The following is a 242013-nucleotide window of genomic DNA, read 5'->3' on the forward strand; positions in this document are numbered from 1 at the left end:
TCTGACACAAGAGGAGGGGATACAGTAGGCTGGTGGGACACAGAGACAGATACAGAAGGAATACTTACAGACACAGGAGGGGTGGCCACAGGAACTGGAGAGGGATCCTGAGCAGGACCAGGGGAGTGAGTCACCGCAGAGGAGGATGGTACACCAGGGGCATCACCCTCCATCCTGTCCAGCCTCGACAAGTCATCTATTACCTCCTTCTCCATATTGTGCCAGGCTTCAGGACATCTGCTGTAGGGGTGGCCAAGGCGCAGGCACAGGTTGCACCTGATCATCTCGGTGCAGTCCTTAGCCATATGACCCTGACCCCGACACACTGAACATATCAAGGCTGAACAGGAGGAACTCAAATGCCCCTTTTCTCCACAGCGGTGACACAGCTTCGGCTGACCAGGGTAAAAAATAGTCATCCTATCCCTCCCTATAAAAGCTGAGGAGGGCAGGTGACGGACAACATTCCCATCCCTGGCCAACCTCACTGTTACTGACCAACCCCCAGTCCAGATGTTACGCTCATCAAGGATTTTGCTGGGCTTAGTCAAAACCTCACCATAGTTCCTCAACCAGACCTCTAGGTCCCGAGCAGGAACACTCTCATTGGTGAGTATGATGGTGATCTTTTTCACCGTTGACCTTTGCGAAACCGCAACTAGGGCCAGACCTTCCCATTCAGGTCTTGACCTGCACCGAGCCTCATATCGCTCCCAGAACAGGTCAAGACCCTCTGGCCTGGTGAAACTAATGGTATAATCCCGTGTCCCAGCTACATGTATTAGAGCATACAGATCGTTTGCCCCAAAACCCATCTCCAGAATCAAATCCACCACTGCACGCCGTGCTGGAGGGATTGCACCACCTTCCCATTTGAGAATTACCACATTTCTTCTCGGACCCCCAGCAGAAGCCAGAGACCCAAGACCAGATCCCGGGGTGCCCAAAGTGGTAGGCTGCAGGGGGAAACCCCGCTTGGGGGCGGAGCTACCAGGAGCAGAGCGTACCACCTGAGCAAACGTGGGTTTATCAGGGCCAAGGCCCCACACTGAAGTCACAGTAGTCTGTACATTACTATTATTATTCACTGCTTGAACGGAGTTGGTAGGACTGTCCATCACACTTGAACTGGGACCATTGTTCATCACACTTGTACTGAGATGATTTTTATCAGTCACACAAACATCCACATTCTCATCAGGAATAGTCACAGTTTCTGCTGCAATACCAGCTGTCTCCTGAAGCTGTGCTGTAGAGTCTTCAGCAGGTTTGGGGCAAACAGCTTTAGACTCAGCTAAAGGGGGGTTAATTGGTTCTGCTGAATCTTGTAGTTCATCTGCAGGAATGTCATTTTTTAAACGCAAACTTTGCTGCACTGCAGCATCAGCAGGCACAGTATTGCTACACATAGGACTAGCAGCCTGATTGTCACTGGGCACATTGTCTGTATCAGTCACAAAAACTGTTTTATGCACCACATGGGGCTTGACGGGCTTAACCTTGTCAGGCACATTATCTGTCATGTCCTCCTCATGGAACACCAGCTGATCACCCCGCAAAGGAGACTCCATTGCCTGGATTACCTTGAGCATGCCTCCAGAGTCCTGAGAAGGCATGGGGCTGCTTACCTCTCCCTGAGGGGGCAGGGGGTCTGCACTGGGGGTCTCCTCCTCCACCTCCATCTTTGTCATCCTGGCAAACCTTCTGTCATTACAGAATTTTTCTTTGAAGGGCCCATCTCTGCCTTCCATCATGGCCACAATGGTCTCCTGATGTTCAACCCGGACCTTGGCCAGTTGGATCTCCGGATCCATGGATCCACGTCTCTGGCTACGCAAGCCCTCCCGCTGCCTTCTCAAGCGCTTCACCTCTGCTCTCAGTTTATAGAGCTTGTCTCTCTCCCGATTCAGAACTTTGATCCCGGCCACCACTCGCTCCCGGATGGCCTCTGAGCCTTCATCTTCACCAGTGGTAGAGAGATCCCCAGCCATGGCTTGTACAGAGGAAGGCATGTCACCTGATGGCCCAGGAGATGGCTGGGAGCTTCCAGCAGGAGAGGCCCTGCTGGCCTCCATGGCTTCCCCAGAAAGGAGCCAGGAGAGATGGGATAGATTTCCTCACCACTCCCCTCTCACACGGATCTATTTCTTCCCCTGATACCAACAGTTGGGCAATATTCCCCCAACTAATGCTAATGATGGGGCATTGTTTACTCCCATTGACACCAGGGCATTTTCTACTTTCACCGGCCAGTCTGGCCCCATAGGCGTGCGCAGGGGGTGTGCCAGGTGCACACCCTAATCACTGTTTTGGGTGCCAATTCCCCCTAATTGCCCTTGCCCCTCCCCCCCTTGTTTCCCCCCCCCCTTACTGAGTTCTGCTGGCATCCCTCATATCCTCTCCCTCCGGCAGCTGCAGGGGAGGTTTGACAAAGTGGCTAGTTACTAGACATGCTTGTAGGTTAATTGGTTCCTTCTAAATTGGCCCTAGTATTTGTAATAATGTGAGTTAGGGACCTTAGATTGTAAGCTCCTTGACAGCAGGGACTGATGTGAATGTACAATATTGTATAAAGCGCTGCATAAATTGATGGCACTATAAAGGTACCTCAAATAAATAAATAAATACATTTAATTTACCGGCCTCTCTTCCTTTTCTAAATAAACACAGTGTACACACTCACTCACTGTGTTCAATCATAACTGAAGCATGATAAACTGAATGAACAGAAAGTCGCTCAACACAGAACATTCATTCACTGTCCAGTGCAGCTGAGGCTGCAGAGAAAGGCACATGTGTTTGAGCTTTGGGGTGCACACCCTAATGCAATAGGCTGCTCACACCTATGTCCGGCCCCCCTCAAAGTCTAAAGGACAGTAAACTGGCCCTTTGTTTAGAAAGTTTGGAGACCCCTGCTATATAGAATGAGAGGCCCCTGCCATCCTGGTCTTTTGCAGGAAATTGAAGACTTGGCTCTTCACACAAGCCTTTCCTGTGTAGCCTTTCTGGTTCCATTTTTAATGCTTCTTTCCTGTTGTTGTCTCCTCCTAGTCTCTGGGGGTTTTTTTTTCTCTCCAGGGACTCCGCCAAGCGCGTCGGGGCAAGACCGCGCTATATTAAGATACTTCTCAACTCTCAACTCAACTCATGGTTATAGCTTGGTACAGGATATAGGATAGGACAGTGTATTTGATAGGACAGGTTAGGCTGTAGGATATGACAGGAGAGGATATAGGATAGGATATAGCATAGGATGGGATAGGTTGTGATAGGATGTAGGTTAGGATAGGATATAGAATAGGAAAATATAGAACAGGACAGGATTTAGCAATACACACAACAGGGTAGAGGCATTGTTACAGCCCTGGCTATTGGCAGAGGTAAGTGCCTCAAAGCATGCTGGGTACCTGTATAAATGCTGAAGGGCACATGTGCTCTGGGTCTTTCAGCTAGAGATGAGGCAGCTGCCCCTCCTCTGAAGAGGTTGTCATACGGCCTTGTGTAGTGGACCTAAGGGCCTGAAGTCAGAGTAAAACTGAACCCAGAGGTCCTGCAGTAGCTGACTGGAAGGGAGACACCAGCAAGGATGTGATTCTGCCTCCAGTGGGTACTGATCTGTGCCATCTTCAGCTAGAAGAGTCAGTGGATGGGTGTGAGTCAAGGGGATGCTAGATAGTGTCCTGAAGATAACATAGTTGCATCAAATCTGCTGCTAGAGAAAGCAAGAGGTCTTAATTCTTCCATACAAGTGGCAGTATAGTAAAAACTGTGTGTCTGCTTCCACAAATACCCTGGTGTAGGGTTGCCACCTTTTTATAGTAAAAACTATACATATATTTTGTAATTAAATAACATTTCTAATCATATGAAGTTAATCACAAAAGTCCCCCTTTACATCAGAGTCCACAGAGTTCCCCTTTTACATCTGAACTCTCAGAGTTTCCTTTCACTGTAAGGGGGGACTCTGCAGACTCTGATGTAAGGGGGGACTCGGACATAAGAGATGTTCTGGGAACCTGGATTTATGGGGGAACACTGTGGCCCCTGGTGTAAAGGGGAACTCTGATGTAAGGGGTGCTCTGAGAACCCTGATTTACCTTAGTGTACTCACTCACTCAGAGGCAGGAGAGAGAAGGAGGGAGACTTCAATCACAGACAGGGATGGATGGTGAGCTCACTCACCCCTTGGCAGTCAGCACCTCTCATCCAGATGTATCTGAGGCTGCTGGACTTCAAATTCCTGGCCCCAACTTTCCTTTTCTGAGGCTTAGCGCTGGGGATTGGAGTGTGGGCAGATCGAGCCCTCTCTCCTCTCCAGTCTGAGTGTGTGAGTGTGCGTGGGGGAATTGTTAGTGCTGGCTTTGGGCAGTGTGAACGAGAGTGTAACAGACACTGTTGGCTTAGACAACTGCAGCCAGCAACCCTGATGGTAAGCCATAATCCAGTCTGAATAAGGTGTCCGGGTTTCAGGTGGTCAGAAACCCGGATGCATGATTCCAAACCCAAGGTGGTAACCCTACTGGTGAGGCCAAGTGAGAGTTGTCCTTATCAATTGTGAATAGTTCATTTGGAGTATCCCACTATTCCCTTCTCCCATCCAATTTCCACAATAAATATCAAAAACCACATATACCCTGAAGTGTTTATTGAGTAACGAGCAAACGGGAGTAAGGGGGAATATGTGAAAAAGCCCTAGCAACTGTCTGCAGGTAATCAGAGGGAGGCCTAAGAAGTCAACACACAGGAAGCCCTATGGGGACAGTGCTAGTAGGAATGGGAGTTGGATTCAGGTCAAACTTGAATTCAGGATTACAATTAGATTTGAATTGGGAATTTGGGTCAACCCATAATTCTCTGGTCAGCTGGGGGGAGTTCTGAATAACCCAAAACCCCTTACTGTATGTCTTCAAAGTCCCCATAGCCTTATTAGGATATTTGAGGGCAGCAGTCACACACACACAAATATATATATATATATATATATATATATATATATATATATATATATATATATATGTGCGTGCGTGTGTACAATATATACTGTATATATATTGATAAGACAAGTGTTATCTGATGGAGGACAGACTTTTGACTTTTGAGTACTGGAACACCAAAATAGGCCTCCAACTTTGAGGAACAATGTAGGATTTACTTTGCAGCAAACAACAGAAATGTTCCAGCTGAGATCCAGTTGTGGAAACAGAATGGCACCTTTACAATTCGGGAGCTCTGGAATAGGGGAATAAAGATGATAGGAGCTAGTAATGTTGGCAGGTATCACATTTTTTTGGGGGGGCTGGGGGAGCAAAGTTGACAATTCAAAGTTTAGTAAGCGTCAGCAGCAGGAGATTTCAATCACTTGTAATCCAAGACTGGTTCATTTTATTAAAAGTGAGCTGGTACACACTGTCAATGGATAAATGTCTTCTCGGTAACAGAATCTTCTGCTGCTATGAAGGCCCTCTCAGCCACCACACAGACAGGGATTTGTATAATTGGGAGCTGATGACCACCAATTTATGTTATACATATTCCATTATGCTATTTCTGAAAATCTGAAAAATGCTGGAATCCATCTCTGCCATTGTACTCATCATATTGGAATCTGCAGAAGAAGGAAAATACATAACAATCTATAATTTTCCTATAAATAATTATACAATCCTTATATAATGTACTTTATATGCACTTTTTGTCCCCTAAATTAGCAAAGGTATACCCTGTTCCAAAACGGGTAAGGTTAGTGCAATTGTTTTTGGACAGTATGTACAGGAGAGGAGTGTGGAGGGTATGACAGTGGGCAGTATGTACAGGAGAGGAGTGTGGAGGGTATGCCAGTGGGCAGTATGTACAGGAGAGGAGTGTGGAGGGTATGACAGTGGGCAGTATACGCAATAGAGGAGTGTGGAGGGTATGACAGTGGGCAGTATGTACAGGAGAGGAGTGTGGAGGGGATGACAGTGGGCAGTATGTACAGGAGAGGAATGTGGAGGGTATGACACTGGGAGGTATGTACAGGAGAGGAGTTTGGAGGATATGACAGTGGGCAGTATGTACAGGAGAGGAGTGTGAAGGGTATGACAGTGGGCAGTATGTACAGGAGAGGAGTTTGAAGGATATGACAGTGAGCAGTATGTACAGGAGAGGAATGTGGAGGGTATGACAGTGGGCAGTATGTACAGGAGAGTAGTGTGGACAGTATGCCAGTGGGTAATATATACAGGAGAGGAGTGAGAGGGTATGACAGTGGACAGTATGTACAGGTGAGGAGTGTGGAGGGAATGACAGTGGGCAGTATGTGCAGGAGAGGAGTGTGGAGGGTATAACAGTGGGTGGTATGCACAGGAGAGGAGTGTGGAGGGTATGACAGTGGGCATTATGTACAGGAGAGGAATGTGGAAGGTATGACAGTGGGTAGTATGTACAGGAGAGGAGTGTGGAGGGTATGACTGTTGGCAGTATGTACAGGAGAGGAATGTGGAAGGTATGACAGTGGGCAGTATGTACAGGAGAGGAGTGTGGAGGGTATGACTGTTGGCAGTATGTACAGGAGAGGAATGTGGAAGGTATGACAGTGGGCAGTATGTACAGGAGAGGAGTGTGGAAGGTATGACAGTGGGCAGTATGTACAGGAGAGGAGTGTGGAGGGTATGCCAATGGGCAGTATGTACTGGAGAGGAGTGTAGAGGGTATGACAGTGGGCAGTATGTGCAGAAGAGGTATGACAGTGGGCAGTATGTGCAGAAGAGTATGTACAGGAGAGGAGTGTGGAAGTTATGACAGTGGGAAGTATGTGCAGAAGAGGAGTGTGGAGGGTATGACAGTGGGCGGTATGCACAGGAGAGGAGTGTGGAGGGTATGACAGTGGGCAGTATGTACAGGAGAGGAATGTGGAAGGTATGACAGTGGGTAGTATGTACAGGAGAGGAGTGTGGAGGGTATGACAGTGGGCAGTATGTACAAGAGAGGAGTGTGGAGGGTATGCCAGTGGGCAGTATGTACTGGAGAGGAGTGTGGAAGGTATGACAGTGGGCAGTATGTGCAGAAGAGGAGTGTGGAGTTTATGACAGTGGGCAGTATGTACAGGAGAGGAGTGTGGAGGGTATGCCAGTGGGCAGTATGTACTGGAGAGGAGTGTGGAGGGTAAGACAGTGAGCAGTATGTACAGGAGAGGAATGTGGAAGGTATGACAGTGGGCAGCATGTACAGGAGAGGAGTGTAGAGGGTATGCCAGTGGGCAGTATGTACAGGAGAGGAGTGTGGAGGGAATGACAGTGGGCAGTATGTAAAGGAGAGGAGTGTGGAGGGTATGCCAGTGGGCAGTATGTACAGGAGAGGAGTGTGGAGGGAATGACAGTGGGCAGTATGTAAAGGAGAGGAGTGTGGGGGGTATGACACTGGGCAGTATGTACTGGAGAGGAGTGTGGGGGGTATGACAGTGGGCAGTATGTAAAGGAGAGGAGTGTGGAGGGTATAACAGTGAGCAGTATGTACAGGAGAGGAGTGTAATGGTATGACAGTGGGCAGTATGTACAGGAGAGGAGTTTGGACGATATGACAGTGAGCAGTATGTACAGGAGAGGAGTGTGGAGGGTATGACTGTTGGCAGTATGTGCAGTAGAGCAGTTTGGAGGGTATGACAGTGGGCAGTATGCACAGGAGAGGAGTGTGGAAGGTATGACAGTGGGCAGTGTGTAAAGGAGAGGAGTGTGGATGGGGATGACAGTGGGCAGTAGTACAGGAGAGGAGTGTGGAGGGAATGACAGTGGACAGTATATACAGGAGAGGAGTGTGGAGAATGTGACAGAGTCAATTTGGGTGGGGGTGGGGGGCATGGAACCCAGAATCCCTTGGCGTGGTTGTTAAAACATTGTTTCAGCTCCCCATGCACCTCCTATGTCTAAGTCACACTGTGTCTCTAATCTCTAATAGGGGCACAGGGTGACCGAGAAATCCAGTCGGATCTGTACTAATCAGACTCACTGTACAGCCACGCTGGAATGTTGTGTATATATATATATATATATATATATATATATATATATATACATACATATATACAGTATCTTACAAAAGTGAGTACGCCCCTCACATTTTTGTAAATATTTTATTCTATCTTTTCATGTGACAACACTGAAGAAATGACACTTTGCTACAATGTAAAGTAGTGAGTGTACAGCTTGTATAACAGTGTAAATTTGCTGTCCCCTCAAAATAACTCAACACACAGCCAATAATGTCTAAACCGCTGGCAACCAAAGTGAGTACATCCCTAAGTGAAAATGTCCAAATTGGACCCAAAGTGTCAATATTTTGTGTGGCCACCATTATTTTCCAGCACTACCTTAACCCTCTTGGGCATGGAGTTCACCACAGCTTCACAGGTTACCACTGGAGTCCTCTTCCACTCCTCCATGACGACATCACAGAGCTGGTGGATGTTAGAGACCTTGCACTCCTCCATCTTCTGTTTGAGGATGCCCCACAGATGCTCAATAGGGTTTAGGTCTGGAGACATGCTTGACCAGTCCATCACCTTTACCCTTAGCTTCTTTAGCAAGGCAGTGGTCATCTTGGAGGTGTGTTTGGGATCTTATGATGTTGGAATACTGCCCGGCAGCCCAGTCTCTGAAGGGAGGGGATCATGCTCTGCTTCAGTATGTCACAGTACATGTTGGCATTCATGGTTCCCTCAATGAACTGTAGTTCTCCAGTGCCGGCAGCACTCATGCAGCCCCAGACCATGACACTCCCACCACCATGCTTGACTGTAGGCAAGACACACTTGTCTTTGTGCTCCTCACCTGGTTCCCCCCACACACACTTGACACCATCTGAACCAAGTAAGTTAATATTGGTCTCATCAGACCACAAGACATGGTTCCAGTAATCCATGTCATTAGTAGGGATGAGCTTCGAGTTCGAGTCAAACCCATGTTCGACTCGAACATCGCCTGTTCAACTGTTCATCGAATTGCGAATGTTATGGGCTGTTCGCGCCAAATTCGAGTGGCGCGTCACGGCCCATAATTCACTGTGGCATCGCAGTGCATTGCTGGCTGATGATTGGCCAAGCATGCACTATGACCCGCATGCTTGGCCAATCAGAGCGCCGTCTGTACAGAGAGCCGTAATTGGCAAAGCCAGTATGGCTTTAGCCAATTATGGCTCAGGGGGTTTAGTACACGCCATACACTATATAAGGCCGCCTGAGTGGCGGCCTTGTGTAGTGTGTTGCGGCGGTGGAGAGATAGAAAGAGAGACAGTGTCATTTGATTTAAGTTAGATAGAGTAGGCAGGCGAGTCAGTTAGCTGCACTTACAGTGTATTGTGTATATATATGCATCCTAGGTGTTGTGTATATATATATATATATATATATATATATATATATATATACACTGTATTCAGTTTAGCTAGATCCGTTCCTGTTATTCTCTTCCTACTAAAAGGCAGGCAGGTGTTTTTACAGTATTTACAGCTAGCTGAAGAAAATTGCTGGTGTTCTTCTGATCCTATTAGTACCACAGGCAGGCAGCTGCAGTATTTACAGTTATGCCTTGTACACACGGTCGGACATTGATCAGACATTCCGACAACAAAATCCATGAATTTTTTCAGACGGATGTTGGCTCAAACTTGTCTTACATACACACAGTCACACAAAGTTGTCGGAAAATCTGAGCGATCTGAACGCGGTGACGTAAAACACGTACGTCGGGACTATAAACAGGGCAGTAGCCAATAGCTTTCGTCTCTTAATTTATTCTGAGCATGCGCGGCACTTTGTGCGTCGGATTTTTGTACACATGATCGGAATTTCTGACAACTGATTTTGTTGTCGGAAAATTTTATAGCCTGCTCTCAAACTTTGTGTGTCTGAAATTCCTATGGAAAATGTGTGATGGAGCCTGCACACGGTCGGAATTTGCGACAACAAGGTCCTATCACACATTTTCCATCGGAAAATCCTATTGTGTGTACAGGGCATTAGTGTACTGTGTCCTCTGCACAGTGTGCACTAGGGATGAGCCGAACACCCCCCTGTTCGGTTCGCACCAGAACATGCGAACAGGAAAAAAGTTTGCTCGAACATGCGAACACCGTTAAAGTCTATGGGACACGAACATGAATAATCAAAAGTGCTAATTTTAAAGGCTTATATGCAAGTTATTGTCATAAAAAGTGTTTGGGGACCTGGGTCCTGCCCCAGGGGACATGGATCAATGCAAAAAAAAGTTTTAAAAACGGCCGTTTTTTCAGGAGCAGTGATTTTAAAAATGCTTAAAGTCAAACAATAAAAGTGTAATATCCCTTTAAATTTCATACCTGGGGGGTGTCTATAGTATGCCTGTAAAGGGGCGCATGTTTCCCCTGTTTAGAACAGTCTGACAGCAAAATTGGAAGGAAAAAACCCATTTAAAACTACCCGCAGCTATTGCATTGCCGACAATACACATAGAAGTTCATTGATAAAAACGGCATGGGAATTCCCCACAGGGAAACCCCAAACCAAAATAAAAAAAAAAAAAATGAAGTGGGAGTCCCCCTAAATTCCATACCAGGCCCTTCAGGTCTGGTATGGATATTAAGGGGAACCCCACGCCAAAAAAAAAAAAAAGAAAAACGGCGTGGGGTCCCCCAAAAATCCATACCAGACCCTTATCCGAGCACGCAACCTGGCAGGCCGCAGGAAAAGAGGGGGGGATGAGAGTGCGCCCCCCCCTCCTGAACTGTACCAGGCCACATGCTCTCAACATTGGGAGGGTGCTTTGGGGTAGCCCCCCAAAACACCTTGTCCCCATGTTGATGAGGACAAGGGCCTCATCCCCACAACCCTGGCCGGTGGTTGTGGGGGTCTGCGGGCGGGGGGCTTATCGGAATCTGCAAGCCCCCTTTAACAAGGGGACCCCCAGATCCCAGCTCCCCCCTGTGTGAAATGGTAAGGGGGTACTTACCCCTACCATTTCACTAAAAAACTGTCAACAATGTTAAAAATGACAAGAGACAGTTTTTGACAATTCCTTTATTTAAATGCTCCTTCTTTCTTCTATCTTCCTTCATCTTCTACTTCTTCTGGTTCTTCTGGCTCTTCTGGTTCTTCCTCCGGCGTTCTCGTCCAGCATCTCCTCCACGGCGTCTTCTATCTTCTTCTCCTCGGGCCGCTCCGCACCCATGGCATGGGGGGAGGCTCCCGCTCTTCTCTTCATCTTCTTCTTCATCCTCTTCTCTTCTTCCTTCTTCTATTCTTCTCTTATTCATTTTCTTCTCCGGGCCGCTCCGCACCCTGGCATAGAGGCAGGCTCCCGCTGTGTGACGGAGTCTCCTCGTCTGACGGTTCTTAAATAACGGGGGGCGGGGCCACCCGGTGACCCCGCCCCCCTCTGACGCACAGTGACTTGACGGGACTTCCCTGTGACATCACGGGGAATGCCACAGGGAAGTCCCGTCATGTCCCGTGCGTCAGAGGGGGGCGGGGTCACCGGGTGGCCCCGCCCCCCATTATTTAAGAACCGTCAGACGAGGAGACTCCGTCACACAGCGGGAGCCTCCCTCCATGCCAGCATGGATGCGGAGTGGCTGGAGAAGAAAATGAAGAAGAGAAGAAGGAAGAAGAGAAGAGGATGAAGAAGAAGAAGAAGAGAAGAGCGGGAGCCTCGCCCCATGCCATGGGTGCGGAGCGGCCCGAGGAGAAGAAGATAGAAGACGCCGCGGAGGAGATGCTGGACGAGAACGCCGGAGGAAGAACCAGAAGAGCCAGAAGAACCAGAAAAAGAAAATGAAGGAAGATAGAAGAAAGAAGAAGCATTTCAATAAAGGAATTGTCAAAAATTGTCTCTTGTCATTTTTAACATTTTTGACAGTTTTTTAGTGAAATGGTAGGGGTAAGTACCCCCTTACCATTTCACACAGGGGGGGGGGCCGGTATCTGGGGGTCCCCTTGTTTAAGGGGGCTTCCAGATTCCGATAAGCCCCCCGCCCGCAGACCCCCACAACCACTGGCCAGGGTTGTGGGGATGAGGCCCTTGTCCTCATCAACATGGGGACAAGGTGTTTTGGGGGGCTACCCCAAAGCACCCTCCCAATGTTGAGGGCATGTGGCCTGGTACGGTTCAGGAGGGGGGGCGCGCTCTCGTCTCCCCCTCTTTTCCTGCGGCCTGCCAGGTTGCGTGCTCGGATAAGGGTCTGGTATGGATTTTTGGGGGGACCCCATGCCGTTTTTTTTTTTTTTTGGCCCGGGGTTCCCCTTAAAATCCATACTGGTATGGAATTTAGGAGGAACCCCACGTCTTTTTTTTCTAAAATTTTGGCCGGGGTTCCCCTTAATATCCATACCAGACCTGAAGGGCCTGGTATGTAATTTAGGGGGACTCCCACATCATTTTTTTTTTTTATTTTGGTTCGGGGTTTCCCTGTGGGGAATTCCCATGCCGTTTTTATCAATGAACTTCTATGTGTATTGTCGGCAATGCAATAGCCGCGGGTAGTTTTAAATGTGTTTTTTTCTTCCAAATGTCATTTTGCTGTCAGACTGTTCTAAACACGGGAAACATGCGCCTCTTTACAGGCATACTATAGACACCCCCCAGCTATGAAATTTAAAGGGATATTACACTTTTATTGTTTGACTTTAAGCATTATTAAAATCACTGCTCCTGAAAAAAGGCCGTTTTTAAAACTTTTTTTTGCATTGATCCATGTCCCCTGGGGCAGGACCCGGGTCCCCAAACACTTTTTATGACAATAACTTGCATATAAGCCTTTAAAATGAGCACTTTTGATTTCTCCCATAGACTTTTAAAGGGTGTTCTGCGGCATTCGAATTTGCCGCGAACACCCCAAATTGTTCGTTGTTCCGCGCACTTGCGAACAGCCAATGTTCGAGTCGAACATGAGTTCGACTCGAACTCGAAGCTCATCCCTAGTGTGCACCTAAAGCTACCTGAAGAAAATTGCTGGTGTTCTTCTGATCCTATTAGTACCACAGGCAGGCAGCTGCAGTATTTACAGTTAGTGTACTGTGTCCTCTGCACAGTGTGCACCTAAAGCTACCTGAAGACAATTGCTGTTGTTCTGATCCTATTAGAACCACAGGCAGGCAGCTGCAGTAGTTACAGTTAGTGTACTGTGTCCTCTGCACAGTGTGCACCTAAAGCTACCTGAAGACAATTGCTGGTGTTCTCATACCAATAATACTACAGGCAGGCAGTTGATTCTGCTAGCTGCAGTATCAGTATATGTATATACATCCCAGCTTTGTGCAGCTACATCTCACTGCAGGCCATTAGTATGTCTGGAAGGCCAACAAGGAGAGGCAGACAGTCACAAGTCAATAAAAGAGGGCAAGCAGGCTCTGTGTCTAGAGGCAACAGTACTGGTCATGGACATGGTGCATCCTCATCAGCACGTGGCCATGGGACACGCTTGTCCTTTTTTTCGGCAGGTGGCCGTGTTGAGCCGTAACATGCCGAAGACTTGGTAGAGTGGATGACCAAGCCGTCCTCATCCTCCTCATCCTCTCTCACCCATGCTCAGGGTACTTTGTCTGGCAAAGCAGCTGCCAACGCGGCCTCTTCCCTCGGCTCAATGGCATCAGTCACTCCTTCCCTAGCCCCACCATGTCCTCCTGAGGAGTCCCCCGAACTGTTTAACCACAGTGTTGGGTACATGCTTCAGGAGGATGCCCAGCGTTTTGAAGGCTCCGATGATGGTACCCAGCTAGAGGAAGGCAGTAATGTGAGCCCAGAGAGAGGGGGTGCCCAAGAAGGACAGCAATCTGGCAGTCATGTTCCCCCAGCTGCAGCATACTGCCAGGTTTGCTCCAATGATGAGGAGGGAGGGGATGATGAGGAAGTCACTGACTCCATGTGGGTGCCTGATAGGAGAGAGGAGGAGGCACATATCCAACGAGGCAGGATGCCCTCCAGGGGCAAGCTTAAGGGCAGCACACTGACAGCATGACACCGCAGAGCTCCGCATGTGCAGGGCGCTGCTGTCTCTGCATGTTATTCCAAAAGTTCTTTGGTGTGGGCCTTTTTTGAGATGAGTACATCAGATTGCACCTCTGCTATTTGCAACATATGTCTCAAGCGTATCTCGCATGGCCAAAACATCACCCGCTTTGGCACCACATGCTTGACCAGACATATGTCGACCTGCCATGCAGTTCGTTGGCAAGAGTACCTAAAAGACCCACACCAAAGAACAAAGCAGACCTCTCCTTGCTCCTCATTAGCTGGGATCTCCAACCCCACTAAACATTTAGTCCTCTCTGAAACCTGCACTGAGAGGAATGAAGGTGTAGAATTAAGTGTGTCACAGTCAAGTACTTGCGGGCAATCTGCTATCGGTACACAGACGTCAGATTTTACCAGGCAAATTTCCCTGCCCCAGCTGCTGCACCGCCGAAAGAAGTTTGCCCCCAGCCATCCACATGCCCAGTGGTTGAATGCTAGCTTGGTTAAATTGCTAGCACTTCAACTGCTGCCTTTTCAGTTGGTAGACTCTGCCCCCTTCCGTGAATTTGTGGAATGTGCGGTTCCTCAGTGGCAGGTTCCCAAACGCCACTTTTTCTCACGGAAGGTGATTCCAGCTCTCTACCGGCATGTGGAAGGCAATGTCTTGGCCTCGCTGGACAGGGCGGTCAGCGGTAAGGTGCATATTACCACTGACTCATGGTCCAGCACACATGGACAGGGACATTACCTATCTTTCACCGTGCACAGGGTGACTCTTCTGGCAGCTGGGAAGGATACAGGACAGGGTGCAGTAGTGTTGGAGATTGTTCTGCCACCACGCCTCCAAAATTCTACTAGTGGTGATTCTGCCACACCTCTCTCCTCCACCCCCTTCTCTTCTTCTTCCTCCATGGCCTCTTCCTGTGCTGATTTGTCCTCGGAACCAGCGGTGCTCCATAGGCGTTCAAGGGGCTACGCAAGCACGCAGGCAAAAAAGATGTCATGCGGTGCTTGAGCTGGTGTGCTTAGGGGACAGGAGCCACACTGGGGCAGAGATTCTGTCAGCTCTGCAGGGGCAGGTTCAGAGGTGGTTGATGCCATGCCAGATTAAGCCAGATATGGTGGTTTGCGACAATGGCACCAACCTCCTCTCTGCCCTTGGACATGGACAACTGACTCACGTCTTTAACTTGGTGGGGCAGCGGTTCTTGGGCAGGTACCCGTGCTTACAGGATGTCCTGAGGCAGGCCAGAAAAGTGTGTGTGAATTTCCGCAGGTCATCTGATGCCAGTGCTCGGCTGGCTAACCTCCAAAAGGAATTTAACCTGCCCAAGAACTGCTTAATCTGTGACATGCCCACCAGGTGGAACTCAACGCTGGCCATGCTGCAGCGGCTGCACACGCAGCAGAGGGCCATCAATGAGTACCTATGCGACTATGGCACCAGAACAGGGTCAGGGGACCTTGTTTTTTTTCCCCACGCCAGTGGGCTATGATCAGGGATGCATGCACTGTCCTGTCGCCATTTGAGGAGGCCACGAGGATGGTGAGCAGTGACAGTGCATGAATCAGTGATACTGTCCCTCTTGTCCACCTGTTGGAGCACACGCTGCGTGGAATAATGGACAAGGCACTTGAGGCAGAACAGAGGGAGGAAAAGGAGGACTTCCTTACCTCTCAAGGCCCCCTTTCTCCAGACAGTGTTCTGGCGTGCCTGCCGATCACACAGGAAGAGGACAAGGAGGAGGAGGAGGATTGTGTCAGCATGGAGGTGGAGCCTGGCACTCGGCATCAGCAACAGTCTTCAAGGGATCATTTACAGTCCGAAGAAACCCATGGACTTGTACGTGGCTGGGGGGAGGTGGCTGCCAATCATGTTGTCCTTAGTGACCCAGAGGCCTCTGGACCGAATGCCTCAGCAAACCTACGCTGCATGGCCTCCCTGTTCCTGCAAAGCCTACGGAAGGATCCTCGTATTCGTGGTATCAAGGGGAGGGATGATTACTGGCTGGCAACCCTCCTTGATCCACATTACAAGGGTAAGGTTGCGGACCTTATCTTGCTGTCGCAGGGGGAACAGAGGATGAAACATCTTCGGGAGGCCTTGCAGAAATGTTTGTGCAACGCGTTTTCAGAGCCTGGGAGGTTACAATTTCTTGGTCCTCCTGGACAATGTGTTGCTGAGGCTTCGGTCAGTCACAGAAGGAGTGGTGGAGAAGGTGGCCATCTGACCGATGCATTCAGACAATTTTTTAATCCGCAGCCCCAAGATCTGATCGGTTCCAGCAACCATCGCCAGCGTCTGATTCACATGGTGCAGGATTACCTAGGGGCAAGATCAGACTTGGACACCTTTCCCTCCGAAAATCCTCTGGGTTACTGGGTCTTGAGGATGGATCACTGGCCAGAGCTTACACAGTATGCAATTGAGCTACTGGCCGAGGCCCAATTTTTCAGCCCCTGTTTAACAGGGGAGTATAATTACAATTTTTGATGCAATACTTTGCAGCAAGGCTCATTCCTGTGCTTCAACTATAGCATCCCTGAGGGGTTGCAGTGTTTTGGCAGCAGTGGCTAAGGCCCAATTTTTCATCCCCTGTTTAACAGGGGCATGTAATTACAATTTTTGATGCAATACTTTGCAGCAGGGCTCATTCCTGCGCTCCAACTAGAGTATCTGTGAGGGGTTGCAGTGTTGTGGCACCCATGCCTAAGGCCTAATTTTTCTGCCCCTGTTCAACAGGAACATGTAATTACAATTCTTGATCTAATATTTCATAGCAGGGCCCATTCCTGCGCCCACTAAGAGTAACTGTGAGGGCTTACAGTGTTCTGGCAACACCACCACCACCAAAGGCCCAATTTTTCTACCACTGTTCAACAATGGCATGTAATTACAATTCTTGATGTAATATTTCACAGCACTGCCCATTCCTGCGCCCACCAAGAGTAACTGTGAGGGCTTACAGTGTTGTGGCAGCACCAACACCCAAGGCCCCAATTTCTGCAGAGTATATAGAGCAGGCCCCTACTTTCAAACATCCAACTTACAAACGACTCCTACTTGCAAATGGAAGGAGACAACAGGAAGTGAGATGAAATCTACCCCTAGGAAGGGAAATTCTCTCCTGTAAGAGTTAATATGGGAAAAACGTGTCTCCTCTTCACTGATGCTTTATCACCAATCCTTGTTTCACTAAAAACCCCAAATTTTCAAAAAACATTTGTCATTGGGACAGAAAGTGAGATGAAATCTTCTGAAGAGGAGCACAGACAGCAAAACAAATGTTACAGGGGTGATAACCCTTCCCCATGTTTTCCAAAAAGCTTAAAAATAATTTTTTTGTCTGGAGCTACACTTTAAAAATGTACCAGTTCAAAATTACAAACAGATTCTAACAACAAATCTACAGTCCCTGTCTTGTTTGCACCGCCTGTATACTGCTGTTCAGAGTATATAGGGCCTAGGGGCCCCACACCTTTCCTTTTTTAAATTTGGGTGCGGGGTTCCCCTTAATATCCATACAAGACCCGAAGGGCCTGGTAATGGACTGGGGGGTACCCATGCCATTTTTCTCACTGATTTTCATCCATATTGCTGGGACCCGACATTACATTAAAGCCGCAAGCAGTTTTAAATGACTTTTATTCCTTTAAAAATGTCATTTTGTGCAGGGACTGTTCTAAGCACGGGAAACATGCGCTCCTTTACAGGCATACTATAGACACCCCCCAGGTATGATATTTAAAGGAATATTTCACTTTTTTTTCACTTTAAGCATCATTAAAATTACTGCTCCCTTAAAAACGTCCGTTTTTAAAACTTTTTTTTGCATTGATACATGTCCCCTGGGGCAGGACCAGGGTCCCTAAACCCTGTTTAGGACAATAACTTGCATATTAGCCTTTAAAATTAGCACTTTTGATTTTGAACGTTCGAGTCCCATAGACTTTAATGGAGTTCTAAAGTTTGCGCAAACTTTCGGTCCGTTCGCAGGTTCTGGTGCGAACCGAACCGGGGTGTGTTCGGCTCATCCCTAGTCCTTAGTCTGCTTGTCTTCAGCAAACTGTTTGCGGGCTTCTTGTGCATCATCTTTAGAAGAGGCTTCCTTCTGGGATGACAGCCATGCAGACCAATTTGATGCAGTGTGTGGTGTATGGTCTGAGCACTGACAGGCTGACCCCCCACCTCTTAAACCTCTGCAGCAATGCTGGCAGCACTCATATGTCTATTTCCCAAAGACAACCTCTGGATATGATGCTGAGCACGTGCACTGAACTTCTTTGGTCAACCATGGCGAGGCCTGTTCTGAGTGGAACCTGTCCTGTTAAACCACTGTATGGTCTTGGCCACCATGCTGCAGCTCAGTTTCAGGGTCTTGGCAATCTTATATCTTAGGCCATCTTTATGTAGAGCAACAATTCTCTTTTTTCAGATGCTCAGAGAGTTCTTTGCCATGAGGTGCCATGTTGAACTTACAGTAACGAGTATGAGAGAGTGTTAACACAAAATTTAACACACCTGCTCCCCATTCACACCTGAGACCTTGTAACACTAACGAGTCATATGACACTGGGGAGAGAAAATGGCTAATTGGGTCCAATTAGGACATTTTAACTTAGGGGTGTACTCACTTTTGTTACCAGCGATTTAGACATTAATGGCTGTGTGTTGAGTTATTTTGAGAGGACAGCAAAATTACACTGTTATACAAGCTGTACACTCACTACTTTACATTGTAGCAAAGTGTCATTTCTTCAGTGTTGTCACATGAAAAGATAGAATAAAATATTTACAAAAATGTGAGGGGTGTACTCACTTTTGTGAGACACTGTATATATTGTATATTGTCTCATTTTGTTGTGTACTCTTTGCAGGGTCATTTGGAGTGTGGCTGTATTCCAAAGTTCTATTGTGTCTGTCTGCCTTGGATATTATGGGATGTGTATGTAGATTAGCTGTGAGATTGGTGGGGGCGAATTCCTCCAACAGCTCTCACTGCTGATTGGACAGTCTACCCAGCCTGGAATGCAAAGGTGGGGGGATTGTCCAGAGTATTACCTGTGTACCTGTGTTTTCAATAAACAGTCCATGTTCAGCAACCAAACGAGTATTGTCTTCCTTGTTGTTGGGAGCGGTTGGAATATCTGATATCTATATTCAGATGGGGAGGAAGCGGTATATGACGAAAGCACTCAAGTGGAGTGTGGGGTGTTTTGTTACAGAGGGTATGACAGAGGGCAGTATGTACAGTAGAGGAATGTGGGGGGTATGACAGAGGGCAGTATGTACTGGAGTGTATGACAGTGGGCAGTATGTATAAGAGAGTAGTGGAGGGCAGGAGCGGCCTGCCCCCCTTATCCAGCGCTATCCCCCTTATCCATGCGTCCAGCCCCCTGCAGGATACTGGGCGCATTAATTCCTATAGGGGGGTGTTTATTTGAAGCAATGATTAGAGCCATAGGCTCTAATAGGCTTCAAAATGGGGTGGGCTCAGGGGCAGGGAATGCGCTCACAGCCCTCCCAGGTGTGTTAAAATAGCGAATGAATATTCGCTATTGTAACACTGATCCTCCTCCCGGTCAATCAGGAAGCGGATCTGAGATCCATCACCCATTTGGCTGAAAGGACAGGCGATCCTATTGGACCCCTAGGAGGAGGGGAGACGCACGGTGAAAGCAAGGAGGAGAGGACACAGAAGCCGCTGCTTGGATGCCAGCTGCACGCTGCCCGGATGCCTGCCACCTAGATGGGGTAATTGCCGGACCGACCCAACAAACAGCAGGGGGGGGGGGAGTTGAGGTGCCGCTGGCCGCCGGGTGGGGGGATGGTTGTTTGGAGGGTATGACAGTGGACATTAAGAACATGAAAAATAGCAGAATATTAGAAGAAACATTTTAGAAAAGAGGAACAATTCATTTAGATGAAATGGATGGATGAGTATCTTTTTTCAAACTTACTATGTAATTATGTGAACTAATTTAATGTGACCAGTGAATGTTTCACAAGGTTTGTTGGCTGGAGATGTCTGTCTGCTAAAGCCACCCATAGACATTGAAACTGTGTCCTGATATCAGCAAGCCAAGATTAGATGTTTAGACCTCTGTAGGAATCATCACCCGTCTGTGAAACCTATAAAATCTAGCAATCTGTTATCAACTGATATCAGATGTTATAATTTCTGGACTGTTTTCATACAAGTTACTCAGAATACAGTAGAAAAGATTAAACTCAACACAGTGGTGAACAATTGGACCCAAATGTCTGCCTCTCTGTGGAACACTTCCCATAAGCTCATGCAATGATGGAGTTCTAAGGGCAAAGTAGCTGCAAGCCAAATTTCCCAAAATGTTTCTTATCAATATGACAATGACATAGAGAAGACAGTTATACATGTAAAAGTTATACTCACAGAATGTAAACAGAACGCATATGAGGATGAACGAAATAAAGAACACAAGAAGTTGGAGGACCACCAGGAACTGCATAACCCGACCTGAATTTTCATCAGCTAAAATAATTATAAACAGAGAAAATTGTAAACAAGCCTTCATGCATCTACTGCTGTAAAAAACCTCCACTGACATACTATATATACATAAAGTATCAAAGTATATATAAAGTGATCCAGGATAAAGTCAGAGCAATCTACAATGTCTGCCAAAAGCATGTGTCCCCACATTGGGTGTCTCCAGTAAAGGGTCCTGTTAATATTCAATCATACAAAGACATTGTAGTATTTTCTGTTCCAGCATGACAGTGCCCCTGTGTCCAAAGCCAGCTCCATAAAGACATGGTATGACCAGTTTTGTGTGGAGGAAATTTAGTGTCCTGCACAGAGCCCTTACGTCAATCCTACTGAACACCTTTGGGATGAATTGGAACGTTGATTGTGAGCCAGCTCTTCTAATCCAACATCAGTACCTGACCTCACAAATGGGCACACATTCCCACAGACACTCTCCAAAATTTTGAGGGAATCCTTCCCAGAATAATGGGGCCAGCTCCATGAAGGCATAGTTTGACCAACTTGGTGTGGGGGAACTTGAGTGTCCTTCACAGAGCCCTGACCTCAACCCTACTGAACACCTTTAGGATAATCTGGAATGCCGGTTGTGAGACAGGTCTTCTAATCCAAAATCAGGCCCTGACCTTTTACAAATGCTCTTCTGGCAAAATCTTGCAAAACGCCTTCCCAGAGGATTGCAGGCATTCAAACTGTATCTGTAGTTGGGGGAGGCTGATTAATGGCCATTATTATTGAATGAGATGTCCTCCAAACTCATTGACTAGTAACTTTTATTTGATGTTCTGCTCAACCATACATTTCTCCATACCCATTTGTATTAGGTTAAGACTGTATTTAGTGGAAATAGAGGGTTGATGTACAACAACCAGCCCCTTCTATTGCCTTCTATTGTTTTTTATTGGGTGCGTTTTATAGTTTTTTTTTCAAAATTGTCTGTTTTATTTTTTCATTTATAGCACAAAAAATAAAAACAGCAGAAGTGATCAAATACCACCAAAAGAAAGCTCTATTTGTGAGAAAAAAAGGACATCCATTTTATTTGTGTACAGCATCACACGACCGCGCAATCGCCAGTTAAAGCGACGCAGTGCCGTATCGCAAAAAAATGGCCTGGTCAGGAAGGGGGCAGATCCTTTCCGGGGCTGAAGTGGTTAAGGGATGTGTCCTTAGGTGGCATGAGTATAACAAAATGGAAATGTAAAGGTAATGGTTTCTTGGGCTCTACATCGGGATCATGGATATTGGTGTATGTATTTTCCTCACCAGAGTTCCCTGAAGACAGAAACAGACACTGCAGAGTTTGAAAATTGTTGGTGTCAATGTAAGAAGATGAATGTTCTGATGAGTTTTGCTGGCATTTTAATGCAATAAAACACATTGAAAAAGCATAGCACAGGGCATCAAAACATGCATAACAATGCAATATAATAAAAACTGTATTGTTTTTAAAAATAAAAAACAAGCCCAAAGAAAGAAATTAAAGTAAATTAGGTCAGAATTTTGCCGGTCTGGCAAAGTTTGTTAGGAAAGATTATTAGAAGGACCTTCAAAACTGCTTAGTTCTATAATATTCCTAAGCAATGATCTGCATAGCACCACCCATTTTCCTAAAATGAGGAATACATCCCTTTATTTTTTTTGATCTGTGATGGAAGTGTAGGTCATCTCCAGTGGGTGTCTTTTGTTCAAAGAATACTAGGTTTTTGTGTCCTACAAGCCCACCTCACCATAACATGGTGGTCTGATTGTACCATCAAATTCCATTATATGACTGAAAATATCTAGATAAACATAACAGACATTAGTCCCATTCTTCTACTTATCCAACTAAAGTTACCAAATGTATCCTGCCTCACTCAATCTGTGAAAATCACATACTGTATGTAAACCTTACTTGTCTCCATCTGGAGATCTTCAGTGTTCCTCATCGTGGTCTGTGGATACACAGGATTCCATGCACTCTGCTATCTCCGTCTCAAGAACACTTGTTGTCTTGTGCTTTAAATATATGAAGAATCAGGAGGTAATCACATTTAGAAAAAAATGTTGTTATTGAGCGCGACCACAAAAAAGGGGAAGCTCATGCAGTTCTGTAGATAATTAGCTTTATAGAGCGATCCTATGCATCACTTTCCCTCTTCTCTGGCTACACAGGTTAAGATGTCTTTTAGAGGTCTTTTTCAGTACATTGTTTCTTGGTGTAGCTCAGCACTATTAATGAGGTTCGGATTTAGGTTGTACATTGATTCAAACCAACACAACCGGTCACCTGCCTGAATTCTCAGGTGCTGTAATGTAAACAACGCACAAAGGATCCTGGGTGATGTCATACAATAAAAATTTCCGTGACCATATTTGGTCAAAGATATCACCCAGGATCCCTTGTGTTTACATTACTGTAGCTATGTGATGCGTAGCCTTTGGTCCTCTTAACTGACAATGGATTTATATTAATGGGTGCCATGATTAATGAGGATTAATAAAGCTGGACATCATGATTGATTCTGGAATATATTGGGGGACACTTTGAAGCTATTTTTTATTATAATTATATTGTATTGCTATTTCTAAGGTGTGTATTTATTTACATTTAACTCTTGGGAATGGGTTTAAAAGGAGTACAAATATACACCCGTATTCATTATGCTGGGAGGGGGTAGATATCTGGGGGGCCCCTTATTATAAAGGGGCTTCCAGATTATGTTATAAGTCCCTCCCAATATTATCCCCACATCTTTCTTGTGGCATCATATGCGGGGCAGAGGCCATTTTCCCTCAACATTGGGACAAGGTGCAGGGGTCATTTTGTCTTTCCCTTGCAAGGTACCCTCCCGTGTTGAAAGATATATGGCTTGGTCTGGTACAGGAAGTTGGACAGCACGCTCGCTGCCTTCCATTTTCTGGCCACCCATGCTCCATGCCTGGAAAAGGGCCTGAGTGTAATTTTGGGAATCTCATGCCATATTTTCATTGTGTACTGTCACTTCTAAAGGACTACATTGTACCATGTGAAACTTCCAGGCATCCCCCAATCTTGTTATGTAAAGGATTTGTGTATTTTTACTGTTGCCCTTCAAGTCACAAGAAAAGACCCTCCCTCTCCTAATAGTTTTTTTTTCTTATTAATATTTTTGCATCTGTACATGTTTGTTTCCCATGGTAGTGTTTCAATTCCCATGTCCTTTTATCAACATTAGCTTGCCTATTAGCCTTAAAAATGTGCAGAAAAAAATAACAAGATTTATCTCCTACAGACTTCGGTAGAGTTTGGCTATAAGTTTAGGGTTCGCAGACTTCCAACTGGGTTTGCTCAGCTTAAACCGAATACAGGCAGATTTACTCATCCTATTGAAGAACTATCCTTTTTGTAAAAGGCCTCACTCACACCTAAAAAGTAACTCTAACTACTGTGTCTCTACACAACCAAAAAAGGATACATTTCCTGGAAGCTAAAATTGAGAAAATGGTAAACAAGCCTTCATGCATCAACTGGTGTAAAAAACCTCCACTGACATACTATATATACATAAAGTATCAAAGTATATATAAAGTGATCCAGGATAAAGTCAGAGCAATCTACAATCAGCACTATGCTTGCATCGGACAATGGAGGACAATTACAACAAACAAGTCAGTCAACTCAAATCGTGAGAGTCCACGGTAGATGTTTCTACAGAAAATAATGAGGAAACATATAATCTATCATGACAGATATAAAGTCAAAATAAGTCTGGTGTTTCTGGTTTCATAATAACAGTGGTCTGTCTATGGTGAAGATTTGAACTGATATTATGGAAAGCCGACGAGGGTCATGAGAATTACTAGGATCAAGTCTAGACTATATCTGAATAAACTGATGAAATGTTTTCACTGCTTGAGAAATCCATTATTCACGTTATCAAACCAGGTCAGCTCAGCTGAGGAAGTTCATTGCTTTAAAGATGAAATATTTATTATTATGCATATGTAACACACTCCCGTAAGAGTCGCTGGTGACTTTTGTCCTATTTCCTCCTTTAGAACAGCATTTTCCACACTCTTCCACTGGCTCCAATGAACAGTCCATGGGCTTCTATTTTTTTTTTGTTTTTTATTGGGGAATGGAGAACTTGGATAGGGGGCATGGAATACACTGACAACTATAAAAATGTACAACCGGAGGACTCTAACTTCTGTTGCACTGCACAAAAAACATGAACGTCTCACAGGATCTCTATGCTGACCTGTACTCCTTCCAGAGTTAGAAACTACACACAGTCACTACTCTTCAGCACTGGGGTTATTTCCCCTAATAGCCACAGGATCATCACTTGCCACCTGCCCAGATCCACCAAGCTCTTTCTAGTGAGGGAGGACATAGGACAGCTGGACTCTTTCCCACCAACTTCCTCCTGGCTCTCTGTAGTGAGCTTCTCTAGCCCAGTTAGATCCCCTGCACTCAAGCTTGCTAGGTAAGCTTTAAACATGGGCCCACCAACCCCCCCCCCCCCCCTCCCCCCGATTCGGTTCTCACAAAACTTTTGAGCATCGCAAAAGTTTAGAACTGATTAACAAACCCCATTGAAGTCTATAGGACACAAACTAGAAAAATCGAAAGTTCCAATTTTGAAGGCTTTTATGCAAGTAATTGGGCATACAATGGTTACAGGGACCTGGGTACTGCCCTGAGGGACATGTATCAAAGAAAAAAAACATAATTTTTAAATGAGCAGTGATTTACTGATGCTTAAAGTGAAACCATAAAAATGAGAAATAACAATAAAAATTAAAAATGCCTTTAAATATAGTGCCTGGGGGTCCCCTCTGTCTGCCTGTAAAGTGGCACATCTGTACTGTGTATAAAAGCTGCTGCAGCAATAATGACATTTATAAAGAAAAACATGAAATTTTCCCTGCAAGCTTTCTTTATTTTGTAAACAATGGATTGTATGATGAGGCCTGTCTCTTTTGCAGACTTTGGATAGCAGTAACAGGTGCAGAAAAAATTGAGCTTTGGGTGTTGGTGGTACCTTCACACCGTAACCCTCTAGGTACACTTGATGAATCCAGTAATGGCTGTGCATTGTCAAGGGGCAGGTGGCTGACGCTGTATTCAAATAACTGCACTGACTCCTCCATGCATGATGCTGGGGCTATGACATGAATATATCTGGACAAGGAGGCACAATAAGTCACTCTGGCAGCTGCAGTGGACTGTACACTAGTCTCTGTTTGGGTGATGAAGGATGAGGAAGATGAGGATGGTTTAGTAAGCCAGTCCACCACCTCCTCTGCATGCTGTGGCTGGATAGCACGGGCAACATCACTAAACAGAGGAAAATGTGCCCTGCCTAAGGACTGACCAGGTCTACCTTTGCCTGTGGACACAGACACTGATGTCCCCCTCACAGTGCCATGGGAACGTCTGCCTCTCCTTGTTTGCCTCCCAGATATTATAGGGGGCTTATTACCAAAATGTAACAGAAATGGGGAAATGTGTACTTGGATGCACTTTAATCAATGGAAAGTTGTGTTTGGTGCACTTTAACGTGAGTACTCACTATACAGACACACTCCACTGATACACTACATATACTGCAGTAAATGTGCACCAACGCACTGCAATATACTGCATTAAACATGCAGTAACACACTAAAATATACTGCAGATGTAAAGCTGAATGGTGGTCACTACACTCACAATGACTGAACTATCACTAGATTCACACTAAACTGATATTCTACACTGACAATAGAATCACAATAGCACATTAACATGCTAGTAGCACTGAACAGAGCCCTGTTCTATCTCTCTCTACGCCAATATCACACAACAAATGGCTGCTATGGGAAAAATATTTTTATAGTGTGGGACTAAGAGCAATGAGCTGTGATTGGATAGAGTCATCATGACAGTGTCCAGTCATGACTCCAACTGTGCTATGTGCCCTGATTGGGAAAAACTTTCATTCCTTCAGTCAGTCAGGGCTTCCAATGCAGTGTGCAGTGGCACAGTACATTGTGGTTGATCGACGCGCCGAACAAATGGTCAAATGCCCTGTAAACTGAGATGTTTGCCGAAAGGGCGAACAGCCAATGTTCGGCCTGAACCGTTCATGCAACACTAGTAAACTTTGTTGGGGTCTTGGGGTCTTCCTGTAGGCTTATCCTAAAATCCTGCACCAGGGGCAGAGTCCATGCACAGGGGTCCTGCAGGACTGAACCCATAAACACTGCACAATGCTGCTCAGGCCTCAGACTACTTATTAAATCTCTCACCACCTACTGGGCACACCTCCCCAGGGATTGGATGGAGTTCCATAAATTTTCAGGCTGCATGCCTTGTTTTTCCTACCACTAAGAATCCTCTAGAAGACAGGGGAAGTAACAGAGCAGCAGTCTGTGGGACACTGAACATCCCTAAAAATCAACCCCTGCTTCTCTGATTACAGAGGAGCCAACTAAATGTAAATACCAGCCTACTGTAAACTAGGAGGCTGCTACACATAAAGAGGTGGATTATGGGATTATTATTTTTTGTGAAAGGTAGTTATCCAAATCAGAGTGTCTGTTGCTATTAGATCTCCTGGGCATTCGAGAGACCAACAGAGGTGGTGCCTGTTTTAAAGTTCAATCTTAGACTAGACCAATGGTGACAATTAGGGATAAGCTTCGAGTTCGAGTTGAACCCATGCTCGACTCGAACATCGTGTGTTTGACCATTTGCCGAATTGCAAACGTTATGGGCCATTCGTGCTAAATTCGAGTGGCGCGTCACGGCCCATAATTGCGGCATCGCAGTGCATTGCTGGCTGATGATTGGCCAAGCATGCACTATGACCCGCATGCTTGGCCAATCACAGCGCTGTCTGAACAGAGAGCCGTAATTGGCCAAAGCCAGGGTGGCTTTGGCCAATTATGGCTCAGGGGGTTTAGTACACACCCCACATTATATAAGGCCGCCTGCACGTCAGCCCTGTGTAGTGTGTTCCGGCGTTTAGAGAGAGATAGAGAGAGAGAGAGACAGTGTCATTTGATTTAAGTTGGATAGAGTAGGCAGGCGAGTCAGTTACCTCACAGTGTATTGTGTATATATATCTGCATCCCAGGTGTTGTATATATATATATATATATATATATATATATATATATATATATATATATATACACTGTATTAAATTTAGCTAGATTACAGTTACAGTGTGTACACTGTGTACCCTGCACAGTTGCACCTATAGCTACCTGAAGACAAGTGCTGGTGTTCTTCTTCTGATCCTATTAATACCACAGCCAGGCAGCTTGAAGTATTTACAGTTAGTGTACTGTGTACCCTTGCACAGTTGCACCTATAGCTACCTGAAAACAAGTGCTGTTGTTCTTCTTCTGATCCTTTTAATACCACAGCCAGGCAGCTTGAAGTATTTACAGTTAGTGTACTGTATACAGCTGCACCTATAGCTACCTGAAGACAAGTGCTGTTGTTCTTCTTCTGATCCTTTTAATACCACAGCCAGGCAGCTTGAAGTATTTACAGTTAGTGTACTGTATACAGTTGCACCTATAGCTACCTGAAGACAAGTGCTGTTGTTCTTCTTCTGATCCTATTAATACCACAGGCAGGCAGGTTGAAGTATTTACAGTTAGTGTACTGTGTACAGTTGCACCTATATCTACCTGAAGACAAGTTCTGGTGTGCTTCTTCTGATCCTATTAATACCACAGGCAGCATTCTGCTAGCTGCAGTATAATCAGTATATATATACATCCCAGTTTTGTGCAGCTACATCTCACTGCAGGCTATTAGTATGTCTGGAATAGGGATGAGCCGAACACCCCCCTGTTCGGTTCGCACCAGAACATGCGAACAGGAAAAAAGTTTGCTCGAACAAACGAACAACGGTAAAGTCTATGGTACACAAACATGAATAATCAAAAGTGCTAATTTTAAAGGCTTATATGCAAGTTATTGTCATAAAAAGTGTTTGGGGACCCGGGTCCTGCCCCAGGGGACATGGATCAATGCAAAAAAAAGTTTTAAAAAGGGCCGTTTTTTAAGGAGCAGTGATTTTAATAATGCTTAAAGTCAAACAATAAAAGTGTAATATCCCTTTAAATTTCGTAGCTGGGGGGGTGTCTATAGTATGCCTGTAAAGGGGTGCAAACCCTTTTTAGGACAATACCATGCAAATTAGCCTTTAAAATTAGCACTTTTGATTTCGAACGTTCGAGTCCCATAGACTTCAATGGGGTTCTAAAGTTCGTGCAAATTTTCGGTCCGTTCGCAGGTTCTGGTGCGAACTGAACCGGGGGGTGTTCGGCTCATCCCTAGTGACAATCCATCCACAAGGTAGGAATTTGTGTGACTAGGGATAAGGTTTGGGTTCACTGCTGTCATGGGTTTGTGGTAAATCAAATGGATTCAAATTTGTTATGTTGGCAAATTAATGTGGACCTGCTGCTGGAGGCCCTGGGCTCCTCACCAGAAGGAGTCTGAAGGTAGGAGAAGTGATGCCTGGGATGGAGTATCACAAGTGATTCTGCTGCTGGAGCCCCTGAGAACAAGGAACTCAAAGAGAACTTGGAAAACCATCAAGGGGATCACTGAGGCTGTTTCTGCTACTGGGGATGACCTTTCTTCTGCAAAAGGTACAGGTTTCTGATTTCAGCTTTTGCCTGTACTGTGCTTTAAAGATGGATTTTGAGTCTAAAAGTCAGTAAGAGTGTTCTGAATCCCCTCATCCTCTCTTCCATGTGTTGTTGTGAGGAATACAATCTTTAAAAAGGCCTTAAAGTGATTGGTACCCAATTGTTACACATCCCCACCTTTCAGCCATGGAGTCAGCCCTGGAAAAATGCTAGCCCACCCTGTCTCCAGGGGTCATGGGGAGCTATGGATGTGCCCTATACAGAAAATTTAATATTTCAATGACTGGTCTCTGTTATAGATCATTCAGCCCATTCAGTGCTTATCTGGTTATTTAACCACTTCAATACCGGGCACTTATACACCTTCCTGCCCAGACCAATTATCACCTTTCAGCGCTGTCGCACTTTGAATTGCGCGGTCATGCTACACTGTACCCAGACTAAATTTTTATTATTTTGTTTCCACAAATAGAGCTTTCTTTTGGTCATATTTGATCACCTCTGGGATTTTTATTTTCTGCTAAACAAATAAAAAAAATTTTGAAAAAAAAAATGTTTTTTTTTGTTTCGGTTACAAAACCTTGTAAATAAGTACGTTTTTTCCTTCACTGATGGGCACTGTTGGGGCTGCACTGACGGGCACTGATAAGGCAGCACTGATATTCACAGATGAGGTGGTACCAATGAGGTGGCACTGATGAGGTGGCATTGATGGGCACTGATGATGGGCACTAATATGTAGCACTGATGGGGCAATGATGGGGCACTAATAGGTGGCACTGATATGCAGCACTGATAGGTACACATAGGTGGCACTGATGGGCACTGATAGACGGCATAGATGGGCGCTGATAGGCGGCACAGATGGACACTGATAGGCGGCACGGATGGGCACTGATAGGTGGCACGGATGGGCATGGATGGGCACTGATAGGTGGCACTAATGTACTGTAATCTATGGTACTGATGGATGCCAATCAGTGCCAAACAATAATGCCTGCCAATCAGTGATGCCCATTGTGGGCACTGATTGGCATCCATTGTGGGCACTGATTGGCATCCATTGTGGGCACTGATTGGCATCCCTGGTGGTCTAGGGTGCCATACCTGGTGGTGACATCCCTGGTGGTCCTAGTGGTATTCCTGGTGGTCCAGTGTGGGCATCCTTGGGTCGGCTGCGTGGATAATCGATCAGCACAGACCCCCCCTGTCAGAGGAGCAGCCGATCGGCTCTCCTCTACTTGTGTCTGATAGACGCGAGTGAGGAAAAGCCAATCAACGGCTCTTCCTGTTTACATCGTGATCAGCCGTGATTGCACACGGCTGATCACGTGGTAAAGAGTCTCCGTCAAAGACTCTTTACCTAGATCTGAGTTGCGGTGTGTCAAACTGACACACTACAACAACGATCGCCGCGATGCATGCCCCCGCAGCGGCTTAATATCCTGGAGACGTCATATGATGTCCGGTCAGGGTATTGAAACCACTTTGCCTCCATCATTTTGCTATATGGCAGATGGCAAGTGGTTAAACTGATGAAAGATTTGGTTTATCAAATTCCAGCTTCTCATAGTTACATAGTATACATAGTATGGTTGAATGAGTGTGTGTGTTTATATCACCACCATTTTCCATATCCCTTTGCATTGTGTTCACTAAGAAACACATCTAAAAGGTTTTTGAATTTATCTACGCTCCTCCACTGACTCCACCAACTGTGGAAGGGAGTTCCACATCCTTACCATTCTAAAATTAAAGAACCCCTTACACAGTTTAAGGTTGAACAGATTCTCATCCAATTTTCATTGGCTACGTGTCTTCTTTAGAGACCTTAAATTAAATAGTTTCCTCCCAATGCTAGAGTCATTATGCAAAGATTGGTATATTGCAATCATATCCCCTCTTAAAAGGAGAAGCATTTTTTTTTCAATTTGAAAATCCTACTTATCTAGGTAGATGCAGCATTGCTCTGATACTGCATCTGTCCCTTGCCACTTCTAAGAATGCTGTTTGTTTAGTTCTCAGTGTTCCTTGAGCAGAAAGCTGGTGACTGTCAGTCACCCATTTTCTGCCCTGCCCCCCCTAGTGCTCAATGGAGCGCTAGGCTGTGGAGGGGGCGGGAACTGGCTCACTGAGAGTCTGAGCCACAGGGCCGATCCTGGGCGGGTGCGCGGAGTGCAGAGCACCCCAACGCCGCAGAGATGGGGGACATCGTGGCACTGAAGTGCCAGAATGCTCCCTTCCCTCCTACCTCTCCTTGTGTGTGGCACACACACACACTGGCCTGGACTGTGTCTGCTCTTCCACCTCACCAACGATGTCATCCTAAGTTGGTGATAGCCAGGGGCGGGATGTATTTGCCCCCCGGGCCTCTCTGATGACCAGTAAAAAGACTGCACTGCTTGTGCCACCTGCAGCAGTCATGGCAGTAGAAGCAGTATATCTGCTTGTCGCCGGTTCCATAGCCACTGTTTTTCTAGCCCCTCCCCCACTCAGCCAATCTGACATTCCTCCTCCCATTTGTTTCTGCCCAAACCCCACCCACACTGCAGCCTTCTGCATGAACTGGTGTGCTCAGCCTACCTGTGGAGACCAGCGTGAGGGGGAAGCTAAATTTGTATGTGAGCTATCTGCACTCTGCACAACCCCCTCTCTCCCCTGACGTCTTTTTGCTTTGCCTCTACTTTTCTCTCTCATTTCTTACTCCCCCCACCCCCCCTGTTTAAACTGGGGGGGGATTGTGCAAAATTGGGGGGTAATTGTGCAGACTAGGGGAGGGGGATTGGGGGAAGGGGGGATTGTGCAGACTAGAGGAGGGCTGGGGGAGTGTAATTGAGCAGACTAGGGGAGGGGCCCTGTGCAGACTGGGGGGGGTAATTGTGCAGACTAAGGGAGGGGGATTGTGCAGACTAGGGAGAGGGGGTAATTGTGCAGACCAAGGGAGGGGGATTGGGGGAAGAGGGTTGTGCAGACTAGGGGAGGGGGGTAATTGTGCAGACTGGAGGGGGGTAATTGTGCAGACTGGGGGGAGGCGGGATCGTGCAGACTAGGGGTAGGGGGATTGGGCAGATGGGGGGTGCAGACTGTGGGTAAGAGGTATTGAACAGACTGGGGGGGGAATTGTGCAGAAGGGAGGGGGTGAAGAACTGAGAGCAGCGCAGAGGAAACTCACAGAGTCTTGGAGGGAGGGCACATCAGGGAGTCGTGATGCACATGACTAGCTCATGTTGTGGGGCTAGACACTGGTTTGCAACAACTTGACCCCAGGATCAGGAAAATCACCCTCCCAGGAGGCCATGCAAGGACCTGTTGAGATGCCATCACTGAGGTGAGAGACCCTGACACAGCTGACCCCCCACATCAGGCTACATTGATGGGCACTGTTTAAAGTCTGGCTGAGCAACCCTTGGTGTGATACGACACCTCATCGCGATAGTTTGAGAATCAAGTACAAAAAGATATATATATATATATATATATATATATATATATATATATATATATGTTTGCGAGCCGTCCGGGCAGACGGGGGGTAGTCGGGGGGGCAGCTCCTCTAAAGCGTTTGAAGGCTCCCGCCGGTGCACGGAGATCCGCAACCACGTCCCGTCCGTCACTGATAGTTACTGATAGGTGCCGTACAGCCACGCCCCGACATGTTTTGTCATATCAGACTTCCTCATGGGATTCAGATCAAACGCTTTAGAGGAGCTGCCCCCCGGGCTTGGTTACCAGCAGGTGATCCACATCTTTAGAGTGTCAGCGGAGAGGGTGTCAGTTTGGCTTGAATCAAGTTTCTTTCTTGTGAGTGTAATGATTGAAGTTTTAAGTTGAATAAATTTTATATATTTTACGGTATCACACTATTTTGAGTTCTTTTTATGAATTGAGGTGACATTTGGATAATTAAAGAATCTGGATCCTTTGACCTTCCAGTGACCAACCTTATACCTATGCCTTATTGCCAAAACATGAGAGTGTGAGGCATGTGGAGCTGGTGAGTGTTGAATTCAAGGGGAGAGGAATCACTAACACTGAGTGAATTGGTGGATTGTTTCCAGATACCTCACCTTTCCTGCACGGTGTCCTGCCTGTGGAATCTTTATGGACTAATATCATTTATATTTCACGTTTTATATCATTATACAATATATATTGCTGTGTGTATGACACACTTTTACAAGGTTTTTTCACGATTTCTATGCTCTCACACTGATGAGATTTTCCATGATTGTTTTTTCACCCTTTATTTATACACATTGTTTCCTAGAACACTAGATCACTATTATATGCATTAGCTAGTAATTATACCGCCATTTAGCGCCACTTTTATTGGTTTGCAAGTACCAATACAGCTTAGGGTTACTTGTAAGCAATAGAAAGGTTTGCACAGAATACGTTTAATGTTTGTAGTCGTTCCTCATAACTGAGATTCTCAAGCTCCCTTATTAGCTTTGTTGCCCTTCTCTGGATTCTCTCCAGTTCCAGCACATCCTTCCTGCTTCTTATTTTTTATGGAAAAATTGGGGGTCTATTACACCCTGATGCCTCCTCTGCAGTCTGCACTGGTTCCCTAGCAGATCCGGGATAAGGAATCCCCGATTTGTTCATTTCCCACCCACCTCTGTCCAGGACTTGACACACAGATAGCAAGCAATTGAGCTGCAATTTTGAAAATGACTTGCTAAGATATTGCTAGACTTGCCCGGCTTCACAAATTTGTTGCACAATTGAAGCAAGTCCACATTGGATGACTCCAGATCAACTTTCGTTGTAAACATTCTGCAAGTCTGCTGCAAGTTCTGGTTCATTCATGTTGTGCAATGGTCATCCCACCACAGGGGGTCACTGTTACATGCAGAGCTCTTGTGGTAGACTCACCACTACAACTTTGCTCTTGCTAGAGACTCGCCAAGGAAATTTGCTACAAATTGGAAAAGTGTCAACTAGAACTTGTGCTTCAAGTGCTCTGTAATTGTACAACTTGCCAGTGATAATGTGCAGCAAGTTAACAAGACTTACAGTTCAACACTGCCACAAATTTGTGGCAAGTTATCCTTGCTATCTGGGCAGCTGTAAACCCAGAAGTGCTCAGAGCTGAACACTTCCAGGATCACTGCACACAGGAGAGATCAGAGGACATATGTTTCCCTGATTACCACCCGCTCATCATCCTGGAGAAATTTTCATTAGTCTTGGAGCCCCTAGGAGATAAGACCAGGGAGTGTGGTGAGAGTTTGATGGGGGTGTGGTGGGGGTGGGGGGGCAACCATGAACTTGTTTAACCCTTTGATTACCATGATACTTAGACATGTCCTTAGTAGTCAAAGGGTTAAATTGCAGCTCACACTGCATTGTGGGGCAGTGCCAAACCCATCAAGCATCAATTTGAACCTGAATCTTAACACTAGTAGGAAGAAAGAAATGGATCAAACCAAATGTCATCATCTGTGTGTGTATTTAGGTGTAGCGTAGGGTGACCACCTTACATCTCAACAGTATGATGCCCATGCGGGTGAGACTGAACTCCTCTTGACCATGATATGTTATGTCGGTGTGGTCAATGCCTGACTGCATAGATCATCTCGGAATCTGCTATCCAAAGGATTGATAATGTAATATTAATTGTCATCAAAAACTGACACAGTCCGATTTTCTGCAATGTAGCGTTTTTTATTAATAGAGCACAAAAGATAGAAAATGAATTAGAAATTGACATTAAAAAATGGTACAGTCCAATTTTCAGCATAGTAGCATTTATGTAAAAAAGCAGGATACATATAAAGTTGCGGCCAACTATTCCCAAGCACAGACTTTGCAACCCAAATTCTGACTTTGCAACCCAAGTGCAGATTTTGTCACCACAGGATCACCTGTAAGCAAAGCCCAACATATAAAAGTAGATCATCTATAGTTAACTTTCCAGTGGCCCGTGTCTTCCAGGTCCACCATGGTGCTCCTCTCAAAAAGAGCCAAACACCCGCAGAAGCTGGAGAGTGACAAAGAGGTATATTTTGATGACTTGGACTGCCAGAAACTTAAGAATGGATTATCTTCTTACACGGGTTGGGCTTTGTTTACAAGTGGCCCTGTAATGACAGGGTCACTTAAAAAGAAAATATCATAACAGGAATATTCAACATGCAGAATGCCTGACTCGAATTCTCTATAAACTACTAATCCCATCATCTCCTATATCACATGTGTCAAACACAAGGCCCAGGGGACAAATCTGTCCCACCAGGCCATTTCATGTGGCACCTCTTCTGCAGCTGCACTCCACTCTACTCCACAAAACTCCACTTCCCCAGTATCATCCTGTGGAGTGCACTGATTCTCTAACACTGCAATCCCTTGCCACTCGCCACTGTGGCAGCGGGCATCTCTCACTGCTGGTTGCCTGCAAGTTAAGTTAGTGGAACCAAGTGCCGACACTGGGTTCAGGGATACAGCCCGAACTTGCGGGACTTTGGGACTTTACAGAAATTCCAGGAAGATCCACAGGATCAGGGATGGTTGGAAGGCATTCATTTCATGGGGTCCTCACACCTCTAATTCAACTGTGGCACCCTCTTTGTCTCCAGCCCCACCTTGTCTTGGTAATCAGCAGCAGAATGGAGGACAGAATTCCTCTGCCAGATTCTTTGCTTCTCTGTGCAGCAGTGGAGAGGCTCATGTCTGCCCCCTATCTCAGCAGTTTGCAGCAAAGGGGCGGACAGAACTCCCCCTACAGTTCCTGCTCCTCTCTGTGCAATCAGAGCACCCCTTCTTCTCCACCTCCCCTGGTCTCAGCATTCAGAAGACTCTGGCAGCTGACACCAGCCCTCCTCTGCTCCTCCACCCAGATTCTGCACTTTCTGCTTCCTAGCTACACCCTCAGCTTATTCCCAGCAGCAGCACAAGGTAAGGGGGTGTACTGTGATGTAAGGGAGGGCGGGGGCTCCTGACTTCTGATGGTGGGGGGGCTCTTGACATCTGATGTAAGGGGGAGGTGGGGTGCTCTGAACATCTAGTCTTACAGATACAACCAATCCTTTGAGGGCAACCATAATGCTGATGCAGCCTGCAATAAAATTGAGTTTTGACACCCCTGCCCTATATGACGGAGATGAACAAAGACAGCAATATCAGAAAAGAAAAGTTGTATAGGTGAACAACATTAGCAATTCAAATGTCACCAGCAGGAAACATCTCACTGAGATTAGTATTAGGGTCTAGGTAGAATATTCATACAAACTGGAATACAAGGTCTTGCTGCTCCAAATGTTGGAGGGAAGTCCACAGAAGTGGTAACAATCGCAAAAAAGCGTACAATGATATTGTATTATAAAAAAAAACACTCGTACAGTACAGTCAAATCAAGAAGTCAATATTGCATTCATATTAGGATGGATGAAATTGGCCTTGAGATCCTGATCCACCACCACAGATCAGAAACAGAATGACCCCAGAATACTTCACCAACAATCGATAAGTGGTGCAACAGCTCAGGGTGTGGTGGAATAGAGCTTGGTCTGATCGTCTGACTCTCCTTAGCACCCAGGGATATTCTACATTGGAACAAGGTGCAGGAGATGAGAGCTTGATCTGATCATCTGACCCTCCTTAGCACCCAGGGATGTTCTACTTTGGAACAAGTAGTGGAGGACGAGAGATTGGTCTAATTATCTAACTCTCCTTAACACCCAGGGATGTTCTGCAGTGGAATCGAGCTTGGTTTGATCATTTGAATCTCCTTAGTGCCCAGAGATGTTCTACAGTGGAGCAGGGAAAGAAAACCATGCACACCCCCTTCCTTCTGTTGCTACAGATACCTATAGCTGGGGCTTGCACACCACACACAGACTTGAGAAAGGGACCCAGAAATTGACACCACCACCCTCCTAGTGAGATAACTGCTCAGCAATGAGGAGACAGTCATTCACCAACCAAGAGCAGGCCCTCAGTTGTATGTACCCAGAGGCTGTGTCTTCCATGGCACACAACTCCAACACTTGCCATGACAGGAAATATTGATGACCTCAACCTGGGATGTCTACCATGAACCCTTCAGTGAACGGTTGTAAGTGCATTTCATGCTTTTTAATATTAAAGAATTGTCATTTTTCATGCTCTGCGGTTTGCTCCTTGTTCAAATAGGACATTCCTGGGCACCAAGGAGAGTCAACTCAAACGCTATTCCATGGCACCCTGAACTGCTGCAACACTCATGGGCTTTTGATGATGAATTTTGGGGCCGTTCCATTTCCAGTCTATGGTGGTTCATTGCTATCATGACCTCAAGGCTGATTTAAAGCATACTTCTGGGAAACTTTACATTTCTCCCTTGCAGTGGGGCTGTGCCCTAGCTGCAAGGGTGAAATTCTCATTAAGGTCTAGGGCAGTGGTCTCCAAACTGTGGCCTGGTGGCTCTTTGCTTGATTTTTTTTTTTTCTTGCCCTTGGTGCACTATTTTCATTCACTAATACAATAGGACATAACCCCCCCCCCCACACACACACACACACACTGACACCAAAGAGGGGGCACAACTCCTCCCAATGACACCAAAGATGGGGCATGATTCCTCCCAATGACACCAATGATGGGGTCCAATGATGGGTCACAATTGCGCCCAATGACACCAATGATGGGGCACTATTCCTCCCATGAACACCAATAATGGGGTGCTGTTGTTCCCAGTGACTGATGGGGCACTGTTTATTCCCACTGACATTGGGGATTATTCTACTCCCACTGGCCACAGTCCGGACCCCCTTAGGTCTGAAGGAAAGTAAACTGGCCCTTTGTTTAGAAAGTTTGGAGACCCCTGGTCTAAAGGTATGGAAAAGTAGATTTACTTGTCCAATCCTCCAATCCTTTGCTAGACTGGTCTCTGCAGCATCTTCTCCCCCACGCTCCACCAGTCTATGGTCCTTTGGCGTAATCAAAACCAGTGCAGAGTCCATAGCCCTGCACTGAATGCGATGATGCAGAAAGAGAGTCCCATTGTCTGCTGGGAGGAGCAGGTAAGTAAAAGTGCTTCTCCTCTCCCCTAGAATAAAAGAGCAGTTAACCGGGGTTCCCAGAGTTGGACTTTTAAGCAACACTTCATCCCTCCTATTGTGAGTTCAATACTGACTTGTTAATTCAAATATATTTTTGTTTTATAATACATGAGGTGCCCTTTTTGTGGGGACAAAGGAAGAAGTGTGTAAAGACCAGTCTGGGTGGCAACCATGTCCTCTCTATAGATACAGTTGAGGAGTAAACATAGCCACCCAGGGACAATAAGTGTGTTATTTGATGGATCGCCAGGTGAAAATAAGGGCTAAAAAGCCTGAAGGAAACTAATGCAGCCACCACATCTGAAGATCCATAAGCTGCAATATATTACATTCTTGGTTCTGGATTTTGATACACTTAAAAACTTTTTAGCAGTTCTGAATTCATTATAATTTTACAGGCTGCATGATTCTGGGTGCTGAATCAGAAACTCTTATGCCTGGTACACACGGTCGGATTTTCCGCCAGAAAAAGTGCGATCGGATTGTGTTGTCGGAAATTCCGATCGTGTGTGGGCTCCATCGGACTTTTTCCGTCTGAATTTCCGACACACAAAGTTTGAGAGCACAACAAAATCCGATCGGTTAAATTCCGATCATGTGTACACAAATCCAACGCACAAAGTGCCACGCATGCTCAGAATAAATTAAGAGACAAAAGCTATTGGCTACTGCCCTGTTTATAGTCCCGACGTACGTGTTTTACGTCACCGCGTTCAGGATTTTTGATCATATTTTCCGACAACTTTGTGTGACCGTGTGTATGCAAGACAAGTTTGAGCCAACATCCGTCGGAAAAAATCCATGGATTTTGTTGTCGGAATGTCCGAACAAAGTCCAACCGTGTGTATGGGGCATTAGTCTGGTCTGTTTAAATAGCCACTCATTCAGCAAATCTACATGTACGTTTGTTCTGTGTTGATTGGGCAAGAACAAACGTCCTTTAGGCTATTTTCTGTTCTGAATAAATGTTGCTCTGGTATGGACAGTAGAAAAATGCAGCTTTATGGACACTAGAAGGAGCTGAGGAGAATAGGAAATACATCATCTTCATAACAAGAGATATAATGTAACTTTTCTAGAGAACTCTACAGGGAATAATGTAACTATTGGTTACTAATTCCTTTTAGTGTTTTCTCGAATTGTTACATTGCATCTCTTGTTGCAAAGACATACAGTATCTCACAAAAGTGAGTACACCCCTCACATTTTTGTATATATTTTCTTCTATCTTTTCATGTGACAACACTGAAGAAATGATGAAGCCACAGCCCGGCGCCCCCACAGTTGCAATGCCGGTGTTCTGCCATATAGTGTCCTCCTATCGGATAGTGTCCGCTCCGTACTGCGCAGGCGCAGCGCTTGCGCAGTACGGAGCAGAAGGAGATGCCGAAAATGTCCGAAGTTGATCAGCTGACCATCAGCTGTACACGGCGCTTCGGCAGTTCTTAGCGATGGCAGTGTAAGAGGGCCCCTCGCGGGCTCGCTTCGCTCGCCACGCTTCGGGCACGGCCTCGCTGCGCTCGGCAACTATATATTCTCACTCTATGTCCACTTGGATAGTAGGGAATGATCCTGGACATAGGGTGAGAATAACAGCGCAGGCGCCGTGTACAGCTGATGATCAGCTGTTAAGCTTCGGAGACTTTCGGCGTCTCGTTTGTCCTCCGTACTGCGCCTGCGCAGTACAGGGAGGACACTATATGATAGGGGACTCTATTTGACAAGACACCGGCACCGGCGAACGGAGGGGGAGGCGGGCGGGGCTTCGATCCCCCGCATCGCTGGACCCTGGGACAGGTAAGTCTCCAATTAAAAGTCAGCAGATGCAGTATTTGTAGCTGCTGACTTTTATTTATTTATTTATTTTTTTTTTAATGGGCCCTCCTCTTTAAGGCTATGTTCTCTTTTGAATGAATGTTCTTTAGGCAATGTTCTCCTCTGAATGAATGTTCTCTTCTTATGGACAGTAGTAAAATACCACATTATGAACACTTGATGGAGCTGAGGAGCATAGGAAATACATATGTCTTTGCAACAGGAGATACATTACAACAATTCTAGAGAACGCTAAAGTGAATTAGTAACTCCTATTCCTATTTAAATTCAATTTGGAATTTGAACTCATTTGTTTTCTTATCATTTATTTCGGATTTGTTGAAATTCAGACTATTGTGATTTGGAAATTTGGATACATTTGAATCTCTGAATAATGAAAATTTCATCGAAATTTTGATTGGTAACAAAACAAATTGCACATGTCTATTAGTAACCAATAGTTACATTATTCCCTTTACAGTTATCTAGAAATGTTACATTGTATCTCTTGTTATGAAGACAAATGTATTTCCAGTGCTCCTCAGCTCCATCTAGTGTCCATTAAGCTGTATTTTACTACTGCCCATAATACAGCAACATTCATTCAGAACAGAAAATAGCCTAAAGGACATTCGATTTTTGCCAGAACAACAATAAACAAATATACATGCAGATTTACTGACCCCTTGAAGTTCCTGACCCAGGACCCAGAATCATGCATCCAGTGAATAAATTCAGAACTGCTAAAAAGTATTAAGCCCCTCGGTCGGTCGGGTCACGGATGGCACCCACCCAATATTCATTCGCTATCGTCACACCCTTTTTTGAAGCCTATTAGAGCCTCTGGCTCTAATCACGTACTTAAAAAAAAAAACCCTGATTGGAATTCATGCATCAAGCGCCCTGCATGTAGATTAGGGGGCCGGACACATGGATGGGGGGGGCGCCGCTCATGCGCCCCTAATAGACGGGTCGCCACTTATTAAATCCAGAACCAAGAATGTAATATATTGCAGCTTATGGGTCCTCAGATGTAGTGGCTGCATTAGCTTCCTTTTTCAGGCTTTTTAGCTCTTATTTTAACCTGGTGATCCATCAGATAACACACTTCCTGTCCCTGGGGTGGCTATGTTTATTCCTCCATTGTATCTATGGAGGTAGTCATGGTTGCCACCTAGACTGGTCTTCACACACTTCTTCCTATCAGCTATCAGCCATAACCCCGGTACTTTTTTCTTTAGCCGGGGGCGGGCTTTCTCATGAAAGTGGTCCAAGCATCTCATTAGCCGATAGATTGCTTTCAGAAGTGGTGGGAGGGGATGTCGCCGGTGTTTCTCTGGCTTTCCATTTTTACTGGCGCAACAAGAAAATATCTGATGGAGCGGCCGGCTGGTCACAAAGGTGACCAGAGACCAGAACAATTTCTTTTTTTTTTTTTTTTATAAAGCAAAAGATCAATGTTTTTTTTTTATCTTTTACATTTAAAGGTAAAAGAGATTTGGGGTCTTTTTTGACCACAGATCTCTCCATAAAGAGGACCTGTCATTCTTATTTTTATTATTAAGGGATGTTTACATTCCTTGTAATAGGAATAAAAGTGATTAAAAAATAAATAAATAAATAAATAGACAGTGTAAAAAAATAAAAATAAAATAAATAAGAAAAAAAAGTAAAGCACCCCATCCCTCCGTGCTTGCATGCAGAAGTGAAAGCATGTGTAAGTTGCGCATGCGTATGTAAACGGTATGCACACCACACATGTGAGTTATCACCATGAACATTACAGCAAGAGCAATACTTCTAGTGCAAGTCCTCCTCTGTAACTCTTACTCTAAACAGGTAACCTGTAAAAATTATTAAAGTGTCGCCTATGGAGATTTTTAAGTACCGTAGTTTGTCGCCATTCCACGAGTGTGCGCAATTTTAAAGCATGTTAGATATCTACAGTGCTGTGAAAAGTAATTGCCCCCTCCCATGCTGAATCCTGAATGAACTGTGATTAACCACAATTTTTTGGAAAGCTGAGTTAAATTTCACACCCAGGCCTGATTACTGCCAGACCTGTTGAATAAAGAAATTACATAAATAGAAGCTGCCTGACAAAGTGAAGCACGCTAACAGATCACAAAAAGCCACACATCATGTCAGGATCTAAAAAAATTCCAGAACAGAGTAGAAATGAAGTAATGTACAGTGCTTGCAAAAGTATTCACCCCCTTGGCATTTTTCATGTTTTGTTGCCTCACAACCTGGAATTAACATGGATTGTTTGAGGATTTGCATCATTTAATTTACAGAACACACCCACAACTTTGAAGATGTTTTTTTTATTGTGAAGCAAACAACAAACAGGATAAAATAACAGAAAAAGTCAATGTGCATAACTATTCACCCCCCTAAAGTCAATACTTTGTAGAGCCACCTTTTGCGGATATCACGGCTCCAAGTCACTTTGGATAAGTCTCTATGAGCTTGTCACATCTTACCACTGGGATTTTTGCCCATTCCTCCTTGCAAAACTGCTCCAGCTCCTTCAAGTTGGATGGTTTGTGGTTGTGAACAGCAATCTCTAATGCCGCGTACACACGGTCGGACTTTTCGTCTACAAAAGTCCAACGGACGCTGACGGACTAAAGCTGGCTGGTAATCCGATCGCGTGTGGGCTTCTCCGGACTTTCAACTGACTTTTTTAGCCTCAAATCCGACGGACTTTAGATTTGAAACATGCTTCAAATCTTTACGTCGTAAGTACGACGGACCCCGAAATCCGCTCGTCTGTGTGCTAGTCCGACGGACAAAAACCCATGCTAGGGCAGCTATTGGCTACTGGCTATGAACTTCCTTATTTTAGTCCGGTGTACGTCATCACGTACGAATCCGTCGGACTTTTGTGTGGTCGTGTGTAGGCAAGTCCGTTCGTAAGAAAGTCTGCCGCAAGTCCGCCGAAGGTACGTCGGAAGTATGTCGGACAGGCTGTCGGACTTTTGTAGACGAAAAGTCCGACCGTGTGTACGCGGCATAAGTCTGACCACAGATTTTCTATTGGATTGAGGTCTGGGCTTTGACTAGGCCATTCCAACACATTTACATGTTTCCCCTTAAACCACTCAAGTGTTGCTTTAGCAGTGTGTTTGGGGTCATTGTCCTGCTGGAAGGTGAACCTCCGTCCTAGCCTCAAATCACGCACAGAGTGCTACAGGTTTTGCTCAAGAATATCCCTGTATTTAGCACCATTCATCTTTCCCTCAACTCTGACCAGTTTCCCAGTCCCGACTGCTGAAAAACATCCCCACAGCATGATGCTGCCACCACCATGTTTCACAGTGGGGATGGTGTTCTTTGGGTGATGTGATGTGTTGGGTTTGCGCCAGACATAACGTTTTCTTTGATGGCCAAAAAGTTCAATTTTAGTCTCATCAGACCAGAGCACCTTCCTCCATACATTTTGGGAGTCTCCCACATGCCTTTTCACCAAACTCAAAATGTGCCATTTTGTTTTTTGCTGAAAGTAATGGCTTTCTTCTGGCCACACTGCCATAAAGCCCAACTCTATGGAGCGTACGGCTTATTGTCGTCCTATGTACAGATACTCCAGTCTCTGCTGTGGAACTCTGCAGCTCCTCCAGGATTACCTTAGGTCTCTGTGCTGCCTCTATGATTAATGCCCTCCTTGCCCGGTCCGTGAGTTTTGGTGTGCGGCCGTCTCTTGGCAGGTTGGCTGTTGCGCCATGTTCTTTCCATTTGAGTATGATAGATTTGATGGTGCTCCTAGGGATCATCAAAGATTTGGATATTTTTTTTTATAACCTAACCCTGACTTGTACTTCTCAACAACATTGTCCCTTACTTGTTTGAAGAGTTCCTTGGTCTTCATGGCAGTGTTTGGTTAGTGGTGCCTCTTGCTTAGGTGTTGCAGCCTCTGGGGCCTTTCAAAAAGGTGTGTATATGTAATGACAGATCATGTGACACTTAGATTGCACACAGGTGGACATCATTTCACTAATTATGTGACTTCTGAAGGTAATTGGTGGCACCAGAGTGATAGGGTTGAAGTAATGACTTAGAGTTCCACTTTAATTGTTTCTGTTTTTTTCTTACCTGTGTACGTATCAATTGTTCTATTTAAATTGTTTGTGCTCCTTCCTTACCTGTGTACGTATCAATTGTTCTATTTAAATTGTTTGTGCTCCTTTCTTACCTATGTACGTATCAATTGTTCTATCAATCTGTATCTAGATGGAATTTGGAACTGCTGAATAATCATTACATGTTCGCTGATGAGAAACTCTTTGTACCTTAACCTCATTTGGTAATGCCGATAAGATTACTGCTTTTGGAACTGCCTATAAAAGACGTAAAGGGAGCAGTCCTTTTTGGGAGGCTCAGAACTTTGATACAGACATACCTGACTCTGTGTCTTAATTCCTATATGAAGCAATAATTAGACAAAGCAATATAAACTATAAGCAACTTATTTAAAAGTTGAACTTAACATTTTGGCGCCCGGACGAGGGACTAACCGATGATACTACAAGAGGTGGTTGAGCTACGCTGACGGAACAAAAAGACAGGCATTCCGGGAACCACAGATCAAAAAAAAAACCTGCGCAGGTAAGAAAAAGCTTTATTTTTCTTATATTCTGTGCTCCCCTGATTTGTGCCTATCCGTTCTGTCAGTTACGGTTCTCCTGGTTTTAAAACACCAGCCTCTGTAGTGGTGAGTCTAGAATTACTGCATATTTTAGTTTATATTGCTGGAATTATTTGTTTGTTTTGTCTGTCTTGTCTGTCTTGTCTGTCTTGTTGAGAAAGTGAATGAGCCTTGTCAAGGATGGTATGAGTTAGAAGGGGATTGCCGAACTAAGCAACGGAATGCGCCTTACCTCACACGATTGGGAACCTGAGGGCTTGTGAGCTTGGGGGTCTGACGCTTATGCTTAACCTCACATCTAACTCATAAACCATAGACGGGTTGAGAGTATAAGCCCTGTCTGCTCCATAAAGCAGGGATAAGAGTGTATGAGAGGGATTCCCAGATACGGGGAGGGAATAAGGTCTCAACAAAGTCCCGAGATCTAGTCGGATACCTGGCCACTTAAAGGAATGCTTGTATATGTTGTAGCCGCATTTTTGTATATGTTGTAGCCGCATTCTGGTTTGTTATTGGGCTAGCATATAAAGTAATTATTTATTTTTGGGCTAGCATATAAAGTAATTCGATTTCAGAAATCTCATTCCGGAGAGGTTTTTAGTATTCTAGCACCCTAGGAGGAAGGCAACGAGGAACTAGTGTAACTTAGCTGGTTTGCTATTGGGCTAGCATATAAAGTAATTATTCATTCTTGTATATGTTGTAGCCGCATTATATTGTACACTAAGTGTCCCACACGCTACCTAGGCAGGACTGTTAGAATGGGCCAGAGGAACACAAAACCCCGTCAGGGAATTGTGGCGCACTATACGGTGCCACAGATAATTAAGAACATTTATGGGAAAACCGAAGCACAGGACTTAAAGGATGTCCTTCATAAATTTAAGGTGAAAGGAGCAGCGGGCTTAGACCCGGATGTATGGAGTGAAATAAAAAGGGACAGACAAGGAGAGGTGTTAGAGAAGCAATGGATGCGTCAGGTTCAATGCTTAATTAAGGTCTCAAATAGAGCGAAAGAAGAGGGGTGGAAGTATAATCCAGATTGTGATGGTTGGGATATGAAAGATAGAAGAACAAAAAATGTCGAGGCTCCCAGCTCAGCCATCCCACCCCCATACACTGACGTAGAACGCAAACCACACAAGATATATCCGGTACTTGAGGGGAGAGGATGGGTTTGTCAGGATTGTGGAGCACAAAACCCAGAATGGGCAGTAGAATGTGTGCATTGTGGGGCACAAAAACCTCATCCAGAAACTGTAGCTCCCGTACGCACTGATACACGCATTGTTCAGGTAAACAATCCAGAATTTGGACAAGCAGCCCATCCAAATGCCCCGCCTACTGTCACTCGTAGAATGCAAATAAGGACTTGGGCACCATGGTCGGCAGACACCCTTATGGCATTAATACAGAGCGCCCCAGACCCGGTAGCAAAGCCAGCTGCTTTTTGTAGATTTGTGACACAGTTAATGAATACACATAAAGCGACCTGGCAGGATGGGGAGGATCTATGCAGACACAAAATGACTCTGACCCTGTTTAACCAGTTTATGACAGAAATAGGTCCACACAGACCTGCAGGACAAGTTGATGGGGATGGCAATTTAGAGACAGGACATGTCAGACATATAGACTCAAGGGCCCCTTTTATTGCTAGATTAGAAGCTTTTTGTCAGGCAAAACAACAGGAGAGGGGGTCCATATCACCCATGAAGCAAATGCCAGGACAGACTGTATCAGAATTTTACTTATCTATGGAAAGTATGATGGCAGATGAGGGATTGGATTTGGCCCTGCCAGTCACAATCCGAGCCTTCAATAGACAATTTATGGAGGGATTAATTCCACAGATAAGTGAGAGACTGAAAGCCTGCACACCAGAGTGGTGGGCAACTAGAGATAGAGGGACGTTGTTACAAAAAGCGCAAGGCATAGAGGCGGACTTAGCAGAAACCAAAGGGAGGAAATCTCATGCTATCAACGCACTCGGGGGTCCCCAAGAGCAAGGTAGAGGTTCCTTTCGCAAACCCCTTACCTGTCACTACTGTAACAAGATTGGTCACATCAGACGCAACTGTAGAAAAGAATAAGGGATGAAGGAGAGGAAGGTGTTGATTCTCCAGTTAATCAGAGAAGGAACCAGCCCAGGGACAACAAAAATAGTCATATCAGGCAGCAGGGAGATGGTCCACGAGCATGACTCACCCCGGTTTTAGAAAAATCCAAAACAACAATGCTTAAGACAAATATAACGGTTGGTAATAAGAAAATCTCTTGTTTAGTCGATACAGGAGCTTCACGCTCGTTACTTTCTGACTCTGAACTACTCCCTGGCCAAAAATCACCTGACACTTTACTAATAACTGGATATGATGGCATTTTAGCCGACGCCCCGCTTACAAAACCTCTGAAAGTTAAAGTAGGAAACCACATGTTCCTTTCACGCTTTCTGGTATCCAGAGGAGCCCCCACTAATTTGTTAGGAGCTGACATTTTGCAGAAAATAGGAGCTAACATTACCTATCACCCAGATGGCACTGTCACCTTAGCTATAGGGGATAATCAAGAACACATGGAGATGTGTAACCTGATACAATACCTAGAGGAGGAATCGGAATTGTCCGGCACACCTCCTTCAGACTTAGATCAGATTTTGTCGTCCCTTCCAGGAGAACTATGGGAAAAACATCCAGCTGATGTTGGACTTTTGCCCATACCTCCGGTTACCCTACAGCTGATTCCAGGAGCAGTGCTTCCCCAACAAAAGCAGTATCCACTTAGTGCACCCCAAGAGACGGCCATAGAAATGCAGGTCCAATCCTTCTTAAAAAGTGGAGTTCTAAAAGAGGTAAAATCACCGGCAAACACTCCCTTGTACCCGGTTAAAAAGAAATCAGTAGCCGGTAGTCCGGTTAAGTATAGAATGGTCCAAGACCTTAGAGCGGTCAACAAAATACTAGCCCCGATGACACCTTTAGTACCCAATCCACATACATTACTGTCACAAATACCATCAACCAGTATGTACTTTACGGTTATAGATTTAGCGAATGCTTTCTTTTCCGTCCCGCTTGCTGAAGAATGCCAACTTTGGTTCGCATTTTCAATAAAAAAATCGGCAACTAACCTGGACACGCCTACCTCAGGGTATGGCGCATTCACCTACCTTGTATTCGCAAGCATTGCAAACGGTGTTGGGAGAATGGGTACCACCAGATTCCTGTGTATTGTTACAATATGTGGATGATTTATTGTTATGCTGCCCTGACAAAGAAACTTGTTTGGCCACCACCCTTAATTTGTTGCGATTTTTGCCAGAAAAAGGTTGCAAGGTTAATAAGAAAAAGTTACAAGTGTGTCAGGAAAAAGTTATCTTTTTGGGACATTGTATATCACAGGGTACGAGACATCTCACTGAGGAGAGGGTTCAAGTGATAAAGGGAATGTTACCCCCACGGAATTTCAAACAATTGCGTATGTTTTTAGGTATCGTGTCATATTGTAGACAGTGGATACCACATGCTAGCGCTTTGATGCAGCCATTATACGATTGTTTGAAAATTGTACCGTATGTGCTTACAGAAGTAGCTTATGAGTCGTTTATCACTTTGAAAAAGTTGTTGATTTCTGCCCCGGCTATTGGTATACCAGATTACACCAAGATATTTAATCTGTACATTGCTGAGATCACTGGACACGCCACAGGTGTTCTGACACAGGCACATGTAAAACAAAGACCAATCGCTTACTTTTCAGCAGCATTAGATCCAGTATCTAGAGGTTCACCGTCTTGTGTACGGGCGGTAGCTGCAGTGTCAATTATCATAGATAAGTCATCAGAGATTGTTCTAGACAATCCAGTCGTAGTGCATACCACACATGACATACATGCAATCTTGTCTCAGGTACAGCCTAAACACATTTCAATGGCTAGGCAATTAAGATTACAGTGTACTTTACTCTTACCTCCAAATGTTACTTTTCAGTGCTGTACAACCTTAAATTTGGCCACCTTTTTGCCTCTTCAGTCACCAGATTTGGCAAGGGGGAATGATAGTACTAATAGTACTAGTGAGAAAAGAAATGAGGACACTGACACTCTTTTGTTTAAAGAAGTAGATCAGCACGATTGTTTTCAGCTCATGGAACAGGAGACAATGGGATTCCCACACGTTACAGATACACCAATTTTAAACGCTGAGCACACTTTGTACATAGATGGTAGCAGGTTTGCTGATGACAAGGGTAAATATCACACAGGGTATGCTATAGTGACTGATACGCAGGTAATTGAAGCACAGGCCTTACCAGCCCACATGTCAGCACAGGAAGCAGAATTAAAAGCTTTAGAACAAGCCCTAGAATACTTAAAAGAACGAGAAGGGAATATTTACACTGACTCTGCCTACGCTTATGGTGTAGCGCACGATTATGGCCACATATGGAGGGCTAGAGGTTATCTGACAGCAGCAGGTACACCTGTAAAACATGGAGAAGGGATTAAGAGAGTCCTGAACAATCTTCAAAAGGTTAAACGAGTAGCCATTATGAAGATAGCGGCACACACGAGCGCAAAAACAATTGAGGCAAAAGGAAATGCATTTGCAGATTTGACTGCAAAACAGGCAGCTCTAGGGGAAGGAAGCCCTGAGACCTTAGCAGCGGTGGAGGTGAGTATCCCAGAACCAACATGGCAGCAGCTGAGTAAATTACAGGAGCAAGCAGGGGAGAGCGAGAAAGATAAGTGGGTCAGAATGGGAGCAGCACCAGACCTTGACAATGTATGGAGGGAAGGAGGCAAAATATGCCTGCCTGCCTCTCTGTACCCAGAAATGGCAGCGGCAGTTCACCTACCCACACACGTCAGTTCCAATTCCATGTATAGGATTGTGAACCAAGGATGGCTCGCCCCTGGATTCAGTAGCACTGCAAGAAACTACTGTGCAGCCTGCCAAATCTGTCTCCTGAATAACCCAGGACAGAGAGTAAAAACCCCACGAAAACACCAGGTCCGGGCCCAATACCCCTTCCAGAGACTGCAAATTGATTACATACAAATGCCTAAGAGCGGCCCTTTTGAATTTGTCCTCGTGTGTATCGATTTATTCTCAGGTTGGCCCGAAAGTTATCCAGTAAAATCGGCTACAGCTAAAGCCACAGCTAAGAAACTGATCACTGAGTTAATACCTAGGTTTGGTCTTCCTGAAACCATAGAATCAGATAGGGGGACACACTTTACAGGAGAAATCATGCAGAATGTGATGACCATGTTAGGGGTTCAACAAAGTTTTCACACCCCTTACCACCCACAGAGTTCAGGATCAGTGGAGAGAGTAAATGGGACAATAAAGTTAAAAATACAAAAAGCCATGCAAGAGTTAAACAAGCCTTGGCCATAATGTCTGCCTTTGGCTTTGTTCTCTATAAGGTACACTCCAACAGGAAAGACAGGATTATCCCCATATGAGATACTTTTTGGGAATGCACCTAGATTGGGTTTATACTTTCCACAGAGTATGCAATTGCAATGTGATAGTTTGACTGCATATGTGATACAATTACAACAACGTCTAACTAAGATCCACAAAAGTGTGTATTCTTCTCTTCCAGACCCTAATTCAATAACAGGTACACATACTCTGCTACCAGGGGATTATGTATATGTGAAGAAACACACCAGAAAGACATTGGAACCCAGGTTTGAAGGTCCTTACCAAGTACTCTTGACCACAGCCACCTCAGTAAAGCTGGAAGGAAAACCTACCTGGATACACGCATCACATTGCAAGAAACAACCCGAGAAAACAACATGATGAAATATCTACTTACAGATTTTTTGTTGAAGATTGTTGTTTTACAAATATATGCATGGACTCCTGGTATTAATGTACTTGAAGTAGAGGAAACAACAACTTTCGAATGGGCTATAGATGATCCTAAAGTAGCAAATTATTATTGACAAAGGTAGACTAGTACATCTTTCCTCACAGATACAACAGGATACTGCACCACATTGGTGGGATATATTTAGTGGAATGTCTTCTACAGCAACCAATACCTTTCACTGGTTGTTAAGTCCAATGGTAATTATTATTCTAATATTAATATCACTTACAATCACGAATATATGTGTATACAGGAAAATAAATAGGAAAATTAGGAGAATAGACAGGGCATACCGATAAATGTGTATTGACATCACCCTACTCCTATAAAACTCCTCTTCTTGAATTTTAAGATGTTGGTAATACCTAGGGGGATGGGTTTTACCCCTCTGACAACTCGCGGTCAGGGAAAGGACTCTGGGGAAAAACTGACTAGAACTTATTCATGAGGACCCAGGGGGAAGGAGAGGATGATGTCAAAGGGGGAAATTGATAGGGTTGAAGTAATGACTTAGAGTTCCACTTTAATTGTTTCTGTTTTTTCTTACCTGTGTACGTATCAATTGTTCTATTTAAATTGTTTGTGCTCCTTTCTTACCTGTGTACGTATCAATTGTTCTATTTAAATTGTTTGTGCTCCTTTCTTACCTATGTACGTATCAATTGTTCTATCAATCTGTATCTAGATGGAATTTGGAACTGCTGAATAATCATTACATGTTCGCTGATGAGAAACTCTTTGTACCTTAACCTCATTTGGTAATGCCGATAAGATTACTGCTTTTGTAACTGCCTATAAAAGAAGTAAAGGGAGCAGTCCTTTTTGGGAGGCTCAGAACTTTGATACAGACATACCTGACTCTGTGTCTTAATTCCTATATGAAGCAATAATTAGACAAAGCAATATAAACTATAAGCAACTTATTTAAAAGTTGAACCTAACAAGAGCTTTTTATGGGCTTCATAACAAAGGGGGTGAGTACATACGCACATGCCAATTATCAGTTTTATATTTCTGTATTTATGTATATATTTTTCTAATCTTACTTCTTAGACTATTGTGTTCTGATCAATCACATATAATTCAGATAAAAAAAAACATTGAACTAAAGGCTGTAATGTAACAAAATAGGTAAAAAGCCAAGGGGGTGAATACTTTTGCAAGGCACTGTACATTTATTGGTCTAGGAAGGGTTTCATAGCCATTTCTAAGTCTTTTCGTTACATCTGGCATAAAACGAATACAGCATTTCATAACAAGAACATCATACCAACAGTCAGACATGGTGATGGTAGCATGATGGTCTGGGGCTGCTTTGCAGCTTCAGGACATGGACAACCTACCATAATTGATGGAACCATGAAATCTGAGCTCTACCAAAAAATCCTGAAGGAGAATGTCCGGCCATCAGTTTGTGACTTCAATCTCAAGTGCACTCGAGTTATGCAACAGGACAATGATCCGAAACACAACAGCAAGTCCACCTCTAAATGGTTCAAGCAAAGCAAAACGTGGGTTTTGGAGTGGCCTAGTCAAAGCCCGGATTTAAATCCAATTGAGATGCTGTATCATGACCTTACATGGGCCATTCATGCTGGAAAATCCTCCAATGTGGCTGAATTAAAACAATTCTGCAAAGAAGAGTGCGCCAAAATTCCTCCACAGCAATGTGAAAGATTCATTGCCAGTTAAGTAATAAAATGTGATAGCACTGCCGGTGAACCAAATATATAAACTAAATCAACATATAAATAACAATAAAGTTCATAAAGTGCACAAAGTTCAATTGGAGTCCATTTGTGACATATATATGAAAGATCTTCCTATAAAGGTGCAAAAAAGGAATTTTCTAATCCAATGTGCTTCACTGAGACTCCACACCACTCTATAATGTGCTCCCGTCACCGAGTGCAATGCACGCTCACCTCCTTGTTAGACCCTACAGGGGGTCAAACACACCTTGCATGCAGTGAAATTCTCCTTTAAGAATGGCTCCACAGCGGTCATCAGCGATTCCTATTATGCCCTTTGAGTGTCATTGCCAGTTATCGCAAACGCTTGATTGCAGTTGTTGCCGCCAAGGGTGGCACAACCAGTTATTAGGTTTAGGGGCAATTACTTTTTCACATAAAGCCAGGCAGGTTTGGACAGCTTTTTTGCCTTAATAAATGAAACCATCATTTAAACACTGCATTTTGTATTTACTCTGGTTATCTTTGTGTAATAATAAAAAAAAATTGTTTGGATGATCTGAGTCATTTAAGTGTGACAAATATGCCAAAAAAAAGAAAAAAATAAGAAAGGGGGCAAATACTTTTTCACAGCATTGTATTTGCTCGGCGTAACATCATCTTTTATATTTTACAAAATAATTGCAGCAAATATTGCGCTTTGTTATGCTTTTTTAATTCATGAAAGTGTATTTTTTTCCAAAAAAATTGCGTTTGAAAAACTATTGCAACAATCTCCATTTACAAGGCTCTCTGCTAAAAAAGTACCGTATTTATCGGCGTATAACACGCACCGGCGTATAACACGCACCTCAATTTAGGAGGGAATTTTAAGGAAAAAAAACTTTTAGGAGGGAAGTTGAAGGGAAAAAAACTTACATTTAAATGCCCATCATTGCAGCCTTCTCAGTGCAGCCTTGCCAGTGCAGCCATGTCAGTGCAGCCTTGTCAGTGCAGCCTTGTCAGTGCAGCCTTGCTAGTGCAGCCATGTCAGTGCAGCCATGTCAGTGCAGCCATGTCAGTGCAGCCTTCCCCAGTGTCCAGTCCAGCCTTGCCCCAGTCCAGCCTTGCCCCAGTGCAGTCTTGCTGAAGCCTCTGAGCTTCAAAATCGCCGACCGCGATTTGAAAATGGCGCCGCCGGCGCCGAAATACACAGTGCCGGTCCTCGGCTCTTCTCGGCGGCTCTCGTTTACTTTCGGTTCCACTCGGACGGTGAGCGGAGCTATCCGAAACTAGCCGAGTATACTCGGCTAGGTTCGGGCGGCGCTCGAGTGAAACCGAAAGCCGCCGAGAAGAGCCGAGGACCGGCACTGTGTATTTCGGCGCCGGCGGCGCCATTTTCAAATCGCGGTCAGCGATTTTTTCGTTCTGACAGGTCAGGATCGCAGGGGATCGGCGTATAACACGCACCCGCGATTTTCCCCTGATTTTAAGGGGAAAAAAGTGCGTGTTATACGCCGATAAATACGGTATATAGTGTTTGGGGGTTATAAGTCCTTTTTCTAGCAAAAAAAAAAATATCGGAGCACAATATGATACTTGAACAAAAATGATCTGAATGGTGGAGTTGCCAGAAAGAAGCCTTTACTGGGCCAATGCCACAAAGAAGCCCAATGACAATATGCCAACACCTTTACATGCCTCACTGGGCTTTTTTGTGACTGTTTTTAGCCTGAAAAAATAAAATTAATGTAGGCACTGCATTCAAGAACTGGAAAGCTGAAACATATGACATTTAGATATCCTTTAATGCCAGATGATTAGAATGAGATCCAGACATTCTGCATTTTACATGGAGGTCAAAATATTCCTTTTTATGGTAGTTTCCTTAAAAGTGACCCTGTCACCTCAAGGTCACCTGTAAACAGGTGCATACAGATACTGTGCTATAAAATAAAGTTTACCTTATTTTGCTGCTTATGTATTGTTATACTAGGAGTATGTGTAATATGTTACTGGGAACCCTGCTGTGACTGTTTAAGTCATTGTGCTCTGTATAATAATGTGTTAGTGAGGTAGCGGGCTGCCCAGGGGCTAGGAAAGGGTTAAGTTTGCTAACTCCCGGGTGTTCATGGTTCTCCCCCCCCCCCCCTGTGGTGGGCTATAAATACAAGGGGGCACAGCCTATTCGCATGGGAACAGATAGAAAGGACTGAAGCAGAATGTAGCTCCACTCTAAACATTTGGTTTCCCTATAGGGATACCCAGTCAGGGGTGCCGGAAGTCAGAGAATGGACCTTTTTAGGGGAATCTTCCCATCTGAGAGGTATGATTTGGGAAGCCTGAATTAGAATAGAATAGAACTGTCATATTAATCTTGTAATTGCAAGAAATTTAGGTAAACATTCCCAAAGTTACGGGATGCCTGGTCTGAAGTTCCTAACAAACGGGTGCATGTAAGGAGCTGTGTGAAGTTGGCACCCCATGTTTGTAAAACCTGAATAAAAATATACCATTCGTTTGTGCCACGTTTGTGCTGATTTGTGCCACAAAAATGAGCGTTTGTGCCAGTTCGGTTTCTGAGATATTAAACATTTAATTCAATGCAAGCCCCGCCCACTTTGCACCCCATGTTGCTGAATTTTAAAAACAAACGTGCCATTCGTTTGTGCCGCGTTTATGTTGGTTTGTGCCGCAAAAATAAACATTTGTGCCACTTTGGTACGTGTGTGATGGAAAAATCTGGACAGCCGCACTAAAATCCTCTTTATTGAAAAAATAATAACATGATTAAAATCCGTACATGGCTTTGTTGGAATGATGCAGCATAACCGCTAACGCGTTTCACGCTCCCATAGAGCGCTTACTCATAGCTGGTTTGTACGAAGGTGATCACCACTTACATACACATCATATATCTACCACATGACTACATATTGATTATCTGATTCTGAACAGCTGATCGTTGGTCTGTGTGGGGTTTTTTGGCATTGATGTGATTGGATGTGCGTCCTATAGTGGAATCACTAGTGAAGACATGGATGCATAAATGAAATGTATTCATATTGACAATGTCAACATATATAAATGATAAAAAATTCTTTTGGAGGTTTTCGAAAAAAACATATTTGTTGTCCTCCAAAACCACAAGAATGAGATGGGTGCTGGAATTCGACGTTCATACGTATAAATTATCATACGGATAGGTGCAAGTATGGGCAAACTATGTGAGCTGGTGGCTGCGGTATGATGTGAATGGTGTGTGAAGTGAGAATTAGGTCCATATACATGTGGGGAAAAGGTGTGCATCCAATACCACTATCGGTGTCTACAAGAAAAGACTAAATATTTGTGTATACGTGCATAAATATATACAAAGAATTAAGCGATATATAAATAAAAAAATAAAAAGCAATTCTTTATATATATGTGTATATGTATATACAGGATGATTTCAATGAAGAACTTTCAAAAAGCGTGATGACGTGCGTGAATTGGAAGCTGGGCAGAAAATTAGCATCCTGTCTCAAAGATGCGACCAATAGTATCCTGACTTGCAGGAATCTGTGTGTGAATAAGTGCTCATGCTTCAATTCCTACATGTGTGAATATTAATCTTTGCAGCATATAAAGGGTGACGGAACATATCACTCACTAATAACCCAGCCACTCCAGCTTCACAGAAGCGCTCATTTAAAACCTTGCATCACTCCGTATGGGATGCATTCATCCCAATCAAGCAACAACATTAACGTTGCTGAACGTCCTTCTTTGAATCACATCTCTCGATGAATCGTCTTCAAGTGTATGGGCAGAACTATATGAGGTAGACGAGAATGGAATAAAATGCAGTGTTTGCGCACATGTCGCTATTTTTTCTATACACAGTATAATATTGGCAGTGACAACATGACGGGTTTATCCAATATATGTGTTAATATCGATGGATAAGTAACAATCTCACTAAACCAATTACTATGTGAAATAAACAAACGATCTACCTCTATGGAGACCACAGCTCTTGAATCAACTCAAAGTACATGGGAACTTTACAAAGAAAGTAATGAACCATGTTCACATGTGGTGAAAAACATTTGTGCAAAGTTGGTGTTATGGTCTGCCTACAGCTACCATCAAACAATAATGTCTAATTAGAAACGAAGTTCAGATGACAGTGAATGCAAAAGATATGGTAAATTATTTCTTTTTTGATGAAAGCATATATGCATATCACTAATCATTTGCTCGTATGAATAGGAGGATATATAACCCAATAAAATAAATCAGTTACTGGGGATATGTGAAAAGGAGGAACTGATATATTAATATGTGTCCCTGCGTGTTTTTTCTTTTTACTCAATCATCCACCATTTTATTTTTCACTTTTCCAATCCGGAGTGCGGCTGTCCAGATTTTTCCATCACACACATACCATTGGAATAGCAATTGCCGGCACCTGGGGCTCTCACAATCATCTACACAGTGGAGGACGGGAAGCTTGAACCCGGTTACCTAGAGCGGTGGTAACTTTTCTGTTTATCTCAAATATCTGGACTTTTGCTACATTTGTGCCACTTTGGTTGCGGAGATATTGTGTGTTAAAGTTGCTGAAACCCCGCCAACTTTGCACCCCATGTTGCTGAATTTTAAAAACAAACGCACCATTCGTTTGTGCCGCATTTGTGCTGGTTTGTGCCGCAAAAATAAACGTTTGTGCCGCTTTGGTTTCGGAGATATTGAGTGGTATATGTTGTCAAACCACATTGACTTTACACCTCGTTATTAAATCTTACATACAACTAGATTTATTTGTTCGCGGTTTGTGCAGAATTGGGGGATATTATACATGATGTTTTACTTTACATGCGTAGTTTTGCCAACCCCACAGGGAGCCCCCCCTTCCGATTCTCTAGCACTGACTGGAAGAACAGACGGAGGAGGAAATCTGGGGAGGAGGCGGGCACAGCTGGCTCTGGCTCTAGTGAGCCAGAGCCAGCTGTCAATCAGGCGGCAGGGAGGATCTCAACAGTATTGTCAGGATCTGTCCCAGCTGTATCGCGGCTCTGCGCTGTCAGGATATAGTGAGCAATAGCCCGCCACATGCATCACAGGAGAACATACTATATGTCATCTTGTGAACAAAAAGAGAACTGAGTCCAAAAAAGGTTGGGCCATAGTTCTCTTTTAACAAAAGTTTAAACCAGGTGTTAACCAAGTAAAACAGCACTCCAGCAAATTCCCTTATATAAGTCACTTCTTTTTTTAATTGCTTTTTTTGAAAAACATCTATGTCAGTAAACATTCTTTTCCTGATAGACTCCATGGCAGACTACGTGTGGGTTAACCCCGCCTGCTCTCCAATGCTATAGGACCCCTCTCCCATAAATTTGAGCTCACCACTAGATACTGTGTTCCTTTTTTGTCCTCCTCATTGAACCTACAAGTCAATGCACTTACGTTTACGGATGTCCAAAATTGATCGTGGAAGTTGATGCCAGGCAGTTTCAAGATAGCCCAGGGCCCAGCCATGGGCAGGTGTGTGGCTCCAGGCCCCTGTGTCCTGTGGTGGGGACGGCCTTCGTATGCCCAAGCAGGTCTGAAGATTCTCCAAGGCAGCAGTTTTTGTATATAAAAGCTCCCTGTTTGTTTTTCCCTCATGTGCCTTGCTGTCTTCTCTTTCTTTTTGCTTCTATGGCACCAGGGCTTGGCTCCCTCTTTCTGGCAGCGGCTTCGGCTCGCTACTGTGCATCCTCGGACGAAGCCAAGGCTTGATTTTGTGCATGAGCAGTGCGGCAGGGGACTCGGCAGCCGTGCAGGCACTCTACGGCAGGTCGCCACTGCGCAGGCGCAGTCCGGGCATGGTGGTGACATCATTCCGGGATGTTTGCATCCCTGAGAGCCCTGTCATTCTAAGGATTACTACAGGCAGCTTGCGTCAGCTTCTCAGGCCCCAGGTTCCCAGATCATGATCAGCTTTAGCCTGGGGCTATGGTAAAAGAGGGAAGGGGGGCTAAGATGCCTCCTAAAGGGGAAGCTGCACTGCTATTTGTACTTCTTTGTTCCAGGACGTGTGAGTGTTCCTACAAAGCTGCGGGATCACCTCCTATTCGTCCGCCAGGGTGCCATGGACAGATCACCGCCTCCGTGTGGCCAGCCCTCATGCTCTAGGTATGTGGAGCATGAGAAGGGGAGGGCCAGGTCCACGTGCAGATGGACTGATTCCATAAATGTCACGTTCTCCCTTCTCCCTTTTTTATCTCTTCCAGGTCAGACCATCAGCTTACTGTCCACGATGACAGGGACCTTGCCAGGCTGCAACGCCCACCTTCTTCATCAAGGTCCAGACGTGACTCTCCGTCTAGAACCCAACATCAGAGGAGATGTTCCCATTCCTCCTCCCAACAGAGGAGATGTTCCTATTCCTCCTCCCAACAAAGGAGATGTTACCATTCCTCCTCCAAACACCACACCCACCACCATGACAGCCGTTTTGATCACAGATCCTGCTGGGGTTGTGGGAACCGGATCCCGGAAGTCAAGTCCTTATGTGACCCTTGTTATGCCAAGGCGGTCGGGAAAAAGATGCTGAAAGCCGGCAAATGGAGACGCTGGTCAAACGGATGGTGCAACAATCCCACAAAGAGTGGGGTACATCTTACACACCGAGCCAGTCCACCACATTATCTGGCTCCCTGGCTGACGAGGCCCAGAAGCCCATTCCAGCCTTATGATTCCTCCCCTGATTCCTCGCACAGCGAGATGAAGGGATATGAGTTTGTCAGAGGCTTTCTCTTCACCCTGGTTTCTCCAATTAAATCAAAGAGGCCCTTAAGTGGGAAGACTCTTCTACTCCCCCGGCTAAAAAGAAGAAATTCTTTAAGCATCTGGAGAAAGAACATTCCAATTTTCCACTCCTTTCTGAATTAAAGGATATTATTGATGAGGAATGGAGCAAGGTAGATAAGAAGACCTCTATGTCAAGTAGGACCTCCAGGTTATACCCCTTCAAGGCTGAGGAAGTGAAATATCTGGAAAATGCTGCCCTCGTAGACGCAGCTCTGATGCGACTAGCTAAACGCGTCACTCTTCCTCTGGAAGATGCGGTATCCTTCAAAGATGAGCTTGAGAGAAGAATAGATCAAGATCTTAAAAGAATTTACGGGTCAGCCGGGATGGCTTGCAAACCCACCTTGGCCCTTGCGGCCATGTCCAAGGCCATGGAGGTCTGGCTGGAGAATGCAGACTCCATGATTAGGAGGAGGAGTCTCAGAAGAACTGGCCAGGGGCTCGCTAATCCAGGAGCTGAAGCTGGCGGTAGCCTTCCTGGGGGAGGCTTCAATCGACCTTATCCACCTGTCGGACTGGACTATGCTGTCCTCGGTCACGGCCAAGCGGGCCTTGTGGTTGCGCCCCTGGCTTGCTGACCCAGCATTCAGGCAGGCCTGGTGTAGGATCCCCTTGAAGGGTCCTCGCTGTTTGGTGACAAGCTGGATAGCACCATAGCCCGGGCCACAGGTGGGAGGTCGGGCTTCCTGCATCAGGTTAGGCATCTGTTCAATCAGAAAAGGCCTAGCACAGAAGACATTAGTACTGAGCGTTCAAAGGAGCACGCTCTTACAGGCCCGGCCAAGATATCAGAAGGAATTGGAGCAGAAGACAGGCATCCTTCCAGAAGCCCGCTAAGAGCCAGGCGTTCAGTAGACGAAAGCCGGCTAAGTCATTTTGAGTTTGGGCCTGCCCAGGCGGGTCGGGTGGGGGTGCGTCTGCTTCTCTTCCAGCACGTCTGGGAAAAAGCAGTCTGGAACCAGTCCAGTGCCTGATATACTGTACTTAGTTCCACACGGTAGAAAGTTCCATCTCTCTCCCCGTGGAAAATATTTCAGTCATTCAAGGAAGAATTTTACGAGCTCCAAGCTCTTCACACCTAAAAGCCTCGCAATGCTTAAAGGTTATCGGCACAATGGTCTCTACGACCCCCATGGTCAAGTGGTCTCTGGGGAGATTACGCCCTTTTCATATAGGGTTTCTTCAACAATGGAATTCGGGGGACAACAATCAGTCCATTCACATAACTTCAGTGATGAGGAACAGCCTCTTCTGGTGGCTCCAGCACAGAAATCTGCTCACCTGCCACCCTATCGCCCCCGTCTCGTGGGTCACGGTCTTGAACGATGCCAGTGGTGCTGGTTAGGGAGCCCTTTGCGGGTCAGAACTTGCCCAAGGCAAGTGGGGTGCCCATCTTCACAACCCAGGCTTGAATGTCCTGGAGTTACGGGCAGCCTGGTTGGCCCTCCAATCTTTCACTCATCTCCTGAAGGGGAAGTCAGTTTTACTGAAGATGGATGACACCGCAGCGGTCTCATATGTGAAGAGACACGGGGGCACTCGGAGCTCTACTCTGCTCCAAGAAGTCGAGCCCATCATGTCCTGGGCTCAGAAAAATCTGGCCAATTTTTCACCAGTCTTCATCCCTGGAGTCTAGAATGTTCAAGCGGATTTCCTGTCACGCACTCAGCTGGACAACAACGAGTGGTCACTGCATGCGCAGACGTTCGAGTGGATCCTGTCCTTGGGAGTCAGTCCTGAAGTAGATTTATTTGCATCCCCCTGCAACTTCAAAATCAAGAAGTATTACACTCGGGGCCATTGCAGCCAGGCCTTTGGAATAGATGCCCTGACAGATCAGTGGAAGCTCCAACAGGGCGTACGCCTTTTCCCCATTCCCGATCATCCTCAGATTCTTACGGAGGCTTCAAGCGGAGGCGGTCGAGGTGGTGATGAAAGCACCTTACTGGCTGAACAGGCCATGGTTTCCCCTCCTGACCCAGCTCAGCTTCCAGGACCTCTTCCTCTCAGGCCGGACCTTCTTTCTCAGGGGGGCAGTCCTGCACCCTTGTCCGGCAATACTGAGACTGATGGTCTGGTTCTTCAGAGGGAAAGGCTGGAGTCTCTCGGGTGTGCTTCAGGAGTAATTTCTATCCTCATGGGCTCGAGAAGGGCAAGCACGAATAAAGTCTATGAGAGAATTTGGGCCAAGTTTATCCTTTAGATGCCTCGACTTCCTCTTTGCTCTACACTCCGGCAACAACAAGGGGAAATGGGCTTCATCCAGAATGATTGCGACCTGGATGGTCCAGTCTATCTAGCAGGATTATAGGGCTAAGGGCCTGGCTCCTCCAGAGGTGGTGACAGCACACTCTACCAGGGGTATGGCGGCTTAGTGGGCAGCAGCCCGGCATGTGGCTCCTGATGTCATCTACAAGGCAGCCTCATGGGCCTCCATTAATACCTTTATGTCACACTATTACATAGAACCTGCTTCTCTATCCTCTTCAATCTTTGGTTTAAGAACCCAGTCAGTTGACGGGGAGAGTTAAACCTTTTTTATCAGCATACCCACCCGTGTGGTTTGGCAAGTTATTTCCCACACGTAGTCTGCCATGAAGTCTGTCAGGAAAACAGAAAATTTACTGTCAAATACTTACCATAATTTTCCTTTCCTGATGGACTCCGTGGCAGACAGAGTTCCCACCCTTTGGTCATGAGTTGGCTTATTGCGGAACACAGTCTCTAGTGGTGAGCTCAAATTTATGGGAGAGGGGTCCTATAGCATTGGAGAGCAGGCAGGGTTAACCCACATGTAGTCTGCCATAGAGTCTGTCAGGAAAAGAATGTTTACTGACATAGATGTTTTTCAAAAAAAGCAATTAAAAAAAGAAGTGACTTATATAAGAGAATTTGCTGGAGTGCTGTTTTGCTTGGTAAACACCTGGTTTAAACTTTTGTTAAAAGAGAACTATGGCCCAACCTTTTTTGGCCTTAGTTTTTTTTTGTTCACAAGATGACATATAGCATGTTGTCCTTTGACAAAAAAACTCATGTGCATGTGGCGGGCTATTGCCCACTAGGGATGAGCTTCGAGTTCGAGTCGAACTCATGTTCTACTCGAACATTGGCTGTTCGCAAGTTCGCCGAACAGCGAACAATTTGGGGTGTTCGCGGCAAATTCGAATGCCGCGGAACACCCTTTAAAAGTCTATGGGAGAAATCAAAAGTGCTAATTTTAAAGGCTTATATGCAAGTTATTGTCATAAAAAGTGTTTGGGGACCTGGGTCCTGCCCCAGGGGACATGGATCAATGCAAAAAAAAGTTTTAAAAACGGACGTTTTTTCAGGAGCAGTGATTTTATTAATGCTTAAAGTCAAACAATAAAAGTGTAATATCCCTTTAAATTTCGTACCTGGGGGGTGTCTATAGTATGCCTGTAAAGGGGCGCATGTTTCCCGTGTTTAGAACAGTCTGACAGCAAAATGACATTTTGAAGGAAAAAACTCATTTAAAACTACCGCGGCTATTGCATTGCCGACAATACACATAGAAGTTCATTGATAAAAACGGCATGGGAATTCCCCACAGGGCAACCCCGAACCAAAATTAAAAAAAAAAAATGATGTGGGGGTCCCCCTAAATTCCATACAAGGCCCTTCGGGTCTGGTATGGATATTAAGGGGAACCCCAGCCAAAATTAAAAAAAAAAATTGACGTGGGGTTCCCCCTAAATTCCATACCAGACCCTTCAGGTCTGGTATGGATTTTAAGGGGAACCCCGCGCCAAAAAAAAAAAAAAAAAAACGGCGTGGGGTCCCCCTAAAAATCCATACCAGACCCTTATCCGAGCACGCAACCTGGCAGGCCGCAGGAAAAGAGGGGGGGACGAGAGTGCGGCCCCCCCCCCTCCTGAACCGTACCAGGCCACATGCCCTCAACATTGGGAGGGTGCTTTGGGGTAGCCCCCCAAAGCACCTTGTCCCCATGTTGATGAAGACAAGGGCCTCATCCCCACAACCGTGGCCGGTGGTTGTGGGGGTCTGCGGGCGGGGGGCTTATCGGAATCTGGAAGCCCCCTTTACCAAGGGGACCCCCAGATCCCGGCCCCCCCCCTGTGTGAAATGGTAAGGGGTTACTTACCCCTACCATTTCACTAAAAAACTGTCAAAAATGTTAAAAATGACAAGAGACAGTTTTTGACAATTCCTTTATTTAAATGCTTCTTCTTTCTTCCTTCATCTTCTTCTTCTTCTGGTTCTTCTGGCTCTTCTGGTTCTTCCTCCGGCGTTCTCGTCCAGCATCTCCTCCGCGGCGTCTTCTATCTTCTTCTCCTCGGGCCGCTCCGCACCCATGGCATGAGGGGGGAGGCTCCCGCTCTTCTCTTCATCTTCTTCTTCATCTTCATCTTCTTCTTCATCTTCTTCTTCTTTTTCTCTTCTTCATCTCTTCTTCCTTCTTCATTTCTTCTGCGGGCCGCTCCGCATCCATGCATGGAGGGAGGCTCCCGCTGTGTGACGGCGTCTCTTCGTCTGACGGTTCTTAAATAACGGGGGGCGGGGCCATCCGGTGACCCCGCCCCCCCTCTGACGCACGGTGAATTGACGGGACTTCCCTGTGACGTCACGGGGAATGCCACAGGGAAGTCCCGTCATGTCCCGTGCGTCAGAGGGGGGCGGGGTCACCGGGTGGCCCCGCCCCCCGTTATTTAAGAACCGTCAGACGAAGAGACGCCGTCACACAGCGGGAGCCTCCCTCCATGCATGGATGCGGAGCGGCCCGCAGAAGAAATGAAGAAGGAAGAAGAGATGAAGAAGAGAAGAAGAAGAAGAAGAAGAAGATGAAGAAGAAGATGAAGATGAAGAAGAAGATGAAGAGAAGAGCGGGAGCCTCCCCCCTCATGCCATGGGTGCGGAGCGGCCCGAGGAGAAGAAGATAGAAGACGCCGCGGAGGAGATGCTGGACGAGAACGCCGGAGGAAGAACCAGAAGAGCCAGAAGAACCAGAAGAAGAAGAAGATGAAGGAAGAAAGAAGAAGCATTTAAATAAAGGAATTGTCAAAAACTGTCTCTTGTCATTTTTAACATTTTTGACAGTTTTTTAGTGAAATGGTAGGGGTAAGTAACCCCTTACCATTTCACACAGGGGGGGGGCCGGGATCTGGGGGTCCCCTTGGTAAAGGGGGCTTCCAGATTCCGATAAGCCCCCCGCCCGCAGACCCCCACAACCACCGGCCACGGTTGTGAGGATGAGGCCCTTGTCTTCATCAACATGGGGACAAGGTGCTTTGGGGGGCTACCCCAAAGCACCCTCCCAATGTTGAGGGCATGTGGCCTGGTACGGTTCAGGAGGGGGGGGGGGGCCGCACTCTCGTCCCCCCCTCTTTTCCTGCGGCCTGCCAGGTTGCGTGCTCGGATAAGGGTCTGGTATGGATTTTTAGGGGGACCCCACGCCGTTTTTTTTTTTTTTTTTTTGGCGCGGGGTTCCCCTTAAAATCCATACCAGACCTGAAGGGTCTGGTATGGAATTTAGGGGGAACCCCACGTCAATTTTTTTTTAAAATTTTGGCTGGGGTTCCCCTTAATATCCATACCAGACCTGAAGGGCCTTGTATGGAATTTAGGGGGACCCCCACATCATTTTTTTTTTTAAATTTTGGTTCGGGGTTGCCCTGTGGGGAATTCCCATGCCGTTTTTATCAATGAACTTCTATGTGTATTGTCGGCAATGCAATAGCCGCGGTAGTTTTAAATGAGTTTTTTCCTTCAAAATGTCATTTTGCTGTCAGACTGTTCTAAACACGGGAAACATGCGCCCCTTTACAGGCATACTATAGACACCCCCCAGGTATGAAATTTAAAGGGATATTACACTTTTATTGTTTGACTTTAAGCATTTTTAAAATCACTGCTCCTGAAAAAACGGCCGTTTTTAAAACTTTTTTTTGCATTGATCCATGTCCCCTGGGGCAGGACCCAGGTCCCCAAACACTTTTATTGACAATAACTTGCATATTAGCCTTTAAAATTAGCACTTTTGATTATTCATGTTCGTGTCCCATAGACTTTAACGGTGTTCGCGTGTTCGAACGAATTTTTTTCCTGTTCGCATGTTCTGGTGCGAACCGAACAGGGGGGTGTTCGGCTCATCCCTATTGCCCACTATATCCTGACAGCGCAGAGCCACGCTGCAGCCGGGACAGATCCCGACAATACTGTCGAGATCCTCCCTGCCGCCTGATTGAAAGCTGGCTCTAGCTCAATAGAGCCAGAGCCAGCTGTGCCCGCCTCCTCCCCAGATTTCCTCCTCCGTCTGTTCTTCCAGTCAACGCTAGAGAATCAGAAGGGGGGGATCCCTGTGGGGGTGGCAAAACTACGCATGTTAAGTAAAACATCATGTACAATATCCCCCAATTCTGCACAAACCGCGAACAAATAAATCTAGTTGTATGTAAGATTTAATAACGAGGTGTAAAGTCAGTGTGGTTTGACAACATATACCACTCAATATCTCCGAAACCAAAGCGGCACAAACGTTAATTTTTGCGGCACAAACCAGCACAAACGAATGGTGCGTTTGTTTTTAAAATTCAGCAACATGGGTTGCAAAGTGGGCGGGGTTTCAGAAACAATAACGCACAATAGCTCCTCAACCAAAGTGGCACAAATGTTTATTTTTGCGGCACAAACTAGTACAAACGCGGCACAAACAAATGACGCGTTTGTTTTTGAAATTCAGCAATGTGGGGTGCAAAGTGGGCGGGGTTTCAGCAACTTTAACGCACAATATCTCTGAAACCAAAGCGGCACAAACGTTTATTTTTGCGGCACAAACGCGGCACAAACGAATGGCGAGTGTGTTTTTAAAATTCAGCAATATGGGGTGCAAAGTGGGCGGGGCTTGCATTAAATTGAATGTTTAATATCTCAGAAACCGAACCGGCACAAACGCTCATTTTTGTGGCACAAATCAGCAGAAACGCGGCACAAACGACTGGTATATTTTTATTCAGGTTTTACAAACATGGGTGCCAACTTCACACAGCACATGTAAGGTGTACAAAAGAACAGGGCTTACATCAGGGGATGAGCACTACCAAGGGTTAACAAATGGTGAATGCCACAAAATGAGAGACCATCATGTTGTTGCCATGAATAACTAGTGTGCTAAAGCTGCCAGCGGGCGAGTGTACATTGTGACTTTGCAGGGATGAGGGGGTTTCTAGGCACAATCCCACAATTCCTAGTGGCTGGTGCCCTGTTGCCAGGACCAGGGCCGTCTTTAGCGCAGGGCAAACGGGGCACTTGCCCTGGGCCCAATCTTTGTTGTGGGGGCCCGCGCTAGCCGTGAATTGGGGCCCCGATCACAGCTTTGCAGAGCGCACAGAGGACACGGGAGGATGTATTCCTCGCTAGCCAGCTGAGAGGGGGTGGGGCAGCCTGTGTACTCGGAAAAGAGCTTCTGTAGTGAGAGCCAGTGATCGGAGTGGGAGTGTCAGTGGAGCTTCCGGCGAGACCTCCAATGACACTCCCACTCTGATCACTGGCTCTCACTACAGGTGCTTTATTTCCAGTACACAGGCTGCACGTGGGCGGGGTCAGAGCATCAGTGGAGCTCCCGGCCCCGCCCCTCTCAACTGGCTAGCGCGAAATACATCCTCCCGTGTCCTCTGTGCGCTCTGCAAAGCTGTCATCGGGGCGACCATTCACGGGTGATGTGGGCCCAGGGCCCACCCAACAAAGCATCAGTGGAGCTCCCAGCTGCTTTAGTGAGAGCAGAGAGTGGAAGCCCCGCCCACAGTCCTGAATGTATGTAGTGAGTTTGGCTGGCCAGGTATGTCCTTACAACCATAGAATGCCTGAATGTTTAAACCCTGAGCTGTGTTATTTAACTGTAAAGCTGTGCATTGCTGAAAGTTCTCTGACCATCCCCTGTATAATGTCTGCAGTCTCTGATTGTCTCCTGCAGTATGTCCGCAGTCTCTGATTGTCTCCTGCAGTATGTCCGCAGTCTCTGGTAATCTCCTGCCGTATGTCCGCAGTCTCTGGTAATCTCCTGCAGTATGTCCGCAGTCTCTGGTAATCTCCTGCAGTATGTCCGCAGTCTCTGGTAATCTCCTGCAGTATGTCCGCAGTCTCTGAGTGTCTCCTGCAGTATGTACACAGTCTCTGATTGTCTCCTGCAGTATGTCCGCAGTCTCTGGTAATCTCCTGCCGTATGTCCGCAGTCTCTGGTAATCTCCTGCAGTATGTCCACAGTCTCTGATTGTCTCCTGCAGTATGTCCGCAGCCTCTGATTGTCTCCTGCAGTAGATCAGCAGTCTCCGATTGTCTCCTGCAGTATGTCCGCAGTCTCTGATTGTCTCCTGCAGTATGTCCGCAGTCTCTGTTAATCTCCTGCAGTATGTCCGCAGTCTCTGAGTGTCTCCTGCAGTATTTCCGCAGTCTCTAATTGTCTCCTGCAGTATGTCCGCAGTCTCTAATTGTCTCCTGCAGTATGTCCGCAGTCTCTAATTGTCTCCTGCAGTATGTCCGCAGTCTCTGATTGTCTCCTGCAGTATGTCCGCAGCCTCTGATTGTCTCCTGCAGTATGTCAGCAGTCTCCGATTGTCTCCTGCAGTATGTTCGCAGTCTCTGTTAATCTCCTGCAGTATGTCCGCAGTCTCTCAGTGTCTCCTGCAGTATTTCCGCAGTCTCTAATTGTCTCCTGCAGTATGTCCACAGTCTCTGATTGTCTCCTGCAGTATGTCCGCAGTCTCCGATTGTCTCCTGCAGTATGTCCGCAGTCTCTGAACCTCTCCTGTAGTATGTGTATTAATGTGCCCCTTTACTTGCTTTACTAACCTCTAGCAACCAATCGGCAAGCAGAAATTATGTGTTGTAACCTCTAGAAACCAGCCAGTGAGCAGTAAGGATAGGCTGTAACCTCTGGCAAACAATTGCAATCGCTGCGTGATCTGCTGCAGTAAACTGATTTTGAGTCTACCTGCTATTTTTTGTATGTCTCAGAATGGAGGGGGGGGCCCCAAGAAAATATTTGCCCAGGGCCCAATCGAAATTAAAGACGGCCCTGGCCGGGACTGACATCTCAGCATGGAGCCCCTATGTGATGAGTCTGTATGTCATAGAGAAGAATATTAAGGAGGATCTTCGTAAATACAGAGCCTTGATTCTAATGAAATGTCTTGAGTATGTCACTGGGAGTGAGGTGGCTGGGGAGCGGAATTCAGGCTCTATGGCAGGAAGTGTAACATTGCTGCCAAGTGAATGGAACACAGAGAGTTAATTGTGCCACAACATTGTGCTCGCTTCTAAGTTGGAGTGCCACCAAAAGTGGAAGTTCCGCTTTAAGGACTCCTGACCCCCTGACATGCCGCATTTGGCATGTCATTTTTTTGTGGGGGGCAGGTACCTAGTTTTGGCAGGTACCCAACTCCCACTTCCGCTCAGCCACCTAGGTGACTCCTCCTCTCCCCTCCTCCCATCTTCTGGGGCATGTCACAGGTCCCAGAAGATTACCCAGCCATTCAAGACAAGCAGCACGACTCGCACATAGCCTCTGATAGGCTTCAAAATAGGGTGGGCTCTGGACACAGAAGAGCATGCGTCCTGAGCCCACCCAGGTTTGTTGCAACAGCAAATGAATATTGAGGGCAGACAGTACAGTTACAATACAATTCAATACAGGAGGGATCAGAGGACCCTGCTCCTTAGAGCTTACAATCTGGATAATCCATACTTTCAGGCAGCCCATGTCATCAAAATCTGCCTCTTTGCTGCTCTCCATCTTCTGCAGGCAATCTGCACTTCTGGAGTGCAGCATCATGGCGGACTTTGAAGACACGGCCACTGGAGAGTTAAATATGGATTTAGAGGGTGAGCTTTGTTTATAGGTGTTCCTATGAGGACAGGGTCACTTTAGTAAAAAATAACGTTGCAAAGTCTGAACTTGGAAAGAGTTGGTGGCAGCTTTTTATACATTCTGCTCTTTTATAAAAATGCTAAAAAATTGGACTGTGTCAGTTTTTATGCTAATTAATATAAATCTTTGGTCTTTGTGCTCTTTTAATAAAAAATGCTACCATGCTGAACATTGGATTGTGTCAGTTTTTCAATTACAATTAATAATACATTATTGGAAGCCAGGTTGCTGAGATGATCCATGCGGTCAAGCAATGACCACATATACATAACATATCATGGTGAAGAGGCGTTCAGTCTCATCCACATGGGCATCATAATGATGAGATGTAAGGTGGTCCATGGTCACACTGTGCTACACCTAAATAATCACACAGGGACAGACGACATTGCAAGTAGGGAAACGGGGAGGGGGGTTCCTATGGGTGGAGCTTCAAAGGGAAGAGACAAGTGGGAAATTAATAATGGGGGTATGCTACAGGCCTCCTAACCTGAAGGATGGGGAGAAGCTGGACAACAGGACAACTTCATGTCCCAATTGGTGGATTCCCCAACTAGAAAAAATACTTTGCTAGATCTATTAATTACAGATAACTCAGATCCGGTTGCAGAAGTGAAGAAGATATCTGACAACTTGGGAACCAGTGATAACAGGATAATTACATATAAAAACAAATCAAACAAGGCAACGCTACATATAAATTGACACTTATCAACCTATCAGTAATAAAAAGCAGCTGCAAATAGCAGTAGTTCAAATAAAAATAGGTAATTAGTCCAGAAATCAATATTAAGTGAAAATCCATTCAGGTTATAGATCCCATTTAGCACATTCTCCACGGCGATCTACCACCAACACCTCCACTTGTGAGACTACGGGGAGATAGACCACCCCTGTTGAAAAAACTCCTACCAGACTAAACTGGGAAATAAGCATCAAGCATCAATAAGCAATTACATCATCTGAGACACCCTTAGATGATTACGTGGATGACGAAACACGTCAGTTTGGGCCAAGCGACTGCCAATAGTGACGTCAGTACGCAGATCCGGACAAGCGCTTGCAAGTGAGCAGTATAGAGCAAGGTAGGGGATGCTGCCTGGTAGCTTATCCCGTCTGGACGCATATGGATGTCAATAGGATATATTGCCTGCTGTGATTTTAAACATTGTAAGTGCATTTCTTAAAAGGGGGGCTCGGTTTGTTTGAAATTAAGGTATTTTGAACGGAATCACGCTATGGAGATTATTTCTTTTGCCTCGGCATGAGTGCATCAGTGTGAGATCCAACCCCTGTGCTGCAGAGTGAGAGTGACGAGACATCCATCCAAAGGTGACACCTGAGATTGTTGATTGATGCTTATTTCCCAGTTTAGTCTAGTAGGAGTTTTTTCAACAGGGGTGGTCTATCCCCCCGTAGTCTCACAAGTGGAGGTGTTGGTGGTAGATCGCCATGGAGAATGTGCTAATTGAGATCTATAACCTGAATGAATTTTCACTTAAAATTGATTTCTGGACTAATCACCTATTTTTCGGGACATACTAAAACATTTAATGTGAAAATGGCTTAATGTAGCTTAACGTGTAATAAAGTGCCTAAACCTCAATCAATTGCCCTGAAACTTTGCACAGCCTAAGTTTTTACATTTCCAAACCTATCAAAGAAGCTTCATGCGATTCGGTGTTCTCAAGGCAAACTAGGGACATTAAGCTTGATTTTTGGGGAGCTTAATGTGGCTTAACGTACAAAAAAGACCTTAAATGTTAACTGATTTCCCCCAAACTTTACACAATAGAAGACTCTATCCATGCCAACATATTCTGAAAATTTCAGCTCATTTAGCTAATCACAACAAAAGTTATTCACATTAAGCTATATTAAACAATGCTAAAACATCTAATGTGAAAATGGCTTAATGTAGCTTAACGTGTAATAAATGCCTAAACCTCAATCAATTGCCCTGAAACTTTGCACAGCTTAAGATCTCAACTTCCCAAACCTATCCAAGAAGTTTCATGCGATTTGGTGTTCCACAAGGCAAACTAGGGACATTAAGCTTGTTTTTTGGAGAGCTTAACGTACAAAAAAGACCTTAAATGTTAACAAATTTCCCCCAAACTTCACACAATAGAAGACTCTATCCATGCCAACATATTCTGAAAATTTCAGCTCATTTAGTAAATCATGCCAAAAGTTATTCACATTAAGCTATATTTTACAATTGTAAAACGATTAATGTAAAGAGCTTAACGTACCATAACGCACCTTAACCTCAATCAATTGTCTTGAAACTTTGCACAGCCTACGTTCTCAACTTCCCAAACCTATCCAAGAAGTTGCATGTGATTCGGTGTACCACAAGGCAAACTATGGACATTAAGCTTGTTTTTTTGAGAGCTTAATGTGGCTTAACGTACAAAAAAGACCTTAAGTGTTAACCAATTTCCCCCAAACTTCACACAATAGAAGATTCTATCCATGCTAACATATTCTGAAAATTTCAGCTCATTTAGTAAATCACACCAAAAGTTACTCACACTAAGCTATATTTTACAATGCTAAAACGTTTAATGAAAAGAGCTTAACATACCATAATGTGCCTTAACCTCAATCAATTGTCTTGAAACTTTGCACAGCCTACGTTCTCAACTTCCCAAACCTATCCAAGAAGTTTCATGCGATTCGGTGTACCACAAGGCAAACTATGGACATTAAGCTTGTTTTTTGAGAGCTTAATGTGGCTTAACGTACAAAAAAGACCTTAAGTGTTAACTAATTTCCCCCAAACTTCACACAATAAAAGACCCTAGCCATGTCAACTTATTTTGAAAATTTCAGCTCATTTGGTTAATCACACCAAAAGTTATTCACATTAAGCTATATTTTACAATGCTAAAACATTTAATGTGAAAATGGCTTAATGTAGCTTAATGTGTAATAAAGTGCCTAAACCTCAATCAATTGCCCTGAAATTTTGCACAGCCTACAATCTCAACTTCCCAAACCTATCCAAGAATTTTCATGCGATTCGGTGTACCACAAGGCAAACTATGGACATTAAGCTTGTTTTTTGGAGAGCTTAATGTGGCTTAACGTGCAAAAAAAGACACTAAATGTTAACCAATTTCCCCCAAACGTCACACAATAAAAGACTCTAGCCATGCCAACATATTCTGAAAATTTCAGCTCATTTGGTTAATCACACCAAAAGTTATTCACATTAACCACTTCCCGCCCGGCCCATAGCAAATGACGGCCGGGCGGTGGTTCAGTTATCCTGACTGGGTGTCATATAATGTCCAGCAGGATAACATGCCGCCACGCGCCCACGGGGGCACGCATCGCGGCGATCGGTGGAGCGGTGTGTCAGCCTGACACACCGCTCCACCAATCTTGGTAAAGAGCCTCCGGCGGAGGCTCTTTACCACGTGATCAGCCGTGTTCAATCACGGCTGATCACGATGTCAATAGGAAAAGCCATTGATCAGCTTTTCCTCACTCGCGTCTGACAGATGCGAGTAGAGGAGAGCCGATCGGCGGCTCTCTTGACAGGGGGGGTCTGCGCTGATTGTTTATCAGCGCAGCCCCCCCTCAGATTACCACACTGGACCACCAGGGATCACCACTAGGACCAACCATGGCCATATGTACCCCATGGCCATCCACATGTGCCCAATCTGTGCCAATCAGTGCCCACAAATTGGCACTGATTGGCACCATTATGTTTCAGCTCTGCCTAGCAATGCCACCAATCAGTGTAATCAGTGCCACCAATCAGTGTCATCAGTGCCACCTGTCAGTGCCCATCTGTGCCCATCAGTGCCCATCAGTGCCCACCTATCAGTGCCCATCAGTGCCACCAATAAGTACCCATTAGTGCCACCCATAAGTACCAATCAATGCCACCTATGAGTGCCCATCAGTGCTGCCTGTGAGTGCCCATCGGTGCCACCTATGAGTGCCCATCAGTGCCGCATACCAGTGCCACCTATCAGTGCCCATCAGTGCCACCTATCAGTGCCCATCATCAGTGCCCGTCAGTGCCACCTCATTGATGCCACCTCATCGGTGCCCATCAGTGCCACCGTATCAGTGCCCGTCAGTGCAACCATATCAGCGCCCATCATTAAAGAAGAAAATGTACTTATTTACAAAAAAATTTAACGAAAACAAAGAAAAACTTTTTCGGTCTTTTTTTATTTGTTGCGCAAAAAATTAAAACCGCAGAGGTGATCAAATACCACTCTATTTGTGGGAACAAAATAATTAAAAAATTGTTTGAGTACAGTGTAGCATGACCGCGCAATTGTCATTCAAATTGCAACAGCGCTGAAAGCTGAAAATTGGCCTGGGCAGGAAGGTGTCTAAGTGCCTGGTATTGAAATGGTTAAGCTATATTTTACAATGCTAAAACATTTAATGTAAAGAGCTTAACGTACCATAATGTCCCTTAACCTCAATCAATTGTCTTGAAACTTTGCACAGCCTAAATTGTCAACTTCCCAAACCTATTTAAGAATTCCAGATCGTTTGGTAAATCACCCCAAAAGTTATTCACATTTAACCATTTTTTTACAATCCTTAACCAGTTGCAGACTTTGGACACACGAGACACACCCAAAAACATGTCATCAGTGTACACAGATCATGTCTAGTACATTAAAGCAAAAAGAAAGAAGGGAGAGGGGTCTCAGCTCCTCCTTAATAGCATCCGGAGTTCTCTGGTGGGTAATAATTGGCCATAGATCAGCCTTACCCTATCGAGATTCGACCGGTCCCACCGTCTATTTGGGGTGTATCCAATCATAAAATGAATATTGGGAACCCCCAAATGTGGTTATCCTCTGAATTGAACATATACGCATAGAAACAAATTTGTGAAAATCACACAGCAATTCTTCAGAGAGGACAAACCGGTGGTGAAGCTATTAATCATTTATTGATTATCCAGTCACGTGGTAGATGTGATGGTGGGGTGCAGGTTGCTGGGGAGCCGCTGTCCCTGTATGTTGAGGCCTGCAAACCCATGACATTCAGAAGAAAGAGGGACTTCCCTGAAACATCAGTGTCTGATTCACTCGGGAGGCTGTTGAGCACATACCTGATGATGTTTGGTGATTTATGAGCCCTGATCGTCTTGGATCCCTCTGGAGGGTTGCTGACAGTGGCCTTTAGTTTGGATATCTCCTTTCTTGGATGCTTGTGATTATCAGGCTCTGGTGAGTTTAACCCCCTGAGGGGAGTGTGTTCTCACAGGGTGGAAGTGGATGGATCGGTGGAAGGTGCACACTGAATTTCTTCACTCTGGTCACCTATGAACACTGTCTGAACTACTATGCTTACTGCCCTTCTCTCTTAAAAGACTTTTTTTTGTGAAGTTGGCCACATACAACCCGTTTTAGCTCAACATTAGCGCTGTTTTTAGTGTATTATTATAGTCATATTTTGCTGATTATGGTATGCCACTATTTATGATGATGTTTCTGCATTTTTAAACGGCTGCTGTTCTAGTCTCACTTTTTTGTGACAACAAATTGGTGTTACTTTTATATTAATTTAATTATTCTTTGCTTCACTACTGTTTCGGAACTGCTTGGTTCCTTGGCGCTGAGTGGTGTATCTTTGGGCCTTTGATTACACCTTTATATATTATTGATTATCCATGTTGAAAAATATCCAGAAAAATAGTAATGAACATTTACACAAAGTACAGTACAAAAAAGTGTATCTCTATTCCCAATACCTATTAAAAAGACCTAGTGTCTCAATAGGACCTCGGTGGCCACTGTTTTCCAAATCCACCTAACATATCCCTCACTCTCACACACACACACACATGCAGATCTCAATCGATCGACTGATCGAAAGAGATTGCTGGTATGGATATCCTAGAACACAGAAAAAATGCCAGTATTTATAGCTGAGTAGACCTCATAAATGATATACACGTGTTCATGATTGTTTGTCTTCAATATAGATGAAAGAAAAGTTTGTAAATAATGCTAGTGTTGTGTGAAAGTTCCTTGTTAGTCCCGTTACACTAGCTTGTTGCAAAGAAAACTTCCATACTAAAATATGTGCACATGATAATTGAAGATCACAGGTATTGACACAAGGTATCAGTTGAATGTAGCACATATATTGTACTTGTTGGATATAACTGACTTAATTAGCAGCAATAGAAGGACATCATACGGCTCACCGTATCCTGTGGTTGAGGGATATTTACAGCCTCCGGCATCTAGACGGGATCATCGTGATCCATTGGTTACCGTCACAGCCGCTGTAGGGGATCCGTATATGGTGGATACACCGATCAACTGTTTCAGGAAATCTTGTCCTCAGTGATGCTGCATAGATATCGTCCGTGTAAGTAGCTGCAGTGGTCAGTCTCTGGTCTTAGCTGTCGGACTGAAGGAATTTAGAGGGGGGGGGGGGGGGGAGAGAGCTGGACAAACAGATGGCCATCCCGGTGTCCTCCTCACGGATACCATATAGACCTGATGCTTACATGTTTCGCTTTGTAGCAAGCTTCTTCAGAGCATGCGCAGTGGTATGTCCTCCTTGTTTAAATCTTCAGTCTAATCAATTCTCAATCAGTTTCATCTGGGGGACTTCCCTTAGCGCTATGGTTGACTCATGGTATCATTCATCACCCATGCACAGACAGACACACATTCAGGAGCGGTCAAACTTTAGCTAAATACGCTAATGACAGAATATAGCCAAGATTTCCTAACATAGAAATAGCATTCAATTAGAGTTAAAAAGCGAATTCAAAAAGTGAACTCTCAATAAAGAATTAGATAGAAGGGTCAGGTTAGATTCTAATGGGTTTAGACTGCTTTGTTCTACAGGAGATTGAGATTTATAAGTAGAAAAGGGCACAGTAGGTTTTGATTATAATCAGCATAGTCGGCTCCATATCCGCGCTTTCTGCAGACACGACATTGTCTTTGGGGGGCTCGTTGGGTAGGGGTACGTGGGAGGACATAAGGAAAATGCCTCTCATGCAGCCGGCTTACTGCATTTGGTTGGGGATGGTGAGGTGGAGCACCATCTGGAAACAGAAGGGCTCTGACGATCTCTTCCTGGAATTTAAGGAAGGATCCAGTCCGTCCTGAAGCTCTGTATAGCGCATGAGCGTTCAGCAAAGCCAATTGAAATAAGTATACAGACACTTTTTTTGTACCAGCGTCTGGCCTTACGGGCAATTAGGTACGGCGCCAACAACTGGTCGTTGAGGTCCACCCCTCCCATATTAAGGTTGTATTCGTGGACACAGAGGGGTTTCTCCACAACACCAGTCGCCTTAGTAATTTGGACCGTCGTGTCTGCATGAAGGGAGGTAAGAACGAAAACATTCTTATTGTCCCTCCACTTCATAGCGAGCAAATTATTACACTGCAAGCAGGCTCTCTCCCCCAGCCTAAGAAGGGAATCTACAAGCCACTGGAGAAAGCCCCGGAAATTAGATCGCATGGTGCCACATGCTCCAATCTGATGATCAAAAAGGTGGCTAAAAAGTGGCACGCTCGTGTAATAATTGGCCACGTACAAGTGGTACCCCTTTCTGAATAAGGGTGACACCAAGTCCCACACTATCTTGCCAGCGCTTCCTATGTAGTCAGGGCAGTTTGTCGGCTCTACGTGACTATCTTTGCCCTCGTAAACCATAAATCTACATGTATAGCCTGTGGCCCTGTCACAGAGCTTATACATCTTGACCCCGTATCTGACAAACTGACACCAATGCAATAATCAGAAAAAAAAAACTGCTTTTGGTGTCACTGTCCGATCAGACCCCCCACCCGCAGGCAGGCAAGGACGTACCTGTAAGTCCTTTTGCCTGCCCGTGCCAGTATGCCGACGTACATCGTCGTGCGGCAGTCGGCAACTGGTTAAGCTACATTAAGCCATTTTCACATTAAATGTTTTAGCATTGTAAAATATAGCTTAATGTGAATAACGTTTGGTGTGATTAACCAAATGAGCTGAAATTTTCAGAATATGTTGGCATGGCTAGAGTCTTTTATTGTGTGAAGTTTGGGGGAAATTGGTTAACATTTAAGGTCTTTTTTGTACGTTAAGCCACATTAAACTCTCCAAAAAACAAGCTTAATGTCCATAGTTTGCCTTGTGGTACACCAAATCACATGAAACTTCTTGGATAGGTTTGGGAAGTTGAGAACGTAGGCTGTGCAAAGTTTCAAGACAATTGATTAAGGTTAAGGCACATTATGGTACGTTAAGCTCTTTACGTTAATCGTTTTAGCATTGTAAAATATAGCTTAATGTGAATAACTTTTGGTGTGATTTACTAAATGAGCTGAAATTTTCAGAATATGTTGACATGGATAGAGTCTTCTATTGTGTGAAGTTTGGGGGAAATTGGTTAACATTTAAGGTCTTTTTTGTACGTTAAGCTCTCCAAAAAACAAGCTTAATTTCCCTAGTTTGTCTTGTGGAACACCGAATCTCATGAAACTTCTTGGATAGGTTTGGGAAGTTGAGATCTTAGGCTGTGAAAGTTTCAGGGCAATTGATTGAAGTTTAGGCACTTTATTACACATTAAGCTACATTAAGCCATTTTCACATTAAATGTTTTAGCATTGTAAAATATAGCTTAATGTGAATAACTTTTGTTGTGATTGACCAAATGAGCTAATTTTCAGAATATGTTGGCATGGCTAGAATCTTTTATTGTGTGAAGTTTGGGGGAAATTGGTTAACATTTAAGGTCTTATTTGTACGTTAAGCCACATTAAGCTCTCCAAAAAGCTTAATGTCCATAGTTTGCCTTGTGGTACACCGAATCGTATGAAACTTCTTGGATAGGTTTGGGAAGATGAGATCTTAGGCTGTGCACAATTTCGGGGCAATTTATTACACGTTAAGCTACATTAAGCCATTTTCGCATTAAATGTTTTAGTAAATCCCCAAAAATGCCATTAGTTTCCTTTTTTCAGGCTAATAATTTTTTCAACAAGTATGTAAAATACCTGTTGATCCTGCCAGAAATGTCACTTTCTGTGAGCTGACATGGAAATCTAAAACAATGTTGTCAAGTCTCTGTAAATGACTAATCCCATCATCCCCTATATCACGTGTCAAACACAAGGCCCAGGAGACAAATCTGTTCCACCAGGCCATTTTAATCTACATGTACGTTTGTTCTGTGTTGATTGGGCAAGAACAAACGTCCTTTAGGCTATTTTCTGTTCTGAATAAATGTTGCTCTGGTATGGACAGTAGAAAAATGCAGCTTTATGGACACTAGAAGGAGCTGAGGAGAATAGGAAATACATCATCTTCATAACAAGAGATATATGGTAACTTTTCTAGAGAACTCTACAGGGAATAATGTAACTATTGGTTACTAATTCCTTTTAGTGTTTTCTAGAATTGTTACATTGCATCTCTTGCTGCAAAGACATACAGTATCTCACAAAAGTTAGTACACCCCTCACATTTTTGTAAATATTTTATTCCATCTTTTCATGTGACAACACTGAAGAAATGACACTTTGCTACAATGTAAAGTAGTGAGTGTACAGCTTGTATAACAGTGTAAATTTGCTGTCCCCTCAAAATAACTCAACACACAGCCATTAATGTCTAAACCGCTGGCAACAAAAGTGAGTACACCCCTAAATGAAAATGTCCAAATTGGGCCCATAGTGTCAATATTTTGTGTGGCCACCATTATTTTCCAGCACTGCCTTAATCCTCTTGGGCATGGAGTTCACCAGAGCTTCACAGGTTACCACTGGAGTCCTCTTCTTCTCCTCCATGACTACATTACTGAGCTGGTGGATGTTAGAGACCTTGTGCTCCTCCACCTTCCCTTTGAGGATGCCCCACGGATGCTCAATAGTGTTAAGGTTTGGAGACATGCTTGCCCAGTCCATCACCTTTACCCTCAGATTCTTTAGCAAGGCAGTGGTCATCTTGGAGGTGTGTTTGGGGTCGTTATCATGTTGGAATACTGCTCTGTGGCCCAGTCTCCGAAGGGAGGGGATCATGCTCTGCTTCAGTATGTCACAGTTAGGGATGAGCCGAACACCCCCCGGTTTGGTTCGCACCAGAACCTGCCAACGGACCGAAAGTTTGCACAAACCTTAGAACCCCATTGAAGTCTTTGGGACTCAAATGTTCGAAATCAAAAGTGCTAATTTTAAAGGCTAATTTGCATGGTATTGTCCTAAAAAGGGTTTGGAGACCTGGGTACTGCCCCAGGGGACATGTATCAATGCAAAAAAAAGTTTTAAAAACGGCTGTTTTTTGAGAGCAGTGATTTTATTGATGCTTAAAGTGAAAAAAAAAAAAAGTGAAATATTCCTTTAAATATCATACCTGGGGGGTGTCTATAGTATGCCTGTAAAATGGCGTGTGTTTCCCGTGCTTAGAACAGTCCCTGCACAAAATGACATTTTTAAAGGAATAAAAGTCATTTAAAACTGCTTGCGGCTTTAATGTAATGTCGAGTCCTGGTAATATGGATGAAAATCAGTGAGACAAACGGCATGGGTACCCCCCAGTCCATTACCAGGCCCTTTGGGTCTTGTATGGATATTAAGGGGAACCCCGCACCCAAATTAAAAAAAGGAAAGGTGTGGGGCCCCCAGGCCCTATATACTCTGAACAGCAGTATACAGGCGGTACAAACAAGACAGGGACTGTAGGTTTGTTGTTGAGTAGAATCTGTTTGTAATTTTGAACTGGTACATTTTTAAAGTGTTTAGCTCCAGCCAAAAAATCTATTTTAAGCTTTTTGGAAAACATAGGGAAGGGTTATCACCCCTGTGACATTTGTTTTGCTGTCTGTGCTCCTCTTCAGAAGATTTCACCTCACTTTCTGTCCCAATGACAAATGTTTTTTGAAAATTTGGGGTTTTTTGTGAAACAAGGATTGGTAATAAAGCATCAGTGGAAAGGAGAAATGTTTTTCCCATATTAACTCTTACAGGAGAGAATTTCCCTTCCTAGGGGTAGATTTCATCTCACTTCCTGTTGTCTCCTTACATTTGCAAGTAGGGGTCGTTTGTAACTTGGATGTTTGAAAGTAGGGTCCTGCCCTATATACTCAGCAGAAATTGGGGCCTTAAGTATTGGTGTTGCCACAACACTGTAAGCCCTCACAGGGCCCTGCTGTGAAATATTAGATCAAGAATTGTAATTACATGTCCCTGTTGAACAGGGCCAAAAAAATTGGGCCTTTGGTGGTGGTGGTGTTGCCACAACACTGTAAGTCCTCACAGTTACTCTTGGTGGGCGCTGGAACAGGCCCTGCTGTGAAATATTAGATCAAGAATTGTAATTACATGTCCCTGTTGAAGAGGGGCTGAAAAATTGGGCCTTAGGCACTGGTGCTGGTGGACAGGCGTACCCTGTGATCGGTTATAAAGCCTCCAGCAGCACTGAATGTGCGTTCCAAAGGAACGCTGAATGCAGGACAGGCCATAACTTAATTGCATACTGTGCAAGCTCTGGCCAGTGATCCATCCTCAAGACTCAGTAACCCAGAGGTTTTTCGGTGGGAAAGGTGTCCAAGTCAGATCTTGCCCCTAGGTATTCCTGCACCATGTAAAACAAACGCAGGTGATGGTTGCTGGAACCGATCATACCTTGGGGCTGCGGACTAAAAAATTGTCTGAACGCATCGGTCAGACGGCCACCTTCTCCACTGCTCCTTCATTGACTGACCGAAGCTTCAGCAACACGTTGTCCAGGACAGCTATTTTATCTAAGAGAATGTCTCAAAACATGGCCTGTTGGGGGTACTTGAGGACAGGGTTGAGAACCACTGCTTTAGACAACCCATGTGCTCCAACAACAAATATACAGTTGTGCTCATAAGTTTACATACCCTGGCAGAATTTATGATTTCTTGGCCATTTTTCAGAGAATATGAATGATAACACAAAAACATTTCTTTCACTCATGGTTAGTGTTTGGCTGAAGCCATTTATTATCAATCAACTGTGTTTACTCTTTTTAAATCATAATGACAACAGAAACTACCCAAATAACCCTGATCGAAAGTTTACATACCCCAGTTCTTTATACCGTTTATTGCCCTCCTTTAACATCAATGATAGCTTGAAGTCTTTTGTTGTATTTGTGGATGAGGCTCTTTATCTTCTCAGATGGTAAAGCTGCCCATTCCTCTTGGCAAAAAGCCTCCAGTTCCTGTAAATTCTTGGGCTGTCTTGCATGAACGGCACGTTTTGAGATCTCCCCAGAGTGGCTCAATGATATTGAGGTCAGGAGACTGAGATGGCCACTCCAGAAACTTCACTTTATTCTGCTGTAGCCAATGACAGGTCGACTTGGCCTTGTGTTTTGAATCATTGTGATGTTGGAATGTCCAAGTACGTCCCATGCGCAGCTTCCTGGCTGATGAATGCAAATGTTTCTCCAGTATTTTTTGATAACATACTGCATTCATCTTGCCATCAATTTTGACCAAATTTCCTGTGCCTTTGTAGCTCACACATCCCCAAAACATTAGTGATCCACCTCCGTGTTTCACAGTAGGAATGGTGTACCTTTCATCATAGGCCTTGTTGACTGATTTTGGTCTCATCACTCCAAATGACTTAGTGCCTGAAGGGTTGAGGGTTGTCTCTGTGCTATTTGGCGTATTGTAAGAGAGATTCTTTGTGGCATTTGCATAGTAATGTCTTCTGGGGACTCGACCATGCAGCCCATCTTTCTTCAAGTGCCTCTTATTGTGCATCATGAAACAGCCACACCAAATGTTTTCAGAGAGTTCTGTATTTCACTTGAAGTCATTTGTGGGTTTTTCTTTGCATCCCGAACACTTTTCCTGGCAGTTGTGGCTGAAATTTTAGTTGGTCTACCTGACCGTGGTTTGGTTTCAGCACAACCCCTCATTTTCCATTTCTTGATTAGAGTTTGAACACTGCTGATTAGCATTCTAAATTTCTTGAATATCTTTTTAGATCTCTTTCCTGTTTTATACAGTTCAACTACCTTTTCCCGCAGATCTTTTGACAATTCTTTTGCTTTCCCTATGACTCAGAATCCAGAAACTTCAGTTCAGCACTGGATGAAAGATGCAAGGGTCTGTCAGGAGTCCAGAAACTCCTTGACCTATTATACACACACACTAATTACAAGCAAACAGATCACAGGTGAGGATGGTTACCTTTATTAGCCATTCAAACCCCTTTGTGTCAACTTGTGTGCATGTTATCAGGCCAAAATCACCAGGGTATGTAAACTTTTGATCAGGGTCATTTGGGTAGTTCCTGTTGTCATTATGATTTAAAAAGAGTAAACACAGTTGATTGATAATAAATGGCTTCAGCCAAACACTAACCATGAGTGAAAGAAAGGTTTTTGTGTTATCATTCATATGCTCTGAAAAATGGCCAAGAAATCATAAATTCTGCCAGCGTATGTAAACGTATGAGCACATCTGTATATATGTTCCACTCCACTGTGTCAAAAGCAAAACCCTCCGCAGACTAATCTGTCCTCTTATACCACCAAGAAAGTCAAATTGCTCTTGTTGATGTAACATACAACATAAGAGGAAGTCCCGCCCTAAGCATTTAATCATTCACGTGTGACGTCCTCAGGACGTTTTGTTGGAACGGACGCCGGGGAGCCAGCATAATTTCCAGTTACTATAACTCAGTAAATACCAGGCTTCATATTCCTGGTGCGAGTGTGATTTTAGTGACCTTTGAAGGAAATAAAAATTTTTTACACTATGAGAGGCTTCTCCTTTTCTTCTTATCCACTTTATGATCACCCTATAGAAGTTTTACTGCTACAGGGTGGCTGATCGTTCGGTACACAAGCAGACTGACAGTCTATGTAAACAAGGCAGATTGCAGTTCTGTCAGTAGGGAAGGCATGAATCCCGTGTTCCTGCGAAGCAGGGACAAAGATATATGTCTTCCCCTAGTAAAAGCACCTTCCCCACACTGGTTACAAAAAACACTGGTTAGGCACACATTTAACCCTTTGATCGCCCCTGATGTTAACCCTTTCCCTGCTAGTGTCATTAGTACAGTGACAGTGCATATTTTTTAGCACTGATCACTGTATTAGTGTCACCGGCTCCCAAAAAAGTGTCAAAAGTGTCAGATCTGTCCTCTGCAATGTTGCCAGTCCTGCTATAAGTCACTGATCACCGCCATTACTAGTAAAAAAATAAAAATTCCAGTATATACTGTATATCCCATAGTTTGTAAACGCTATAACTTTTGCGCAAACCAATCAATATACGCTTATTGGGATTTTTATCAAAAATATGTAGCAGAGTACATATTGGCCTAAATTCATGAAGAAATTTGATTTTATATAAAAAAAAAAATATTGGATTTGTTTTATAGCAGAAAGTAAAATATATTGTTTTTTTTTTCAAAATTGTCGCTCTTTTTTTGTTTATAGCGCAAAAAATAAAAAACGCAGAGGTGATCAAATACCACTAAAAGATATCTCTATTTGTGGGGAAAAAAGGATATAAATTTTATTTGTGTACAGCGTCGCACAACCGCGCAATTGTCAGTTAAAGTAACGCAGTGCTGTATCGCAAAAAAAAAAGGCCTGGTCATGAAAGAGGGGGGGTGGTAAATCTTCCAGTGGAAGTGGTCCCTGCTATGAGTGCTTGGTGGTATTGAGAGGACCTATAGGGATAAGGTGGGATCGGATGGAGTGAGATTGAAAGCATCATTTCCAGGCAACCCCTTTGGCTGTACAGTGCTCCTGGTTTCCATTCCTGGTCCAGAGTTGTATCATCAAGTGCAATTTGACTTTCTTGGTTGTACAAGAGGACAGATTAGTCTGGTGAGTGCGGAAGGGTTTTGATTTGAGTGGAGAGGAGCACATATTAATTTGTTGTTGGAGCACATGGGGTGTCCAAAGAATACAAAGAATCACATTTGATTTCTAGAACTTTTCTGCATTCAAATATTTTATTGGATTGAATAACACAAAGACCATCACATGTAAAATAACGGCTATAGTTAGTAAAGAATGACCCCACGCAGATAGAGGAAAATGATCAAGTACCTTTAACATGATGGAGCAAATAACAACCCAACACAAAAAGGTCGAGCGGCATATGAATATGGTCCAACAAATGATGGCATTTAGTAACATAATAGACAGTATAAAGGTATAAGAAGGTAGAGAGCCAACAGTTGTATGGCCCACCTCAGTCATTGCCCGGGGAGAGCTTGGACCAAGCAAAGCCAGTGAATTATACATAAACGTTCTAATAAAAGAAAGGAGAGGTTAGAAAAGTAATGTGAGAAGAAAGGGGGAAAGGGGAAAGGGATAGTTGAACCAGGGGCAGATACAGAGTCTAGTCTTGGGAGGGGCACTGCCAGAAAATAAGATGTTGCTTACGGAACTAAATGTAGCATATAATACAGTGTACAGAGGTCTCTAGGATGTAGGGCAGTGTACAGAGAACAGTAGGGCAGAGAACAGGAGGTCAGCAGGGCAGAGGATAGGAGTTGAAAGAACAGAGGAGGGCATACACGGGGGGATCAGGAGGTCATACATGGGGGGATCAGGAGGGCATACACTGGGGTGGGATCAGGAGGGCATACACTGGGGGGGGTTAAAGAGGGGATACACGGGGGGATCAGGAGGGCATACATGGGGAGGATTAGGAGTGCATACACGGGAGGGATCAGGAGGGCAGACACTGGGGGGGATAAGGAGGGCATACACTGGGGGGGATAAGGAGGGCATACACTGGGGGGGATCAGGAGGGCATACACTGGGGGGGATCAGGAAGGCATACACTGGGGAGGGATCAGGAGGGCATACACTGGGGGGGATCAGGAGGGCATACACTGGGGGGGATCAGGAGTGCATACACTGGGGGTGATCAGGAGGGCATACACTGGGGGGGTTCAGGAGGGCATACACTGGGGGAGGGGATCAGGAGGGCACACACTGGGGGGGGGATCAGGAGGGCATACATCAGGGGGCAGTCATAATGCTTTAATGAGCCCAATTTCTCACTGTTCTACATGAAGAGAAGATGCAATCCCATTTGTCATCTAACAGCACCTCTATGGTAAACTGCAGTAACTTAGCAGACTCATCATAGAGGTGCTTGTAAACAAATCCACAATGCAGTGCTAGCAGAGCTCACCTCCAGGAACTTTCACTCAGCTCCCTCTGCTCAGCTGCTCACACCTCCGTCTTCCAGACGAGCGTGATCTCGGGGGAAAAGGCACATCCTCATCCTGCCTACTCAAGCAGCAGCCTGCAGAAGAGAGGCTGGAAAACTGCAGGGGGAGATACAGGGGGCGGAGAGAGCAGTTCCCCGAGGTTTCTGAGCAGTAATTCATGCTTAGAATAGCTGCGAGTTGTCCCGATCACGGCTCCAGTTACCCGGGGCGCACTCGGCCTCGGAGTCTGTAATGTTTTCTCAGGGGGAGCAATTGCCCTGTTAACATTCCTCCCCTCCCCCCTGGATCCACCCCTGAGTTGAACTGGCCATAGTCCCAAGAGCACAACTAACTGACAAAGATAATGGGTCAGCTGAGGCTCCATGAGAGAGGCATCAAAGTCAGGAGGTAAATATCTACTCAAGGTTGCCAGGTTTTAGTGTATCATCTCACCTTGTCCTGGAGCGTTGCCTCGATCTTGGCATGTATTGTCACTTGGGTGACTCGATTTTTCATATCGACCACACAAAGTACCAGCGTCTCCCAGGCTTTGGCTATTGTCTGCTTCACAATTTCTAGGACTTTTTAATGGGACATTTGTTTTTTATATTTTTGTTTCTATTTAAGCAAGCGCCGCTTTTCTTGCAATTTTTAGTTTCTGGACAGTTTGGTGTTTATAACAGCAGCTGTATGTTTTATATATAATTTACTTACATCACATTGTTTGCACGAGCGTGGGTGGGTGCTAATATTCATTCTAGAGGAGAACGTTTGTTCTAGCCCAATTTGCACAGAATGATTGTGCATGCAGATATCCTGGATGATTGACTATGCACTTTTTTTTTTTTATAAAAATGGACCGCTAATGCCCCGTACACACAATCGGAATTTCCGTCCGAAAAACCTTGGATGGGATTCCGCTCAAGCTTGCCTTGCATACACATGGTCACACAAAATTTCTCTGAACTTTCGACCGTCAAGAACGCAGTGACGTACAACACTACGACGAGACGAAAAAATTAAGTGCAATGCTTCCGAGCATGCGTCGAATTGTTTCCGAGCATGCGTAGGAATCGGAATTGCTACAGATGGTCGGAATTTCCGATGGGAACTTTTTCCTTCGGAAAAATAGAGAACCTGCTCTCAATCTTTTGCTGGCAGAAATTCTGCCAGCAAAAGTCCGATGGGGCATACACACGGTCGGAATTTCCAACCAAAAGCTCACATCAGACTTTTGCTGGCGGAATTTCCGATCATGTGTACGGGGCATTAAAGTATTGATTTTAGAGATTTACAACAGCAGCCAGATGTCTACCGATTTTCAGAGACAGTCATTGGGAGTCTACATATTTCCCTTTAGTACATTTGATATTAGAAGTAAGAAGCGGGAGAAGTAGGGTTGCCACCTCATCCCTTTAAACCCGAACACATATGAATTACACAGATTCTGAGGCTAATTAATTGCAGATAAGGCACCAAGTGAGTTTAATTACCACCTTAATCAGCCACAGAACCTGTGTAATTAATATGTGTTTGGTTTTAAAGGGGTGAGGTGGCAACCCTAGGAAGAAGAGATGATCAGATGGAGACAGGAGGTGGGTTCTAATGTTTAGCAGAACAATTCAGGGTGATGCCTTCTCACAGATGTACTTGCTCATTAATATACATGGAACATCATTCAAGCCATAGTCATCTTCGGGGCTATCTTCATTTCTCATTTCAGCACAACCTTCATTTGTTTTTCCTTCATAATAATCAGGCTGAGTCTTCTGCCAGAACCTGTAGGAGATAAGTGCCATTAGTGACCGGGAGTGAAGATGATACTTAGGCCTCATGTACACTGCTGTTGGTAAACGGACATTTAGGAGCAGTTGGGCATTTTTTTCAACTGCTCCTGATCTCTCCTGTATGCTATCTTATCAGTACATGTACACAGGATCCCCGATCTCTCCTCTGTGTTATCTTATCAGTACATGTACACAGAATCCCCGATCTCTCATGTATGCTATCTTATCAGTACATGTACACAGGATCCCCGATCTCTCCTCTGTGTTATCTTATCAGTACATGTACACAGGATCCCCGATCTCTCCTCTGTGTTATCTTATCAGTACATGTACACAGGATCCCCCATCTCTCCTCTGTGTTATCTTATCAGTACATGTACACAGGATCCCCCATCTCTCCTCTGTGTTATCTTATCAGTACATGTACACAGGATCCCCGATCTCTCCTGTATGCTATCTTATCAGTACATGTACACAGGATCCCCCATCTCTCCTCTGTGTTATCTTATCAGTACATGTACACAGGATCCCCCATCTCTCCTCTGTGTTATCTTATCAGTACATGTACACAGGATCCCCGATCTCTCCTCTGTGTTATCTTATCAGTACATGTACACAGGATCCCCGATCTCTCCTCTGTGTTATCTTATCAGTACATGTACACAGGATCCCCGATTTCTCCTGTATGTTATCTTATCAGTACATGTACACAGGATCCCCGATCTCTCCTCTGTGTTATCTTATCAGTACATGTACACAGGATCCCCGATCTCTCCTCTGTGTTATCTTATCAGTACATGTACACAGGATCCCCCATCTCTCCTGTATGTTATCTTATCAGTACATGTACACAGGATCCCCAATCTCTCCTCTGTGTTATCTTATCAGTACATGTACACAGGATCCCCCATCTCTCCTCTGTGTTATCTTATCAGTACATGTACACAGGATCCCCCATCTCTCCTCTGTGTTATCTTATCAGTACATGTACACAGGATCCCCGATCTCTCCTGTATGTTATCTTATCAGTACATGTACACAGGATCCCCGATCTCTCCTCTGTTATCTTATCAGTACATGTACACAGGATCCCCCATCTCTCCTCTGTGTTATCTTATCAGTACATGTACACAGGATCCCCCATCTCTCCTCTGTGTTATCTTATCAGTACATGTACACAGGATCCCCCATCTCTCCTGTATGATATCTTATCAGTACATGTACACAGGACCCCCAGATCTCTCCTGTATGTTATCTTATCAGTACATGTACACAGGATCCTCGATCTCTCCTGTATGTTATCTTATCAGTACATGTACACAGGATCCCCGATCTCTCCTGTATGTTATCTTATCAGTACATGTACACAGGATCCCCCATCTCTCCTGTATGATATCTTATTAGTACATGTACACAGGATCCCCGATCTCTCATGTATGCTATCTTATCAGTACATGTACACAGGATCCCCGATCTCTCCTCTGTGTTATCTTATCAGTACATGTACACAGGATCCCCGATCTCTCATGTATGCTATCTTATCAGTACATGTACACAGGATCCCCGATCTCTCCTCTGTGTTATCTTATCAGTACATGTACACAGGATCCCCGATCTCTCCTCTGTGTTATCTTATCAGTACATGTACACAGGATCCCCGATCTCTCCTCTGTGTTATCTTATCAGTACATGTACACAGGATCCCCGATCTCTCCTCTGTGTTATCTTATCAGTACATGTACACAGGATCCCCGATCTCTCCTCTGTGTTATCTTATCAGTACATGTACACAGGATCCCCGATCTCTCCTCTGTGTTATCTTATCAGTACATGTACACAGGATCCCCGATCTCTCCTCTGTGTTATCTTATCAGTACATGTACACAGGATCCCCGATCTCTCCTCTGTGTTATCTTATCAGTACATGTACACAGGATCCCCCATCTCTCCTGTATGTTATCTTATCAGTACATGTACACAGGATCCCCCATCTCTCCTCTGTGTTATCTTATCAGTACATGTACACAGGATCCCCGATCTCTCCTCTGTGTTATCTTATCAGTACATGTACACAGGATCCCCCATTTCTCCTCTGTGTTATCTTATCAGTACATGTACACAGGATCCCCAATCTCTCCTCTGTGTTATCTTATCAGTACATGTACACAGGATCCCCCATCTCTCCTGTATGTTATCTTATCAGTACATGTACACAGGATCCCCAATCTCTCCTCTGTGTTATCTTATCAGTACATGTACACAGGATCCCCGATCTCTCCTCTGTGTTATCTTATCAGTACATGTACACAGGATCCCCGATCTCTCCTCTGTGTTATCTTATCAGTACATGTACACAGGATCCCCGATCTCTCCTCTGTGTTATCTTATCAGTACATGTACACAGGATCCCCGATCTCTCCTCTGTGTTATCTTGTCAGTACATGTACACAGGATTCCCCATCTCTCCTCTGTGTTATCTTATCAGTACATGTACACAGGATCCCCAATCTCTCCTCTGTGTTATCTTATCAGTACATGTACACAGGATCCCCGATCTCTCCTCTGTGTTATCTTATCAGTACATGTACACAGGATCCCCGATCTCTCCTCTGTGTTATCTTATCAGTACATGTACACAGAATCCCCCATCTCTCCTGTATGATATCTTATCAGTACATGTACACAGGATCCCCGATCTCTTCTGTATGTTATCTTATCAGTACATGTACACAGGATCCCCGATCTCTCCTGTATGTTATCTTATCAGTACATGTACACAGGATCCCCGATCTCTCCTCTATGTTATCTTATCAGTATATGTACACAGGATCCCCCATCTCTCCTCTGTGTTATCTTATCAGTACATGTACACAGGATCCCCCATCTCTCCTGTATGTTATCTTATCAGTACATGTACACAGGATCCCCGATCTCTCCTCTGTGTTATCTTATCAGTACATGTACACAGGATCCCCGATCTCTCCTCTGTGTTATCTTATCAGTACATGTACACAGGATCCCCCATCTCTCCTCTGTGTTATCTTATCAGTACATGTACACAGGATCCCCGATCTCTCCTCTGTGTTATCTTATCAGTACATGTACACAGGATCCCCCATCTCTCCTGTATGTTATCTTATCAGTACATGTACACAGGATCCCCGATCTCTTCTCTGTGTTATCTTATCAGTACATGTACACAGGATCCCCGATCTCTCCTCTGTGTTATCTTATCAGTACATGTACACAGGATCCCCCATCTCTCCTGTATGTTATCTTATCAGTACATGTACACAGGATCCCCCATCTCTCCTGTATGTTATCTTATCAGTACATGTACACAGGATCCCCCATCTCTCCTCTGTGTTATCTTATCAGTACATGTACACAGGATCCCCGATCTCTCCTCTGTGTTATCTTATCAGTACATGTACACAGGATCCCCCATCTCTCCTCTGTGTTATCTTATCAGTACATGTACACAGGATCCCCGATCTCTCCTCTGTGTTATCTTGTCAGTACATGTACACAGGATCCCCGATCTCTCCTCTGTGTTATCTTATCAGTACATGTACACAGGATCCCCCATCTCTCCTCTGTGTTATCTTATCAGTACATGTACACAGGATCCCCAATCTCTCCTCTGTGTTATCTTATCAGTACATGTACGCAGGATCCCCGATCTCTCCTCTGTGTTATCTTATCAGTACATGTACACAGGATCCCCCATCTCTCCTCTGTGTTATCTTATCAGTACATGTACACAGGATCCCCCATCTCTCCTCTGTGTTATCTTATCAGTACATGTACACAGGATCCCCGATCTCTCCTCTGTGTTATCTTATCAGTACATGTACACAGGATCCCCCATCTCTCCTGTATGTTATCTTATCAGTACATGTACACAGGATCCCCGATCTCTCCTCTGTGTTATCTTATCAGTACATGTACACAGGATCCCCGATCTCTCCTCTGTGTTATCTTATCAGTACATGTACACAGGATCCCCCATCTCTCCTGTATGTTATCTTATCAGTACATGTACACAGGATCCCCCATCTCTCCTCTGTGTTATCTTATCAGTACATGTACACAGGATCCCCGATCTCTCCTCTGTGTTATCTTATCAGTACATGTACACAGGATCCCCCATCTCTCCTCTGTGTTATCTTATCAGTACATGTACACAGGATCCCCGATCTCTCCTCTGTGTTATCTTGTCAGTACATGTACACAGGATCCCCGATCTCTCCTCTGTGTTATCTTATCAGTACATGTACACAGGATCCCCGATCTCTCCTCTGTGTTATCTTATCAGTACATGTACACAGGATCCCCGATCTCTCCTCTGTGTTATCTTATCAGTACATGTACACAGGATCCCCCATCTCTCCTCTGTGTTATCTTATCAGTACATGTACACAGGATCCCCCATCTCTCCTCTGTGTTATCTTATCAGTACATGTACACAGGTTCGTTTATAGTCGTTTCTAGGCAGTTGCGTTAAGAGGCCTTTTTTGGAAAGCAAAAAAATGAGTTCAGAAGCTGAGTTTAGAGGCATTTTAAGCGCCAAACGCTTCTAAGCCGCATTTAGTTTACAGGCGTTTTTAATTTGTGCCTATTTTGGAAAAAAAAAGCGCTTCTAAGCGCAAAAAACGCAGCAAAACGCAGCTAAACGCGGCATGTAAATGCTGCAAAACGGAAGTTTTAAACGTGGGTTACTATCTGTCAAGTTAAATCGTTCAGGAGAGGTTGTAAAAACGTCCCGTGCACATGAAGCCTTAAGCCTCGTACACATGGTTCAATTGTTGGCAGGGGATTGTCTGTTGACAGACTGTTGTCCTAAAATATGACCGTAAAGCCTCGTACACACGATCGGATTTTCCGCAGACAAACCTCTGACTTTTGTCTGAAGGTGTGTGCCTGGATTTTGTCTTGCATACAAACGCCAAGGAATTGTCGGCCAACAAACACAAACGTAGTGATGTACTACGTGGTTTTTCAGCTCTTTAGCGCCACCCTTTGGGCTCCTTCTGCTAATTTCTTGTTAGTAGAAGTTTGGTGAGTGTTGATTCATGCTTTTCTTTTCGCGTTTTTCAGTTTGTTTCTGAACGGCTGTTCGTCAAGCAGACCTGTTGCAGAATCGGAGGAGATAACGTGTTATTTATTATTGGCCTTGGAGTTATTGCTTTGACCCAAGTCCAGTCCAGGAACAGGAGGAGGAGGATTTCTTGGACCAAAAATTGGTTGCCTTATTAATTGTGACCGATTATGTTATATGCCTTTGCTGCGGGAGCTCCAGGAGAATAATCCGGATGATTTTCGGAATTATCTCCGGATGACGGACCCCTGCTTTCACCAACTCTTGGCATTGGTGACCCCCCTTTTTAAGAAGCAGGACACATGCATGAGGCTTTTATTTTATTTTTTTGGTTGAATAATAATGATTTGATTTGTTATATTTTCTATATTTTTGGATGCATAGAATGTACTTTTTGGTTAAGTTCTATTGGCAGATAGCATGTCTAATTTTATTTGTTTTCTTTTTTTAATGCACAATATAATTATGGAGAATAATACTTGGCTATTTAAGTGTTTTACTTCAAATGACAATTTTGGGAGTAGGCAGTTACATTAAAAAAAAAATACAATGTAAAATTGACAAGAGACACCAACATAGTTGTATCTTTGATCTTCAAAACTACGGGATAATGGTGTTGTGGTAACTTGCCCAAAAAAAAAAAAAGAAAAAAAAAGCATAATAATATTATTCTTTATATCACTAGAAAAAAAAAGACATTTAACCATTTAAAATACGTTTGGCAGAACTCCATCAGTATCACCAGCAAAGCAGCTTCATTATTATCCCATTAAAGAAGAAGAGAATTGTGCGCTGCATTTGGAGATGTCATAATTTGCAGCGTCACGAATGTTAATTCTCCATTACGAACGCCAGTTTACAAGACCGACCGTTTCCGTCTCATCTTTGCTTCCGAGCATGCGTGTTTGTACTTTGGACTTTTGTCCGACGGACTTGTGTACACACGCTCGGAAATCTGACATTTGTCCACGGAAAATTTTAAAGCCTGCCATCCAACATTTGTCTGTGGAAAATCCGACAACAATTGTACGATGGAGCGTATTAACGGTCAGATTTTCCGCCAACAGCCTATCATCACACAATTCCCGTCGGAAAATCCGATTGTGTGTACAAGGCTTTAGTACGCTCCTTTTGACAATTGTTGTCCAACTTTCCGCCAACAAATGTTGGATGGCAGGCTGGTAAAACGGTCTGTTGTCAGATTTTCCTATCGTCTGTACACGAGTCCGTCACACTAAAGTGCAAAGTACAAACACGCATGCTCGCAATCAACGCTCACCAAACACAAAATTAGCAGAAGGAGCCCAAAGGGTGGCGCTCAAGAGCTGAAATTCCTCGTAGTACGTCAGTACGTTCGTGTTTGTTGGCCGACAATTGTGTACCGTTAGTATGCAAGACAAGTTCCTGGCACACAGCCCTTTTGACAAAAATCAGACGCTCGGTTGGCCAACAATCTGATCGTGTGTACCAGGCTTAAGAAGGACAGAAACAGATGAATCCTCACCTAATATCTCCATGAGTCTCAGAAGATTGTTTTCCTTTTAGCAATGTCTTGGTTCTGCACATCTTTTAGGTTTTGTAGTCTACCCTCAGTCTTGTTTATACTTGCTTCAAAATGTGCCATTGGACGCTTTTTTTAATGCGCTCTCCATGCCAATCAAAGCTCCTGTCACTAAATAAAATGGTCCCCTTACAGTCCTGTTCACACGTTGTGTTTGCTTCGCTAAAAAAAATGGTACCTCATGTCATTTTCTTGGTGCTTCAAAGCATCTCCAAAGCCTGCATAGAAGTCTATCACAACGCTCGCTTATGGGTTTAACTAACCATTTTTTAAACGTCATTCTCCTTTAAAGGCGGTGTGTCCTACGCCTACATACTTTTGCTAAAAGTTGTTCCTTGTTCCCATCTCAAAAAGTTGTGAGGTGTGTATAAATGGTTCTGCACTTCTGTCTAGGGTCAGTAAACTACACAGAACAGGGATCTGCCTATGTAAACAAGGTAGATCGCCGTTCTGACAGGGGGAAGGGATGTATTCTGTGTTCCTGCAAAGCAGGGATTAGAATCCATCTCTTCCCCTAGCGAAAGCACCTCCCACAGTACACAAACACTGCTTAGGCACACGGTTAACCCTTTGATCGCACTAGATGTGTAACCCCTTCCCAGCCAGTGTCATTAGTACAGTGACAGTGCATAATTTTAGCACTAACATAGCTCCCAACTGTCCCTGATTTGGAGGGACTGTCCCTCATTTGGAACAAAGTCCTCTGTCCCTCTTTCCTCCTCATTTGTCCCTCATTTTGTTTTGATCCACATAGTTGTATATAAAATGCACTTTTTATCTTTGTTATATTGCAGCCATTTGCTAAAATCATTTAAGTTCATTTTTTTCCTCATTAATGTACACACAGCACCCCATATTGACAGAAAAACACAGAATTGTTGACATTTTTGCAGATTTATTAAAAAAGAAAACCTGAAATATCACATGGTCCTAAGTATTTAGACCCTTTGCTCAGTATTTAGTAGAAGCACCCTCTTGATCTAATACAGCCATCTTTTTGGGAAAGATGCAACAAGTTTTTTTTCACCTGGATTTGGGGATCCTTTGCCATTCCTCCTTGCAGATCCTCTCCAGTTCTGTCAGGTTGGATGGTAAACGTTGGTGGACGGCCATTTTTAAGTCTCTCCAGAGATGCTCAATTGGGTTTAAGTCAGGGCTCTGGCTGGGCCATTCAAGAACAGTCATGGAGTTGTCGTGAAGCCACTCCTTCGTTATTTTAGCTGTGTGCTTAGGGTCATTGTCTTGTTGGAAGGTAAACCTTCGGCCCAGTCTGAGGTCCTGAGCACTCTGGAGAAGGATTTCATCCAGGATATCACTGTACTTGGCCGCATTCATCTTTCCCTCAATTGCAACCAGTCGTCCTGTCCCTGCAGCTGAAAAACACCCCCACAGCATGATGCTGCCACCACCATGCTTCACTGTTGGGACTGTATTGGACAGGTTAAGAGCAGTGCCTGGTTTTCTCCACACATACCGCTTAGAATTAAGGCCAAAAAGTTCTATCTTCGTCTCATCAGACCAGAGAATCTTATTTCTCACATCTTGGAGTCCTTCAGGTGTTTTTTTAGCAAACTCCATGCGGGATTTTATGTGTCTTGCACTGAGGAGAGGCGTCCGTCGGGCCAAGTTGTAGAAAGTGATGGTTGACTTTCTACAACTTTCTCCCATCTCCCGACTGCATCTGTGGAGTTCAGCCACAGTGATCTTTGGGTTCTTCTTTACCTCTCTCACCAAGGCTCTTCTCCCCCGATAGCTCAGTTTGGCCGGACGGCCAGCTCTAGGAAGGGTTCTGGTCGTCCCAAACGTCTTCCATTTAAGGATTATGGAGGCCACTGTGCTCTTAGGAACATTAAAAGCAGCAGACATTTTTTGTAACCTTGGCCAGATCTGTGCCTTGCCACAATTCTGTCTCTGAGCTCTTCAGGCAGTTCCTTTGACCTCATGATTCTCATTTGCTCTGACATGCACTGTGAGCTGTAAGGTCTTATATAGACAGGTGTGTGGCTTTCCTAATCAAGTCCAATCAGTATAATCATACACAGCTGGACTCAAATGAAGGTGTAGAACCATCTCAAGGATGATCAGAAGAAATGGACAGCACCTGAGTTAAATATATGAGTGTCACAGCAAAGGGTCTGAATACTTAGGACCATGTGATATTTCAGTTTTTCTTTTTAATAATTCTGCAAAAATGTCAACAATTCTGTGTTTTTCTGTCAATATGGGGTGCTGTGTGTACAATATAGGGTGCTGTGTGTACAATATAGGGTGCTGTGTGTACAATATGGGGTGCTGTGTGTACAATATAGGGTGCTGTGTGTACAATATGGGGTGCTGTGTGTACAATATAGGGTGCTGTGTGTACAATATGGGGTGCTGTGTGTACAATATAGGGTGCTGTGTGTACAATATGGGGTGCTGTGTGTACAATATAGGGTGCTGTGTGTACAATATGGGGTGCTGTGTGTACAATATAGGGTGCTGTGTGTACAATATGGGGTGCTGTGTGTACAATATAGGGTGCTGTGTGTACAATATGGGGTGCTGTGTGTACAATATAGGGTGCTGTGTGTACAATATGGGGTGCTGTGTGTACAATATGGGGTGCTGTGTGTACATTAATGAGGAAAAATGAACTTAAATGATTTTAGCAAATGGCTGCAATATAACAAAGAGTGAAAAATTTAAGGGGGTCTGAATACTTTCCGTCCCCACTGCATAGTACTAATCACCGTATTAGTGTCACTGGTTCGGGCAAAGTGTCAAAAATGTCAGTAATGCCGCGTACACACGAGCGGAATGTCCGTCAGAAAAAGTCCGATGGGAGCTTTTCATCGTATATTGCGACCTTGTGTATGCCCCATCAGACTTTTTGATTCCGTCTGAATCAAAAATTCAGACAGACTTAGATAGAGAACATGTTCTATATTTTTCAGACGGAACTAATTCCTATCCGGAAAACCGCTCGCCTGTTTGCTGTTCCAACATACCAAAAACGAAGCATGCTCTGAAGCAAGTACGAGACGGCAGCTATTGGCTACTGGCTATTGCACTTCCTTTTTCTAGACCCGTCGTACGTGTTTTACGTCACCTTATTCTGGACGGTCGGACTTTGGTGTGAATGCAAGACCGCTTGAGCGGCATTCTGTCGGAGAAACCATCAGAGTTTATTCCAACGGCAAAACCGCTCGTGTATACAGGGCATTAGCGTCCGAATGTCCACTGCAAAGTCCCACTATAAGTCGCTGATCACCACCATTACTAGTTTAAAAAAAAAAAAAAATCCATAAATAAATCCCATAGTTTGTAGACGTTATAATGTTCATGTAAACCAATCAATATACGCTTATTGGAATTTTTTTTTTTTTACACCTATTGGCCTAAATTGATGAAGAATAGTACAGGGATTTGTTGCGCCAGATACAAAGGAAATGAATAATGAAATACAAAAAATTAAAAGCTGCTAACACGAGATTGCTTGGTACAATTTAAAGAAACGGAAAAGGAGGTTTAGCGCTTAAAAATAATAAAATTCAACAAAAAACGTTCGATCGATCAGCATAAAGTCCCTTTAAGGTGTCTTCATATAAGGAAAGATAGACCATCACCCAATAGTACTGACTCTTACCATCAGTGTATGGGGTATACACTTTTAAATATACCCAATAGCGGCACCATCGATCCTTCCTACAAACACTATCCACTCCACATGCGGTTAAAGCTGCTCCACCTCATGTGAGACCATTAAGGGCAAGGAAATCACTCCACATCCAGAAAAGACCTACTGCAGGCAAGCTCCAGATCGATACAAACCAATTTATCGAAGGTAAAAATAGATCCACTCACATTTCATTTTGGATCCAAATTCCTAACGAACATTCGTAATTGTTACGAAAAGTTAATGAACCTAAAAGTTAAAAACCCAGGAAGTCAGCACAGTACAGGGATGGTGGGAGCCCCTCATAATGATAAATTCATTATAACGAACATTCATACTGTATTTGTTACGAAAAGTTAACGAACCTAACGAAAATTCGTATTTCGTACGAATTTAAATTAAATTTCGGGCACGAATTACAAAATACGAATTAATTCTAATACGAAACAGAAGGAAATGAAACGGATTTATTGACGGCGCACATGTCTAGTTTATATTGAGATTTTGTACACTTTCCCTATTCCATCAATTAAAAGGATGTTTGGTGATGATGACATCATTTTTCAGGATATAATCTGATGCAGATGTTTCTTTTAGAACTGCAAAGTACATGGTGATTCCATAATATTTTCCTCAGAATTGAGTGATTCCATATTTTTTTTCCTCTGCTTGATCTGCAAAAACAATTGCAACTGACTACAGTTTTCTTTCTTTTTTTATTTTTTTAAACTGTTTATTAAAGCCAGACGGCTGGAATGTTAAATGAAACGGAAAATTGTATCAAATACTTACCGTAATTTTCCTTTCCTGACGCCAAACCATGGCAGCGTACTAGTGATAGAGCTCCGCCTCTTGACCACTCCCTCAGTACCAGTGAATAGCATAAATGAAGGCATGGTTAGCCGCCTCCCCATTCTTTGTTACAAACCACATACTGGAACGCACATGGGTGGGCTCATATGCTGCCATGGTTTGGCGTCAGGAAAGGAAAATTACGGTAAGTATTTGATACAATTTTCCGTTTTCCTGACGCCAACATGGCAGCATACTAGTAATAAATAACTAGCTGATAGGGTGGGATCTGTTTGTCAAACCAATCTTCTAATTAGGATCAGACAGAGGACTGAATAGTCCTTCCTCCAAGTCCCCTGATGACAAGGCCCCCGCATCTATTCCGTCAAGTTTGAGTAGGAATGTTGGAGCAACCATGATACCCCTGTACAGATGGGCACCATAGATTCTCTTGAATGTGTTGCCTATGAGGCTTTAACCGCTCTGGTAGAGTGCTCCGCCGCCACTGACGGAGGCTCGCGACCTATAGTCTTATATACACAACCCAAGCCTGCTAGGATCCAGGCAGTAACCTCTTTCCCTTGATGATTGCCAGCTGGAATGACAAAAGGTTTATTTAGATGACCTGAAAGGGACAATTGTGGAAAGATACTCCTTTAAAGTTCTGAAAATGAACAGTACGTGTGACTTTCCTGTGTGATGTTCTGGAAAGTTAGGCAATGCCCAGCTGTCTGTTAAACTGTTGCTACGTTTGATGCAGCATGATCTACAAGATCCAACTCTACTCTTTCTGGAAAGAAAGGAATATATATATATATATATATATATATATATATATATATATATATATATATATTTTTTTTTTACTTTGAAGCTCCAAGAGCTTGAATTTCTGATAGCCTTCTGCTTAAAGTTCTTGCAATTGATATTGCCTTGTAAGTGATGGCCTGAACCAAACACTGCTCTGTTGGAACAAACGGTTAAACTGATATGAGATCCAGCAACTGCAATAGATCTTTCTTCCTTGGTGACCGACTCTTCACGACTGTCCTCAGTAGTTGTGCAAACGTAATGATTCTTGGCCCATTCAAATGTGTTATTGCCATAATAGCCCACACTCGTGAGCTATGTGAGGATAGACCAAGGCCTGGAGGAAGTATAGAACAGCTGACACTGGCAGAGCAGTAGGATCAATGTCTTGCCCTACCAAGAAAACTTGTTCCTGAATTAGACCAAGATGTTGTAAGTAGAATGTCTTCTCGCACACAACGAAGTAGAGATCACTCTGGAGTGAAACTGGAGCAACCAGAGTTGCCCATTCTCCCCCTTTAGTGTCCCTGCTTGCAGCCCCAGTCTGCATATGTTATAGAGGGAAAATGTCTTCTGTATCCTGAAATGAATGGCCAGGGAAAACCGAGGGCCTCCTGGTCAATATGGAGGACTGGCTATGACAAATATGTTCTCCCTTGACAGCCTCAAGGGGAATCTCATTTACGGGAAATGTTGGGGAAAGATATATATGGGTTAGATTGTAGTCCCAGTGAGAGACCAGAGCATTTGCCCCTTGCGCCTTGGGGTATGGACGAAATCAGACCAAAGTTTGTGATTACTGTGGGAAACTAGGAGGTCTGTCTGTTGTAGGTCCCACCTGTGGACCAGCTCAGATAAGATCTCGTTGTGCTCTGGGAATCTTGTACTTGTTCAAAAGAAAAATCCGCTGGGAGGTAAACTGCTTCCAAAATTTTGCTGGTGATCTTCCACCCCAGGTGTTAAGGGTTTCACCTTTCTCAATAGCATATTGCTGCGAGTTTCATCCTGGAGCTGAATATAGGTGACTGCTGCCCTGTTGTTAAACTGCAAGGAGATTGGTCCTCCTTGACTATGTGTAGTAAGGCCAAAGTGCTAAAAGGGCTGTATGAACCCCCAGCGCGTTCAAGGTTATCCTCCTTGGCTGGGAATCTCTGCTTGCCTTGACTGAAAGTCCTTCGCAGTGCATGTTCCTGGCTGTCTTGCAGACATGATTCGTAGACATTCTCCAGTCTAATGGTCCTAAAGGACCAAAACTTCCTTAAGGTCTTTCCAACACCGAAGACCGCTACTCATAATGAGTAATACTTATTAACTGTGTTCTATCCTGTTTCCTGCCTTGCACTTAGAATTCTAGTTGAAATTTGTGCAGGTGCCCATGCACCCCAGGAATCATCTATATGCATGATGAAATCAAACAAGCGGAAATATTCGTCCTCAGAATTCTGTTCCTGACTGTCACCACTTCCTCTGATGGAAATAAAACAGAGGAAATAGCAGAGCACCCCCAGGTACACCAACCATTGGGATGGAAAAAGGTTGGCTTTACTTTCCCTCTAAAGTGTGAGGATAGAATAGGCATCCTGGCGATCCAGCAACAGCCTCCAGCCATGTGGTTATACTGTTTAATGGACTCCGTCTTAAAGATCTCAAAGAGGGCCCAAAAGGGTTTGACCTCTTCTGATCTGCAACTGGACACTAACCAACATCCCCTGCAAACTCCAAACAGGATTGGGTAGAAAACCTACAATCCCTCTTGAGTCTGAGGTGTCTGTAAGCATTGTAGCAGCCCACCCGCTGTTGTGGTTGGCTTGGCAGCTCCGTGGGAGAGAAATAGCCTGGAGAAGGAGCAGTAAGGTGTCTCCCGAAGTGACCATGAGGGTCTGATACCTTTATCCAAGGCTCTGTACAGCATGCTGTCCAGAAACCCGTGAAGCGTGCCTTCTAGGTCTTACCTTAAGAGTCTGGGTATGCACTTGTGTGACTGGCTCACTGATTTTCCCAGAAGTCTGCACTAAAATGCAAATCAGATTTTTGGCATTCACTGCTACAAAAATATAATTTTTTGCAAGATACTCCCAATAGGAAATCATGTCTAAAGGGATGCAGACACTTCCAGTGTCCTCAGAGTCCTGCAGGTGCAGCAGCTGGTTGATAATTAATAAACCATTCCCATTAGACTCACCCAGTACATGGGCTGGATATTCCTGGTCTGCCAGCACTTGCAGATGCTACAGTATGTAGTAGCAGGTTGACCATTAGCTTGTTCAGGGTACACAGTTTCGACAGCCTGTTTATACGGGCATTTTTCTCAAACCCCTTCCAATCTTCCTCACTTTTGTTTCTAGGAAGCAATACACAGTCCAGGGTCTCAACCATATGGCCTCCCTAGCCGCCAAAGTGCTAGGGTGCTCCTCCAGTGGTTATACAAGCAACTAGAGGGGACTTCCTGGTCAGCCTCCCTATTTTTGAGTAGCAAACTGCTGCATCTAGAATATATGTAGCAAGGACTCAGGACTCCTTCAGTCCAATGAGAACCTCCAGAGCCATGAGTTGTCGACCTCCCTCCACATAGAGTGGGTCGTAAGGCATAGTAGGTGCAGTGCAAAGTAGATTCATGGGTGCCAGACACCTAGGGTGTACCACCTGTCCAGGATTCAGCCGGAAAGTTCCGGTTTTGAATCATGTGTCAGGGTTTCAGTCCATCTGAGACCCGGACATATTACCTGGACCAGGCTGTGGTTCCCCAAGTAACAAGATAGTCATACACAAATCTGTTGCCGTCGTAGGTGGCTGCTTGGCCTCACAGAAGGGTGATGATGTCAGCAAGGGCAATTTAGCCACACCCACTAGCACGCTCTGAGCGCTACATTACCACTCTCCTTGGGGCACCCAAATATGTCTGTGTAATGCTAACCCAGTAAACCCCTGGACTTCTACAGGACAGCCACGCAGGGAAAAGCATCCAGCAAGATGCCACATCTGCACGGATAAGCAACAGTCTCCAACAGTTTCCAATACAAGTGTAACAGCTTCTTCAGGTAATTAAGGCGAGTTCAAAACAGAATCTTGTGTCACTCTTATCAATAATAAAGACATTTGGTATTACCTGTTAGCTGTATACTCCTCCAGGCAGTGTCTACTCACCAGCCTCCTGGGTACAGATACTGCGCCATGGGCCCTACAGGACTCTTGCTAGGGCGCTGGCTCTGGGGAAGAAGAGCAGAGACGTCTTCCTTGGGGCTTTTCTCCTGAGTGGGAGCGCCATTTTTTTTTTACACTAGGCATGGTCATACTGCTTGCTGAATTCCCTGGCTGATCTTCCAATGGGACCCTTTGGGTGGGTGGCTGGGCTGAGGTAAACTCAGACAAGGAATCTCGTACTACCTTCTTCAGGAATGATCTGACTTGCGCAGTGTCCTGTTCCTTGTCTACTGCAGACTCCTCTAGACAGTCTTTGCGCACCAATTTATTGGATAGGGGGACTGCGCCATAAGCCCAGCCTGATCTCTTGCTGGGATGCCTGTATTGCTCTGGAGAAGAAGAGGCGCGACATGCTCTTTTGGATTTTTTTTTTTTTTTGACCGGGAGAGACATCTGGAGCTATGCTCCTTTGGAGAATGCCTGTCCTCTCTTGTTGTTTAACTCCAAGAGCGTGAGTGTGCGGAGCTGAAACATATCAAAGCAAACCGCATTAGAGGGCACTCTTTTAAGGACACCTGAAAACTTACCAACTGGTGGCCCCCTGCCTTAAGTATTGAGGGTCTTACATAAGTGGTGGCTGACTCTTGGTATTAGAGAATAAGGGATGGCCAGCGGAAAAAGTGAGATAGCTGAAAAGAGAAACAGAAGGATGGAGATTGCCAGTAATCTTCTAACTTGAAAGTCTGAAAACTACAACAAAGCAAACAGCTGAAACAAACCAAAGGAAAAGAATGTACCCCCTTTTTTTTTTAAAGTACAGAAAACTTTCCTACCAGCAGATGGCCACACAGAAGGTTGCTAAGACTGGATCAAGGAACAAACTTCACAGTCTGAAGACAGTCAGGAGGCTGTATATTGCCCATCCCACAGCAGCCCACTGACACTCTTAGATGATCCTGGGACAGGCAGAACCCACCCACAGACTCCTCCTGTTGTTTGTGGGCAAAACTAATCGCCCAAAATGACGCCCAGAGCTTCCGTCGGTCAGTGCTCATGTGCGCTCCTATGACATCATCAGGAGCGCCCTAGGCCAATAAATACGGCTCTGGGCAGCCGATGCACGCCTATAGGGAGACCCTGACACCTACTGCATGGTGCGGCCCGTTCCTCGCTCACCCGGAACCTACTAAAAGCCAAATAAGAAAGGAGAAGAGCAGGAACTGAATAAAACAGGTAAAGACATAGCCTAACGGACAAGGAAGCCCCTAGAAAAGGAAATGACAGGCTGGCCCCCCCAAAGTTCCTGGAACCAAGTCATGCTGCATGGCAGATTTTGTTCCTAAAGAGGAAACACTGCAGGGACCCATCAAGACCACACAGATGAGGGTCTCTCAGCAGTGGCGGAACTACCGCCATAGCGACGCACGCGGGCGCTATGGGGCCCCGCAGCCGAGTAGGACCCCATGAGTCGGCGTGCAAGTGAGCAGACGTCGGGTGAGCCCCCGAGCTGCCCGTCCATTCGGCGCTCGTACAGTCACACTCACTGTGCGAGTGGATGCAGCTGGGCGGCTTGGCGGGTGGGTGAGGGAACATATGGGACGCTGCCAGCTGGGGGGCTCGGTGGGTGGACTGGCCAACCAGCGGGTGCTGATTAAGCAGAGAGATGACATCATCTCTGACTGCCGGGGCCCCCCCTGCATCCCGGCAGTTCCGCCATCACTCACTGTGCAGGCAGCAGAGAGATTACATCATCTCTCTGCTGCATGACTCAGACTGGGAAACAGGAAGTGTCAGTCCCCATTCCCCACCTTAGCAGGAAAGTGACAATCTGCAACTTGTGGCAAGTGAAGTGACAATCTGTAACTTGTGGCAAGTGAAGTGACAATCTGCAACTTGTGGCAAGTGGACAATCCGCAACTTGTGGCAGGTGACGTGGCAAGTGGACAATCCGCAATGTGTGGCAGGTGACATGGCAAGTGGCCAAATTGAAACATGTGGCAGTTGACGTGGCAAGTGACAATCTGCAACTTGTGGCAAGTGACGTGGCAAGTGGACAATCCCCAATGTGTGGCAGGTGACGTGGCAAGTGGATAAATTGCAACGTGTGGCAGGTGACGTGGCAAGTGGACAATCCGCAATGTGTGGTAGGTGATGTGGCAAGTGGACAATTTACAACATGTGGCAGGTGATGTGGCAAGTGACAATCCGCAACTTGTGGCAAGTGACGTGGCAAGTGGACAATCTGCAATGTGTGGCAGGTGATGTGGCAAATGGACAATCCGCAATGTGTGGCAGGTGACGTGGCATATGGACAATCCGCAATGTATGGCAGGTGACGTGGCAAGTGGACAATTCACTACTTGTGGCAGGTGACAATCCACAACTTGTGGCAGGTGACGTGGCAAGCGGACAATTTGCAACGTGTGGCAGGTGACGTGGCAAGTGACAATCCACAACTTGTGGCAGGTGATGTGGCAAGTGGATAAATTGCAACGTGTGCCAGGTGATGTGGCAAGTGGACAATCTGCAATGTGTGGCAGGTGACATGGCAAGTGGACAATCCGCAACTTGTGGCAGGTGACGTTGGCAAGTGTCACGCTCAGGGCTCCCACTGATTCTGCATTATGGTGAGTTGAACTATTTAATTTTATATAATAATGTAATAATAGAAATAATGTGTTTCAATCATCCTGACACCATAAAACCATGGTGCTGTGATGATTGAAGCGCCAACATTCATTGTTCATTTTTTTTTGTTGCAGGGGCCCATACAACATTTCTATGGGGCCCTGTGATTTCTAGTTACCCCGTCTCTCAGGCTTATTAGCTCAATGTTAGCAGCCCAAGCACTGAGACTATGCACTGGGAGAGGCTTGAACCCAGCCGGTTACTGCTCAGCGGCAGGGTGGGGGACATAAAATTCCCTTCCTCATCACTGGTGCGTGGAGGTATGAGGAAAAAAAGAAGAAGAATGGGGTGGCGGCTATCCATGCCTTCATTTATGCTATTCACTGGTCCTGAGGGAGGGGTCAAGAGGAGGAGCTCTATCACTAGTATGCTGGCGCCAGGAAAAATAATTTTGAGGCATGTCTGTAATTAGATTTTTTTTTTTTACACAATTAAATGAACATTTTCCAAAAGTGATGATTCCATACTTTTAGTCAGAGGTTGTATAAATCTCCAAACTCCACACAAATGATGCAGATGAAAATTATATAGCTTGCAATTTCTATGTCTAAAAAAAAAAAAAAAAAAGAGGGTCTGTATCTTACTTTCTCGAATTATACGAAGTTCCATCCACCCATTTCCATATGTTAGACTTCTCCATTTTTAGGCCGACCCATGGCCTGTCCTTTGATCCTGAAAACTTCCGTAGGAATTCCTTCAGAAAGACAAAATATAAAAATTGGTATACCGCAGTGATTGTCAAGTTATTTTATTATAAGAGTGTTTTAAAATAGCTGGCATGTTTTGTAATGCTTACAAATACCTCCCAACCATCCCGGACCCCGGGCTGTCAAGTAAGTCCCGGGGTCCCGCGGATTTTAACTGAAGTCCCAGAGCCCACTGTCGGCACAAGTTCCAGCAGTGGGCTCCACTCAGTGGAATATCCTCAATGCACTCACACTTTGCACCCGGTGAGGATTCCTACATGCCTGCACTCTCCGATTCTCCCCCTCTACTTCAATCTTTCTCTCAGTCCCTGGTTGCTAGGACCACCAGCGTCCTAGCAACCGATGACGTGGTTTGTAGGTGTCCACTCTGCCGCCCGACTCTGGCTTCTGCTTGACCAGCCTCTCCCGACACTGCATACATGAATGATAGGTCTCATGCTCTACAGTGTGGGGTTAAGAGTCTCCACATACACTGTCCCCTCTACTGGCCCCAACCCTCCCCCTTAGCTCAGTGCTTGACTCATCCCGATGACATGCTTCCTCTCCTCGGACTCCTTTGCGGGTGGCTGCCGAGTGACTGCTCTACCTGGTAAGTAGTGTGTCCTGCCGTGAGCCAGGCTCCCCTCCCTCCACCTCTGATTACTTTCTCTGAGTGTCTCAGCTGCTGCAGAGTTTCATGGAGGGGGGAGGGTGGGGCTGCTGGGTGTTGTGGTGCAGTAATTGGCAGTTATAGGGTTCCCAAATAACTCCCCCCTACCTATCTGCATTCCCCCCGCCTCTCCACCCTAAACAACCCCCCCCCCGCCTCTCCACCCTAAACAATAAACCCCTCCCTGCCTCTCCACCCTAAACAATAACCCCCTCCCTGCCTCTCCACCCTAAACAACCCCGACGCCTCTAACCTAACCAGGAACGTAATTTTACTGGAATTGGTATAAAAATAGTAATTACAATTTTGTACTGTCACACAAACGTAGTGCAACAGCCCAATAAGTATTCACAACAGTTTGTACATATAAAGTAATATTAACTGGTCTCTGGAAGTGCATCTCCAAGTGGGACTAATGCCAGAATGGAAAAAAACCCTAATTCTGGGCACCTTCCCACTTCCATCGTGCTCTAATAACCACAAGAAGACAACGTCAGTAAATAAAGCGCAAATGCAATTCCCAGGGAGCTCCCCCTGCTTTATAATGCAGTCCCTCTGATAAACTGGAGAGTGCAAGGCCTTGCAATGAGAGATGAAGTCTTTTCCTTCTTCTGTCTTCTGCTAGCTACTTGTGAAGTATAAATTGTAATCCAACGGTTAAATAACCCAGGGTTAGGTAAAGTGGATGTTGAGATTTATCATTGTAGTGTAGTAACCTAAAACTGTCTCCGATGCAATTAACTTTTTGTAACACAGTGCTAGTAGTATAGAAAAGAGTAGGCTTGAGGCCTGTCTGAACTCAGTCTTTAGTTCCTTATGATCTCCTGTGCGGGACTACAGGTCCCAGCACACTGTGTTACAGATTCAGGTATATAAAAGTGCGTTAAGAAAACTCTGGGCAACAGCCCTCGCACCCAACCAGGTCTGTGTATTAGAACAGCCCCGCTCCGGTGCACTCAGTCTTGCTCCTTCCCATCCGGCGCTGTTATACCGCTCCACTCCGCAAGATGTACCGGGACCTTCCGGTGGCTCTGACGGGTATCTATGGATCCTTCCCAGTGCTGCTACACCATCCTTTCTGCCCACTGGTACAAAGAGAAGTCACTGGTCGTGACGCTCTGCAGTAGGTGTAGGCCGCGCTCTGTGGAACACATCTGCACAGGTCCTCACAGGCAGGCCACGCGTCCAGAAGACAGCTAAGATGGCCGCGCGGGGCCTTTTATAGCCTACCCAGCATGCATTTCAGTACTGAGTGTTCCTGGGTAAGTCACTCGGCATTCTGGATAGGTAAGTTATTGTGAAATGTAAACAAACCGTCACTTCCTGTAACATTTCTCTTGTTCTTGAAATAGAAAAATAAAATAAAGTCCATTCCACATTTTGTCCACTAAATGGTGCCAAATACTAAATTATAATACTGCTCATAAATTAACATTGCATTACATTAGCAGGCAAAAAGGCTGGCACTACATATGCATGCACAGTAACCAAGCACGCCTCCTGAAGACGTGATACAAAACGTAAGTCGAGGCATGCCTGGGTACGCGATCTGGCCCAAAAATAGTTATTACCCATAGCTTGTTGTAATCCTTCAACTAGAAAATTGACTTGTAATGTGCTCAATCTGGATTCCTCCGTGAAACGTACTTCGAGGCGTGCCTGGTTACGTGATCTGGTTCACATTTCCAGTCCCTCTGGTTGTTGGCAGCTGGCAGTGGAACGCACGCCAGACAGCACGCGCAGAGCGCAGCTTTTCTCAGAGACGAGCAGAACAGCCTCAGTGTCGGGAGAAGGCACTTTTAAATGTAAGCAGCCACTTGGCCTTTGATTTTATCTATTCTTTCATTAAATGGGATTACACTATTCCAGTTTTTTGTATCTTTCCTATATATATTTCCTGGTATCAACACTGGGGGAGAGGAAAGGTTTCCCACACGGCTCATCCATCTAATAGCAGCAAGTTATTTCTTGCTAAAGGCTATATTTGACCTTCTTTTAATTAATAAGGTCACCAACAGCAGACATCCACTTACAGAGCACTTTGGGTGTACAACGTAGTTGGTGAAGGTGGTTCATCTCTACAGTGGAAGAAGCACTCTTTGATGTCTTTTTGTGTTTTGCACATTGGACTTTCTTTTGTGATTTATTTATAACATTTTTTAAAATTTTTTATTAATTTTTTGTTTCAGCACATACATGTAGTGAATATATGGTTGCAAACTAATTTTTTTTGACATATGCACTATTTGTACACGGGTATTTAAATTAGAGGCACATAGGTTTTTTTTAGGTGGTTCAGCGGCACTGATACACTTATGGTATTTTTTCATTTATGGATATGTCTATTCACTATTTATTTATGTAAGTAATAATTAGTGGTCTAGCGCCCCCATCACACCTGTTTCCAATTCAATATGTATTGTCACAGTGACTCCCAGTGTTAGTTCTACTTGCAGCTCGCTCATACGAGAGAACCGGAGCGAACCGTCACCGGTGAAGGACCATTGGTAGTGAAAAGCTTCCTGTGGATGTAGAGAGGTGTTCGCCTTGTGAAGATATGTCCCCAGCAATGGCCCCTGCGTTATGTGCAGACTTGTTTGTTTGGTGGGGATATGTTCACTCTGCAAAGACATTATCTGTTTGATGCCTATCTGCCTTTGCGGAAGGATGTACGCTCATGTCTCTCTGTGTGCCTGATCATCACGTAGAGGGACCATGAGCGTGTCCCTGCAGATAGTCTCACATACATAGGAACGGTAGTATAATCCGGCTATGCATTGTTCTCTGAACAATGCAGAAAAGGGATTCACGCCAATGGTATAATCGGGAGTGTGTGCGCGAGCTTAGTCGGAACAGCATTCACGATTTCTTAGGCGCAAATCTCACTACATGTGGGTTTCTTTGTTAAACAGTAGAAGCACAGTTTTCAAGTACAAAGGGCGGAAAAATTGTACACACTGATCTACACGGGCATGACCAGACACTCCCCTAGTCATTGTTCTTTTTGAATATACACACGTGTTTTCATTGGTTGAGTTTTGTATAACACCTACTGTTTGAAGGAATGCCTGGGCTTGATTGGCTGAACTGTATAATCACCAAGCCTCTTTTGTTACCCCTGTAACAAAACAGAGCTCCCATAGCAACCCAGGACGGTATGTGGAGTTTCTCATGTGAGAACAACTATCGTGTGTGTCTTACTTGGTAAACATAAGTGCACTCAATTGCATTATCCAAAAGAGCTGAAAAGTGTGATTAATCAAAGCAGACATAGTTGTTAACTGGGGGGGGGGGGGGGGGTCCTGGTAAACAGACAGAAAGAATAGACATGCTACAAGAACCCTCTGCACAATGATGACCTTTTTTTGGGTGTGTATAGCTTCCCGTAGCTCACCCAGTCACTTGTAGGGACACAGTGTCGGGTGGCGCAAAACATCAACTGTTTATTGAAACACAGGCACAAAGAGATATACACTCTGAAACAATCCCCCTTCTTTGCATAATGACACAGGGCGGGGTAAACTGTACATCCAGTAACATGAGACACAGGTATAGTCAAACTTTTCAACAAATAATTCAATCAGTTACTGGGCACGTAGACAGCCTTATCAGCAGGAAGAGGCATTGGAGAAATCCCCTCAGCAACTAATAGCTGACAATGATTTCATTAACCTATAAGCTAATCCACATAAACATATAATATCCCACAATAGATTGCAACCAAGGCAAAGTGGACCTAATACTAGCAGACAGACAGAAACAATAGGGGACCCAATTAACCATGGAATTCACATCTAAGCAATGCTTTGATTAATCAGGAATCACAGACTTCATGGCAATGGTCTATGAGGCAAAGCTCATACAATGTCCCAGCAGACCGATACAGTGGAATTAATTTATCTTCATAGATTTCTTGGAGGATATTGTTGATAAATATTTATGTCCCAAGTGAAGAAGCCTCTCCAACTGTTAACACAAACCACACATATAAGACCCAGGATAAAAGGGGTAAAACAAAATGCTGAGTCTGGTGTGGTTGTACTGTGAGTCTGGTTAGGGCAGACCAGACTGGGCTTCTCGGTCAACCTGTGCCCCTGATAGACACAGGGTGACTTACACATAAGAGGGGCCTGGGGGGCTGAAAAAGGAGTTTCTCAACCTCTCTAAGGTAAGCTGGGTTCTGCGGACCCCCCGCCCAAAGTGACTTCCATCACAGGTACTATGTACCTCATACTCATTCATATGATTCCGATAAGCCCCCCCTTACCTGCAGATCCCCACAACCACAGCCCAGGGTTGTGGAGAAGAGGGCTTTGTCCCCATAAACATGGGGACAAGTTGCTCTGGGTGGGGAGGCCCCTCCCTTAAGGCACCACCCCATATTGAAGGCAGGTGGCCTGGCATTGTTCAGGAGGGGGGCACTCGCTCGTTCCCCCCTTCCTGGCCTGCAAGGCTGCATGCTCGGATAAGGGTCTGGAATGGATTTTATGGGGGGAGAGTTAATTTTGGCGTAGGATTCCCTTATATATCTATACCACAACCAAAGGGCCCCAAATGAATTGGGGAGGACCCCCACACTATTTTTTTCAACCAGCAATTCTTTTCTTTACATTCTGCTGTCAGTGGGGAATCCTGCTGATAGCAAATGAGTCATGGTTGTTAACCACTTGACGACCGCCTCACGCCGATTTACGTCGGCAAGGTGGCACGGACAGGCAAAATCACGTACATATACGTGATTTGCCTTCCGCGGGTGGGGGGTCCGATCGGACCCCCCCCCGGTGCCCGAGGCGGTCGTCTTTTGTCCAGCGGCGATCAGAGGTGAGGGGGAGGCCATCCGTTCGTGGCCCCCCCCTCGCGATCGCCGCCGGCCAATCACATCATTCCTTTGCTGCTGTATGCTAAACAGCAGCAAAGGAAATGATGTCATCTCTCCTCGGCTCGGTAATTTCCGTTCCGGCCCGAGGAGAGAAGACAGGTATGTGAGTGCACAACACACACAGTAGAACATGCCAGGCACACAAAACACCCCGATCCCCCCCCCCGATCGCCCCCCCCGATCCCCCCCAATCACCCCCCCCCCTGTCACAAACTGACACCAGCAGTTTTGTTTTTTTTTTTTTTTTTTCTGATTACTGCATTCGTGTCAGTTTGTGACAGTTACAGTGTTGGGACAGTTAGTATTACCCCCCTGTAGGTCTAGGATACCCCCCTAACCCCCCCTAATAAAGTTTTAACCCCTTGATCACCCCTGTCACCAGTGTCGCTAAGCGATCATTTTTCTGATCGCTGTATTAGTGTCGCTGGTGACGCTAGTTAGGGAGGTAAATATTTAGGTTCGCCGTCAGCGTTTTATAGCGACAGGGACCCCCATATACTACCTAATAAATGTTTTAACCCCTTGATTGCCCCCTAGTTAAACCTTTCACCACTGATCACCGTATAACTGTTACGGGTGACGCTGGTTAGTTCGTTTATTTTTTATAGTGTCAGGGCACCCGCCGTTTATTACCGAATAAAGGTTTAGCCCCCTGATCGCCCGGCGGTGATATGCGTCGCCCCAGGCAGCGTCAGATTAGCGCCAGTACCGCTAACACCCACGCACGCACCATACGCCTCCCTTAGTGGTATAGTATCTGATCGGATCAATATCTGATCCGATCAGATCTATACTAGCGTCCCCAGCAGTTTAGGGTTCCCAAAAACACAGTGTTAGCGGGATCAGCCCAGATACCTGCTAGCACCTGCGTTTTGCCCCTCCGCCCGGCCCAGCCCACCCAAGTGCAGTATCGATCGATCACTGTCACTTACAAAACACTAAACGCATAACTGCAGCGTTCGCAGAGTCAGGCCTGATCCCTGCGATCGCTAATAGTTTTTTTGGTAGCATTTTGGTGAACTGGCAAGCACCAGCCCCAGGCAGCGTCAGGTTAGCGCCAGTAGCGCTAACACCCACGCACGCACCGTACACCTCCCTTAGTGGTATAGTATCTGAACGGATCAATATCTGATCCGATCAGATCTATACTGGTGTCCCCAGCAATTTAGGGTTCCCAAAAACACAGTGTTAGCGGGATCAGCCCAGATACCTGCTAGCACCTGCGTTTTGCCCCTCCGCCCGGCCCAGCCCAGCCCAGCCCAGCCCAGCCCACCCAAGTGCAGTATCGATCGATCACTGACACTTACAAAACACTAAATGCATAACTGCAGCGTTCGCAGAGTCAGGCCTGATCCCTGCGATCGCTAACAGTTTTCTTGGTAGTATTTTGGTGAACTGGCAAGCACCAGCCCCAAGCAGCGTCAGATTAGCGCCAGTACCGCTAACACCCACGCACGCAGCATACGCCTCCCTTAGTGGTATAGTATCTGAACGGATCAATATCTGATCCGATCAGATCTATACTGGCGTCCCCAGCAGTTTAGGGTTTCCAAAAACGCAGTGTTAGCGGGATCAGCCCAGATACCTGCTAGCACCTGCATTTTGCCCCTCCGCCCGGCCCAGCCCACCCAAGTGCAGTATCGATCGATCACTGTCACTTACAAAACACTAAACGCATAACTGCAGCGTTCGCAGAGTCAGGCCTGATCCCTGCGATCGCTAACAGTTTTTTTGGTAGCTTTTTATTGAACTGGCAAGCACCAGCGGCCTAGTACACCCCGGTCGTAGTCAAACCAGCACTGCAGTAACACTTGGTGACGTGGCGAGTCCCATAAGTGCAGTTCAAGCTGGTGAGGTGGCAAGCACAAGTAGTGTCCCGCTGCCACCAAAAAGAAGACAAACACAGGCCCGTCGTGCCCATAATGCCCTTCCAGCTGCATTCGCCAATCCTAATTGGGAACCCACCGCTTCTGCAGCACCCGTACTTCCTCCATTCACATCCCCAACCAAATGCAGTCGGCTGCATGAGAGGCATTTTTATGTCCTCCCGAGTACCCCTACCCAACGAACCCCCCCAAAAAGATGTTGTGTCTGCAGCAAGCACGGATATAGGCGTGACACCCGCTATTATTGTCCCTCCTGTCCTGACAATCCTGGTCTTTGCATTGGTGAATGTTTTGAACGCTACCATTCATTAGTTGAGTATTAGCGTAGGGTACAGCATTGCACAGACTAGGCGCACTTTCACAGGGTCTCCCAAGATGCCATCGCATTTTGAGAGACCCGAACCTGGAACCGGTTACAGTTATAAAAGTTAGTTACAAAAAAAGTGTAAAATAAAAAAAAAAAAATATAAAATAAAAAAAAATAGTTGTCGTTTTATTGTTCTCTCTCTCTCTATTCTCTCTCTCTTGTTCTGCTCTTTTTTACTGTATTCTATTCTGCAATGTTTTATTGTTATTATGTTTTATCATGTTTGCTTTTCAGGTATGCAATTTTTTATACTTTACCGTTTACTGTGCTTTATTGTTAACCATTTTTTTGTCTTCAGGTACGCCATTCACGACTTTGAGTGGTTATACCAGAATGATGCCTGCAGGTTTAGGTATCATCTTGGTATCATACTTTTCAGCCAGCGGTCGGCTTTCATGTAAAAGTGATCCTAGTGGCTAATTAGCCTCTAGACTGCTTTTACAAGCCGTGGGAGGGAAAGCCCCCCCCCCACCGTCTTCCATGTTTTTCTCTGGCTCTCCTGTCTCAACAGGGAACCTGAGAATGCAGCCGGTGATTCAGCCAGCTGACCATAGAGCTGATCAGAGACCAGAGTGGCTCCAAACATCTCTATGGCCTAAGAAACCGGAAGCTATGAGCATTTTATGACTTAGATTTCGCCGGATGTAAATAGCGCCATTGGGAAATTGGGGAAGCATTTTATCACACCGATCTTGGTGTCATCAGATGCTTTGAGGGCAGAGGAGAGATCTAGGGTCTAATAGACCCCAATTTTTTCAAAAAAGAGTACCTGTCACTACCTATTGCTATCATAGGGGATATTTACATTCCCCGAGATAACAATAAAAATGATTTAAAAAAAAAAAAATGAAAGGAACAGTTTAAAAATAAGATAAAAAGCAAAAAAAATAATAAAGAAAAAAAAAAAGCACCCCTGTCGCCCCCTGCTCTCGCGCTAAGGCGAACGCAAGCGGCGGTCTGTCGTCAAACGTAAATAGCAATTGCACCATGCATGTGAGGTATCGCCGCGAAGGTCAGATCGAGGGCAGTAATTTTTGCAGTATACCTCCTCTGTAAATCTAAAGTGGTAACCTGTAAAGGCTTTTAAAGGCTTTTAAAAATGTATTTATTTTGTTGCCACTGCACGTTTGTGCGCAATTTTAAAGCATGTCATGTTTGGTATCCATGTACTCGGCCTAAGATCATCTTTTTTATTTCATCAAACATTTGGGCCGTATAGTGTGTTTTAGTGCATTAAAATTTAAAAAAGTGTGTTTTTTCCCCAAAAAATGCGTTTGAAAAATCGCTGCGCAAATACTGTGTGAAAAAAAAAATGAAACACCCACCATTTTAATCTGTAGGGCATTTGCTTTAAAAAAATATATAATGTTTGGGGGTTCAAAGTAATTTTTTTGCAAAAAAAAAAACTTTTTCATGTAAACAATGAGTGTCAGGAAGGGCTTTGTCTTCAAGTGGTTAGAAGAGTGGGTGATGTGTGACATAAGCTTCTAAATGTTGTGCATAAAATGCCAGGACAGTTCAAAACCCCCCCAAATGACCCCATTTTGGAAAGTAGACACCCCAAGCTATTTGCTGAGAGGCATGTCGAGTCCATGGAATATTTTATATTGTGACACAAGTTGCGGGAAAGAGACAAATTTTTTTTTTTTTGCACAAAGTTGTCACTAAATGATATATTGCTCAAACATGCCATGGGAATATGTGAAATTACACCCCAAAATACATTCTGCTGCTTCTCCTGAGTACGGGGATACCACATGTGTGAGACTTTTTGGGAGCCTAGCCACGTACGGGACCCCGAAAACCAAGCACCGCCTTCAGGCTTTCTAAGGGCGTAAATTTTTGATTTCACTCTTCACTGCCTATCACAGTTTCGGAGGCCATGGAAAGCCCAGGTGGCACAAAACCCCCCCCCCAAATGACCCCATTTTGGAAAGTAGACACCCAAAGCTATTTGCTGAGAGGTATACTGAGTATTTTGCAGACCTCACTTTTTGTCACAAAGTTTTGAAAATTGAAAAAAGAAAAAAAAAAAAGTTTTTTCTTGTCTTTCTTCATTTTCAAAAACAAATGAGAGCTGCAAAATACTCACCATGCCTCTCAGCAAATAGCTTGGGGTGTCTACTTTCCAAAATGGGGTCATTTGGGGGGGTTTTGTGCCACCTGGGCATTCCATGGCCTCCGAAACTGTGATAGGCAGTGAAGAGTGAAATCAAAAATGTACACCCTTAGAAATCCTGAAGGCGGTGATTGGTTTTCGGGGCCCCGTACGCGGATAAGCTCCCAAAAAGTCCCACACATGTGGTATCCCCGTACTCAGGAGAAGCAGCTGAATGTATTTTGGGGTGCAATTCCACATAGGCCCATGGCCTGTGTGAGCAATATATCATTTAGTGACAACTTTTTGTAAATATTTTTTTTTTTTTTATTTTGTCATTATTCAATCACTTGGGACAAAAAAAAAGAAATATTCAATGGGTTCAACATGCCTCTCAGCAATTTCCTTGGGGTGTCTACTTTCCAAAATGGGGTCATTTGGGGGGGCTTTGTACTGCCCTGCCATTTTAGCACCTCAAGAAATGACATAAGCAGTCATAAACTAAAAGCTGTGTAAATTACAGAAAATGTACCCTAGTTTGTAGACGCTATAACTTTTGCGCAAACCAATAAATATATGCTTATTGACATTTTTTTTTACCAAAGACATGTGGCCGAATACATTTTGGCCTAAATGTATGACTAAAATTTAGTTTATTGGATTTTTTTTTATAACAAAAAGTAGAAAATATCATTTTTTTTCAAAATTTTCGGTCTTTTTCCGTTTATAGCGCAAAAAATAAAAACTGCAGAGGTGATCAAATACCATCAAAAGAAAGCTCTATTTGTGGGAAGAAAAGGACGCAAATTTTGTTTGGGTACAGCATTGCATGACCGCGCAATTAGCAGTTAAAGCGACGCAGTGCCAAATTGGAAAAAGACCTCTGGTCCTTAGGCAGCATAATGGTCCGGGGCTCAAGTGGTTAAGGACGTTGGTGCCGCCCACTCCTTAATGGCCACAGCAATTCAAATTCGAAAAGTATGTCATACACATGAACTTTGTTATTTTTTAGTTATAACTTTTTTTTTTTTTGATTCGTTGCCATTCTTTTCTATGTTCATTCACAAATTCAGATGCATCCGAATCTCTGAAAATTGAATTTATGTCTGAGAAATGAATGTAAACGAACCGAATCGCCCATGTCTAGTCTTCAGTCCTAAGACAGTGTCAGTCTGAGTGCTGTCTTTGTGTTTGACATTTGCAATGTTGTTCTTGATGATAGAGGCCATCACATCCTGATCATATATGAGTCCTTCTACTCTCTATAATGGTTCCAGGTACACCTACCATCTCACCGTCCCCATTAATGATCACCAGACGAGCATTCATATCCTGACAGGCTTGTTTGGCAGAATCCCATGTTTGTTCAGATGAAGACTTAAAGTAACAACTGACGTTATAGAACTTCCAGTCTTTACCGCACAATAAATCAGCAATGCCTGAGGGAGAGAAAGAGAGGGAGAGGATGAGAAGACTCAGACTGAACTGTCACATCATCCCAGGTGGATCAAATTCTTACAAATATAGAAAACGGAAAAAGCTATAAAAGTGGTTAACATTGGGGGTTGTTTAGCTTAGTGTAGAGCCTACCAGTGAGCAGAGTCCACACCAGATATGCCGTTTAAAGGGCTTGTAGGCCCAATTTTATTAAAGAAAATGTCCATTCAACTTCACAGCAGTAATAAACAAAAAATTCCAAGCCACCTTGCTCTTTGGTCAGCTCTGCTGCTTAGACTTTGCTTCAGCCCTCTTGGATTTATAACAGGGTTCCTGTACAAACCCTGTACCTCAGCACTCTTTTCCAGCTTCCTTGCTGTTCCAGCCCACAGGCTTGGGCCCTCTGTCTGCTGACAGACGGAACTGTGCAGACATGCACACTTCTCCCTTGCGCGCCTGGACTCCTCGGGAGGGTGGAGCCCAGAACCATGGTCAGGTGTCTACAAATAGTCCAGCACACACCTGACCACTACGAAATCCCCGGGCTCCAGATCCCAAAATTGATTTTTAGTAAATAATGAGGAAAACTGAAAAGCCAGTTTCCTCCCAAATAAGCAAATAAACTGGAGCCCCTCAACCTGCCTGGTTGAGAATCCTGCGTCCATACACTGGTGGGGTACCACACTACCACATATCCCCCCGCCCTGGTTTCGAACCTGAGGGCGGAACATCAAATTTCTTTTGGCACCTCTGTGCCAGCTACTATTTACAGGAGCCCAATCCTGTCTGACCTCACTTCTCCTAAAGGGGAACTCTACCCAATGCCTCCTTTGGTGTCTCCCTCAAAGCCTCACTGTCGCTCTGCTATGAGCTTTGATGCAACCTTCCCAACTCTTCCTCCTAGTGCATTTACATAAGCGCTTCCTCTCCTTAACGGGTTACCCCTGGTCTTTCTACCAACCCTTCTGCCTCCACACTTCAGGCTCTCAGGTTTCCCAACACCTCTCTCAGCATTTGTTAGGGCAGTGCTTGCAGAGGGCACACACACCGGAGAGTGGCAATCACCCACGAGAACCTCACAAGATGCCACCTCCCCTGGTGTCACCCACTCAGCAGGCAGCTGTCCTACCAACTGACCTTTTTTATTACCACCTGGATTTCTATCCAAACCGGAACAGACGAGCTCTCGTCTGATCCGCATACATACAGTATCTTACTGCACTTTTTATCCATTTTCCTGTCTCAGGGACCTTGTCACCTAAACCTATTATTGGACTGGTGACCCCAGTTTCTTTAACCACCTCTGTCTGAGCCCCGGTCAGGATCTCTGCTGTTTTCTGGTCCATGCTCGGCCCTTCCATCCCACGTGGTTTGTTCACTGGTGCAGTATACGCACCCTTCACCGACAACTGACCAGTACCACCCTGGACCATAGCAGCAGAAATGCTTCCCATCTGGCTGTTAGGAGGTGAAACCTCAGACATTTTGGACTCATTTTTAATTTCTCCAAAGCATCTCCCATATACCATTTTTTCAGGAAATAACCCAGCAGCATACCCAGAGGCAACTTTTAACAAGAGTAATAAATTCAGGAATAAGCTATTGCTGTCTTGTTCTCCTGGTTTATTTGATTCTGAACTATACATGTTAATTGAAAGAGCTGATCACACGGCCCGTCTGCTACTGGGGACTCCGGCTATTGTGTAAGGGTGTCCTGTGTTTAGGTTTATGATAATGTGTGTTGTGTCTTCTGAACTAAAAGACAGCAAATCTGCCCTGAAAGTTCACACTTCTGAGTCACCTAGGCTGTTTAAATGATTAGTTGATTAGCTATGCTAATTCAGTTTCTGGTTACAGTTTGCTTGGGTAATATGATCAGAAGGGGGGGATGTCCTCCTGGTGTATATATTTGTGTGAGTTTGTCCAATAAATTATTCCATGTTCAAGCTGTGTAACTGATCTAGTCTCATCTGTTTTTTAGTTACAATATGTGGCTGTAATATCTGATATCTGATGTTCAGACTGGAGGAAGCTGTATACTGACAGAAGTATACTCACGTGGAGTGCAACAGGGTTCCGTGACCTAGACAGTCCAAGGTATTTAGTAAGAGGCATGGCAAGTTTTTTGAAGTTGTAATTTTTTCCCACAATTCTAGGGAAAATTAAGATTTTTTTTTTTTTCTTTTTTTTTACACAAAATTGTCATAATAAAAAGTTATTTCTCACACGCAGCATATGCATACTTCCAATTACACCCCAAAAACACTTTGCTACTCCTCCTGAGTATGGCGATACCACATGTGGGAGACTTTTCCACAGCCTGGCCACATACAGAGGCTCAACATGCAGGGAGCACCTTGAGGCTGGGTTCACACCTATGCAAATTAGATGCGGGTTTCTCCGCATCCAATTCGCATAGCAGGAGAATGTGACTGGCTCCCTATGGAGCCGGTTTACATATCTCTGTTGCGGCTGTGAAGCGCACTGCACAGAAAAGCTGTGCATCTTTGGTTCCGTTTCAGGGCCTGAATTCAGGCACAGATTTGGCCCTGATTCCTCCCTAAAACAGGGACACACAGCGCTCCTGTGCAATCCGCAGTGGGTTACAGTGTGAACCCGGCCTTAGGCATTCTGGGAGCATAAATTACACATCAAATTTCCTAATGACCTATCACACTTTTGAAGGTCCTGGAGCACCAGCGCAATGGAATTACCCACAAAATAACCCTATTTTGGAAAGAAAACACCCCAACGTATATTCTATGAGATATGGGCTGCAGATAGGTACTTACATACCTTGATGGGCTGCAAATAGGTACTTGGGTACTCTGATGGGCTGCACATAGGTACTCAGGTACTCTAATGGGCTGGAGACAGGTACTCGGATACTCTGATGCACTGCAGAAAGGTACTCAGGTATTTTGGGCTGGAGACAGGTAATCGGGTATTCTGATGGTCTGCAGATAGGTACTTATGTAATCTGATGGGTTACAGATAGGTAGTCGGATACTCTGGGTTGGAGACAGGTACTGGGGTGCTCTGATGGTCTGCAGAAAGGTACTTAGGTACTCTAGGCAAGTGACAGGTTCTCGGGTACTCTGATGGTCTGCAGATAGGTACTCAGGTACTCTGGGCTGGTGACAGGTTCCTTGGGTACTCAGATGGGCTGGTGACAGGTACTTGGATACTCTGGGCTGGGGACAGGTACTCGGGTACTCAGATGGGCTGGGGACAGGTACTCGGGTACTCTTGCCTGGTGACAGGTACTCGGGTACTCTGGGCTGATGACAGGTACTCGGGTATTCAGATGGGCTGTTGACAGGTACTCGGGTACTCTGGGCTGATGACAGGTACTCGGGTACTCAGATGGACTGGTGACAGGTACTCGGGTACTCAGATGGGCTGGTGACAGGTACTCGGGTACTCTGGGCTGATGACAGCTACTCGGGTACTCAAATGGGGTGGTGACAGGTACTCTTTATTACTGGGGCAATAAGTCTTGGGGCGCATGAGCGGCGTGCACGAGGACAATGTTTGTGACCGGCTGTGGTTGGATACAGCCGATCACGTTGTAAAGAGACATTTTTATTGGCTCTTTACACTGATCAGGGATGGGCTGTGTCCCAAAGGACACGCCTTATCCCCGATCGCCGCACTGCGTGCCCCCGGGGGCGCGCAAGAGTGTCAAGAACTGGAGGACGTCATATGCCGCCCACCCACGGGGAAGAGATATTTGTGCCGGTGTCATTTTATATTGGACTGGTATGGAAGTGGTTAAAACAACAAGCAACAATTAAGAAACTATTAAAAAAACTATTGCACACTTGGTAGGATGTAACGTAAAAATAAACACAACCAAACATCTGACAAGTCCTTTATTAAAAAAAAATTCCCACAATGCACATTCATCAACAATCACGTTGTACAGTGATGCAGGTCCACATCAATCGCAATGAATGACCCACTGACCTGCTGAAAGACAAAAACGGATGAATGCCAAGACACGTCCGATTTTGTTGCTTTCCACATGCCAAATAACATGTTTGGGTCACTTCCACTAAGGTCCCTTTCACACTGGGGCGTTGGTGGTAAAGCGGAGCTTTACCGTCATTTTTCCAGGGGTTTTCAGCAGCTAGTGAGGCGCTTTTAACCCCAGCTAGCGGCCAAAAAAGGGATAAAACGACCCGCAAAGCGCAGCTGCAGTGGCGCTTTGCCGGCGGATCGGTCGCGGTGCCCATTCATTTCAATGGGCAGGAGCGGTTTAGGAGTGGTGTATGCACGGCTCCTTCACTGCTCCAAAGATACTGCTTGCAGGAGTTTTTTTTAACCTCATGCCAGCGCATCGCCTCAGTGTGAAAGCACTCGGGATATCACACTGAGACTGCAGGGGAGCCATTTTTCAGGCACTTTACAGGCGCTATTTTTAGCCTAAAAGCGCCTGAAAAACGTCTCAGTGTGAAAGAGGTCTAAAGAAAACAAAGGGGTGGGGTCACCTGGGAATGTCATTGGACAAATATGGACTTGCCTATTTTAATCAAAGGCCTCACTGAGTATCCTACCCCATTTTTTGTTTTACTTTAGCAAGGACTACCCAGAGATGTCATTCAGATGATCCCCATCCTTTCTTGGTAGAGATAATCTGAATGATGTCTCTGGGTTCCTGTCGCTTTAGTAAACAAAGGGGAGGGGTCACCATCATTGACCAAATATGGACATGTGCATATTTGGCCAATGACATCACCAGGTGACCCTGATGTTTTGTTTACTTTAGCAGCAGGGAGCGGGAGATGTCATCCGACGTGAGGTAAGTGACGGATTTAGATATTTTTTTGCATTCCTTGGGTTTTTTATTTCAGTGTGAGTTGTTCTTTGTGATTTACATGGACCTGCATCACTGGACAAGGGATTGACAATGGATGTGCATCATGGGACTTTTTTAACCACTTGCCGACCGCCTAACGTAGATATACGTCGGCAGAGTGGCACGGGCAGGCAGAATCACGTATATATACGTGATCTGCCTCCCGCGGGCGGGGGGTCCGATCGGACCCCCCCCCGGTGCCAGCGGCGGTCGGCATCTGACTGGGAGAGTCGGGAGGCGAGGGGGAGACCATCCGATCGTGGCCCCCCCCTCGCGATCGCTCCCAGCCAATGGGAATCCTCCTCTGCCTGTGTGTAGTTTCACACAGGCAGAGGATGTGATGTCATCTCTCCTCGGTCTGGCAGTTTCCGTCCAGCGCCGAGGAGAGAAGACATGTAAGTGCACACAACACAAACACACACAGTAGAACATGCCAGGCATACTTTACACCCCCGATCCCCCCCCGATCGCCCCCCGATCCCCCCCCAATCACCCCCCCCCTGTCACAAACTGACATTAGCAGTATTTTTTTTTTTTTTTTTCTGATTACTGCATAGTGTCAGTTTGTGACAGTTACAGTGTTAGGGCAGTGAGTGTTAGGCCCCCTTTAGGTCTAGGGTACCCCCCTAACCCCCCCTAATAAAGTTTTAACCCCTTGATCACCCCCTGTCACCAGTGTCACTAAGCGATCATTTTTCTGATCGCTGTATTAGTGTCGCTGGTGACGCTAGTTAGTGAGGTAAATATTTAGGTTTGCCGTCAGCGTTTTATAGCGACAGGGACCCCCATATACTACCTAATAAATGTTTTAACCCCTTGATTGCCCCCTAGTTAACCCTTTCACCACTGATCACCGTATAACTGTTACGGGTGACGCTGGTTAGTTCGTTTATTTTTTATAGTGTCAGGGCACCCGCCGTTTATTACCGAATAAAAGTTTAGCCCCCTGATCGCCCGGCGGTGATATGCGTCGCCCCAGGCAGCGTCAGATTAGCGCCAGTACCGCTAACACCCACGCACGCAGCATACGCCTCCCTTAGTGGTATAGTATCTGTACGGATCAATATCTGATCCGATCAGATCTATACTAGCATCCCCAGCAGTTTAGGGTTCCCAAAAACGCAGTGTTAGCGGGATCAGCCCAGATACCTGCTAGCACCTGCGTTTTGTGCCTCCGCCCGGCCCACCCAAGTGCAGTATCGATTGATCACTGTCACTTACAAAACACTAAACGCATAACTGCAGCGTTCGCAGAGTCAGGCCTGATCCCTGCGATCGCTAACAGTTTTTTTGGTAGCGTTTTGGTGAACTGGCAAGCACCAGCCCCAAGCAGTGTCAGGTTAGCGCCAGTACCGCTAACACCCACGCACGCAGCATACGCCTCCCTTAGTGGTATAGTATCTGATCGGATCAATATCTGATCCGATCAGATCTATACTAGCGTCCCCAGCAGTTTAGGGTTCCCACAAACGCAGTGTTAGCGGGAGCAGCCCAGATACCTGCTAGCACCTGCGTTTTGCCCCTCCGCCCGGCCCAGCCCAGCCCACCCAAGTGCAGTATCGATCGATCACTGACACTTACAAAACACTAAACGCATAACTGCAGCGTTCGCAGAGTCAGGCCTGATCCCTGCGATCGCTAACAGTTTTTTTGGTAGCGTTTTGGTGAACTGGCAAGCACCAGCGGCCTAGTACACCCCGGTCGTAGTCAAACCAGCACTGCAGTAACACTTGGTGACGTGGCGAGTCCCATAAATGCAGTTCAAGCTGGTGAGGTGGCAAGCACAAGTAGTGTCCCGCTGCCACCAAGAAGACAAACACAGACCCGTCATGCCCATAGTGCCCTTCCTGCTGCATTCGCCAATCCTAATTGGGAACCCACCGCTTCTGCAGCGCCCGTACTTCCCCCATTCACATCCCCAACCAAATGCAGTCGGCTGCATGAGAGGCATTTTCTTTATGTCCTCCCGAGTACCCCTACCCAACGAACCCCCAAAAAAGATGTCGTGTCTGCAGCAAGCGCGAATATAGGCGTGACACCCGCTATTATTGTCCCTCCTGTCCTGACAATCCTGGTCTTTGCATTGGTGAATGTTTTGAACGCTACCATTCACTAGTTGAGTATTAGCGTAGGGTACAGCATTGCACAGACTAGGCACACTTTCACAGGGTCTCCCAAGATGCCATCGCATTTTGAGAGACCCGAACCTGGAACCGGTTACAGTTATAAAAGTTAGTTACAAAAAAAAGTGTAAAAAAAAAAAAAAAAAAAAAAAAACACATACAAAAATATAAAATAAAAAAAAATAGTTGTCGTTTTATTGTTCTCTCTCTCTCTCTCTCTATTCTCTCTCTATTGTTCTGTTTTTTTTTACTGTATTCTATTCTGCAATGTTTTATTGTTATTATGTTTTATCATGTTTGCTTTTCAGGTATGCAATTTTTTATACCTTACCGTTTACTGTGCTTTATTGTTAACCATTTTTTTGTCTTCAGGTACGCCATTCACGACTTTGAGTGGTTATACCAGAATGATGCCTGCAGGTTTAGGTATCATCTTGGTATCATTCTTTTCAGCCAGCGGTCGGCTTTCATGTAAAAGCAATCCTAGCGGCTAATTAGCCTCTAGACTGCTTTTACAAGCAGTGGGAGGGAATGCCCCTCCCCCCCAACGTCTTCCGTGTTTTTCTCTGGCTCTCCTGTCTCAACAGGGAACCTGAAAATGCAGCCGGTGATTCAGCCAGCTGACCATAGAGCTGATCAGAGACCAGAGTGGCTCCAAACATCTCTATGGCCTAAGAAACCGGAAGCTACGAGCATTTTATGACTTAGATTTCGCCGGATGTAAACAGCGCCATTGGGAAATTGGGAAAGCATTTTATCACACCGATCTTGGTGTGGTCAGATGCTTTGAGGGCAGAGGAGAAATCTAGGGTCTAATAGACCCCAATTTTTGCAAAAAAAGAGTACCTGTCACTACCTATTGCTATGATAGGGGATATTTACATTCCCTGAGATAACAATAAAAATGATTAAAAAAAAAAAAAATGAAAGGAACAGTTTAAAAATAAGATAAAAAAATAATAATAATAAAGAAAAAAAAAAAAAAAAAAAAAAAAGCACCCCTGTCCCCCCTGCTCTCGCGCTAAGGCGAACGCAAGCGTCGGTCTGGCGTCAAATGTAAACAGCAATTGCACCATGCATGTGAGGTATCGCCGCGAAGGTCAGATCGAGGGCAGTAAGTTTAGCAGTAGACCTCCTCTGTAAATCTAAAGTGGTAACCTGTAAAGGCTTTTAAAGGCTTTTAAAAATGTATTTAGTTTGTCGCCACTGCACGTTTGTGCGCAATTTTAAAGCATGTCATGTTTGGTATCCATGTACTCGGCCTAAGATCATCTTTTTTATTTCATCAAACATTTGGGCAATATAGTGTGTTTTAGTGCATTAAAATGTAAAAAAGTGTGTTTTTTCCCCAAAAAATGCGTTTGAAAAATCGCTGCGCAAATACTGTGTGAAAAAAAAAAATGAAACACCCACCATTTTAATCTGTAGGGCATTTGCTTTAAAAAAAATATATAATGTTTGGGGGTTCAAAGTAATTTTCTTGCAAAAAAAAATTATTTTTTTATGTAAACAATAAGTGTCAGAAAGGGCTTTGTCTTCAAGTGGTTAGAAGTGTGGGTGATGTGTGACATAAGCTTCTAGATGTTGTGCATAAAATGCCAGGACAGTTCAAAACCCCCCCAAATGACCCCATTTTGGAAAGTAGACACCCCAAGCTATTTGCTGAGAGTCATGTTGAGTCCATGGAATAATTTATATTGTGACACAAGTTGCGGGAAAGAGACAATTTTTTATTTTTTTTATTTTTTTTTGCGCAAAGTTGTCACTAAATGATATATTGCTCAAACATGCCATGGGAATATGTGAAATTACACCCCAAAATACATTCTGCTGCTTCTCCTGAGTATGGGGATACCACATGTGTGAGACTTTTTGGGAGCCTAGCCGCGTACGGGACCCCGAAAACCAAGCACCGCCTTCAGGCTTTCTAAGGCCGTAAATTTTTGATTTCACTCTTCACTGCCTATCACAGTTTCGGAGGCCATGGAATGCCCAGGTGGCAAAAAAACCCCCCAAATGACCCCATTTTGGAAAGTAGACACCCCAAGCTATTTGATGAGAGGTATAGTGAGTATTTTGCAGACCTCACTTTTTGTCACAAAGTTTTGAAAATTGAAAAAAGAAAAAAAAAAAATTTTTTTTCTCGTCTTTCTTTATTTTCAAAAACAAATGAGAGCTGCAAAATACTCACCATGCCTCTCAGCAAATAGCTTGGGGTGTCTACTTTCCAAAATGGGGTCATTTGGGGGGGGTTTGTGCCACCTGGGCATTCCATGGCCTCCGAAACTGTGATAGGCAGTGAGGAGTAAAATCAAAAATGTACGCCCTTAGAAATCCTGAAGGCAGTGCTTGGTTTTCGGGGCCCCGTACGCGGCTAGGCTCCCAAAAAGTCCCACACATGTGGTATCCCCATACTCAGGAGAAGCAGCTAAATGTATTTTGGGGTGCAATTCCACATATGCCCATGGCCTGTGTGAGCAATATATCATTTAGTGACAACTTTGTGCAAAAAAAAAAAAAAAAAAAAAAAATTTGTCACTTTCCCGCAACTTGTGTCAAAATATAAAACATTCCATGGACTCAACATGCCTCAAAGCAAATAGCTTGGGGTGTCTACTTTCCAAAATGGGGTCATTTGGGGGGGTTTTATGTCATCTGGGCATTTTATGGCCTTCAAAACTGTGATAGGTAGTGAGGAGTAAAATCAAAAATGTACGCCCTTAGAAATCCTGAAGGCAGTGATTGGTTTTCGGGGCCCCGTACGCGGCTAGGCTCCCAAAAAGTCCCACACATGTGGTATCCCCATACTCAGGAGAAGCAGCTAAATGTATTTTGGGGTGCAATTCCACATATGCCCATGGCCTGTGTGAGCAATATATCATTTAGTGACAACTTTTTGTAATTTTTTTTTTTTTTTTTTTTTTTTGTCATTGTTCAATCACTTGGGACAAAAAAAATGAATATTCAATGGGCTCAACATGCCTCTCAGCAAATTCCTTGGGGTGTCTACTTTCCAAAATGGGGTCATTTGTGGGGGTTTTGTACTGCCCTGCCATTTTAGCACCTCAAGAAACGACATAGGCAGTCATAAATTAAAGGCTGTGTAAATTCCAGAAAATGTACCCTAGTTTGTAGACGCTATAACTTTTGCGCAAACCAATAAATATACACTTATTGACATTTTTTTTACCAAAGACATGTGGCCGAATACATTTTGGCCTAAATGTATGACTAAAATTGAGTTTATTGGATTTTTTTTAGAACAAAAAGTAGAAAATATCATTTTTTTTCAAAATTTTCGGTCTTTTTCCGTGTATAGCGCAAAAAATAAAAACGGCAGAGGTGATCAAATACTATCAAAAGAAAGCTCTATTTGTGGGAAGAAAAGGACGCAAATTTCGTTTAGGTACAGCATTGCATGACCGTGCAATTAGCAGTTAAAGCGACGCAGTGCCGAATTGTAAAAAGTGCTCTGGTCAGGAAGGGGGTAAAACCTTCCGGGGCTGAAGTGGTTAATAAAGGACTTGTCAAACCTTTGGGTGTGTTTATTTCTAAATTACATTCTTTTTTTTGTAAGTGAGTAGGGGTACTATGTACCCTTTACTCATTCAAATTTGTGGAATTTGGGGTATCTGCATCCTTGTTTTTTAAGAGGGTTTCCAGAATATGATATGCCCTCCACCCACAGACCACCACAATGACCGGGCAAGGATTGCGCAGAAGAGGTCCTTGTTCCTTCCTGGCAAGATATTCCCCCATGGTAAAGCGGAGTTCCACCCAAAAATGGAACTTCCACTTTAAGAGAAGGTGACCCCCTGACATGCCACATTTGGCATGTCATTGTTTTTGGGGGGTTAGGAGCTGAGACCCACTTTTTAGAGGGTTCCAGCTCCCACTTAATCCTGGGGCACAGCGGCGCCGGAAGCAAGTTCGCCACTCCCCCCTCCCTCTCGGCAATCATCTGGGACACGTCACAGGTCCCAGATGATTGCCCGTCCAGTCAGAGTGCGCAGCGCTGCTCACGCATGTGCACGGCTGTGAAGCCACAGCAGGGTGCCCAGCAGGGTTTCCAGATTATGATAAGCCCTCCACCCACAGACAACCACAATGACCGGGCCAGGGTTTTGCAGAAGAGGTCCTTGTTCCTTCCTGGCAAGATATTCCCCCATGGTAAAGCGGAGTTCCACCAAAAAATTGAACTTCCACTTTAAGAGAAGGTGACTCCCTGACATGCCACATTTGGCATGTCATTTTTTTTTTGGGGGGGGGGAGCAGATACTCTCTTTTTAGAGGGTTCCAGCTCCCACTTCCTCCTGGGGCACCGCGGCGCCCGAAGCAAGTTCACCACTCCCCCCTCCCTCTCAGCAATCATCTGGGGCACGTCACAGGTCCCAGATGATTGCCCATCCAGTCAGAGTGCGCATCGCTGCTCACGCATGTCGTGCCCACATTGACAATGCCGGCACCGCAGAGAGGAGGGGGAGAGGAGGGGGGCTTCGTACGCCCGCATCACTGGACCGTGGGACAGGTGGGTGTCCGATTAATAAAAGTCAGCAGCTACACTTTTTGTATAAGTTGTATACCCGCCCAGAATTAAACCAGATAGCTTTTGAACATCAACTTTGACTCATCTTTTCTTGTGCTCACAAAGAAGCTATCTCCTCAGTACTGCAGTGCTGGGTGGTCTTTGCCATGAGATATAATTTCACCCAAACACATATTCTAACTCAGAAGTCAGCCTCCCAACTTTGCAAATATATCTGATCATCAGCAACAAACAAAACATTGATGGATCAACAACATTACATCATCAACACTTCATAACTGACACCCTGGGAATTCAAAAGGTAAATATCCAGAATAGTCATTCTGATTGCTTATTTCAAACAAATCCTTCCCATCACATTTTAGTACCCCATGGACTCAATATATGCAGCAATGTATTTCGATCCCGGTTACTTAATTTCAGTAACTCTTCAAACATTTTTCCCAAATTTCACCCTTCTGTTACCAAAATCCCTTTATCAGTTTTTTTAATTTAACCCCAAACTTTTAGGGAAATATACGCTATCAGGAACAATAACCTCTACTCCCAAAACAAGAAAACACAATATGAGACAACTCTTTGTGTACATTTTAAACAAACACTTTAAGATAATAACACCCCGTGCATTTATTAACCACTTCCCGACCGGCGCACACCGATGTACGTCGGGAGAATGGCACGGCTGGGCAAATGGGCGTACAGGTAAGTCCCACTGAATTTCCCGCCGTGCCATTGCGTGCGCGCCGGCCAGGAGCTCCGTGAGTCGGGTCGCGGGTCCCGCGGACTCGATCGCCGTGGGGATACCTGCGATCGCCTCACGGAGAGGACGAACGGGGAGATGCTGATGTAAACAGCATCTCCCCGTTCTGCCTAGTGACAGTGTCACTGATCTCTGCTCCTTGTCATCGGGAGCAGAGATCAGTGACGTGTCACAGCTAGCCCATCCCCCCTACAGTTAGAAAACACTCCCTAGTACTGACTTAACCCCTCCCCACCCCCTAGTGGTTAACCCCTTCACTGCCAGTGTCATTTACACAGGAATCAGTGCATTTTTATAGCACTGATTGCTGTATAAATGACAATGGTCCCAAATATGGGTAAAAAATGTCCGATGTGTCCACCATAATGTCGCAATAAAAATCGCTGATCGCCGCCATTACTAGTAAAAAAAAAAATTATTGATAAATATGCCATAAAACTATCCCCCATTTTGTAAACGCTATAACTTTTGCGCAAACCAATCAATAAATGCTTATTGCGATTTTTTTTACAAAAAATATGTAGAAGAATACGTATCTGCCCAAACTGAGGAAGAAAAATGTTTTTTTTTCATTATTTTTGGGGGATTTTTATTATAGCAAAAAGTAAAAAATAATGTTTTTTTTTTTCAAAATTGTCGCTATTTTTTTGTTTATAGCGCAAAAAAATAAAAAACGCAGAGGTGATCAAATACCACCAAAAGAAAGCTCTATTTGTGGGGAAAAAATGACGTCAATTTTGTTTGGGAGCCACGTCGCGCGACCGCGCAATTGTCAGTTAAAGCGACGCAGTGCCGAATCGCAAAAAAACGCTCTGGTCAGGAAGGAGGTAAATTCTTCCGGGGCTGAAGTCATTAAACACAATACAACCACTTTCTCATTCCACATTCATTTGGCCATTCCATTCATTCTTCATTTAGACCTGTTTTCCATATTTTTCCCCCAAACACCTTTGAACACCTTTTTCCAGATTTTTAAGTCCTTATTTCACCCGAAGTATATATATTTTCCCTAGTGCATAGGATTACACAACACGGTTACTTCTCTTTTTCTTTACTAACCACAATTCCTCTGGCGTAGTGCCCAGAATATATAACTTCCCTTTATTTATTTTCGCAGCATGGTCTCTTAATTATAATATTCTTAAACCTGTATTTGGTTAAAATCAAACATTTTAAAATCCCCAATCAATGTTAAAACATCTTAAACACAATTAACCCCGTTTGCACAAATGGTCATTCCCTTGCTTTATAACAGGCAATGTCCCTATACAATGCAAAACTCCCATATTTTTTTTCTTTCTTTCTTTCTTTCGACATCAACAAATGCGCTCGTCAGCCCAACTTCCCCTTAAACGCACAATCTATTGTTTTATAACATTTTTTTTCCCCTACATAAAACACCACTCTAGGTTCTGTTCTTTGATAACAGTATAATGTCATTTACTGAACGCCTCGGAACCCAGGGCAATTATATCAATCCGATCTATAGCACACATGCCGATACCGAAAAAAACACCTTTTCATTTCGATAACGCAAGAATAAACAACTTACACAACTAAACCAGTCCCTAAAACCAGACTTCAAGGCTCCCTGTTCCAACCGGTGTGACCCAAGTCGCAGCGACTCCAAAAAAGGAACTTTGTTCCGACTTCGGCGCGACTTGTTCCCACGCGGTTTTCACTGGTTGCAGGAAATCGCACTGCAAAGTCACATCGCAAATTGCATGACTTTGGGGCTGCAACAGTGGAAACAGAGCCCAACTGAAACAATCAAAACACCCTATGTATAAGTTGAAATGTTACTCCCTAAGAAATTGTATCTGATCAGATTCTTAAAAAAAAAAAAAAAAACGTTTGGTACCAGCGCATACATATCATTTTATCAGTGACGTGTCACGTACCCCTTTTAATGTTCCCAATTTACCATGCAGTGGGTTTAATATGTGCCCAACACATTTTATGAACAGACTGACGATAGTTGCAACATTTTAACAATAAACATGTATTTTTATAGCTAAGTTTTCTGAATCAAATTCTTCTTTAACATTCATTCTCCACCTCAGCAAATCTCTTGGACTATGGAATGCAAATATAGCAGTATGCTCTCCACAAAAGCGGTGGTGAAGGCATGGTCGGTGGTTTGATCCCCTCTTCCACCTGAAGCAAAATAGCAGATCTCTGCGAGCGGATATGTACCTCGGTGTATTGTGCTAAACCAGTGGTTCTCAACCTGGGGGTCGGGACCCCCTCACGGGGTCGAATGACGATTTTCCAGGAGTCACCGAATCTTGGGCTGTTCCTAAAGCCCATGCTGCTCTCCCATCCTTTTTGCGGCTGCCCAACAGGGCTGTCCCTGGAGCCTGTGACCGCCAAGCTGGGCTGTTCAAGGAGCCCGTGGCCACCCATTCAGCCTCTTTGCAGCTGCCCATTCAGTTCACAGCATGGGGGGTAGAGACTAGAGGTCAGCTGGCTGGTGAGGAATGTGAAGTGGGAGAGGCTGGAGGAGACCCTATCATCTGATTTCGGCATAGGTGTCACTGCTGTGAGACACCACAAAGTCAGAGACACAGTGAATCCAGAGACACAGTGAGTAACACTACCTGTGATTAGAGTTGCCATTAAAAGTCCCCACTACAGTTCTCAGATCAGCAGATGACCTTGATCAAGAGCACCTAAGTTGGCTCATCAGAACTCCCCCCAGCACTGCCACTCATCCCATTCCCCCCACCCTCCCTCCAAGGAGTAATGCCCCGTACACACGGTCGGACTTTGTTCGGACATTCCGACAACAAAATCCTAGGATTTTTTCCGACGGATGTTGGCTCAAACTTGTCTTGCATACACACGGTCACACAAAGTTGTCGGAAAATCCGATCGTTCTAAACGTGGTGATGTAAAACACGTACGTCGGGACTATAAACGGGGCAGTAGCCAATAGCATTCATCTCTTTATTTATTCTGAGCATGCGTGGCACTTTGTCCGTCGGATTTGTGTACACACGATCGGAAATTCCGACAACGGATTTTGTTGTCGGAAAATTTTATATCCTGCTCTCAAACTTTGTGTGTCGGAAAATCCGATGGAAAATGTGTGATGGAGCCAAAAAAACACGGTCGGAATTTACGACAACAAGGTCCTATCACACATTTTCCGTCGGAAAATCCGACCGTGTGTACGGGGCATAAGAGAAGGAATAAAAATAGATAATACATGGAAGGGAGAGGAAAAGAGGAGGAGAAACAAAGAAAAAAGGAGAGGGAGAATAAGAGAGAGAACAAGAAAGACGGCTAGAGAGATGGATGGGGGAAAAAAACAAGAAATTAGCATTGAGAGAGAAAAAAAGGGAAAGAAAGGAGAACAAAGAGAGTGGTACATCCTAAAATGTACCATAAGGGGTTTTAATACAGTATGAGTGGAAGGGACTCGGGGAGCGCTAAATGTCCGTGGGTTAGGGGCACAAATTGGGTGCTGACAACCAATGCTACAAAAATAATTTTACTATTGGGTCCCCACAACTTGGGAAATCTTATTAAGGGGTAACGGCACTAGAAAGGTTGAGAACCACTGTGCTAAACAGTACTTTGGACAGGAGGAATCACTCAAATAGTAACTTGTCCTTGTCCAAATCCGCGATTCAGTCCTCTTAAAGCACCACACACATATGAGTACCCTACTGTGTCCCTCTCACCTGCCCACTTTAGCAATGCTCTCCGTCTTGGCAGGATCATAGGACATATATCAACTACCTAACAATCCATTTGCATTCAGAAGAAAAAACAACTTATACTCTAAATTGGAATTCCAAGACAAGTGAAAAATTCACATGCACATAAAATTAAGCATTTCTCTCTATTAACAACAACTTTCCCCTACCTAGGTGTCAGTCTTATGAAACTGCGAACAGCGGCGACCCCAAGAATCGCCACCAATCACAGTCCACAAACAGTCCATGAAACAGAGACAATCGTGGGAGAAGTGTTTAAACATGTTCTCCCGGCGATGATCTCCGCACACTGAGAATCCTCACTGATCGACACAGAAATGGCCAGTCCATGAAGCTGCGATCTCAGCGCTTCACTGTCAGAATTCACGCCCCCAGACTCACCAGCTCAGAAGTGGAGAATATAAAAATGCACTGATTCCTGTGTAAATGACACTGGCAGTGAAAGGATTAACCACTAGGGGGCAGTGTAGGGGTTAAGTCAGTGCTTGGGAGTATTTTCTAACTGTAGGGGGGATGGGCTAGCTGTGAAACATCACTGATCTCTGCTCCCGATGACAGGGAGCAGAGATCGAGTGACACTGTCACTAGACAGAACGGGGAGATGCTGTTTACATCAGCATCTCCCCGTTCGACCTCTCCATGAGGCAATCGCGGGTATCCCCACGGTGATCGATTCCGCGGGACCCGTGACCCGACTCACGGAGCTCCCGGCCGGCGCGCGCGCATGCAATGGCACGGCGGGGAATTCAATGGGACTCCCATTTGCCCAGCCGTGCCATTCTGCCGGCGTACATCTTTCTATGTTAATTTCCTTAACTGCCCAAAACCTCCTATCTCGGCAGTCCTTTAAAATTGTTTCCTCAAAGATACATCGTAGTCAATAAATACATAAAAAGGAATATCTCCACATTGCTACAGCCATCATGAAATAAAATCCTTTCAAGCTTGGTATGCAAATGTCCCCTTTAAATCTCAAACAACTCTGACTGATAACTTCCTGTTTTTTTAAAAGTACTTTCCTTCGCTTATTTTCCTTTCTTTCTCCGTGTGTCACTTTTAAAACAGCTTTGAAATCGGCTTGTCTAAAAAGAAAAATGCACTGAAAAAAACCTTGTAAAATGCAAACCTTCTTTTAATAAATAACTCAAATCTCTCTTTTAGCTTCTTAACTTCACCTGCTTTACCCTCTTCAATTTAGGATGTTTTTTTTAAACACCTTTTAAACTACTCTCACTTTTCAATCTCATCACACCGTTACCTTGTACAAACCCCCTTTCAACTAACACATTTCTTCACAAGCTTCAAAAATACCACTCTTTTCTTTCTCCACAGAGTTACCAGACTGTTAACCTCCCTGGCGGTATGATTATTTCAGATTTTTGTGTCTCAAAGCGGTACAATTATTTTGCATAGAAATTTTACGTTTTATATTGTAGGTCTGTAATTCTCTTAGCAATAACACACTTATGCCCTGTACACACGGTCGGATTTTGTAGGCTCCATCACACATTTTCCATCGGAATTTCCGACACACAAAGTTTGAGAGCTTGCTATAAAATTTTCCAACAACAAAATCCGTTGTCGGAAATTCCGATCGTGTGTACACAAATCCGACGCACAAAGTGCCACGCATGCTCAGAATAAATTAAGAGATGAAAGCTATTGGCCACTGCCCCGTTTATAGTCCCGACGTACGTGTTTTATGTCACCGCGTTCAGAATGATTGGATTTTCCGACAACTTTGTGTGACCGTGTGTATGCAAGACAAGTTTGAGCCAACATCCGTCGGAAAAAATCCATGGATTTTGTTGTCGGAATGTCCAATCAATGTCTGACCGTGTGTACAGGGCATTACAGTCTGTGAATACAGAACTTAAATTAACTAGCAGATTAACCCAAGTTAATCTTATATAAACTTATAAAGATGGAGTCACTCCGGTTCAGTCATATTACTACAATGATGACACAGGAAACCTAGCTTTTCAGAGCTGAAACAGTTTGAAATCTGCTACAAAGTTGGTTAAAATCCCTGCAATGTACATTTTCTAAACAAAAGTGCAGGTACTCTTCAGAGCTTTACTACTAACTAGACAATCTCGGGTATCATCTTCATCTTTATAAGCCCAAAAATGGGCACTGTGAGAGATTGGCATAACTGAGAGCTAATGGCATTCAATGTAGAGTATTTACTTTTGAAGTCACATTTACCATTTCTTAAATCATTATTAATAGTGGATTCCATTTCTGTCACTTTAATCATCATACTGGAACCTGCAGAGAGAGGAAAACAAATATCAAATTATAAACATTTTCCCCACAAATCATTATACAGTCCATACATAGAGCCATTCTTTGCACATTTTCCTTTACTAGAAATCATATTCCCTGTTCCAAAAAAGGGAAAGATTTGGGCGGTTGTTTTCCGCTGTAGAGTATGGAGAGCATGACAGTCGGCAGTATGTACAGGAAAAAGAGTGTGGAGAATAGGGATGAGCCGAACACCCCCCTGTTCGGTTCGCACCAGAACATGTGAACAGGCAAAAAATTTGTTCGAACACCGTTAAAGTCTATGGGACACGAACGTGAATAATCAAAAGTGCTAATTTTAAAGGCTTATATGCAAGTTATTGTCATAAAAAGTGTTTGGGGACCAGGTCTGGTATGAATTTTAAGGGGAACCCAGCGCCAAAATTTAAAAAAAATGGCGTGGGGTCCCCCCAAAAATCCATACCAGACCCTCATCCGAGCATGCAACCTGGCAGGCCGCAGGAAAAGAGGGGGGGACGAGAGAGCGCCCCCCCCCCCCTCCTGAACCATACCAGGCCACATGCCCTCAACATTGGGAGGGTGCTTTGGGGTAGCCCCCAAAGCACCTTGTCCCCATGTTGATGGGGACAAGGGCCTCATCCCCACAACCTTTGCCCAGTGGTTGTGGGGGTCTGCGGGCGGGGGGCTTATCAGAATCTGGAAGCCCCCTTTAACAAGGGGAACCCCAGATCCCGGCCCTCCCCCCTGTGTGAAATGGTAAGGGGGTACAAAAGTACCCCTACTATTTCACAAAAAAAGTGTCAAAAATGTTAAAAATGACAAGAGACAGTTTTTGACAATTCCTTTATTTAAATGCTTCTTCTTTCTTCTATCTTCTATCTTCTATCTTCCTTCAGTTTCTTCCTCCATCTTCTTCTTCTTCTGGTTCTTCTGGTTCTTCTGGTTCTTCCTCCGGTGTTCTCGCCCGGCATCCGCTCCGCATCCACCACTGTCTGGCGCTTCTCCTCTTCTGACAGTTCTTAAATAACGGAGGGCGGGGCCACCCGGTGACTCCGCCCCCTCTGACGCACAGGGACATGGCAGGGACTTCCCTGTGGCATTCCCCCTGACATCAGAGGGGGCGGGGTCACCCGTTATGTAACGGGAAGTCCCCGTCAAGTCCCCGTGGGTCACCGGGTGGCCCCGCCCTCCGTTATTTAAGAACCGTCAGAAGAGGAGAAGTGTCATACAGCAGGAGCCTCCCATCATGGTGGATGCTGAGCTGCCCAAGAAGACGAAGGGAAGAAGACACCGTGGAGGAAGATGCCGAACGAGAACACCGGAGGAAGAACCAGAAGAAACAGAAGAACCAGAAGAAGAAGAAGATGGAGGAAGAAACCGAAGGAAGATAGAAGATAGAAGAAAGAAGATAGAGGATAGAAGATAGAAGATAGAAGAAAAAAGAAGCATTTAAATAAAGGAATTGTCAAAAACTGTCTCTTGTCATTTTTAACATTTTTGACACTTTTTTTGTGAAATGGTAGGGGTACTTTTGTACCCCCTTACCATTTCACAAAGGGGGTAGGGCCGGGATCTGGGGGTCCCCTTGTTAAAGGGGGCTTCCAGATTCCGATAAGCCCCCCGCCCGCAGACCCCCACAACCACCGGGCAAGGGTTGTGGGGATGAGGCCCTTGTCCCCATCAACATGGGGACAAGGTGTTTTGGGGGATTACCCCAAAGCACCCTCCCAATGTTGAGGGCATGTGGCCTGGTATGGTTCAGGGGGGGTGCTCTCTCACCCCCCCTCTTTTCCTGTGGCCTACTAGGTTGCATGCTCGGATAAGGGTCTGGTATGGATTTTTGGGGGGACCCTACGCCATTTTTTTTTAAATTTTGGCCCGGGTTCCCCTTAATATCAATACCAGACCTGAAGGGCCTGGTATGGAATTTAGGGGGACCCCCCCGCACATCATTTTTTTTTTAATTGTGGTTTGGGGTTCCCCTGTGGGGAATTCCCATGCCGTTTTGATCAATAAACTTTTATGAGTATTGTCAGACCGACAATTCATTAATAGCCGCGAGTAGTTTTAAATGACTTTTTTTCCTTTGAAATGTCATTTTGCTGTCAGACTGTTCTAAACACGGGAAACATGCGCCCCTTTACAGGCATACTATAGACACCCCCCAGGTACGAAATTTAAAGGAATATTTCACTTTTATTGTTTCACTTTAAGCATTATTAAAATCACTGCTCCTGAAAAAACGGACGTTTTTAAAACTTTTTTTTTGCATTGCTCCATGTCCCCTGGGGCAGGACTCGGGTCCCCAAACACTTTTTATGACAATTTATACCCCAAATTGTTCGCTGTTCAGAGAACTGGTGAACAGCCGATGTTCGAGTCGAACATGAGTTCGACTCGAACTCGAAGCTCATCCCTAGTGGAGAATGGTATAGAGGTGCAGAATGGAAAAAAAAAATGTTTAATTTCAGATAAATTCGTTATAATACTAATTTCATTTTTTGACAAGTCCTTTATTAAAAAAATAAAGAATAAAAAAAATTGTGTCCAAAAATTGTGTCTCTCGTTGTAGATTCATAATCAATCACGCTGCCCGGCGGACCCAAAAAAATGCAAAAATCTAAAAACACTCTTTCCTCCTGGGAGGCCTCCCACCAACTGCCCGCTCTGTAAACATTATGTACAGGAGAGGACTATGGAGGGTATGACAGTGGTCAGTATGTACAGGAGAAGAGTGAGGAGTGGATGACAGTGGGCAGTATGTAGAGGAGAGCAGTGTGGAGGGTATGAAAGTGGGCAGTATGTACAGGAGAGGAGTGTGGAGGGTATGACAGTGGCAGTATGTACAGGAGAGGAGTGTGGAAGGTAAGACAGTGAGCATTATGTACAGGATAGGAGTGTGGAGGGTATGACAGTGGGAAGTATTTACAGGAGAGGAATGTGGAGTGTATGACAGTGGGAAGTATGTACAGGAGAGGAGTGTAGAGTGTATGACAGTAAGCAGTATGTGCAGGAGAGGAGTGTGGAGGGTATGACAGTGGTCAGTATGTACAGGAGAGGAGTGTGGAGGGTATGACAGTGGGCAGCATGCACAGGAGAGGAGTGTGGAGGGTATTGCAGTGAGAAGGATGTACAGGAGAGGAGTGTGGAGGGTATACAATTGGGCAGTGTGTACAGGAGAGGAGTGTGAGGGTATGGCAGTGGGAAGTATGTACAGGAGAGGAGTGTGAGGGTATGACAGTGGGCAGTATGTATAGGAGAGGAGTGAGGAGTGGATGACAGTGGGCAGTATGTAGAGGAGAGGAGTGTGGAGGGTATGAAAGTGGGCAGTATATACAGGAGAGGAGTGTGGCGGGTATGACAGTGGGCAGTATATACAGGAGAGGAGTGTGGAAGGTATGACAGTGGGCAGTATGTACAGGAGAGGAGTGAGGAGTGGATGACAGTGGGAAGTATGTACAGGAGAGGAGTGTGGAGTGTATGACAGTAAGCAGTATGTGCAGAAGAGGAGTGTGGAGGGTATGACAGTGGGTGGTATGTACAGTAGAGGAGTGTGGAGGGTATGGCATTGGGAAGTATGTACAGGAGAGGAGTGTGGAGGGTATGAAAGTAAGCAGTATGTACAGGAGAGGAGTATGGAGGGTATGACAGTGGGCAGTATGTACAGGAGAGGAGTGTAGGGGTATGACATTGGGAAGTATGTACAGGAGGGGAGTGTGGAGGGTATGACAGTAAGCAGTATGTACAGGAGAAGAGTGTGGAGGGTAAGACAGTGGGCAGTATGTAAAGGAGAGGTGTGTGGAGGGTATTGCAGTGTGCAGTATGTACAGGAGAGGCGTGTGGAGGGTAAGACAGTAAGCAATATGTAGAGGAGAGGAGTATGGAGGGTATAACAGTGAGCAGTATATAGAGGAGAGGAGTGTAAGGGTATGATAGTGGGCAGTATGGGCAATATGTACAGGATACATACAGTAGAGAAGTATAGGGGATATGACATAGGGCAGCATGTACAGGAAAGGAGTATGGAGGGTGTAACGATACCCCCAGTATGAAAGGGGTTAAAGTCGTTTAGGACATTCCATACCAAACACAAAGGCAGCTACCAAACACTTCAATCAGCGGAACAAGGAACCCATACAAATAATTCTCCCCCAAGTACGAGACAAATCTCTGTCTTGAGGTTAAGCAAGAATGAATCTTTATTCAAACACATGTTAAACAGATCCCACTTCAAAACACCCCCCCCCACCCTTGGAAAACAGGGCGGGTTAAACTGTCCAATGACAATGGACACACAGGTCAGGTGTGTTTAACTTCTCATCAGTAAACAGTCTTATCAGGGGGGCTGCTGGAGGAATCCCCCCTCCATCTTTCCTCACAGCAAGACACTAGAATACAGTCATACCTCAACCATCACAGCAAGTAGTACACAACATAATGAGACAGCACACATTATCTATATATACAGCATTGAGTCTGACTAGCACATATCATAGTGGAGTTCTCATTCACCTTGTGCCCCTATTAGTGGCTCCCATCACAATGGCATATCCAGGGTCCCCAGAGTCTGTGTGTCTTGGGTGGCATGGACCTGAATCTAAAGTAACGCCACCACAAGGGTCCCCAGGCATACAGCTCACAATGAGCACCGTTCCCCCAAATACCAAGGCCCATAATCGGTAGGCAAGAGGCTGGCATTCAGTCCCCTCCAAAAGCCTCTGTCCCGGATAGGTCTGTCACAGAGGGTATGCCAGTGAGCAGTATGTACAGGAGACAAGTGTAAGGGTATGATAGTGGGCAGTATGCACAGGAGAGCAGTGTGGAGGGTATTGCAGTGGGCAGTATGTACTGGAGAGGAGTGCAGGGGGTATAACAGTGGGCAGTATGTGTAGCACAGGAATGTGAAGTGGTGACAATGGGCAGTATGTACAGGAGAGAAGTGTGGAGGGTATGACAATGAGCAGTATGTACAGGAGAGGAGTATGGAGGGTGTCACGGGCATGGCCAGAGCGGAGGCTGTTGGAGAGGACTGTGTGCAAGCCTGTTGCCCACCGATTATGGGCCCTAGCATTTCTGGTGAATGAGAAATCCAGTCTGAACTGTATTAATCGGACTCAGTCATGTATATATTGTATGGGGACTCCTTACTGTATATTTGTGTCCCTGAAGAGGGAGGGGGGATTCCTCCAGCAGCCCCCTGCTGATAAGACTGATTCATTCTGTTGGGACACATCCTGTGAGGAGATGCTGGTGTTATCAACATGTGTTTATGTTAATTGAGAGAGCTGATCACATTAGCCACCAGCCCTGGCTAATAGACGAATGGTCTAGGCTGAGGAGGGGGGAGATTGTTGTTTGTATTGTTAATTGTATTAATGTGTGAAGCTCGGTGCCCACAAGACTGTCATCTGGTCTGGGTACATTTTGTAGTAAATTAGGTCATGTTAATTAGGTTAGCTTTGAGTCATCCCTGCTGTATAAAGGTCTGTGAGATCTCAAAATAAAGGTAGTTCTGATGTACTCCAAGACTGGTGTTGTCTAGTTCTTGGGGTTCCTATAGCCAGATCCATTGGACTCGTGTTTCAGAACTTAGGAAGCGGTATATGACGGAAGCACTCAAGCGGAGTGTGGGGCGTTTCGTGACATTGGTGGCAAGCAGCGGGAAAGCTTCCTGAAGTCTGGGACATCCAAACTTCCATCTGGATCCAAGGTCCAGATAGCAGAAGAGGAGAGGTACAGATACCAGCCGCCATGGATGAGGAATTCAGAAGGAGGTTGCGAGAGATGCAGATACAGCACAGAGGACCAGTATCGGAGCAGGTCCTGCTGGGATGGTGTGATTCGATTCGCTGCAAACTCTGGAAGGAAGCGCTAGCCCGTGAGCAGCGACACCAGGGAAAAGTTCTCCCCTCCATCGAGGAAAGGTACTGGTCGCAGTACGGACTGCGGGTGCGGTTTTTGGGAGAAAAACCACACAAGAAGCAGACAGCTGAATTAAGCAGGCTGGTCTGGGCAGAGATGAAGCTGGATGAGAGCTACAGAGCCCTCCGGTGGCATGTATCTCAAGCATGTCCCTGGATAGCGGATGACAGCCCAACGGAAGGCTTAAGCTACGGCGGCTTGGGACTGTTGTTTGTGAAGCTGACAGGGGACCCTAACTTTGGGAGTGATTTGGAGCGGCGGGTGGACGAAATCATGGATTTCGGAGAAGGGCTACTGAACATTTCGGAAGTGCACTGGGCACAGGAAGATTTGGAGTTTCTGGCCGTTCAGGAATGGGAGCTAGAGATCGCCTACAGACGGCTGCTAGACATTGCTCAGTGCCAGGGCTGGGCTCCCTTTGCCTGGGACTATCAGGAAATACCAGCTGACAACCCTGAAATCCTGGCTGAAGAGTCGGCAATGTGGCAGAGCGATAGTGTGCTTTGCCAACCTGCCCCCACAGCTATGGAGGCGGAGGTCTTATGGCGGATGCAGCAAGTGCTGACTGACCTTGATGATCCTGTTTCTGCATGGGATGATCTTGGATGGAGGAATGTGCCTGTCCAGCAGCATGCCAGAGAATCTGCAGTGGAAAATCTGGAGATTGCCATCCCCAAAACTGAAGTGCTGACAACAGGGCAGAGCTCTGCTAACCTCTGCCCAGCACTGATAACATCTTCTGGGTTCCATGGACAGGAGATGGTGAACCTCCATCCCCAGACACCAGTTGCAGAGACAGGGGATTTGATAGACTTTTCTGCTGAGGAAGAACCGTCGGGTGAGCCCCCAGCAGAAGAGTTGGGATTAGGGCCAAACTTCATTGCGCTCTGCTCAGCACTGATGGCATCTTCTGAGTTCCACGGACAGGAGATGGTGAACCTCTATCCACAGACACCAGTTATAGAGGTAGAGGATTTAATAGACTTTTCTGCTGAGGAAGAACAACCTGATGAGCCTCCAGCAGAAGAGCTGCTATCAGGGCCAAAGTTCACTGTGTTCTGCCCAGCACCAACAGTGGCTTCAGCCTTCCTGAGAGAAGAGGTAGTCAGCCTTTCTCCCACAACACTGACAGGGACATGTGATTTTCTGCCAGCAGCATCTACGGAGTTAAAACAAACTTCTCCAGCTGAAGATCTGGTAACTGAACAGAGGGTCCAAGACCTCTGTCCCATACTTTTACCAATTCCAGAGACTGGGGATTTAATAGACGTTTCTGTAGAGGAGGAACCACCTGGCAAACCCCCAGCAGAAGTGCTGGCAACCGGACAGAGGGTCCAAGACCTCTGCCCCACACCTGCAGCAATTGTGGAGGTCCAAGGAGAGAATGCAGTCATCACCTCACAACTGCAGCTTGATCTGGTGTCAGTTGATGGGGCTTCAGTCCCCACCTGTATACCCCAGGGATGCTGGGCAGTCGGCCCAGATCCCCAACAGCAGGATGGAGTGAGCCCAGTCCCCCTGTCTTCTCTCCAGCGGCAGAAAGGATTCCAGGGAGAAGGGTCAGTCCGGGCCTCTCCCCAGCGGCAGATATGTTCTCTGAGAGAGGCAGAGGATGGCTGGGTGAGTAATACACTGTTTGGAATGATTTGTTTGGGGTACTGTGTGGGTACAGGCAGTAGAGGACTGGAGCTGTGGACTAACTTCGGAGTCAACCCGTCTGGGGTCTCCTCCTGTGTTAGTCTCCTGCCGAAAGGGGAGAAATGTCACGGGCATGGCCAGAGCGGAGGCTGTTGGAGAGGACTGTGTGCAAGCCTGTTGCCCACCGATTATGGGCCCTAGCATTTCTGGTGAATGAGAAATCCAGTCTGAACTGTATTAATCGGACTCAGTCATGTATATATTGTATGGGGACTCCTTACTGTATATTTGTGTCCCTGAAGAGGGAGGGGGGATTCCTCCAGCAGCCCCCTGCTGATAAGACTGATTCATTCTGTTGGGACACATCCTGTGAGGAGATGCTGGTGTTATCAACATGTGTTTATGTTAATTGAGAGAGCTGATCACATTAGCCACCAGCCCTGGCTAATAGACGAATGGTCTAGGCTGAGGAGGGGGAGATTGTTGTTTGTATTGTTAATTGTATTAATGTGTGAAGCTCGGTGCCCACAAGACTGTCATCTGGTCTGGGTACATTTTGTAGTAAATTAGGTCATGTTAATTAGGTTAGCTTTGAGTCATCCCTGCTGTATAAAGGTCTGTGAGATCTCAAAATATAGGGAGTTCTGATGTACTCCAAGACTGGTGTTGTCTAGTTCTTGGTGTTCCTATAGCCAGATCCATTGGACTCGTGTTTCAGAACTTAGGAAGCGGTATATGACGGAAGCACTCAAGCGGAGTGTGGGGCGTTTCGTGACAGAGGGTATGACAGTAGACAGTATGTATAGGAAAGCAGTGTAGGGGGGTCTGACAGAGGGCAGTATTTACAGGAGAGGAGTATGGAGGGTATGACAGTGGACAGTATGTACAGGAGAGGAGTGTAGGGGTATGACATTGGGAAGTATGTACAGGAGAGGAGTGTGGAGGGTATGACAGTAAGCAGTATGTACAGGAGACGAGTGTAAGGGTATGATAGTAGGCAGAATGTACAGGAGAGGAGTGTGGAAGGTATGCCAGTGGTCAGTATGTACAGGAGAGGAGTGTGGAGGGTATGACAGTGGGAATTATGTACAGAAGAGGAGTGTGGAGGGGATAAAATTGGGCAGTATATACAGGAGAGGAGTATGGAGGGTATGCCAGTGAGCAGTATGTACATGAGAGGAGTGTAAGGGTATGATAGTGGGCAGTATGTGCAGAAGAGGAGTATGGAGGGTATGACAGTAGACAGTATGTACAGTAGAGGAGTATAGGGGGTATGACATTGGGCAGTATGTACAGGAGAGGAGTATGGAGGGTATGGCAGTGGTCAGTATGTACAGGAGAGGAGTGTGGAGGGTATGATAGTGAGCAGTATGTACAGGAGAGGAGTGTGAGGGTATGACAGTGGGCAGTAGGTAAAGGAGGAGAGTGTGGAGGGTATGACAGTGGGCAGTATGTACAGGAGATGAGCGCAGAGGGTATGACAGTGATTAGTAAATACAGGAGAGGAGTGTGAGGGCATGACAGTGGGCAATATGTACAGGAGAGAAGTGTGAAGGGTATGACAGTGGGCAGTATGTACAGGAGAGGAGTATGGAGGGTATGACAGTGGGCAGTATGTACAGGAGAGGAATGTGGAGGGTATGACAGTGAGAATTATGTACAGCAGAGGAGTGTGGATTGTATGACAGTGGGCAGTATGTAGAGGAGAGGTGTGTCAAGGGCATGACAGTGGGCAGTATGTGGAGGAAAGGAGTGTGGAGGGTATGACAGTGGGCAGTATGTACAGGCGAGGAGTGTGGGGGCATGGCAGTGTGCAGTATGTAGAGGAGAGGAGTGTAGAGGGTTTGACAGTGAGAAGAAGTTACAGCAGAGGAGTGTGGAGGGTATGACACTGGGCAGAATATACAGGAGAGGTGTGGGATGGGCATAACAGTGGGCAATATGCACAGGAGAGGAGTGTGGAAGGTATGACAGTGGGTAGTGTGTACAGGAGAGGATTGTGGGGAGTATGGCAGAGGGCAGTATGTAGAGGAGAGGAGTGTGGAGGGTATGAAAGAGAGAAGTATATTCAGCAGAGGAGTGTGGAGGGTATGACAGTGGACAGAATGAACAGGAGAGGAGTGTAGGGGTATGACATTGGGAAGTATGTACAGGAGAGGAGTGTGGAGGGTATGACATTGGGAAGTATGTACAGGAGAGGAGTGTGGAGGGTATGACAGTAGGTAGTGTGTACAGGAGAGAAGTGTGGGGAGTATGACAGAGGGCAGTATGTAGAGGAGAGGAGTGTGGAGGGTATGAAAGAGAGAAGTATGTTCAGCAGAGGAGTGTGGAGGGTATGACAGTGGACAGAATGTACAGGAGAGAAGTGTGGAAGGTATGACAGTAGACAGTATGTATAGGAGAGGAGTGTAGGGGGTATGACAGAGGGCAGTATGTACAGGAGAGGAGTATGGAGGATTTGACAGTGGGAAGTATGTACAGGAGCGGAGTGTGTAGGGTAAGACAGTGGGCAGTATGCACAGGAGAGGAGTGTGGAGGGTATGACAGTGGGCAAAATGCGCAGGATAGAAGTGTGGAGGGTATTGCAGTGGGCAGTATGTACATGAGAGGAGTGTGGAGGGTATGACAGCAAGATATATGTACAGGAGAGGAGTATGGAGGGTATGAGAGTGAGCAGTATGTACAGGAGATACGCATACCCCCACAACCACCGGGCAAGGGTTGTGGGGATGAGGCCCTTGTCCCCATGTTGAGGGCATGTGGCCTGGTACAGGGGGGGGTTCTCTCTTGTCCTCATTATTTTCCTGCGGCCTGCCAGGTTGCGTGTTTGGCTAAGGGTCTGGTATGGATTTTGGGGTATTTGGATGCAATTTTTTTTTTTTCATTTTGGTTCGGGGTTCCCCTATATATTTATACCAGACCCAAAGCGCCTGGTGATGGACTGAGGGGGGATCCCATGCTCTTTTTTTCCATTAGTTTAATCTATATTGCTGAGACTCGATCATTCATTACAGCCGCGATCAGTTTTAAATGACAATTTTTCCTTTAGAAATGTCATTTTTCTGTGGTATTGTTCTAAACACGGGAAAACTGTGCCACTTTACAGGCATACTATAGACACCCCCCAGGTACGATATTTAAAGGAATATTTCATTTTTATTGTTTCACTTTAAGCATTAAAAAAATCACTGCTCCCGAAAAAACGTCCTTTTAAAAAAATATATATATTTTGCATTGATCCATGTACCCCGGGTCCCCAAACACTTTTTATGACAATAACTGGCATATAAGCCTTGAAAATGAGCACTTTTGATTTTTCATGTTCGTGTCCCATAGACTTTAACGGTGTTCGTGTGTTCTGCCAAATTTTTTGCCTGTTTGCATGTTCTGCTGCGAACCGAACAGGAGGGTAATTGGCTCATCCCTAATTATGAGGAAAGGTTACGAGCACTGAGAGAAGAGACGCTTGAGAGGGGATATGATTTTAATGTATAAATACCGTACTGGTGACCCCACAATAGGGATAAAGCTTTTCCGTGAAAGTGAATTTAATAAGGCACGCGGCCATTATCTAAAATTAGACGAAAAGAGGTTTAACCTTAAACTGCATAGAGGGTTCTTTATTTTAAGAGCGGTTAGGATGTGGAATTCTCTTCCACATGTGGTGGTTTCAGCGGGGAGCATCGATAATTTCAAAAAACTATTAGATAAGCCCCTAAACGACCACAACATACAGGGTTATACAATGTAATACTGACATATGGTATCACACAAAAGTGAGTACAGCTGTTACATTTTTGTAAATATGTTGTTATATCTTTTCATGTGAAAACACTGAAGAAATGACACGTTGCTACAATGTAAAGTAGTGAGTGTACAGCTTGTATAACAGTGTAAATTTGCTGCCCCCCTCAAAATAACTCAACACACAACCATTAATGTCTAAACCGCTGGCAACAAAAGTGAGCACACCCCTAAGTGAAAATGTCCAAATTGGGCCCAATGTGTCAATAATTTGTGTGGCCACCATTATTTTCCAGCACTGCCTTAACCCTCTTGGGCATGGAGTTCACCAGAGCTTCACAGGTTTCCACTGGAGTCCTCTTCCACTCATCCATTACGACATCACGGAGCTGGTTGATGTTAGAGATCTTGTGCTCCTCCACCTTCCATTTGAGGATGCCCCACAGATGCTCAATAGGGTTTAGATCTGGAGACATGCTTGGCCAGTCCATCACCTTTACCCTCAGCTTCTTTAGCAAAGCAGTGGTCGTCTTGGAGGTGTGTGTGTTTGGGGTCGTTATCATGTTGGAATACTGTCCTGCGGCCCAGTCTCCGAAGGGAGGGGATCATGCTCTGCTTCATTATGTCACAGTACATGTTGGCATTCATAGTTCCCTCAATGAACTGTATCTCTCCAGTGCCGGCAGCACTCATGCAGCCCCAGATCATGACAATCCCACCACCATGCCTGACTGTAGGCAAGACACACTTGTCTTTGTACTCCTCACCTGGTTGCCGCCACACACGCTTGTCACCATCTGAACCAAATAAGTTTATCTGCAGTGTGTGGTGTATGGTCTGAGCACTGACAGGCTGAACCCCCACCCCTTCAACCTCTGCAGCAATGCTGGCAGCACTCATACGTCTATTTCCCAAAGACAACCTCTGGATATGACGCTGAGCACGTGAGCTCAACTTCTTTGGTGGACCATGGCGAGGCCTGTTCTGAGTGGAACCTGTCCTGTTATACCGCTGTATGGTCTTGGCCACCGTGCTGCAGCTCAGTTTCAGGGTCTTGGCAATCTTCTTATAGCCTAGGCCATCTTTATGTAGAGCAACAACTCTTTTTTTCAGATCCTCAGAGAGTTCTTTGCTATGAGGTGCCATGTTGAACTTCCAGTGACCAGTATGAGAAAGTGAGAGCGATAACACCAAATTTAACACACCTGCTCCCCATTCACACCTGGGACCTTGTAACACTAACGAGTCACATGACACCGGGGAGGGGAAATGGCTAATTGGGCCCAATTTAGACATTTTCACTTAGGGGTGTACTCACTTTTGTGCCAGTGGTTTAGACATTAATGGCTGTGTGTTGAGTTATTTTGAGAGGTCAGCAAATTTACACTGTTATACAAGCTGTACACTCACTACTTTACATTGTAGCAAAGTGTCATTTCTTCAGTGTTGTCACATGAAAAGATACAATAAAATATTTTCAAAAATGTGAGGGGTCTACTTGATGGTCTTTTTTCAACCTGGCCTACTATGCGTGAGGGTCCAGAGAATCAGCTCTGTGCAAAACCATTACACAGAGCAGATAAGTATAGCATGTTTGTTATTTTTAAACAAAAGAAAAACAAGACTTTAGTATCACTTTAATGGGGGGGGCCCAAACAGAAATGCCGGAAAGAAAGGCGGTAATGTAATCTATGCAACAGGTCTGTTTATTCTACAGCACTCTAATATAGGAACGTGGTTAGCGTACATCAAAGGCCTGGGGATAATTTTAGATCCTATGTTAAACAGGATTTGATGGTCATACAGCTTGGGTATACTGTGTGCTGATGAAAGCCTAGGAAACAATATGGAACTTTAATACCCAGAGCTTTTACTTTCACTGGTCATCTATATATAAGCAACTAATCCTAGATACGGCCTGACCCGCTGGATTCGATCTACGAATATAGCCTTTTGGAACTTTATACCTATCATCAGTTCTATTTTTGCATTTCAATATATACAGGAACAGTATTCCGGATGAACAATTATTTAGAGACTTGAGAAATTTCTGTAGGCTCTTTTAGGTTTAGTACCTATTGCTCCCAATTGCACTTTAACCGTTCCCTGACCTATGGCTCCACATATACGGTGGTATCTATTTAGTCAGTTCTAGGTTACCAGTACCCCCGGGGACCACCCTTGCACAGCAACCCTTACATTTTTTTTTGTATATTTATTAATTATTATCATTGGCGTTTAGCCATTAGGGTTCCTATGCAAATGTGGATCACTTTTGGCGCCTGCACTGCATGTGTAATTTGTCTGTCATTGTGTGTGTATTGTCAGTCTTTGTTTGGTCATCTGTCTCATTGATACACCGTCTGTAAACCCATACACTTGGCGTACCATTTTATGATCGGTCTCAGAGGACCCATGTTCTAATAGTCCTATTGGAAAGTAACATATTTTTAGATATCTGCGTGTATTTTGTTTAAACCATTAATAAAATTTGATACTTTATTTTTTATATACTGCTCTTTTGACTGCCCTCTCTGACCATAAGTAGCTGTCTTTATCCCTGGAATATCCAATCTATTGATCTCCCGATATCCCCGGGATAGTCTTTTATCTTTATATGCTATATAGGCTACGGCCAGAGCCTCTGATTTAGAGGAGTGGCAGCGAGCAACTAACTATCATTTAACCAGTAGAGCGTGAGCAATTTTGCGGTCATCTTTTTTGTTAAAATAAAGTGGTTTCCTAACAACCAGCCTGAGTAGGAAGCTATCACATTTATTAGTACTAACACTGATGCTAAATGCTTCACTTCTCGTTGCAGCCAGAGGTTTGGCTCAACAAGTGGGAGGGCTGTCACATACACCATTTTGTTCACCTGTTTGCAAATCGCCAAACAGGCAAAGTTCGGACCAGACTCAACTGACAGTTGGAAGAGGAGGAGAACTTATATATAATATAATATAATATAAAAATTCACAATACAGAAAAGAGGAACAATTCATTTAGAAGAAACAATTCAACGTGGCCAACAAATGTTTCATAACATTTGTTGGCCGGGGATGTCTGTCTATTAAGATCACCACAGACTTTGAAACTGAGTCCTGATATCAGCAAGCCAAGATTAAAAATGAGATGTTTAGACCTCTGCAGTCAGAACTGGCCTGTGGAGCCTATAAAATCTGATATCAGATGTTATAATTTCTGGATTGGTATCATACAAGCTACTTTTATTAGAGCTAATAAAACTCAACACAATATTGTAAACCATTGGACCCAAAAATCAGCCTCTCTGAGGGACCCTTCTGATAAGCACATGCAATGATGGCTTTCCAAGGGCCAAGGTGGCTGCAAACCAAAATTCCCATAATGACCAATTCTCTCTTTTCTTTATGACAATGATATAGAAAAGAAGTTTATAAATGTAGAAGTTATACTCACAGAATATAAATAGAACACATAAGAGGATGAGCAAAATTAAAGATAGAAGGAGCTGGAGGACCATCAGGATCTGCACAACCCGACCTGTAGAATCATTAGATAGAAGAATTGGAAACAGAGACAACTGTAAAGAAACCTTCAATCAGTGTAAAAAAAATATATTGTAATACTATACATATATGAAGCCTTTTAGGATAAAATTAGAGCACTCTTTAATGTAATGCAAAATCGTTATCACAAATATATCAAATTCTGTTGAAGGAATCTTATTCAGCTCTGCCACCCTTCCTACTGAAGTGGGAACAGGAGTTAAATACAATGACTGAAGATATGAACTGGGACAAAATACTGGCCCTTTTCTACCTATTGTATATATCAGGTCTCCAAACTTTCCAAGCAAAGGGCCAGTTTACTGTCCTTCAGGCTTTAGGGGGGCTGGACTGTGGCCAGAGGGAGTGGAAAATGCCCCAGCATCAGTGCCCCATTATGGGTTTTAATGAGAGGAATAGTGCTCTATTGTTGATATCAGTGAGATGAAAAGTACACTATTGATGGTGTCAATAGGGGGAAAGGTGCCCCATCATTGGTGTCATTTGGTAGAATAGTGCCCCAAGGGTCAGATAAGGACAAGCAAAGGGCCACATCTGGGCCCCGGCCACAGTTTGGAGACCACGGATCTTTATCTTCTCATGGTCAGGAATGTAATTATCGCATATTATCACAATGGCACCCTTGCCTTACCGTCCTACATAAAATTGACTCTACCATTCCGGAATATATAATGCAATGCAAAAAATATTGGTCCTTACTTCAATAAGTGATGAAGTTAAGGCGGTTCTAGTAAAGGATTTTGTTAATACTACAACATACATTCCTGCAAGACTGTGCCCCTGTGTACAAAGCCAACTCCATAGAGACATGGTTTTGACCAGTTTGGGGTGGAGGAACTCCAGTTTCCTGCACAGAGCCCTGACCTCAACTCTACTGGACACCACAGGGATGAATTGAAACATCAATGACGAACCAGGTCTTCTCATCCAACATCAGTGCCTGACCTAACAAATCAACACAAATTTCTACAGACAGATTGCAAAATCGGGTGGAAAGCCCTCTAAAAGGGTGGACATGGTTTGATCAGTTTGGTGTGGAGGAACTTGGGTGTCCTGCTCAAGCTTAAGAACTCCTTTGTGATAATCTGGAATGCAAACTGGGAGCCTTGAGAGCTGGGTCTTCTCATCTAACTTCAGTATCTGAACTGACAAATGTTCTTTGGGAAAATATTGTGGAAGTCTTCCCAGAAGACTGAAGGATATTAGAGCTGCAAACGTTCTTCTGAGAAAATCTTGTGGAAGCCTTCCCAGAAGAATGAAGGATATTATAGCCACAAATGTTCTTCGGTGAAAATTTTGTGGAAGCCTTCCCAGAAGAATGAAGGATATTATAGCCACAAATGTTCTTCGGTGAAAATTTTGTGGAAGCCTTCCCAGAAGAATGAAGGATATTATAGCCGTAAATGTTCTTCTGAGAAATTCTTGTTGAAGCCTTCCCAAAAGAATGAAAGATGTTACAGCCACAAATGTTCTGGGAAAATCTTGTGGAAGCCTTCCCAGAAGAATGAAGAATATTAGAGCTGCAAATGTTTTTCTGGAAAAATCTTGTGGAAGCCTTCCCAGAAGCATGAAAGATGTTATAGCCTCAAATGTTCTTCTGGGAAAATCTTGTGAAAGCCTTCCCATAAGAATGAAAGATGTTATAGCCATAAAGATGGGCAACTCCATAATAATGGCCATGGTTTCGAAATGAGATGTCCAGCAAACTCATGCACTAGTAACTTTTATGTGATGTTCACTTCAGTTGCACATATTTCTCTATAACTATCTGTATTTGATAAAGACTGTATTTAAAGGGAAACAAGGACCAGTCAGCACCTTCTCTGCCCTGTTGTATAGAAGTTTTGATCAATCGCTAAGCTTGAACAGCTGACAAGACTGCAAAATATTCATGTTAGACGATAAATGTTCCATAAATTAAGGGATATATTCTTAAATGTTTAGAGCAGAACATGAGAGTATGTAAATGTACAGTAATGACTTACCTTTGGCTTTTAGTTCATTCTTCTGCTGTACGTTGAGATCACGCACATTGTCGTACACACCTTCCTGTCCGTGGACCCCTGAAAACAGAAACAGACCCAAAAAAAAACAATTCTAGGCAATGCCTACATTCTCTTTTCATTTTCAGATAGAAAAATGTTAACCACTTAAGCCCCAGACCATTAAGCTGGCCAAAGACCAGAGCACTTTTTTCGATTTGGCACTGCGTCGCTTTAGCTGACAATTGCGCGGTCGTGCGACGTGGCTCCCAAACAAAATTGACGTCCTTTTTTTCCCACAAACAGAGATTTCTTTTGGTGGTATTTTATCACCTCTGCGGTTTTTATTTTTTGTGCTATAAACAAAAAAAAGCGACACTTTAAAAAAAAAAAAAGCATTATTTTTTACTTTTTGCTATAATAAATATCTCCAAAAATATATAAAATAAAACATTTTTTTTCTCCTCAGTTTAGGCCGATACGTATTCTTCTACATATTTTTGGTAAAAAAAAATCGCATTAAGCGTTTATTGATTGGTTTGCGCAAAAGTTATAGCGTTTACAAAATAGGGGATAGTTTTATGGTATTTTTATTAATTTTTTTTTTTTTTTTTTTTTTTTTTAGTAATGGCGCCGATCAGCGATTTTTATCATGACTGCAACATTATGGCGGACAGATCGGACACTTTTGGCGTGATTTTGGGACCATTCACTTTTATACAGCGATCAGTGCAATTAAAAATACATTGATTACTGTGTAAATTTGACTGGCAGTGAAGGGGTTAACCACTAGATGGCGTTGTAGGGGTTAAGTGTGTCCTAGGGAGTGATTCTAACTGTGGGGGGGAGGGGCTGTGTGTGACACAACACTGATCACCGCTCCCGATTACAGGGAGCGGTGATCAGTGTCCTGTCACTAGGCAGAACAGGGAGATGCTTGTTTACATTATCATCTCCCCGTTCTTCCTCTCCGTGAAATGATTGCGGGCATCCCCGCGGACATCGAGTCCGCGGGCATCCCCGCAGACATCGAGTCCGCGGGCATCCCCACGGACATCGAGTCCGCGGGACCCGCGATCACGCTCACGGAGCTCCCGGCGGGCGCGCGCCCGCAAGCCGCCTCTTACAGGGCAACGTACAGGTACGTGGTTCTGCCTGTACGTGGCCTTCTGACGCAGTATATCTGCGTGAGGCTGTCGGGAAGCGGTTAATGTACAGTAATGAATGTTTTGATGCCGATTGCCTCAGCACACCCTCGGTGCTGCCCACCCCACATGCACCACTGCCATGTGTTCTGGGCTTAGCTTGCCCATCTGCAGGCCCGGGACGGACATGGCAGGTGCCGGTGGGTGAAGAGGAAGGATTAGAGCAGACATGAGTCCTCCCCTTCTTGCTGTGACCTGGAAAATGACATATATGACATCACTTCTCAGTGTCCCCGGCTAGCATAGCCGGGAAGGGATGTATGGCAATGCGATCTGCATTGCCATACATTTAGTGGAGCCCAGAGGAGAAATTGGGAGTCTTTTAGACTCTGCATGTCTTATTAAAGAGAACCTGTCACCTAAAAATCATTACAGAGGGGACTTTTTGTCCCCTATGTGATGAAAAAAAAAAAAAAAGTTAAGCAAAAAAAATGTTTTTTTTTTTGCAAAAAAAATAGATTTACACCCAAGCACATAAAATCCTCCCAAAAATTATTTTGAGGCCCCCGTCCCCACATATACGCACATACGAACATAAACACACATGTCAGGGCACCTACAGTACATGTGAAAACATTGATTGCGATATACATGTTACATATCGTTATGCAGTGAGAGTGATAATTCTAGCACCAGACCTCCTCCATAACACCAAACTGATACCTATAGGGGACTTTTGTAGCATTGCCTATGGAAAATATTGCAAACCAAATTTTGTCGCCACAAATTTAAGGTTTCATATGCTGGGTATCATACTGCTGCTGGTTCAGGAGCGCACACCCCCTCTCCTGAACCATACCAGGCCACATGGGGGGGGGTGCTCTGGGGCAGGGGGGGGCTATGCCAAGGGCCTCTTCCCGACAATCCTGGGTGGTTGTCGGGGTCTGCAGGTGGGAGACTCATCAGAATCTGAGAGCCCCCTTTAACAAGCCCCCAGATCCCAGCGCCCCCCCCATGTAAATGGGTAGAAGGTACATACCCCTACCCATTCACCAAAAATGTGTACAAAAAAAATAAAAACACAGAGACAGTCTTTGACAAATCCTATATTAATAAAAAAACAAAAAACAGTGCCCCCCTGATGTAAATCCATCGTCAATCATGCCACCCGCCGGACCTGAAAAAAAAGGCACTCCATCTTCTAGGACGGCCGCTCGCCGAATGCCTCCTGTGAGCTTTGACAGTTCTTATATAGTTAAGGGGTGGGGCCACCTGGTGATGTCACCTGGTGGCCCCACCCCCTTATGACATTACGGACTGGTGCATGATGGGACTGTGATGTCACAAGGGGGCAGGACCACTAGGTGATATCACCAGGTGGCCCCGCCCCTTCCCTTTATAAGAACTATCAAAGTGCAGAGGAGACATCCGGTGAGTGGCCATCCTAGAAGGTGGAGCGTCTGTCTTTTTTTTTCGTACATCGGTACGGCGGGTGGCGTGATTGATGATGGATTTACAACAGGGGACATTTTTTTTTTTAAAAAGGGAATGTCAAAAACTGCCTCTGTTTTTATTTATTTATTTGTACATATTTTTGCGGAATGGGTGGGGGTACTATGTTGAGGGCATGTGGCCTGGTATGGACCCCACGCTGTTTTTTTTTTTTTTTTTTAATTACGGAATAGGATTCCCCTTAAAACTCATATCAGACCTGAAGGGCTTTGACTCACTTTGTTTTGTATATATATATAAAACATGCTGCAGCAAAAACGACATTTCTAAAGAAAAAAAATGAGTCAAATCACATTTAAAATGATTCACGGTTGCAATTGCCAGCACCTGACTGGGTCCCCTCCCAGACTATACCAGGCTTTTTGGCTCTGGTATGGGTTTCAAAAGGAACCCCATGCCAATTTTTTTTAAACAAATGGAGTGGGGTCCCCCTCAAAATCCATACCAGACCCTTGTCCAGGAATGCAGCCCAGCAGGCCCCCCTCTCTCGTCCCCCCCTCCTGAACCATACCAGGCTACATGCCCTCAACATGGGGGGGTGCTCAAAGCATCTTGTGCCCATGTTGATGGGGACAAGGGCAGTTTTCCAACAACCCTGGGCTGTGTTTGTCAGGGTCTGTGGGGGGCTTATCGGAATCTGTAAGCCCCCAGGTCCCACCCCCCCTATGTGAATGGGTATGGGCGGTGGCGTAGCTAGCACATCTGGCACCCTGGGCTGGACTTTTTTGCACCCCCCCCAAGAAAAATGGTATGTGGCAATATGGCGGTGCCACGCCAAAACTGTGGGTGTGATCAGATTGCATCAACAGTGGGAGGGGCTTAAATGGCCATATGCTTTAATGACTGTGCCACAAGTGAGTATTAATCAGACAGCACAAACCTCGGTATACTCATTTACTAAAAACAGCTAACCATAAAGTGATAGTAAAGTCTTGGTTTTTTTTTTCTAAATAATAAACATGTTATACTTACCTGCTCTGTGTAATGGTTTTGCACAGAGCAGCTCGGGTCCTCCTCTTCTTGGGTCCCTTGCTGACAACCCTGGCCCCTCCCTCTTTCTGGGTGCCCCACAGCAAGCAGCTTGTGTCCAACCACACACGGAGCCATTACTTGACTATGCTCCCTCTGTCTTCTGATTGGCTTACGGGCTGTGATTGTCAGCCAATGGCTCCCGCTGCTGCCAACAGCAAATCAGGAGTGCGAGTCCCCAGACAGCCAAGGCTCCCATCGCTGGACAGAGAAGGGGCTCCCCACACGGCACACAACCATCACACTGGGTATGGACGCATATCATAATAGTTATGTGCGCCAGATAGCATGAAAAGGAGATGTCGGGTAATTAAAAGAGAAGCATGGGAATTTTATTTTTGAATCATACTTACCTAGGTAGATGCTGCATCTGTCCCCCACTGCCTCTAAGGCTGAGCACCGAGTAATCAAACACCGCTGATCACTCAGTTCTCAGAGCTCCCTAAGCAGAGAGATGGTGGCTGTCATTTCACTGAAATACTGGGCTGTGGAGGGGGCGGGAGTGGCGACTCAGGCTGCTGTGATCAACAGGAGAAATACAACCAAACAGACTTTGGCAGTACTTCTCCTTTAATAAATCTATCACACGACCTGTCTCTCTGCTCCTGTTTGACATTACTTGCGACAGTTGATAAATATCTCCATTTATGTTGTGAACTCCCACTCTGGGGCCCAGGCAGGCTCTTCCTCAGCCCAGGCTTTAAATCCAGGCTCTCTCCCTCTGAAGCTGGAAGGTCCTTCAGGCACCCTCTTTTCTAGTCCAGAGATCCTTCACGATCCCCCTCTCATAGTCCAGGGCCTCCAGGCACCTGCTGCCCTAGTCCAGGGCCTCCAGACACCCCCTCTCCCAATCTGGGACCTCCAGGCACCCCCTCACCTAGTCCAGTATCTCCCTCCCTCCCCCCACCTATCCAGGGACCTTTGCCACACCAACCCTAGTCAATGGTCTCTTCTGCACCCACCTCTCTAGTCCAGGGCCTCCTCTGCACTCCTCTGCTAGTCCAAGGCCTCCTTTACAGCCCACCCCAAAATAAGAGCCTCCTCTGGACCCTGCTCTCCGAATCCAGGTCCTTTATCAACCCCATTTTCCATTCCAGGGCCTCCTCTACATCCCCCAGTCCAGGGCCTCCATTGTACTCCCCTCCTAGTCCAGGGCCTCCTCTGTATCCCCCAGTCAAGGGCCTCCTGTGTACTCCCCTCCTAGTCCAGGGCCTCCTCTGCACCCCTCCACTCCAGCACCTCCTCTGCATTCCCCCTACCACAGCACCTCTTCTGCACCCCCCAGTCCAGAACCTCCTCTGCACCCCCCCAGCCCAGAACCTCCTCTGGATCCCCCAAGCCAAGAAGAGTGGGTGACCAACCTCTTCACAAGATAGTGTTGACCAATAATGTGGTCAAATGGGACAGAATAGAAGATAAAAAGAAAGATAGTCTATGTTTATACCAAATGCGCATAGATGCTACTGTAAGCAGTGAAAGACCTGCAGTAGAGGAAAAAGATTGAGTGTAGCCTCAGGGTAAATCTCTCAGATCCACCGATGAAAGGTCCTGTTCAACTATACAGGAAACCTTCGAACCAGGTCTAGCGAACCACTCCAACGTCTCTGAAAGTAAAGCTGAAATATGATACAGGGTAAAATTCGGTAGCCAGATCCCCTGGAATGTTTAGGTCTACCATAGTGTCAGGGAAATGGCCACAAAACTGGCAATATTACCAGCACCCATCACTGCCGCATCGGGTGAAGTCCCATGCACATTGGCACATGCAGATGCGCAATGGCTAGGGTTGCCACCTTTTCATCAAGTCAAACCCAAACACTTTAACCACTTCAGCCCCGGAAGAATTTACCACCTTTCTGACCAGGCCATTTTTTGCGATACGGCACTCCGTCGCTTTAACTGACAATTGCGCGGTTGTGCAACGTTGTACCCAAACAAAATTGATGTCCTTTTTTTCCAACAAATAGAGCTTTCTTTTGGGGTATTTGATCAACTCTGCGTTTTCTTATTTCTTACGCTATAAACAAAAGCATCATAGTCCCCCCTTACATCAGATATGACACCAGAGTCCCCTTACATCAGATATGACACCAGAGCCCCCCTTACATCAGATATGACACCAGAGCCCCCCCTACATCAGATATGACACCAGAGTCCCCTTACATCAGATATGACACCAGAGCCCCCCTTACATCAGATATGACACCAGAGCCCCCCTACATCAGATATGACACCAGAGCCCCCCCTTACATCAGATATGACACCAGAGCCCCCCCCCTTACATCAGATATGACACCAGAGCCCCCTTACATCAGATATGACACCAGAGTCCCCTTACATCAGATATGACACCAGAGCCCCCTTACATCAGATATGACACCAGAGCCCCCCCCTTACATCAGATATGACACCAGAGCCCCCTTACATCAGATATGACACCAGAGTCCCCTTACATCAGATATGACACCAGAGCCCCCTTACATCAGATATGACACCAGAGTCCCCTTACATCAGATATGACACCAGAGCCCCCTTACATCAGATATGACACCAGAGCCCCCCTTACATCAGATATGACACCAGAGCCCCCCCTTACATCAGATATGACAACAGAGCCCCCCTTAAATCAAATATGACACCAGAGCCTCCTTACATCAGATATGACACCAGAGCCCCCCCCTTACATCAGATATGACACCAGAGCCCCCCTTACATCAGATATGACACCAGAGCCCCCCCTTACATCAGATATGACAACAGAGCCCCCCTTAAATCAAATATGACACCAAAGCCTCCTTACATCAGATATGACACCGGAGCCCCTCCTTACATCAGATATGACACCAGAGCCCCCCTTACATCAGATATGACACCAGAGCCCCCCCTTACATCAGATATGACAACAGAGCCCCCCTTAAATCAAATATGACACCAGAGCCTCCTTACATCAGATATGACACCGGAGCCCCCCCTTACATCAGATATGACACCAGAGCCCCCCCCTTACATCAGATATGACTCCAGAGCCCCCTTACATCAGATATGACACCAGAGCCCCCTTACATCAGATATGACACCAGAGCCCCTCCTTACATCAGATATGAATCCCGTACAGGTGGCAACCCTAGCGATGGCGTGAACCAGCGTGTGCAGGCGCAATGGCGCACACACAACATGACAAATTCTGGTGCCCACTGGCCTATATAAACCTGCTGCTGAGACCTGTAGATTGCTGGATTATCGTCAGCTCCCCCATGTTTCCTGTGTATCTTGATCCTTGACTTCCTGTTACCGACTCAGCTTGCCTTGACCTGCTTATCCTGATCTCCTTGTTTGACCTCTGGCTTGTACTCCTGGCTCTGCTCTTGTCTGCTGCATCATGTTTGACCTCGGCTTGGCTCACCGTCTCCGCTACTACCTGCCTTACTGTGAATGACCCCGGGTTGTTCCAGTTTTGCTACCTGAACCTGCTACTGACTGATCCACCTTGTATGAACCCTGGCCTGGCTCCTGGTTCTGTTTCTGGTCTGCTCCACTGCCAAGTTCGCCTGGCGTCTCCCTGGCACACCTGCCCTACAGTGCAGCCTGCCCGCTCCAGCCACCTTCCGCTGATCAGCTCGTCAAACCACAGCAACTGGCAAATTATGCTTCTTTGGACACTGCCGCCACTGTACCACTTTCAGCACCTCGGCCTTTTTCAGCACCTTGGGCACTGCCGCAATGGGAGCCCTTTCAGCACCTCGGCCTCACACCTGGTACATGGCACATATGGTATTTAATTACAGCCTCAAAAAAAATCTATGCAAAATAGATGTGTTGTCAATGAACAAAGTGCGCAGAAAAATGTGAAGGGAAGGGAGATAGGGATAGTTTGGAAAATATATAAAAGTTTAGAGAGAATGTCCATTTTAATTGCTTTTATTCCACCAAACCATGGAGTTTATTCAATAGGTGCCAAGGGCTAAATTCCTTGCTAACACCTAATAGTTCAGGCTTAATTTAGAGCATAAAGATCAGTGAGTTGGGCTGATATGACAGTTTCCAGATAAAGGAACAAACCTGAAAGCTCCTTTTATCTGTCTCCCCCCCCCCCCCCCCCGGTGCCACAAATACAAGAGGGGGTAAGGGATAGCCTTGCCTCGTACCATTAGAATTCATGAATGGGTAAGGCTGGTTACCATTAATTAAAAGGTAGTTTAACAGGAACGAATAAGCGGCAGCATTTTGGACCTCAGTCGGGCACCTAAACCCATCTGCTCCAGGGTTAAGTTTCAGAATGTCCAGTTGATTTGTCAAACACCTTTTGGCGTCAATTGTGGCAAACAATTTACACTGGGTGGATATTTTGTGCTGTCGAATGTTCCTCGTAGGCAGATATCTGCCCCGTAGAGAAGGAAAGAAAAGAAGAAAAAAGAAAAAGAGAAAGAGAGAAAAAAAAAACACCAAATACAGGCATAAACAAACCTACACAAACCTCTGGAAAGCCCCTCTCGACCATTAACCACAACATAACATTACATAATAGCCAAGCCACACGAAACCACACCAGTCTCACTCACAAACCTTAACTTTTCAAAGATAGGATCTCAGTATATCTGAGCTTGAGAATTCAATCCAAGGTGACCACACTTAAAATTATGATGGCTTCCCTGTATACTTGCCGTTATTTCCTCCATTCTCTTTAATTGATTAAGTTCAGTAACCCACTCTTTAATAGTGGGAGCAACTCTTGTATTCCAATGTCTGGGTATAATTATTCGCGCAGCGGAGATTAGGTAAGGGAGCAGTCCTTTTGTGACCTCTTGCATAGAGCCCGGGTATATGGATAACAGAGCTATTTCCAGAGATTTCTGGTAAGATATGCCAGTTACAAAAGAGCAAATTTGGAATACAATCTCCCAGAATTCTATTATGTGGGGGCATGTTCTCCACATATGAATCATTGTACCTACATCTCTTCCGCAACGCAACGCAACACTCCTCAGAATAGATCTGGGAGATTCTATGTAGCCTCGCCGGGCATCTGTACTCTCTAGTTAGTATTTTATAGTTATTTTCTTGTATGTAAGTCAAGGAACTAGATTTGAAAGTTAACCAGAAAGCTTTCTTCCATTCTTCTATGGAAATCAGATGGCCCAATTCTCTCTCCCAGTCTCTGATATAGTACGGGCTTAAAGGAAATGCGTGGGATAAAAGTATACCATAAAGCGTTGAAATAGTGCTAGCACATCCTATAGGCCCACTACAAAGAGATTCAAATGGCTAAAAATCCCTATGAAGTGAGATCATTTTAGATAGTTGTCTAAAATAATGTTGGAGCTGGAAATAGTGAAACCACTGACCCACATAATTGCGTTCAGTAGACATTCTCGTGTTCAATGCCTGGAGTCCTTTTGATGAGAGGGCTTGTGTAATCGGGGAGGGAGTCAGCAGTGTCCATCTTAAAAACCTCTCCGACGACAAGCCAGGTAAAAATTCTGGATTACCCATTATTGGGGTTAATGGGCCTTGTACTGAAGAGACACCCCCACCTTCAAACAGTCCAATCCCAGACTCTTAATAGAAACTGGGTCAAAGGTGGAAGTATTTGTCTGGGTGGATGAAATTTAGGTACAATCCACAGAGGAGAGACCAGAGGGAGCTCTATTATTTGCTGTTCAATGGCTACCAACTGTTTTGTTCTCCCACAATGGAACCAATCCAGTATTCTAGTCAATACTGAAGCTATATATAATAAAGTTCCATCTGCAGTAAACCTGCTCCCCTCTCTGTCTTCGGCCAGATATAGCGAAGCTAGCTTGATCTTAGAGAAGGATAGAAAGTTTGTGGAAGAGCTATAGGCAATGTTTGATAAAGATATAAGAAACAAGGTAAGATATCCATCTTATATATTGCCATTCTCCCTAATCAGGAATGTTTCCCTTTGGCCATATGCTACAATCTAATAATCGTGCAATTAAGTAAGGGGAGATAATTAAATTCATACATTTTTTCTTCTGAGGGAGCAATATTCACTCCTAAATATTTAAGAAATTGTAATTCCCATTGAAACTGGAAATTATTTTCTAGCGTTTCTTTTTCCTTTATTGGTAAAATAATATTGAGGCAACGAGATTTTGCGACATTTACTTTGAAATTGCTATACTGACCGAATTGTTCCAATTCATGAAGAATATTCGGAAAAGCAATTTTAGGATCAGATACATATATAAGTAAACCGTCTGTGAAAATACTCAGTTTATATGAATTATTGCCCACCTGAACCCCCTGAATTGAGGAGTTGGACCGTAGGGCGACCGCCTGGTGTTCCATGGCCAGAATATATAAATATGGTGATAGCGGACAGCCCTGGCGTGTCCCACTAGAGATTTTAACAGGCGAAGATAATGTCCCGTTAACCTTTATTCTAGCTGATGGAGCGGTATAAAGGGCCATTATGTTCTGTATAAATTCTCCTGGAAGTCCTATTTGTTCCAATGATGCAACTATGAACTTCCAATCTAGGCGATCAAAAGCCTTTTCCGCATCTAAAGCTAAAAGACAAAGCGGATTCTTTGATCTTCGCGCATGATGCAACAAAAGGCTTGTTTTTAGGATATTATCACAAGCTTCCCTATTTGGTACTAATCCCACCTAGACCTATTAACCGCTTGCCGACTGTCCGCCGCAGAATGGCACAGGCAGGCGAATCGCCGCCATGGTACGTCGGTACCATAGACGGCCACTAGGGGGCATGAGCTGATGAGAGTGCCTGGCGGTTTCGATCACCGCCGGGGTCCCGCGATCGCTCGGGGCACACGGAGGGGAGAACTGACAGATCCTCTGTATGATCAACGATCTGTTAGTTTCCCTGCACAGTCCCCTCTCCCTTACGTTAGAACACACACTAGGACACATATTAACCCCTTTGTTGCCCCCTAGTGTTAACGCCTTCACTGCCAGTGACATTTTTACAGTAATCAATGCATTTTTAATCGCACTGATCGCTGTATTAATGCCAATGGTCCCAAAAATGTGTCAAAATTGTCTGAAGTGTCCGCCATAATGTCACAGTCACGATAAAAATTGCAGATCGCCGCCATTACTACTAAAAAAAAAATTATTAATAAAAATGCCATAAAACTATCCCCTATTTTGTAGACACTATAACTTTTGCGCAAACAAATCAATATACGCTTATTGCAATTTTTTTTTACCAAAAATATGTAGAAGAATACGTATCGGCCTAAACTGAGGAAAAAAAAATGTTTTTTTATATATTTTTTTTTTCAAAATTGACGCTCTTTTTTTTGTTCATAACGCAAAAAAATAAAAACCGCAGAGGTGATAAAATACCACCAAAAGAAAGCTCTATTTATGGGGGAAAAAACGGACATAGATTTTGTTTGGGAGCCACGTCGCACGACTGCGCAATTGTCAGTTAAAGCGACTCAGTGCCGATTCGCAAAAAGTGCTCTGGTCTTTGGCCAGCCAAATGGTCCGGGGCTGAAGCGGTTAAAGAGGGTAGCACAGTTTGTAAACGTGTAGCCAACAATTTAGCATAGATTTTTAGGTCCACATTTATCAATGTAATGGGCCTATAGCTAGAACACTGAGAGGGATCTTTTTCGGATTTTGCTATAAGAGTGATATGTGCCTCCTGTGTCTGTTTAGTAAATGGACAATCTGATTTAATTTCATTATATAGATTACACAGGACTGGGTTAAGAATATCTCCAAATTGCTTAAAAAAAAAATATACCTGGGAATCCGTCAGGCCCCGGACTTTTACCTGGTTTCAAAGATTTCATGACCTGATTGACTTCTACCAAGAGTCAAAACACACTTTGCCTTCTCCTTCAACACACTTGGTAGGCCAGTGCTCTGAATATAGTCACAAAGTTGTGAATAACTAAATCTATCTGACATTGATACACTGGGATCCTTTAAGTTGTATAATGCAGAATAGTAATCATGAAATGTAGAAGCTATTTGTTCTGTAGCACACACAAGACCCCGCTGAGGACACCTTAGGAATATAACATCTGGACTGTTTTTTAGAAATTGATCGTGCAAGAGCTTTACTACACTTATTTCCATGTTCGTAAAGAGCATGTTGCGCGGATTCCTTATATTTCACCAAGGCCTGGTCAAGTAATGAATATAATTCAGATCTCTTTGTTGGGGAGATTGAAAGGTAGAGGCCTCTAAATTTTGTTTATGCTTCAATTCAAGTTCACGAATCTCTTCCAACAGGGAAGCCATAGTAGAAGCCCTTTCTCTCTTCAATCTCGTACCATGTGAGATTAATATTCTCCTCAGCACACACTTTAAAGCCTCCCACTTTATGGGTGAAGCTGTTGTATCATCTTTATGTTCGTTGAGGAACGCTGAAATTGTCTCCACTATAGCGCCCCGCTGTCAGAGAATCATTTAATAGATTCTGATTTAATCTCCATGAAAATGTAGGTTTTATAGTATTAGGAACCTCTCAGAGAAGTACAATGGAATATGATCTGACCACTTTTGTACCCCTATTTCGGACCACGGTTCCCAGTCCAAGAGGCGATGGGAAACCAATAAATAATCTATCCTACTATACGTGTTATGAGTAACACGTATAATCTTTATCCCGAGGGTATAAGACATGCCAAACATCTACCAACTGGGAAAAATGAAGCGTCCGCTTTAGCCTATTTAAGCGAACGTATGAGATGTCTAGATTTCCCGTTGAAGTGTTCATGGTTGGGTCCAAAGTTCAATTTAGATCACCTCCCAAGACTAGAACTCCCTCCTGAAACACTCGACAGCACAAAATATCTATTATGAAAGAATAGGTAAAAATACCTAATTATATGGTTTTGGTTCTTTTTTTAGCCTTTATGAATTGTTATAGAGGAAAATTTGGAGCTGTGTACTAACAATTATAATATAATAGGTATATGTGAATACGCTATTCACATGCTGTGAGTGGAACTTGTGTAAATACAAAATGCTTAATAAAAATGTGATTAATCAAAACTTACACGGGGTGAACAAATCAGGTAGGTTGGATTAAGATTTCACCCATAACAAGTTCCTAAATTGGGAGGACACATTTTTAGAACTTCATCCACATTTAGCACAGGATCCAGAAGATAATAGATTAAATCTTTATACAGTTGAAGTTACCCAGGAACACCATGACTGGTATCCATGTGAATGGCAGCCAGGGAAGATTATCTGAAGAACATTCAGAAATGCTTAGCTGTGATCTATCAAGTTCCTAAGCAATGATCTCCATAGTTCCACCCATTATATTAAAATTAGAAATAGATCCTTTTTTTTTAAATCCTATGATGGAAGTTTTGGTTGTCTCAAATAGGTGTCTTTTGCTCAAAGAATACTCTACTTTGTTTTTCTTTGCTTCAAGCCCACCTCCCCATAACATGTCTGACTGTACCATCAAATTCCACAGTATGCTTAAAAATAGCTAGATAGATGAAAGTAACAGACTTTAGTCTCATTCTTCTCCTTATCCAAAACATATCCCGCCTCATTTAAAGTTTGAAAATCACATATGTAAATCTTACTCATCTCCATCTGCAGATCTTCAGTGTTCCTCATCGTGATCTGTGGATGTAAAAAAATGTGCGTGCTCTGCTGTCTCTGTCTGTAGAACTATGTCTTCTGCTTTAAATATGTGATAAATCAGGAAATCATCTCATTTTGTTGTCTTGTAATTGAACCTGACCACGAAGAAGGGGAAGCTTATGCCATTCTGTAGATATTAAGATTGTATTATTATTATTATTGTAGCGGTATGTTCACCACTTGGTTACCATTCACCCTGCTGCCAGACCCCCATCTATCTGTGAAGACAATGAACAGTCATTTGCACAGTTTTGTTACGTTTATTGTAGGATACATCTTGGATTGGGGAAAGGATGATATGAGATGCCCATAGCATTTAGCACATTATCAAAAGTTATTCAGTGGCCTTGGCCTTGCAGAAACTTAATACACTCCTTGCACCCCGGTTTCCTTCCTTAACTTTTCTGTAGCCTGTTGCTTCTTCTTTCCTTGTACACATCCTTTACTGCAAAACCACTGACATTCTATTTCTTCACTTCCATTGGGACAAGAAAGAATCACTCCTTGCAGACCATAATGGTATTGTCCATTCGAATCAAAGAGCCAGAAGCATGCACAGCCTCTCCCGATGGCCCAGAGAATCAGACAGCCACACAAACTTCTGGAAGGTATTACCATTGTGCTAACCAGATCAAAGATAACTCGGTATCTCCACACGACGACCTGACACATGGCAATGGGCGGACTACTGTTTTCAGCCAGTCCATGACTAATAATGCTGCGTTCCCTGGCCACAGCATTCTGCACTGACCTTTCTTTAAGAGGATAATAGTCCTGTGTCCCTGGTCACAGAACGCTGCTCTACTCTCCTCTGCTTGACTGCTACTTCCTCAATTCTGATCTTCTCCAGCATGCAAGTCCTGTGTTCCCCGGTCACAGCAGCTTGATACTTCTTGGAGATGAAGATCCTATCTAGGACTCCCTCCTGGCGGTTTCTCCATCCCTCCTCTGCGCTCGGCGCATCCCCACGTGGGGGCGCCCGGAACAGCAACTCAATACTCCATTCTCTCCATTCGTTCCTACTTTCCATAATTCCTCATTGGCAGCATGTGACCTCAGCATGTATGGGAGGCCTGCCCCCTGCCAATACCAAAGGGTAATTGGTCAGAGCTCCTCATATGAGCTGCCTGCCACTCAAACATCAGCTCCAACCCCTCTTCCAAAACAATCCTTCTGAAAGCAGGGGAGGAACCTCCGAGTCAGAGTACAGGTGGTCACGCCCACCACTGCACTGAACGCTCCCAGTCCCAAATCAAACCAACCAGGCCCAGCCTAAAGCACAGGTCTGGTTAAATTCAACTGCACTTGGGCCCTGAGCTAAAGAAATACTATTCTAGCATCTACCTTCAGGTAGAGGGTGCTATATTCACCCCCCACTAAAATCACAACTGTCCTCAGTTGTAGAAAAATGAATTGGCAAAATACCTCCTTAATTAAAGAGGAAAGGCATCTCATATGAAATTAGTTGGACGGGGAAAAGGGAAACAAACTTGGAAAGGGTAACATTTGTATAAAAGTGCAAAGTGACACATATACATTTGTACGATCCATACATTCTAACTACACATCCCTACAACTAATGTGACATACAAGTGGAACCAGAGCATTGCTCCCTTGAGAGAAATACTCTGCATACCACAGGACTTCATCTGTTCTATTGGTGAAGATGTACGGCCGTTACATCCCAGGGTTTTTTTCCAAAAAGAAGACATAACACACACACAACTAACTAAACTAACTGAAACCCAGCACTTCACCAAAACAGAGGGGGTTACAATCCTCTGTCTGGTGACAGAACAAACACAGAGAAATTGAGAAATGGCATGTGGTTCCTTGCTAGAGCTGTCACTCCCTCAAAAGGAGTCTGAGAGACCTCCTGCAGAATGCAGCCGAGACAGACACACCAGTAGTTAAGTACATGTGCCCGTAGGCAAATAAACTTTCTGTTTGGCTCCTAGACAAGGAGTCCCCTTTTTTTTTTTTTTTTTAGCAAGTGGCAAAGGGTCAGGCAGAGACAGCTCTAGTGTCCATGACTTTTGTTCATGTCAGGCACCCTGAGTGGCGGGCATTCTGCATTGAAAACAGTCATTGGGGAAGTCCACCCTAACCCGGCTGCAATCCAGCAGTCCAACCAGGTACAATGTCCCACTTGTGGCTACACAGCAGCAGTCTCACATTATAAGTAGTACCTCGGGTCCGGCAACTGCTTCCGACTGTCCCCCTCGCCTCTGACCGAGATGGAATAGCTACGGGTGTTCTGTACTGCTTTTATGACCAGCACCCTGTCCTTACAGATAGCCTGTTCCGGACATACATTGTTCCGATGTATGTCCTTGAAGCAAACCCAGACCTCACTCTCTGGTACCCGCTGTGGTTTGGTGACATGTAAGTACTCCCAGATCATGTCATTCTCCCACTGCTCCCGCGAGTTTTCAGCGACTTCCATGATATGATCCGGAACATTGGGGTAGTCCAGGCCCCACTCCCGAGCGACTCTTCGATGTACTTCCCTCTGGAACCGGAATAGTCTAGGCAATTCCTTGGGCCTCCCTCTGACAGGCAAAACGCAGGAGTCAGGGGCCCTGCCGACCCATCATCGTTACATGAACATTACTTCAGACGAGACACTGGGCGGACTAGTGAAAAGTCTGTGAGGTTGAACTGAGGGTGGTGCTGGGCGCTGTAGTTCCTCCGTTGCCTTTGTTGAAGTTCCAGAAGATGGAGAATCACCTATGACCCACTGCTCCTCATCACTAGATAAGCCTTCCTCTGGGGAGGACCACTCAAATAAATTCTCCACAGATCCATACCTCTCCAGCATTTGAGGAGAACCCCAGTCTACAGTCCGGTCTTTGCTCACCTTGTCTGGCTCACCCGAGGGATCCCCCTCCTGTAGCTTAGGCTCCTTCCGAACAGGCGTTGCAAAGGACTTACTTGAGGCCGGCTCCTCAGGGACTTCCTCTGGAGGCCGCTCATTAACATCCGCAACCTCCGGGTCCCTGGCCAGGCCACGGGTCTTCTCGACATCCTCTTCGGCCTTGGCCTCCAAGAACTCCAACTCAGATGAGCCAGATGGAAGTTTCTTCACCGCAGGGGTGGGTGATGCATGGCCCTCTCCGGCTTTCCAGGTCACCTGGATCTATGGCAAACAAAGTCCGGTTATCAAGCTGGTGGAGTAGTACCGAACCTCTTTCTGCACCGGTACCAGACGAGTCAGTGGATCTCCGCAGTGTCCACACCGGGCCCATGTGCTGACTCCAGGCGTTGGTCTGTGACATCCCAGGCAGAGCATACATAACCACTCCACACCTGCAATCGCTCCCAAGGCCAATCCTCCGGTGAGCTCCAGTCGGTGCCGGTATCGATCAACACCCAGTTCTGCGTATCAGGCGACCACTCCATGGTGGGTGTGCTCTGAACACCTTCCACCATCTTCCTCTGCCTCGTGCCTGGCATGCAGCATGCTCCATACATTCAGCTGGGGCGTAACTCCACCCTCCACTTGTTGGTTCAGCGTGAGAGGAACTGTAACCATCCATTTTCAGAGTGCCCCAGAGCAACACCTGGTGGCAGACACTGTTGAATTGCAGGCTAACTTGGCAGCACTCACCATTGACACAGGAAAGTGTCTCCATTGCGATGTCCTACCGTAAGGGACTGACACGTGCAGATCCCCGTCAACGACATCCCCTTGTGTCCATGTTACTAAGGGTAACAGTAGACATCCACAATCTCACTCCCCACTCTCAACCGTGTTTAGCAGGACAATGAAGCTATTTGCGAACAGTGGGTGATGTCCGCGCCGTACAAAGCACCAGACATATTTGTAATTCATTAGGCGCGATTGCCCACCGTGGTTGCCATGGACGACAGCACATGGTTACAGTCATTGAGTTGCAGGGTTCATTACTGTTGTGAGTGTCCGTTAATACAATACGACATGCTTTAAAATTGCGCACAAACGTGCAGTGGCAACAAACTAAATACATTTTTAAAAGCCTTTAAAAGCCTTTACTGGTTACCACTTTAGATTTATAGAGGACTACTGCTAAAATTACTGCCCTCGATCTGACCTTCGTGGTGATAGCTCACATGCATGGTGCAATTGCTGTTTGACGCCAGACCGACGCTTGCGTTCGCCTTTGCGAGAGAGCAGGGGGGACAGGGGTGCTTTTTTTTTTTTTTTTTGCTTTTTTATCTTATTTTTAAACTGTTCCTTTTATTTAATTTTTTGTTATCATTTTTATTGTTATCTCAGGGAATGTAAATATCCCCTGTGATAGCAATAGGTAGTGACAGGTACTCTTTTCTCCTCTCCCCTCAAAGCATCTGACCACACCAAGATCGGTGTGATAAAATGCTTTCCCAATTTCCCAACGGCGTTGTTTACATCCGGCGAAATCTAAGTCATAAAATGCTCGTAGCTTCCAGTTTCTTAGGCCATAGAGATGATTGGAGCCATTCTGGTCTCTGATCAGCTCTATGGTCAGCTGGCCGAATCACTGGCTGCATTCTCAGGTTCCCTGTTAGGACAGGAGAGCCAGAGAAAAACATGGAAGATGGTGGGGGCATTCCCTCCCACTGCTTGTAAAAGCAATCTAGAGGCTAATTAGCCACTAGGATTGCTTTTACATGAAAGCCGACCTCTGGCTGAATAGAATGATACCAAGATGATACCTAAACCTGCAGGCATCATTCTGGTATAACCACTCAAAGTCCAGCAACATACCAGTACTTTTTTTCATGCAGCCTGTGGGCTGAACGAAAAAAAGATATTGATCGGTGGGTATGCCCACCATTAGAATACCTCCCTTCATCCACCCTTCATCTAATGATGGGCATACATGCACCGTTTATATATGCCAACGTATGGGGGCATCCACCCGCAAAAGGTAGGCGCAAATCGCTCCTCCGCCCCTGCTGCCCCCATGCTTCGGCATATATGCTCTTTTTTTTAACTGTGGTGGTGAAATCACCTCCTACAGCGCTGGAGTCACGGCTTTTTGTATCGTGGGAGCAAACGCTGTTGCTGTCAAGATAAATAAATCCGCGCTGCAGCTGAATGGCATATCTGAAAACAAAAAAATGGTTAACAATAAAACACAGTAAACAGTAAAGTATAAAAAAATTGTATACCTGAAAAGCAAACATGATAAAACATAATAACAATAAAACATTGCAGAATAGAATACAGTAAAAAAGAGCAGAACAATAGAGAGAGAATAGAGGGAGAACAATAAAACGACAACTATTTTTGTTTTTTTTATTTTATATTTTTTTGTGTTTTTTTTTTTTTTTTTACTTTTTATTTTATTTTACACTTTTTTTGTAACTGTAACTTTTGTAACTGTAACCGGTTCTGGGTTCGGGTCTCTCAAAATGCGATGGCATCTTGGGAGACCCTGTGAAAGTGTGCCTAGTCTGTGCAATGCTGTACCCTACACTAAGACCAGGATTGTCAGGAGAGGAGGGACAACAATAGCGGGTGTCACGCCTATATCCGCTCTTGCTGCAGACACAGCATCTTTTTTGGGGGGTTCGTTGGGTAGGGGTACTCAGGAGGACATAAAGAAAATGCCTCTCATGCAGCCGGCTTACTGCATTTGGTTGGGGAAGGTGAGGTGGAGCACCATCTGGAAACAGAAGGGCTCTGTATAGCACATGAGCGTTCAGCAAAGCCAATTCTTTTCCCTTGTAAACCATAAAACTACATGTATAGCCTGTGGCCCTGTCACAGAGCTTATACATCTTGACCCCGTATCTGGCACACTTGCTGGGAAGGTACTGTTTGAATGACAAGCGCCAGAAAACTTAATCAGGGACTCATCAATGCAGACAACTTGATGGGGAGTAAACAAGTCTGCAAAACGTTGGTTGAAGTGGTTTACGAGGAGGGCGAATTTTGTAGAGCTGATCGTATCCAGGGTCTCCACGAGGACGAGAGTTCATTTTTGTTGAAGTGCATGAACCGCAAGATTTGCTTGTATCGTGCCCTGGTCATGGAGGCAGAGAACAAGGGCATATGGTGAATTGGGTCAGTGGACCAATATGACCGCAACTAACTCTTTTTGGTTATGCCCATGAGGAGGAATAGGCCCAGAAAGATCTTAAATTCAGAAACCGTAATTGGTTTCCAATCTCTGGTAAGGGAGGACTGGGGAATAGTGGCGATGTGTTGACCAGCGTACAAATTGCCTTGGTCCACAATAGATCTATAGAGATCTTTGATGAAAAACAGCGAATAAAAATCAAGTGACGTAAAATCAACTGTTTCCACATGAATGCCGGGTTGGCCAGTGAATGGGGGAAGTACGGGTGCTGCAGAAGTGGTGGGTTCCCAATTAGGATTGGAAAATTCTGCAGGAAGGGCACTATGGGCCTGTGTTCGTCTTCTTGGTGGCAGCGGGACACTACTTGTGCTTGCCACCTCACCAGCTTGAATTGCACTTATGGGACTCGCCACATCACCACGTGATACTGCAGTGCTGGATTGACTATGACCAGGTTGTACCAGGCCGCTGGTGCTTGCCAGTTCACCAGAAGGAATAGCGGCGCTAGTACTGCTCTGCTCCATACGAGGGACCTGTGGTTTTTGCACATCAACGACAGAAGAAGAAGTTCGGGGTCTGGTACGCCTGACCTTGGCAGGGACCACAACTCCGTCTTCAGAGCTATCTGTTATGGAGCCGCTGTCGTCTACAGGATCGTATTCTGAGCCTGAATCTGACAGATGAGTGACTTCCTCTTCACTATCTGTCATGCTCAGAAATGTGTAGGCCTCTTCACTAGTGTACCTACGATTTGCCATTTTGGGCTCTAAATTTAGTGGTACACTAGTGAGACTCACAGGTAAAAAAGCTCCTGACTGTTAGCGACTGTATCAAAACGCTACCAAAAAAAATTGTTAGCGATCGCAGGGATCAGGCCTGACTCTGCAAATGCTGCAGTTATGTGTGTTTAGTGTTTTGTAAGTGACAGTGATCGATCGATACTGCACTTGGGTGGGCTGGGCTGGGCGGAGGGGCAAAACACAGGTGCTAGCAGGTATCTGGGCTGATCCCACTAACACTGCGTTTTTGGGAACCCTAAGCTGCTGGGAACACTAGTATAGATCTGATCAGATCAGATATTGATCGGTTCAGATACTATACCACTAAGGGAGGTGTATGCTGTGTGCCTGGGTGTTAGCGGTACTGGCACTAACCTGACGCTGCTGGGGGTGACGCAGACCCTTTCTGACCCTAAAACCTAACTTTTATCACCCGCCGGGCAATCAGGGGGTTAAACCTTTATTAGGTAATAAACGGCGGGTGCCCTGACACTATAAAAAACTAACTAACCAGCATCACTCGTAACAGTTATATGGTGATCACTGGTGAAAGGGTTAACTAGGGGGCAATCAGGGGGTTAAAACCTTTATTATGTAGTATATGGGGGTCCCTGACTCTATAAAACGCTGACGGCGAACCTAAATGCTTACCTCCTTAACTAGCGTCACCTGTGACACTAATACAGTGATCAGAAAAACGATTGCTTAGTGACACTGGTGACGGGGGTGATCAAGGGGTTAAACCTTTATTTACCTAAGTGTCTTTCACCCATTGTTAATTGTGCTAATTAACTCACCCATTGTTTCTGTCTGCTAGCAAACTATTGTGGGATGTTGTGTGTTTATACTTATGATAATGTGTAATGTACTTTGTTGTGACCTTGGAGTGGGGCAGTCTGACCTGTAGTGAGATTTCTGATTAATCACAACATTGTCTGGGTGGGCACTGAGTCACCCAGGTGGCTAGTTGTTTAAAGCGGGGTTCCACCCAAATTTTGAACATTATCTCTATGTATTCTCTTCCTTGCCTAGATGCTGACATGCTGTGTAAAAAAATTTAAATCGCCGTAATTACCTTTTTTTTCTAATCTTCTTAGCACTTCCTGGTTTTCCTCCCATGGGAGTAGGTGTGTTTCTAGCCTCTCCCAGACCTCCCACAGTCCCCTGGGAGCTAGTCTCAGGCTTCCCAGCATGCATTGTGCAACAGCGTCATCACAACATCTCGGTGAATGCTGGGAGCACAGCATTCACCGCATCCAGGAAATACATGCTTGTGGGCTTCAAATGCCCACAATGAAGATGGAAACCGCCTTCAGTGAATTTTATAAGTTATTCTTTACAACGAAATCGGACACAGGCGGACTTATTACACAGAACATGTGAGTAGATAATCATGAGAAGAAAAGTTTGTGAATGAACTCCAAAAAAAAAAAAACGATAGATAGGTAGACCCCCGCTTTAATTAACTTACTGTTAATAGTATATGCTAGCTTTTGTTTAATTATAGTAATTATATTCCTGTTTACAGTTTTTTATTTTAGGGTAATATGATCAGGAGGGAATGTCCTCCTGTGGGGTATAAAGTATGTGTCTGAGTTTCAATTAACAGTCATTCCTTTGGCAGATAGGACGTGTTTGGGGTCTGCAAGGAGTGCAGTAGCTTCTATTTGTTTCTAGGTTGAGTGGTAGTCATCTGACCACCAAGTTTTTAGTTGGTCTAAAATCTTTGCACGATAGTACGCTTGGATGTCCGGTGCGCCCAAACCTCCTTGTTGAACTGGGGTCAGGAGTGTGGCTTTTTTTACCCTGGGGCGTTTTTGTTGCCATATAAGGTTATTGACAATTCCTTGAAGTTTTCTTATTTGAGCTTGCACAAGTGGGAGAGGGATTGCACGAAATAGATACAGGATGTGTGGGAGTAAATACATTTTTGCTTGACTAATCCTTCCAACCCAGGAGGCAGGAATATGGCTCAGTTTTTTAGATAGCCACATGAGCTTGCCTACAAGGTCCTCCAAGTTAGTTCTTAGTAGAATATGGCTTGGAAATGTTAATTGAATTCCTAAGTATGGGAGGAAGGAATTGGGGGCCCATGCGAAGGGAGATTTGGTTGAGATGGTATCAGTAGATTGGTGATCTAGGCCTAGATTGAGCATGAGGGATTTACTATGGTTTATTTTATATAGGGATATTGAGCTGAATGAATCTAGGACATGTTGGACTGCAGCAAGGGGTGCTTTGGGGTTTGTCAGGGCTATAATGACATCATTGGCATAGAGGCCAATTTTATGGTCTGTGTCCCCAATCTTTATTCCTGATATCAAAGGATCAGATCTTATGTCCTGCACTAATGGTTCCATTATCATGGCGAAAGGGGAGACAGCGGACAGCCTCGTCTGGTGATTTTAAAGGGGTTGGACACAATGCCAGAGGTCCATACGCGTGTGCTTGGCTGAGTGAATAGGCCCAGTATGGCTGATAGGAAGGTTCCTGACTCTCCAAATTTACGCAGTACCGCCTCCATGTAATGCCAATAGACTCTGTCGAACACCTTCTCTGCATTCCAAAGATAGGAAGAGAGAAGGCGTTCGATTATGCTCTGCCCATTGTATTAGGTCAATAAAACCTCTGGTACCATCGGAGGCTTGTCTGCCTGGCACAAAGCCAACTTGGTCTGGATTAGGGATGAGCTTCGAGTTCGAGTCGAACTCATGTTCTACTCGAACATTGGCTGTTCGCAAGTTCGCCGAACAGCGAACAATTTGGGGTGTTCGCGGCAAATTCGAATGCCGCGGAACACCCTTTAAAAGTCTATGGGAGAAATCAAAAGTGCTAATTTTAAAGGCTTATATGCAAGTTATTGTCATAAAAAGTGTTTGGGGACCCGGGTCCTGCCCCAGGGGACATGGATCAATGCAAAAAAAAGTTTTAAAAACGGACGTTTTTTCAGGAGCAGTGATTTTATTAATGCTTAAAGTCAAACAATAAAAGTGTAATATCCCTTTAAATTTCGTACCTGGGGGGTGTCTATAGTATGCCTGTAAAGGGGCGCATGTTTCCTGTGTTTAAAACAGTCTGACAGCAAAATGACATTTGGAAGGAAAAAACTCATTTAAAACTACCCGCGGCTATTGCCTTGCCGACAATACACATAGAAGTTCATTGATAAAAACGGCATGGGAATTCCCCACAGGGCAACCCCGAACCAAAATAAAAAAAAAAAAATGATGTGGGGGTCCCCCTAAATTCCATACAAGGCCCTTCGGGTCTGGTATGGATATTAAGGGGAACCCCAGCCAAAATTTAAAAAAAAAATTGACGTGGGGTTCCCCCTAAATTCCATACCAGACCCTTCAGGTCTGGTATGGATTTTAAGGGGAACCCCGCGCCAAAAAAAAAAAAAAAAAAACGGCGTGGGGTCCCCCTAAAAATCCATACCAGACCCTTATCCGAGCACGCAACCTGGCAGGCCGCAGGAAAAGAGGGGGGGACGAGAGTGCGGCCCCCCCCCCCCTCCTGAACCGTACCAGGCCACATGCCCTCAACATTGGGAGGGTGCTTTGGGGTAGCCCCCCAAAACACCTTGTCCCCATGTTGATGGAGACAAGGGCCTCATCCCCACAACCGTGGCCGGTGGTTGTGGGGGTCTGCGGGCGGGGGGCTTATCGGAATCTGGAAGCCCCCTTTACCAAGGGGACCCCCAGATCCCGGCCCCCCCCTGTGTGAAATGGTAAGGGGTTACTTACCCCTACCATTTCACTAAAAAACTGTCAAAAATGTTAAAAATGACAAGAGACAGTTTTTGACAATTCCTTTATTTAAATGCTTCTTCTTTCTTCCTTCATCTTCTTCTTCTTCTGGTTCTTCTGGCTCTTCTGGTTCTTCCTCCGGCGTTCTCGTCCAGCATCTCCTCCGCGGCGTCTTCTATCTTCTTCTCCTCGGGCCGCTCCGCACCCATGGCATGAGGGGGGAGGCTCCCGCTCTTCTCTTCATCTTCTTCTTCATCTTCATCTTCTTCTTCATCTTCTTCTTCTTCTTCTTCTTCTTCTTCTCTTCTTCATCTCTTCTTCCTTCTTCATTTCTTCTGCGGGCCGCTCCGCATCCATGCATGGAGGGAGGCTCCCGCTGTGTGACGGCGTCTCTTCGTCTGACGGTTCTTAAATAACGGGGGGCGGGGCCATCCGGTGACCCCGCCCCCCTCTGACGCACGGTGAATTGACGGGACTTCCCTGTGACGTCACGGGGAATGCCACAGGGAAGTCCCGTCATGTCCCGTGCATCAGAGGGGGGCGGGGTCACCGGGTGGCCCCGCCCCCCGTTATTTAAGAACCGTCAGACGAAGAGACGCCGTCACACAGCGGGAGCCTCCCTCCATGCATGGATGCGGAGCGGCCCGCAGAAGAAATGAAGAAGGAAGAAGAGATGAAGAAGAGAAGAAGAAGAAGAAGAAGAAGATGAAGAAGAAGATGAAGATGAAGAAGAAGATGAAGAGAAGAGCGGGAGCCTCCCCCCTCATGCCATGGGTGCGGAGCGGCCCGAGGAGAAGAAGATAGAAGACGCCGCGGAGGAGATGCTGGACGAGAACGCCGGAGGAAGAACCAGAAGAGCCAGAAGAACCAGAAGAAGAAGAAGATGAAGGAAGAAAGAAGAAGCATTTAAATAAAGGAATTGTCAAAAACTGTCTCTTGTCATTTTTAACATTTTTGACAGTTTTTTAGTGAAATGGTAGGGGTAAGTAACCCCTTACCATTTCACACAGGGGGGGGGCCGGGATCTGGGGGTCCCCTTGGTAAAGGGGGCTTCCAGATTCCGATAAGCCCCCCACCCGCAGACCCCCACAACCACCGGCCACGGTTGTGGGGATGAGGCCCTTGTCTTCATCAACATGGGGACAAGGTGCTTTGGGGGGCTACCCCAAAGCACCCTCCCAATGTTGAGGGCATGTGGCCTGGTACGGTTCAGGAGGGGGGGGGGCCGCACTCTCGTCCCCCCCTCTTTTCCTGCGGCCTGCCAGGTTGCGTGCTCGGATAAGGGTCTGGTATGGATTTTTAGGGGGACCCCACGCCGTTTTTTTTTTTTTTTTTTGGCGCGGGGTTCCCCTTAAAATCCATACCAGACCTGAAGGGTCTGGTATGGAATTTAGGGGGAACCCCACGTCAATTTTTTTTTTAAATTTTGGTTGGGGTTCCCCTTAATATCCATACCAGACCTGAAGGGCCTTGTATGGAATTTAGGGGGACTCCCACATCATTTTTTTTTTTTAATTTTGGTTCGGGGTTGCCCTTTGGGGAATTCCCATGCCGTTTTTATCAATGAACTTCTATGTGTATTGTCGGCAATGCAATAGCCGCGGCAGTTTTAAATGAGTTTTTTCCTTCAAAATGTCATTTTGCTGTCAGACTGTTCTAAACACGGGAAACATGCGCCCCTTTACAGGCATACTATAGACACCCCCCAGGTGTGAAATTTAAAGGGATATTACACTTTTATTGTTTGACTTTAAGCATTATTAAAATCACTGCTCCTGAAAAAACGGCCGTTTTTAAAACTTTTTTTTGCATTGATCCATGTCCCCTGGGGCAGGACCCAGGTCCCCAAACACTTTTATTGACAATAACTTGCATATTAGCCTTTAAAATTAGCACTTTTGATTATTCATGTTCGTGTCCCATAGACTTTAACGGTGTTCGCGTGTTCGAACGAATTTTTTTCCTGTTCGCATGTTCTGGTGCGAACCGAACAGGGGGGTGTTCGGCTCATCCCTAGTCTGGATGGATAATTTGGGGGATGACCGTTGAGAGGCGTTGTGTCAGGAGTTTAGCGTATAATTTTGTGTCCGTGTTGAGGAGTGAGATTGGTCAGTAGTTGGTGGGGTTGTCTGGTGTTTTTCCTGGCTTTGGAATGGTAACTATTAATGCTTTGAGGGATTCTTTGGGGATGTTGCCCGTGGTTGCAAACTGGTTATATGTACTGTATAGATGGGGGATTAGATGCACAGCGAAGCGTTTATAGTATTCTTTGGGCAGACCGTCAGGGCCCAGGGCTTTGTGTAGGGGTAATTGTTGAATCAGTTTATGAATTTGGGTTAAAAAGGCGCTGCAAGAAGATCGAGCTGCACTGGGGAAATGGAGGGAAGGGAAATAGAAGATAAAAAATTTGAAATGTCTTTTTGTTGTTGGGAGGGGGCAGCGGGTCTGCTTCTGTGAGGTTGTAAAGTTTTGCGTAAAATTTGCTAAACTCAGTGGCGATATCAAGTAGGTTAGTTATTCGTTTGTTGTAGGAGTTAGTGAGGAATGAGTTTTTTTTGTTGGAAAGTTGTCTTTTAAATTGTTTAGCCATAAAGACTCCTGGTTTATTGGCTGAGGTGTAGGTTTGCAGTCTGAGACATTTAATGTAATAATCAAAGTTCTTTTGAAGGTGTTCACTGAGTTGGTATCTGAAGTTTTCAAGTTCCGAGGAAATATTGTCGGAGGGGCATTGTTTATTCTTGAGTTCCAGAGTGCAAATCTGTTTTAGGAGGGACTCTGTGATGGAGGACTGAATTTTTTTGGAGCGGGCTTCGAGTTTTATAAAAAAACCTTATTGGCAAGCCTTTTGGGCGTTCCATGCTATAGCATGATCGGCTACAGAGTTTACATTATTTAGGAAGCAAGTCTCAATCTCAGATTGTATTTGTGTCTGAAAAGCAGGGATGTTAAGAAGAGAAGTGTTTAGTCTCCAAATTGTGTGTCTGGGTGATTGGGAAAGGGGGGATAATTTGATTGTGACCGTTGCGTGATCCGACACCATTGAAGTAGGTGTTTATCTGTGATGAATAGATCGATCCGAGAGTAAGATTGGTGTGGAGGGAGAAAAAGGTATAGTCTCTTTCCAGATCATGCAAGCATCTCCATGAGTCGTATAGGTCTTCTCTTTTGAGTAGGGCAGATAGTGCCAAGGGTCTACGCCTTATTGCATTGGAAGTATCATGGGGTCAATAACGTCATTGAAGTCTCCACATATTATTAGAGATGAGGATCTATATGGGGCTAGTTTGGTAAAAAGAGTCGTATAGAATTTTTTCTGGGCTGTGTTGGGGGCATATATGTTGACTATGGTGAGGGGGTGGTTGTCAATTGTAGTTGAAAGGATTAGATATCTACCATCTTCATCAGCTTCAGTGTGGTGAAGTGAAAAATTTACTGCTGCGCTTATGGCAATCATCACACCTCTTTTTTTGGGGGGGCATTTGCAAAAAAGCAGCGAGGTTAACGTTTATGGTTACACAAGGGTTGTTTAAGTTTTGAGAAGCGTGTCTCTTGTACGCAGAGAACATCTGCATGTTGGGCTAAGGCTTCTTTCCAAAGGAGATTACATTTAAAAGGTGAGTTTAGGCCTTTGGCATTTATGGAGGTGAGCGTAAGGGTCATGGTGGTGGGATGAATCTAGAGGTGTGAGCGGAGGGAGAGAGACTATACCTTCTGGTGGTATCCAATAGCTGTGAAATAAAGAAAGCTAATGCAGTTCTTGCAATAGTAAGATATATGCAGTATACAGTACAGTTTTAAAAACACAGTAAATGTTGTAGTAACGAGTGATAAACAGTGCTTGAATAAACCGTACAAGCAACAAGTAGTGCAATCTTGTGTGCTTAGCACACTATAACCTGAAGGGTGGAGAAAAGAGAGCAAATGGATATCATCCAGGCTGGATCCTAGTAGATAGGAGGACCGGGCTTAGCCATGAATCAGTGTTTTCTGGTCGTTTTAAGTGCCGGGTTCCTCGTGTCAGATGATGTGTGAGGGGGACTTCTTTGTCCTGTGTCACCGGAAGCAATGGGGAGGAGACCCCAGTTTGTTAGCTTCTTGTATCTATCTTTTGGAGTGAGGATGGGGAAAATTTGATGTTGGTGTGAGACCAGCAATTTTGTTGGGAAGCCCCACCTGTAAATATTTTTTTTCTGCTGGAGAATAGATGTGATGGGGTAAAAGCTCTACGCATTTCCAGTGTGGCAGGTGATAGATCAGTGAACAGCTTGACATTAGTATATGGAGGCGGTAGAGGCTTCAAGGCTCCTTGACATGAAAGAAGTGAATCCAGGCTAAAACATCCCTGGGGATGTCATCCAGTAAGTGTGATGGTTTTGCAATTCTATGGGCCCGGTCTATCAGTGTATTGCAAGCATTGAAGCGAGGGAGCAACGATGAAATTAGTTACTCTAGATAGGGAGTTATTTCATTCGGTTTGATCGATTCTGGAATTCCTCTGAATTTGATATTGTTCCGCCTCGAGCGGTCCTCTAAATCTGCTAGTTTCATTTTAATGTGGTGAATTTCTTCTGTATGGTGCTCATGTGCATCTAACAGCTCATTGTGTGCTTTAGAATAATCCTGCATGTTGTCTTCCATTGCATCTGCTCTTACTTCCAGGGAATCTATTCTTTCATGCATTTGAGACATAGAGGTTTTTAACTCTCTGTGTAATTCCTGTTGTAAGATGAGAAGCATAGATTTAAGCATTGTTTCTGAGACTGGGTTGTCTGTGACAGGTATAGCTGCTAGGGAGGGAGCTTGTTCTGCATTGTGTGTGCTTGCAGCGTCAGAGGACCAAAGCTGTGTTTTGGCCTGGGGCTCCTTGTTTGGAGAGTTAGCAGGTTAGGTAGCCAGTCTCCTACCTCTGCCTGCTTGCTGCCCTCCTGTATTGTCGCCCAGTGGTGGGAGAGTGTCCATGTTGTCCCTCTGGATGTTATTGGAGGGGTCTCCTGGCTATAGTGGCAGTGTGGAGCTGACAGGCAGATTCGCTGTGTCAGCGTGGCATGTGCTGCTGGAGCCGGAGCCATCTTGGGCTTTCTTCATGGCCCTGGCTGGAGGGTAGAAGTTGGTCAGGTGGCACGGTGCAGGCAGGTTATATCGCCTCCTGGACATGCCCTAGGGTGTCTTTGGACCTTCCCCACTCTAATCGTGTGAGAGAAAGGGAGGTAAGTTGCGCGGGTTGCTTTAATCCAGGCAGTGGAACGGAGCTCGTACTTCAGGCATCCATCCCGGTCCGCAGCAGGCCACGCCCCCATGTGTGCATTTTTTTACATTTATTTTATTACATTTTATTGTATTTTAAAAACATTTCACTCAATTGCTTTTACAAGCTGACAAGTGCTCTAAGTGACAGAATTATGTAGGTGACAGGTACTCTTTATAAAGAATTAAGGCGTCTATTAGACCCCTGATGTCTCCTCTACACTCTGCTCCAATCAAATCAGGGACAAGGAATCCCCAATCCGCTTCTTTCCCATCCACCTCTGGCCAGGATCTGACAGCTGTGAACCCAGAAGTGCTCAGAGCTGAACACTCCCAGGATCACAGCACACAGGAGAAAAATGTTGTACTTTTTTACATTACAATACTCTTTGAATATCTGGTTTTCTTCCTATGCCCATACAATCCCTGGGGCACTTCCCTTTGTAAATTATTTCAATTGGCATGTGGCATAGGCCTCCAGTTTTTATACTCATTAGTGGTTTCTCCTAAAAACAATTTTTTCCACTGTCCCAGGCGGGGTACCTTTCCCTGCACTACCCACTCAGATAAAGCGAGTCAAACCCAGGGGCCAGGGTTTTAAATAGACTCCGCCACACCTAAGATGACCACTAGAGTCACATAGGTGGCCAGCATCCAATTAGATCGCTGCCCCAGTGACTGGGGAAACCATTTTTTGTGATATGGCACTGCGTCGCTTTAACTGACAATTGCGCGGTCGTGCGACGTGGCTCCCAAACAAAATTGACATCCCTTTTTTCCCACAAATAGAGCTTTCTTTTGGTGGTATTCGATCACCTCTGTGGTTTTTATTTTTTGCGCTATAAACAAAAGAAGAGCGACAATTTAAAAAAAAACACAATATTTTGTACTTATTGTTATAATAAATATCCCCAATATCTTTTTATAAAAAACAAATTTTTTCCTCAGTTAAGGCTGATATGTATTCTTTAACATATTTTTGGCAAAAAAAATCGCAATAAGCCAATATTGATTGGTTTGCACAAGAATTATAGCGTCTACAAAATAGGGGATAGATTTATGGCGTTTTTATTATTATTTTTTTTTTGACTAGTTTTTTTGGCGGCGATCTGCAATTTTTATTGGGACTGCGACATTATGGCGGACACATCGGACACTTTTGACACATCTTGTGCCCGTGACCGCCGGCCACGAGCATCGGCACCCTCCGGCGGCACGCACGTGCCTGCTATCCCGCTTAAAAGAGCCGATGTACAGCTACGACGGCTCGCGGGATAGTGCCGACCTGCCGCAGTATAATGGCGGCAGCTGGTCAGCAAGCGGTTAAAAATGATATTTAAAAAAATAATAATTTGCACTGATACATGTCCCCCAGGCCAGTACCAAGCTCTATTCCACCCTACCCTAATGTTATGCAATACTTATGGGTTTTCATTGGAGAAGTTTGCGGCTATTCCATTTTCAGTCTTTGGTGGTTCACAGTTATCAATGACCTCAAGGCTGATTTAAAGCTAAATTCTAAAAAAACTTGACATTTCTCTCTTGCAGTTGGGGCTTCATCCAAGCTGAAGGGGTTTACCTCTCGTTTAGGTCTAGGGACATGAAAAAGTAGATTTTTTACATGTAGAAGAGAAGTGTCAGAATTGGCCTGGGTGGCAAGGGGTTAATTACCATAAGTAATACATAAATAATTATTATATATTGTTTTTAAGGTAATTTCAAATTTCAAAATCTGTACTCAAGCAGGTGGCTTAACGGACAAATTACTGAAGTCTGAAGTTATAACTTCCAACCAGTAATTTCCTGGTAAACAGATAAATATATATATATATTTTTCAAATATAAATTTTTATTATTTTTTGAAAGAGAAAGGTCAGGGAAAATACAGTACAGTAACAAACATAATAACAAATATACTTAAGTGATCACACTGTCCAACTTTCATAAAACTAAAAAGAACCCATAACGGGAGTGTCGATAAAGTTCAGGGTAACATTGATAATGACCGTATTTGACCCTCAACAGTATCAGCTTGAGTTATCAAGTGAAACACGACAGGTTGGGCACATAATCAAGGATTCAAACAAAACGCTCTATCCCCAACCACTATTAGAACAGGAAAAAACAGGAAAGTCAGAAAGAAAAATAAAACACAGAGGTACCATAGAGAGTACCAAAAAAAGAGAGGAGAGTGGGATGGGAAGGAGGGGGAGGGAAGAGGAGTACTGGCCCGGGCGCGATGGGTGCGTTACCGTCACCAGCACCCACTGGGTCCGCAACAAAACCTATCAATTTTCAAGAGTTGAGTAAGGACACCCCTTCATTAGATAAAATGAACAAATTCCAGAGCCTCCATGACAGATAAATATTAACCACTTCAGCCCCAGAAGATTTGGCTGCTCAATGACCAGAGCATTTTTTGCGATTCGGCAGTGCACCATTTTAACTGGCAATTGCGAGGTCACGCAACGCTGTACCCAAACAAAATTGATGTCCTTTTTTTCCCACAGATAGAGCTTTCTTTTGGTGGTATTTGATCACCTCTGCGGTTTTTATTTTTTGCGCTATAAACAAAAAAAGAGAGACAATTTTGAAAAAAACACAATATTTTGTACATTTTGCTATAATAAATATCCCCAATTTAAAAAAAAAAAAAATGTTTCCACAGTTTGGGCCGATATAAATTTTTCTACATATTTTTGGTAATAAAAATCGCAATAAGCATATATTGATTGGTTTGCACAAAAGTTATCACATCTACAAAATAGGGGATAGATTTATGGCATTTTTCTTATTTATTTATTTTTTTACTAGTAATGGTGGCGATCTGCGATTTTTATCAGAACTGGGACATTATGGCGAACACATCGGACACTTTTGACACATTTTTTAAACCATTGACAATTATACAGCGATCAGTGCTATAAAAATGCACTGATTACCTCTCCTTCCCTATGTAGTCTCCTCGGAGATAAACATATACACAATATTGTTTTGACGTCTTCAAATCCCAAGACGTGCCACTGGCGTCTCAACGAGTCCCTGATCAAAAACCCAGTATCCCAAATTCACTTGCAACAGAAGCTGATCGAATTCTTCAAACTAAATGATGGGTCAGTTTCGGAAATTTCCACCTTGTGGGAGGACCACAAGGCTTTTTTTAGAGGCGAGTGTATATCTACAGGCTCTCGATTGAAACGAGATTCTGCCAAATTAAAATTCGACCTCCTTGCTCAACTACAAACTGCAGAGATGCACTTGTTGGAATCCCCCACGGTGGAAAAATTGAGAACTGTTACCTCAATCCGAAATCAAATCAAATCATTTGATATGAATAAAATTTCTAAATCTATGTTGTGGGCAAGACAAAAATGACATTTCTAAAGGAAAAAAAAGTCATTTAAAAGTGCTAGTGCTAGTGCCTGCTATTAATGAATTGTCGGTCCCAACAATACGCATAAAAGTCATTGAAAGTCATTGAAAAATTAAAAAAAAATGAGTGTGGTTCCCCCAAAATTCCATTACCAGGCCCTTCAGGTCTGGTATGGATATAAAGGGGAACTCCGCGCCAAAATAAAAAAAAAATGGCGTGGGGTTCCCCCCAAAAATCCATACCAGACCTGAGGGTCTGGTATGGATTTTAAGGGGAACTCCATGCCAAAATTTAAAGAAAAATAGCGTGAGGTTCCCCCAAAAATCCACACCAGACCCTTATCCGAGCATGCAACCTGGCAGGCCACAGGAAAAGAGGGGGATGAGAGAGCATCCCCCCTCCTGAACCGTACCAGGCCACATGCCCTCAACATTGGGAGGGTGCTTTGGGGTAGCCCCCCCAAAGCACCTTGTCTCCATGTTGATGGGGAGAAGGGACTCATCCCCACAACCCTTGCCTGGTGGTTGTGGGGGTCTGCAGGCGGGGGGCTTATCGGAATCTGGAAGCCCCCTTTAACAAAGTGGACTCCCAGATCCCGGCCCCCCGTGTGAAATGGTAATGGGGTACATTGTAGAATGACGCGTGACTCGGATGACAGTTCTTAAATAACCAAGGGCGGGGCCACCCGTGACATGGATGGGTGACCCTGCCCCCTCTGATGCATCATGAGAAACCCCTGTTGCATCAGGGGGGAACGGGGTCACCCATACATGTCACTGGGTAACCCTGGCATTTCCCCTTGCATCAGAGGGGGGCGGAGGTCACCCGGGGATGTCCTCAATTATAAAAGAACTGTCACCTGTGAGAATGCGTCATACGGCGGGTGCCTCCCATGGGTACATTTGTACCCCGTTACCATTTCACACAGGGGGGAGGACGGGATCTGGGGGTCCACCTGTTAAAAGGGGCATCCAGATTCTGATAAGCCCTCCACCCGCAGACCCCCACAACCACCGGGCAAGGGTTGTGGGGATGAGGCCCTTGTCCCCATCAACATGGGGAGAAGGTGCTTTGAGGGCTAGCACAAAGTACCCTCCCCATGTTGAGGGCATGTGGCCTGGTACAGTTCAGGTGGGGGGGCGCTCTCTCATCCCCCTTTTTCCTGCAGCCAGCCAGGTTGCGTGCTCAAATAAGGGTCTGTAATGGATTTTTGGGGGGACCCCCACGCCATTTTTTTTTAAATTTTGGCACGGGGTTCCCCTTAAAACCCATACCAGACCCTCAGGGTCTGGTATGAATTTTGGGTGGACCCCTACGCCATTTAAAAAAAAAAATTGGCGCAGGGTTCCCCTAATATCCATACCAGACCTGAAGGGCTTGGTATGGAATTTGGGGGGACCCCCACGCAATTTTTTTTTTAATTTTGGTTCGGGGTTCCCCTTAATATTCATACCAGACCTAAAGGGCCTGGCAATGGACTGGGAGGGATCCCATGCCTTTATTTAAATGACATTTATCTGTATTGCCGAGACCCGACAATTCATTTTAGCTGCGAGTACTTTTAAATGACTTTTTTTGCTTTATAAATGTCATTTTGTGCAGTGATCATCAAAGTGTTCAGCTCTGAGCACTTCTGGGTTGACCACTGACAGATCGTGGCCAGCTGTGGGCAGGAAAGGAGCAAATTAGAGATTCTTTGTCCCTGATCTGATTGGGGCATAGTGTAGAAGAGGCATCAGGGGGTCCAATAGACACCTTATTCCTCCATAAAGAGTATCTGTCACCTGCACAATTTTGTCACATAGAGAAATTGTCAGCTTTTAATAGGGTTGGGGAACTTTATTAAGCCGTTATTCAATTATTATTTTTTTTTTTCTCAAAAACAAGTTTATTTCAAAAGTCCTCCATGATGTTTGAACATGGGTAATACCAGAATGTTTTTTTAAGACCATTCAGTAGTTGTTCCCACCCATTCTGATGCCTGAGCAGTTGGGGTAGTAGACCAGTCATCTATGCTAGCTGGCTGGGACCTCCAATCTTTTGCTGCAGGTTTGGAAGCTACTTGGAGCTCAGGACGCTCCACAGGAAATTGCTGAATGGGTACAGATGGGACTTGTACTCCTCCTGACTAGTCAGGAACTTTAGGCTGAGGAAACTCTGGAACATTTGGAGACCATTCACCCTGGTATTCCTCCTTAGTGGTAGTCTTCTCAGCAGCCTGTTCTTCCTTCTCAATCTCCTGCGGATCCTGGTAAAAATAGAGATCAGGCATGACTTCCCATGGATGTTCACGGGAAATTGTTACCCTCATGCGCAGAACTTCGTGAGCTAGCATCCACCACATAAGACCAACAGAATGGGCACCCTTGTTATGACAGGGGATGGCAATATCCACATAACGTAGAGGTGAATCTGTATTGCAGAGAACAATAGTAGGAATATTGACGTATGGTGCCTCAGTAAGTGGTTGATGATCAGCGCGTGGGTCAGTCAAAACTAACAGGCATGGTTCACAGAAAGCCGCTTGAATATGATTGGTGAAAGTAACAGGTGTGAAGCGACCAGCAACTGGGGTGGCCCCTCAGGCAGAAGCAGATTTCAGAAAAGCCCTCTGGCCAGTATTTCTGGAGGAAATCACACTAACATCAGCAGGATTTTCAATGGCTACAATGGCACGTGTAGTAAGCAGAAGCTTCCCCCATGTCTGTTTCAGATTTATTATATAAAAACCATCACTTTTCCTTTTGTAGATATACTGCTCCATTTGAAAGTTGGGGTTAGTGCCACCCAAGTGCGTTCCTGCAGCCAGGAACTTGAGGACATCTTCCTCTTTCATTTGCAGGACATCCAGACCTCCGAACATTGTTAAAAACCCCCGAAGCTACGATGAGGAAAAAAGACACAACATCGTGTGGGGAGTCTCTTGCTGGAACCGAAGCAAAAGAGCGTTATTCTAGTTTTGATAATAATTTTTTTGCTTTGCTTCTTCTGGTGCTGTTTAAACTAATGGAGTTCGGTAAAATCAGTATCTGCTTTTATGGGCTATAAAAGAAGCATTGGTCTAAAAGTAGATGGTTGCCAGAAGGAATGTTGGGGGATTCTGGACATGGCTTCAATCAGGCTACAGGTGGTTAGGTGGTTATGATCTTGCTCCCCTTCGGCTCCTCCAACCTTTTAGAGGACCCGCTCCAGCTCAAGACAAGTGGCAATCTCAGATGGCACCTCAAGGTGGAGGGGTCTTGGCTGCTCCAGATAAAGTGCTAAGGAATGTGTTTAAGGACTTTCCCTCTTTATCAAGCTTTGAATACAGCAGATGTGCTACAGTATATACTTTAAATTGCTGCTACGGGAAAAAGCGGCAGGAGGACTGTAAATTATAAACTGTATTAATCTAAATAAAAGTTTATATAAAACAACCAAAAATGCCTACGTCTGAGTACATGAATTACTAGTACATTGTGAATCAATCATGGGTGCACCGGGGTAAATATATGAATAAAAATGAATAGTAGTAAATCATGGAAACAATTCTATTTATTACTGGTCAGAGAATTTACTGGGTTTGGTCACTAGAGGGAGACAATAACATAGAAAACCATGAATTGATATATTGTGTTTATTGCTGCACCTCCTGATAAGCCCTCTAGATGACAGAATTGTGCACTCTTTATGGAGAAATAAGGTGTCTATTAGACCCATGATGCCTCCTCTACACTCAACTCCAAGCAGATAAGGGACAAGGAATCCCAAATTCACTCCTTTCCTACCCACCTCTGGCCAGAATCTGATAGCTGTGAACCCAGATGTGCTCAGAGCTGAACACTTCCAGGATCACAGCACACAGGAGGGGTCAGAGAAAATATGTTTCCCTGATTATCACCTACTCTTCATCCTAGAGCAATGTCCATTAGTCCTGGTATCCCTGGAGATAGGACCAGGGAGCGTGGTGGGGGTTGGCAACCATGAGCTTGTTTAAACCATTTGACTGCCATGATATTTAGAACATGTCCTTAGCAGTCAAAGGGTTAAAGTGCAGTTCACAGGGTACTATGGGGCAGTGCCAAACCGACAAAAAAAAAAAAAAAAAAAATCTATTTGACCTGATAAGTATTAGTGAGGAGGACAAAGCAATGGATCAACCAAACTTCATCACCTGTGTGTTTATTTAGGTGTAGCATAGGGTGACCACCTTACATCTCATCATTTATCATGATCATGATGCCCATGCGGATGAAACTGAACTCTTCTTCACCATAATATATTGTGCAGGTGTGGTCATTGCCTGGCCACATGGATCATCTCAGCACCCAAAGATTTCTAATTTATTATTAATTGACATCAAAAACTGACACAGTCCAATTTTTCGGCAAGGAATTGTTTCTTTATTAAAAGAGCAGAAAATGCAAAAAACGTATATTAATTGGCATATAAAAAAAACGGCACAGTCCCAAATTGATACACAGGGCTTTTATCCCATCTCACTTCTCGGGAGACACCCCTAACTCTGCAAACTGTCCGCAATGTGGGACCCTCAAACCCTCTTTGCTTCATCGTTTCTGGAAATGTGCCCCAATCTCAGCTTTCTGGAGCCAAATCGTAAAGTATATTTTCAGTATTACTGGCTGCCACATTGCTAAGACACCTATCCTACATTTATTCAGTCATAACGAATCCAGCCAACTGCAACTGGGCAAACCCAAAACCCATATCTCCCAGTGGACTCACTTATGTCCTCTAGCTGCACCCACAAATATACTAAAAAGGTGGACATCCTCTTCACCACCAACGATTACCGCAGTACAGAAAGACCTCACAAAAATTGGATACGGAGATGCAAAATTATGCTCCAACTAATAGATTCTTCTCAAGATGGTACTCTTACATTGAATACACCTTTTCTCCCACGGAAATAGAATCACTAATCCAATCTTTCAAATACGCTGAATGGTATCTCAAGGCCAGCTTGTCAAACACCCTGGGCAAACTACAGACCACAACTTCAAGAAGCACACAGCTTAACTCAATTGCATGCAGCATGGACACCCGATCTTTATTTAGACAAGACCTGTGACCCTATGGAGGACCTACTATCCTTTATCCCCCCCCTCCTTTTTTTGTAATGTGTTTTAGGTTAAATTTATCGTACCTTTAGTATATGTTACCTTCCTTTAATTTTAGTTTAAGGAGAGGTTTTGATTCTAACAATTCGACCCAGATTCATCTTTTGTGTAGTAGCTGTAATTACTGATATTCAGGACCATCTGTTCAGTGAGAGTCATTCAACCCTAGTATCACTTTCTCTTCACATACCATGTGAGAGAGCTTATTATGTTGCATTAATTGTTCTACAGCTTTTCTTACTTGTTTGCCTCATTCACAACATTATCTTTTGTAACCATTTTCTATCAATGTTTATCATGATATGGAAATATGGTTACATGCCTTAACCTATAATAAATATAATTTTAAAAAGAAAGTCCAATTTTCAGAAATCTTTTTATAAAAAGCACAATAAATGAAAAGTGGACCTTTCCTAAGTCCATTCTTTGTAACTTTCCAAAGGATCACTTGTAAACAAAGCCTCTGTAACAGAAGATCATCTATATTTACTGTAACTTTTTAGCGCCCTTGTCTTCAAAGTCCACCATGGTGCTGCTCTCCTGAAGAGCCACATGCCTGCAAGAGCCAGAGAGCAGCAAAGAGATCGATTTTGATGACCTGGGCTCCCGGAAATCTAAGTATTTAGGTAGCATAAAAGGAGCTCCCGGTGTCCAAAGAACTGCAACTTTTATGCCTGGTTTATATGACGTTTATTTAAAGTGTAAACATGTACACCGGGACATGGCATTTCTGGCAAATGGACCTTCCCCCCCATTCTTCAGGGCTGTTGCTAGTGATGCAGAAGGAGCAAGCTTGCTTGCTGCCTTTGCATCCCTAGCCCACACTCTGTTCGTCTGCTTTCTGAAACCTTGTTATCAATATATTATTTTGGGAACCATTCCCATTTAATAGCACGCAGCAAAAGCCCTGAAGAAGGAAGAGTCCCTTCCTCCGAAATGTGTTGGCTCAATGTACATGTTTATATTTTTATTAAACACCATACATCAAATTTGCAGTTCTTTGGACATCAGGGCGCTTTTTCTATCCTATCCAAGTCTTCTCACTGAAATGACCATAAGGCCGTATCGGAAAGGTAGCAGCTCAAGCCCCCAAGAGGGTCAACCACCACCACCCACCGTTGGGCACATTCTACTGGAAGGGATTTCTTTCTCTTTGCCCACAAAATCACCCACCCATGACCACAGACTGCTCCAGTCAGTCCAGTGCAGCACGAACCGGAAACTTAAGCATGGATTATCTTCTTACACAGGCTGGGCTTTGTATATAAGTAACCATGTGGTGACTTGCTCAATCCTCTAACCCAGAGGTCCACAACCTTTTTGGCACCAGAGACTGGTTTCATGGCATATAATTTCCAATTTTCCCAGGGCCCGGGGGGGTGGGATATTCATGGAGTTTGTCCTCAGCCACCCTTCACACCACAACCCCCCTTTATATTAGTGTCATCAGTTCCCCTTCTCGGCCCCCTTTTACATTACAGTGCCCCTTTACATTAATATAATGAGGACTGCTCTGTAAAGGGGGCACTGTGATGTAAAGGAGAGCTGTGATGTAATGGGGAACTGAGGACACTGATATAAAGGGGGGACTGTGATGTAAATGGGGCACTGTAATATAAAGGGGGGCTGTGATGTAAAGGGGACTACACGGTAAAGGGGGCATTGTGATATAAAGGGTACTGTAATGATTACAGTGCAGCCCCCTTTATATTACAGTGCCCCTAGCAATCATAGCCTCCTCAATCACCAAATCTCAATGCCTCCTACTCTGTTGGCACAAAACACTTGGGTGAAATATCCAGCTGTTAAGATCTAAAGGTATCACCGTGTATCTCCGTAGGGTTCATTAATGGCCAGTAGCATGTGAAAAAAGCAAAGGTATCCTCCAATGGTACAATAAACAAATGAGCTAAAATTTATTGAAAAACGCTAGAAAGCCACTCACATATTAAAAACAAAAATGATTGCATATTGGTATATTAATAAGAGATGACATCAGGTACTGTCTCCATATGTGATAGACTGTAAAAAAGTCTCACCACCTCCGGACACCACGGACGAGCCCCTGCATCTAATTCTGGAGGTTGCAGTCCTGATGTCACCTGCGGTCGCAGTGTAACCACGATCAACGCGTTTCGTCACTTACATTTGTACTGTATGGATTTTATCACAGGGAGGTGGTTGCATGGAGCGACAACCCTGCTTATGTATCCTCCCCTCTTTCGAGGTTAACACAACCATTACCACGCAGGTACTAGGTGTTTGCCAAGTGTCCACAGTGTGCTGCATTTCTTCTCCTGCAGCCATTTAACCAACTGTGCAATAAACCTCAAAATTGCCAATGTTATTCCTCTACCAAATATCTCGCCCCAACAGGTTCCCTTTTCAATGTGTTAAGTAAATATAACACACTTGTCATTTACTCTACCGCATGTTAAGTAAATCTTAAGGGAGGATACACGCAGCGTTCATGATACATATACTATAGTGCCAAAAGTATTGTGACGCCTGCCTTTACACGCACATGAACTTTAATGGCATCCCAGTCTTAGTCCGTAGGGTTCAACATTGAGTTGGCCCACCCTTTGCAGCTATAACAGCTTCAACTCTTCTGGGAAGGCTGTCCACAAGGTTTAGGAGTGTGTCTTTGGGAATGTTTGACCATTCTTCCAGAAGCACATTTGTTAGGTCAGGCACCGATGTTGGACGAGAAGGCCTGGCTCGCAGTCTCCATTGTGTGTTGCGAGGGCTGTATTTTTTTTAATCAACACACGTAAGGGTTAATGATGCTTAAAGTGCAACAATGAAAATGAAAAATTCCTTTAAATATCGTGCCTGGAGGGCCAGCTTATTGTTCTTGTAAAGTGGCATTGGATGGTGAGCTCACTCACCCAAGGATGGAGGCTCAGGCCTCGACACCTTTCACCTACGATGTACCTGCCGGTCACTGAGCTTTAGATTTTCAGCCCACACTCTCTTTCCAGAGACACCGGGGATTGGAGTATGGGTGGGCAGACAGAGGGGTAGGGGTGGGAGGATGGGGAGCAAATCAAGCCCTCTCTCCTGTCCGTGTATGGGGATGGTCCCCGTGTGTACCCCTATGCACTCGGAAGTTGTGGTACTCGGTTGCTTGGGGAGCTACAGTCCATTATGATTATTGTGTCCGGGTTTCAGGCAGTCAGAAACCCGGACACCCGATTCAAAACCAGGTGAATCCCGGACAGGTGGCAACCCTATGTGGCCCACGGGCTGTGAGTTGGACATCCCTGTCCTAAAGTGTTAAATTTAGAGGCTCACCACAGAAGACAGGTAACTGGCAATTTTAGGAGATGATCAGGCATGGGAGCCTGCACATTTCTCTTTGTTTTTAGCCTATTTCATATTACTGTAGTAGGAAGTGGTTGAATAAAAGAGCAGAGAGTCGGGAGGTGTCTTCTGAGGTTCAGCGGCACACTTCAGAATAATTCCTTCTCACAGATGTACGGTTTTGTCGCAGAACAATCCACATCATTCAAGCCATCTCCTTCTCTGAACTGAGCACAATCTTCTATTCCTTTTTTATTATCGGGCTGACCATTCTGCCAGAACCTGCAAGGAACAAATCCCATTAGTGACCAGGGCTGAAACTGATACCAAGCAGGAGAGAAGCAGGGGATTCCTAAAGGTTTTCGGAACCTAAAAAGTACTAATGGTGATATTTACAATGGGTACAGTATATATAATCTTCAACGTCTACACAGACAATGAGGCTGATCACATTTATGACTTGCAATGTCTAAAGAAATCGGATGTGGAAGGGGGGACTTACTCTATAGTGTTAAGAACAGTCCCGTCCACCCATTGCCATTTATTAGGCTCTGTCTTGTTGAGACCAACCCATGGACTCTCTTTCTGTGTAAATGTACGTAGGAAATTCTTCAGAAAGACAAAAGATAGAAATTGTTACAATGCAGTGTTTTTCATCTAGACATTTAATTATGATTGTTATAATATTTGTGACATATTCAGCAATACACAGAACCAGACACCTCAGTCTCTGTACCAGAGCAGCTTACACTGTAATATCCTCCCATAGCCACACACTATTATTATTATACATTTATAAAGCTCTGACATATACCACAGTGCTGTACAGAAAACACTGAGCCAGTCACATCAGTCTCTGTGCCAGAACAGCTTACACTCAAATGTCCTGAATATGGAGAGAATCCCCTAAAATTTTCGGGATTTGGCCTGGCGCTCATTCCATGGCAGACTCTATGTGAAGAGCAACCTGAAGCATCGCTCTGTGGAGAACCGTGGTTGTCCAACAGTGGAGTGTGGCGGTCTGGAGAAGGCGATGGACCATTTCTTGCTTCAGTGCCCCTTCAATGTAGAAGCCTATAAGTGGGTGGAGCTCTGGGTATCTCTTTCCTTTCCCGCTTGAGTTATGTGGAGTGGTCATACAGGGCCTTTGAGACTTGCCGGGATTCTAATTTTGAGACACTTTTTCTAGCTATTTTAGTAGTCCGTTACATCACGTGGAATGCAGTGTGTCAGATTTACACTCAGAAAAAAAGTCCTTCCTTCCATTCTGGCTGAGTTTGAGAAGATTTAAGGTCTTGAGAAGGACAGATGGTGGCCAAGGGCCTGGACAAAGGCATGGAGGAATGTCAGGTCCCCATAGATGCTGTAAGTCTCTGGGTGTGTGGCTTTTCATGTCCCCTAGATTTTGTTACTATCAGATTTTTTGAAAATAGGCTGCATACATGGGAATCTACCCCTGCTTTCAGAGAGCGGGTTACTGACCATTTGGCGAGAATTAAGAAGGAGGAGGAAAAGCTGGTGAGCCTGAAAGCGGACTACAGGAAAAAGAAAGTTTCACACGATAAGGTATAGAGCAGCAAGAGATAGAGTTTGAAACCAGAGCCTAAAGTTTTGGAGGACGCCATCAAGAAGCAGCAGAACCTGGTGAAATCGGTAAAGGAAAAGAGTGGAGCATTCAAGGAGAAGTTCCAGAATGAGGAGAGGTTCTGGAAAATTAGGTGTGACACCAATCATGGAAAAGCATCGGTGGTGGCAGTATGGGTAGAGAGTGAGGAGGGGGTCCTGAAAGCTTTTCAATTTTTGTCGGATTCTGCTGATGACAATGATGGTGAGGACTCTATGCCCGGTCCTGTAAAGGTAAAACGTATTGAAAATCCATGCTTTGTTAAAACTTTCAGTATGGACACCAGCATGGAGAGCAGTGTGCACAGCAGAGTTTTGGAAGGAAAACCTCCTGTGTCTGCACAGAGCTCTGCAGTAAAGATGGCTACAGGAATGGATTCTACTGATGTTATGAAACCAGTGACTCTGGACAAAGTTAGTAAGAAATCTGTGGGAGGAAGGGAAAGTTGGGATCTGCCATTTTTTTCTGAACAATCCCCACTGGTAGCTGCAAATACAGCAGGAAATAGTGGAAAGGGAAATGACAGCTGGACTATGAAAGGTATTACTGAAATCCATGGAATAGTAACAAAGAGCGGAAGACTAAGAGGAGTATGTTGGGGGAGGAAGATGTAAAGACAGCAGCATCTGGTGTGAATGGGTCTGCTATATATTAATAGTAAAAAGGTCAGGTCTGAGCATGTAGGCCCTTTACAAAATAATCTAGAGTGGGTGACTGGGGACAAAGAAAAAGCAAATGTATTAAATACTTTCTTCAGTTTCTTCATACAAAGGAGCATGGGGGATCTCATGTCCATAATGGGGGTGGTAGTGACACAGCCCCAAATGATCCACAATGGCTCAAAAGGGATATGGTCCAGAAATATTTAGACAGCATAAAGGTGGATAAAGCACCTGGACCAGATGGCATCCACCCACGGATCCTAAAAGAATTGAGCTCTGTCATTTCAAGGCCATTGTATCTAATTTTTAGGGACTCGTTAATGACTGGAATGGTACCACTGGATTGGCGCAATGTGGCCAATGTGGTGCCCATATTTAAAAAGGGAACAAAGTCTTTACCAAGTAACTATAGACCTGTTAGTTTAACTTCTATAGTCGGGAAGATACTGGAGAGTAGGGATTAGCTTCGAGTTCGAGTCGAACTCATGTTCGACTCGAACATTGGCTGTTCGCAAGTTCGCCGAACAGCGAACAATTTGGGGTGTTCGCGGCAAATTCGAATGCCGCGGAACACCCTTTAAAAGTCTATGGGAGAAATCAAAAGTGCTAATTTTAAAGGCTAATATGCAAGTTATTGTCATAAAAAGTGTTTGGGGACCTGGGTCCTGCCCCAGGGGACATGGATCAATGCAAAAAAAAGTTTTAAAAACGGCCGTTTTTTCAGGAGCAGTGATTTTAATAATGCTTAAAGTCAAACAATAAAAGTGTAATATCCCTTTAAATTTCGTACCTGGGGGATGTCTATAGTATGCCTGTAAAGGGGCGCATGTTTCCTGTGTTTAGAACAGTCTGACAGCAAAATGACATTTTGAAGGAAAAAACTCATTTAAAACTACCCGCGGCTATTAATGCATTGCCGACAATACACATAGAAGTTCATTGATAAAAACGGCATGGGAATTCCCCAAAGGGGAACCCCGAACCAAAATAAAAAAAAAAAAATGACGTGGGAGTCCCCCTAAATTCCATACCAGGCCCTTCAGGTCTGGTATGGATATTAAGGGGAACCCCGGCCAAAATTAAAAAAAAAAATGACGTGGGGTTCCCCCTAAATTCCATACCAGACCCTTCAGGTCTGGTATGGATTTTAAGGGGAACCCCGCGCCAAAAAAAAAAAAAAAAACGGCGTGGGGTCCCCCCAAAAATCCATACCAGACCCTTATCCGAGCACGCAACCTGGCAGGCCGCAGGAAAAGAGGGGGGGACGAGAGTGCGGCCCCCCCCTCCTGAACCGTACCAGGCCACATGCCCTCATCATTGGGAGGGTGCTTTGGGGTAGCCCCCCAAAACACCTTGTCCCCATGTTGATGAGGACAAGGGCCTCATCCCCACAACCCTGGCCGGTGGTTGTGGGGGTCTGCGGGCGGGGGGCTTATCGGAATCTGGAAGCCCCCTTTAACAAGGGGACCCCCAGATCCTGCCCCCCCCTGTGTGAAATGGTAAGGGGGTACAAAAGTACCCCTACCATTTCACTAAAAAACTGTCAAAAATGTTAAAAATGACAAGAGACAGTTTTTGACAATTCCTTTATTTAAATACTTCTTCTTTCTTCTATCTTCCTTCATCTTCTGGTTCTTCTGGTTCTTCTGGTTCTTCTGGCTCTTCTGGTTCTTCCTCCGGCGTTCTCGTCCAGCATCTCCTCCGCGGCGTCTTCTATCTTCTTCTCCTCGGGCCGCTCCGCACCCATGGCATGGGGGGAGGCTCCCGCTCTTCTCTTCTTCTTCATCTTCTTCTCTTCTTCTCTTCTTCTTTTCTTCTCTTCTTCATTTTCTTCTCCGGGCCGCTCCGCACCCATGCTAGCATGAAGGGAGGCTCCCGCTGTGTGACGGCGCTCCTCGTCTGACAGTTCTTAAATAACGGTGGGCGGGGCCACCCGGTGACCCCGCCCCCCTCTGATGCACGGTGACTTGACGGGACTTCCCTGTGACGTCACGGGGAATGCCACAGGGAAGTCCCTCATGTCCCGTGTGTCATAGGGGGGCGGGGTCACCGGGTGGCCCCGCCCCCCGTTATTTAAGAACTGTCAGACGAGGAGCGCCGTCACACAGCAGGAGCCTCCCTCCATGCCAGCATGGGTGCAGAGCGGCCCGGAGAAGAAAATGAAGAAGAGAAGAAGAGAAGAAGAGAAGAAAAGAAGAAGAGAAGAAGATGAAGAAGATGAAGAGAAGAGCAGGAGCCTCCCCCCATGCCATGGGTGCAGAGCGGCCCGAGGAGAAGAAGATAGAAGACGCCGCGGAGGAGATGCTGGACGAGAACGCCGGAGGAAGAACCAGAAGAGCCAGAAGAACCAGAAGAACCAGAAGAGGAAGGAGGATAGAAGAAAGAAGAAGTATTTAAATAAAGGAATTGTCAAAAACTGTCTCTTGTCATTTTTTACATTTTTGACAGTTTTTTAGTGAAATGGTAGGGGTACTTTTGTACCCCCTTACCATTTCACACAGGGGGGGGTCGGAATCTGGGGGTCCCCTTGTTAAAGGGGGCTTCCAGATTCCGATAAGCCCCCCGCCCGCAGACCCCCACAACCACCGGCCAGGGTTGTGGGGATGAGGCCCTTGTCCTCATCAACATGGGGACAAGGTGTTTTGGGGGGCTACCCCACAGCACCCTCCCAATGTTGAGGGCATGTGGCCTGGTACGGTTCAGGAGGGGGGGGCCGCACTCTCGTCCCCCCCTCTTTTCCTGCGGCCTGCCAGGTTGCGTGCTCGGATAAGGGTCTGGTATGGATTTTTGGGGGGACCCCACAACGTTTTTTTTTTTTTTTTTTTTTGGCGCGGGGTTCCCCTTAAAATCCATACCAGACCTGAAGGGTCTGGTATGGAATTTAGGGGGAACCCCACGTCATTTTTTTTTTTAAATTTTGGCCGGGGTTCCCCTTAATATCCATACCAGACCTGAAGGGCCTGGTATGGAATTTAGGGGGACTCCCACGTCATTTTTTTTTTTATTTTGGTTTGGGGTTCCCCTTTGGGGAATTCCCATGCCGTTTTTATCAATGAACTTCTATGTGTATTGTCGGCAATGCAATAGCCGCGGGTAGTTTTAAATTAGTTTTTTACTTCAAAATGTCATTTTGCTGTCAGACTGTTCTAAACACAGGAAACAAGCGCCCCTTTACAGGTATACTATAGACACCCCCCAGGTACGAAATTTAAAGGGATATTACACTTTTATTGTTTGACTTTAAGCATTATTAAAATCACTGCTCCTGAAAAAACGGCCGTTTTTAAAACTTTTTTTTGCATTGATCCATGTCCCCTGGGACAGGACCCAGGTCCCCAAACACTTTTTATGACAATAACTTGCATATTAGCCTTTAAAATTAGCACTTTTGATTATTCATGTTCGTGTCCCATAGACTTTAACGGTGTTCGCATGTTCGAACGAAATTTTTTCCTGTTCGCATGTTCTGGTGCGAACCGAACAGGGGGGGTGTTCGGCTCAACCCTACTGGAGAGTTTAATAAAAGACCACATAGACGAGTTCTTGCTGAAAAAAATATTTTAAACAAACCTGATTTCTTTTTATGAGGAGGTAAGTAAAACCTTGGACAGATGGGTGGCTGTGGACGTGGCATACTTGGTCAGAGGGGTGGCTGTGGACGTGGTATACTTGGTCAGAGGGGTGGCTGTTGACGTGGTATACTTGGACAGAGGGGTGGCGGTGGACGTGGTATACTTGGACAGAGGGGTGGCGGTGGACGTGGTATACTTGGACAGAGGGGTGGCGGTGGACGTGGTATACTTGGATTTTGCAAAATTGTTTGACACAGTTCCCCACACACGGCTCATGTGTAAGGTAAAGTCTACAGGCTTGGAAATATCAGTTTGTAAATGGATAGAAAACTGGCAAAAAGACCGAATTCAGAGTAGTGGTTAATGATTCTTACTCTGAATGGTCTAAGGTTATCAGTGGTGTACCCCAAGGTTCAGTGTTGGGACCCTTACTTTTTTATATATTTATAAATGATATTGGGTCTGGGATCAAAAGTACCATTTCAGTTTTTGGAGATGACACTAAGCTATGCAGTAGAATAACGTCTTTACAGGATGTCTCCAATTTACAAGCCGACCAAAATGGACTTTTTATAAGTGTCTCCACAGTGGAAGCACATGCATTGAATGGATAGGTGTGAGACAGGTGAGCCTGGAGGCGGTGGCCAGTGTTTTGTTACTGTTCGTAAATGTGGGTCAGGGACACACTGTACACCTTTGCTGCCATTGTGCTCTTGCTGGGTGTCCAGTGTGCTCCTGTCCCTTTAAGGGGGCTTGGGCCGCCTCCAGGCTCACCTGTCTCACACCTATCCATTCAATGCATGTGCTTCCACTGTGGAGACACTTATAAATTTAGTAGTGTTAGGACTGCAAGTAATACAGGGTGCCTTGACGAGGCCTTGCAGCTTTCACATGCGTTTGCAAATGTGTGCTAACTAAACCCCTGCTTTTAACAGACGGTTAGACAGGCTAATTTGGTTGGTCAGCAGACTGGTTGGTGAGTTGAGCTATGGAATTGTCTTTGTCTTAAAGCCTTCCCAGAAGAGTTGAAGCTGTTATAGCTGCAAAGGGTGGGCCAACTCAATATTGAACCCTACGGACTAAGACTGGGATGCCATTACATTTCATGTGCGTGTAAAGGCAGGCATCCCAATACTTTTGACAATATAGTATAACTATTATACTACACCATTGGGTGAAAGCGTGGTGGGAAGATGAACAACAACCATTGAACTACAGCGTATTATTAAAAATTCCATGATGGAGAAATCTTCCATGTATGAAGAGAATATCTGAAGTGGAGATTAAACATTGGAAGAGAGACCAGGCTGAGTCGGTAACACAAGTCATGGAGACATATCTGAGGTGCCTGATACTCTTACCATCTCACCATCCCCATTAATGATCACCAGGTGGGACATCTTTTTTTCACAGCCTTCTTTGGCGGAATTCCATGACGTTTTAATTGTAGACTTGTAGTAACAACTGAGTTTATAGAACGTCCAGTCTTTACCGCACAATAGAGCAACAGTGCCTGGGAGAGAGAGGGAGAGGATGGTGAGACTCGTACTAAACTGTCACATTATCCCAAGTCGAATAAATCCTTATAGAAAAATAAATAAAAAACATCTACAGAAGTGGTCACACCTCAGATTAATGGGGGTTTTTCTTGCTTAAAAGGAATTGTTCACATTTTGCTTTGTGTATGTTAACAGAAAAATGTATCTTACAGTCAGAGAGTCTACAATTCAAAAGAACAAGCTCTCCTACATATTGTATCAGTTAAAGAAATGAAACAAACCATTTACCACTGACAGGGGTACTAACAATGGCCAACTTTTATTTATGTAACTCTGTCCAAAAAGGAAAACCAACTGTTTGCCGTAACTGCTTATAAAATGTGAGCTTGAGTTTAACATCAGTTTGATAGTGTATCTAAATCTGCTAGTCCATCTAACACTCCCCTACCCCCGACTGACAATGCTGCTGCCTGCTATGCCTCCTGTGCTCCTTCATCCAGAGTGTAGGTGCTCTAATACAGAAGGTCTGTTACTGGCCAGATCACCAGGTGAAAACATAGGGTGAAAACATAAAAAAAGAAAACTGCAGGCACTACATTTATTGATTGTGAAGCTGCAATACAGTATATTACATTTTTAGTTTTGGGTTTGTAGGCTGGTGCAGTCTATTTTTTTCACTGTAGGTGGTGCTCAACTGCAGCAGCAGTGCAGACGGAGAGAAAGTCAAGAGGAACATGGTTCCTCCATGGTTTCCTGGGTCACTGGGGAAGATATCCGGTCAGATACTGCTGCCCCATGTGACTTTGGCAGCCATCTTGGGTCAGGCAGAGCCTATTTAAGGCCCTGCATTTTGCGTGTGGGTAGTGTAGGAACAGGTCACCCATCTGACAGGGACAGTGATTAGCAGCAGGGAGAGGTTCCACAGGTAGGGAAAAGGATAGTGACATTCCATCCTTCCTGGAAACCCCCCCATTTAGGTAAAGACTGACCAGGTCACATTCTGCCCCTCAAGACAGACTCTGTAGGCACATCTGAGACCTACTCGGCTACACACTGCTATTACAATCTGTGAGTGTTCCTGGTCGGGCACCTTCCCCCCCCCCGGGCTTGCTGTGAATTATTGGACTTTGACATTATTACAGTCTACACCTGGCTAGGATCGGCTCTTGCTCTGGTGCCCATTTTAATGGCTCCAATGTTACTCTGGCTGAGTGGGAGGAGAGACTTGAAAGTGCTGCATGCCTGTGTCAGGTTACCATCCGGCTGATTGTGGAGCTGGCTATTAACTCAGTGATAGCACTGCTGGAACAGGACTGTGCCACCTTGGAACAAATTATGATACATCTGAAGGGCCAGTTCGGAGAGACTATGACAATCCCAGAGATGAGGCTCAGACTCTTTGTTCAGACGCAACAGGAGAACGAGAGCCTCACCCACTTTGCGGTAGCACTCCAGAACCTTTGAAAATGGCTGGAGAAAAGGGGTGCATGAGGCTGTACTGATATCACTGACTCAGATCGTCCATTGATGGGCCAGTTTGTAGTAGGACTGAAGGCTGGAACAGCCCTTCTGTGTATATACGGATGGGAGTTTACAAGGCCTAGGAGCTGTACTGGCTCAAACACAAGATGGTTATTAATGGGTGATTGCCTATGCAAGCCACAGTCTCCCACTATCAGGTGGAACACCCATGGGAGGATGTGAACTCTTGGCGAGAAGACATCAATTTAGCTCCTGTCCTGCCCACAGCATCCACCTCATGCTCTCTCAGGGAACAGGGAGCAGTTCCGCAGGTGGAGTCCACCGACATTTACAGTTGAGAGGAATTGGCACTGATTCAACAGAAGGATCCAGATCTCATGCAGGTACAGGGATTCCTCTCTCGATGGCGTAAGCCACTCTCCAATGAGTGTCAAAGACTGTGTGCTTTATTGCAAGGTGCGCTTTTCTACCAAATAGCGGGACATCCTACAAATTGTGGTCCCCTAGTTGCACATCCTCTAAGTCTGCCGCGTACTACATACTGCGAGTGGACACTTTGTAGTCGACAGAACCAGGTCCTTGGTTAGAAGATACTTCTTCTGCCCGCAGCTGGCAGATTCAGAAGTTCAGAAGGATTGCTGGGAGTGTGAAACTTGCTCCGTACATAAGATCCCACCAGGACATCACTATTTTTGTCAAAGACTTCACCAAGTTTGAGGTGGTAGACCCCACTAAGGACGAGATGACCCCAACCATACAGTTTCCCCAGATACTCTCAAACCAAGTCTAAAACATTTAGTCAGTGATTATGTCTGAGCTGTGCCACCCCAGTGTAAGTCACATATCTCCCCTACCATTCACAGGCCAGGGTAATGGAGCTTGTGAACGGTTCAACCGCACCCTGCTGGGCATGTTACGGACTCTTGAACAAGGGCACAGAGTTAGATGGCACCAACATGTTGGACCAAATGTTGGGAAAAAATTTCAAAAATAAGCGAGGCATTAAGCTAGAGCCCAAGGGGGAACATACCCAATATCAAGTGGAAAGACAGCCCTTTCCCCCCAACTCCAGTATATGATGTGGTCTCAGAAGGATCCAATCCTCTCAAGAGACGTCTCTACTGAAACCTGCTGAGGCCCTGTGTGCTAAGTGGTGACTGTTCCGTCAGACCAGCTGGAGACCTGGAAGAGTTTGACCCTGTGGACAGTACACCAATGCAAGAGGTTCCTGCAGAGTGATACCCATCTCCTCTACCGTTCGAGCCTCCGGAGTCACAGCCAAAAGATGATTACCTGCTACATGACTCCCCAGAGGACACTGTTTCTGGTCGTGATTGCAGTCTAAGCGCTGCGAGCTTCCTGCAGAATACTCTGATTATGTTGTTTGAACTTTTTCCTGTTGTGCTTTAATTACATCAATTGAAATTTTCATGTTGCTTTGTACTGTGTTTTGATGCAACTGTAATATATTACATTTTTGGTTTTGTAGGCAGGTACAGTCTATTTTCTCCACGGTAGGTGGTGCTTGACCACAGCAGCGTTGCACTTGGAGGGGGAGTCAAGAGGAACTTGGTTCCTCTATGGTTTCTTGGGTCACTGGGGAAGCTATCTGATTGGAAGCTGTCAACTCTGACATTCATCTTGGTTGACGCAAAGCCTATTTAATGCCCTGGCTCCGTGGTTTGGCATGCATTTTGTGCGTGGGTTGTGTACGGACAGGTCACCCGTCTGACAGGGACAGTAATTAGTAGAGAGGTTCCAGATGAGTAGGGAAAGGAGAGGGTCATGCCATCCTTCCTGGAAAACTCCCAATTTGGATACAGACTGGCCAGACGACATTTCGCCTGTAGGCAGGTTGCCTACTGTGTGTATTTAGTTAGCACCTGGCTGCCCAGGTCAGGGGAAAGGGTTAATGATTTGCTTTCCAGACTCCCTCCTGTGTTCTATAAAAGGGAATAGGTCCAGATCCTGGAGGGGCGCTCCTTGGAACACTTGGGGAAATGCATGGGGAACCTACACTGAAGACTTGCTGGGATCTATGGTCTCCTCTGGAAGGCTGATTCATTGGAAGAAGCCTGGAACATGGACTTCTCTGTTAGAGCACCGCTAAGTTTGGACTTTCCTCTAAGAGACTTAGGTGCAGGTAACCTGGGGCAACCACAGTTGGGTTCAGTTATGGAAAACACATTACTGCATGTTATACATGTTTTGCCAAAAGTTCAGTAAAGTTGCTTCAACTGCTCATGGCCTGGTCTGAAGTTACTAAAGGGGTGCGTGTGGGGTCCTGGACTCCTGGGTACCTCATACATCCCACTCTCTCCAATGACTCCTGACTAAGTCTTTAGGCACTCTGTGCTGCAAGGACAGCCCTGGTATGTGGGAGCCAGTTGCTAATCAAGGGTCCAAGCATCACACCCCTTCACTATCAGAGTGTCCATCACACTTGCCTGTCACACATTCCCCGGTTGCTTGGCTGCTTTTAAGCACATTATACAAATACAGTTGTCCCTAGCATTGGCAATATAGCCTACTCTAGACAGCATCCTACATGCTGTGCCCCTTAGGCAGAAGCAAAAGTCCATCTAGGAAATATATCTACAAGGATTGGAGTCCATGATTTGGCAGTAATCCATAAAGGTAGGAAAGTTCCTCATTGGTGCTTGTAAGTCCACAATGGTCTCCAGATTCCAGACCCCACTGGGAACCCCGACTGGGTTCCCATCACCCCCCAAAGGAGGTGTTCCACTCCAGCAAAGTAACTACTACTAAATACAGTATTTCCCCAGGAACTGATCTCTACAACATTGGTTGAGACCCCTTTTTTAATTTATGACTGAGAGGGGGGCGATAACTTTGCAAAAATGGCAGGAAAACTGCTGACCCTTCCTGCTCAGTTACCTTTAGCTCACAGGTCAACCTAAAGGACACAGTGCAACATTAAGACATGGCAACATTTTACACCCGACTGCCCAAGTTAACTTGAGGGCATGACTGAGCACAGACAGATTAAACATAGTTAACTCTTCAGAACCCTCTTGTTAGGATTTAGATCAAATTTATCTATCTTTAATAACAAACATCACATACAGTATATACTGTGTTCTGTCCCATTTAAGTCCCGGTTCACATATATGCGATGCGGGAACCAGCGATATTCCAGCATTCTCGCATCACATGTCACCTACCAGCGGTTCACACTGACATCTGCGAACCGATGCGGGCGTCAATGCAAAGTTAATGACACCCCCAGATCGGTTTGCAGATGTCAGTGCGAACTGCCAAATGGTGCAGGAATCAGATTGCATGGGTGTGAACACATCCTTGCCGCTCTTACAGTAAAGAACCTTCTACGTAGTTTAGCCAATTCAGCCCCGGAAGATTTGGCTGCTCAATGACCAGGCCATTTTTTGCGATACGGCACTGCGTTGCTTTAACTGAAAATTGCGCAGTCGTATGACACTGTACCCAAACAAAATTGACGTCCTTTTTTTCCCACAAATAGAGCTTTCTTTTGGTGGTATTTGATCACATCTGCGTTTTTTATTTCTTGCGCTATAAACAAAAAAAGAGCGACAATTTTGAAAAAAAAAAACAATATCTTTTACTTTTTGCTATAATAAATATCCCCTTTTATATTTTTTTAAAAGCACATTTTTTTCCTCAGTTTAGACCGACATGTACAGTCAGATCCATACATATTGGGACATTGACACAATTCTAATCTTTTTGGCTCTATACACCACCACAATGGATTTGAAATGAAACAAACAAGATGTGCTTTAACTGCAGACTTTCTGCTTTAATATGAGGGTATTTACATCCAAATCAGGTGAACGGTGTAGGAATTACAACAGTTTGTATATGTGCCTCACACTTTTTAAGGGACCAAAAGTAATGGGACAATTGGCTGCTCAGCTGTTCCATGGCCAGGTGTGTGTTATTCCCTCATTATCCCATTTACAAGGAGCAGATAAAAGGTCCAGAGTTCATTTCAAGTGTGTTATTTGCATTTGGAATCTGTTGCTGTCAACTCTCAATATGAGATCTAAAGAGCTGTCACTATCAGTGAAGCAAGCCATCATCAGGCTGAAAAAACAAAACAAACCCACCAGAGAGATAGCAAAAACATTAGGTATGGCCAAATCAGCTGTTTGGAACATCCTTAAAAAGAAAGAATGCACCGGTGAGCTCAGCAACACCAAAAGACCCGGAAGACCACGGAAAACAACTGTGGTGGATGACCGAAGAATTCTTTCCCTGGTGAAGAAAACACCCTTCACAACAGGGGATAATCATTATAGCACTATGCAGGCCCAGAATGTATAGCAAACTTTAAATGCATACAATCAGGTCCATAAATATTGGGACAGCAACACAATTCTAATCTTTTTGGCTCTATACACCACAACAATGGATTTGAAATGAAACAGACAAGATGTGCTTTAACTGCAGACTTTCAGCTTTAATTTTAGGGTATTTACATCCAAATCAGGTGAACGATGTAGGAATTACAATAGTTTGTATATGTGCCTCCCACTTTTTAAGGGACCAAAAGTAATGGGACAGATTAACAATCATCCATCAAACTTTTACTTTTTAATACTTGGTTGCAAATCCTTTGCAGTCAATTACAGCCTGAAGTCTGGAACGCATAGACATCACACCAGACGCTGGGTTTCATCCCTGGTGATGCTCTGCCAGGCCTCTACTGCAACTGTCTTCAGTTCCTGCTTGTTCTTGGGGCATTTTCCCTTCAGTTTTGTCTTCAGCAAGTGAAATGCATGCTCAATCGGATTCAGGTCAGGTGATTAACTTGGCCATTGCATAACATTCCACTTCTTTCCCTTAAAAATCTCTTTGGTTGCTTTCGCTGTATGCTTTGGGTGATTGTCCATCTGCACTGTGAAGCTCCGTCCAATGAGTTCTGAAGCATTTTGCTGAATATGAGCAGATAATATTGCCCGAAACACTTCAGAATTCATCCTGCTGCTTTTGTCAGCAGTCACATCATCAATAAATACAAGAGAACCAGTTCCATTGGCAGCCATTCATGCCCACACCATGACACTACCACCACCATGCTTCACTGATGAGGTGGTATGCTTTGGATCATGAGCAGTTCCTTTACTTCTCTATACTCTTCTCTTCCCATCACTCTGGTACAAGTTGATCTTGGCCTCATCTGTCCATAGGATGTTGTTCCAGAACTGTGAAGGCTTTTTTAGATGTTGTTTGGCAAACTCTAATCTGGCCTTCCTGTTTTTGAGGCTCACCAATGGTTTACATCTTGTGGTGAACCCTCTGTATTCACTCTGGTGAAGTCTTCTCTTGATTGTTGACTTTGACACACATATACACCTACCTCCTGGAGAGTGTTCTTGATCTGGCCAACTGTTGTGAAGGGTGTTTTCTTCACCAGGGAAAGAATTCTTCGGTCATCCACCACAGTTGTTTTCCGTGGTCTTCCGGGTCTTTTGGTGTTGCTGAGCTCACCGGTGCGTTTTTTCTTTTTAAGGATGCCATGGAACATCTGAGCAGCCAATTGTCCCAATACTTTTGGTCCCTTAAAAGTGGGAGGCACATATACAAACTGTTGTAATTCTTACACCGTTCACCTGATTTGGATGTAAATACCCTCAAATTAAAGCTGAAAGTCTGCAGTTAAAGCACATCTTGCTCATTTCATTTCAAATCCATTGTGGTGGTGTATAGAGCCAAAAAGATTAGAATTGTGTCAATGTCCCAATATTTATGGACCTGACTGTATTCTTGTACATATTTTTGGTAATAAAAAAAAAATCGCATTAAGCGTATATTGATTGGTTTGAGCAAAAGTTATAGCATCTACAAAAGAGGGGATAGATTTATGGCATTTTTATTATTATTTTTTTTACTAGTAATGGCGGCGATCTGTGATTTTTATCAGGACTGCGACATTATGGTGGACAGACCAGACAATTTTGACACTATTTTTGGACAATTATACAGCGATCAGTGCTATAGAAATGCACTGATTACTATGTAAATGTCACTGGCAGGGAAGGAGTTAACACTAGGGGGCGATCAAGGGTTTCAGTGTGTTCCATAGGTGTGTTCTAACTGTAGGGGGATGGGACTGACTATAGGAGATGAGCGATTGTGGTTCCTAGCTAGTAGGAACTCACGATCTGCCTCTCCTCTCCTCACAGAACAGAGATTTGTGTGTTTACTCTCTCGTACCCGCGGTCCCGCGTGGCCGGCAGTCATCGTGACTGCCAGCCATGAGCATCGGCACCCCCCGCAGTGCAGCGCCTGCTATTCCGCTAAAAGGAGCCGACGTATAGCTATGACGGCTCGTGGGATCATGCCGACCTGCCGCAGTATAATGACGGTGGCTGGTTTGTGGTTAAGGTTAAACCTCTTTTCTTCTCATTTTAATGAGTGGCCACGTGTTTTATTAAACTCCCTTCCGCGAAAAAGTTTTATCCCTATTGTGGGGTCACCAGTATGGTATTTTTAAGAGAGAATAAGTTCAGTGCTCGCAACCTTTCCTCATAACTAATGTCCTCAAGTCCCTTTATTAGCTTTGTTGCCCTTCTTTGTACCGGGACTGGGGCCCAGAACTGGACAGCATACTCTAGGTGCGGCCAGACCAGAGTCTTGTAGAGCGGGAGAATTATCGTTTTATCTCTGGAATTAATCCCCTTTTTAATGCATGCCAATATTCAGTTTGCTTTGTTAGCAGCAGCTTGGCATTGCGTGCCATTGCTGAGCCTATCATTTACTAGGACCCCCAGGTCCTTTATCATCCTAGTGGAGGATATGACAGTGGGCAGTATGTACAGGAGAGCAGACCCGGACTGGCCATAGGGCAGACCGGGCATTTGCCCGTTGGACCGGGGCCGTCCGTTCCGTGGCCTGTTGATGATCAGGCCGCACAGCGGGGGGTAAGCAGCGACCACGGCCTATACATGGGTAACACAGACCGCGGCCGCCACTCGCCTATCGCTATGCGGCCGTGCCTGTGTCATCTCTGGCGGCTGCATGGGCTGAGCTGTGTGTCTCTCTCTCTCTCACACACAGCTCAGCCTCAGAGCCGCGCTGACAGTTCCACTCTCCTCCTCCAGCCATGGGCATCTGCACGATGGGGAGAGCTGCAGGCTGCTGACACGATGTTTCCCCTGCTCGCCCCCCCTCCCCTTCTTATTTCGGCAGCACAGGGAAGAGAAGGCTTTCCTGTCTGTTCTTCTTCCCTCCCCATTGGCCACAGCGGAGGGCCAATCAAAAGCAACTAGAGGGGCATCATGGGAAATGTAGTCCCAGAGATCGGTGGCCCAATTGTTCACCAGATAGAGCCACGCTGTACCACACCACTAGAGTGAGCCACACTGTACCCACACCACAGATAGAGCCACGCTGTACCGCACCACCAGAGAGAGAGCCACGCTGTACCCACACCACCAGATAGAGCCACTCTGTACCGCACCACCAGAGAGAGCCACACTGTACCCACACCACCAGATAGAGCACGCTGTACCGCACCACCAGAGAGAGAGCCACGCTGTACCGCACCACCAGAGAGAGAGCCACGCTGTACCCGCACCACCAGAGAGAGAGCCACCCTGCACCACACCACCAGAGAGAGAGCCACGCTGTACTGCACCACCAGAGAGAGAGACATGCTGTACTGCACCACCAGAGAGAGAGACATGCTGTACTGCACCACCAGAGAGAGAGCCACACTGTACCTCACCACCAGAGAGAGAGCCACACTGTACTTCACCACCAGAGAGCCACACTGTACTTCACCACCAGAGAGCCACACTGTACTGCACCACCAGAGAGCCACGCTGTACCACACCACCAGAGAGAGAGCCATGCTGTACCACACCATTAGAGAGAGCCACGCTTTACCGCACCACCAGAAAGAGAGCAGGTCAGTGTCACTGGGCAGTGTGGTCAATATGTACAGAAGAGGAGTGTTGAGGATATGATAGTAGATGGTATGTACAGAAGAGGATCATGGAGGGTATGACAGTTGGAACGAGGACTGTGCTAGTCAACCAGGACACTTGAGAGGGGGCATTAGGGGAAGAATTGGACTGCAAAAAAGTTATTTGTTTTAGAAATTCAACTTACCATTTACTGAAATATAATTAATTGTGGAATCGATCTCTTTTACTTTACTGATCAAACTGGAGACTGTAGAAAGAGAAAAACATGCATGAATCTTTAAAGAAATTCACCAAAATTATTATGCAGTCAAAAAACTATACACATATTTATTTTACTTCATGACCAGTGGAGCAATGTAGAGGGTATGACAGTGGGTAGTATATACAGGAGAGGAGTGTGGAGGGTATGACAGTGAGCAGTATGTACAGGAGAGGAGTGTGGAGGGTATGACAGTGAGCAGTATGTACAGGAGAGGAGTGTGGAGGGTATGACAGTGGGTAGTATATACAGGAGAGGAGTGTGGAGGGTATGACAGTGGGCAGTATGTACAGGAGAGGAGTGTGGAGGGTATGACAGTGGGTAGTATGTACAGGAGAGGAGTGTGGGGGGTATGACAGTGGGTAGTATGTACAGGAGAGGAGTGTGGGGGGTATGCCAGTGGGCAGTATGTAAAGGAGAGGAGTGTGGGGGGTATGACAGTGGGCAGTATGTAAAGGAGAGGAGTGTGGGGGGTATGACACTGGGCGGTATGTACAGGAGAGGAGTGTTACGATTGTATGTAATTAGAGGTCTGTGATTGCGTGATGCCTTTACTGAAAGATATTTACTATAAGGTTGTCATCTGACCCCATCTTGGGGGTCTTTCCCCAGGAAGGACGTGTCCCTGCCAAATTTTTGGCCTTGTCCCCTGCAGCTATGCTGTGTATAGTAAAGATTGCACTGTGTAGGTTCTGTCATTCACTTGTACCACTCAAAAATAGCTTCGCTAATGCCATCTGAGGTGTGCAACATTATTGATTACCACACATATGAGAACGGATTTGCACCTGCGCAGTGTGACCGCTCTATTTATGCCTGCACAGTTGGGAAGCTGCCCACTGTGTACAGTATATTGGGTGGCACTTGTGCAGCTCGCTCTTTTCCCATGTATTCGCTGAAAGGTTGGTGAGAAGAGAATGGACGGGCACTTATATGAGATATTGTGTGTACACACAGGCGCACTGGCTAGTTGGACTCAGGTCCCTCTCTGTAGTTGACATAAGTATACTGCCAGAAATTTGAATTAAACATTGTGTGCATCCCATTTTCCAGGGACTAGCTACAGTTGCATTTGGAGGCAGAGGTCAGAAAGGCATGTTCAGGCATTTCATTTTTTTGGGCACTGAAAGAAATTGGGGAACTTAATTTTTAGGGCACAATTTTTAGGATACCTGGATTTTTGGGGGGGGGGGCACATTACTAAATTGTTGGGCTACAGGAACTGTTGGAGCATATGCCACATGAGACCTATACTGAAATGATGCAACCCCTTTGCACTGAGTGGCATCCTTCTTCTGAGCTCAACTCTTCTCCATAGGACTGCACCCGTCTCCAGAGCTAAACACTTCTCCATAGGGCTTTCTCCTTCTGAGTTCAACCCTTCTCCACAGGGCTTCCACTTTCTTCTGAGCTCAACCCTTCTCCACAGGTCTGCATATTTCTTCTGAGTCTAACCTTTCTCCACAGGTCTACATCCTTCTTCTTAGCTCAACCCTTCTCCACAGGGCTGCATATTTCTTCTGAGTCTAACCTTTCTCCACAGGTCTACATCCTTCTTCTTAGCTCAACCCTTCTCCACAGGGCTGCATCCTTCTTCTGAGCTCAACACTTCTCCATAAGGTTACATCCTTCTTTTGAGCTCAACCCTTCTCCACAGAGCTTCATCTTTTTTTTTTAGGTCAACCCTTCTCCATAAGGCTGCATCCTTTTTCTGAGCTCAACTATTCTCCATAGGGCTGCAGCCTTCTTCGGAGCTAAACACTTCTACATATGGCTTCCTCCTTCTTCTGAGCTCAATCCCTCTCCACAGGGCTTCCTTCTCCTGAGCTTAACCTTTCTCCACAGGTCTTCATCCTTCCGAGCTCAACCCTTCTGCCCTTGCTTTGTGCACTGGTACAAATCATTTGATGGAGGGAGGATTATGGTGTGGGGTTGCTTTTCAGGGGTTAGGCTTGGCCCCTTAGTTCCAGTGAAGGGAACTCTTAAGGCTTCAGCATACCAAGACATTTTGGACAATTTCATGCTCCCAACTTTGTGGGAACAGTTTGGGGATGGCTCCTTCCTGTTCCAACGTGACTGTGCACCAGTGCACAAAGCAAGGTCCATTAAAACATGGATGAGAGAGTTTGGGATGAAGGAACTTGACTGCCCTGCACAGAGTCCTGACCTCAACCCGACAGAATACCTTTGGGATGAATTAGAGCGGAGACTGCGAGCCAGGCCTTCTCGTCCAACATCAGTGCCTGACCTCACAAATGTGCTTCTGGAAGAATGGTCAAACATTCCCATAGACACACTCCTAAACGTTGTGGACAGCCTTCCCAGAAGAGTTGAAGCTGTTATACCTGCAAAGGGTGGGCCAACTTTATTAAACTTTATTAAACCCTACAGACTAATAGGGCGTACACACGGTCGGACTTTGTTTGGACATTCCGACAACAAAATCCTAGGATTTTTTCCGACGGATGTTGGCTCAAACTTGTCTTGCATACACACGGTCACACAAGTTGTCGGAAAATCCGATCGTTTTAAACGCGGTGACGTAAAACACGTACGTCGGGACTATAAACGGGGCAGTGGCCAATAGCTTTCATCTCTTTATTTATTCTGAGCATGCGTGGCACTTTGTCCGTCGGATTTGTGTACACACGATCGGAATTTCCGACAACGGGTTTTGTTGTCGGAAAATTTTATCTCCTGCTCTCCAACTTTGTGTGTCGGAAAATCCGATGGAAAATGTCTGATGGAGCCCACACACGGTCGGAATTTCCGACAACACGCTCCGATCGGACATTTTCCATCGGAAAATCCAACCGTGTGTACGAGGCATAAGACTGGGATGCCATTAAAGTTCATGTGCGTGTAAAGGCAGGCATCCCAATACTTTTGGTAATATAGTGTATGTTTTTAGAGATGCAAAAAGAATAATTGGGAATGTTTTTAGCACTTTGTGAATAAAAAAAATACAGTACATACTGTATATCTTTAGTATTTACTTATCTGTCCCCAAAAGCTCTTTTCAGACACTCTTTGAGATAAATTTGTGGGAGGGGGGAAGAGAGCTCAGTAGACAGCTTGTCTATTCAGAACACAGTTCTTCTGCTGTGTGGAGGAGGTGTGTGCACTTTTCCTCCAATCAGCTCTCACACACTGTTACTGAAACCTCTCCACCCCCTCCTCTGTGCTCCTGACAGATAAAGAAAGATTTTAACACTTTTCTGCCCTTGTGAAAGGGTGTTAGGAAGAGAAGACTGCAGATAAACAAATAAAACCTATGTAGGAGGATTTGTTTCATCTCGGTGTATCACCTGAGGCCAGTCACTGCACTGGGTATATGGAGGGGTTACAACCGCTTTAAAATATCTGAAAAAGCAAAATTGATCTATATATACCAAAGCGTTTTGAATTTATCGAATGTGTCAGTATCTAAGGCTAACGTTTCCTCCATTTTCATGAGATCATTGGCCACAGATACCCACTGCATACGTAACGGGAGAATGGGGGTTTCCAATGGGCAGGTATAACCTGCCAGGCAGCCAAGAGAAAATATCTCAACAGACACCTCTTCTGAAAATACACCGACCCCGGCAGATAGATAGTAATGAATGGGCTACAAATCTGCCCCACGCAGCCCACATTCCTTTGTGATTTAGGTGTAAACCGGCCCCAAATCTAGTTATGATGTCTCATATTACAGTAGGATAAACAAAGCACTAGTACCATCCAGTGCAGCAATGATAAAGACCTTTAACACCCTATTATATCAGCCATAAGCTTGATGACTGAAAACGTTTATTAACAACTGATCTTAACTTTCTGCCAAAACCTTAACCTGCATTAAACCTAGAAATAATTTACAGAAGATGCCTCCTTCTCCACCTACCGGTTTCCCTCAGATGTGACTGCTCCTCGGCCATGTTCACATCTGCTCAGGAAGAAAAAAAAAACTAATTATAGGAAAATTTATTTAATAACAAAGAAGGCACACATCCAAACTTATCTTATCTCTGAGATGTGGATTCAGGTCCGATTCAACTTCAATCCAGGCTTCTGAAATGTCAATCCATTTTGAATTTCCATCTCATTTATGGTATAAAAAAAATTGCATCAACCCATCTAGTTTAGTATTAAATCATAAAATTCAAGTTTTTCCATTCAAAAAAGTTCTACTAATGCTACAGTGAGCAACTACTGTAGTAACAGTTTTTCTGAAGACCATTTATGGTTCCACCAATACTGTGTACAAAGCCAGCACCATAAAGACATGGTTTGACCAGCTTGGTGTGGAGGATCTCAAGTGTTCTGCACAGAGCCCTGACCTCAACCCTACTGAATACCTTTGGGATGAATTGGAATGTCGATTGTGAGCCAGGTCTTCTCATCTAACATCAGTATCTGACCTCACAAATGCACTTTGGCTCATTGGACACAAGTTTCCAGACACACTCCAAATTTTTGAGGGAATTCTTCTCGAAAGAGTGGAGCCAGCTCCATAAAGACATGGTTTGACCAGCTTGGTGTGGAGGATCTCAAGTGTTCTGCACAGAGCCCTGACCTCAACCCTACTGAATACCTTTGGGATGAATTGGAATGTCGATTGTGAGCCAGGTCTTCTCATCTAACATCAGTATCTGACCTCACAAATGCACTTTGGCTCATTGGACACAAGTTTCCAGACACACTCCAAATTTTTGAGGGAATTCTTCTCGAAAGAGTGGAGCAAGCTCCATAAAGACATGGTTTGACCAGTTTTGTCTTGCACAGTTCCCTGACCTCAACCTCACTGCATACCTTTGCAATGAATTGAAACATTTAATGTGAGCTAAGTCTTCTCATCCAACATCAGTACCTGACCTCACAGATGGGTCCAAATTCTCACAAACACCCTCCAAAATCTTGTACATAGTCTTTCCAGAAGAGTGAAATCTATTGAAAAGTGGCAGAACTCACTATTAACAATTATGGTTTTGGAATGGGATGTCCAACAAGCTCATATACACTATATTGTCAAAGTATTGGGACGTCTGCCTTTACACACACACATGAACTTTAATGGCATCCCAGTCTTAGTCCGTAGGGTTCAATATTGAGTTGGCCCACCCTTTGCAGCTATAACAGCTTCAACTCTTCTGGGAAGGCTGTCCACAAGGTTTAGGAGTGTGTTTATGGGAATGTTTGACCATTCTTCCAGAAGTATATTTGTGTGTCAGGCAATGATGTTTGACGAGAAGGCCTGGCTCGCAGTCTCTGCTCTAATTCATCCCAAAGGTGTTCTATCGGGTTGAGGTCAGGACTCTGTGCAGGCCAGTCAAGTTCCTCCACCCCAAACTCACTCATCCATGTCTTTATGGACCTTGCTTTGTGCACTGGTGTGTCTGCATGTTGGAACAGGAAGGGGCCATCCACAAACTGTTCCCACAAAGTTGGGAGCATGAAATTGTCTAAAATGTCTTGGTATGCTGATGCCGTTAGTACGTTTAGAGCGTAGACTGCAAGTCAGGCCTTCTCGTCCTCCATCAATGCCCTGACCTCACAAATGCTCTTCTGGAAGAATGGTCAAACATTCCCATAGACACCCTCCTAAACCTTGTGAACAGCCTTTCCAGAAGAGTTGAAGCTGTTATAGCTGCAAAGGGTGAGCCAACTCAATATTGAACCCTATGGACTAAGACCGGGATGCCGTTAAAGTTCATGTGCGTATAAAGGCAGGCATCCCAATACTTTTGGTAATATAGTGTAGGTGTGATGGTCAGGGGTCTAAAGACTGTTGACCATGTATTGTAAGCCCATGCTCTGCCAATCTGAGGTCAAAAGGAGCTAAAAATCTAAATTCTTATGATAAACCTTTCTATATTTTTTTTTATAAAAATATAGACAAAAATAAAGTTTTTAACTGTAGCAGTAATACTCACAGGAGATGAACAAGAAAACTGTGACGACACACAGAGCAAGGAACAGGAAGATGAGAAGGACCACCAGGATCAGTAGGAGCCACATTTTAGTACTCATGGCAGCTGAAATAATAATTGTAGACAGACAATTGTGAACAAGCCTGCAACCATCAACTGTTATAGGAGATCCTCATCCATACACAAAGCCATTCCAACACAATCTTAAACAATGAGGTTGGCTATTCCCAGCATCAGTGACGTCCTGTGCACTTTGGTGCACAAGCTCTGCCCCCCAGCCATGCGCCCGGCCTCTTTCAGGAAGCAGGATGCATGGATTCCTATGGCGGGGCGGGAGGGGGTGGTACATTTTGAAGCACCTGATTAGAGCCAGAGGCTCTAATAGACTTCAAAATAGGGTGAGCTTGGGGCGCAGAGAGTGCACCCTGATCTCACCCAATTGTGTGAAGATAGCAAATTAATTTTCGCTATTTGCACACTAACCTTCCTCCCCGCCAATCAGGAGGCAGGGCGTCAGACCTGTTTCCTGATTGGCCAAAGCGCCAGGCCACACTATTGGATGCCTGGCGCTTAGGAAGAATGGCGGAGGACTCGGAGACACACGCTGGAGCGGAGGTCGCGGTATGTACCACAATGTCAGAAATGCATGTGGGGGGGTTGGATTATGCTGCCAGAGCCACGAGCCGCAAGTGGGGGGGGGGGGGGGGTCGGTGGGAACAGTGGCTGCATGTGATGGGCACAAGTAGCTGTATTTGATGGGCACAAGCGGCTGCATATGACGGGCACAAGTGGATGCATATGATGGGCACAATGGCTGCATGTGATGGGCACAAGTAGCTGTATTTGATGGGCACAAGCGGCTGCATATGATGGGCACAAGTGGCTGCGTTTGATGGGCACAATGGCTGCATATGATGGGCACAAGTGGCTGCATTTGACGGGCACAAGTGGATGCATATGATGGGCACAATGGCTGCATTTGATGGGCACAGTGAGCCTGCAATTGATGGGAGGGGGGTTCAGTATTTTACAGTTTGTTTTCGCCCCCCAAAAAATTTTGAGCACCAGCCGCCACTGCCCAGCATGCCAGTCAATTGCACTGGGTTAATGTGTCATTTATAGTGGGGACAGAAAGTATTCAGACCCCCTTAAATTTTATACTCTTTGTTATATTGCAGCCATTTGCTAAAATCATTTAAGTTCATTTTTTTCCTCATTAATGTACACAGCACCCCATATTGACAGAAGAACACAGAATTGTTGACATTTTTGCAGATTTATTAAAAAAGAAAAACTGAAATATCACATGGTCCTAAGTATTCAGACCCTTTGCTCAGTATTTAGTAGAAGCTCCTTTTGATCTAATACAGCCATGACTCTTTTTGGGAAAGATGCAACAAGTTTTTCACACCTGGATTTGGGGATCCTCTGCCATTCCTCCTTGCAGATCCTCTCCAGTTCTGTCAGGTTGGATGGTAAACGTTGGTGGACAGCCATTTTTAAGTCTCTCCAGAGATGCTCAATTGGGTTTAAGTCAGGGCTCTGGCTGGGCCATTCAAATACAGTCACTGAGTTGTTGTGAAGCCACTCCTTCGTTATTTTAGCTGTGTGCTTAGGGTCATTGTCTTGTTGGAAGGTAAACCTTCGGCCCAGTCTGAGGTCCTAAACACTCTGGAAAAGGTTTTCGTCCAGGATATCCCTGTACTTAGCCGCATTCATCTTTCCCTCAATTGCAACCAGTCGTCCTGTCCCTGCAGCTGAAAAACACCCCCACAGCATGATGCTGCCACCACCATGCTTCACTGTTGGGACTGTATTGGACAAGTGATGAACAGTGCCTGGTTTTCTCCACACATACCACTTATATTTAGGGCCAAAAAATTCTTTCTTGGTCTCATCAGACCAGAGAATCTTATTTCTTATTTCTTGGAGTCCTCCAGCTGTTTTTTATCAAACTCCATGTGGGCTTTCATGTGTCTTGCACTGAGGAGAGGCTTCCGTCGGGCCACTCTGCCATAAAGCCCCGACTGGTGGAGGGCTGCAGTGATGGTTGACTTTCTACAACTTACTCTCATCTCCCGACTGCATCTCTGGAGCTCAGCCACAGTGATCTTTGGGTTCTTCTTTACCTCTCTCACCAAGGCTCTTCTCCCCAATAGCTCAGTTTGGCCGGACGGCCAGCTCTAGGAAGGGTTCTGGTCGTCCCAAACATCTTCTATTTAAGGATTATGGAGGCCACTGTGCTCTTAGGAACCTTAAGTGCAGCAGAAATTTTTTTGTAACCTTGGCCAGATCTGTGCCTTGCCACAATTCTGTCTATGAGCTCTTCAGGCAGTTCCTTTGACCCCATGATTCTCATTTGCTCTGACATGCACTGTGAGCTGTATGGTCTTATATAGACAGGTGCGTGGCTCTCCTAATCAAGTCCAATCAGTATAATCAAACACAGCTGGACTCAAATAAAGGTGTAGAACCATCTCAAGGGTGATCAGAAGAAATGGACAGCACCTAAGTTAAATATATGAGTGTCACAGCAATGGGTCTGAATACTTAGGACCATGTGATATTTCAGTTTTTCTTTTTTAATAAATCTGCAAAAATGTCAACAATTCTGTGTTTTTCTGTCAATATGGGGTGCTGTGTGTACAATAATGAGGAAAAAAATGAACTTAAATGACTTTAGCAAATGGCTGCAATATAACAAAGAGTGAAAAATTTAAGGGGGTCTAAATACTTTCCATCCCCACTGTATATCAGGTGCTGCTGAGTTGTTCATATTCCTCCACAACCTTCAAATAAATATCACGTTTAGTTATTGGTCTTCATATACCAATAATTGGACCAATAAGAAGCTCTCTTTCATTGGCTTATGTGCTCCAGATATATAGAGCACTTCTTAATAGTTGCAAGATTTATAGAGCCAAGACTACAGAATATTGGTGTTAGTAAAAGGTAAATGTCCTATAAATGGAGGTGTGTGTCCTCCTATGGAGTAGGACCTGGAGTAGAACAGAAGGTTGTACCTTGTTATAGTAACAGCTCACCGTTAGCTTTTTCATAGTTCTTCTTTCTCTGTGGACCAAGATCATGCAAAGTGGCGTACGCACCTTCCTCGTCAGAGTTCCCTGAGGACAAACATAGAAAGAGCAACTCCTGGCATTGTGTGCAATCAATATACTTTAAGGTCTTAAAACAACACATTTCAATGCATAGTACAATATATAAAAACAATAAGATAGAAGAGGTCTATCAGTATTTTTTGGGTACTCCATCAAAAACCAGGAGGAAAGAGATATGGAACCCCAAGACTTGCAAATTCATTGAGTACGCCATTAAAAATGATTATTTTACTTGCAGACCCCAAATTAGGGTCTGTTTACCAAGAAAACCAAGAGTTACTAAACTACAGAACACACCAACACATTTCCCATCTCACTCAACATGCCAAAATGATCCATTATTCTATCTTACTCGATTCCATCTCCAGATCTTCAGTATTCCTTGTTGTGTGTGGAGAAGGAGCAGGATTTCCTGTGCTCGTCATTCTCTGTCGTCTGGGACTTCTCTGGTCTTCTGAGATAAATGTGTGAAGAGGAGCTCACCAAATTCATTTTAAAAATGACCACAAAAAAAGGGGAAGTGTATCCAGTCCTGTAACATAAAAGGGGAAGTCCACCTAGCATCTCCTCTGGAATCAAATCTCTCTATTTCGCTTTCCCCCCCTCGGTTTCCCCTTTTTTATGTCCGATTTATAAAGCTCTACAAAAAATGTATTATTTCATTATCAATATAGAGCACTGATCCTTTTTTCCCCGACCTCTGTGATTGCATTTGTTATTTCTACAAGCCGCTATAAAGGAGGACCCAAAGATGATGAGAGTGGCCCCTGCTTTGATGATGAGGGACATGTACCAAGGCAAAAAAGAAAAGACACAAATTCTGTTTGGCTGGGAGTAGTGATTTAAGTAACGTTTAATGTGAAACAACAAAAATACAAAATTCCTTTAACCACTTACAATACAGGGCACTTTCACCCCCTACTTGCCCAGGCCAATATTCAGCTTTCAGCACTGTCACACTTGAAAATTGTGTAGTCATGCCACGCTGTACCTAAACAAATTTGTTATCATTTTTAAAAACATATAGAGATTTCTTTTGGTGATATTTAATTACCACTGGGGTTTTTAATTTTTTGCTAAACAAACGAAAAATCACTGAAAATTTTGCAAAAAAAAAAAAAGTTTCTGTTATAAAATTGTGTAAATAATTATTTTTTCTTCTTCATTGATGGGTACTGATGAAGTGGCACTAATATGCTGCTCTGATGGGCCCTGATAGGCTGCACTGATGGGCACTGGTGAGGCTGCGCTGATGGGCACTGATGGGCACTGATAGACAGCACTGATGGGCACTAATAGGCAGCACTGATGGGCACTGATAGGCGGTAGGGATAGATGACACTGATGGGCACTGATAGGTGGCACTGATAGGCGGCACTGATGAGGAAGCACTGATGGGCACTGACAGGCATCACTGATGGCACTGACAGGCATCACTGATGGGCACTGGTTGTCAGCACTGATGGGCACTGATGAGGCTGCACTGATGGGCACTGATAGGCATCACTGATGGGCACTGGTTGGCAGCACTGATGGGCACTAATGGGGCTGCACTGATGATCAGTGCCCTGATTGTCAGTGCAGATGGCACTGGTTGGCAGTACTGATGGGCACTGATGAGGCTGCACTGAAGGGCACTGATAGTCAGCACCGACGGGCACTGATAAACAGCACTGATAGGCACTGATAGGCAGCACTGATGGGCACTGATAGGCGGCAGGGATAGATGACACTGATGGGCACTGATAGGTGGCATTGATAGGCAGCACTGATGAGGAAGCACTGATAGGCACTGACAGGCATCACTGATGACACTGACAGGCATCACTGATGGGCACTGGTTGTCAGGACTGATGGGCACTGATGAGGCTGCACTGATGGGCACTGATAGGCATCACTGATGGGCACTGGTTGGCAGCACTGATGGGCACTAATGGGGCTGCACTGATGATCAGTGCCCTGATTGTCAGTGCAGATGTCCCTGTCGAGGAATGCCCCGCTCCCCTTCCTCTATAGTGTTACCATGTTGCACACGTGTGCCATCTGATAGTTGGTCCGGTCTGAACCCCGCTCACTTTCCTGTTGCTCCACATTGCACACCAGAAGTGATGTCTGCACCAGACACTCCCAGAATACATACACATGAACCGGAAGTGACTGCTGATGGCGTCTTTCCGGTTCTCTTGTTGGTCTCCCAGTGCATCCTGGGACATCTCATACCTACAATATATCCAAAACAAAGTGGAGCTAAATCCAAATAAAAGCTTCTCGAAAGCTGCAGGTGCTGTTAGCGAGCATTGTCATAGACTTCTATGGAGGCTTTGGAGACGCTTTCAAGTGCCAAGAAAGTGACATGGGGAATAAGGTTTTGAAGCAAGGCAAACACAACAGTGTGACCAGGACTGTAAGGTGACCATTTTATTTAGTGACAGGAGCTTTGATTGGCGTCCAATGCCACATTTTAAGACAAGTGTAAACAAGGCCTTAGAGGTACATAGTAACCTTACACATTCACAAAAAAAGGGTAAACAGTCTGATCCTATCACCTCCATCAGCCAAATGACAGCTTCAATCCCCACCACTAAAATTCAAACAAAGGGGTGGAGTCTCCCAGGTGACATTATTGAACATAAATGAACATGCAAGGAAAGCAAAGGGACCAGATTTGTCTGTTTTTGGATGTTGGTGTTAGGGATGTACATCGTAGGACTTTTTCTTTTCTTTTGGCAGGCATTGTTCATTGTATTTGATGTGATCTGCATTTTTGGATGATGTAATTGATGTTTTTTTCTTTTTATAAAGAACTTGTCGAAAACTGCATCAGTGTTTTGATTTTTTTTGTGAAGCCCCCCTTACTCATTTAATTGGGTGGATATCCTGGGTGCCCAATTATTGTTAAAGGGGCCTTCCAGACTCCGGTATGTATCCTTGCCCATAAACCCCCACAGCCCCTGGGCCAGGGTTGTGGGGAAGAGGCCCTTGTCCTCATCAACATCTTTCCCTGTCAAGGTATCCAGCATGTTGAGGGATTGATATGGTTCAGGAAGGGGGCACATGCTTGTCTCCTCTCTTCATGGCCAGCCAGTGAGCATGCTCAGAGAAGGGTCTGCTCTATATTTCAAAGGGAGACTAAATGTTTTTTTTTCCCTTGAATTTCATGCAGATGCCTTTGAGGAGGACCTCACTACATTTGTGATTTTTTTAGTGCATGGAGTCCTCCTCAAATTCATACCAGAGAAACCTGCAACTATATATCATGTATGGCTCCTGATGAATGGGCTAAAAGTCCACATCTGGTGTGCACAACCAAGAAATCAGCACATGGATAATGGGAACCCCTCATAATGGGCATATCATAGTGTAGGTCCAAGAGCTCGGTGCTACAATGGTGGCAACCCCTTATTATAGACACAACAGGTGTTTAGAGCCAGGAACCCAGCAAAGGGATGGTGGGGACACCTCATAATGGGCACTACAGGTGTACAGAGCTGGGATCTTTGTGCAGGGATAATGGACGCCCCTAATAATGGGCACAGCAGGTGTACAGACCCAGGAACTCAGTATAGAGATTGTTAGATCCCCTCATAATGGGCACAGCAGGTGTACAGATCCAGGAACTCAGAATAGGGATGGTGGGTGGGAACCACTCACAATGAGAACAACAGGTGTACAGACTCTGGAACTCAGCACAGGGATGGTGGGAAACCCTCATAATGGGCACAGCAGGTGTACAGACCCAGGAACTCAGAATAGGGATGGTGGAAACCCCTCACAATGGCAACAGCAGGTGTACAGACCCGGGAACTCAGCACAGGGATGGTGGGAACCCCTCATATTGGGCACAGAAGGTGTACAGACGCAGGAACTCAGAATAGGGATGGTGGGAACCCCTCACAATGGGTACAGCAGGTGTACAGCCCCAAAACCTCAGCACAGGAGTGGTGGGAACCCTCATAGTAGGCACAGTTTGTGTGTGCAGACCTAGGAACTCAGCACAGTAATGGTGGGTATTCTCATAATGAGCACAGTGTGTGTGCAGCTAGAATTCAGTTTAAAGATGGTGGGAACAATAATGGGCCTAGTGGGCATGCAGACCCTAGAACTTAGCAAAGGAATGGTGGGAACCCTCAAAGTGTGCAGATCATGTGTGCAGACCTGAGAACTCAACACAGGGATGGAGATATAGACAGCAAAGGCTGTCTCAGATCTCGACTCTCATGACAAGCTGATCTGTGTCCATGGTTGTCTTCTGGGGAAGGTTATGTGGTAATATACTGTACATTTTAACAGGAACAGATATGATATAAAAATACACCAGCTGTGCTGAATTTCATCACAGCAGTGGTTTGTCTGCAGCCTACATTATAAATAATCTGATGAAGCAATTTTATGCGGCGTGTGAAATCCACTATTTTTACTTTGTCTAGAGTCAGAGCAGTTGGCTATCTTAAGGGCCCATGTCATAGAAACATAGAAAAGTGATGGCAGAGAAAGATCAAGTGGTCCATCAAGTCTGCCTGTTTTTTTAACATACTGTATATCGTGACACGTCAGGGTTTCTTAGTTCAATGGTAGCGTCAAAACCATGAGTTTACTCCACACCAGATATAATTTTCAGGGCTTTCCTGTCCACTTTTATTTCAATGAACATCAACATTCACACAGGTATGTCTTCCCATGCAGGGGGTTCTCACCATCACTGCAAAACATAACATGCGGTCTCCTGGCTCTCTTGTGGCAGCTTTACTGCTTCAAGTACCTCTTCCGGTTCCTTCCTGAACTTTAGTACCTCAATTTGGTTGACTTGACCATAAAACATGTACCAGTGTTTATGCACAGACGCTGTACCTCAGCTCTGTGTCTTCCTTACAGCTTTCTAGCTATTTGTCTTGTACCACATGGACTCTCTCTTGTCCCTCATGGACTCGCTCTATAGCTTCCTTGTTGCTCCTGTCCCACATGGACTTCCTCTCAGGCTTGGGCCTTCCTCTGTCCCAACCAGGATAGAACTGATGCACACAGCACCTCACATGCCTTCCCTTAGACACACTGACCTCCCTCGGGAGGGTGCGGCCCTGAGCTCCATCTCTGGCTCTAATATGAAGGCAGCAAACACCTGAACCATTAGTGTGCTTGCTGTGGTGGAAATTATAAGCTTCTCCCATAAGCAAATAATTCCATAATAAGCACAATCATAGCTCTCTTGTATAATGCCGGGAAAGCGCACTTGTTTATCTCCAAGTAACACAGACAGACGTTGGTATCACATTGAGCTTAGCAAAATCCTGCCTAGAATGATCTGCTGCTTTTATTAATACTGTAAACATAAATAACGAAGGTGTTGGCTTCAGAATTAGCCAATCAGACACTTGTTTTCTTTCAAAAGAACCAATCACACATGTATATATTCAAATAGAATTCCAGTAGTGATGTTTGCAGAGCCATGTGGTCAGCTTCTTGTCACATTTGAACACTACTTACAGGGCTCTGAACATGATCACGATCATTTTTGTATGGTTATGCAATGGTTCCCATGTACGCAGATCTGTCTTCTAGGAGCATTAATGCAATCGCCATGAGGTGGCCAGTCCCTTGGTGAGGCATTAACATCCCTAAAAGAGCAAACAGATCTGCCGTGTCCGCGGGAAGGTTTCCGCAGTCAATGGTCTTCCACCAACATCTGTATGTGCGAATACACTCGCATGAGCGTATTACAGGCATACCCCACTTTTAAGTACACAATGGGACCAGAGCATGTATGTAAAAACGAAAATGTACCTAAAGTGAAGCAATACCTTTTTTCACTTCTCAATGCATGTCTTGCATTGCAATAGTCATTTACAGGTATAACTGATTTCCTAGGCAAGCTGGCCGACCCCAAAATCTGATAAACCAGGAGCAGTGCCATGTCAAGCTGACAAAGATTTCCCCTAGACACCAATGTTAAAAACCGGGAGCAGTGCCATGTCAAGCTGACCAAGATTTTCCATAGACGCCAATGTGTCCGTAGTCATGAGTGTATGTAAAGTGAGGTTTGCCCCACCGGGGTCCCATTTGGCTCCACCTCCTCAGCTCCGGGGTAAGACACCTGCTGCTGCCTCTGGGAATCACACACCTGCCGTTTTGGCCTCATTTAGTGGTGAGTATGGGCTCTTACATCATGGCCCCCACGCCCTGCAACTACTTTATCAATATTATACCATCTACCCATTTATATTCTTCCATCTTAGGCACACCCATACACGCATCAACCCCTGAAGAGCAAGCTGGGTCTCGCGAAACGCATCGGGTACTTTAGATGCCCGTGTCTCACATGTTTTTTACTCCTAGGGTATATTAGATGCCAATGTATTACATGTCTATTACTCATTTATGTACTTATTGTTCAATTCATATGTATGTTATTCTACAATTGGCCATTGCTGATGATACTAATGTATGCATGTTTTTTACCTGAATAAACGCATATACTTTATACTTCAATTACTGTTATGATGCTTTTTGGCTAAATGGTGCCCACCTCATTTTTAAGTCCCATGGGCGAATCCTTTTTGTTGTATAGTTTTGTGTGCGTTACTGCCAGTTTAACGCCATATAGTTTTGTGCGTTACTGTCAGTTTAAAGCCATATAGTTCTGTGTGCGTTACTGCCATTTAACGCCATATAGTTTTGTGTGTCAATGCCAGTTTAACGCCAAATAGTTCTGTGTGTGTTACTGCCAGATTAACGCCATATAGTTTTGTACGTTACTGCCAGTTTAATGCCATATAGTTCTGTGTGCGTTACTGCAAGTTTAACGCCATATCATTTTGTGTGTGTTACTGCCAGTTTAACGCCATATAGTTTTGTGTGCATTACTGCCAGTTTAACACCATATAGTTTTGTGTGTGTTACTGCCAGTTTAACGCCATATAGTTTTGTGTGTTATTGTCATTTTAATGCCATTTACTTCTGTGTGCGTTACTGCCAGTTTAACGCCATATAGTTTTGTGCGTTACTGCCAGTTTAACGCCATATAGTTCTGTGTGCATTACTGCCAGTTTAACTCCATATAGTTTTGTGCGTTACTGCCAGTTTAACACCATATAGTTCTGTGTGCGTTACTGCAAGTTTAACGCCATATAGTTTTGTGTGCGTTACTGCCAGTTTAACGCCATATAGTTTTGTGTGCGTTACTGCCAGTTTAATGCCTTATAGTTTTGTGCGTTATTGCCAGTTTAACGCCATTCACTTCTGTGTGCGTTACTGCCAGTTTAACTCCATATAGTTTTGTGTGTTAATGCCAGCTTAACGCCATATAGTTCTGTGTGTGTTACTGCCAGTATAATGCCATATAGTTTTGTGTGCATTACTGCCAGTTTAACACCATTTAGTTTTGTACATTACTGTACATTTGGCCTATTATATTGCAGTATATTATAGTGTATCCATGGAGTGTATCTGTGTAGTGTGAGTTCTCAAATTAAAGTGCACCAAACACTTTACATTGATTAGAGTGCCTCTACTTCCAAATTTCCACTTCTTCTTTACATTTGCTTATAAGCACCGCCCCTTCCCTCCCAGTAATGTCTGGGAGGACAACAAGGAGAGGCAGACGTTGCCTTGGCATTGTAAGGGGGCCAGCAACAAATGTGTCCACAGGCAAAGGTGGACGTGGTGGTCACTTTTCAGGCAGGGTATCCTTTCCTCTGTTTAGTGAGTTTGCCTGTGCTATCCAGCCACAGCATGCAGAGGAGGTGGTGGACTGGCTTACTAAACCTTCCTCATCCTCTTCATGCTCTGTCACGCAAGCAGAGACAAGTTGCCAGAGTGGATAAACCTGCCTCCTTGTCCACAGCTATTCCTGCCATAGCCCCAACATCAGCCATGGAGGAGTCAGCTGAGTTATTTGACTACAGCGTCAGCCACTTGCTCCTTGATGATGCTCAGCCATTACTGGATTCAGATGTTGGTTCTGAGGTTGAGGATGACAGGAACATGAGCCTAGAGAGAGGGGAGAACACTGGTAGACAAATTGGCATTCATGTTCCCCCAGCCGCAACGCATTTCCGAGTTGTCTCCAGTGGTAATGATGATGATGAAGATGGAGGAGATGGACGTGATGATGATGATGAGGTCACTGATGCCACTTGTGCCAGATAGAGCACAGGAGGAAACTGAAGGCAAGGCGGCACAACCCCAATGAGGGCGACATCAAGAAACAGTAGAGAACAGCCACCCTAATCCATCACATTCTGCAGCTGTTATCTCCTGGCCCATTCCCCAAAGCTCAGCTGTCTGGGCCTTTTTTAACACATCTGCAGCAGATATCACTGTTGCTATCTGAAAACTGTGTCTCGGGAACATCAAATGTGGCAAAAACACCAGGCACTTGGGTACCACATGCTTAACAAGGCATTTAACGTCCAACCACCCGTTGGCAAAAAGCACCTAAAAGCCACACAAAAGGGGCACAAATCTGTCCCTCCTCAACCTTACTCACTTCTGTCTGCCCCTGCTATACTGAGTCATTACCTCTCAGCAACCTCCACTTACAGGGATGATGTTATAGCACAGGGTGTCCCAGGTCCTAGCAGCACATCTGCCAGCAGCAAATCACCAGCTGTAGACTGTAGCCAGTAAATCTCTCTGCCCCATCTGCTGCAGCAGACAAAAAAAAATACAGTCCCTGCCACCCACATGCCCAGCGTCTAAATGCAAGCTTGTCAAAGCTGTTGGCTCTGACTTCTGCCTTTCAGGCTGATGGATTCTGCCCCCTTCCGTGAATTTGCACAATGTGCTGTACCACAATGGCAGGTTCCCAGTTGCTACTATTTTTCACGTAAGGCCATTCCATCTCTATACCATCACGTGGAAGGGTATGTTCTGGCATCATTGGGCAAGGCCGTCAGCTGTAAAATCCACCTTACTTCTGACACGTGGTCCAGCAAGCATGGGCAGGGACGATATATTTTGTTCACAGCACACTGGGTAACACTGCTTGCAACTCGAAAGGATGCAGGGCAGGGCTCGGTGCTGCAGCTTATTGTGCCCCCACGTCTCCATACAGCTGGTGGTGATGATGCCAGACCTGTGAGCTCTACCCCCTCCTCCTCCGCCATCTCCATGCCCTTCTCTGCAGAATTGTCCAATGAACATCAGGTACCCCCTAAGCATTCAAAGGGCTATTCCATGAGTCAGGGTAAAAGGTGCCATGCAGTGCTTCAGCTGGTGTGTTTAGGGGACAGGAACCACACCAGAGCAGAGATTCTTGCAGCTCTGCAGGGACAGGCACAGAGGTGGTTCACACCACGCCAGCTGGTGCCAGTAATGGTGATGTACGATAATGGCTCAAACCTCCTGTCCGCCCTTAGACAGGGAAAGTTGACACATGTGCCATGCCTGGCACATGTCCTCAATTTGTTGGTGCAGCATTTCCTAAATATGTACCCAGGGTTGTAAGATGTGCTAAAGCTGACCAGAAGAGTCTGTAGCCATTTCAGACGGTCATACACAGCCAGTGCTCGGTTGGCTGAAATTCAATGGGAAATACCACCTGCCAGTAAACCGCCTGATTTGTGACATGCCCACCAGGTGGAACTCGACTTTGTCAATGCTGCAGCAGCTATACATGCAGCAGAGAGCCTTCAACGAGTACCTGTGCGAATACGGCATGACGACAGGCTCAGGCTGCCTCTGCTTTTTTCCCCATGCCAGTGGCTGATCATTAAGGATGCATGCACTGTATTGTCATCATTTGAGGAGACCACAAGGATGGTGAGACGTGACAGTGCATGCATCAGTGACACAATCCCTGCTGTGTTCCTGCTGGAGCAGACTCTGCATGGCATTATGGACAGGGCACTGGAGGCAGAGCAGCAGGAGGAAGAGGAGGACTTCCTTTCTTCTCAAGGCCCACTTTATCCAGACACCATCATTCCTATGTCACAAAACACACACAGGGGGAGAGAGGGGAGGAGGATGAGGAGGAGGATTCTGGCACTTTCATAGGCTTCGAAGAAGAGGAAGACATGTGTCAATCTGTAAGCGATGGCTTTCCAACCCCCAGGACCCTTGGGAATAGTACATGGCTGGGAGGAGGAAGTTCCAGATGCTGTCATCCTGAGTGACCCCAAGGAGTCTGCTTCTCAAGCCTCTGCAAATTTGAGATGCATGGGCAACCTCATGCTTCAAAGCCAACGAAAGGACCCAAGAATACATGGCATAAAAGAGAAGGATGATTACGGGTTGGCAACCCTCCTTGACCACCATTATAAGGGGAAGATCTCAGAACTCATCCCGTCGCCACAGAGAGTGCAGAAGATAAAATCTCTTGAGGACACTTTAAAGAGGATTTTATTGAGCATTTTTCCTGACTCCAGTAGGTTACAGTGTCATGTAGAACGTCATTTTGAGTCTTCTGTTGGTCAAGAGAGGAGCGTAGGAGAAGGCATCCGCCTAAGTGAGGCATTTCACAATTTTTTTAGTCCTCACCGCCCAGGGCTGTCAGCTTCCACATCCCATCGGCAGCATCTACATCACATGTTGGACGATTACCTCAGGGCCAAGACAGAGATGCAGAGCTTTCCAGCTGACGATCCACTGATTTACTGGGTCATGAGAATAGACCACTAGCCAGAACTTGCCCAGTATGCTATTGAGTTGTTGGGCTGCCCTGCATCCAGCGTGCTTTCAGAACGGGCATTAAGTGCTGCAGGAGGTCTCGTTACTGATCATAGAACGCGTCTGTCCACAGACTCCGTCGACCGTTTGACTTTTATAAAAATGAATCCGTCCTGGATTACCAGCTATGAAGCCCTGATGCCGATGTCACTGATTAAGTCTTTTTGGGATGTGGAATCTCTGCAGGACTTCGAGGTTCCCTAGCTTTGAGGGTGTTAAATCATTTCATCTGGAAGAATGATTTTGGTATAGGTTTCATGGGCACAATTAACACCCAAAGACCAATTTTTCTGCACCTGTTTGACAGGTGCATATCATTGCAATTTTTTGCAACAAGGCCAATTCTTGCTTTCATCAAGAGTACCTCTATAGGGTTATGGTGGGAAGGCGTCACCGAAACCGACACCCAAAGACCAATTTTTACACACCTGTTACTACTATCCAAAGTCAAAGTGACACCAGAATGTATCCAAAAAATCTCTAATTTAGTGCACAGTGCACTATATTTTGCCCTCATCTTACATACTGCCCCCCCCCCCCCAGCTGTTGCTGAGCAAAAAAAAAGCAGCTTGCAGGGAATTTTTTTTCTTTTTTGGCTTTATAAATGCAATTATTGCTGCAGCAGATTCTAGACATGGTACAGATCTGCCACTTTACAGGTAGACTAAGGGGACCCCCTCCCCCAGGCACTATATTGGAAGGAAATTTTCATTTTTATGCTTTCACTTTAAAAATTAAAAAATCACTGCTCATTTAAAAATGACATTTTCCACAAACTTTTTTTTATTGATACATGTCCTCCAGGGCAGGAACCAGACCCCTATAACCATTGTATACCCAATTACTTGCATATAAGCCTTCAAAATGGGCACTTTTATTGTTGATGTTCGGGTCCCATTGACTTTAATGGGGTTCGTTATTCAAGTCCGAACTTTCACAGAGTTCGAAAGTTTGGTTGCTGGCCCATCCCTAGCCAGCAACAGAAAATTCTGGAAAAAAAAACAGCTTGGGGTCCCCCCAATTCATACCAGGCCCTTCGGGTCTGGTATGGATTTTAACACCAACATCTTTTTGGGAAAATGGCGTAGGGGTCTCCCCCAGAATCCATACCAGATCCTTATCCAAGCATGCAGCCCGGTAGGCCAGGAAAGAGGGGGGGCGAGCCAGCGTCCCCCCCCCTCCTGAACCATACCAGGTCACATGCCCTCAACATGGGGGGGTGCTTTAGGGCAGGAGGCCTCTGCCCCCCCACCCCAAAGCACCTTGTCCCCATGTTGGTGGTGACAGGGGCCTCTTTACCACAACCCTGGGCTGCAGTTGTGAGGGTCTGCAGGCAGGGGGCTTATTGGAATCTGGAAGCCACCTGTAACAAGGGGGCCCCCACATCCCCCCCATGTGAATGAGTATTACAAAAAAGTGTACAAAGTGAATAAAGACAGTACCCAAGTTTTTGACAATTCCTTTATTAAAAAATAAAAAAAGTCCCCTGGTGTAGATCCATCATCAATCATGCCGCTGCCAGCACCGAACCCACAAAAAAATCCCTCCGACCTGGTTGAACACTCCCCACCGACTGCCTGCTCCTCCATTTGACATTTCTTAAATAGCTTAGGTCAGGATAATGTCAGTGGGTCACCCCGCCCCCTTGTGACATCACCGACCGGGGCATAATGGGTTGGTGATGTCACAAGAGGGCGGGGTCAGCCACTGGCATCATCGGGTGACTCCACCCCTAAGCTATTTATGAAATGTCAGATGGGGAGCAGGCTATCAACTATATCCACTTGCTGACATATACATATATATAAGTTGCAGTTTGCAAGTGGTTTAATGGGTTATAGCTGAAGCTATCAGCCATACCCCGGTATTTTTATTCAGCCGACAACTTTCTTTCTCATGAAAGCAGTCTGGGCGTCTAATTAGCCGCTGGATCGCTTTCAGGAGCAGAGGGAGGTGAAACTATGTTTTTCAGGCTTATGCCCTGTATACACGATCGGACATTCCGACAACAAAATCCATCTGATTTTTTCTGACTGATGTTAGCTCAAACTTGTCTTGCATACACACGGTCACACAAAGTTTGCTGGTAATTCCGAAAGTCAAGAACGCGGTGACGTACAACACGTACGACGAGCCAAGAAAAATGAAGTTCAATAGCCAGTGCTGCTCTTCTGCTTGATTCTGAGCATGCGTGGCACTTTGTGCGTCGGAATTGTCTACACACGATCGGAATTTACGCGAACAGATGTTGTTGTCCGAAAATTTTAGATCCAGCTCTCAAACTTTGTGCGCCGGATATTCCGATGGAAAAATCCGATGGAGCCTACACATGCTCGGAATTTCAGACAACAAGCTCCGATCGCACATTTTCCATCGGAAAGTCCGACCATGTGTACAGGGCTTTACCGTTTTTACTGGTGCGCCCGAGAAACGATCCGACGGATCTCATGGCTGGCCATAGAGGTTCCCAGAGACCAGATCATCTCTTAATGCCTCTATGGTCTTGGAGGACCGCAGCGACGTCATGACGTCACTTTCGGTCTAGGGCCAAAGTAAACAATTTTTTTTATTAACCACTTCAATACAGGGCACTTATACACCTTCCTGCTCAGACCAATTTTAAGCTTTCATCGCTGTCGCACTTTAAATTGCGCGGTCATGCTACACTGTACCCAAGTATAGAGCTTTCTTTTGATGGTATTTGATCACCTCTGGGATTTTTATTTTCTCTTAAACAAATAAGAAAAAGACCGAAACTTTTGAAAAAAAAAAAGTTTTTTTTTGTTTCTGTTACAAAACTTTGTAAATAAGTTCGTTTTCTCCTTCACTGATGGACACTGATGGGGCTTCACTGACGGGCACTGATAAGGCGGCACTGATGGGCACTGATGAGGTGGCACAAATGAGGTGGCACTGGTGGGCACTGATGATTAGCACTAATATGCGGCACTGATGGGGCACTGATAGGCATCACTGAAAAAAGGTTATGTATTGTGTTTTTTTGCGTTTGAAAAACCGCTGCGCAAATACCATGTGACATAAAAAAAATGCAACAATTCCCATTTTATTCTCTAGGGTCTCTGCTAATATATATATATATATATATATATATATATATATATATACACACACACACACACAAAGTTTGGATGTTCTAAGTAAATTTCTAGCAAAAAATACAGATTTAAACAAAAGGTGCCAGAAAAGGGCAGGTCAGCAGGTGGATAGCTTGCATGCTGGTCACATGGTGGAGTCGCATTTTGTGGGTAAGCAGACCCACTTTTTTTTTTTTAAACAAAGTTTTTATTGAAGTTTTCACAAAGCATCCAGTACAGAAGGCTGAGAGAAATAGTATATCAACATTTCTTACTGAGTGTTATAACATACTTTAACAACTTACATCGAAGTTAACATATATATAAGATGCATGGGGTTGAGACTTTAAGATCTAGGTGTAATGTTGGTGTTTCTCTATTGGTGTCAGTGCTGTCTCCACACCCCGGCACCCCAACTCGGGCACTTGCTGTGCCATGGGATGGGAGGCAGCCCCGCCAATGATCGATTGTCAAAATTGAGGTAATCTGTACAACAGAGAATAGTATATGAATGCATAACTTATAACTGATGAACAAAAAAAAAAAAAACTCAAAGTCCTGCTTACTGAGTATATACTCTGAGGTGACGGTTCCTCGCTTGGAGTGCACCAAGCAGAAGAGTGTCGTTAAGTAGCATTTGTAGAGTTGTGGGGTGCATAAGGTAGGTGTTTACTTGATTTGGGGGAATGTTACAGCATCTCGGGTTGAAAGTTGGCAGGACAAAGGGTTCAATTCTCTTAGGGCAATTTGTGTTTTATAGTGCTGTGCTTCGAGGATCAGCGATCCAGGGTTCCCAGTTTTGGAAGAAAGATACGGTAGTTAGGTTAGCTTTGGCGAAGGAGAACTCCAGCTGGAAATGGTTGTTCAACAGGACAATAAGATCTGATCTAGTAGGAGGCTGTGGTGATTTCCATTATTTCGCTAGTGCTAAACGAGCTGCTATTAGGATATGAGTCGCCAATACTCTAACACGATTCAGCCAGTTGGGGACAGATAGACCCCGAAGAAGATCCAGTGGGGTTAATGGTGTGGGGACTTTGCAGACCGTAGAGATGAGGGTAGAGACTTCTTGCCAGTATCTTCGAATGTTAGGGCATTCCCACCATATGTGCTGCAAAGTTCCTCTTTCTGTGCAATTCCTCCAACATTGAGGTGAAGTTGATGTGTAGATTGTAGCCAAACTGGCTGGGGTGAAGTACCACTTGTGGAACAATTTTTGTATGGATTCCCAGTGGGAGATACAGCGCGAAGCACAAAGAGGAAGGGTCAAGGCTTTGTGCCACATTGAGGATGATGAGGTTTGGTCTACAGGAAGAGTTGTCAACAATTTGCAAACCAGTGAAATTCCTTTTACTGTTGGAGCAGGGGTATCATAGAATTCAAAATGTTCGCCATTGGAGCGTCATCATCTATGATATCCATGTGAGAAAGGATAGATCGAAGACGTAGGTATAAAAAAAAAGTTGTAGTAGGGATGTCCAAAACTTGTTGCAACTGTGAGAATGGGTGGGGCCATGAAGTGGACATTAACTGCCCTAGGTTGGTGATTCCTTTTTGTGTCCAACTTCTGAGAGGCAGGTCCGGTGAAAACCAGACCCACTTTATCAGGAGCTAAACCAAAGCAGCAATCACTACATTGATGAAACAAGGTAAGTATTATACAGATATCAATCACATCATGCCATATACATAACAATGTACATAATTTCACATTTTATAATTCATAACAACAAAAGAACTATTCCCTCTTTGAAGGCCACAGACATTGATGTGCGTAGAAAAATTATTTTTATTGTTACATAGAACAAGTAGATCAAACACATGATCAAACATTTGAAGACATCTCAGTTGTATCAGAGGTCTTCAAATGTTTGATCATCTGTTTGATCTACTTCTTCTATGTAACAATAAAAATCATTTTTCTACGAACATCAATGTCTGTGGCCTTCAAAGTCCCATTCAAGGGGGAATAGTTCTTTTGTTGTATACAGCATAGGGATGTGGCCACTACATTGATTTCTTTGAGACAGTGGAAACCTCTTTTCTCTTTTATAATTCATATAACCAAATGCTCACATCATGTTTCAATTGAACTGCACCACTGATCAAATATTGAAGGCCTCCATCTCACCAAACCTTGTGCAACCAGTGGTCTTGCGAAAGCAGTCTGACATGCCCCTTCCACAGTAAACCAATCAGCAGTACTCAGTCCCTGAGCAGCACTTGTAATTGGAGCACAGTGCAGGAGGGTGTATCGGGCTGTTGGAGACCCAGGCCGTTGAGTTGTGTGTGAGAGCAGCGGTCCGAATTTGGTGTGCTGTTAGCACTGTATTCTAACCCTGCAATAAATTAAAAACAAACAGAAACTGGGATTTAAAAGCAAGAGTCTCCAAATTGCCACCCGCAGGCCGGATGTGGCCCTTCCCTTGTCTTTATTTGGCCCTTTGGGCACTATTCCTTCCACTGATAAAAAGGCCACTATTCCTTCCATTGACACCAAAGATAGATCATTATTCCTCCCACTGATACCAACAATGGGAAACTATTCCTCCCATTGACACCAGATCTGGAGAACTAATTCTCCTATTGACACCAATGATGGGTGCACAATTTCTCCCACTGACACCAATGATGGGGCACTATCCCTCACATTGACACTAGGGATGAGCCGAACACCCCCCTGTTCGGTTCGCACCAGAACATGCGAACAGGAAAAAATTTCGTTCGAACACGCGAACACCGTTAAAGTCTATGGGACACGAACATGAATAATCAAAAGTGCTAATTTTAAAGGCTAATATGCAAGTTATTGTCATAAAAAGTGTTTGGGGACCTGGGTCCTGCCCCAGGGGACATGGATCAATGCAAAAAAAAGTTTTAAAAACGGCCGTTTTTTCAGGAGCAGTGATTTTAATAATGCTTAAAGTCAAACAATAAAAGTGTAATATCCCTTTAAATTTCGTACCTGGGGGGTGTCTATAGTATGCATGTAAAAGGGCGCATGTTTCCTGTGTTTAGAACAGTCTGACAGCAAAATGACATTTTGAAGGAAAAAACTCATTTAAAACTACCCGCGGCTATTGCATTGCCGACAATACACATAGAAGTTCATTGATAAAAACGGCATGGGAATTCCCCAAAGGGGAACCCCGAACCAAAATTTAAAAAAAAATGACGTGAGAGTCCCCCTAAATTCCATACCAGGCCCTTCAGGTCTGGTATGGATATTAAGGGGAACCCCGGCCAAAATTAAAAAAAAAAAACGACGTGGGGTTCCCCCTAAATTCCATACCAGACCCTTATCCGAGCAAGCAACCTGGCAGGCCGCAGGAAAAGAGGGGGGGACGAGAGTGCGCCCCCCCCTGAACCGTACCAGGCCACATGCCCTCAACATTGGGAGGGTGCTTTGGGGTAGCCCCCCAAAACACCTTGTCCCCATGTTGATGAGGACAAGGGCCTCATCCCCACAACCCTGGCCGGTGGTTGTGGGGGTCTGCGGGTGGGGGGCTTATCGGAATCTGGAAGCCCCCTTTAACAAGGGAACCCCCAGATCCCAGCCCCCCCCCTGTGTGAAATGGTAAGGGGGTACTTACCCCTACCATTTCACTAAAAAACTGTCAAAAATGTTAAAAATGACAAGAGACAGTTTTTGACAATTCCTTTATTTAAATGCTTCTTCTTTCTTCTATCTTCCTTCATCTTCTGGTTCTTCTGGCTCTTCTGGTTCTTCCTCCGGCGTTCTCGTCCAGCATCACCTCCGCGGCGTCTTCTATCTTCTTCTCCTCGGGCCGCTCCGCACCCATGGCATGGGGGGAGGCTCCCGCTCTTCTCTTCATCTTTTCTTCTCTTCTTCTCTTCTTCATTTTCTTCTCCGGGCCGCTCCGCATCCATGCTGGCATGGAGGGAGGCTCCATACCAGACCTGAAGGGTCTGGTATGGAATTTAGGGGGAACCCCACGTCATTTTTTTTTTTAAATTTTGGCCGGGGTTCCCCTTAATATCCATATCAGACCTGAAGGGCCTGGTATGAAATTTAGGGGGACTCCCACGTCATTTTTTTTTTTTAATTTTGGTTCGGGGTTCCCCTTTGGGGAATTCCCATGCCGTTTTTATCAATGAACTTCTATGTGTATTGTCGGCAATGCAATTGCCGCGGGTAGTTTTAAATGAGTTTTTCCTTCAAAATGTCATTTTGCTGTCAGACTGTTCTAAACACGGGAAACATGCGCCCCTTTACAGGCATACTATAGACACCCCCCAGGTACGAAATTTAAAGGGATATTACACTTTATTGTTTGACTTTAAGCATTATTAAAATCACTGCTCCTGAAAAAACAGCCGTTTTTAAAACTTTTTTTTTGCATTGATCCATGTCCCCTGGGGCAGGACCCGGGTCCCCAAACACTTTTTATGACAATAACTTGCATATAAGCCTTTAAAATTAGCACTTTTGATTTCTCCCATAGACTTTTAAAGGGTGTTCCGCGGCATTCGAATTTGTCGCGAACACCCCAAATTGTTCGCTGTTCGGCGAACTTGCGAACAGCCAATGTTCGAGTCGAACATGAGTTCGACTCAAACTCGAAGCTCATCCCTAATTGACACCAATGATTACATTTTATTACTCCCACTGACCACCAAGCCTATGCCATTGTTTACTCCCACCAATGCCAGGTCGTTTTCCATTCCCACTGGCCACTTCTCTTATTTGCTCCCTTTTGGTCTGTTTGATATACAGTCAGGTCCATAAATATTGGGACATCAACACAATTCTAATCTTTTTGGCTCTATACACCACCACAATGGATTTGAAGTGAAACGATCAAGATGTGCTTTAACTGCAGACTTTCAGCTTTAATTCGAGGGTATTTACATCCAAATCAGGTGAACGGTGTAGGACTAACAACAGTTTGTATATGTGCCTCCCACTTTTTAAGGGACCAAAAGTAATGGGACAATTGGCTGCTCAGTTGTTCCATGGCCAGGTGTGTGTTATTCCCTCATTATCCCATTTACAAGGAGCAGATAAAAGGTCCAGAGTTCATTTCAAGTGTGCTATTTGCATTTGGAATCTGTTGCTGTCAACTCTCAATATGAGATCCAAAGAGCTGTCACTATTAGTGAAGCAAGCCATCATTAGGCTGAAAAAATAAAAAAAACCATCAGAGAGATAGCAAAAACATTAGGTGTGGCCAAATCAACTCTTTGGAACATTCTTAAAAAGAAAAACGAACCGGTGAGCTCAGCAACACCAAAAGACCCGGAAGACCATGGAAAACAACTGTGGTGGATGACCGAAGAAATCTTTCCCTGGTGAAGAAAACACCCTTCACAAAAGTTGGCCAGATCAAGAACACTCTCCAGGAGGTAGGTGTATGTGTGTCAAAGTCAACAATCAAGAGAAGACTTCACCAGAGTGAATACAGAGGGTTCACCACAAGATGTAAACCATTGGTGAGCCTCAAAAACAGGAAGGCCAGATTAGAGTTTGCCAAACAACATCTAAAAAAGCCTTCACAGTTCTGAAACAACATCCTATGGACAGATGAGACCAAGATCAACTTGTACCAGAGTGATGGGAAGAGAAGAGTATGGAGAAGGAAAGGAACTACTCATGATCCAAAGCATACCACCTCATCAGTGAAGCATGGTGGTGGTAGTGTCATGGTGTGGGCATGTATGGCTGCCAATGGAACTGGTTCTCTTGTATTTATTGATGATGTGACTGCTGACAAAAGCAGCAGGATGAATTCTGAAGTGTTTCGGGCAATATTATCTGCTCATATTCAGCAAAATGCTTCAGAACTAATTGGACGGCGCTTCACAGTGCAGATGGACAATGACCCGAAGCATACTGCGAAAGCAACCAAAGAGTTTTTTTTTTTTTTTTTAACCATAGATTTTTATTATAGATTTTCATTTTATACATAAAGTACAGAGCATTGTTTACAGTATATGACATAAACAGAGTGAGTATTGACTGACCATCATAATTCCACAAAGAAATAAAACTACATGAGCCACCATAACCACGTAGCTAACGGCCTCAACAGGAGGCAGGCCCTGTCACCCCTACTGGGTACTGACTGTGAGCAGGAGCCTATAGCCGTCTTAATCCAGGCAGCCCTCTAATGACTTTAATGAGGGTCAATAGTGAGGAAATACAATATATATTCCTTTCCAACTTTGTGGATATCTATCTTATTAACTTCAAACGTAGATAAAGTCTTAATACGTTAATAACAGCAAACACATACTTTTTAGAGCAGTCACTAAGTAAAGCAGTCTAGGATGGTTCTTCTGTATTGACTACTTCTAGTAATGTCGATTGTTTATCGATATTCTGATTACTTTATCTAGTTGTTTAAATACTTTTACCACTATAAGCCTAGTCGTTTAGCCTAAATATCATGAAACCTAATACTCAGTTTCACAAGTGAGAGGGAGCATACTTAGAAGATTTCCAGACTTCCCAGTGTTTGTGGAAGGCCGGGACTCTTCTTTCTTTATACGCTAGCAATTTTTCCATTGTGTAGTGGGCATTCACTCTGGAGATTACTTCTTCGATTTTTGGTGGTGATTGAGAGCGCCATTCTCTTGCTAATGATATGCGTGCAGCGAATAAAATATTTATAACAACCTTTCTCGTCAAATGAGGAAAGTTGTCTATGCCCAAGCTGAGGAGGGAAATTTCAGGGTTTAGTGGGCTTGTGGTATTTGTGATTGTTTGAATGATGGAAGCTACTTTCTGCCAGAAAGGTTTTATTACTTTGCAGCTCCACAATATGTGTAGAAGGTTGCCAGTATTGTCACATTTTCTCCAACATAATGGGGAGGAACTCGGGTTCATTTTGTGAATTCGTAGGGGAGTAAGATACCACCTATGTAGTATCTTCAATGCATTATCCCAGTGGTCTATGCACGCTGAAGATTTACTATTACTCTTCACCGCTAGCTGCCATTGGTGTAACGGGAATTCCTTTTTGAGGTCCTGTTCCCATTTTCTCATGTTGGGCAATTTAGCTTGTAAATATAGAGGGGTAGCGAATTTATAGAATAATGATATTCCCTTGTGTTTCCCCAGGCTTTTGTTTAATAGATAGTGCCACAGTATTTGGGGTAGTCTAATTGTTCCAGTATTATTGTGTTTGAGGTAATGCTTTATTTGAAACAGTTGATAATTTTCCATTGTTTCCTGTCCTTGTAGGTCAGGTGTGAGGAAATGTTCCCCTCTATATTTCAAAGATTGGGTCGATATGTTTGGAATCAAGTGTTCATATGATGCTAATGGGATTTGTAGTTCTTGCACAGTAGTATCCTTAACTGGTTGTCTGAACAAGGCGGACCAGGCTGATATAGAAGCTTGTACCGTAGGGTATAGTGGAGTGATTGGTCTATGGTGTATACCTGTGGCTATCACCAGGGCTGGTAGATTATGGCCGGGAGTAATTTCTTGTTCTATTTCAGACCATTTATTGTCAGTTTGGCATGCGAACCAATATCGGGTTCGTTCCAATATAGCAGCTTGGTAATAATTGTGTGCGTTTGGGAGACCTGCTCCACCTAATTGTTTGGGCTTATACAAATGAGTCAATGCTATTCTAGGTTTTTTTCCTGCCCAGATAAATTTATTTAAATTTTTCGCTAATTGTGAGAAGAATGTTTGAGGGAGAGGTATGGGCAGAGTTCTGAAGTGGTATAGGAGTTTAGGTAATATTTGCATTTGGTATGCAGCTATTCTCCCCATCCATGATAAATGCAGTTTACCAATTTGGACCATTTCTTCTTCCACATTTGCAAGTAGAGGCGTGTAATTGCTGGAATATAGTTTAGCGGAAGAGGAGGTGAGCTGCACACCAAGATACGTAATTGAGGGGGGATCCCAATTACAGGGGAATAAATCTTTAATCGTGCTTTGTTCATCTAGGGGTATATTGAGTGTTAAAGCGAAACACTTATTTGTATTGATTTTGTAAAGGGAGATTTTACTAAAATTATGCAGTAGTTTTTTAATTTCTTGTATAGAGGTTGTTGGCTCGGATAAGGTTAACATTATATCGTCGGCAAAGAGTCCTATTTTATGACTGTCTTTACCTATATTTATGCCTTGGATGGAAGTATTGGACCTAATGCTTTGTGCCAGAGGTTCTATAACAAGTGAAAAAATTATTGGTGATAATGGGCAACCTTGTCGTGTACCATTAGACAGTAGGAAAGGATCAGATAGGAGACCAGAGGTATAGACTTGGGCGGATGGATTAGAGTATAGGGACATAATTGCCGAATGTATCATTCCTGATATTCCAAATTTTTGTAAAGTTTTCGAAAGGTAACCCCAATGCACCCTATCGAACGCCTTTTCGGCGTCTAATGCAAGAAAAATACTTGGTAATTGATTAAGTTCTGCGAATCGTAGTAGATCTAACATCCTTCTAGTTCCATCCGGTGCTTGTCTGCCCTTTACAAACCCCACCTGATCCAATCCTATTAGGGAAGGAGTAACGTCTAATAACCTGTTGGCCAATACTTTCGCATATATCTTTAGGTCGCAATTGAGTAAGGATATTGGCCTATAGTTTTGGGGGTGGGAGTTGTCTTTGCCGGGCTTGGGTAGTGTTACTATTATTGCTTGTAGCATTTCTTTTGGGAAGGATCTCCCTTTTGCCGCTGTATTGAAAACCTCTACTAGTTTTGGTGCAAGCAGGGAGCTGAATGCCTTGTAGTACTCAGCAGAGAAACCGTCCGCTCCTGGGGATTTATGCATGGGGAGAGATTTAATAACTGTCTCAATTTCTGCTTCAGTGATTGGGGAGTTTAAGGTTTGAAGAGTTGTTGAGTCTACTGATGGGAGTTGGATTCCTTGAAGGAACTCATCTATCTCTTTATCTGTAGGTTGGTAGGTGGAAGGGTCTTTATTGAGATTGTAAAGGGTTTTGTAATAGTCCCCAAAAGCATTAGCTATGTCCTTAGGGTTGTGGAGTGTGGTATTGGAGCTATGATGTTGAATGTGAGTGATGTTGGATTTTGCCTGTCTTTTTTTAATTTGCGAGGCCAGAAGTTTGCTTGCCCTATTGTTTTGGGAATAAAAAGATAGTTTCAGCCTTTTGAAATATAGATCGTAGTCTGCCCTAAGTTCCTGTCGCAGTTCTTCGCGACAAGAGTTAAGGCGTTTTAAGATGCTGGGGGATGCGGTGCTGGGGTCCTTGTGTTGAGCCTCTAGATCTGCAATATCTTTATGGAGTTTCGCTAAGTGATATGATTTCTTTTTATTTTCTCTTGAGGCGATCTGAATAAGAATACCCCTAGTGTATGCTTTGTGAGCACACCATATTATTGTTGGGGAGCATTCCCCATTGGAATTGATACTAAAGTATTCTTTAAGTTTTTTCTCTATTTCCTCTTTAATGTGAGGACAAGATAGGAGGTATGTATTGTTGCGCCATAGTGGTTTGTGGGATGTTTTATTGCAAGTTTCAATCTCAATGGCCACAGGCGCATGA

The 242013-nt window shown here is 44.9% G+C and overlaps 2 protein-coding genes and 1 pseudogene across 3 annotated transcripts; all 3 read right to left on the reverse strand.

Moving 5' to 3' along the window:
* Nucleotides 1-4668: 4668 nt before the first annotated feature.
* On the reverse strand, nt 4669-165122 carry LOC141133705 (CD209 antigen-like protein C). Of its 2 annotated transcripts, XR_012243112.1 has the most exons (8): nt 165015-165122; nt 151781-151858; nt 149686-149769; nt 134884-134946; nt 116511-116662; nt 105222-105331; nt 20372-20470; nt 4669-5605 (listed from the first exon to the last, which is right to left on the reverse strand). XR_012243112.1 is itself a non-coding variant. In XM_073623202.1 (7 exons), exons 1-7 carry the CDS (start codon nt 165046-165048, stop codon nt 86722-86724), a joined length of 678 nt encoding a protein of 225 aa, XP_073479303.1. In that variant the 5' UTR covers nt 165049-165122; the 3' UTR covers nt 83917-86721. The 2 variants fall into 2 exon arrangements, 1 of the variants encoding a protein (XP_073479303.1); XM_073623202.1 differs by lacking the exons at nt 4669-5605; nt 20372-20470 and adding an exon at nt 83917-86878.
* A 21090-nt stretch (nt 165123-186212) lies between these two features.
* On the reverse strand, nt 186213-187140 carry LOC141134913 (small ribosomal subunit protein uS2-like; annotated as a pseudogene).
* Nucleotides 187141-188698: 1558 nt separating this feature from the next.
* On the reverse strand, nt 188699-219255 carry LOC141134914 (hepatic lectin-like). Its single transcript, XM_073624346.1, has 8 exons — nt 219109-219255; nt 218682-218762; nt 215641-215742; nt 213612-213653; nt 209654-209716; nt 199916-200067; nt 193199-193305; nt 188699-192978 (listed from the first exon to the last, which is right to left on the reverse strand). The coding sequence occupies exons 1-8, from the start codon at nt 219179-219181 to the stop codon at nt 192846-192848; spliced, it is 753 nt and encodes a 250-aa protein (XP_073480447.1). The 5' UTR covers nt 219182-219255; the 3' UTR covers nt 188699-192845.
* Nucleotides 219256-242013: the final 22758 nt, after the last annotated feature.

The sequence above is a fragment of the Aquarana catesbeiana genome, linkage group LG03 (assembly GCF_042186555.1).
Source record: "Aquarana catesbeiana isolate 2022-GZ linkage group LG03, ASM4218655v1, whole genome shotgun sequence".
NCBI lineage: Eukaryota > Metazoa > Chordata > Amphibia > Anura > Ranidae > Aquarana > Aquarana catesbeiana.

Coding starts and splice junctions, on each gene's coding strand:
- LOC141133705 (XM_073623202.1), bottom strand. CDS start 165,048: ATGAGGAACACTGAAGATCTGCAGATGGAGATGA. Junction 151,859..165,014: donor AGATCTGCAGATGGAGATGA/GTAAGATTTACA, acceptor TTCTGTTTTCAG/GGGTCCACGGACAGGAAGGT. Junction 134,947..149,685: donor ATGTGTTCTATTTATATTCT/GTGAGTATAACT, acceptor CTCTCTCTGCAG/GTTCCAGTATGATGATTAAA.
- LOC141134914 (XM_073624346.1), bottom strand. CDS start 219,181: ATGACGAGCACAGGAAATCCTGCTCCTTCTCCACACACAACAAGGAAT. Junction 209,717..213,611: donor GTCACATCTGAGGGAAACCG/GTAGGTGGAGAA, acceptor CTCTTTCTACAG/TCTCCAGTTTGATCAGTAAA. Junction 193,306..199,915: donor TTAATGGGGATGGTGAGATG/GTAAGAGTATCA, acceptor GTCTTTCTGAAG/AATTTCCTACGTACATTTAC.